Here is a 204,531-nt window from a genome sequence, read left to right on the forward strand (position 1 = left end):
TCATTGTCTCCTCTTTCTCAAGCCTACCTCTCTCATCGTCTTCCAAGAAATCAGTCGACCAGATGTGATTTGGTTCAGAGGCATTGACATCCTGTTACCACTCGTTTCTAGATCAGTTTTGGTCAGTTCCTTCTCTATCACCAAAGCCACTTTAGTCCCACCCAAACTGTCAATTTTTCTCTTGAATGCTTCAGGCAAGTCATGATGAGCTGATGAGGAAAGACTACTTGGTTCTTTTCTTTCCTCTTCGGAGTGATCTTGTTGACCAAGCCGTCCTTCATTGACATTTTTCTTCTTCAACCTCATCATCATCTTCTGCTTCTTGCATTCCGCAGGCGCCCAATCAGTACCACCATCATCATCTATGCTCTGAAATTTTATTTTCAAAGAAATAGTCTCTCTCACAGTACAGAAGCAATAGCAGAGTGACGACCCTTGTTTTTTGGCTCTGTTAGTGCAGGCTTCTTGCAAAGAATAAATCATTTGTATTAACTGGTCTGACATCCAGGCCCAGGCCCCGTTTCTGTACAAAACATTCTGGCAGTTGGGTTTGCTGAGTGTCCAAAGACACCTCATCTATGCAAGTTTCTTAATTAAATTGGGAATATAGGATTAAACCTTTTTTTTTTTTAAGTAAACAACGTTACCCCGTATATTAGATTGATTTTAAAAAAAAATCCACCTCATCCAATATTGAGTATTTCCAATGGTTTAGTCAATCGAATTAATCTTTATTTTCTTCTTTTAAGGGTAAATTTTTCTGTTTTCTCTAATTCCCCTTTGACAATCTGCATGTATAAAATAGAACAGAAGTGATTTAAGGTTAGGAAGCATTCATCATAGAGCGATCCTCAACCTGAAATAATCAATTTTTGCCTAGTCTTTCAACAATTTAGAAAAGAATTTAATTGAAAGAAAAATCTATCATCCATCCAAACGGACAGGGTAAATCTGTGCGAGAAACTATTTTAATGCTCTAAAAATAAAAAATAAATTTCTAACCCACAAAGCATTTGTGTATATATTTAATGAGATAAAAGAAGAATTAAATCATAGAAAATATGTGGATTGAGAAAAAGACTGGTTTTATCCTACTGTTAGAAACAGAGAGAAACTAGCAAATAAAACAAAACTCAAGACTTGCTCTCTATTTTTTTCTTTTTTTTGGGTACGTTGGGAATTAGTTACTGATCCCAGTCCCAGTTTCCTAACTGCATGCAGCAATCTCATAACTAAACACTTAAATAGCATATTGATGTGAATTAATTATTGCTAAGAAACACAAACTTGACAAAGTATGGTATGAGTATGGGTCGAAGAAGAGAGGATAAGCAAGTAGGGAAGCAGAGAAAAAGCACACCATGCCAGAATTTCAGGTAGCAAATTAGTGGTTTTGAAGAAAATGGTGATAACGCAGGACAATCAAAAACAAGAAACAACAAACAGTAAAGGAAGTTAACGCAACAAAGAAAGCCAAGGCAAGGCTGGAAGAAAAACAAACATTATGGACCAAGCTCGAGGGGCAGAAAAAACCATATTTTGATTTTATTTCCTTGCTGAAACGCGAAGCCACAGAAAATAGCATGAGCATGATGAACTTAAACGCAATAAAAGTAAGAAACAAAAAAGGAAACATGGATATAGATAGAAATTGTCTCAATGTGTACTTTCAGGAGAATGATGTATCCGACTTAAAATTACCGAATCAGACTCATTAGACCCAGACATCAAAGCCTCACAAGCCTTGGCCTTTGGGGATCCCTCTGGTATTACTAAAGGACCAGTTATTGCATCAGCCGCACCTTCCTTTGGGTAATGAATAGAGTTATCATCTTCAGTCTTGCTAATAACATTCAAGTCGTTACCAGCAGCAGGTAAAGTGGAGGTAGCAAGAGCCGAGTTATCAATTGATGAGAATCCATTTGCATCCCCAACCTCTAATTTCACCAGCACAGAGGAGTAATCCATTTCCACCCCATTTAAAAGTGTTTGGGGCTCTCCTGCATTGCTTCCACTGTAATCTTCAACTTGCATTTCCAACTTAGGAGAAACCAGGCAGATATCGTTCTGCACCTCAGGACTGGGTGTTGACACCGGCACCTCCGTTTTTCCTCAGCACTATCAGTTGAAGCAGTGACAACATTCTTCTCATCTAAACTTGACAGTGGAGCATCTGTCATTTCTGCATCGTAAGTAGGGACTAATTCCTCTACTTTCTCCACATCACAAGAAGGGACTTTTGCTTCCATATTCTCCTGATTAGATCCTAATATAATATCCAGTGTTCCACCAGCAATAAATGGCAAGCCTCTTATTTCCATCCTCTGCTTCTTGTAAAAATTCATAGCCTTCTGCGAGTCAGAAAACAATATGTCAACCAACTAGGATGCAGTACTACCAACTAGAATGAAGTTCAGGGTAGTATTTGATGGCCAATTCATATTGAAGCACTAAAAGAAGACAAAGTAAAGCGTCAAAGTAAAACCAAAAATTAGAAACAATAGTAAACATATGGTAATCCATAGAGTAATTTAAAAGAGAACTAAACAACCAACCAATAATCAAGATACATTAGAAAAACAGCTCTCAACTTGGTTTGAAAACATACCAGGAAATATAACAAGTGAACCAATACATACAAAACGTGGTATGATAATAATTCCAACCAAATAATAAAGCACAAGAATTACTGAAGTATTTTCTCTTGCCCATGCATAAATTCAATATCCTGATTTTCCAAGCAACAGAGAGAGGAGAGATTCCAGTTTGTTTTTTTCAAAGAAAAAAATCAAAATCAGTATTTTCATACCACTACTTGCAGCCTCAGGTAATTACAAACAATACAAATGAACGGATAATTTAACGGTATATGAACAAGATATCAATATAGAAAGAAGTGTTAAACATTATCATTCATCATAAAGTATACCTGAAAGACAGAATCCTTCAAAGGAGGAAAAAGTGAGGAAGTCGAAAAGGTTTTGGATGATCCCAATCCAGCCCTTGCACCCTGTACGACATTAGGAGAGAAGATGCAAAGATACAATAGCATTCAGTAAGACTAGATTCTATAAGGAAAAACAAATAGAACAAATTTTTGCAAAGAATCTGCACCTTCAAAATTGTAAGCGTTGTAGCTTCTTCATCAACAGTGGAACTCCCGTCAGTATCCAGTATGCTCATACACTGGCTATACAACTCAGGATGAGCAAGTTCTGGTGAAATGTCAAGCTTGGAGAGATAATAATGACTTAAACAAGGGACATGATCGCTTGGTGATTTAGAGCAAACAGGTGACTTCTCATGACCAAGTTTAGACATAGACTCCTTTGGAGGAGAAGTTACAATGGACCTTGTTTCAACAGTTTTAGCAAGAACTCCATGATCCAGGTTATCTTCGTGATGAGATATCTGACCCGCCTGCCCAGCCACAGCATCATCCACAAGGGCCTGCACGGGATAATCATCCTTCTGAGCTGGGGAGGGCAAGTCCCTTTTCACATCATTGTTATGTACTTTCCATGTATCAGCACTGGATTCCCATCCACGAGCATTCATCGGATGCCTGTTCTGATCCCATTCGGCACCCCCATACATGTGAGTCTCATCCCTAAAGGCACCATTACTTCCATCCCATAGATGCAAGTGAGAAGGACCTGAACCATCCATCATATTCTGCCACCCAAGTGGGCGCAAATGACTGGAAAATCTATCAGCATCAGAAATATGATAAGGAATCCCAGAGTGGTTAATTTCCATTGAAGGTCTAACACCAAAAATTGGTGGAGCTGGAAACTGAGGTAGCATCCCTTGAAAACCACCATGAGGTGCTCCATGTTGAAAATGCATGAAGCCATTTGGAAGTGGTGCGGTCCAGTTTGGGACACCCCTCCATGCATTACCATGCCCTCGAACCAAATTGGGATCGCTACTCCTTCTATAACGTGCATTGGAATTAACTCTACCATCTTCTTCCAATGAACCAACAAAAGAAGGGCTGTCAACTCCGGCCCTGAAATTGGGATGAGGAAACAAAGATAAATTACTCTGACTACTCCTATTGTGAGCTGATGAATCAGCTGGCGATGAGTCATCCACCAAAGGCTTCTCTGATGGCAAGTCCCGACTAAGTCTATCCTCGGTATTAGAGAAATCTCTATTATCAATGGAAGCACTGCTTCTCCGACCTGTTTCTTCAATGTCAAGACTCCGTCTGACACCAGTTCTGTTCGTATACCTACGGTCAATATTTGATGATGATGGAGATCTTTCCACCAAGGCCAGAGGTGAAGCCTTAGAACTTGCACACTTTTCATTTGACAGCTCCCCTAAATGGCCATCATCCATTTTAATGGGTTTTTCCATGGATCTGTACTTGGAACCTCTTTCTGAAACTCCAGAGAGACCAGATCCATCTCTAGGAGGAATTGCTTTGGTCCTCTGCTCTGCCACAGAATCCCTATACTTCAAATCATCTGGATTCAGATACCTTGTAACAGAAGAAAAATTATGGTCAATTACTATATAACACAAAAATGCCTCCAAAAATAAAATGGTTCAAACACAACCACAAATTCCCTTTACAACATTGAAAATATTTACACATGGATTCTTTCATATTTTATGAGGTATAATAGACAAAATTATTCGTCTTCACAACTGCTCTGCATTGATATCATAAATTCTAAATGTAAACCAAATTAAAGCTCACAATATTAAAACAAGTCACATCTTTTCACTGATAGAAACATGCCAAAAAAAAAAAAAAAAATTAACAGAAGATGAACAAATCTGCAAATGCACGATAACCATATGAATCCAAGATATGCCAACTCTAATCACATTTTACCAATTACGTAAGGAATATGTGTGTGTGTGTGTGTGTAGAGAGAGAGAGAGAGAGAGAGAGAGAGAGACATAACTACCTGTACTCATCCATGCCAACATGTGAATTAGAACTGGGGGAGGTCCTCCGCTTATTGCTGCTCAATATAGTGTCTGCATAAGCTTGCCTCGACTGAGATCTTCCCTTATTAACATCTGACTCAACTCTATCACCGCTTGATGACTTCTTTTCCAAGTCAGAGTACCGAGCTTTGATTCCTCTAGACTTAGTATCACTACAATCATCACGATCATCCGGGGATCTTTTCTTTCCCCTGCTACTATCTCTGTATCTCGTGCTGCGATCATCAAGATGTGACCCATCGTAGTCCCGGTCATAATCGCGGTCGCGATCTCGATCACCATCTCTGTCACGTTCACGGCCACGATCACGATCACGGTCATGATTTCGATCTCGCTCACGGTCCCCATCCCGCTCACGATCCCAATCCCAATCACGATCGTAATCACGTTCACGGTCACGACCATGATCCCACCCATGTTCACGTTCACGATCATGGTAGCGGTCACGATCGCGGACATGATATGAGTCACGGTCCCTATTGCGATCGCGATCGCGGTCATGCTCTCCTTTGCGCTCACCATCCTGAAGCTTGGATCTCTTTGGTTGCGTTTCTGTCATATCTTTTTCTTCCCTTAAATGCTTATCATCAGACTTGCTGCTAGGTTGATCTTTTGTAGGGCGTTCATCTCTTTGCTTGTCATCTCGGTGCTTATTGTCCCTATCCATATCTTCCCGATATTTTTCTCTGTATCTATCATCCTTCCGTTTCTCATCTTTCTGCCTGCCATCCCTGCCAAAATCATCCCTAGAAGATAATCGACCATCATTGATGTCTTCAACATCATCTAGATGCTTATCCCCATCACCAAATTCATCTCTCCTTTTCCTCATCCGTCTCTCCATCTGGTTCTCTGACTCAGGACTTTCCAACTCATTTCGTGCATTTAAATCTGCAACACCACAAAGATTAAGACATAAAATTGTGCTCCAAAATAAAGTTGAATTCACAAAATCTAATTCTAATAACAGATTCATGTACAGATTGTCAACACATAAATATTAAAATGTAGGATAATGTGGAAAAAGGTATAACATGGAACCCTCTCTTCCTAAACTATATGATCTGACCTCTTTACCTCTTCATTTAACAGCAGTAATTTTACCCAGAAATTAACACCACTAATTGGTGGCTTCATAAAAATAGTTCCATTTCCAAACAAATATTAAATGTTCAATAAAAATGAATCAGTTAAGGGCAAAAATTAATGTTAACATGACTGACTGGATAAACCCTTGCACACATATAACAGTCTCCCAACTTCATTAAGTTCCTAAACCCATTCAAGTCATCAAAATGAGGGTTTATCGCCCGAAATTTTGAAAGGAAAAAGGGATTATAAATCAATTAATAGACAGGCAATGCAGTGAAGAGTTGGAATCCACGTCTTCAAAGTAAAAGAGGAAAACCTAGTCACAACATCTCAAAACAAATAACACAAAGAGGAGGAAAGAGAAGTTAAGAAACTAAATCGATACACCTTGTTAAGGAAAGATATTGAAATTACAGATAAAGGAAATATGATACCTCAGATAGACAAGTAATACAATTATAACTCATAAACATCTGAATAAAAGAAACGGAAACCAGACTCAAATCAATTTTTTCCATCTTCATGAGAGCAGGGCAACCATTTAAATAATCAACAAGAAACCAATAGTATGTCTTCCTTAATTTTCACTCCAAAGTCATTGGAAATTAAGGAAAACAGCTAAACCTCCAAATCGCTCAAGAGTATGTTTCAATCCCACCTCAACTCAAAGAATGTTGAAAAGTAATAGCAGATAGGTTAGTTTTACAGACTCAATTCACACGCCCACTGAACTATCCCATGCAACCATCCATATCTTAGAAATAAGAGTTAACGAATCAAATACATCTATTTTCCGAATCTAGAGTTGAAACAGCCACGTCAAGTGAGTATTTGCCAAGTCATATGTTAGATAACCACACTCAACCTCAAGCAACATCGGTCAATCCAACATGGCACCTCATTGTTAGTTTCTGAAGAAATAAATATTAATTGAATTGTCTCCACTGTAAATTTGGCACGTACAAAAATAAATCTGAGCACAACTGTCAAGGACAAATTTCCATAGAAAGCCTATTGTATTTAAGTGACTAATAACTTAATAATGACCAGGAATGTGATTGTCAATATAAAAGACCAAACTGGGTCCCACAACAAAGCTGAATTGCAGCATCCACTAGATATGAAATATTACGAGCAGCCCTAGTAGCGAGCACTTTCAGATCATCCACTCAACTTAAATCAAAATATATCTAAATACAAATGACAAAAAACACCATTACACAGAAATTTTCACACATTAAGGATTGTGATAGGTTTTAAAGGTGCATGTGTGAATGTGTTTAAGGAGAACATATTCAGAGTTAAAACTTTCTGCTTCTAGTCACTCATATTTATGATCTACAATGTATCAAAAATCTAATCTTAACAGGATCTTCCCATTCAAAAATCTGACTTCAATAAAACTGATCTTTTTTTCGTTCAAATTGTGCTCGAAACTCTTTCTAATCCAATATGGCACACTCCAAATTTTTATTCCTCTCATCTAATCCTTAACCCTGTCGAAGAATTCAACATCCAATGAATTTTTTTTGCAATCTCCTAAATGATGTTCTTAATTTTCTTTGCTTTTTGAAAGGAATTCCTTATCTTATCTTATATCAAATTCAAGTTCCAAACAAATATGAACTATAGCCAAAACCCCCAAACCTAAGACACCTTATCACTTGAACGAACCTACCCCCAAGATATCACATTTCGCATTCTCATTCCACATTACACGAGTTTGATTTTTTTATTTATTTAAGTAGTATATCAAATGGTCCTTGATAGTGAATTCTGAAATCTGAATTGGATGATATGAAGGTTACTCAGATACATAGTATCCCATTACTGAGCTATACCATGGTTAGTATTTCAATGCAATTATAGTTCAAATAAAGCATTACAATCAAATAAAGACGGATTAAAACATAATGGTGTATTTATACTATCATCCATCGCAAAATTACAAAAAACTACAATGAACTAAACTGAATGCAAAGTCAGTATCTTAGAAACTAGCAACATTCTCTTATGCATAAACATGAGAGGGGAAAGGAACAAAACCGTAAGCATATATCCATATACAGTTAACTACTCATGATAAGTAACATATTGCCCGCAAAAATTCTATAACGTCGTACAAAATACACAATAACTAACAAACCCATTCAGTTACCTTACCAGTTTTTTCATTGACCTGCTTTGCGGGAACTCGTTGTTCATCGCCACTGATCAATCTCTCAGTTCTCCCATCTTTACCTTTCTTTTCCTTCTCCCTCTCCCTCTCCCTCTCCTTCTCTGCTCCACCACCTTCCTTACCCTCCTTTCGAATCGAGTCCTTATCCCTATCCCTATCTCTATCCCTATGCTTCCCTTCACCCTTTCCACTACTACTAGTACTCTTCTTCACCTCAGCGCCCTCTGCATACAATTCCACACTCTCATCTCTTTTCTTACTCTTGGACTCCCCCGATGTCTTCGATGATTTCTTCGACCCCTCACCACTTCCTCTGTGATCATCCTCGCCGCCATTCCATCTATCACTCCCTCCGTAATCAACCCTCTCCTTGCGCCGCTTAGACGATACTAAATCCTCAGAATAGTCCCCATTACCGGAGCCACCATACGAGTCTTTCCCATCCTTCAAATCAAGCTTCCGCTTCTCAGTGGAGCCTGAATCCTTTGAAACCCTAACAACACCACTCTCTTCCTTGCTCTTCCGATCCTTTAAGCTCGAATCTTTCTCCGAATCCGAGTACTCCCTGGCATCCCTCGAGCTATGCTTACTTGATTTGTGCCTTGAACTCCTCGGCATCACTGCGAAACACTCAAAACCCTAACCTTGAATCCTCGAAAGGTACCAAAATCTCAAAAATTCAAAATTTTAAAATAAAACCCTCTCCTAACAAAAAATTGAACTCTGAAACTGAATAAGGAAACCCAGATTCAAATTGCTGAGATAGACTCGGTGCTCAGATTGGAGACTGAAACCCTAATTGTAAGGAAACGGAATACTCCAATGACCAAAATTGAAAACCCTAATTGTAAATAAAGTATACAATTTTCGAGGGTTGAACCAGCCGCAGAAAAATCTAACTGAAAGGGTAGAGTAGCCGGCGGCCGAAACCGGAGATTACGGATCGCCGGGGAGTAGACGATGAATGGGTGTGAGATTGGGATCGAAGATGGTGAAGATTACGTCTTAGAGAAAGAGAGACTCTTGGCGTCGGTTGGGGATAAATGTGGAAAAACATGTGATGTTAGAGAGAGAGAGAGAGAGAGAGAGACTGAAAGCGAGCAAAGACGCGAAGGCTTTCTGTTTTTTTGTTTATCGGATTCGGAGAGTTAATGAGACTCGGAGACGACTTGGTGGACAGATTGTGTTTTATCTGCCACGATTGCCCTTAGGATTTCTAGTTTATTTCGATCCCCTTTAGGATTCGGCTGATTCTAATTTTTTCTAATCCAACTTAAAAATAATAAATAGATGAATAAGTACTTATCTTTTCCTTTCCAAGTAGAAAATGTATTGATAACAACTAAAATAATAATATAATAAAAAATTATTAGTTAAGTGCATATCTGGGCAGGGCTTAGCCAATTGGTTAGAAGGAATGTGCTTCCCACTCACCTGAGTTCGAAAAATAAATTATCACTTGTATAAAAAAGAAGATGATTAATTGAGTTTTTTATCTCCAAAGTAACTCCCCTTTAGGATCACAAGTAAAATGTGTCATTTTGCTTTTCTAATTTATTAAATTAAGATAAAACTATAATTCATAAATCGCATGAGTTTACAAAAAAAATTATTGATGCAAAGGTATGTACTAAAATGATAAAATTTATAAAATAAAAAAATTATGATTGAAAATAAGAATGGCAAGTACAAATATTAAATATGAGTGTGGGCAAAAGGAAAAATTAGGTAAAGAAAAAAAAAACCAATATGCCCAGAGGGAAGGAAAAAAATAAATATTAAGAAAAGGGGGGGGCGACTTAATAGGGAAAGAAAGAATGAAGGAAATATAAATGAAAATATATCTAACTTGGTCATGGAAATTTTGTGCTTGCAGGGAGAGTAGGGATTTGTTTGTGGATTTTCTGAAGCCATATGAAGACAAGATGTACGGTGGTGGAACAGAACAGTACTCGAAGAAGAAAAAACTGAAACATTACAGTCCGTCTTTGGTCATGGAATTGCAACTATTTTGACTGCTTTCTTAACTCAAACAATTATGAGTTTCAAGTTGTGTCAATATCTTGAAAAGTTGTCAACCCATGAAAACGAGTCCTTCTGAATGTAGCATTAAGCGAATTCACTTTAGTAGCCAGCAAGTGTGTCCTTTATTTCAGTGCAGCCAATTCATAATTGATATAGACAATAATGCTTATGGTTTTATGTAACAATTCACAGTATAATAAGTAAATGAGGTGTTCCGTATTAGGTTAAGCGGGAAGTTATTCGAATTAATGTAATCTTTTATGTTTCTTGAGCAACTCGAATATCTTCTCCAATTAAGTTAGTAGCTACTCGATTAATTCTAATTAAAGAACTATTAATGCATTTCCTTCGTGCTTCGACATGTAATCCTCCTTAAGATCCCCAACCTCATGGGGTATTCGCATTGGCATAAGGGCGATGGATCAATGTGTTGTAGTGCATGAGAATGAGATCACCTCCAATATTGTCCAATTAAAAAACACTCACACACGGAATGGAAGGAACCCTAATGTAAACGTTTATGTGAATTATGTTCCATCAAGAGTTGAAGACTTTGTTTGACCCAAAAGGCCACGGAATTGATCTGTCCATGGTAAGTGGGGTGCAATGTCCACTAGTGATTCGGAGACAAACCCATTTACTGTTGGGCCAATATCAGGAGCAAGTATGCTGTACCATATATATATTAATCATAATATATATATATATATATATATATAGAGCGGACCCATGAAAAGTGGACCCATTCTTTTGTTGTTGGGTCACATTGATTTGATCCCAACTTTAGAATTTAGGCAATTTCAAGGATTATATTACCGGTTGGTAATTTTAAAAAGATACTTTAAATCCTTTTCTTTTCTTTTTGTACCAACGGCACTATAAATTCATTATTTTTTTTGGATTCAAACGATATTGAGGGATGTGTTTTCACACACACATACTGTCAAGAAACTATGAGAATTCAAATCTACAAGTTAATATTATTTTCATTGGACGAGATCCTGTTTGATAAATTCATTAATTATTTATTCTTTTTCCTTGTGAACTTAAAGTATTGTGTTCTCTAACTCAACTTCATTTATGGCATGTTTTTTAGAAAAGATTGTATTTCATTAAACTAAAGGAACATTACATGATAAGAATTAGTATGTTAACAACAACTTCGTTAAAACCTTCCCAAATAAACAAAATACCACACATACTATTAACTAAATAGAAGAGTCAAACAACTTCTACGAAACAAACTAACTTAAAACCCAACCCCAAAACTCTTAAAACAACATCCAATCATTTTAACCCAAAGTAATCGCCTTTTAGCACAAATTAATGACTGGAATAATTATAAGCAAACGAATGTCCAGCTTCGTGTTCGTTCACAAAAGTAGAAAGGATCCAACACCGATTAAATTCAATCAAATCAGAACCGTCGCTTCATGATTGGAACACATTAACGGACGGCCGTGATCTAAGACAGAGGAGGAACTAATGATGACGGAGATATTTGGAGGGGGCGGACGTAGACGTGCGACAAACCCATGGCAAAACGCTTCCGCCAGTCTCTTACACACGCAACTCTCCTCTTCCACGCACGCCTGCGTTCCTCCTTAACCCTATATATATTCACGTCTATATACAAACTCTTACTCTCTTCTTCTCCTTCTCTCTGTAACCGTTAACGGCCAACCTCCTTTTCACTATTTGCCGGTAAGTTCTGCAAATTTTGTTCCTTTTTTCATTTATTCCCGAGTTTCTAGCCAGAATGTTCAGCTGTCGAGAATGGTGGCAAAATTTTGAATTTCGGTTTCCAATTCAATACTTTTACTTAATCTGGTCAAACCAACATTTTTTATCTTTGGTTTTCTCTGTTTTTGCCTTGGTTGCTTGAGAAATTGTGTTTGAACATTTAGAATTTGATTAATTTGGTCTTACATTCCTTTCCATGCTTAGCTAATAAAGTTTAAGTGAGAAATTTCGGAAATTTAATGCTATCTTCTATTGTCGGGTGGTGTTTTAAGCTCCCTCCGATCGATGGCACTCTGTGGGGTTGGTTTGAGCCCAAGTTTTGAAAGTTTTGAAGTAGCCTGTGTTGGTGGAAATTTGTCAACAAGACGCATCAGACCTAGCCTTATGCGTGCCATTGGGAAGTCATCTGATTGGAAGAGAAGACCATGTTTGGGAGTGCGTTGTTCATCACTGAAATTGGACGACAATGCTCAGACTGACATATCTGTCCCTGTGGAGGAAGAATCAGGTCATGTCATCAAGTTCAAGATGTCTGATTTCAAGGTTCTCGACCGTGTTAGTGTTGGCCTTGGCGGTCGGGTATGAAGAGATTAGATTATCTTTTGCATTTCCTAATGTTGTTGTTCTTGTGATGTCTTGAATTCGTGGCGGTCTAATTGATCTGAGCTTTTTTGTAGGCAGGCGAAGTAGTTTTTGAAGCTATAGTGAAGGACACTGATAGGTAAGTTTACTTGTGTTTTGAGATACTCACATGTTACTGCGAGGTCAAGCTTGATTATTGGTCTGGTGTGATGAAATTGCAGTCCTTTGTATAATACACAAGTTGTACTTCGACGTCTTACTAGTGTTCGAGCTCAGCGTAGGGGTAAACGAGCAATAGAGGTCTGTGGACTGTGTTAAAATTTGTCTACTTTGTTATGTACCGTTTCATCTCATTCTAATTCTTTACTGTTGATTTTTTCAGGTCTTAAAAAAGTTAGCTCGGCGTAGACTTATGTACCATTCGTATTCAATGCAAGTTCATGGTTACATCTCTTCAGCTATAAGTAGTGGTCGTTCCTCATTCACTTTGGTCCACGGGGTAGGTCCCTTTCTGTGTAACGTTAATTCCTTTATTGCCACTAATTTTAGTTTCTACTTGGCATACATGATACTCTCTGAAGAATTTGATCATCTGATCTACTTCTATAATGGATAGATAGTTTTTTCCTGCAAAATTACTTTCTTTGGTGGAGAGTCACATGTGGGGACTGATTATCTTCCCACTGTTCCTGCATTTATCATCTGATCTTCCCTAATGCCAGAGAACTGATAAAAAAATTTCTTTCTATTTGCAGTATCACGGTAGTTTTTCTTTAAGACATTGGCTACAACAATCGGATTGGCTTCCAACCTTGGAGGCTACTCTTGCATTGGACAAGGAATCTGTTAGAAGGGTGGGAGATGACACAGTTGGAGGATCTGCAGTTTCTCGGCAACTGCGAATGATTAGGATACTAATGAGAGATCTCTTAATTGGAGTACGTATGATTCTTTTAGTATTAAGTGCTTAGTATTTTCCATCGAGAAAATGATGGATTATGATATTTCTAATGCTTATTCTACTCAGGTGAATTACTTGCACAGCCATGGACTTGCCCACACAGAGTTGAGGCTGGAGAATGTGCACATAAGCCCAGTGGATAGACATATTAAAGTGAGTACCAGATATTCCTGTCCAGGGTCAGATTTCAGACATCAATTATTCCTTACTTTTAGAGCACCTGTCTGATACATACAGATTCCCTGGCACCATATAACTTTCAGGACTTGGATTTATGCCAACCGGGATATCCATGTTTTGCAGATACTGACATGAGTTATGTCCAATGATCTTTTTTACCTTATCAGGTAGGAATATTAGGAAATGCTGCTGACTTTTATGACGATAGTCCGAATTGTGGTACTGCAGACAATAACATGGATAGGCGACAAATGATGATTGCATTTGACATGAGGTATGGTTTGGAGATGAAAAATATTCTTTTTTAAAGTTTTATGTAGATAACTCTGCAAATTCTGAATGTTTATTTTGTTTCGTACATGTTTCCTAGATGTCTTGGATTCATGATGGCAAAAATGGTGCTGCGGGAACTCATGGATCCCTTAATATTCACAAAGTTCAAATCATTTCTCACAAAGGTAAAATGTGAAGTTCTGCAAAATAGTTTTCAGCCTTTTGATCATATAATACCAAAGCCCTATTATAAGTTTTCCTGAATGTAAAGTATTATGTAAATACATGTCTAATTGTTAGACTCTGTTTCCATGGTCAATAGGTGATTAAAAGGAGTTTTAGCTTCCACGAGTGTGGCTTGAACTTCAGAATTTGTTTATTCTAACAACAATATTGATAATGTGCAAGTTCAGGGAAATGATCCTTCATGCTTGCGTGAATTTTTGTTGCAAATACTCCACAGAAACTCCTCATCTGGAAACGCTGGACTCCAAGTAAGTAATGGGCCTTCAGTGCAACTTACTGTGATTTCATGACCCTTCCCATTTTAATGAAGCTTGTTTGGTTTACTATCTTTCTTGCAGATACTTGATAGGAATTGGGGTGCAGGGTGGAACCTTTTATCCTTATTGCTAGCAACAGAACCTTCTAAAAGAGTAAGGTATATTATTGTTCATGTGTGAGGCAGGGATCTACTCTTTAAGTGATGTTAGAATGTGGATTTTTATTTTTATGGTGAGAACTTATTCTGTATAAAACGATCCTTTTTAAATGCTTTGCAGTTGCTTAGATGCTCTTACTCATCCATTTCTATGTGGACCTCGATGGCGGGTAGTCCCATCCATTGATATCATCAGATGGGGTCTTGGCTCAACTGCATTGCGAATCTCAGAAGAATACATTTACGGCCAGCCTCAGGTATCCTCAAGGGTCCTGCATTTTGTATGTGGAAGTCTATGAATACACAAACTTGGTGATTGGGAGATGCACTGACTTCTTCTATAATTTTATGTTTTAGCGAAGTAGGCTATCCCACTTCATCGAGTTAATGGAGATGCTGAATCCGAATTCAAGGCCAAAGGTAATGAATTGTGTATCCTTCATGTTTCTCTTGCATTCATTTAAACTAATATATGATTCCATTTAAGATATTAGATACCCATTTATAAAATGACCAACTTCTAATATTGTTGTTTAAAAATATATCTTAGCATGTGCAATGCTTTTTTATTTGGTCTTTAATGTGGATTTAGCCAGTGCTCGACGACATTCTAAGTAATGTTTGTATGCTTGCAATGATTTGTAATGGCTTGTTGAAGCTCACTCTATTCTTCTCCTTGTATATTTTGAACATGCAGAATTGGCTGGAATTGCTGCCTGGAAAGTGGCGTCTGTTGTACTGTACTGGGAGGCACATTGGTTTAACCTTTCGGCAACCTCCTGAACAAGTCCTCATCGGTCACGTGCACCTAACTGTGTCAAGAGTTTCCAAGTTGAACACCAGCCTTTTGTTTGCCTCCGACATCGGCTTCACGGTCATGATTGGTCAGGACTGGCCCCATGACAAGGCTGGTGTAGATGGGAAACTCCAAGTAAACTCTTTATTTAGATTAATGGCTGGGAGACGGTTATATCTTAAGGAAGAAGAAAAGAATACAGAAAAGCTCTCCAATCCATCAAACACTCGTGATGCTTTTGCTCAAAAATTGTCAGGTAGAAAGTGGAGGAAAGCACTGCCATTTAAGGAGTCTCCGTCGAGCCTTCCGGTGGCAAAGCTTTTTCAAGTGGCATTGATGAAGTAACGATGAATCTGGGTGATCCATTGAGTAAAAGTATCAACAGTGCAACAAATGTAGTTCAAGAAGTCCGGACACAAGTCCCACCTGAAATGTTCGATTTGTCAAAGCTTGTGTGTGGAACATACGTGGACTCCAGGCTGCTGGTAATTCGAGGGGTAAATGGTTCAGCACTCTTATTCACAAGGTCTTGTTTTGATGAAAGCTGTAAATAACACATGTGCCAAAGTGTATTTATCAGGCACTCGTCTAATTGCTAGTGATTCTTTCTTTAAAATAAGATTTCATAATATCCTGTGAAAAATTAAGCAATTCCAACTCCTAAATAACGCAGTATAAGACTACTTTTTATAAATAATTTTAAAAAATAAAAATAAATTCCATAGGCCAAATTTTATAGCCTTTATATGCTCGGGGATGGTAGAATGAGTAATTTTAATGTGATTAAATTTGTCAGCTACACAACACCATGACCTTGTGCTTCTCATCACGCAGCTACAAAAACATAATACCATAAACCTACGATCTCTCTCATCCCACCTCAACTCTGTTGCGACCGGAGACAATTGCTTGGGTTGTCACAGCACCACTCAGCAGCATTGCGTTCTTAAATCAGCCCCTGTCGCTGCAGATCAGTATACGTCTTCTTATTGTAGATGTTACCCTCTCTGTCTTCATACTCTTCTTCAAGATCTGGGCGCCACTTATTCACACCTTGCCGTGCTTGTATCCTCTTCCACAGTTCTTTTGCTTCCTCAATTGATGTGATCTCATTGAAGTTCTTGGTGTTTGGTATGCCGAGGCAACGCATCCCGTGTTGGTGGCGCCATTCCTTGAAATGTCTCTCAAAAGCTCTACGCCCCCAGTAACTGTAATTCCCACATATCTCACACTTGTATTCCTGACCAAGACCATGAAGCTTATACAGCCAGTATGGAATGGGTTTCCCATCCCAACCCATCGGCAATTTGAGTGGATTGTAAATCTGCTGCTCATCATCATCACTTTCAGTATCGGCCTGTGTCTCTTCCTGCTTGGAGTCAAACCCAATCAAGCATTTGTTAAAAACCACTACAAACTTGAAGACTTGTCAGATATAAGTATATGATTTCAGCATGTTTATTGAGGGCTCAATTTATTACCTCTTCGCGTTCTGCTTCAATTTCTTCATATGTCAAAGCCTGTTTCTTCACAATGTTGTCTTTCGTTCGTTCAATAGCCTGCAAAATTCCGCAGATAATTTTTTTGTAAATGTTCACTGGTATTCAAACTTCAACAATTTCAATGAAAAGCGGTAATTAAATGCAGACGACAGACATAAACAACATAGGATACTAGAAAATTAGGTAGCATATGCCAACCTCATTCAGTAAATCGCATAGTTTTTTCACTTTGGCCTCCAATAAAGCAATTTCTTTTGAATTGTCAACTTCTTGTGAAGCTGCAGCAGCCCCATTCTGTACTGAACCTCGCGAACCCTTGGCAAAATGTTTCCTGTCCAACTTTTCCAGAGGTGTGTCCTGCGTAAATAAACAAAGAGATTAAGTAATATGTCGCATGAAAATTTTAATTTTTTAAAGTGAAAAGGATATCCCATTATCAGACAGATTTCAATAAGGATTCAAATTTGTTAATAATACACCATATGTATAGGCTGTGATGCAATGATTTGAAATGGAAATCTAACACTTAAATACTGTATAGTATCAAGAGTTTTCCAAGGCATCCTGATTTCTGGCCAATTTAGTAGTTTTATTTATGCCCATTAAAATAAAAATAAAAAGCAAGCAATTTTAGGACATTTCAAATAGTTCCAATTGCAAATACTGCCCAGAATACTGATTAAGAAACTAGAGCACAGAGAACATACATGTACATTTCAAATAGGCTACTTTTTAAAATAAATAAAAACAGAAGTTGCAGAACAATCACCTTTGTAAGGAAAAGCCTCTCTGCACGCTGCTGAACAGTGCCACCTGTCTTCAGTCCTAATGAAGCTAGTGCCTGGAAGTAAATTAAAGAAATGAGCTAACAAAAATTTCCTTTTCATTTTACATGAGAGAGGGAAAGAGAGAGGGTGTGAACTTAAGACTTGTATTGAACTTAAGATTGAACTCAGCTTATACTGCTATACAAAGCAAACTCTTTATTTTTTGGGTGGCATTAAACTCTCTCAAATTCTTCAATTCCATATGCATCTAACAACATTAATTGATGACACGGATTTTCAATTCATTTTAGAAATACAGACAAAAGACCGCACAATAACTATTCAATTTTGAGATTTCTAAAACGAAAAAACAAGGCAATCCCCATTCCCAAACAAGTTAACTTCCTCTCCACTTTTCACATTCCCTTCTATTTCTATCCCCCACTCTAATACTAAACCACTTCCTATTCAATAACAAGTTAATTTTGGGCTTTGAACAATTATACAATATTTTTGAAAATAACTTTTTACCTCAAGTTGTGTGAACTTAAGGTCTAATTTTTGGCCAATAACTTCTCTTTAAGTTGTAAATATCACCCTTACCTCCTTTAGCTTTTCAGGACCCACTTCCATCAGTTCTTCCACCGTGGTATAAAAATCAAGATCGATCAAAGTAAGCTGATCTTGAAGATGCCCATTTTCTTGCTTCTCATTTTCCCATTCTTTTACCTTGCCATCTGCCCATTGCTCTTCAAATTCAGTTTCAACCTGCCAAAAAATCACCAAACTTCAAAATTCCAAATCTAAGAATACTCAGGCTCATCCTGATAGAATCCAGAGAATGAATCATGCCTAGATGTATTTGCAATAGCCCTTTCAAGACAGAGAGCTTGAAGTTCACAAATACAAACGTAACCATGAGAAATTGGTTCTCAAATTATATATCTTCCTGAAATATATATGCATATACATTGTTAAAGGCCATACATAGCATGACTTACTACTATACCCAATTATGATTCAAGCCTTTCAATCATTAAAATGGTAGCAAAGAACATTCAATTGCACAACTTATAATTATCTCCTTCAAATTTAAGGTATAGCACTAGTGAATTATAGCATTCTAACCCCAGAAAAGTCATAACCGGAAACTATAAAAAATACTACAAATATATATTTCTGATTCACTTTGTATATGAAACAGGACTAAAAATAAAGTTCTTACATGAAAATAATCCAAGTAAAGAAGATAGGATTGAAATGAACCTTTGAAAATATTCTATCAAGATCTTGCAAGGGCTCTGTCCGCTGGAAAAAATACATCAGATAAGCAAGTAGATTTTCCATGTATTCGCTGTACTGCCTGAAGAAACTAAAACAAACTCATTCCCAAATTCATGTAATAAATTAAAGCAGCAGCAAAAGAAAATAACACAACACTTCACCTTGACAACTTCAGTTTGAGTTTGCGAGGAATCTTTTGTGGTTGTGAAAAAACATCAAGGTAAGCAGAATATTCAATAGGTTCCCCAAATTTAGAATTGATATACTGGTTGTACAATTCATGCAAGTCGAGGTACCGTCCAAAAGCTTCCTACAAACAAGACAAAACTTAAAAAATTTAATCATAGGACAGGAAGAATGTATGTGACAAACTAAGTAGTGTTTACAAAGTGACAAATGCAATAACCTCAAAACATCAAGATAATACCCAGATATAACTAGCTCTGAATTATTTGACTAACTATGCATGCAATTAGTGTTAGAAAACAAAATAACAATGAAGTAGCATTTTACTGGTAATCAATATTGCCAAATCTTGCGTGTAAGGGAAAATAATTGAAGCAATGTAAGTTTAGTTGTCTGTGTAACCTCAAGCATTCTTTACACAAGCATGCATACAAACAGAGAGAGAGAGAGAGAGAGAGAGAGAGACCTCTCCGCTGAACTCAATTTGAGGTTCCTCCTTAAGCAGTGCCTCTTCTTCCTCATTAGCATCAACAACACGTGCAGCTGGATGCTTTCGATGATACTCACGGATCTGCACATTGGGCAAACATTCTATCAAGAATCTTACAATACATGCAGTATCACCAACTAAATGATAAACTACATAATTTCTCAAACTTGTCGTTTTGGGTTTCTCAAACTATATTTTAGAATTTCAGAAGTCAGAGCGCACACTCAGACACAAAAATACAGATTTTGACAAAAGCCTCTACCATGACGGAGCAACCACGAGGCTTTGATGAATAAACTTTCAACATTTAAAAATCTCAAATTAGAAAACGACATACTATAACTTCTTTGAATTTCAACTCTAAAAACAAAAACAAAAAACAGAAAGAAAGAAAGAAATACCTCTTTCAATCTATCATAAAATGCACTGAAAACGTTGATGCCAGTGGCAGTCTGGCCTCCAAGAGCGGCAATCTCATCCTTCCTCGCATTATCTTTATCTTCATAGATCTCAATCTGAAATTAAACACACAATAACAAACAATTCATACTCGAAAGCATAAGCATAAACCCTAGGGTTTCCACAAATACAAACAGACCTAGAATTCACATTCCTTGCATTCAAAGATAGAAGATTGCAGTAGCGGGAGTAAGAGAACAATACGTACGAGTCTTTCGGTGGTGGAGGAGATGGTATCGATCATGTGGCGGACACGGTGGCCCTGATACAAGCGGTCCTTGCTGGAAGGCGGCTCGTTCTGGAAGTCCTTCACTATCAGCCGCTCGAGCCGCTCCACCTCCTCGTGACCGGCACGTGTCACCTCCAGTAGCGTCGACGACATCTCCGGCCAACTTCCACTTGGGAGGAGCTACGGCTTCTCTCTTTGCGCTCTTGCTCTGTCTTTGTATGGACGAAGCAAAAACCCCAAAATACCAATTTTTTTCCTTTCTGAAGTGAAAGACGCCGTCTAGAATAACGTGTTATGCTTTTTTATAGTGACGAAAAAAAAAAGCGGTGAAGTTAAAAATACTAAGGCGACGTGTTTCTTTACTATTGGTTAAGTTTTTCCTGCCACCTGGTCATTCAAAAAAGATTTTCTTTTTAATAAAAATGCGATTTTTTTCTCATTTTCTGCCGGAGCATGTAGGCCTGTACTGTAGGCTGTAAATTTCTCAAAGCCGTTGAAAATTGAAGAGAGCGAGAGTAAGAGCAAGAGACAGAGATCGGTTAATTTGTCAAAAATGTGGGCGAAGCTCAACCAATCTATGCTAGAGGGTAATGAGGAGGGAGGAGAGGGCTTCTTGGATGAAGAATCTGACGGCTTTTGTGCTCTCTCTGCTACTCAGGTTCTATAGCAAAGGAAGTTTCAATTTTTAGTTGTGAAATATGTGTTTTTGCTATGTTCTCTTTGTTTTTAGCTTCACATAGTTTTTGGGTGTGTGGGTTTTTAATTTACCAGAGAATGTACGGGTTTGCAGCTTGTTTGTTGGCTGGTCTGGTTTGTATGTTCCTGGTATGAGAATTCTTACCCCTCTAGATAACTTTTATTCGAATGCTTTTCTTATGGATTACTGAGTTATGATTTCAATTTGTATTATTCTGTTTGCAGCTATCTTTCTTTACATAAACGCATGATTTTCCGTGAAATTGATTCAGTTTGAGAGTGGTGGACGCAATGTGTAGTTGTATATGTCCATTCACCATATTGGCCTTTTGCTGATGGAAAGTATTTAGCTTCCTTTAACATGCAAACCAAGAAAAAAAGGAAAGATAAAAGGGATATTTGCACTGTTGCACATTCATGTATTGTATCTTCATCTTTTACATGAATGTTCCTGACAAGGAAAGAGGGGTGTGTTAATGGCGAAGGAATTATGTGATTTTAAACTTTGAGGTATTGGAGAGATTACCTTTTCAAACTCTTTTCTGCTTTCCCTTCATCAGCTAAGCTAATTTCAACTTTATGTATTATGCCTAAGGAAACTTTCTGTTTGCATTTCATAACTGGATAAATGAATTCAGTCAATAACAGAGAACTGCAACATAATTATGAGAAAAGTAAAGTTCTTTTGGTCAAGATAATTTGTACAGATAATTTTTTGATATTTCGTTGCAGCATTTTCTTATAACTTTTGCTTCTTGGCAGTCATTGATTGTCTTTGCTAAACCCATCAAATTTGCCGTTTTGTTCACCTTTGGCAATTTGTTGGCAGTTGGAAGGTAGGTCCAAAATGAGTTCTCAACATCAAATACTTGAGCCACATAAATTGGTGTGTGATGGCATTATATCTACTGAAATTCCTCAAACTTGTTGAATATACCTCTTTTTTTCTCATGCAAGTTTCTCTGATTGAGTTTAACCAAAATTCATCAAGGTCATTCAGATGCTAACCTGTATTCCTGTTTGGCAGCACAGCCTTCCTCTTTGGCCCTGGACAACAAATGAGAATGATGTTTGATTCTGTCCGAGTGTATGCAACAGCTATTTACCTTGGATGTGTTGTTATAGCACTCATCTGTGCTCTCTGGGTTAGTATGAAATCCTTATATATTATGAAGAAAGTTTGATCATATAGCTGCAACTTTGGAAAGTTCTTGGGGTCTGATTCTCAGTAATCTGTGAGCCCAAACGTGTCCTGATTAGACACTTTGTATGTATAAAATATCAGCATGTGTTTCTGTATGATCATAATGATACTGTCAAGGTTAAAAAGTTTAAATACCTGAGAATTGGAACATGGTGATCATGTCGATAACTTTTTCTGGTTTTCAACTTCTTGTCTTTACAGCCTCCACTTTCTGGCTCGTGTTCAGTTTACATGTCAATGTATCAGTGTACATGATTATTGATTCCTTCCAAATAAATGTTGATCTATTATATTGAATTGAAACCTTGACATTTCCTTTTTCATCGTGCAGATCCATAGCAAGATTTTAACAATAATTGCAATCATATGTGAGGTCTGCGCCCTTATTTGGTAAGTTTCCCTTTCATGTTCACCTATCTCACTAAATTTGCCACTTCAGAGAAAATGCAGAAGGGCATGCACCCTGTGCCCCATCCGAGTCAAGTGTCAAACTATTCTAAGAAAAAATATTATTTGTACTTCATGTTATGGAAGCTAAAAGTTCATCTGAGCTACATTCCTTTTTGCTCGAACTGTTTCATGGTATGGAAGCTAAACATTACTTGGGCAACTTATATGATCTGAACTGTTTCAGGTACAGTTTGAGCTACATTCCTTTTGCTCGAAGAATTGTTTCGAATTTGATGATTCGTTTATTCGACACTGAGCTTTAGATGATGCAATTATAAACAGTTCAGGGTTAAGAGTCTTGAAATTTTGTGATCCGGGTTTGATCTCTTTTCCATTATTTGTTCAGTTTTCTGTTGGCATAACAGTTACGGGAGTTGGGTTTATTGGGCTTGTGATTGTTTTAAACCTTATGAGAACAAGTAATTGTATATTCCTTGGTTTCATATTCCAATTTCAACTTCTTTTCTCGTTGATTTTGCATGCCTCTTTGTTGTGCAAATTTTTAAATTTATAGAACAAGGGCCTCATAGAGACCGACCCAAATATAAGTCCCATCGCAGACAACAGATATAAAATGGACAATCTAATGAAGCCCAATTAATTGTTAGATCGAACAAAAGAATATCTCACTTCACTTGCTTGCTTGCCAATGCCAAGCCATAGCATTCTGAAAAAATGTACAAAGTTGGTATGCGCCGTCACTCCTAGAACCAAAGAATTTAAGGCTTGAAATGTATAAATGGCAGATGTGAGCTGAACACCATGTGAAATACATACCCAACGACCTTAAGAACAGCTACCTACCACATAAAGAATGTGTTTTAACTACCAAACTGATATTTCCCCAGTCGATGGAGCCTTCTTGAATTGAATTACCATCATCTACCAAACTGTATTAATGTGATTTTCTTTTTCTCGGTGTCTTGGAATGTGCAACAAAAAGAGAAACAAAAAACAGCCCCATCTTGGCATCAGATGTGGACTAGGGGATGGCTAAGCTTTGCTTGCAACATGAGCTCAATGAACACTTTGAACTTTTACCCTCTTTCTGATGAGCAACAAATTCTTCATTATGTATGATTTTGGGGACTATCAGAAACTTTGAAGTGAGCCTAGAAGAAGCCTTGTGCAATAATGGATTTCTGTTGGTCCAAAGTTACCCTACTTTTAGCAGCCAGCCTCCTTTTAATTCCAGCCCCAGAAGAAAACAGGAGAATCTGAACTGCTCAGGATGGTTGGTACATGTTTAATGGTATATGAAAATGTGAAGAACAAGGATCTGATTTCAACATCACAATATTAATAACACATATCATCCCAAAACTCCAAATAACCTCCTTTTGCAGACTTCCTTCTTCTGCTCATTAAAGGGAGGATTAATTTCACTTATTTTAAAGAAAAAAGTTGCTTTTGACCCATCAAAAGCTAAAAGCAAGAGGGAAACATCAAGTTAAATAAGCTAAATGGGAATTTACTAAATTAATTATGGGTAATTGGGTTGGTGGGAATAGTTAGTCATCCTCCTCATGATTCATGGTGGTGACCTTATTATAATTTTATATATTAATTATGATTAGGAGGAAGGAACATTAATCCATCAGATCCTCCTAATTAAATAGTTTTCATCTACCTACCCACTCATAGTGCATGGTCCATCAACTAGCACAGTACCCAAACCTACCACCATCTAGTATCTACCCATTGGAGAGCCATGAGAAGAGCCGCCACCACCAAAACCACCGTAGCTAGCTCTAGCTGGATTCATTATTGCTGCTGTCGCAAATTATTTATGCATTACTTGGCTTAGTCTCAATCAAAGAATTCACAACTTTTTTCGGTGGACGAGTTGATCTTGACTGAAGCTTTTTTTTTTTTTCTTCTTTCTTAATAGACTCAAGCAAGTTTAAAGTACACAGATTAATTATATATCAAGCATGTTAATCATTAATTAAAGAAGCTTCTTTTGAAACTTGCTTGCACCCAAAGCTATTATAATCTGAGGTTACTAGTGTGCTTGTCTCGGATTCGGTATCACATATAGAAAGAGAGAGAGAGAGAGAGAGTGCATTTTCATTTCTTAATGGACAATCTTCACTTTGCAAATCTCGAAAAAGCATTTAATTAGAATGCAAATTACAATTATATATACAATACAACCAACTATTTGACCATGAGAAAAACGCAGGCCATGCCACTACAGAATTAATACCGGGCCCTGCAGGCAGCAAGTAAATGGTCCTTTTCCCTTTGAAGTTTCATTTCAGCTATTGGATGCTATCTGACCAACAACCAAAAAATAAAAATAAAAATAAAGCTATTGGATGTTCATGTACCAATAACAATGATTAGTGGCAGAGTCAGAATTTCACATTAGAATGGATCTTTATAAAACTTGTCTTCTTTTCATAATTATCATGAATTTCATATTTTAAATCGGTTAAATACTAATTTCATCATCTACACTATTGAAAACTTAAAAATTAATAATTTATATTCCAACATAGAAAAGAAATAGAAAAATAAAGAGTTCATAAAACGCAATATTAAAGTACCCAACTTATACATAAAAAAAATATGAGGCAAATAAAAAATTCACAAAGCTTAAACAAAAGAGGAAGAGAAAGAAAGGTTAAAACTTTAGGAATTTTTAGTGCAAATTTCATAAACTAACCTAGAAGATTTAAGGAAGATGAGTAGAAGAAATATCAAGAAAATTGATGGTTAATTTGTAGACCAAAATAATCTAATATATTATTTTATTTTAAGGGTAGAGAATGCGGGAACCTCCTTAATTGTCTCCACATTTTTTTCTTCTTTCAATTTTGGGTTTTTTTTTCCTTGTTTATGCCCAGTGTTTTCTTTTTGGTTAAATAATTCAAGCCACTAGGCAAAACACTTATTGGGGTAAGCATTATATTATGGCCAAAAATAATAAAACTAGTGTCAAAAACGTTACATACGGACTCTAATTTGAATTATGATATTAATAAATATAAAGCATGTTTTCCAAACCCTGAACAAAATTACGTGTTTAAGTTTTTCTTGTTTTTGTTGAAGTAGGTATTTAATATGAGAAGATTAAAACCTCACTCAACCACAAGCTCGACACCACAGCGACAGCTCTGTGAGCAAGAAGTTGCAATTTTTCTTTCGAATGTTGGATTCATCAAAGTTAGCATTGACTCTTGGAATCTATGAAGGAGTAGTGAGCATGAGGAAAAGACTCCTCAACTACTCAAACGGCCACTTACCCCCCCAAACAAAAACAAAAACAAAAAAACCACTCAAACGGCCAAATCTCATTACTTTTCTAAATTTTGACCAAATTAATGCTCGTTTTAAATACTTCCATAGGTATGATTTGCAACACGTCTCAAGACTTTCTTTTAAAAAAATAAAAATTATTAACACTCTAAAATAGTTGTCTAATACTTTTATTTAGTGCTAATAGTTTCATAGCTTACTGGTAAGAGTAGTCTCGTGTTCGAAACCCCAACCATACAACCATACAGACACAGACTCAGTCACACACTGCGTATGCAAACTAATTCTGATGTGTGCAACTGTGGATTTCATGTAAAATACAAAACCAACGCCAACTGCTACGAGAAGCCGCATCTCTAATATTCAATTGTGCATTATAACCAATTAAAAAGTCCCCAAATCAAACAAGCAACTCTCTAAAGTCTAAAGTCAGTGTCTGAATTCATGAACATGCCAAGTTGCCTACGGAACCCTGATTAGCTTCATATGAGCGTCATCGCCAAATGAACCTTTTTTTTAATGGAGTTGGCATCAACTTCTTCTTCTCTTTTTCAGAGAAATGCATGCCCATGTGTAAGTTGGTTCCCAAACGAATTCAGCTTTGTTCCCTATAGGCTACGACGGATGCACCCAAATATTTGCCTCAACAACACTTTCACCAAAAAAATTGTAAAATCCATGGGACCTCCAATAATGCAGGTTTCCTTATGGGACCCATTAAATTATTAGACACACACATACAGACTCTTCATTAATAACCACCTTCGTCTTCTTCTTCTTCTCCTTCTTAATCATCAATAAGTCAAAACAAAAGTTTACTTATCACTCTATTGCAAACAAAAAAAGGTTGTCTCAATCAGCAATGTTTTCTTCTTTCTCCCAATTGCCTCTCTTTTCCAATGTTAGGTGGTACATGAACAAGTAGCTTTCTATCTCCTTGAGGCCACATATAAAGATTGATATCCATTTTAAACAAGTCGAGTTTGTTTCGTTTCCGTTTGGTTTATGATTTATATAGAAATGCTTCATGCAACTTTTTAAACGACATGATATTTTTGATATCCTTGTCGAAAAAAGAAGAAGAAAATGTGTGATAGGAAACGCATATATATATAAGTAGACATTGAGGGAAACTGGAAAAGACATATCTTATGAGGGAACCACTTGCCCAGCTACTATTATATATATATTTCCATGCCATGCTTGTGAGGCTATATGACAATTACATTTGCTAATCAATGTGCCATGGATTTGTCTCGCATGCAAAGCCATGCCATTAGCGGACAAGCAACTACCCTCATCAATGAACAAGTCCAACAATCCTATTTAAACATTTTGAAATCACATAATCTTAGGCAAATATGCCATTATTAGGATAAAATATGCGGCATACCCTTTTTTTAATACTGTTCAGAAACCTTTTTTTAAGGTGCAGCCATGATTTATTGAGCCTAGCGATTTAAAATATTGGTGCTGAGCTCTGGTCAATTGCATTTGTTTAATGAGAGATCCAACTTTTTCTTGTTCTAATTGCTCCTTGAATATGATGACATGATTACTTTATAATGAGGCGGAGCTTACAAAATATGCTGAGAGAGAAACTTTGCCTTATTTTTTATGTTCCTCTTCCGTCTGTTTATTCGTCGATGAAAGACATGTAACGAATTTCCTTTGCTTGGTTGGCAACTTGGCACTGCCAGGTTTGGTTCCAACAAACTCCACTCCTCAGCTCTCTATCTTGCTTCGGATTTTCCGTAAAACTAATTTTACCATTGGCCAAACTTAGAGCGACTCGTTGGCCAGGGCCCCTTCCTTTCACTCACGTTGAATTGTGTTTTCAATCTACCCATGTTTTCGTTTAAATAAATTAGGTTTGTGTATTGAAATATTGCATTTTGGGGTTTACTGCATTTTCTTAATCAGAAAAGAAAAAATAACAAAACGAAAAAGGAACTAGAGACTGCTACTCTTAGAGCATTTCTAGTCCCAATGCAGCCCGGGCAAGACGTGGGCTCCACCAACCTGAATAAGGTCCAAGGCAAAATTAGTCCGGTCTCTTGCCTGAGGAATTTGACGTCAGCATTGATGCAAGGCTAATGTCATCGCACGAATTTGAATTCTTTTTACCATTAGCACGCTACGTAATGCATTTTCTTATATATATATTTTTTCAAAAGAGGAACTAGGGACTTGCTACTCTTATTGGTTGATAGGTAGTAGGTATCTTTCATATAAGACCAAAGCAAAAGGAAATTTTAAGTTCTTCCTTCGGGGTAGGTGGGACTTTTTCCTTGTTTTTTTTTTTTTTTCCTCCTAAAACCTGGGCACCTGGCTGAATTAGTTATAAACTACTTGTGTTTAAACGCATTTTTACAAGATAAACCTACTGCATTTTCTTTTGGGGGTTTCACTAAAACACCAAAAATGGGAGTTGAAATTATAAAAAAACCCAAGCACTATTTAAACATATAAACACACCCAAAACCCATCATTACACACACTCAAAACTCATTTATAAACACACCCAAAAAGTTGACTTTGGGGTTGATTTTGGGTGTGTTTCTATGTTTAAATAGTGCTTGGGTTTTTTTATAAATACATGTCTAGGATTGAGTTTATTTATAAATTTGTATTTTCTTTTTAGTGAACAGTTTTAGTTGAATATTAATGCCGAACTCTGAAATATACTAAGCCCTACTGAAAAGAATTAGGTGATGACTTAAAACCACGATTTGACTTGTGCGGGACTGGGATCTAATCTAATAAGTTGTTTATTTAAAATAATTGTGGTTGTTAATATTTTGTTTTATTTAGCTTCCTTCCATGAATTGCTAGTAGCCCTTTGTTTTAAAGCTATGCCAACCAACCAATACAAGGGTAAGGCATCATTGTCGTTCCCATTTTCCCAATCAAATTTATGTGTATACCATCAAAGATGACGACAGATGGACATAATACCTTATTTTTATTTATTTATTATTCGTTACAAATAAAAACATTAATATGAGACACTATTAGACTGATTTATTTTTAAATTTTCCAAATTAATTTAAATTTTATATCGATTTATATTTCACCGTTTCTGCAAGGGCATCACCACATCCCGACATTTGATAATATTCTAATTAAGTATGGCTTTAACCAAGGGAGGTTTTCATAGTGCATGGTACAAAATCTGGAGGCCATCAGAAGAAAGCAGCATAAATTATGGATTAAATAATAAAGAATAACAGAGATTAAATAATTGCAATGGAATAAATGTATGATGTATACGATCATGATGCTCCCTCTCTTTAAATTGACTTATTAAACTTTTGATGGTGGGTTCCTTCATTTATTTATTTCATTTTCTAAAAAAGAGATTCCTTCGATTTTTGAGATAATTTACTTACTAATCACGCAAATAAAAACCCCATTAGCATATACCTCGTTTATGAAAACTAAACTATCAATTACCCCAAACCCTAATGTACTTATCATGGACTAATCGTTTACCTCAAAAGGTTTTCTTCACGTGTTTTTCTTTCTTCCTTTTGGTATTCTTCTCCAGACAATGGAAAAGAATCTTATGCTATACAAACCCAAAATCTTAGGCTGATAATTATCTTAATATTTAAAGGAAGAATCTCCCACACATGTGGGTGGCTAATTTACTTGATCATGGAAGTAGATTCTCTCATTTGTTTAAGCCTAATTTGGTTACATCTCCAATATCATATGTGATAACAAAATTATAAGAAAAGTATCACCTTAATTAATTAGTCATAGTCATGTCTAATCAAGTATTAAAAAGACTAATTCAGGTGTTAATTTATTAAGTTCGATTCGGGGCATGGCATTCCGCTGGGTAGAGAAGAGAGCCTTCAAAAATGCCACGGCACTGTCATTGTGGATGTTGGCAAAATGGACCCATTCACAAAAACTATATTTAATGCTACAACAAAGAATCACCCAACCACGTGTTGCTGTGGACCTGCCATGCTCGATCTGTATCATTTTTTAGGAGTTGTGTACGGTGAAGGGTCCTAGACATTAAAAAGCTTTAGAGAATCTCCAAAAGAAATGTCAAATACCAAACATTAAATTTAAATTTGATGGTGATGTAATGATTTGACATCTTATCTGTTTATACTCCACCTGATATGTCAAATTAAATTATTATTTATTACATTTTAGTGTTGAATCATTTTTAATTAACAAGAAAATAAAAAAATATTAAAAAAATATTCATTTGACATCTTGCTTTTGGGATGTCAAAAATAACATCTCAACCTTCAGCCTTCATTCCATCAGCTTTGACATATCGGTTAGAGTGATGTGAGATGTTATTTCTAGTTGTTAAATATCAACGTGGCATGTTTGACACATCGATTGGAGATGCTATTAGATCCATCGATGTTCGATTGTAATAATTAAGCCAAAAATTTGGAAAATCCTTTCCAACTTAGATTTGATATTCATAGTTTAATAAGCAGTAGTAGTGCCTACAGCCATCAATCTGGCGTGAACTTGGCATTTTTGTGCGTATTTATATCTTTTATCACGTAATTTAGTATGAATATTCAAATACGAGTGGTGATGAGCGTGTAAAATAGAAGTTCTATGCATGTTCACTTTTAGTACTCTTTTTAAACCAGAAAAATGAAATGAAGCTTAAGACTAAGTTTGGCTGAAAATCGTTTAGGTTTGTGCTTAGCACACTCCTAATTAGGTAGAGTGGTTGCTTGGTTGGTTGTTTGGTTGAAGCAGTTTAATTGGGTTCCTGTTGCTGTTAAGAATAATAAACAAAAGTAAATAAAAAAGAAACGTGAACTGGAAAGACAAGATGTACGGTTGAATTTTCTGATGAAATTTTATTTTCTCCCGACTCTTTGACTGACAGAAATGACAAGTCACAAAACAAATATTGAACTGGATGGGGCAGTAGGCAGCAGCACTCATTATTATCGAATCCGTCAACGTTCAGCTAGCGTAGCTGTCACTAACACGTGTTCTCCTGCCCCTGTGCACTGTGTTCACTGGACCATCACTACCCAATCAATTTCCATCGCTCTTTTAAGAATAAAATAAAAGAAAAATATTTTTTGCTCCATTATTTTTTTCCCCCCTAAATATTAGGGTCCTAGTAAATTCCTAATTTGGTATTCCATTTCTAACCACAGAGTTTCAATTTTTATACACCATTTATTTTGAAGAAAATAAGGAAATTATCCAAATCTGAGTCACCATGTTTATCTCGACGTGCTATAAATTAATGTACTACCATAAAATGAGTAGATATACACATCATGTACATACAAAGCATATCTTTGTTTTACTCATTTTTCCCTTTCCTCGTTGATAACAACCCACAAAGCATACCATCGTCATTGCTTGAGTAAAGTTTTAGTAGGAATATGACTCATGAGCATAATAATAATATAACACAAACAAATTTGTAGATAAAAACAAAGATTATTATTTAATTAAATATTTATCACGTCAATATTAAACTATATTTTTTATTTTAATAATATTTTTATACTATATTAATTGACCACTTCTCTAATAGAGGTAGGTCTCACTAATGTATTTGAGACATACTTGTATTAAAGATGTGATCAGTCTATGTGATACAAATAATTTATGTTGAAATATTATTTTATGTCGTATTTTATATAATTTATACAACCAATCAAGTGCATTTGAAGTGTTTGTGTTAGATTAAATTTCACGTATATACTACATACGCAATTAAAATCAGAATTTCAGTAGGGTTCGTAAAATTAACAATTCTTCTTAAGAAGAAAAGTCCACATTCAGTGAATGGCCGTAGCATAACTATATCTAGGGGGACAGAAAAGTCCACGTTGCACCTTGACTTTTAACAGTTAATAATCTACCTAAAAACATTTTTTCTTGAAAACTACCAACACAACATAGGGGTTTGGTGACTACAGAATCCCACCTCGTGTTTTTGTTGTTTCCTTAAAAAAAATAAAATTTTACTTAAAGTACCGGAAAAAAAAACAAACAAACGACATACGGACCAAAGTGTCAATTAGGAAAAGCAACGAATCTTTCGAGTTACAGCCTTGGTTGGTTGACGGTAATTTTTTAAACATTTCGGAATTTGCGAGGGTTTTACGGGATTTCAGAATGCATGAAATGAAGACTGCGTTTCACTTAGGGAGGAACAGTTGGGCAACCGTACTTTTCGACATATTTGATACAAAGGAGTCCTTATAATTTAGTTTACGAAAAGTTTATTCAAAATTTCATCATTTACTCCCCTTCTTGGACAGTTGGCTTGACTCTCCTACAACAATCCTTCTTGGCTGATTAGGACATGGGATTAGGTAACGACACGTGAGATGCAAAGACTGCAATGCCACGACGGCTGAGTATGATGAAGAGTAGAGCAAATTTTATTATAATTTTATCTTAAGTGGTAAAAGGTAATTAACAACGAAGTAGCTAATTACGTTTTACCATTAAGAATGCAGGGCAAAGTAGTCAAGGTGAGGTGTAAAGTTTATTTATGCGATGGTGAGGATAAAGTGTTTGCTAAAATATCTCAAATGGACGGGAAAGCATGCAATTCATAGTTCGCGATGCATTTTTTTTTGTTTGCAAATGTATTTTGGAGATTCGAAATATGCCCCATAAGGAAAAATTCACCGATACCTTTGTCCTATAATGGTAGAGTAACTCTGCTGTGAAAAGGTTACCCCATTGTAATGCCTAGCTTTAAAATAAATAATAATAAAATTACTCGTTTAAGTGATATATAAGGTAATTTTTATTTTGATATTTGAGGTAACTTCCAATAATATTGTGAATACAAATCATTATTAATGGATTTCAATATATCATTAAATATATATTTTTTATTTGATTTAATATGAGTATAATTGAAAAATCATATAAACTTTGGTTTCATTTATACTCAAAACAAAAATGAGAAAAGAAATAAAATGATATATCTCTCAGTTATTTTCCCATAATTACAAAACATGAGAAATGAATATTCCATTCTCTATTTCTTCGGAAATAACATGGAAAGTGAATTCCACTAAAATCTGTTTCATAAATCAAACGGAATTCGAGTATCAACGTACATTATTTCATTTACTCAAGCAATTAATGAGGAAAAATAATTTTGCTGTGGATGGACAGTCCAGAAGACAGTTGAATATTTAATCCCATCAATCGTCATCAAGTCAGATAGACTAAAACCAGATTAATAGAATCTCAAAATTAAATTTCTAGATTTGCATTTGCATTGCACAGTGAAATAAAACCAACTGACTGTTACTGTTGGCCGCGTAAGAATCCGCTGGCAGTTATAATCGATCCATCACATACCATTGGCCGCGTATCGTCACTCATAGCATCACTACGAACTACGTTATTTTACTGAAATACCCTTAGTTTTAAAATTCATGTTCTATGTAATTACATAATTAATACACAATTAAAATTTAAAAACAGTGGCGATATAATAAGAACGACTTTGACCTCACTCATAAGACATTATTTTAGAGGAAATATTGATCTTTATTTATAATTTGCATTGACTTCTATATTAATTTTCAACAATAAATACATCACAATACATAGAAAAAATAGTTTTTATTGGTTTTCACATTTTTAAATTGCAATACGGACAACATATTCAAGATAAATGATGTTTGATTTCTTAAATTCATTGCAATCAAAATTATTTCACTGATTTATTTACAACATGACTCATGATAAAATAATGTTTTTCCAGTGTGCAATTTTAAATAATTTTAAATATGAATATAAACAATTAATTTATTTATTTTAATCACCTTCGTATTTTCCATAGAATTTTAGTAATCTAAAGCATACGTAAAGCTTTTTGAAACGATTAGTCCACCAAATAATATCATAATGCAATATAAAAGATGCCCAGAAGAGAAAAAACAGAAAAGAAAAACAAAATAAACAGCATCTTGATTTACAAGGGCAAACTGGTCATTCAAACGGAGAACACACCGAAAACATTTGTCGGTTAAAAGAAACATAGTTCCCTTAAGATTAATTAACTGTCTTGGCACAATAAAAAAGACACTCCAAATGTTATCCAAATTGACAAGAGTTCCAATCTAAAGTGAATTACCTTTTCTTATGGGAAAAAAAAGTCTAAAGTGAAAATGTTTTATTACCGCGGAGACTCGGAGCCGAACCTAGTGCATTGGGTAGGCTCGGAAAGAACAAGAGGCGGCCTAACAAAAACAGAAAAAAAACAAAACCCTTCGGATGTGTTTATCTAATTAAGTGATCTTTCTATCTGAGTGTATTTGCAGCGGGGGCCACCATGAGCGGCTGTCGCGTGCCGCATAGGGCATTGTACACGTGGCATAATTTCGAATTCTGAGCTGTCCTATCACTTAAAAACAGTGAGCATGAGGTCGGACTTGGTAAATTTAGCGTCCCTGTGGTCCCCACACACCCCTTTCTCTCTCTAGGACTAAAACACCCACCACCACCATACTCCTCTCTCTCTCTAAAAACCTGTCTCTGTTTTCCCTATAAAACACCGCTCTGCCTCTTCTTAGAGAACCCAAAAGCGAAGGGCCGACTCGCATATTTGCTGGTGCGCTGCAACTCTCCTCTGCCCCCCGCCTCCTACCCCCTCTGCCTACCTCCCTCCCTCAGTTTTCTCTCACTTTCTCGCTCATTTTCCGGGAAAATCGAGATCAAGAACTAGCGAGGCATAGGAAATACCGGCCAATCTGTTGACCTTTTCTCCTTCAACTTTCAAAATTTTCTTCCCCCAAAACTCAGTCTACAATATTTTACCACCAATCGTAAATCGTGTCCCCCCAAACGTCGTCGTCCATCCGCTGAAGATCTCACCTTTGCCTGAAAGCCTGAGGTTTCTTCTCTAATCTGGATCTAAATCCCGTATCAGTCTCCAAAACAAACTCTCAAGGACTCAGATTCCTCCTATAAGAAAAAGCACTACAGATTTAACAAAATCATTATTATTATTATTATTAAATATTATTTTATATACACGCACACATAATCGGAAGAATCAAATCCGATTTTCTGGTTTTCTGAATAATGTTGGCGAGCTCTGGTTCCGTTGTTCAACTCCGAACCAAACCTTCCCTCGCATCTCAGCTCAATGCCACGCCGATAGCGAGGCTCGGAAGCAGAGCCGCCGCATGCTCTGCTACCAGGAAATCCACCAAGGCTTTGGCCAACAAGTTCTTCGGGACCCGATTGCGGCCCGCCGGATCCGAGAAGCTCCACTTATGGCGATCCGACGGTCCCGGCCGCTCGCCCAAGCTACGGGTCGTCGTCCGCTCCTTACTCTCCGCCGTTCCCGAGAAACCCCTCGGCCTATACGACCCGTCGTTCGATAAGGACTCGTGTGGGGTTGGTTTCGTCGCTGAATTGTCCGGCGAAGGCAGCCGCAAAACGGTAGGCGTCGTATAAATTTTTAATATGCACGTGCATGTAATATGCGAGATTTTGGGGATTGATTTGATGTGTGTGGTTGTATGGTATTGCAGATTACGGATGCTTTGGAAATGTTGGTGCGTATGGCACACAGAGGAGCTTGCGGGTGTGAAACGAATACTGGTGATGGAGCTGGGATTCTCGTCGGTCTTCCTCACGACTTCTACAAGGAGGTATATTATCTTTAATTTTAAGATGAATAGATTTTTCTATTTCGAATTTGCTTTTCTTGATGAATTTTTTAGTTATTCGTATTTTATTTTGTTCTGACGGATTTTAATGATTTTTGTTGTTGTTCCCATATATAAAATGTGCTCGCTAGTTTTCGGTGAAATTTTTTTATTTTTTATTGGAAGCTAATAAGGAAAAAAAAAAACGTTTGTTAAATATGAAATCTGTTATTATTTCAGTGTTTTTAATTTTGTTTTTCCGGATGAAAATAGTTTGCTTATAGTTGGGAAAATATCTACTTGGATTTCTGACTGTTGCGTTTGCTGTTTCTCAGGTTGCCAAGGATGTTGGGTTTGAGCTTCCACCGGCAGGGGAATATGCTGTTGGAATGTTTTTCTTGCCCACATCTGACAGTCGAAGAGAAGAAAGCAAAAATGTATTTACAAAGGTAATTTCACGATTCCATTGTTTGCTATTACAACATTGTTGAACTCATATGTCCATATTCATTGCTTACCCAAAAGAAAGAAAAAGACAGGATCACATCAGAATTTGTTATTGAGCAGTAACACATCTGTCCAAAATGTTTTCTGGTGCACAACAGAAGACAATGATTGATCTTTTGAAATCAAATAGATTTTTGCAGCAACCTCTTAATCTTGCATGTCTATATGTTGTTTGGTGGACCTCTTTTCTTATCATTTGGTGTTAATTGCTATGTCTACTTGTGATGTTGATGTCTGGTAGTGGAATTCATGGGAATATTGCTCATATGTTTGCAGGTTGCAGAGTCTCTTGGACATACTGTTCTTGGATGGCGATCTGTTCCTACAGATAACTCAGACTTGGGGAAGTCTGCTTTGCAGACAGAACCTGTTATTGAGCAAGTGTTTCTTACCCCGACTCCAAGGTCAAAACTTGACCTCGAGCGACAGGTATATGTTCTAATCCAGATGTAAATACACAAATGTCATAAGATGCTTTTGCAGTAATGGAGTTGTTTCCTATTTCCCCACTTTTGTAATCTGGAGTTATTTTAGAGAAATAAATGGCTGGAGAAATGAGTAGCTTAATTCCCTATGTACCTAATACTATGGTTATGATACTTTTTTGCATTTCCTTCCTTCCAGATGTACATACTCAGAAGGGTTTCAATGGTTGCCATCCGAGCTGCATTAAGCCTTGAACATGGTGGTGCTAAAGACTTCTATATATGTTCCCTTTCCTCAAGGTTTGTTCTTCAGATATCTAGCATATTTTGTTTTTCTTTCCAACAAGTTTTATTATTTATGTGATCATATTTTGATTCTTTCTGTTACTTCGTTTTATGTAGGACTGTTGTTTACAAAGGTCAGCTGAAGCCCATTCAGCTGAAGGATTACTATTTTGCAGATCTTGGCAATGAAAGGTTTACGAGCTACATGGCCCTGGTAAATATATAATCCATTCACTTTTTTTTTTCCTCCACTAACTCAATACTCCACAAACAGCATGGGAACAACCAGTAACTGAAGAGATGCAAGGTTGAGGAATGACTTCTGAGGCATTGAGGTTTGAATGATCTCTTAAGTTCTTCCACTCCCTTGATTACTAATTGAAATTGGATGCTGGATTGGATGCATTGGGTGAGTTGGTAAGAAACCTCATTATCAAGTAAATCATGTTTGCAGAAACTTGGTGCGGTGCTCTCTATGATGAGTTGTTGAGGATGAAAATTCCACACGAGTGGTGAAAAGGAAATTGTGTTTGGTCGAAGTATAGATTAGGATTTCAATTTGTACTTGCACTGCAGTTTACTTCTGATTGGAGCTGCCTGAACACAATTTCTCGTGTGTGGTTTTAGGCTTTTAGCATCGGATTTCCATATTCTGAATAAAGAATATGGAGTTGTATATGACAATATCTGTTCTTTTGATTATTTGTGCAGGTACACTCACGGTTCTCAACAAATACTTTTCCCAGCTGGGATCGTGCTCAGCCTATGCGTGTCATTGGCCACAATGGAGAAATCAATACCCTTAAAGGAAATGTTAACTGGTATGTTTTTGAGTATATAGTTTTGACATCTGTAAGTGGTAGGAGTCGGTTTTGTAACATATGTACCTTTTTTGCTTGAATTTAATAGCCTGTTGACTTTACCATTTTAAGAGGACTTTATAGCATGCTGAACTTGTAAGTAAGCATGCGTGCTCATTCATTTGATGAGTTGAGTGCCTCATCAATGTTTGATGACTCGAGATATGTTTCTGGTTAAGTATCACTTGCTTCTCCCTCAGGTTTAAGAATGCTGAAATAAAGTTTCTGACATTCTTATAAAATACACTCAGGATGAAGGCACGCGAGGGACTGCTTAAGTGTAAGGAACTTGGTCTATCAAGAAATGAGTTAAAGAAGCTGTTACCAATTGTGGATGCCAGTTCTTCTGATTCGGGTAAATTTAGACCATTGCTACATTATTGTAAATACGTGGATAAATCAGTATATGGTTTCTTGCCGGATGTTGGTAGCATAATTTTTGTTATTATTTTTAGGGTTTGTCCAATATAGATCCCTACATTTTCTATTTCCTAGACATATACCCATCACTCTATAAATCTATGTGTAAAACCCAATTTCAAATTTAAATGACTAGTGGGATATAAGAGGTCATAGTATTTCTATGTTTTTACATCATTGCCACCAAACTTCATATTTTATTTATAATTTATTTCAAGCATTTCATTAACTGTCATAATTGTAATTAATATACTCCCTATTAATAGCATATCAATCACCCCATTTCTTTTAGCTGTCATTCCCTCTCACATCTCGGCCCTTAAAATTACAAAAAAAAAAAAAAAATCTGTAAATTACATATCCAATAATTTACCTATGAAAAATATAATATAAATATATACATATAAAATATAGGTATATTATTTACCAAAAAAAAAAAAACAAAGTCAGTTACTTTGTAATTGCGTATATTTTTCATAATTAAAAATAGGTACACAATAATTTATATAAAATATAGGTACATTATTTACCCACAGGTAAATTATTTTACAATATACCTGTAAATGTGTGTAGGTACATTATTTGGAATAGATAATTATGTACACTTTTCATACTAGGTAAATTATGTTTTTCATAAAACAAACAAGTAATAGGTACATTATTTTTTCAACATAATTAGTATGTACAGTTTTATTCATAAACAATTATAAAGTGGATTATTAGTCATGTATAATTCATAAAAAGAAAATAACATAAACATTTTATTAAACAAACTGATTACCTAAATTTGAATTTATTGTTAAATTTTTTAAAAAATGTTTCAAAATTAATTCCTACATCCATTACAACCATTTGGAGATCTTTCCAAATTCAACATCTGTCATTATATACAATCTAATTAAAAACTGTTTCCATATTGATTCCTACATTAATATACAAACTGCAATAATGGCTTAGTTGGGGGTATTTTTGGAATCTGAAAAGTACAATAAATCAGATTTTATGCTTAATTAGGTAACTTGCTGAGTTGGATCCTAGTCATGGGTTTTTACTTATACAAATTGGGTATTATTTATAGGAACAAAAAGCGAAGGGTTTTAGGTACAGCAAATTGAATTTGAAGGGTGTAAGCCAAATTTACTATTATTTTTATGTTATGTATCTAATTTGGGCAAATTTGACTTTTTCATTATGTAGGAGCTTTTGATGGTGTCCTTGAGTTTCTGGTTCAAGCTGGCAGAAGCCTTCCTGAAGCTATGATGATGATGATTCCTGAAGCATGGCAAAATGACAAGAACATGGATCCTCATAGGAAAGCGCTGTATGAATATTTCTCATCTCTCATGGAGCCATGGGATGGGCCAGCTCTTATATCATGTAATATATATTGGAATTTTTTTTTGGACTAGCTTGGAAATACATTTGCATTAGTTCTGCTGTGTACTTTCGTCTTAACAAATACTTGTTGCAGTTACTGATGGTCGCTATTTGGGAGCTACACTGGATCGTAATGGACTTCGGCCTGGTCGATTTTATGTCACCCACAGTGGACGAGTTATTATGGCCAGTGAAGTTGGTGTAGTAGACATTCCTCCAGAAGATGTCAGTAGGAAAGGAAGACTTAACCCTGGAATGATGCTTTTGGTGGATTTTGAGAATCATATTGTTGTAGATGATGAAGCTTTGAAGCAGCAATACTCGTTGGCAAGGCCATACGGGGAGTGGCTTGAAAGGCAAAAGATTGAGCTCAAGGACATAGTAGCTTCTGTTCAAGAATCTGACAGGGTCCCTCCATCCATAGCGGGAGTTATTCCTGTAATTTGACTTAACCATTTATGCCAAGTAGCCTTTTTCGTTTTTCTTTTGGTATTATTTTGTTTTCGATTCTTACTTTGATATATCATTTGCGGCTTCTAGGCATCTACTGATGATGAAAACATGGAAAACATGGGAATCCATGGTTTATTGGCACCATTGAAAGCTTTTGGGTATGTGATGTTTATCCTATGGTCCTACCTATGTTATAGCCTTCTTGACTGTCATATAATTGATATTTTTACCCTCTGTGCAGCTATACACTTGAATCCCTGGAAATGTTGTTGCTTCCCATGGCAAAAGATGGTGTAGAGGCTCTTGGGTCAATGGGAAACGATACCCCATTAGCTGTTATGTCTAACAGAGAAAAGCTTACATTTGAGTATTTCAAGCAAATGTTTGCTCAAGTAACAAACCCTCCAATTGATCCCATCCGAGAGAAGGTAGTCACTTCTATGGAATGCATGATTGGTCCGGAGGGTGATCTGACAGAAACCACTGAAGAACAATGTCATCGTCTCTCACTCAAAGGTTCTCTTTTAACCATAGAAGAAATGGAAGCAATCAAAAAAATGAACTATAGAGGTTGGCGTTGCAAAGTTCTTGATATAACTTATTCCAAGGAACGTGGTAGGGAAGGATTGGAGGAGACCTTGGATAGAATCTGTGCTGAAGCACATGAAGCGATTAAGAAGGGATATACCACACTTGTTCTTTCGGACAGAGGTATTGTCCTTGTCATTTATATTACCTTAAGTTGAAAATAATGAGTACTTAATTGAAAACTATGTCATATTTAATTGTCGCTCCTTCAATGTGCAGCCTTCTCCCCAAAGCGTGTTGCTGTAAGCTCCCTCTTAGCTGTTGGTGCTGTTCATCAACACCTAGTTAAAAATCTTGAACGCACAAGAGTAGGGTTGATAATTGAATCTGCTGAGCCACGTGAAGTACACCATTTCTGTACACTAGTTGGTTTTGGTGCAGATGCTATCTGCCCATACTTGGCTATAGAAGCCATTTGGAGACTGCAGGTTGACGGAAAGATCCCAGCAAAAGCTAATGGTGTAATATACTCAAAGGATGAACTGGTTAAAAAGTACTTCAAAGCAAGCAACTATGGAATGATGAAGGTTCTTGCCAAGATGGGGATATCCACTTTAGCCTCTTACAAGGGTGCACAGATTTTTGAAGCATTGGGTCTTTCATCAGAAGTAATTGAGAGGTGCTTTGCAGGAACCCCTAGTAGAGTTGAGGGTGCAACATTTGAGATGCTTGCTCGCGATGAACTTCATTTGCACGAGTTGGCATTTCCATCTCGAACTTTTCCTCCAGGAAGTGCAGAAGCAGTTGCACTGCCAAATCCTGGGGATTATCATTGGAGAAAAGGTGGTGAGGTTCACCTAAATGATCCCTTCGCTATTTCAAAACTTCAAGAGGCTGCTAGAACTAACAGTGTGGCTGCATATAAAGAATACTCAAAGTTCATTCATGAATTAAACAAAGCCTGCAATCTCCGAGGTCTTCTGAAATTTAAAAGCACAGAGCGGAAGATTCACTTGGATGAAGTGGAACCTGCCAGTGAGATTGTAAAACGGTTCTGTACTGGTGCTATGAGTTATGGATCAATATCATTGGAGGCACACACTACACTGGCCATGGCTATGAACAGAATTGGAGGAAAGTCAAATACAGGTTCGCTTCTTAAATCTTTGTTAGCGTTGTTTTTTTTCTATCATCTCACACTGTTGCAGTATTATATTAACTGCTACTGAATTATATTGCTTTTTCCTAAAGGTGAGGGAGGTGAGCAGCCGTCTCGTATGGAGCCACTTCCAGATGGTTCAAGAAACCCAAAGAGGAGTGCAATTAAGCAGGTTGCTAGTGGCAGATTTGGAGTTTCAAGTTACTATCTTACGAATGCTGATGAACTGCAGATAAAAATGGCTCAGGTATATATAGTTGTGATACAAATCTAAATGCTAATGTCTGGTGCACTATTCCTGTTAATTGATACCTAACTGAATTTTAACTGAATTTATTTGTTGCACAGGGGGCCAAGCCTGGTGAAGGAGGTGAGCTTCCTGGGCACAAGGTTATTGGAGACATTGCTGTTACAAGGAATTCTACTGCTGGTGTGGGTCTTATCAGTCCACCTCCCCATCATGATATCTACTCGATTGAAGACCTTGCTCAATTAATTCATGATCTTAAGGTATGTTCCCTTATTGTAATCGCTATTTCCGTGCTCCCACTTCCCTGTTTCACTACTACTACTAAATGCATGTTTTATTTGGATCATAATTCTATTTCATTGATCTGCAGAATGCTAACCCGACAGCTCGAATTAGCGTAAAGTTAGTATCTGAAGTAGGTGTGGGAGTAGTTGCTAGTGGAGTTGTGAAGGGGCATGCTGACCATGTGTTAATCTCTGGACATGATGGAGGCACAGGGGCCTCTAGATGGACGGGTATTAAGAATGCTGGGCTTCCGTGGGAACTTGGTTTGGCTGAGACGCATCAAACCTTGGTTGCTAATGATCTTCGCGGTCGCACAACTCTTCAGACAGATGGCCAACTAAAAACTGGAAGAGATGTTGCCATAGCCGCACTTCTGGGTGCAGAAGAGTTTGGTTTCAGCACAGCACCCCTCATAACTCTTGGCTGCATTATGATGCGGAAGTGCCATAAGAATACCTGTCCTGTTGGCATTGCAACCCAAGATCCAGTACTTCGTGAGAAGTTTGCAGGAGAACCAGAACATGTCATTAATTTTTTCTTTATGGTAGCAGAAGAATTGAGAGAAATAATGTCACAGCTTGGTTTCCGTACATTAAATGAGATGGTTGGTCGTTCAGATATGCTTGAAGTCGATAAAGAAGTGACTAGAAACAATGAAAAGCTTGATAACATTGATCTATCCTTATTACTTAGACCTGCAGCAGACCTTCGGCCTGATGCTGCACAATATTGTGTCCAGAAACAGGATCATGGTTTGGACATGGCTCTTGACCACAAACTAATTTCTCTGTCCAAGGCTGCTATTGAAAAGTCTCTTCCTGTATACTTTGAAACAACCATTTGCAATGTGAATCGTGCTGTTGGGACAATGCTTAGCCATGAGGTGACCAAACGTTACAACAGGGAAGGGCTTCCTGCTGACACTATCCATATCAAATTCAATGGAAGTGCAGGACAAAGTCTCGGAGCATTCCTGTGCCCGGGTATCATGCTTGAGCTTGAAGGTGACAGCAATGATTATGTTGGAAAAGGATTGTCGGTGGAAAGATTGTAGTTTATCCTCCCAAGAAAAGCAAGTTTGATCCAAAAGAAAATATTGTGATCGGTAATGTTGCTCTTTATGGTGCAACTAGTGGAGAGGCATACTTCAATGGAATGGCAGCAGAAAGATTCTGTGTTCGCAATTCTGGGGCTAGGGCAGTTGTCGAAGGAGTTGGGGATCATGGTTGTGAATACATGACGGGTGGCACTGTTGTGGTGCTTGGGAAAACTGGCAGGAACTTTGCTGCTGGTATGAGTGGTGGTATTGCCTACATTCTTGATGTGGATGGACAATTTCGGTCCCGATGCAATCTCGAGCTTGTAGATCTTGATAAACTTGAAGAAGAAGATGTGATGACCCTTAAAATGATGATACAACAGCATCAACGGCACACAAACAGCTTGCTGGCCAGTCAAGTCCTGGCTGATTTTGGCAATCTTTTGCCTAAGTTTATCAAGGTTATCCCAAGAGAGTACAAGCGTGTTCTTGCAAATATGAAAGACAAAGCCTCCAAACAGGATGCTGTTGATGAAGCTGAGCAAGACGAACCAGAGTTAATTGAAAAAGATGCTTTTGAAGAACTTAAGAAGTTGGCAGCTGCATCATCATTAAATGGGAAATCCAATCAGGTAATTGAACTTTTTACTCTTAAATTTGAGTTCAGCCTTCCCCCCCTTTCACTCACTATGCTACTACTGTCATTAATACGCAGAACCTCAATTCTCTGATCTTTGTATAGTATTGACACGGTTTCCTGTTGGCACAATTGAAGAAAGTCTTCATATCATTACAAGCCCACTTGGGTCACATTTGTACACAGAAATATTGATTTGATTATTTGGATTTTACTTTCTGGTAACCACTATGGATTGCATAATCTAAAAAGGTTCTAACATGAGAGTTATATTTGCAGACGGTAGAGGATTCTGAAATATTTAAGAGGCCTTCTCAGGTCAGCGATGCTGTCAAACATCGCGGTTTTATTTCTTATGAGCGTGAGGGCGTTCAATATAGGGATCCTAATGTTCGGATGAATGACTGGAAGGAAGTTATGGAGGAAACTAAACCTGGACCACTATTAAAGACTCAGTCAGCCCGTTGCATGGACTGTGGCACTCCTTTCTGCCATCAGGTAAGAACTTGTATCTTTTTTTGACCCATTTTGCCAGTTATCAAGCATTATCTAGTTACGGATACACTGCCTCTACTAATTCTGATATTTCAAATAAAATTGCAGGAGAACTCTGGATGTCCTCTGGGTAACAAAATACCCGAGTTCAATGAGTTGGTGTACCAGAATAGGTGGCATGAAGCATTAGAGAGACTTCTAGAGACAAATAACTTCCCTGAGTTTACTGGTCGAGTTTGCCCGGCACCTTGTGAAGGTTCCTGTGTTCTGGGTATTATTGAGAATCCTGTATCTATCAAAAGCATTGAATGTGCCATCATAGACAAGGCTTTTGAGGAAGGTTGGATGGTTCCACGACCTCCTCTCAAGAGAACTGGGTATACTTTTCTTCTCAGCCTAAGAGCGATGCTATCTAGGATTGTCTTGTCAGAATATGTTGAATTATTTTTCATTTTGTAGATTCTCTATGCATGAATCATCAGTTTGATATGTTTATAATTACAGGAAAAGGGTTGCCATTGTTGGAAGCGGACCAGCTGGTCTAGCTGCTGCTGATCAACTAAACAGATTAGGCCATACGGTGACTGTGTATGAGCGTGCTGATAGAGTTGGAGGGCTCATGATGTATGGAGTTCCTAATATGAAGGCTGACAAAGTGGATATAGTTCAACGGCGGGTTAACCTTATGGCTGAGGAAGGTGTCAACTTTGTGGTTAATGCTAGTGTTGGAAATGATCCTTTGTACTCGCTTGATCGCCTTCGAGAGGAGAATAATGCCATTATTTTAGCAGTAGGAGCAACAAAACCAAGGTAACTTATAATTGTGTAATGTTGTTGTCTCTAAGGTATTATTTGAATATGGTTAACAGCAGTGAAATTTTTAATTTTTAATTTTTTTTGGGTGCAGGGACCTTCCTGTACCAGGGCGAGAGTTGTCAGGTGTTCATTTTGCTATGGAGTTCCTTCACGCAAACACCAAAAGCTTACTAGATAGCAATCTTCAGGATGGTAACTATATTTCTGCTAAGGGCAAGAAAGTTGTGGTAATTGGTGGAGGTGACACTGGCACTGATTGCATAGGAACATCCGTTAGACATGGCTGTAGTAGCATCATAAATTTGGAGCTTCTCCCTCAGCCACCACAAACAAGGGCTCCAGGAAACCCTTGGCCGCAGGTTGGATTTTTGTGAATTTTTGTCTGGTTGTTCTTGGGATCCATTTGTGATTTCCTTGGCTTGTCAATTTCATTGTTTGTGGTTCTCTGCATGCACGTTAGGTTATGAAATGTCATGAAGTTGGATTGCTTGCTTTAAATAGAAGAAATGCCATTGAGTTTTGTCATGTGTTTCCTTAGATGTCTCGCCTATTTATTTTCTTTCTTTTGGGTTTGCAGTGGCCTCGTGTATTCCGGGTAGATTACGGGCACCAAGAAGTTGCAGCTAAGTTTGGCAAAGATCCAAGATCTTATGAGGTGCTTACTAAGAGATTTGTGGGAGATGAGAATGGGGCTGTGAAAGGACTTGAGCTGGTTCGTGTCAAATGGGAGAAGGATGCTACTGGGAAGTTCCAATTCAAGGAAATGGAGGGCTCTGAGGAGATCATCGAGGTTGACCTAGTCCTACTAGCAATGGGTTTCCTTGGACCTGAGGCGGTTAGTATCTTCAATTGCTATTCCACTGGTTCAAGTTGCTTAAAAGTTCAAATACATTTGTAAAATATTTATCATGTTTCTTCTTCTTCTTCTTACTGGTTACTTTGTGTTTGGTTTGGCAGACGGTAGCAGAGAAGTTGGGGTTGGAGCGTGACAATCGCTCAAACTACAAGGCGGAGTATGGTCGGTTCTCAACCAATGTGGATGGGGTATTTGCAGCTGGGGACTGCCGGCGCGGTCAATCCCTGGTGGTGTGGGCAATCTCAGAGGGTCGGCAAGCTGCGGCGCAAGTTGACAAATACCTCTCCATTGAGGAAGAAGAAGACCACACCATTAGCAATGGGAGCCATGAAAATATTTTGAAGAGGCATCAAGATCTTAGCAAGAGGAACACAGGTAGTAGCAAACACACAGTGATGACATAGATGACATGATCATCAAGATTTTTACTAAAGAACCAAGACAGCAGCAAGCAAATACAGTGACAGCGACACGGAAACATATGGCTTGCTTTGATTTTGGAAGGAAGTTTCAAGATTGATTAGCCTCATGGGTGAACCACTTCTTTCGTGATGCGATGGAGCTGAGGCCAGAAGGGACAGCAGAAGCAGGAGGGAGGTGGCTTCACTTTGGGGGCAACAAAGCCTTTCTATTCTCGCATAATGAAAGTAGTTTTTTCAGCGGAGCCTGGGTATAGGTTTTAGAATATTTCTTTGTTTATAGTTTTACCCGGGTCTTTTTTGCGTGGTTGTTTTAAAGGAATAATGTACAGTTTTGGTTCTTCACCAATTATTTAAGATTATATATATGATGGGGAATTATTATTATGTTTTAAGAGCAGAAAATCAACCAAACTGGGGCTCTCAGAACATCAATCGAATAAGTTTAGCATGTGGATTTATTTCCTTACGAATGAATACGAAATAGAGCATCAAGGCCAACAAGTTTTTTTGTGCGTATCTTAATGACAAGACAAGGAGAAGACATCATCTTTCTCTGCAACCCTACTCAACTCCCAAGTTGTCGTTTTGAAACACGGTGTTTCTCCACTTTCTCCTCCATCATCAAATTCAAATTCAAATTCAAATGCATCCACCCAACTGCAAAATAAACAAACAAAATCAACATAACCCAACTTTTCGATTTCTCAAATACTAACCTCTGTGTCTCTGGTCTATATATATGTATAAAATTTTGCTATCACTAGAATGGCTCCTATTTCCTTGGCCAAGCCCAGGTGTACGTTCTGCCTGAAGAGAAGCTTTCCCTCCCGCTGCAGCGTTTCTGGGTGGTGTTGGGACATCTGACTCTATACTTTCAGTTTCATGCTGTGCTTGTGAACACGTAGAACCTAAATACACACACACACACATTATCAACAATTTATCATAATGCCAATGAAAAGAAACACAACACAACCAAAAGTTAGCACAACAGATCCTTACTATTAATGCCATGCTAAGGTTCTATTTGAATGGACGGATCCCAAAATCCATGGATTCAGATGACATTATAAGGTAAAATTGTTTGTATATGTATGAACATGAAAAACATAGTGAGAAGACATGTCACACTGAAACAAGTATGCATAGAAAGTGATACATACCACATTGTTTGTGGTAATTTAATGCGTGCAATTCTCGTCAAAACACCACATGTTGGAATTTCTTGGTTGGTCTTCATTTATTATTGATAAATTTAATTATCTTCGGACGATCTTTTTGGGTTACTCGACCACCTGCCATTAGAAGAAGCCCATTTGGGTGGCCCAATCTAATTTAGACAACCACCACGTGGCTTCATAACTCCACGACACGACGCCGTTTGGTTGCCACAACAATAGCATTCCCTCCCTACCTTCTCTTCTCTCTCTCGTATTTTTCTTTTTTCTTGCAGAGAAGAAGGAAGAAGAAAAAACAAGAACGAACGAAAGAAAAAATGGCGATCAATCTAGGCCGTCTATTCTCATCAACGACCGTTCTCTCAACCCCTAGTAGAGCCGAGCCTCTAACTCGCGCCGCCATCAACTCAGTGAGTCGACTCTTGTGTTCATCGGCTACGGAGTCTCAATCCCAGCACCAAAACCCCAGCAAGGAACAAAGAGAGCCCACCGACGAAAAACTTGAAAGCACTCAAAATCAAGCTGATGATGATGAAGAAGAAGACGATGGGTATATGAATAAAGAGACGGGTGAGATCGGCGGGCCCAAAGGGCCGGAGCCCACCCGATTCGGCGATTGGGAGCGAAACGGTCGGTGCTCTGATTTTTGAGTTTCTTTTGGGGGTCCAGATTTGATGAAATAATAATTGCAATATGTTATGCAAATTTTGTTACTTTTATGGATGGATTAGTGAAATTGTGCGAAGTGAAGTGGTTGTTTTTAAGTTTGAAATAAAATTATTATTCGTATTCGTAATCGTAATCTTTGGTTATTCGCTTTGATTCGCTGGGTTTTGTTTTGCTACGGCACGAAACCACACCCAAAATGAAACCCAGAAGAAGAAACTTGTGAAGTGAAACGACGTTTCGACGTTCCCTGAGTTGGGCTATACACGGTTGGGGCTTTGGGCCATGTATCGTGAGCCTGAAACTGGACTGCCTCCTTTTAAGTTATGTTATTTTTTTAGAAGCAAAAGCAAATGAATTCATTTGGTCAGAAGCAAAGCAATTGGTTTGGAGACTGAGAATGAGAATCAATCAATATCAACCCCACACCACAGAAAGCAATGGGAAATGCGGACATTTTCCGTAAGAAAGGAAAAGTTCAATTGTAATGTTGACATGCAACCGTTTGATAATCATTTCAATTTTAGTTTTTAATTTTCATATTTTTCTTACGGAAAAAGTGTAATGTTGACATGCAACCGATAATCATTTCAATTTTAGTATTTTCAGCTCAACTAATTCATAATTCAGCAGGGCAGCAATCCCTCTTCCATCGGTTTATATTAAACAATCATTCATATTCATGATTAATCTATAATTAAATATCTTTTTTGGGTGTTTTCGTCATCATGAATTGAGTATTGATTATTGACCACCTGCAGCTACAACTGACTACTTTGAACAGGTCTTACCAACCTCGGATTGCTACAGAGAGACCGTTAGCCAATTGCCCAAATTTCACACAAGTGGGCCCCGTATTTTTGGACAAACAACAACCGTTGAATGATCAATCAATTTTGACATAAACCAAGCAAACGGATTGTGGGTTGCCGTATATGTTCATCAGTGCAATCTGGCCCCTGGCTATCTCCATTCTCTACTAATATAAAACTTTGAATTGAATAGCTGACCCTATCAATCTGTGCAAAATAGGTTGTAGATTGATAAGGTCAGCTATTCAATTCAAGGCTATGACAACATCTCTCTCAACTGTGCATAACAGCCTACTTTCTATTGTTATTTTTCTCGTCATATAAATAAAATAAATTTTAGCGTTACTCGTTGTATATAACTAAGGTGTTGGGAAAAATAAAAAATATCGATTTGCATCTGATGGGATGGCACAGTAAGTTGTGCTTGGGTGCTCCATGCAATAGCATTGAATCGTTATTCTCTCTCTGGTAGTAGTGGGAGCAAGTCAATTCCAAATGTCACATATCACAAATGGAAGCAGCCATTATCTACCAGAATATTAATATATGTTGTGAAAATCAATAATTCAAGGCTTAATTGGTTTTAAATTGAGTATAGTATTAGTATGCAAAGTTGAAATGTCAAATATCATAATCCGGGCAGCCATTATCGGCCTAACTCTCTCTCTCTCTCTCTTATCTTATCTTTAATATATGTGACAAAAAAACAACAATATAAGTTTTTGTTTTTTGGTTTGAAATTAGAAGCCATCTTGTAATTTCCACATGAATTGACCACCACATGCAAACATTTTGAACTGGTCTTGCTAGCAAGATTGCTGCAGTTACATAGATAATGCCCACAAATTCCACTCACAATCAAATACATCTCTGCCTTTCCCCTTGATGCACTGATTGGCCTTCCATATTTATATAGTTTAGTAAAAAAAAAGTGAATGAAGACTTGGCCTTTATTCTATAAAGTCAAATGCAAACTCATGCGAGATGAGATATATACATTGGAATTGGAAGTGTAGCAATTGTGCCTGCTATTCCAAGTAGCAAAAAAATGAATATTTTCATAGCCATCTTCTCCTCCTTTCTCTTCTTCTTGTCATTCTCATACCTTGCAACCAGCAGCAGCAGCTCCTCAGAAAATTGCTTGCAGGAGGATGTTTGCTTCAAAGGCGAGCCAAACATTAAATTCCCGTTCGGGATAACAAAAAGCCAGCCACAGTCATGTACTTATCCGGGGTTTGAACTATCCTGCGACATCACCAACCAAACAATCCTCAACTTCCCATATTCCGGAGATTTCACTATCCAAGGCATAGACTATGCGGAACAAGAAATATGGATCAACGATCCAAACAACTGCCTCCCGCAGCGAATTCTGACGCTCAACCTCTCGGGCTCTCCATTTCACGGCGTGACAAACGAAACCTTCACGTTCTTCAATTGCTCGCTGGATTATTTGAAGTACAAACTCAACCCAATTGCTTGCCTGAGCGGCTCTACGTACACAGTTTTTGCTACCACTTCTACCAAGGTGATCGATTATTTGTCGTCTTCGCCCACATGCAATCGAACTGGTACCTTTGTTGTTCCGGTTGACGTTCCGTTGTACGACGAGGTTATGTCGTCGGACCTGACTGACCATCTCCGGCTGACGTGGGACATGCCTGGGTGCGGCAGGTGCGCGGCGCGTGGTGGCCAGTGTGGGTTCAAGACCAATTCAAGTCACCAAGTTGTTTGCTCAAACCTTCCTCAACGAGGTAATATTAATATCATAACTTCAGTATTACACGCTCCTAATCTCCTAATCTCATGAATAAGTTGTCCAGTTCATGTTTGGTGTTTCGAGTTATAATTTTTGTGGTAAAAGATTTATTCCCAACATCTACAGTTAGAGTGGAGTCTTTGCTTTTGTGAATCTTATGAAATTTCATGTTGAGATTGATTCACATGTTGTTTGATGGAATCATGGAACAGTAGTAAAATGATAAAAGAGTTGAATGGAAAGAATATAATGTTTGTAAGTAAGCATACAAATTTCTCTGAACTGACATTTAGGTGATATTTATGTACTAATTTAATGGGACTAGTCAACAATATTAATCTGGTTTTAATTTACTAAGCAAACCAAATGCGCCCAAGGTTGATTTCTAGAGTAATTAGAGCATCTACAATCATGCTATCTATTTTTTAGTTAAAATTTAGCTAAAAATGTTTAAAAATTATTTTAGGAGCTCTCGATAAAATTTTAACTCCAATCGTACTCTCTAGTTTAAGGAGTCATAAATGCCATATATAACTCTTTTTTAAAAAGTCAATCTTTATTATATATATATATATATATATGTTAGCATTAATTAAAGGTTTTAATAGTCATAAAATAAAGCATCATTGAATTATAGGGAGCCACTATGAGTTCTTTAACTTCTTTCTCTCTCCTCATATGTAGGAGATCGTCCTTCTATTTTAAGAGATGGATAATGAGCATTGTTGGAGTTGTATTTTTTTAATTCCTCCCTAAAATTTGTCTAAATAAATGATTTAAGAAGCTCATTGTGAATGCTCTTAAAGCTTTCAGTTCTTCCTCTGTTGAAGTGTGCTCAACGCTTTCCACACTGCAATCATGTTCCATCATATGGCTTTCGTTGTGGTTGACTTTTTTTGGGTCAACACACTTTACCACAGATGTCAATCATGGTTTAATCTTTCCACCAAGTACTTAATTTGGGCTTAAATATCGGTTCAACTTGCATGCGCTAAACTCTGTTTTCACTTTCTAATCTAATGTAAATCCGAATTGCTAATTCAGGAATTCCAAGGAGCGCCCGGTATGCCATTACTGTGGGTGTTGGAGTGCCAGCAATCTTGTGCATTTTGGGGCTTTTATGTTGTGTATGTAGCAAGGTCAAGTCTTTCACAAGGGGACGCAGAACTCTGCCGGAATTTAATTCCACAGTGACTCCACAGCCCACTGTCGTTATGGGCCTCGATAGGCCCAGGCTCGAGGCTTACCCGAAAATCATCCTTGGCGAAAGCCGGCGACTACCAAAGCCCGACGATAACACGTGCCCGATATGCTTGTCGGAGTACCGGCCCAAGGAGACATTGAAACCATACCCAAATGCCAACATTGCTTCCATGCTGATTGCATTGATGAATGGCTTCAAATGAATGCCACCTGCCCTATTTGTAGGAATTCTCCACCATGACACCAACCTCACAATGGATGTTACATAGCATTTTTCTGCCAAATCTTGTGCCCTTTTCTTTTTCCCCAAAATTGTACATATTTTTTTTTTGTTTTTTTGTTTTGTGTGTGTGATTGCAAGATTAAAGTTTCTTCTTAAATTGATGAACAAAAACCACAGTTAAAAGATGAAATAAACAAAACCCCATAAATATATATATATATATAAAGAGATTATGAAAGTAATCAAATAAAAATAAAAGGAGCACCAACTCTTTTTTAAATTAATATTGACTGTAACTTCGTTTTTATTTATCTTTAATAATTTTCAAATATACAAAATAAAGAGACATCAAAAACAATTATCTTTGACCATAAGAAATTTTCAAGTCAACAATTATCTTTTTCCTTAACAGAGACATCAAAAACAAAGATTAGGATAAGATGAATACTTAATCATCAATAATTCACCAGACCTGCGTGGTCTATTGTTCGTCGTCTGTTCTGTTCCCCTTGTTTGTATCCTTTGTAGCCTCCCCTTTTTTATTTATTAATATATCCTTTCGTTTCGATTTCATCCATGCGCTGAGCTCAAGAAGGACTGAAGTTTATTTACAATCATCTTATTCCAAAACTGAACAAAAAAGTTAAAGAGTGTTCCAACAACATAACATATACAATAATTCTCATTTAATTCGAAGTAGAGGCAAAAGGATTGGGAGGCATGATTAACTTGTCATCTTGTCTTTCCAACATTTGAACAACAATTTTCATGGAAGGACGGTCTAGTGGGTGCCATTGGATGCACCAAAGACCCGCAATTGCAAGCTTCCTTGCAATTTTAACATCTCCTTCCTCCTCAATATGGATCCGTAGGTCCTCCTGATCTTGTTCTAAAAGGTTATAGATCCATTTTGGGAAGTAGACTTGACTCGTACTCGATTCGTCGTCCTCTGCAGCTTTAAAATTCTTTCTTCCCCTGACCATTTCAATCAACAACGTTCCAAAACTATAGACATCCGACTTATGTGACACATTTCCAAAGTTTCTAGAGAAGACTTCGGGCGCAATGTAGCCCATGGTCCCCCTTGCTGTGGTCATGGATATTGTACTTTGATCCTTAGAGCACAACTTGGCTAGACCGAAATCACAAACTTTTGGGGTAAAATTATGATCCAGCAAGACATTATGGGGCTTGATATCAAAATGGAGAATTTGCTGGTCACACCCTTGGTGAAGATATTCAATTCCTTTGGCTATACCTAAAGCAATATCTTGCAACTTATCCCAACCAAGGAAATTAGAGTTATCATTTCTGCTCCTATGATCTGCTGCTGCTGATGATGATGATATGAAATTTTGCAGTGAACCATTTGGTAAGAAATCATAGACAAGAGCTCGTATAAATCCGTCGGCGCAGAAGCCAACCAAGCGGACCACATTGACATGGTGGATTCGACCCATTGTTCTAACTTCATTGATGAAATCCTCCCCTGCTTTTTCATTTGAGTTGCTCAGGATTTTCACAGCAACAAGCAATTCAGAGGAAAGCTTTCCTTTGAACACTGTTCCATAGGACCCTTGGCCCAACTTGTCCTTAAATTTGTTTGTCATCCTCTTAATATCAGCATAAGAGTATCTGCTTGGCTTGAGAGCTCTGTAATCATCCAGAAATCTTTCGATTCTCAGCTTGCTTTCCTTCTCTTTTTTGGTAGAGCTATAGACATAAGAGATTACAATCCCTGTTACTATAGCAACCACTGAAAGTGCACAAATACCTGCAAAAAATTAAGAGAGAAAAAATAATTAATTAGTGTCTTAATTGTCTCCTTCAGAGCACACATCCCCCAGCAATCTCCAAAAAATTAAAAAATAAAAAAGAAGCAAGACAGAAAAAGCAAAAAGCTTACACATAACTCACCTAATATCCTTAACGTTGCCCTCAGACGTTTAGGACCCGTGAAAGTTGTTTACCATCGAAAGAATTAGTACTTATATATGTTGATTGATCAATCCTGAATTTTTTTTTTTCATGTTAGCTTAGCTAGATCATATGCATACCTTTGAGCACGTAACATTGAGTTTCAGTGTGATTTTTTTGTGTGAAATAAAATTCATCCTTGAATCTACATGCCTTGCCCAAATCTTCGCAACTTCGACAATCAGGTATGAACCAGAGCAGCTTCAGAATATTGGCATGTTTGATGGTAAACAGATCTGGAACTGATGTGTAGTCAAGCACCTTGGTACAAGACACCAGGGGCATTCTACTAATGGAACATCCACCAAGCATAGCATAATAATTAGTCTGGTTATTAATATTTCCAAGGCAAGGGCTCAGTTTCGTCAGACAATCATAAGAAGTTCCGGTCGATATATATGGTACAGATGATGGACAACTGAATAAGGTATACGTATAATTAAAGTCTTTGAATTCAAAGGGAGAAAAAGATAAATTGAGGTTAAAAATCTGCCCCGGCGGGCAACCAATTTGGTAATGTATTTCAATTTCCTGAGTTGTGTAGTTAATCTTTTTAACCAAGACATGCTTCTTATCATGATTAGCTGAGGACGATGACGGCATGATCATCATCGCAAGCACAGTTTGGTTGTCATTGGTGCATGATAGATCAAAGCCCTTGTAACCACAATGGATTGGCTGCCTACCTTTGAGTCGGAATGGGAATCGGATGTCTGGTCCGTCGTGTTTACATCTTGTTTCTGCGCAATCTCCAAGGCCTACTACTGCGCCGGCACCATGTACCAGAACATGATGATCTACTTCTGATACTATGAGTATGAGCAACCAGCATACGAAATATTTTATCAAAACCATTTCTTTCTAGTAATTATGAGAAGAAGAAAAAAAACTGATAATTGCATACGGGAGTTGTCTTGTCATCTGCCATGATCATTGGATTATAAATAAAGATGTAAATTGCTTTAATAAATTATAATACGTATATACCAGTAAGATCCATGGATCAGTACGTAATAGTACTGCTGCTTCCACGAACTTACCGATTGAAAATGGCTTCCCTGTGTTAATTAATTGTTAATCATGCATGATCACGATATGGCAGGACCTAGTTATTGTCTCATCTCATGCAGCTTTATTCCATAAATATATATATTTTTTCTTTGAAAGAGCTTATATTAAATTGGCCATGGCAGGCTCCCCACTACCATTCCCTCACCAATATGTCTAACCGAAGTCTCCGTCTCCTGCTCCTCCTCTTCGTCCTCCTTCTTCCTCCATTAATTCATTCACAAACGAATTCTGATTGCACCCTTTCTTGTGGTAATATCAACATAAGCTCTCCATTTCGAATAAAAGGAGATCCTCCACACTGTGGTAACCAAACGTATGAGCTATCTTGTGAGACAAATACTACTAGTACATGTATGACAATATTATACTTGTATTCAGGAAAGTATCACGTGCGGGCTATCCATTACAACAACTTCACCATCCGACTTGTGGATGCTGGTGTTGTTGATCAGAAGAAGAAAAAGAAAGACAACAAGTACTACTTCTCCAACCCAACTCACTCTTTAACCAGCTTCAACTTTAGTTATGGAGATCCTTATACCACTTTAGAAGGTAACTACTACAAGCGAGAAGATGAAGAATTCATAGTGCCTATAGTTTCTCTCAACTGTAGCAAAACCAATGGAAACAGCTCCAATGCTCCTCTTCTTCCAATATTTCCAATACTAGTAATTTAATAAGCATGTATTCTTATTTCATGGTTGGCTTGAATGGCTTCATAAGTTCATTGGCTCTTGGGGAGACCTGCAAAATAACACAAATGGTTATGGCCTCAACTTCAAGATCAGATTCAGACGACTATTTGAGCTCATGTGAAGCCATATATAATCTAATAGCGCAGGGCTTCCAACTCTCATGGGTTGAAGAACGATGGTGCTTACCAAATTGCACAATATGCGTGGGTGACATCAACGACTGCTTGGGGCGGCATGGGAGACACCAAAGTACACCTATATTCTATTTTCTTTCTGACAAACAAATAAATAGAAGGAGCCTGCAGTAAGATCAATCAACTTTTTTTTTTCTTCTATTCAATATGCTAATATTGTTGTTTGTACTCCTTTGCAATGATGTAGAAGTTTGGTACAAGAAGGTCATACTGTTCATACTCTTTCAATTAGGTAAGTGTCTCTCCTTCCTCCCAGATAAACCAGTTTCCGTTATCATAAAACCTGAATTAGATCGAATATTTCTACATGACTTGTGTTGCAGAAAGACTTATCGCCCCTCTATATTCTTTCTTCAACCTTAAGCCGCGTGACTTTACGAATTATTGGGAAATTTATCCATCTCGGTTTGTGCTCTGTTTAATCAGTTACCTCAGTAAGAGACTATTTATATATTTACATATATGTACATTGTTTGTCTTGTTGATCGTTGAAACACAAAGTCATCATATATAAGCCGATTTTGAAATATTCGATTTTACAAACATGACCATATGGCCAAACAGGACTTTACCAAGCAGCAAAGTTTTTATTTGGCTATCCCTGTCTGGCTGCGTTACTGATATACAAATGGCGAAGGAGACACTTGTCCATGTACGACAATATAGAAGAGTTTCTGCAGAGCAATTGTAATCTCATGCCAGTGAGGTATTCTTACTCGGACATCAAAAAAATGACCAGAGGTTTCAAGGAAAAATTGGGTGAAGAAGGCTATGGCACTGTATACAAGGCAAAACTCCGTAGCGGTCATTTTGTAGCCGTCAAGATGTTGGGTAAGTCCAAAGCTAATGGCCAAGAATTTATCAACGAAGTTGCTACAATCGGAAGAATTCACCATGTTAACGTGGTACAACTTATTGGCTTTTCTGTTGACGGTTCAAAACGTGCTCTTATATATGATTTCATGCCCAATGGATCACTTGAAAAATATATATTTTCTCAATCAAGATCAGGAGTACTTATCTCCTTAAGTTATGAGAAAATGTTTCAAATTGCGCTCGGAGTGGCTCGTGGTATTGAATATCTCCATCGAGGATGTGACATGCAAATTTTGCACTTTGACATCAAGCCTCATAACATTCTTCTGGATGAGAATTTTACTCCCAAAGTTTCTGATTTTGGGTTAGCAAGGCTATGCCCATTAGACAATAGCATTGTGTCTTTAACTGCAGCAAGAGGAACCATAGGATACATAGCTCCTGAGTTATTCTATAAAAACATTGGAGGTGTTTCATACAAGGCCGATGTATATAGTTTTGGAATGTTATTGATGGAAACGGCTGGAAGAAGGAAGAATTTAAATGCAAGCATAGAGCATTCGAGTCAAATCTACTTTCCGACGTGGGTTTATGACCAATTGAGTGAAGGAAATGACATAAACATGGGAGACGCCACTGAGGAGGAAAATAAAATCATAAGGAAGATGATCATAGTGGCATTGTGGTGCATACAAATGAAGCCTAGCGAACGTCCTTCAATGGATAAAGTGGTAGAGATGCTTGAAGGGGAAATTGAGAGCCTCCAAAACCCTTCTTATATCCACAAGAAACGCCATTAGAGAATGTTGGGGAGGGCACTTCAAGTAATGCACCTGCATCAGAATCTACGGCAATCAATTTGATTGCAGGTGCAAATTGACAATTGAGTGAGTGTATGTCAAGGCAAGGGCAACTAGTTTGTTTTCTTATTTTCTTTCATAAGATTGAGAATGAGGTTTCTCTTTCTAAAACATGGACTTGTTTTGATCCGAATTCCACAGCCCAAAAGCCCAAAATAGATGGGCCTAGGGTTACATTTGTTTTACACGCATCGACCTATAATTGTCAAGACAAAATCGAGAGGAAAGTCGATCGATTCGTCACTAGATTGAGATTCCTTGAACAGGACACAAGCACTCATTCAGCATGGCCAATTTTTGTCTTGAAAAGCTGACCTTCCGTACGTGACACGTGATTGATGAATGCATGATATTTTTTTTTTGCTAACAATTATTGATAGCGATCAACTACCACAAACCAAGATATAAGGAATCATTCTAACAATGACAATTTATATAAAAGTCTTTAAAGAACTTATTTGGAGAAAACAGTCGTCAACTAGCTACTTGTTATTTTCTCATTACTTTTTCGTATGTTATAATTCTCTTCACTTGAAAATACAGCATGAAGTTTTTGTAAAGTATCGAACTTCAATGACTTTTTTATAAAATATCATGTAAGAATGGGCCTATTTGTAAAAAGTTATTTAATTTATTAAATGTGAAAAAGATATTTGCTTACAGCTTCTAATCTTAAAAGATTGCCCTACTTTATTAAACAACACAACAATTATTTGGTGACCAATGACCATGTGTTGTGTCTCCCCCCCGGCAAAGCTAAGATATTTTTTTCTTCCAACCCCTCGCTACACGGGAATTAATAATAGTTTTTATACAAATTTATAAATAAACCCAATCCTAGACATGTATTTATAAAAAAACTCAAGCACTATTTAAACATAGAAACACACCCAAAATTAACCTCAAAGTCAACTTTTTTGGGTGTGTTTATAAATGGGTTTTGAGTGTGTGTAATGATGGATTTTGGATATGTTTATAAAATGTTTTGGGTGTTGGATTTTTTTATAATTTCAACCTCCATTTTGGGTGTTTTAGTGAAACTCCCTAGTTTTTATCCCTTACTAAATATTTAACTCTCCAAGCCCGACACGATAATCGGCAACAACACAAGGTACGAGGTCCAACTCCGACACGTGTCGCCACATTTTTCACAAGTCAACATTCTTGTCAGAGAACCGAAACATACTGTGGAAAAGTAAAACAGCAATTCACCACCGCATTGCCTGACGAACCGCCACGTACTCATATCTAGAGGAGACCACAACTGAGCCCCCACCTGCATAAAAATCTTCCACCAATCCGAATCAATACCCATATATACTTCGCTCCACGTGTCCGGGACCGCATCTTCACCGTCCACGTCCCTCTCTATCAAAATCCAAGTCAGTGGTCTGTGTAACCACGTCTGGCGCGCATCCAACGGCAAAAAACATTTCAACGGCTGAGATGCGAAGCTTGCTTACGTCTCCTTCATTACTAGAAAGTCGCTTGTCGCTCAGCTTTTCGGTGCATATCTGAGGCAGGGAGGCTGGAGGGAGATTGAAGAAGAAGAAGCCTTCACTTGATGTTAGAGTCGGGCGGCGAGATGAGACAACAGAGCTTCGTTATCGAAACCAAGAACGGCCGCAGAAAGCGACTCAAAGTACGGCGACTGAAGTACACGTGTCAAACGAAGGTCGAGGTGGAGATCACCGGCGGCCACAAGGAATATGGTTCTTCGGAGTTGAAGAGAAAAGAGAAAGATGTTGGTGTTCCGGTTAAGGTTTTGTCTGTGTCATTTTCGTCTACAGAAAACGACATCGTCTTGTCGAGTAGTTCCGGTTCCGGATCGGACGAGAGACGGAAAACGAGTGGTGGTGAGAGTTTGGAAACGTTGGGAAGGGGTACGTACGGCGTCGTTTCGGTGCAGGGGAGGAGGAAGGTGATGGAAGATGCAGTCAGAGCGGAGGTAGGGTTTCCGGTGAACGGATCACGTGGGAAGTTTGACTTCTTTGGGGTGTATGACGGGCACGGTGGGGCTGACGTGGCGAGGGCTTGCAGAGATAGGATGCATGAGGTGGTGGCGGAGGCAGTGGAACTGGAACGGATTAAAAATAATAAGAAAGATCAGGTGGATTGGGATTGGGAGAGGGTGATGGAGGTGTGTTTTGGTAAAATGGATGAGGAGGTGAGTGGGATCGCGGCGGCCAGGACGGTTGGGGCTACGGCGGTTGTGGCGGTGGTGACGGAGGATCAGGTGGTGGTGGGAAATTGCGGTGATTGTAGGGCTGTTTTGTCGAGAGGTGGTGTTGCCTTGGCCTTGTCTAGTGACCATAAGGTAACCGTTACTCCCTCCGTCATTTTGTAGTAGTTTAGTTTCTATCTTTGTAATTTGTTCTTTTTGACAAAAGTAATTTGTTCATATTAATATATTAGATTGAATCTTCATTAACGCACGAACGGAATTTATACCTGACGTAATCTCTCTTACCACGATATGATTCTCCAGCTCATCTCAATTGATTTGCAGTTTTTAATTACTAATTAAGCTAGCTGGTTGATGAAGGGAAATATTGTATATTGACACACACAGAAATTCACAAGGCGAATATAAAAGATATATGTTGAAGAATTTTTTTAATCTCCCTATGTGACAATGCAGCTAGCTAGCAAGAATATACTTGAGGAGTGTCATATATATATATATATATATATAGATGAGCGCGCAAGAGGATTAACTTTTTCCTCCGTATTATATATCAAGTAATTAGTAATTAATTACTGAAAATTTATATATAATATATGTGTAGCCTGACAGAGTGGATGAGTTGAAGAGAATTGAAGCTGCGGGTGGAAAAATCATCAATTGGAATGGAAACCGTGTTCTCGGGGTGCTTGCCACTTCCAGATCCATTGGTAAGTATGTATATATAATTGGGTACCTATTTGAAATTAATTTGTAACCTTTCACTGATTTGGTGATATATTGAAATGGTGCAGGTGACAAATACATGAGGCCATATGTGATATCAAAACCAGAGGTGACGGTGACGAAACGAACTGAGGAGGATGAATTCCTCATCCTCGCCAGTGATGGGCTGTGGGATGTTATATCGAACGAGGTGGCGTGTAAGGTTGTGAACAAGTGCCTTGATGGAAGAATAAGGAGAATTTCCATACATGGGGAGGATCATCATCATGATCATGTCCGAAGTCGCAGTACGTCTGAGGCAGCAGCTGTCTTGGCTGATCTGGCTATGGCTCGGGGAAGCAAAGATAACATCAGTGTGATTGTTGTCGCCCTATCAAAAACGAGCTAGCGCTACTTTTTTATTTTATAGCAAATAGAGGCTATATGTATATACTTCATAAGCTCATATTCTTTACCCCTTTATTATTCGTTTTAATTGGAAATGTGAGCACTTTTTCCTGTGTGGACTGTGTTGTTAGCTATATATATGCTTCATTATTTTCGATGGAATGTATAATATCTTCAAAATACTTACTCTCTTTTTTTTTAAAGTTATAATTATTTCTTGATTGCTGTGCTGTCTGCTATATGGATCTCCCTTATATAATATATATATATATAGAAAAAAAGAAATTAGAAAAAAAAAGAAAAGAAGAGAAGGCCTAACACTTGGTTTGCTATTCCCGATCAACAACACTATATCAAGTAAAAAAGTTATCACATGTGACATAGTGTAATTGATCGGGTATAGTAAAACAGTGTTATTCTCATTGCAAATAAGTGTTTTTGTTAGGACATTATTGAATTTGAGAAACCAAATGTGAATTTTCTATTCAGAAGATCAGTTCCCCTATAAGTGTAGAGATGAATTTTGCATTTTTCTTAAAAACAATGGGCCGGCCCGAAGGAAGCACAGATGCATTTTGAGATTAGGGAATAATATAATATTATGATTTCCTTCTTTTATGTTATGAACTTGAAAAGTTAGCTTTATAACATTAATACTGCTTCTTCTTCTTTTTTTATTTTTATTTTTTCCATGAGCAAAACTTTAGGAGGAGAATGGTTATTCTCATTACAAGCGTTAGGGCATACTCGAGCTGAAAAAATTTATACATGGCATCCAACTGCCTGCCACCAAGATAAATTTTTATGTAAGGGATTATAGATCGTACATCAATGATGACTGCTAACAACAAGACTCGAACATTTATATAAGACTGCACCTCATTGAATTGTAACATTAATACTTGAACATACTTATTATACTGATTGATTGAGAACAAGTGCCAAACAACCCTTTTATATTCTACATGCATGCATGATGCATCGCATCTCCATCACATTTCAGTACTCTGTTTAAATAAAAATAATATTCTTCACTCCTTGAAATATTGTGCCACGTGTTATTTGAATACTTTTTCCTTGTTCTCTGTTTCAACAAGTAGTTATATATGCGGATAATTTGGATTTCCCGGCATCATTATCTAATAAAATTCCCGATTCTATTAAGATTTGTCACATCACTAATTAAAATAAACAGAATTATACAAAAAGCATACAGGTTGGAATAACTTTCTAACTTTGTAATGGTTGAAGCAAACTAAAGTCTTTGAGTCTGCAATTGATACTAGGACACGCGTCGTGAAATTGTGAGTAGCCATTGTTATTATTTTCAACGTTTGGTTGGTGACGTAGTTTGCCAAATTGGCAAGACAGCTTTTATCATTCGGTGGTTTGCTAGGGCTTTTTCTTAGGACACGTGTTCATGTTTTGCTCGGTCAGGCAATGAAAAGCAATTAAGTTGGTAATTGGTTGCGTCTTATAATTGAAGCTATGGTCGAATACATTTGATGGATGGCATAACCTAACAAACCAAATTGTGCTTTCTGAATGGATACAATACAAATCCAAAAAGGCGAGGACAATTTTGAAAAAGAAAAACGTGTAACGAACTTGGAATTGATCCGTGAAAGAGACCACTGAACATTTGACATCCAAACGTTGGGTTATCAATTCAAGAGCTGTTAACAATCACAAAACACGTGGCAAAATACAATACTAGGATGAACAGCAAAATAACCATCCACCGCGCACCCGCTTCACAGGTCTTTAAATATGTATTCGAGGACTCAAGCACTGCTCCACAATTGCTAAATATGTATATGAAAGTGATGTTTTACTTGGCGAAAACTCAATTGATGGAAACTCAACAATGGCCAAAACAAATGATGAGTGGACATGCTGCTATAATGCAAAAGAGGGGGCCCCGAAATTGATGATCATCCAAGTCATGAAAATGAAAGCATTACATATATATATATATATACATAGAAGCAAACAGCCAAACAGTGAGACAAGCTTGCATGTGCATGAATAAAAGCTAGAATCCTGATTGCCGACACATAAATGTGATCACAGTTATAGATTGATGTAGACGAAACATATTTAGTTTGAAGTTTCTCTCCCTTGCAGAGATGCAAAAATATGCAAATTTACTTGACATGTAGCTTGTGAAAATACCTGCAGGATGACTCAAAATGCCGACTTCTTCGTAACTCAACTTCACACGGGATGATCTTCGACACTTTACGTTGAACGCAATACGCCACGATTGCTTTGCTCACCGAGGAAAACCGCCACCACGGTCTTGGTGCCTCAACCGTATGAGTCACCGACGTGCATATGAATGCAATATGAATGATGAAAGGATTTGATAAATCACAAAGTAGACAAGGAACACTTGATGATTTATCTAAGAAAAATAAGAACTACAGCTTTCACAAAAACAGATTCAATATATTCAAAAACTCATGCGTTGAAAAAAGCTCATGATGAAAAGGAACAACAATCCTTTTTATTCAAAGCCAGTTTCTCTACCTGGAGAGAAACCCCACGTCACTACACTTCCAATGCAACTATAAGACCCATTCAACTAAGACTTCTAACCTGATGCAATATGAACACCCAATTAAGCTATTCAACTATGACTATTTGTTGTGAATCAATATGGGCACAAAATGAATAACGTCAAAAACCATTGAGACCACTAATACTATATAATTCGTCAACTTATGCAAGGATTGTTATTCAAGATAACAATCTTTATCAAAGAGATCAAATAGGTATCAATGAAATGTCCTTTTCAAGTCAAGGATGAAAAATAGTATTTTAACTTAAATCAAAATAGAGTCCAACTAGGAAAGTAATCTCAAGAGATAAAATCTAATCCTATTAAAAATAAGATTAAGATAAAAATACTTTGAGTGAAAAAAACTCCAACTAGGAATCCTATAATGAATGCATGATTATGTCATGATTTACCCGTCAAGTTTCTCATATCGGTCAAGTCATGCCTCTGATGTATGGGGTTGAATGAGTTGTGCCAAAACATCCAAGAAACAAGTCTAGGAAATGACAATACAAATTTCAGTACTAACAATCTCCCCCTTTGGCATTTCCTAGACAAAACACCTATTACAACTCAAAAGAAATTACATGGGATTTAACAAATGAATTCTTATTCTAAGCTTGAAGCCTGAATCCTTGCACATGATGAAACAACAAAACCATGAAGCATGTGGAGAAGAAATGTAATTCAAAGCAGAATTACAACACAACTCCCCCTTAATTTCATAACACAATCTCTCCCCCTTTTTGTCAGGAAATCCAAAGGGCAAAGAATGAACATAACGGAGCAAATATAAGAGGGAAAGGAAAAAAAATCAGATTGCATTCCCAACATATAAAGACATAGAGAATAACCAATAAAGCATGTAAGAGGCTTTATCTTGAAAACAAACAGAAATTTTTTTTTTTTTTTTTTTTTTTTTTTTTTTTTTTTTTTGGGATAAGCGACAGGAAAATAGAGAACTAAAAAGAATAATGAGAAGTTGTTAAGAACCAAAACATACAAAAACAAAAGCAATACACTCAAGACAGAAAGCTCAAAACAATCAAGACATAAAACATACTGTAGATGCAGACCCAAAGTTCTCTTGAAAATATAATTATTTTCCATTCATAAACATGCCAAGTTTGTGAGTAAAGAATGAAAGAAGCAACAAACCCTTTGTTGTCTTGAACGCATGTGAAGCAAAGCATGTCAGGGACAAACACACGACAGACACGAGACTCACAAACTCACAGAGAACAGTAGAGGCATACCACAGTCATGGTGAAAGATAAAAAGGCATCAAATGAGTCTACCATCAAGGAGCAAATGTGTTAAATGAACTCTTTTTCAATTAAGCACAAAAAATATGTCCACACAAGACGAATCCCACCAAAGATTGCACAAACACTAAGTGCATAGTAAGTATAAGAAGATCAATTTATATATATATTTTTTAATACGAATTTAGTGGCTCACTTTATCTAGCTTTCGACATGATCCATGTAACGGATGGTCAATCAGTGTGCTTACGCCAGATGACTGGAGGCAACTGGGTGATGAAGCACCCCTGGGGAAATACTGATCCGAATCATGAAGGCTCCAAAGATAAGCAAGGATAGCAAACCATCACAACCTGTTGACTCGAACCTCGACGTTGGTTAGACAAGAGGCCCGGTTACATCGAGCAATGAGTGGTTGACACCTTTTTTTTTTTTTTTTTAAATTATTATTTTATTTTTATTTTTATAAACAGATCAAGAACTTACGCACAGTAGTGTTATGGCAATCCAAAGAGAGACAAGTGCATGATAAGAGATATTCAAAGGACTTCAAGGAAAAGAGTGTGGTGTGCAAAATAAAAATAAATAGATGGATAGATCATTTAATGCAGTTTATAATGCACCAAGACAATGGAAACCTTTGTGTGAAGCTGAGAGTGTAAGTTCTTAATATAGTGCAATGTCGAGCCCAATCTAAGATCAACAAATACGTTTCAGATAGCATGTGATTGATACACCTTAACAATCCTTGCACGAAATGGACAGATTTATAAACACAGAAATTAATTGAAATATCATAAAACATGAAAGAGGCTTTGGCATGCAATAGACTCCAAATTAATCTAGAGCACATATACCTAAAGACTTTCTAAGAGTGTCAAATCGAAGATTATCCAAGGGTTTTGCAGCAATACATTTAAGATCCAAACTTTCTAAAGCAACGGTTCATGCACAACATTAGTGGAGGAAGACATACAATTATGATTTTCCTTTTCCTCCAAACTAACTTTGTCTTAGTTGACAAAAACAATGAAAAGAAGATAGTTTGGATAAGCGGTTTACTCTTTCATAAGATTTGAAATCTTATGTTGGATACTTACTTTTCCACCCATGCCATGAGAATTTGAACGAACAAATTCGTTTCGAAGCTTATTGCATCTCGGTCTTATGTGCCCACGAGTTCCACAAAAGTGACAAATTGGAATAAATTTCTTGACTTCATGAGAGGCAGAAGGTTCAATAGGTGAAGTGGATTTGACAAACTTTGTTTTAGACACAGCGGAAGACTTATTACTTGGTTCAAATCCCAAGCCTCGTTTGTCACCATCTCTTCGTCCCATGCTAATCATCTTGTCAATTTTTTCTGCACCAATGGTTAAAGAAACAATCCTTTCTTTTGAATTTTTAAGTTCAAGTTCAAGGGCTTTGTTGTCAGAAGTTAGAGAAGCAATTAATTTATTATGATCAGTCAATTTTTTCTGCAAAAACATCAATTTTTCGTTCATACCTGCACTTACCTTTTCGAATCTGCATCAGGGATTGAAACTCGTTTGCAATCCCGCAATTTTCCAGCTTCAAAGACAAAGAACTTCTTTGACGAGCTCACTATTTTGTTTACTGAGCTTCTGAGATGCAGCCAACAAATCATCATATTTGTTCATGATAAACTCAATATTTATACCTTTACAATCATCATCCTCACGTGATTCATCCAAGCTAACTGTGGTTATAAGTGCAACCGCCTTTTCATCATTCTCGCATTCCGATTCACTATCACTCCAAGTAGTATGCATTGCCTTATTCTTGCCATCCTTTTGTTTCTTTAAGGTGTTGGCACATTCCGAAGATATGTGTCCATAGCCTTCACATTCGAAACATTTGACCTTTTCTCTTGGATTCTTTCGCTCATTTAACCTGCATAAATTTAGATCCACCATCAGATAGTTAACAAACCTATTTTTAGAATTTATACCTTTTGAATCTCGACTGTGGATCCTCGATTCTTGAGAAAGTTCATGAATCGTCTTGTGAGAATCGTTAATTCCTCATCACTGCAATCTTCATTTGAATGCTCATCATCTTCTTCATTCACAACCTTGAACGCAACATTTTTGCTCTTTTAAGAGGTAGATGTTTCATCTCATAGGTTTGTATGGACCCTATGAGTTCTTGAACTTTCAAGGTGTTCAAGTCACGGATCTCTTCAATAGCCGTGATCTTTGGTTGAAACCGTTGAGGCAAGGATCTCAAAATCTTTTCACAACTCTATCTTCTGGAATTTTTTCACCTAAACCTGAACAAGTATTCACAATTACACAAAGTTTAGCATAAAATTCAGAAAAAGTTTCATTCTCATCCATCATAAGTGTCTCAAATCAAAGTGTGCATTTGAAGCTTGGCTCCTTGATGATTCTGTTCCTTCATGAGTAACCCGCAAAATATCCCAAGCTTCCTTAGAAGTATCACAAGCACATATATATTCAAATTGATCGGAAGAGACAGCAGTAAATAAAGCATTTAACCCCTTTGATTATTAGTGCTGTGTGTGACTTCGCAGTGGTCCACTCTCTCTAGTTTTGAGGACTGTGGTTTCTTCATCTCCTTCCGATCGTCTTTGTGGGTTTAGGAAATCCATGAACCACTGTGCTCCATACACGCTTCATCTAAGGACCAAAGAAACGACTTCATTTTGGCCTTCCAAGCGCCATAGTTGTTGCCATCGAAATATGGTGGATGTGCAATTGAGCCCGAGGCACGATCCATCTTAAGGTATGTTAGATCTTGCTGAGTATGTCCAGCAACCTGCTCTGATGCCAATTGAAAATACCTGCAGGATGACTCAAAATGCCGACTTCTTCGTAACTCAACTTCGTCACGGGATGATCTTCGACACTCCTTATGTTGAACGCAATACGGCCACGATTGCTTCAAGCTCACCGGAGGAAAACCGCCACCACGGTCTTGGTGCCCTCAACCGTATGAGTCACCGACGTGCATATGAATGCAATATGAATGATGAAAGGATTTGATAAATCACAAAGTAGACAAGGAACACTTGATGATTTATCTAAGAAAAATAAGAACTACAACTTTCACAAAAACAGATTCAATATATTCAAAAACTCATGCGTTGAAAAAAGCTCATGATGAAAAGGAACAACAATCCTTTTTATTCAAAGCCGTTTCTCTACCTGGAGAGAAACCCCACGTCACTACACTTCCAATGCAACTATAAGACCCATTCAACTAAGACTTCTAACCTGATGCAATATGAACACCCAATTAAGCTATTCAACTATGACTATTTGTTGTGAATCAATATGGGCACAAAATGAATAACGTCAAAAACCATTGAGACCACTAATACTATATAATTCGTCAACTTATGCAAGGATTGTTATTCAAGATAACAATCTTTATCAAAGAGATCAAATAGGTATCAATGAAATGTCCTTTTCAAGTCAAGGATGAAAAATAGTATTTTAACTTAAATCAAAATAGAGTCCAACTAGGAAAGTAATCTCAAGAGATAAAATCTAATCCTATTAAAAATAAGATTAAGATAAAAATACTTTGAGTGAAAAAAACTCCAACTAGGAATCCTATAATGAATGCATGATTATGTCATGATTTACCTGAAGTCAAGTTTCTCATATCGGTCAAGTCATGCCTCGGATGTATGGGGTTGAATGAGTTGTGCCAAAACATCCAGTAAACAAGTCTAGGAAATGACAATACAAATTTCGTACTAACAGCTTGCATTGCAGGTAAATACATATACATATCGGGTTTGTACTTTTAGAAATCCTTTTACCTAAAGAAGAGTGGATCATCAAAGATTTTTCTTGTTACCCAAAATACACACACGATCGGTGAACTTGTGGCTCAGCTGAGCTCTCGTGGTCTCAATTGGAAAAAAACAAAACCAAACTGTACAACCAACTATAAAAGAGCAAAGGATTCATAGATGATATGATACCATGTCACCACCATCTTTTACCCTAAAAAGTATAGTTTCATGATTATCATAAAAACGTGTGTGGTGTGGGGAAGACAAACTTGACACATGATGATACCATTTTCCGGGGGTAAAAAAAAGGCATAAAGTTGGCTTAAACATGTAACACACCATATTAATGATTTAATGTAGAAAAACTCCAACCAGGAGGGATAATCCCAAAAAGTTCAAAAATTGCAATCATTATCTAATTTCAACCTATTTTGCCTCGTTTTCAATGACTAAGTTGAATGTACATAGAATGGAAATGATGTCGTGACTAAACTATAAAAATTTCTCACAGAAAATAAAATCAAGAAACATAAACAAAAGCACACAAGAAAATTTTATTCGAAAATGTTGTGTAAAGTGGCTTGGCAAGGAAGTTATTAAAAAATTATTTCACACAAGCATACGCCTGACATCACATGTTTTAGGCTAACCCAATTGAGCTGCCATTTTTTTATTTTTTAACATGAAGAATGATTTGAATTTGGGATCTATTCCTCCATTGAAAAAAGAGAAATATGTTTACTCTTTCAGCATTCGAAAGAGAAATATTTGCTTGATTTAATGTCAGCCATCCATTGGACACGTTAATGGGTTAAATGTTATTTTTCTAATATATCATATGCGATAATAGCTGAAATTAGAAGACCTAAATTTTCCTTTTAATTGCATCATGGTGACTTTTCTTCAGGATGTAAAAAGTAATTACATTTTCTTTTTCTTTTTTAAGGAAAAAATAGAAAAGTAGTATTTATATATATTTGGTCTGTACTGGCGTTCTCGTCCAAACCGAATAAGGCAGCGAAGGAAAAACCAGAGAGAGGCAGAGGAAAGATATATCGAGAGACTTCATAGACGGAGAGTGTGAGACTGTGCATCTATTTATACAGTTTATACTGTTTCTCGTTTCCCGCTCACTTGAGGCCTCACGAAAACCCAATTTGTCATCAACCTCAGGCAAGATCAATCCTTCTCTTTTTTCTCTCTCTGTGTTTCTGCTTCTCTCTGTACATGTATCTGCTGTACGTTTCCCTTCTTTATTTCTTTGTAATCTTTTCCCCTCTGCAAGTTCTTACGAAAATAATGTGGGTTTTATTCTCTCTTTTTAGATTTTTAATTTTAAAAATTAATTTTCCTAATTTGTCGAAACAGAGTCGCTCTCTTGGGACCCTCTTTTGTTAATGACTTAAAACCCTAGTCCTACCGTTTGTTTCCCGGGAAAATCGTGGCCAAGAAAATCGAGTATGTTCCATTCCTTTATCGCGAAGTGTTACGAAAACTTCACTATGTGTTAATTGTTGAAAAGTCGAAACGTATGCTTCTTTTTTCGAACGGTTGATCGGCAGCCAAACAAAATTTCAGATGGGATTCGTGCGATGAATAAGTGGACTTATATATCAATTTCCTTTTCTTTGAATGCCGTTTCTTGTTTTTGGTACTTGTCGGTACAGAGGATTTGAATGATAAGGTTTACTGTTTGTGGGGTTTTTCTCGGTGGTTAACTGTTTTTATTTGTCCTGACGGTGGTCAGTACTTTACTCTGCGGTGTTTGACTGGAAATTTTAAAAATAATATATTTTTCTTTGTTGCTGAGGTAATGCTGGAAATTGTATAAACCAGAAATTTAGTTCCGTTTATAAAAATGCTATTTGGGACCCATGCCCTTTAATGAATTAAATAGATATCAGATGATTCTTTCTTTCTTGTGATGGAGGTGCAATCTTTGTTTTCTTGTGTGATTGACGTGTTTTAACTCATGATCTTAGTGGCAGATAAAATGGCCTTTTTGGTTTGATATGATTTTGTTCAATTTAGATACTGAAATGGTAAAGATCTTGCATTGATTATGGTTTTAAGCCTAGCGTATTCTCAGTTAAGATTCATTTGCAAATCAAGCTTACTTTAGCAAAAAGATTTCAACTTTCCACTTTTAATTATGAATGTGGATTTAAATTAAACTCCTTTGCTTGGAATCGTTTCTGTGAATGTTCTTGTGGTATGTCGCTTTTCCCCCCCTTTGTTGTAGAACAAAACTATGGTCTCATTGTCTGGATTAATCTTATTGTATAACATAGATGCTTTAAGCTGGTGCAACATGAGTGCGTTTATGCTTGTGTGAACAGTCGTTTTTGATTCTCAAAGATGGTTTTTTTTGTGTGTGTGGATATTTTCTTTTCCCTTATGAATATCTATTGATTGTTAGAGACTGGAGACGGAGAAGAAAAAGATAATATATGGAGGGCGGCGCAGGAAGAGGTTTGGAATGCCAGAAGACTATGGATGGGAAGGCGAGTAACGGGAATGGTTCAGAGAAGGCCATCCCTTCTTGTTGCTTGAAGGCTAGGGCTTCTGCCCCCGAGGCCGATGCGAAATGTTATTCTACTGTTGTTTCTGGGTGGTTCTCAGAATCCCAGTCTCGCTCTGGTCATTATCTATAATTTTTTTCACCTTTTTAACTCTTCTGTTTCCTAAACAGCAAACTAGTACATAGTCGTGTTAGTTGGTCCAGGCAGGTTGAGATCATTGACCCCCTTTGTTTTGTTTTCTTTTTAATTGCAGAGAAGGATAGTAAGAAGGTTTATTTCAACAACCCAATGTGGCCTGGTAGGCAACTTGCATGCATCTACACTACATATTTCATGTTCTCATTTGTAGTCTTTATATACTTAGACACACACATGTTCCAGTTTTCCACTAGTGAATTGAGATTCAAGTTCCCTTTTGTGATGTGCTTTACTGAGGGTCACGACCTCTTGCTCATTTTGTGATTTTTTTCATTGTCGGTATAAATTTAGGAAAACTTGCACATTAGAGGCACCCATTGTGAAATTTACACTGTTTTCCTGTAATCAGGAAAGAAAATGGAACTGAGAAACCTTTTTTGCTTAAGTGATATCTTGTATTGACAACTCCATGCTCTGAAATTTTCCCTGGTAACTTGCTGAAGCTTTGGCAATAATTTTTTCTCGCCCTTTCCTCACTATTCATAGTATTTTGCTTCGTTTACAATGTTTCCTATTAATGGAACTTGTTTTTGAAAAAAAACTTCATCTCTAACTTGAAATAGTTTCTGTGCATCTATTTTGTGTTTGATGTTCATTTAATTTTTTTTTTTTTATAGGTGAAGCTCATTCACTGAAAGTAGAAAAGATTCTGTACAAGGGAAAATCAGAGTTCCAAGAGATTTTGGTTTTTGAGGTTTGGGATTCTTGTCTTGGATGGTTACATTTGGTTGTTTATATCACTTGCGTTCCCTCTTTTAATCTTAATTTTCTTATCAATGACGTGATTCCATTTTATGCAGTCCTCAACATATGGAAAAGTGCTTGTTCTTGATGGCATTATCCAGCTGAGTGAGAAAGATGAATGTGCATACCAGGAGATGATAGCTCATCTACCTCTTTGTTCAATTCCTTCCCCAAAGACAGTAATTTTACATTATCCGTCCATCATGTTTGTGATTTTTGTGTGTGTAGAGTCTTGAATCTCTTGATTAGAACCAGTGACCATGAAAACACATGGTTACTACACTTGGATCGAAATCCAATTGTTTGCATTAATGATACTATGAAATTCAAGGGGCACATAGTTATAATAATTTGACTTGGTTACAACCTGGTGATGGCTCTTTAGTATACTTTTTGTGGCTTAGGAATATATTGATAGAATTGGGCAGCTTTCATGCCATCAGTAATTTGTGTTGTTATTGATTTCTTATTGCAATTACAATGCTAAGTTTTATAACTTTGTTGATGCAGGTTCTGGTTGTTGGTGGTGGTGATGGTGGGGTTCTTAGGGAGGTTTCTCGCCATCCTTCTGTTGAGCATATTGACATATGCGAGATAGATAAGATGGTTGTAGATGTAAGTGGTGTAATGTATCCCTCTGGGTTTTTAGTTGTAAAGAAATCTGTGCTGACTGGCTGATTATGTTTGTTTGTTTGTTGTTTCTTTCTATTCTAGGTGTCTAAGAAGTTTTTCCCTCAGTTAGCTGTTGGATTTCAGGACCCTCGTGTCCACCTTCATATTGGTGATGGTAGGTTTAATACTTACTATTTGCTTCTCTATGTTTTATCAAAAGGTTAAGTCAAATTGACGTTGTATTTGGCTGCCTGGCTGTCTCAATCATATCTTGTTATTATTACATGACAGCTACTGAATTCCTGAGGCATGCACATAAAGGGAAGTATGATGCTGTAATTGTTGATTCGTCAGACCCTGTAGGTACGTTCTGGAAGGCATGTTTCTTTCTGCTTACTGTCCGCGTGTCCCCCTCTCTTCCTCGCTTAGTCTTGATCTCAATATGGATTATGAAACTTTTATGATCTTAAGGTTTTAGATACTATTCTTTAAATGTACGGTTTCCTTTTGATGCAGGTCCTGCTCAAGAGCTTGTAGAGAAACCATTTTTTGAGACAATAGCTAGAGCATTAAGGCCTGGTGGTGTTCTCTGTAACATGGCGGAGAGTATGTGGCTCCATACGCATCTTATTCAAGATATGATCTCTGTTTGTCGTGAAACATTCAAGGGATCTGTCAATTATGCATGGGCAAGTGTTCCTACGTATCCAAGGTAACACTGTTCTTTTTGTTTCTCGTGTTAATCTACTCTCTGCCTTTATATCTTGAAATCATTTTCTTACTCCTGAGATTGCTTGTCATGCAGTGGTGTGATAGGCTTTCTGTTGTGCTCAACGGAGGGGCCTCCTGTTGATTTCAAAAATCCAGTCAATTCCATTGAGAAGTTGGAAGGAGCTCTCAAACATAAGAGAGAGCTTAGGTTCTATAACTCCGAGGTAGGAGCCATCTTTTCTAATTTCATCTTAAACAGAATTCTGGTATATTGCTGCTATCTAATTTCATCTTTTGGTGTTGCTTAGATATGCAAGATTCTCAGCCATATTTTGCTAAATCTGAATGTTTCAAAATTATTGTAAAGCAAAATAACAGTGTTGTCCGTTTGGCAGATGCACTCAGCTGCCTTTGCCTTGCCCCCTTTCTTGAGGAGGGAGGTGAGCGCTCTATGCCATTCTTCAACCTCAACCCTGCCAAGATGAATCGGCTGAGGAGTAGTTATTAGTAGCAGCACCCGTTGCTTCATTTGCCTGATAGTCAAAGTGAGTAGTAGCACATGGAAGAAATAGAAGATAGGTTAATTATTACTTTTTTATTTTTAAGTGTAGATGAGATGGGGGTTCATGAACTCTCTGCTGTTAGAGGCGCATTTGGTCGGATTTCAACGTCCTCCAATAATTATTTGTGGATGACCTTATATGAATATCCCTTTGACATTATGTGTTATTGTTAATCTGCTCAGGTGGTGATGGAATAATTATGAATCAGTCGTTAAGTTATTGATCTATCATAGCTATTTTCTTTTTCCTTCTTTCCTTTCTCTTTCATTGTGTTCGTAATTTGTTTACAGGCCCAGTGGGCCAACAAATAAGCTAGGCCAGGCCCAGTAGGCCATCAAAGGGTGGTCTTCATTGTTCACAGGCCACAGAAAAACCTTTGGTTAATGTCGTACAGTACTGAACAAAAAGTGAAAGAGCACATTTTGGTTACAAGATGACTTGTCTACTATACCACAGCAAAAGTGAACTGTTGTTCGTAAGTAAAAAAAAAACTGTGTACCAAAGAGAAGCGGATGCCAAAATAAGATCGATCTCCAAGGGAACTAGTGAGGATGCATGATATACCTGATTCTCGGAGTGGAGTTCTCAGCACCACCCGCTGCTGTAGCGGGTTGTCCCTGTCCCTGTCCCTGATGAGAATCATTTGTATTCCACCAGAGATGGCATTTGGAGACGACACTAGTCAAGTCCTTAGACATGAGTACAAAGCCTTCCACCTTGGTATGGCATTGCACATTTTGGGTGGAGATGGGAAGTTTTGGTGATGAAGATGATGCCCACTTGAGAAGTTCTTCTCCATAAAACTCACCTTTTGTCTTAACCGAATTGGTCTGCATTCCACCCGGCATATACGTCCATATCGAACCTTCTGTAATGAAGAGCATCAGATTAAGTGGTTCTCCCATTCGAACAACTACGCTGTTCTCGGCGTACATAACTGGCTTCAGATAGTCGCAAATCATTTTCAACACCTTTTCATCCATGCCTTTAAGCATTGGTACCTATTGTGCATATTAGCTTTATTAGTTATACCTTAATTACATCACTTAGTTCATCCATATATAGGCGAGAGAGGGGTACTGAGTGAGGAACATACTTTCCTTAGCGTACTCATGCAGAGAAAACGCTTTAGAGATTTCCTGGTATTCCAAGGAAGAATAGAGAACAGGTTCTCCAGATCAGCAGCATCTATGTTTTCTTCCCATTGTTGTCTTATGTTATACTTGATTTCATTCTTCATATCTTCAGGGAGATCATTTTTGACCATCCACTCTTCTATCGCTTGCTCTTTCTTAATAATCTTCTGTCTTGTCTCCTCCGATTTTGTAGTGACCAACTGCATAAATGTCTACGTTTCACAACAAACAAACAAACAAACAAACAAACAAACAAACAATTAGGTTAGCTAGCTTCATCGACCAACTCCTCAAATCCTAGCGACAAGGCACATATATTTATGTATAATTGAGAGATTCATATATAATTATACCAACCTGCACATTTCCTATGAGATATAAAAATAGCAGCAAGCCAATGATTGAAATAAGAATTGCAAAAAAGTTTTCCCACACATACGTACTCGTTGTGAGATTTGTACCAAAGTTACTGCAAAAAATCAATTCAAGGATGATCAAGAACAAGAAGGTTATAAACAAAACAACGTTTTCAGCTTAATTATTGCTCGACAAAAACAAGATATATATAATTTCTACTGCTCATTGTGCACACCTTAAGTTTCGTAGTCCCCACCAAAACGAGTAAAAGAACTTCATTGGAAAATCCAATGTCGCCGTGTTTCCAGATTGAAGTGAATCAAGAAACATTCCAAAATCAAATGGCGGTGTAGCATTTGGTGGAAAATTTATAGGACAAAACTCTTTTCGAAACAAGGTATTTCTGGGGGTTGTGGTAGGGTCGTCGTCACAGTAAAAATTATCCATGCATGATTCTATTCTACGCTTGGGATCCTCACATGCCCGATGCCAGCATGATGTCTCCCGTTGAATAGAAAAAAAGTACCAATAAGCTCCGAGCACCTAATAGACAACATATTAATTAATTACTTACTTTAAAATTAAATCTTATGCAAATTGACTATGGAGAAGAAAAACTTACATGACTAGCGAGAATGTATAAAAAAAAGTTGAATGCACCTTTGGCCCATAGTCCGGTTTGTGTAAGTTTCTTAGAGGAGAGGTGAATACGATAAATTCTTGGAAGATATTGGGCAAGAAGAAGGAAACTTAGAATCTTTCTATTATCCAAATATCCAGAGCCTCTCATTTTGAAAAAAACATTCACTAAAAGAACCTGAATATACAAAACATATAAACCTAGTTAAACCTAGCTAACCAGATATAAATTTACACCAAAAAACTATAGTTAAAAGTTGACTTTTAATCGTCTTACTTGTGGGATGGGAAGAAGAGCAAGAACGTCAGTAACAACAGAGCGCCATGAAAGATTCCGAGCAACTGCCTTAGCTTTCGATTCCCAACCGGAGTTTCGGGTTGTTTGTAGCTTGGAGTTCACCGTTTTGAAGGCTTGTCGAATTTGACATATAATATGCACTATGAAAGTGATATCCGAGAGGGACCGCAAAACAAGTGCCACAACCCTCAATTTTTTGTCCTTTCCAAGGCACTTGTTATCTTCATCGATGAATGGAATGTAGAAGAACAAAGGGTCCAATGACACTGCAATCACACATGAAATTACAAATATTTGGTTCCATAATGGAATATTTGCAACAAGTTTATCAAATCTTGACCTTTCTGAAGCTCCTCCAAGTTGAATATTGCCCAAAGTGTAAGGTGTTAAGCTGAAACGAAAATGCAAATCAGAAAGGGGAACAAAAACATAACATAACAAATTTGTGTCATAAATGTATTGAGACCCGATCGGCGGAGAAACTAACCTTACTTGAATGGTGGGCTGAACATACAAGTTACTCATAATTTAAACCTCTTTATGTTTGAGAGGATATGTATCAAACTATTTAGCTTCTGAACAAGAAGTGAAAATATCGAATTGAAAGCAAGTGATTTGCAATATGGAAGAGAAGAGTGTTCAATTATAAAGACTTGCGATATTCGATATTAGAATAATTAATTTGGAATTTTAAAATAAAGGAGATGGGGTGGAATAAAAAAAAACCAGTGGAGTTTTGTTTGTAGTAGTCGTTGACGAAGAACTTGTCCAAGTCCTTCCTTCCTTCCTTCCTTCCTCAAGAAAGAGTTGTCCATCCATGCCATACAAATTGCAATTAACCTAGCTTTTAATTTGCCAGTTGCTAGGTATAGTGGACAAAGGTGACAAATGCAACAACCGATGGAGGAATTAATGCATAATTTAGGTTCAAATTGCTCTTCTTGATTAATAAGGAGGGAGTCAAACTTAATCTTGCAAGTTGCTACTTTACTAAAAGCGCTTACAATATATTCTCTTCTTCTTCTTCTTCTTCTTCTTCTTGACAATCATTGGTGCACTTATTTTTTGCTCGGTTGAATTCGCTGGTCCTCCAATATTATGATCAATTAGTATCTTTTTAAGCCAAGATCACTTCTTTTTCTAATTAAATGTAGTTCCTATAAAACAATGGGAGAGGGAAAAAGAGACATCGTTATGTTTATACAAGTCCGATTACCGAAACATATTCCAAATATTTGAAAACCAAATTAAACTGTGCTTTAAGCCAATATGGAACAGAACATTGTTAGATTCAGTTTTATAGACTTACCTGCACGCATCAGCTCAACTCAACATGAAATAATATAATTAGGAAATAAAATCACAGACTTGCCTTTATAATTAGGATAACTATGTACGTAGTCTTTTCTTAATATTTTCTTCCTTAGTTAATTCTTTGCCAACCACAGACTTGTCCGTTCTTAGTCTTTTCCCAATTGCCTCTGTAGTTTTTATTTTTTCTTTTTACACAAGCGATATTGGGAGAGACGTCATAGCTTTTGCTAGTTGCTAATTTTTTTCAAGGTGACAGCTGACAAATCAGCAACTGGAAAATAAAAACTGTATTCCAGTACTAGTATAGTGGGAATTGAATAATACTGTATTCCGCATCATCAAACTTGCAAGTTGCTGATTGGCTAAGATCTTAGTCAATTAACTTCGTCGCGTGCGTCAGTGTATAAAAACTTGTGGTAGTTGATCTTTTCCTTTTTCTCTTTGTTGGGGAGTTAAAGTCAATCACTCCCATAACCCCACCTGTCTTACAAATTTTTAACTCATTCATTATTAATATTATTCTGGAATGATATATATATGAAGCCCAAATTTAAGACCAGTTAATTTTTACTAATCAAGAAATAATTGATGAGAAAGAGGGAGATGGGCACGCAGGATCTTCGACTTCAGTTCTTCCCCAAGAGTATTCATTAATTAATTAGTATATAATATATTGGTTGCAATTGTTTAATCAAAGTTTCTACAGTAACAGTAGTATCAATCAACGTTAATCATCAGCTGATTGGTTTTGTCCCGTTAAGTGTTAGGACGCAATATCTCACATTTTCGTTAGTAAAATACGAAAAGGGAATATCTATAAATTTTTGTTTGAAATTGTTGTTACAAAAATAAAAAATAATCTTAGCCTCTCACATTCTTTCATTATGAATAAAATACGTACATCTTTTATTCGGCAATATTTTGGCAAATTACAACTGATAAGCTCGGTCACTATACAATATTTTAATATAATTTATTTAAATTTGTAATATATAATATTTTTATTTAATAACATGTGAAAATTATGTGTATAACAAGTGAATTTTGTGTGTATAATTGAAAATTTTGTAAAAACCAAGTGTATTAAACATGAAAAATAAATACGTATATATACAATACGAGTATAAAATGTGAAAATACTAAATTATTTATACAGGTAATAGCTTTGGAAAAGTAAAAACTCAAAGGGGACAATAGAAACTCATATAATGGCCTAAGTAAAGAATAATGCTCTAAACTACCCTTATTAATAAACAAAAAATTGGCAAAAAACAATTAACCAAAAAGGATCACAGTATCTGTAAGGAAACAAATATTTATAAACAAATGGCCCCAGTAAAGCCGCGCGGCTATACTATTTATCTTAGGCGCATTCTGTGTTTTTTAATATACTATTCATATATAAAAAACTCGGGTATAGCCGGGCAGCTATACTATTTATATAAAAACGAGGGACCCCCCCGGAGCCTAGAGCTGCTTGGCCACGTATTACAAAAAACCGCGAGAAAAAAGACTCGCCTGTAGCCTGCGGCTACACTATTTTTATAGTAAAAACCGTAGTATAGCCGACCGGCTATACCCGCCCCGCTAAGTATTTGTAGCCGCGCGCCTGCTATACTATTTAACCGCCTCGCCTGGAGCGCTTCGCCGTCTGTCAAAACAGTATAGCCGGACCTATTTTTAATTTAAAAAACCCCGAAATGACAGGTGATACTACCATTACTACCTTGACCAGCTAATTGGGGTGTATGCTGCTGCTTATCCATGTTCGCTTGATTAATGCGATGGACTTATCTTTCTATTGAAGAAATTGCGTGGTTCTTCAGCTGCTCCAACTCAGGCTCGCTAAATTGGTTGAGCTCCTTGTCTTTGGTGAAATGCCACCAGAATTTAGTGATTACCAACTCCAAGTCCCTGGGCATGGGTGTAAAGGCCTCAACTTTGCTTACAGACTTGAGATTTCTGGTCGAGATGGGTAAGACAGTATGAGACGTAATTAGATTTGATGCCCAATTTAGAAGCTCTCCTCCATACAAATCACCCTTTCCAGAAGCTGAGAAGTGCCAATCTTTCCATCTTTGCCATTTGTTCTGTACGTCCGTGCAATGCCTTGCCTGATGAAAAGCATCCTATCAAGTTGGTCCCCCTCTCCAATAATATCCTTGTTCTCATTGTAGTTGATTGGTATGAGATGTTCACAGATTGCTTTCAACAGTTTTTCATCCATAGCTTTAAGAATTCGAACCTATATAGATACATTTAATATATCAGAGTTATGACTAATTAAATCCAATGAATATGTATATAACATATATATATACAGAAAGGAATATTTACTTACATTCTTAAGTGTAGCCAAACGAAGATAACGCCTGATAAAGTTGCTATGTTCCAATGGAAGAACAGAGAGGATGTTCTCTACCTGAACATCTTTATTTTGTGCAAGTTTTTGTTGAACGACTTGCATGATCACTTCCTTCAAATTCTTAGGAAGGCCCTTTCTAGATAGCCACAAATCTATCTCTAGATCTTTCGTTTTCAGCTTCCGTCTAAGCTTTTCTGATCTTGTAGTTGCAAACTGCAAATCCGTCTGTATATATAGATATTCCAGAACAAGAGTTGCTATTGTTCAGTTCATGATTAAATCCTCGAATTTATAGTATACATGGGCAGATAATTAATGTTAGAAACAAAATTCATATGAAGATTTGAAGACCAACCTGCAAATTCCCAATGAGATACAAGAATAGCAGCAAGCCAATTATAGAAATCGCCACACACTCCTCCCCCAAATCACCCAAACCTCCTTCTTCCCACAATATTATATTATACAATTAGTATCTTTTTAAGCTCTAAGATCACATTCCTTTTCTAATTAAATGTATTTGGTTCCTACTAAAACAATGGGAGAGGGAAAGAAACAAATCGATGATTGTTTATACAAGTAACCAAAGCCAAATTCTGCGAAAGAAAATGGAAAAATTAAATCAAACCATGGTGACATAGATAACTGAGAAATATTCAGCAAAAGAAAACGAAAAAAGGTTATATCTGGGTCGTTTTGTAAGAGAGAATCGATGGGTGGCACTTATTACTAAAATCCCCATTGATTAATTACAGGCCTCATAAAATCAAAACAAAAGAACATTAATATTTAATCAAAAGGACGAATAGCCGAGGCCAAGTAATGAGCCAAATGAAGAGATTAAACAAAACAAAACCCGGATTAATCAGTAGATAAATTGGATTGAATTGGAGAAGGCACAAGGCCTTTATTTGAATTGGAAATTAATACAAACTACGCCTATCTGATCGAATCAGGGGGTGATCAGTTACAGTTACTAAAACAAAACACAACACATGATCAACCTATATACTACGTACATATATTACACAGGGTTCTGACCTAGCGGGCCATGATCAAGGCTTCTCTCCTCCACCGAATGAGAAGTTATTGTACTTCCACAAGTTTCTGCATTTGTGGACCACAGATTGAAGGTCCTTGGCCGAGAGCACAAACCCTTCTACGTTTGTATGGCATTTGACATTTTCAGTCCAGTATGGAAGGTTCTTAAAAAGGAGAAGTTTACCGGGTGCAGCCCAACTCAGAAGTTGTTCATGTCCATAAAAGTCATCATTCTCAAGGTCCTTTAGGATCATTACCGAAGGCAAAGCTTTTCCAGCCTGACTGTCATCGCCAGTCTTGAGAATCCACATAGTGCCTTCTGCAATGAAGATCATGCGATCAGCTGGATTACCCGCTTCAGCAAACATGTAGCTCTCGGTGTACGACACTGGCTTCAGATAGTCGCAAATCATTTTCAACACTTTTTCATCCATGCCTCTAAGCCCTGGTAACTGTACACACACTCACACACATATATATTTATATATACCTTACATTAATCATGGATATGTAAAGATGAATAAATGTTTATGTTGAGAGAGGGACAGAGAGGTTGAGCAATATACTTCTTTGAGCGCATCCAGACAGAGATGACGCTTTAGAGCTTTTTTAATATCCCGGGGAAGAACGGCGAACAGATTCTCCAGATTAGCATCTTTGTTATCTTCCAACAATTTTTGTTTTATGTATTTTATGATAACTTCCTGCAACTTCTGAGGGACACGTTTTCCGGTCATCCACGATTGAAAATATCTCTCTGTCGCGATCATCTTCTGCCTTTTTATCTCCTCCGCTTTTGCCGCTTTTGCAGTTTGCATCTGCATATACATCTGTTTCACCACCACAAAAAATAAGCTCCATCGATCAGTTCCGAAAATCTTATAGCTACAAGTGAAGCTCAGGGAAGATTATGCATGATTGAAAAAGAAAATAACAGAGAGATTCTTTAATTGCCAACCTGCACATTAATTCCGATCAAATAAAAAAATATTATCAAACCACAGACCAAAACAAGAATTGCAAAGCTGATTTCCCATGGATCGTTACTTGTTCCGTCTAGGTTCGTGCCAAAATTACTGCAAAATAAAAAAATCTGTGATGTGAAATGGTAAAAGATGGAACTTATTGCAAGGGAACATATATGCAATAATGCAAACCTTAAGTTTCGCAGGCCCCACCAGAAACAGAAAAATAGTTTCTCTGCCAGTTTTTTGGATTCGGTGTTACGAGACTCAAGGGCAGCTTGAAATATTCCAAAGCCAAAGTCTCCACCTGGAGCGCAACTTGTATTTAGACCATTTATAAATGACTGCATAGCTGTGGCTGTACCGTTATCCCTGTTGCAGTAAAATGTATAATCGCTTGGACAATCTGGACCACATTTCTGATGCCAGCACGACGTTTCTCGTTGAATAGCGAAGAAATACCAAAATGCTCCTAACACCTAATTAATAAAACACAGTTTATGTTAACAAAGAATAGTAGTATTAAGTCAATTGAAAAAGAAAACTACACGAAACTTACATGGCTTGCAAGAATGTAGATAAAAAAATTGAATAGACATTTAACCCATATTCCAGATCTTTTTGTAACCTTAGACGATAGGTATATTCGATAAATCCTTGCCACGTACTGAAGGAGAAGAAAGAAATTCAAAATCTTCCTATTTTCCAAATATCCAGGGCCTCCCATTTTGAAAAAGATGATTACAAGCAGTACCTAGACAAAATAAACAACAATTCAACTAAGTTAGTAGCTCACACACCAATGCAATGATTAATTATTATATATCACAAATTTAAAAAATATAAAATAAACACTTGAACTTTGTCTTACTTGTGGGACGGGAAGAACAGCAAGAATGTCAGTTATGAAAGAGCGCCATCTCAGCTTTTCCCATATTGCATCAACGTGTTCAAATGAATCGAAAAATCTCGAAACCCAATCGGTCGACTTTGCTGCTGCTTGTTCTTCTTCATTGGGATCTAACTCCTCGGCCACAGCTTTAATGGCTTCACGAATTTGATATACAATATGCACTATGAAGGCGACATCAAAGAGGGACCGCAGAACAAGTGCTACGTTCTTCAACTTGACGTCCATGTCAAGGCACTTGTTTTTCTCATCGATGATTGGTATGTAAAAGAACAAGGGATCTAATGAAACTGCAAGCACAAATGCAGTGACAAATATGGTATTCCACGATGGTTTCAAAAGAAGAAGAAGTTTTTGACGGGTCGTTTTCTTCTTGTTTCGTTGTGAAGTAGGATATTGTGGTGCACTTGCCCAGTTGGACTGGGGATGAACTGAGTTTGGCCTTCGTTGGAAACTCCCTGTGCTAGCGTTGGCTGAATAACCTCGCTGAACGCTGGAAGATATTAAAAAGAAAAAAAGAAGAAAACAAATTCAAATTACTAGATTAATTAACAAGAAATGAACACAAATAAAAGATATATACTATTTCAAAAACTGACATATGCAAAAATAGGAAAAGATAAATTTGATTCGACCTTAGTTGAATTCGCTGGTCCTCCAGAATCCAGATCCTCCACACTAGTAGTACTCATCGTTATGCCAAAATTGAAATTCAAGTAGTTCAACCCAGCTATTAATATGCAGTAGCTAGGTCTGCATTTCGTGTATACATAAGCTTTGACATTAATTAATGTTTCCATTATTGTCCAGACAGGGTTGCATGTCAAAATATTTTTATGATTTTCTTCTCCTCCCCAAGTATTTTTGTAATATATTTGGTGTTAACAAGCCCAAAGTATGCCAATAAAAAAGACTGAGAGTCGGATTGACAATAATAATAAGGGAACCTCATGTCAGACGTGCATTTTAAATTGGTATTTTGTTAACACTTTCGGCTGCATTAAAATTTGAGTTTTGACACCGTCACAGATTTCATATATGAATATGATGTCCGTGTGAGTGATCGTAAAAGAAGAGCAACAGTCTGCAACACTGTGTCCACTTGAAGGCACTTGTTTTGCTGATCGATGATTAGAATGCAAAAGAACAAAGGGTCCAGTGAGACAGCAAACACACATGATGTCACAAATGTATCTTATTCCATATATGACGGTATTGCCCCTCTGGATTACATATTTTCTTCGACATTATTTTTGTGGCATACGTCCGATTTAATTTTCATTTTAACTGGACTGGAAAAACAAATACCAAATTGAATTTCACCCATCGTCAGAATAGTCAGAAGAATGAAGAAAAGAAACATTAAAAAGACCCATTGCCCACTGAACCAAGAAGCTCTATTTATACTAATATTGTATTTAGACAAATTAATACAACTAGCTAGTTACCATGCAGCTAATTGGTTCTGTTCTGTCCTCTCCCTACGTAGTAATATAAACAGTAATTATTCCTTCCCCTCTTAGCTACGACAAATTCAAATAAGTTAACCATAAATAAATAAATCAAATTAGCACAAATCAAATTACATCATTAGAAAATTTTAGAATCCCATAGAGCCCCGATGTGGGAAAAGTAGCCTTAAAACTCATCGTTTGGATGGCATGATGATTGGTGTTGTAGTTGACAAGCTCTCACCGTTACAACCCACTTCTGTAGCCGGGGGTGGGGTAGACGACATCGACGTAAGCGTCGTGAGACGTTCGTTATTACTTGAATAAACGACAAACAATTATTCTATCTCACCACAAACAATTAATTAATAAGCTAAAGGAAAATGATTGAAAATCAATAGTAGTAGAGAGACTTCAATACAAACCTGCGCAGTTCCCATGACATATAAAATCAGTAGGAAGCTAGTGATAGAAATAAAGATTGCAAACAAGTTTTTCTACAAATAAGGGTCCGTTCGGTAACGTTTTAAGTGTTGAAGAATATAAGTCCCACATTGAAAACTTGACTAAATAAAATACAAAATATAACAAATGGTTCTACTACTAATAACACCAAGGCCTTTTGTGATAAAACCCCACACCTACTGGGTTTGTAGGTGGTTAAGTTGACAATATCGATGTTGTTAATAGTGGGCAATCTCTCTGAATTTAACATTAAGAGGTTGTTTTCATTTTCAAAGAACAAAAGTGAGGCAAAAACACGTTTGATGGCCCAAAACCAGAAGACAATGAGAATGTTTCATTTTCATTTATTGAAGATGTTTTCTTTTCCTGAAGATGTTTTCTAATTAATTTGCCAGATGCATTTTAATATGATTAATTGATGTATTAAGGAAAAGTCATGTAAGGGAGAGGTAAGGGGAAGGTGGTATTTGGGTGAGAATGGGAAATTTGAATTTGAGAAGGCTGGCTTGAAGGCACTTGTTTTGTTGATCGATGATTAGAATATAAAAGAACAAAGGGTCCAGTGAGACACCAAACACACATGACGTTACAAATATCTTATTCCATATATGACGGTATTGCCCCTGTGGATGACATATTTTCTTCATTATGGCATACATCCCCGTTTTAACTCGACTGGAAAAACAAATAACAAATTGCACCCATCAGACTCAGAATGAAGAAGCTCAAAATATAGGGCGGCTTTTCTTAAATCAATTGAATACTAGGGTTGAAATATTAAAAGCATAAACAATGAAAATGCATCAGATTCATATATATGATATGAGTTAAGGTTCGGCATGCATTATTCATAGTTACAAGTGACAGCCAAAGCCACTTGCAGATACAAGTCCTATAAGCTTGATAGTTAGTTGATACAGCAAACACTTTTCTATACGAAGAAGAAGAAGAAGAAGAAGAAGAAGTTTGAATTCTAATGTAAATTAAGAAGAACCCATCTGTTTTGTCTGTCAGGTCCGCCCGGAACTGCAGCTACTGTGATGCTACCCATAATAACTCAATTGACTGCTAGTTTAGAGGGTTTTGAGTTTACAGGGCGGAGCAGAGAGAGAGAAAGGAACAAGGAGCATTCGAGTGAGTGGCTGCCAAATTTAAGACACAACACAACTGAATCCAAATTGTACCCGCAGCGCATTTTATGCATACACAAGGTTCTGTTTAATCTCTTAATTATCGTGCAGGCCAAAAATTAAAAGAAAACTAATATATATATATTTTGGTCAATAAAAATGAAAAGAAAAGTAATACGAATATGGCGTTTTAGCATTGACGATCGAGACGATTCTTTTTGTCCGCAAGTCTTTTTGTAATATAAGTTAACAACTCGAGAGTTGAGAAACGATCATGAATCAATAAAAATCAGAGTGAGAGAGTCTGATTGACAATAATAATAGGAGAAAGGGAAGGGAACCAGTACATAGCTAAGCCAATAATTAAGAAGATCGGAGTCTTTGTATATGGATTTGGCTATTGTTTATCTACAAGCAAGCCAAGCCAAAACTTCTATCATTGGTTTGGGCTTCAATTTTGAGGGCAGATGGGCTTCTTTCAATCAAAATTGGGGCCAACCTCACCTCTGCTCTGCTGGGATTCACTTGGGGGGGTAGGGGTGTGTGCGTATTCCTAGACTCTGAAAAAGGTTCCTGCAATAAAAAAAACAAAAACAAAAAGGTAAATCATATTGTGTTGGTCTTCTTTTTACGAATCTACATGACAATTGCCACCAATCACGCCACTGATCACACTATAAATTATTGGGAACCAGTTACGCTAAAATCACGGAAACAACTCCAAACCCCAAAAACAGCTTTTGTTTTGAAAAAGAAAAAGGAAAAGAAAATCAGTGGGATCCATTACTCTCATCAGTGAGAAACAATTGCGTGAAATGAAAATAGTATTGTTATGCTATTTCCGATAAATCATGATATGTCATTTGTGATAATTTTTTTTCACGTAATAGTTTATAATTGAATTGAAGATAATAAAATAGTATTATGTCCATTTGTTTCACACAAGTTTTTCTGCTCATTAGCTAGCTGCACTAAATCAATCAACACCTTTCATTTCATGTTTTCCACGGTAGTGGTTCCCCACGGTGGACCCATATGATATGATTTTTGAAGTCTCATCATCAACCGTTGATCAATTGAGATTTGGTGCATTGGAAATTTGGAACCGGAGGAGACTCTCACAAGTCCGAAATGATGTTATGTGGCGGCGGGGTTCTTCTTCTTCCTCTCTGTTTCTATCTACATACATGTCGTTGTTGATGAGTTTGTTTAATGTTAGATTGCACGTTCAATCCAGGCAGCATGAGTGCCTCCAAGGTCACGCCTTTGATTTATATTATGTAATGCCCACTCCACCCATCTATCTATGGCGTGGTCTTTTGACATGTGCTTTTCAACCCACTAGATTGAAAAGCAATTGTGCAGCGAATTCAGCAGAGCAGCCATTGCCCACAAGCACAACACAACATCTTCTCTTATCCAATTCCACTCCAATGTTTTATCATGTATGTATTCTGTATAATGTATGTGGGGACTCAGAAAATATCCACTGTGTGACTCTATCTATCTACCAGCTGCTTTCCGTGCCTTACAAATTTAATTACAAAGGGCATGGGCCTCCTAGCAACCAACCATGACCCATCCATCCTCTCCCAACGAAGAAGTTCCTGATAATTCGGTCATTAAAATGGAAGGTTGAGATCAAACCTATCAGTCAGGTACAAGATGGAGAATCGGGATGGGAGCTACTACTACTAGAATCTTTTTCATTCTTCAGTTGGGATCTTAATTCACATGCTTCTTGCGTAAATTAATTAAATTACCAATAGTAACAATACAATAGGTACGTTTTGATGGAAGATTCTTCATTCTTTTTTATTGCCAGCCATATTTTTTTGGATGAAAATGGTGGCAAAGTGTGCAACCACTCCGAGCCGGGATTGTTTACAGTAAAGCTCTCCCCAAGGGGTGTTTTTCACCCGCTGAGTTTCGAATGCTGGACCTCAAAGGGTATCCAACTAACATTCACCCAACTTGCAGGAACTAGCCCCAGTGTTTCCGATAGACCAAACCCCTTGGGTATTGCCAGCCACATTTGAATTCAATTTAGATCCTTTTTTTTAAAGCAGAGCTTTAGACACATTTATTAATGGGATGAAGTTCTCTGTAGAGACACTCAGACCAGATTTTTACGAAAATGACAATTCAAGGAAGGTAGGGTAAAGCTTTTCATGGGTTGGCCAAGAAACAGAAAAAAGGCTAGAGCTTTTGATGGGAACTTCCACAAAGCCATAAGCTTTCAACGATTCAAACCATTTCTGATAAGAAAGTGGAACCCATGAACCCGCTCCTTCTCTACCACGGTACCAACACACCACCACAACAAAAACAAGCGGGAGGGAGGGAGACACACAAAGAGGCTCAACAACACGAACTGGAAAAAAACAACATTGCAATTTCCAATTTTTGGGTGTGGTCACTGTTTGTGTTTAGAGACAGTGGGACCCAATGATACCAAGAAATTTTAAAAAAACACCAAGGAAGTAGGACCCACTAAGTGGCTAATGATGAGGGAAAGGGAGGCCTAAATTAATCACCTGTTCTTCTTGCTACCAAAAGCAGAGACTTTTGCTCTCTTTAAAAATCTTCTGAAATCGAAGTGCCTCAGATTCCTTGTCTACACACAGACGTGCTCGCCTTGATGGATGTCCCTCCATGCCTCTCTCTCCCTCTCTCTCTCTCTTCGCAAGTCCTGTGCTTTTTTTCTAGTCCTCATGGTATTTGAATCTCCCAAACTAGAGTTGTCGTTTTCTGTGCTTTAGTCAAATCTTATACCAAACCATATTGGTCACTGTCAACAAGTGGCCTCTCTATTTATTTTCTACTTTGCCCTTCTTCTTCACCATTTAGGTTTCACATACTCCTGCTTCGAATTGGGAAGGCGGTTACTGGGTTTTGGACTTCTCGGTAGTTGCGCTTTCAGCTCCAGAAGAGCATTCACTAAGGTTAGTGGTTAGCTTGCTTTCAAATATACCCCTTTAGACTTTTGTTACGCTGTTTGAGAGAGAACAAAATGACCGGAGAAAAGAACAACTTTCAACTGAGCTAATGCAACTGCTCATGGTTGGTTGAGGTGAGCTTATCTTTGAAAAGGCATAATGCATTCAATTGCTTTTCATTTCCAGGATTTCCTCCTGTAAAAAGAAAAAGTTGTGAAATTTTGCAGATTTTGATGTTTGTTACCCTCTTTATGTAATTCACTATTCCTTTTCCTTTCCAGCATTACCTATTTGAACAAGAAAAGCATGAAAACCAACGATTATCTCAACAATAAAAGAGAGGATACTGAAATTTGACAGCTTTTATTGTTGGTGAAATGCAGATAAAATGAGTTTTAAGTGTTTTCAAGTGTTTAGTATATTGTTCTGTTGATTTTCCTGTCTGATATGGTTGCGGAAATGTGGCAAAGCACTATCTTTATACTGTTCATTTTCTTATTCCCGTATATTCTTTTTTCTCTGGCACGGCTGTTGTCTAATTAAAATAGTAGCTTCTGGTATTTTATTAATTAATTGTTAAATGAGACGCTCTCCTCTCTTTCTTGCGCAGACACACACACTTGGTGTTGCTTAATCAGTTTAAAAATAAAAAATTGAAATGGGATTTTTATTGGTGCATAACCTCACTCTTCCTCCGTTTCTCGCTTTCTCTCCTACACACGTTGTTTTCTTTTTTTCTTTTCGTGGGGAGGTGATTTCAGATTTTTCATGGGTTTTGGATGCTGAGTTGTGCATTACCTTACTATAACCTCATATGTTCTTGCTGTTGGGTTTTTTGACCCCCTACTTGGCCTAGTCTTTTAAGTTCTTATCTTGATTGTTTGCAGCATAAGGAAATCTTAGTTCACTTTCCACGTTTATGCTCATGGGAACAATGACTACAAGTATGCCCGTCCCTCGAGTAGCATCTAATTTTGATGAGGTTTCTATGCATCAGAGCCTGCTCTTCTCTGATAGTCTCAAGGTACTACTCTTCTGCTTAAAGATTATCGTTAGTTGGTTCTTAGTTTTGCGAGTTCAATGAAATGTACTGGGGTTTTAAATTAATCATCTGGAAAAATCAAATCTTTGGTTTTCTGTGTACCTCAATCAAAAATATCGGAATCCGAGGGCAGTTAGTTTGTGATGGTGGAAATATCTCTTTGTAGAGTTTTATAATTTTTTCAGTCAGAGACCCTTACAACTGAAGTTCTATGATTTGCTTGCGCATTGCATTACTTTTTCAGGATTTGAAGAATTTGAGAACACAATTATATTCAGCGGCAGAGTACTTTGAACTATCATACACAAATGATGACCAGAAACATATGTGAGTTATTTTGACTCGTGGAAGTTTGGGTTTTTCATAAATATTTCTTTTCTGTCATTATTTTAACAAGAAGAAAAAAAATTCCCTCCTGTTATGCAGAGTGGTAGAAACATTGAAAGATTATGCCATTAAAGCTCTCGTGAATACGGTGGACCATTTGGGTTCTGTGACATATAAGGTTAATGATTTCTTTGATGAAAAAGTGGATGAAGTTTCCGGCACAGAATTTCGGGTATCTTGCATTGAACAGGTAAGGTTAAACTGTTAAAGTAATGCCTTTGTCAGTCATCCGGTAGACACTTCTGATTCAGGGCTATCGATATAAAAGAAATCTTGAACAAGCTTGTCTGATGTCTGTTTCTATTTAAAAGATCAGTGGAAACTGGCTTTTTTGGGTTTGGTAGAAGATAATTAAGTTTCCATGTAGATTGGCTCACATGATATACCTGCTTCAATTGTTGGTCTGCTAAAAAGCCAACTTCTTCTACAGGTTCATAGTTTATTAGTCAAAAGTTTTGCATGACAAATATTTCCCAGATCACATTTTATTGTTTGGTGGGTATTTTAATTTCAATGAAACTCTTATGCTACACAGCAAGGAGTAGTAATTCCTTTTAGGAGAGCCTAAGTCGGTTCGACAACATTGTGTGAATTACTGCACCATAGACCATACTCAACTCCGTTAATTTCTAGTTATGTTTTTCAATCACAAGAAACCAATACTTAAGAGACGCTGACAATTTTCTTTTCTTTTTCGTGGTTCGTTAGAGGCTAAGGACATGCCAAGAATATATTGATCATGAAGGTCTTTCCCAACAGTCATCAGTGATAGATACTCCGAAATATCACAAGCGTTACATCTTGCCAGGCAAATACTCAGCTTCCTCTCTATATATTTTTTGTTACTTTAAGCACTCTCTCCATTTTGTAATTTTTGTCCGGCTTTAAGAGATAATTCTTTGAACTTAAATTCACGTTCAGTTGGTGAGACCATGCGCGGTGCCAACAAAACTAAATCCAAATACGAAGGTTGCAACCTGGATGATGAAGATGAATGGCATCAATTTCGGAATGGTACCATGCTTTATCTTCCATTTTGTTTCAATGCATATAAGTAAGCAATTGTTTAACATAACTTTGTTCTTGTTGTAATCTGATCGGATTCCTAAAAGCTGTTCGTGCTACCATTAGAGAAACCCCTCCACCTACAGTCAGGTAAATGTTGTTGCAGCACTTGTTTGAACCAAGCTTGTAACCCAGGTTAATCTTGGTCCTGTTTTGTGCAGCAAAGGGCGTTCTCCATCTCCTTCTCCACAACCATCCCAGCGGCCTGGAGTTTTTTCTTTTACATCTACCATGCCCAAAAAGGAATTAGGTGCGTATGCATGTTAGACATCGTGATATTGACACCTTTATAATGAATTGGCCATTTAGAATCTGACTATGAGGCTGTTTACTATTGAATCAGAGAAGCGAACAGTTTCACCTCATCGGTTTCCACTTTTACGGTCTGGATCTCTTGCAAGTAGGCCAACGACCCCGAACAAAAGTCAGTCAACTACCCCAAACTCAAGTAGGCCTACCACTCCGAATCCTTCTAATGCAAGACGACGGGTGAGTGTTGGAATTGGATTGACTTTACCTGCATTTTCACTAGTTCATATACTTGCCACCATTCCCTTCTATAGAGGTACTTAAAAAGTAAAATGTTTATGCATATGCCAGTACCCTTCGGAGCCTCGTAAATCAGCTTCAATGCGATTACATGCTGAAAGGGAAAATGGAAGAGAGGTTGAACAATACCCCAGCAAAAGTAAACGCCTCCTCAAAGCGTTGCTTAGCCGGCGCAAGTCAAAGAAAGACGACATGCTATACACTTACTTGGACGAATACTGAGAATGGACATTGGAAGCAGAAAATTACTGCATAGTTTTTCTTTCAGCTTTACCATGTTTGATTACCTTTTATTTTTATAAAGCTATGTACGTTTTGAAATCTTATAAACATTATATATCAAATGTTATATATCATTTCAGAAGTTTGCTGGGTAATGCATTTTAGCGTCAATCATTGACGACATTAGCTGCAACAAGTTTGAAGGAAAGAGAAAAGCTTCTCTGTACCACTATGTTATGTTGGGAGGAACTACGTTGTCGTTTAGTTGCCACCTTAAATGGCCTAATCTGTCGGCAGCATCACAAAAGTTCCTGTGCGGTTGATATTTTATCAATCATTAGACGACATTAAAAATGCTTCTCTGTACCACTATGCTTCGTTGTCGTTTAGACCTTAAATGGCCTGTCGGCAGCATCACAAAAGTTCAGTGCATAAGATTAGACGACATTAGCGTGCAACAAGTTTGAACACCACTATGTTATGTTGGGAGGAACTACGTTGTCGTTTAGTTGCCACTTCCTAATCTGTCGGCAGCATTGCTCAATGCTGCTGCAAACGTGAACAAATGAACTTCATTGCTCGCTGCAAACCCAGTTGAAGTCACCTCAGAAATCCCATTTAAACGCTCAGTTAGAGCATTTCCAGCGGGAGGGGCTACCCATGCAAGAGGCTCCCAGACCACAATCCCGTTTCTAGCAGGCCAAGGCTTGCCAGGTCAAGCGCTGGGCTCCACCAGCTTGGATAAGCCCAAAGACAAGACTTGCTTTGGCTATTATCTGGACAAGCTGACCTCACGCTAACATCGTTGTGACATTAGCAGTCAATTTAAATACCAAAAAAAAAAATTTGAAAAAAGAGGGGGGAAAAAAACCCAGAATTTTCAGAATTTTTTTTCTCTAAATATGTAACCATATTCTTCACTTCCCACACCAAGACTCCATACAAATTCTTCTCCTCATATTTCATGTGAATAGTGATTGCTCTTGAATTGTCATGGCAATGAGTGGGAATGTATAAAAAAAATTGCTGAGGTAGTCACCATTCATATGAACAGTAACTACCCTTGCCTCCCTTTGCCTTTTGCACTGGCAAATGAATAGAAGTGCTCTTAAAGGCGAACACTGAATCACTAGTATACTGTAGAACGACAGCCTTCTTTCCAGATATCTTATAGGTCCGACGCTAAAAATTCAAACTACAATTCATGCTTTGAAAAGTTCCACAAACACCGACTTTTGACTCATTGCGTTACATTACAGCTCATTTCATGAAAAAACTAGCTAAGCTAGTGGTCACAATTCCATTCCTTTTCCGAATTCTTCAATTGTTTTTGTGGCAAGTGTCAATACATCTACAAATGCACTATATGATGCTCGAAGAAATCTTGCCTCAACAGCCTCAAAGTGCCTGTACATAGGATAAAAACAACAACCGCAGATTCAGTAGAAAGTAAATAGGCAGAAAGAAAAATTTGTTTCTCCTCCTCCCCGATATAGCACTTTCTTGCATCAGAATCATTACTATCAAAATCATTCTTCGATAAAAGTTTGAACAATTAAGGTTCACGAAGAAAGAAATTTGCTTACACTGAAAGCTTTCCATTAGAAACTGACATCTGCCTCTTCACCTTATCTGGTTGCAACTGCAATTATAAATGGAATCAGATAAGATGCTAACTGAATCACTATTGAAGTAAGCAAGACATAGATTAAGCATATGAAAAATCACCTCCTTATCAACAGCTAATACAGAATAGACAATAGAAGCGCTTTCCTCAGACTCATAATCTACCTCCAAGTCACTGCAGACAAAATTTCAATCTAAGATAACAATGTTCCTCTGTGGGTTAAAGAATTCTCAAAGACAGATTGTAAATGATGGAAGTTGGATAAATGATCTCCACTTCCCATAGAAGCACAACCATTGGAAAACTTTACCAGGTCACTCAATTGTTCATACTCCTGTAGTCCTCGATGCAAATTTGGTACAAAAAGAGAGACTACTGGTTTGAAATTTTCAAATGACAGTTTTCTCATTTAAAGTTTATTCTTTTTTTGAAAAGAATTTAAAGTTTATTCTCAAAAATATCTAGAGCAATCTCAGAAACCTCACCCAATTTTCTTAAAGAGGGTAAACCTCAGCATATCTTGATCTACCTACCTAATTAGGAGCTCTAGAACTCCTCCCTAACAATGCTGAAGACCACATATTAGCACCTATGAATCCCCAAGTTAGCTCCAATCATAAATTAGAAAAATCTAAAACTGAAGCGAAATGTTGAAAATATAGGACCAATTCAACTTCTCCAAGAAATTTAGTATGTCTTTCAATGATGAATCTCATTATGACCGGTTACTGTGCATATTGTAAAACTGTAAGGAACAACATGAGTTCGGATATAACAAGGAAGAAAAAGCTACAGCCTACAAATATTATATTAAAATTACAAAAACGGGGAACACGTAACAGAGAAGCTCAGTGGGATGAGATGAAAAGACCATAAAACCAAGCATACAAGCCACACATACATAAAAGCAGAAGAAAAATTATGGAAAAACTTGGAAGTTAACTGAGAGACTACACAAATTCATCGAAACAGATACTCAAGAAGGCAACTTTATGAGAAAAAAACAAATTCAGCTTGAACTACATCACCATAACTAATGTTTTTAACAGATACGTGATAGGAACAAACTGACCCATAATGGAAAATCATTAAATCATTAAAAAAATATTTAATTTTTGGTCCCTATGGGATTGAAAGAGGAAGATAATCAAAACCCAGAAAAACCCAGTTGAACTGTTGACTTAAATTACAAAAAGCAAAGAGACGCCAAAAGACAGAACCAGAACAAAATTACATATTGAAATATAAGAGAGGAAAGTGAGAGAGTATAACCAGCTAAATTCCCACTGGGTTTGGCCATCTGCCTTGTCAGAAGCTACAGCAGCCATAGTCCTGTGGAGCTGAGAAGTTGGAAAAGATGAGCAAAATGTCGGGGGTTTATCGGGTTCAAGATGAACAGAACGCTGCGTTTGGAGGTTTGGAAGTAAAATGAAAACTGTGCTGGTAATTCTGTCACGTGCTTGATCCCTAATTTTAACGAATTGGGTTAGGTATTCGAATGACACAACTACCCTTAGTAGTGGGAGAAAACTACAGAAATTGGATTGTTGAGGTTTACTCGCAACTTCGCTGGGCATATTGGTATATTCGGGTGGTATATCTGCCATGTTATATAACTCTCAGTGCTGTTCAGAGTTGAGAAGATGGTATCTTTTCCAGCACAACAAAGCATCTCCCTCGCCATCCAAACCTTTCTTTCTTTCTTTTATTTTGGTTACCTTCTCAACAAAGCAAAGAGCACATACAACGCTCTGATATATCTCTCAGACACATGCAAGTGCCAGGCACGTATTCTCTCTCTATCTCTTATGTATAAACTTGGGTTTTGCTTCTTTTTTTCTTATAGTTTATATGTTTCTACCGTATAATAATTCCAGGTTTGAGAATTGGCCATGAAATTCTGTTGTGCGGTCTATACATAAAAATTTGCGCTCTGCTTTCCTTAAAATTTACTGTTTCTTTATGAACGTAAGTACATACGACATGTCTTAAAATGATATTCACTTTGATGCTCTGCTTTCTTTTGAACAAAGGCATGTATGATGAACATAAGAATTTACTAGGCATGCATGATATCTGTTCCTTGTCTCAATACATGTCTTTGTTTGAGGTAAACTAGTGATGCTGCTAATTGGCTGTATAAAGTTTGATACCTTAATCCATATCATATGCAAAGATCTTGAGTTTCGAGGTTCGAAACCCAAAATTTTGCTCAATTCAAAGTCTTTAGAGGTGGGATGAATGTAGTTGAAAATTAAAAAAATTGAAATTATAATATAGATGTAAAATAGGAACCTTTCTGCAGGGAAAGTTGATATATGATAGCAGAAAGATGGATACAAATAGAAAACCCCCTATTATTTTTCCCTCTCATTCTGGACGCTTAATCTGTAAAACGTGTCATTTGTAAGGACTCGTTGTGGTACAAATAATAAATGGATGAATTAGCATCGTATGTTGCAAGTGAACGAGGATTGGGATCCGCCTAAATATTGGCCCTTGTGATCTCTCTCCATTCCTGCCTCCATCTGCAACATGTCTGTATTGCCTATAAAGGGCCTCATTTTGTAAATAATTCTGGCTTACACTCGTGTTGGGAACTCTTCACAGCATTTACTTGAGAGCGCCAACTGCTTAAATACATTCGGCAGTGCCAAATTGCCAACAGAATGAAAATTTGATAAACCCCTGTTGAAAGAAACAACTATGTCAATTGTTGTGCTTCACTTGGTCTAATAAATGAGCTCTTGAAGGAAAAATACAGTATAATTTACCAGTAAAACATGTGGGTCTAGTGGCTATCTTGTCTCAGCCTATGTGATGGAATGTCCAATTCTAGCTGGTTTTATACTTCTGAAGGTTCTCCTTGCATTCTCAAATGCCAATGCAAAGAGGCCAAAGAGGTATAAGAGGTAAAGATGTAGCTTTTCGAACATATTGCACATGAAAGATACACAGTTGCCTTCATCAGTTCTTTTTCTGATTAGTGACATTCTTGTAGGCCATCCACCCTGTAAACGATAGCATATATTAGCATAAATTCACAAAATACAGCAGGCATGCTGTCCATTAATTCATGCTATCATACAGAATAGCGAGAGAACAGTTCCTTTTAAGTTAAATTGCTTACCCAAACTTTTTTCAGGCAAATTTGTCCAATCATGTGGCTCTGTCTTTGCTTCTGATGCCTTGATCAACTCAATAAGAGCTTTGTTGACCTGATATGTGAAATAAATTAAAGTTGCAAATCATTTCCACTGTCAAGCATAAATGAATCATATCACTGATTACAATATAATCTTGTAAATAATGACCTACTTTGTTATTCAAATCTACCAGAAGAAAAACACACCTCTTCCGTCCTCTCATGACTCACTAGATGCCCTCCAGGAAGATCTACCATTCTAGCAACAGGGTGCAGCTTCTCTGCCAGTCGCCTTGCATAATATATTTGAGCAATGACATCATGCCTGTAAATTCAATGAATGTCAAGTTGGTTTTTCGAAGAACTGCGATGCAATGAAATGGAAAATCAAAATTTACAAGTTCCATCTAAAAACTTCATTACAGAGATGATAGCTTTTATTGAGAGCCGGAAATGTACATATGAACCATTGCCTTTTTGTAGGCATACAAATTCCAGCCCAACTGATAGTCCTATCTTGAAGAAGAAAAAGAAATGACATCTGAAATGCACTGCATAGTATGTATGACTGCACCTTCCATGAATGACTGAAACACGAAATCCTGCAGAGCGGATCAATTCTATTTCCATTTGTTTCATCTTATGCGTCCAGCATGCATTGACTTGACCCTCGAAACCATGGTTAGACTGCATCCCAGTTGCTGATATGCCTTTTACATACTCCTGGAACCAGGTTCTAGATCAGGTCATGGATCTTATGCTACAATTATATTAAACCCTGAACCCATTGCCGGCAATAATTAAATATCAAAATAATTCAATAAGAAGTTAGTTCCTTTAAATCTGAAAACCCCAAACTACATATCCCAAATTAATCCCCTTATTTTACAAAAAAGTTCCCCATAATGATAGCAAACAGATTCCCTAGATGAGTTACTGGAATACTCCTTGTAACATATTTGTGATTCTCATTCACAGATATGATACCGCTGTTTTTTTCTTTGAATTTTATTGCAAATTTTAAGGGCTTACTTGATATAAAATTGCCCTTCTCGTGTTGGATCCAACATATTCCTCAAGATATCCCTGCACATTAATAGAGTAAATGTGTTAGAGAGCCGCTTTTTCTTTCACTGATTATTGATGCAGAGTTAACAGACAGCAAAATGATAGAATGCAAAGCAGTTTGGACCTTGGAGTAGTGGGTGTCCAAGTCAACAGCTGCCCTTTGCTCAGGAGTCTTTGCCTTTAAGAAACGGACAGCAATTGATAATGTGTGTCGGTCAAGCTGCAAAATATTGAACATATCAATGAGAAAAATGTCAACTGAAATGCTGTTTCAACTTCATGGGTAGTGAGCATAATTAACTCTCTTGTCAAGGAGAATGCTTGGTAAAAGAAAATTTTAATGCAGCAATGACAAGATATGTACAAACCCTTGGTAAACATTCAAAACCTCCTCCAGTCACATTAAGCAAAGCCAATGACAAAATTCTATCAGGCACCATTGCTGCTAATTTGCAGGCTATCATAGCTCCTGTTGTGGTAGTACAATTCAAGTCAGACTAAAGAACTTGAATTCAAATGAAATGCGGAAAACGAAAAAAAAAATTAATGCTACAAAGAAAATTCAGCTCACTGTTTGTCATCCAGTAAGTGACTCAGTGCCAAAAGCCAGGATTAACTTAATCATAGACTGTTCAAAAACCTTGCAAGGAACCTCAGAATCATAGACTCACCCATGGAATGCCCGAAAACATGGGCTTCTCTCCAGCCTAAATGATCCATCAACGCAATTGCATCCTTTGCCATTGTTTTTGTTCTGCAACAAAACAACCAGATACCATAATTCAACTAAACTCTCTTAAATAAGTAGGCTTGACAGACGTTTGATTAATGGGAAACTTCAAATACAAAACAAATGTAAATCAGTTTTTTGATCAAATTCCATAAAAAATAGAACTGAACTAGCCAATAGGTTTCATAAAGCGCATTGATGAGAAAACCAACCCAGTTCCATACTGAGAAAAAGCAATCTTTTTCTTTTTCAAAATTCAATATGGATTTTATAGAGCTAGAACAAAATTGACTTTTTCAAATTAATGAAGTAATGAAACTCACGTATATTCGGATTTTTTGGTGGGCACGGAGCTCCGACCCATACCACGGTTATCGAAGGCACAGACCTCGATGCCACCGCCACTAAAACCAGTCTCATTGTCAGAGTCATCGGCTGCCCTCCTTTCATCATCATCATTGGGCGTAACGGACCCTGTCAGCCCCTGGATTTGTGGGCCCCATGATTCGTGAGTCCCCGCCAAACCTGACAATCCATTGCAAATTTATCAACAACCCAGAAAACTCCGACCAAAACTCAGTTCGTAAAATATCAAAAGTAAATATTGTATAAGAAAATATTGAATCTTGATAGGCGACCTATGATGAGGAGGACCTTGGTCGGTCCCTGACCGTAGGTTCTATAGAAAATTTTGATTCCATTGTTGAGGTTGGCGTCGCCAGTGGCATTCTGCCGCGACCCGACCTCGCAATACGGCATCGTCTTGATGATGAACGAACGAGTGAAAGAGGTTTTAGAGAAAGGCAGGGAGGTCAGGCACTCTGCGTTTTGTTCAGATGCCGGAAACGAACATGAGAATTTGGCTATCCTTTGGGTCTGGGCGTATCCTCTAATATGGTCTAGAAGGTCGGCGGGAATACGTGGCAAAAAATGAGCGGTTGTTGCCATGTAGTGCAATAGTCCGCTAAGCCGGATGCGGTCAAAGTCAACAAACTCAGCCAATAAAAAGTGGGGGAAGACACTAGGAAGCATATGTATGCTTTTGTTTATTTATACTAATTTTTTTATTTGGGACAGTTTCACATCTACTTGTTAACTAATCTCATATTAAAATGTTACTTTAAGAACAATTCCTGGGTTCATTGTCACTTTCTTTAGACGAATTTCTTTTTGATGGGTCCTTTTTACCCGTATATCTTGCTAATCAATCATGTAATCAGACCCAACGCAAACAGTAATTGGGGGCATTATTAAATAAATGATGCGAGTCAAACTAGAGACGCCTTTGGTTTTCAAAGCACGTATTCCAGAAGTTTGAATTCCCTTTGTCAACTCAATGACCTTTACCAATTGGCAACACTGAAAACTAAACGGTGTTTAGATTAGATGCTAGTAATCTTAATTCTTGTGTATTTTCAATCTACACTTGCATTTTTCATAAAAGCGCCTTATCAAGTGTTGTTGACAGAAAAACAGAAGTCTGAAACTTCAATCCAATTTTGGAACAAAGCGAAGGAGGAGTGTTTGGTCGGTGGTTTTGTTTTCTCTTCGGATATTGAGTGGTTGGAAGGAAAATCGTGGCAGATATAAGGTGGCTGATGCTGCGTAGGATGGTCGGTTTAGGGTGATGGTGACAAGGTCGAGCTTCCTTCGTTGTTCCTATCCAACAATAATATCTCACATGGCAAATGTGGTTCTATGATTTTGTATTATGTATTATGTGCGCGTGTTTCAATCTTGGTTCTTGAACAGGATCCGGCCTTTAGAATCTGCACCAAGTAGCTTTCGTACAATTCTGAAAAACTAGTTTCAAACTGGAACATTCACAAGAGGCGACAATCTACAAGTAGAAGGGAACACATGAAATAAAGATTGGTTACATACGCATGATTACATGGTTACATACATGTCCATAATTAATTACATCTTTTGTACAAAAAACCAGTTCTGGTATTTACAGGATTAACAAATCTGAACAAGTTGATGCGTACTAATAGAGATAATGAAAAAAGTTACTAATCTCGTGTATCAATCCTATGTAACCCAGCCACATCACGAAGAGTAAATACCATTCAAGCAAGCTACCAACTGACAAGCATCAAGATTAAATAGTTGGAAACAACCACCCCATTGTCCACCCAAGGAGCAAACCGGCACCGGCAAGACCCAATCCCAGTGCAAAAGCAACAGCACCCTTGCTAATCTCATACCTTGGTCTGCCACTTCTCTTTCCAGCCCTGCGCTGGCCCTTCTTCATGTGCCTGCCTTTGTATGGGGACCATGGAAAGCAAGCTGGAAAGAGCCCGGAAATTGGTTCTTTTTTACTATTACGCTGGAGGCAGAAGTTTTCAAGTTGCAGCAATTGGAGCCACTGCTTGTAGGCAAAGAGTTGTGATGCCTGTTTCAAAAACAGAGTGATGATGTGCTCCTTCTCTGTATAGGCTTGCTGTGCTGCTTCCTCAGCTTTCTCGCTCGCGTTTGAGAATGACACAAAGCTTCCAACAGCTCAGCTTTACTTCGATCATCTTCTGCGTTATTTTGGGTTGCAACCTCATCCTTGCTGATTGTACCGTAGTCATTGTTTTGGCTGGAAATGAAACAAATTATATAGCTTGTCAGAATTAAACTAAGCATTTAAGAAGAACGATACAAAGAATAAATTGTTCCTTTCATATAAGAGGGAAAATAATATACAATTTAGATATTGATCCTCAATCCTCATGACACTTAGACCATAAAGTTCTTTAATTGGTTTGCAATTTATGTGATTCATATAATATGAATGCTCGATGAATACCAGATGATAGTGGGCAACTGAAAAAGCTGTTGTAAAGTAAATGATATAGAAATACCTTGATGGACTGTCAGACTCATGTGTTGAGTGACCTGAAGTAAAGCTTCCCCACGTATAAGTGTCCATATTGGAGAAACCCAATTCAGCCATCTGATCAATTGATAAATTAGGGTCGAAAGCAGAAGGGCCCTTCCTACTATGCTTAATCTGGGGCCGTGGAAGATCACAGTTCTCAATATGTTCAAGTGACTTCTGAGCAACCAAGGAAGCCAATTCATCTTTACCTGCAGAGCGCCACCATGGTTCAGTTTTCCCAGTTCCCAACCACTGGGATTCTAAACCAGAAGACAGTTTCTTGGGTTCTTCAGAGCTCAAGCAGTTGAAAGAATCCAAGTTCATGAGATGATCATCTGAGTACCAAAACTCCTCCGGGTCCCTTTTCTTAGGCAATTGAGGAATATTACCAGTTTCTGCCTTGAGTTCTTGCATTCCCTTACTCTGGTCATTTTTTGTACAAGTGACAGAAACCTTGCATGGCTGCTCCACAAATGAATCAACAGTATTTTTTATATCATTTTGATTTCTAATTACCCCGTTGCACTGATAATAGTCACTAATAATGGCAGGTTTATTAACAAATCCAGAGTTTAGATCTTCAAGTTCAGCCTCAATAAATTTTAGCTGTTCATACGTGAATTCCTTCTGAGGCCCAAAGTTGGGTTCCAGGTTCAACCACCACTTAGTGTTGGGTGCCAGTTCAGAACTTGGGTTATAAGACATGCAACCTGGTGTGAAGTGATCAATCCCTTCTGGAGCATTCTCAGGTGCAATATCAGATTCTGCTTTTGACGAAGATGATGACGGAAAGGAAGAAAATCTTGGAGCGATCCTCACATCTTCTTGCACAAAACGACAGTTTGCTCTACACTGCCATGCAGTTCGTGCTTCTGCTGCTGCCATGCCTTATCTATCTGCAGTAGATTTACAAATAACAAAATATTAATCAGTTATAGTTTACAGTTAGGCACAACCGGTAAGGCATAAACCTGAATGCATAATTAGGAATTTGAAAGCTTTTAACCAGAAAAAAGAAATTTGCCCGAAGCAGAGAGAGACTCAAGTACTAAAGCGCAATTCCATTATGTGGGCAAGAGTCCCAAATCTCAACAAAATTAACAGAACTCTGATCCGAGAAAGGCAGGAACATTTAAAAGAAGAATGAAGATACAAAATCAGAAGTAAAACAAAAGTAACAATATACAACCTCACAGAGACGATACAGGGAACAAAGAATTGATGTTATTGATGTAAATTTAAGACTCAACCCAGTAAAACTACAAGCTCAACCAGAAAAAAAAAAAAAAAAAAAAAACCTAAACTCACTTGTATTTAATATTTTAACTGGGTCTAAAATCAAATCCAGATTCTACAAAGTGAAAAACAGGGCTCTGTGCTTCTGCTTCAAGTAATTGATAGAAAATCTCTATAAACGTAAAATCTGCGATAGTATGATACAAACACAAAAGCGCTAATCAAAATCTATAAATACCAAGTCAGTTCATATTCTATCTATAATAGTTGAATATCTAAAATCAAGTTCCACGTTCTACAAACTGACAATTGTGCCCAGACAGCGCTTCAAATAACTGAAATACGTAAATTTTGAAAAAACCGAAATATTGAAACAATTAAAGCAATACCCAACTCAAATCATGCCATGAAATTGAGAAATCAAAGAGAAACAAGAAAAAATCTCAACCAGTGAGAACCCAATAGATGCCATAAAAATATTAAAAAAATATATAAAAAAAAAGCTTTTACGGTTGAAAGATTCAATAGCATATAAACAATCACCTCATAACATGCATCAAACACTGATTGACCAACAAACAAATATGAGCATATTCCATTTCAAATAAAAATCATGATTCAAGCATTAACACCCCAAAGTATTGAACAGAATCTGTAAAATCTGAAAAGAAAGAGAAAACTACCTTCAAAGGGAGGCGGGTACTCTGGATTTTGCATATGTTTTTGAGATCCAAAGACGCAGATACAGACACAGAGACCTCCTTCTTTATTGGCTCCTACATCACCGTTGATTGCTATAATAATGCAAGCGGTGATATCCCGTTTGATTTGAAGTGTAAAATATCCAAAAGACCAATTGGAAGTTAACATTTTTCTGTTTCTATCCGGCAAAGGTTGAAAATCCGAACTTTGGGTGACACTTTTTTATGTGCTGAATGAAGTAGTACGTTGGGCTAAAGAGGTTGTACCTCAATGTGGAGAGTCTACCGGGCCTTATTTTTGGTGCGAAAATACACCTTCGTTGCCATTATTGGATGTGCAATTGCAATATCGCATTCCATCCCATTCGTTTGATAGGGTGACAAGTGTCACTTTGAAATGTTTCTTAGCAAATTGGCAATTTATAAATATGGGGCCAACCAAAGCCCACCGAGTTTTTTTATTTCTCTGAAATAGACATAAACAAAAGATCTCACATCATTCTGCAACTGTAACTCGTACGTATTTTAGGACGCAAGTTGAAACTTGAACCCACCATATACGACATGTCATTTTAAAATAAGTAGTGTTGTTGTTTACTTTACGTCGTCTGGTCTGGTGCCTTGCGGTGCTGTCTTCCACTTATTGTCGTAACTCATAATGAACACCGTAATTATAGTCGTTGACTTTAATGAACGATGCACGCCATAATTGCCGCAAAACGACATCGTTTGAAATATAAAAATTTGTATTTAAAAAATAATCAAGCGCAGAACAAAACACAAGTATTGCTTTTAATGTTGAATCCGTTGCTTGAATTTCATTCCAAGTGCAGACAATCTTTTCTGCAAAGGGAAAATTTCGTTTTTCCTCCCTAGTTTGTCTAAGTAGAATACAACTTTTTTCAGGGTTATCATAACCTCCTCACCCTCGGGGCCAAACTCTTTCTCTTGGATGCTCAAAACCCTCTTTAGCTGCTCCAGCAACTCTTCATCATCCTTCTTCAATCTAGTTTGGATTGACACCAAACAGTCGAGAGCCTCCGCTGCGAAATACATCACCATAGCACATCAGATGAGGACCAAATGATCCTGTCATTTACTTGACCATAAAGAAAACAACAACATACCAACAGGAAGGGAATCTTTTTCAAATGCTTTTTCACGGATGTGCAAAGCCTCCAGGGCAAGCTGTTCAGCTTCTTCATCCCGCTTTAAATGGTAGAGAGTAACGGCAAGGTGCAGCATTGGGAATGTGATGGATTGATCATCAGGCCCCACTGTCTTTCCCATGATCTCCAAACTTGTCCTCAGCAAGCGCTCAGCCTCCACATAATTCTTCGACCTCGAATGGGACGTTGCAAGATTAATAAGATGTGTTGCTGAGCTTGGGTCCTCTTTACCTTTATATTTCTCAGTGATCATCAAACATTGCTCCAGTAGCTCTCGGCCTTCCTTCCCTCTGCAAGCATCCAAATTAATATGCTAAAAGAGAAAGGAGCAACTGTAGGCCGTAGGCTTTGTTTTTAATTTCACATCAGCAGAAACTTACAATGTAAGAAGTAGAAAGATAAGGATACTTCTGAGACGATAATTAAGAACATCTACCAAGTGTACAATCAGTGAAGAACATCACTAAACAACCACCACTATTATGAAATTTGGAAATATAGGAAATTACATCCAAACTTCCAATCATAATATTGAATTGAACTGTACCTTCCAACAGCATGAAGTAACTCTGCCAAATCTATCCTCATCTTCTCCATTCTGCTGTCATCTAAAGCCATATAGTTGGACGTTGTGATGACCTGTAGAGCTTTTCTATATAAAGAGATGGCTTCATTTGCATCTCCTGCAGCAAATTAGAGCATCTGAACCCATACGTGAAACAGAGAAGCTATTCACAGTGTGTGTGTGTGTGTGTGTGTGTGTGAGAGAGAGAGAGAGAGAGAGAGAGAGAGAGAGAGCGAGAGGGAGATATTGTATGATTACCCACTGCACACTTCACGTGTGCCAGAGAACACATGGCCAATCCAACTCTTCCATCATTCTCTCCATATAACTTCTTGTATATGTTAAAAATTCTACAAAAGGACAAGAAAGAATGAACTAAACCTTCTAAGATTCAGTCAGTGCACAAGGAAGCAAAGTAAGCTGTTCTACAAAAAGGGGGAAAGCAATTAAACCTTAGAAAAGGACTTTCTGCCTCAACAGGCTTTCCTTCTTTGAGTAAAAGACTGCCAACACCAAATAAAGGTATGACCAAATCCTCACTTTCAGCACCTCTACTTGATTCTAGAAGACTTATTGCGCGATGGTAGAATTCTACTGCTTTTGAAGTTCTTCCAATGGAGCTGAGAACTTTTGCCATGCCCAAAATTGGTGTGATAAGAAAGACACTATTTTTCCCTGAAGACAAGATGGCAATAACCATTTAATAAAGATGGAAAACCTCAAATCTCGCAGACAACAATAAGTGAAGCTACAATGGATTCATACTGTATTAAACTTGTAGTTCTATCGAATATTACTGTAAAAAAGAGATCCTTCAGTTCATCATGCAAAATCACATATATCATGACTTTATTATGATGTGTTAAGGAGATCGAGTCATTTAGCCATCTAGTATCATTCACCACAAAAGTCATAAAAACCATCTGGAAACAGCCAACTAGTTTATGAGTAGCGAAAAGGCTCCAACTTGAAAAGAGAGCTTACCATAAATGTTCTCCATGTTACCAATAGCCCTCCTATATGCAGACATTGATTTCTCAAACTTCCCCAAAGTTGAATACATACTTCCCATATGCACGAGAACGGAATCCAGAAGTGGTTCATCATCCTTTAGACTGTCAACAACTTCATTCAACTGGCCACCCATTAAAATGCACCAACAAAAAGGAGAGGAATAACAGCTTACAGAGGGAAATGGGGGAGAAAAACTATAGACGCCCTTCAAAAGAATATACGCCTTCCCTATAGAAGGAAAGAAGAAATTACCATATCCAGTAGGGAATTAACAAATTTTAAGTCACCAATAGCCATGTATCCTAGAGCTATGATGTCAACGGTAGCAGCTTCTTCAATGCCTCTAACACCGGCTTTCATCCTTTCCTTCACCGCCTCATAATTGGCTTGAAGTAGGTCTATGGCATCATTTTGGTTCCCCATCATAATCATCATTTTGACTTCATCAAATAACTCTTGCAGTTCCCTCTCAAAATCTTTCATCCCATCCAATTTGTCACTTGAATGCTGAAAAGAAGTAACAGACCTGCTAATCATAAAAATTGGGCAGTCAGTAACTTATTATTTTATGGTGAAACTTAGCAAAAAAACAATAGAAAGGAAAAGGAAATAGCTGCACCTCTGAAAGTTATTTGAATTTGAAACATGACTTTCTTGGCCTGCCACATCCGTATCTAATGAGCCAACAGAAGCAAAAGTTCTGGAGGCATAGCAGCAGAGGGCAAAGGCTCTAACAGGAACCATGAAAATGCTGGAATTCTTTTTTGGGAGACAGCCAGAGAAGCAAGTGAGGCCTTTGTGAAAATGGCCCGACTGGATGTGATGTAAGCACACTTTGCTCATCCTGAATGGTTCAAGCAAGATCATGAGAGCGCACTAACCCAACAAATTCAACTACATAAAAAATCCCTGTTCAAAATATTGGGCAATGATTTTCTTAAAATCCATCCTTGGTGAATCAAAACCAGCAGAATCATAATTCAATACAATTAAAACTGAAATTATATATGTGGTATGTGCAACAACAACATTGAGAATCTGAAGACAGAGGGATAGAGAGATTACCCGTAGTTGTTGAAAAAGGGAGAAGGGAGAAGAAGGGAAGCTGCCATTGGAGTAAGAGGAGGAGTTGCAGAAGAGTGAAAACCGAAAGATAGCCCAAGCTGCCAAAGCGGTAAAGATAATGAGAATGGCGGTCGGTTATGTGAGTGGGTTAACTCAACGATCCGGGTTTGGGTCGGGTGACTGGTCGGTTCAAGCTTTAGCCCTACAAATGTTATTTTATTTGTTATTTACAATTATACCCCGAAGTATTTGTTTATTTTATGTCCGTGTATTTGCCAAGAACAGAAATTAGACCTTTCAAATAAAATCTATTCGCGCTCTCCCTTTTTTCCCACTCTTCTCGCTAAAAATGAAAATCCCCAGATCCCTTCAGATCTCTATCCCTCGGTGAGATCGAGTAACGATGCTTCTTCGGTGTGTGAGATCATTGGATCAAAGATGATCTACTCTCACTTTACAACCCTAATTGCTAACAAGGGGGCTCAGTCCCGTCGCGAGATCGTGACCGGAACGGCAGCAAGTAAGCGGTGGTTCTGAATCCTGATGGCGGCAGCTGAAGGTAATTTAGGGTTTATTCTTCGATTTCATTTGACTTGAGGGTAATTATTTAGGGTGTTTCGATACTGACGTTTCTTCAACTCGATGAATTCCGATCCTTCCATCCTAGGGTTTGAATTCTTTGATTTCCTTTGACTCGAAGGTAATAATGTAGGGTGTATCTTAAATTTGTTTTGACGTCTCCACAAATCGAAGAATTCAGACTCTTCCAACCCTTGGGTTTGAATTCTTCGATTTTCATTGACGTGAGGGTAATTATTTTTGGTGTATCTTAGATTAATTTTGACATTTCCTCGTGTCCTCTTTACATGGCATTTAGGTATGGCTGCTTCATTTCCGCTTCTGAAGCTGCAAGAGATGGTGGCATTCTTATTGGAGCTATGCATAAATCAGGTCTTGCTTCTTAATTTTCTATTTACCATCACAACTATAGTGCAGTAAATTTGCTTTGTTGCAGAGACGTCATCTTTTTTATTATGCATTTGCTTATGTTCCCTCAAATTTACCTTTTGTTAGTTTACCTCTATGGCCCCATAGTACTTTTGCAAAATATGTTTGATTCTTAAAAACTTTTCATGCCACGCATGAACTTCCGATTAATGTTTGTTCCGATATTGAGGAGGAAGTTTATTTTTTGTTTGTGGTATAAGGAGTACCGTTATTTTGCTACCTTCTTTTTGTGTTGTACTCATGGCCACATTTTAAATCTCAGTGGTAGTATTTTACTGTCCTGTTCTAGTGTCAATCGTGTGATGGATTGCTGTGGTAGGTAGCATAGGTTTAACCCCACATCTTTTTCAAGCTCAGCTCCATAACCTGTTTGTTCCTTCATATTTGTTAATGAGTGCCAATGTCATGGGATTGCATCAGATATATTTTCAATAGCATGCACCCCTTAATCGTTCTTCTGACTGAACAGTTTGATAGCATGTTTTGCTCAGATTTCTATGCTTTTTTTTTTTTGGGCAGATGGTTAGTTTTCTTTCAGGTTCCTATGAACGCTATCTGGCTCCCCTCCCCTCCCCGCTGCTTTCAGGTAATCACTCCTTCACTATGTCAGGAGACCATGGTAACATCATGATCTGCAGCCAGTCTCTGTTAGATGGCTACTGCTGCTCCTGACATGGTGGAGAAGCGATTACCTGAAAGCAAAGAGGAGGGTATGCAGGTACTGGTCATTATCATAGGAATCCTAGAAAGTTGCATAACCGCCAACTTCAGTTGTGGAGTGGCCAATGGCTGACGCGGTCAAGTGCAGATATTAATAATGTTAGACATACAGAAATCTTAATATGTTATGATATCTCATCATAATTGCAATTACATATCATCATAACTGCAATTACATCTCATTGTTAAACACCAGTATATGTTTATATTGGCCTTTCAATGTGATTGTACTTTTACTAAATATAAAAATGTGATAATGAGATATCTTCCATTCTTAAACATTTAGGTTGGTCATTTTCTCACCAAATGCTCTTCCCTTGAGTTTTCCTCATGTTGTATTTTAAATTAAGAACTTGTTCCTATGAATTTTTTGTTATTTTATATCTCATTGTAAATGCTGTCATCAGCCACTCTGTGGAACCTATCATTCTAGTTGGATCTTTTGCGAGTAAATCTGTCACCGCACTAAATCATTTGCTAATGTTCTACTCTGATATATAAGTGCAATCCCAGATGTTCCATCATTTTTTCAACTGTTGTACATTCTCTTTTCTTCTATTTAGATTGTATTTGAATTGCTGATGTATTCTTTTAATTTCTCTAGGTGTTTTTTGATTTTTGATTTTTGTGTAATTTCCTTGGATATCCTGTAACTTGTTCTTCTGTTCCATTGGGATCTTTGTCCCCCAACAGAATGTAATTAAGGCTGCGATTCAGCCAGCACAAACTCTCTAGGTTAACAGTTTGGCATAAATAGGTTTTTGGACCCAAACAAACTCCTTGGGCAGCAGTCCTACACGTGAACATTATGGATGACATGTTACTCTCTTTGGTTATGAAGGCAGCTGGTTCTGCATTAACTGGTCTTGTTCATGATAGCCTTTCTGAATCAAAATGCAGATTGAATGTCCAAGGAGTTGGGATTCACAAATATGGTTGCACGTCGTAGCGGATAACAAGTAAGTTCACATAATTTTATTCTAAATTAATTGGAATCTGCTCATTTCTTTCCTGGTGGAGTGTCCTGTTTTTATTCTTAATTAACAGTGTGATTCCTGTTCTGCATCTGTTAAATACAGTTATTATCATCCTTGATGTTATAGGTTTGACAAAGATTTTAGTTGTCTGTCCAGTCCAGATTCTATGTTTTTGCTTTTTTCTTTTCTATTGGTAAATAGTTGCTGAGCGTTCATGTAATTGATAATCCCTCCTATAAAGTAAGAAAACAAGGGAAGTTTTCAGTGATAGGGGAATTTGTTTAAACTATTCCTTAATTAGGTGCTGATAAACAAGAACTGTTCGAAAAAAGTGTCCTCTCCAGTCTCTACTATCCGTTTTAAATGTTTTTTTTTCCTATTGGGTACTTATCTTTTATGTATTCTTAATATATATTAGCAACAGGTTATATATAATCGCAATTCCGCTTAATGTACTGTAATAAGAGAATAATTATCCTACAGGTATGCTTGGACTTTTGCCCTTCACACTATCGAATTACCTGCCTCCATCGAATGTCAGCTCTGAGCGTGTATGCCCAATGCATGATTATTCTTTGATTAATTGGTCCAAATGTGTGCTGAAATTTTGGTAAAAATAAATACAAATTTATAAATAAACCCAATCCTAGACATGTATTTATAAAAAAACCCAAACACTATTTAAATATATAAACACATCCAAAATTAACCCTAAAGTCAACTTTTTGGGTGTGAGTTTTAAGTGTGTGTAATGATGAGTTTTGGGTGTGTTTATAAAGTGTTTTGGGTGTTGGGTTTTTTTATAATTTCTACCTCTATTTTGAGTGTTTTAGTGAAACTCCCAAAAATAAATTCAGCACAAACCCAGTATAAGTAGTCAAAAGTCATCATCCCATACAATGGGTACAAAACTGCAATTGGACCTATAGTTGAAATTACCGTACAAACGACTACTAGCCCAAATTGGGAAAAACCCGGAAAGTCAGCCCAGTAATTTGTAAGCCGGCCCAAAAGTCAGCCCATAGCCTATAAGCCCATAAATCGGCATTATAACGTCAAACAGCCCCCATAACGTCTATGCATGCCCATAAGTCCGCATAGTAACGTCAAACAGGCCAATAACAGGCCTAATAATGTGTAAACCGGCCCATAAGGTGGCATCGTAAGGTGAAAGGGGCCCAATATTGTGTAGGCAGCCCTAAAACTTGGCCCAATGATGTGTAATCCGGCCCAAAAAAGAACCAATAGAGTGTAAGAAGGCCCATAAATCGGCCCAATAATGTGTATGCAAGCCCAAAAGGTTGGCCCAATAACGTGAAACAGGCCCAATCGGTCGGCCCAATAACGTATAGGCCCATTAATTTGCTCCAATAACATGGAAATGGCCCATATAACGGCCCAATAACGTGTATGTAGGCTCAATAGTTGACCCCAATAACGGCCCAATAGTTTGCACCTAGCCCAAAAAGTAGGCTCCATAATATGTATGCAGCCCAAAAAGTTGGCCCAATATGTGTATACAGGTCCAAAAGGTCGGCCCAATAAGGCCTATGCAGGCCCATAAGTTGGCCCAATAAAGTGAAAATGGGCCCAGTAAACGGCCCAATAAAAACGTATGCAGCCCAAAAAGTTGGCCCAATAATGTCCATGCTGTCCCATAAACCGGCCCAAAAAGTGAAATAGGCCCAAAAGGTCCCAATAACTTCTATGCAGGCCCATAAGTAGGCCCAATAACGTGTATAAAGGCCCATAAGTTGGCCCAAAAACATGTATACAGGGCCATAATTTGGCCCAAAAACGTGTATACAGCACCCATAAGTTGGCTCAATAACGTGTATGAAGGCCCATAAGTCGGCCCAAATGTCGGCCCAATAACGTGTGAGCAGGCCCATAATCCGGCCCAATAACTTGTATTAGGCCCATGCCCAGATAACGGCCCAAAACTGTTCCTCCGGGCCCAAAACGTCAGGCCAATAAAGTGTATACAGGCCCATAAGATGGCCCAAAAATATGCAAATGGGCCCAGATAACACCCCAATACGTTTAAGCAGGCCCATAAATCGGCCCAATAACGTCTAAAAGACCCAAAAAAGTCCGCCCAATAACGTTTAGCAGTCTGCCTAATAACGCGTATGCGGGCTCTATCAACTCAATAACTTGTCTACAGTCCCATAAGTTGGCCCAATAATATGCAAATGGTCCCAGACAACACCCCAATACGTCTAAGCAGGCCCATAAATCGGCCCAATAACGTCTAAAAGACCCGAAAAAGTATGCCCAATAACGTTTAGCAGGTCCATAAGTCTGCCTAATAATAACGCGTATGCAGGCTCTGTCCAGGCAGATTTAAAATCAATGTCTATCAAACCCAAAATAATTGCACCCCAAACCCGCAAAATCCAGGCTCTGTCATCAAAAACCAGAAACCAAGTACTTAAACCAGGGGTTACTATAGGAATGACTTCAATCCCAAAGTATATCAGGCAATACAACAATTATACCACGAAAACCGGAACAGTGAACCTCACGACATTATGAGAGAATCCATTTGAAATGACCAGCGTTTATGCAGTACGGATTTTAACATTAAGAGTCCATTGAATCTTCCCCGCCGGCAAAGGGATGGACTTCGGAAGACGCAAAGGCACCTCATACTCTCCCACAGTTAACAAAGGAGATGGGAGATGCACGTTTTCGGGTAGAATGTGCACACAAAGCTGCCTTGCTACCTAAACCAACATAGAGAATGTATCAGCTAAAAAGGAAAAACAAATCAATGGAAATATTTTGACTTGAAAAAGATTGGCCATTTTCTGATATTTACTAGGATAAAGCTAGAAACCATGAAGAACATAACCATACCTCAGCCACAAGATCTTCCGTTGTCACAGGGGATTTCAATTCTATAGCGTCTTCTTTCGTTGCACGTGTACGGAACTTTTCAAGATTGATAGACCTCCTCAGTACCTGTAAAAGTTTATGAAGTTCAGCTGCCCCATATATGTAAAGCAAAACATTTTAGTTCTTGTATGCATCAGAGATTCAATCAGCTTTCTGAAAGTTAGCATCACATTTCTCTCCAGGAAGAGAATGAGCTAGATTAAGAAATCAATCTGACCAACACTCAATTAGTCAACACCTTTCAAATCTGATGGAATTTCAGTTCGTACTTCTAACAACATCCATATATGACATTGCACTTTTAACCCAGCATTCTATTAGTACATCAAAAACTAACCAGGTTTATGAACATAAATGGGCTTATATCTGTCTTGTACAACAAATAATGCAAAAGACATACGCTTCAATCGGCAATTAAAATCTTAACAGATAGGCTACGAACCAGACGAGCATTGTCCAGAATTTTTGCTGCCTTCTGATATTCCCTCTGCTTAGCTTCCTCAGACACAGTAACTACTTTAACCTCCTCCTCTTCCTCTTCTTGAAGCAGGCAATTCTGAAATATATTTGTGACAAGCATAACAAAATTTAACAAAATAATAGGCAATGGACGAACATTGATAACGTAATCCATGGAGGACAAAGTAAAGAACCTTCCGCTGCTGTTTGATGAGATAAGCATACTTATCAATGTTTGGGACAGCAAGCAACTTGGGCATCAAATGGTTGCGAAAATGTCCGGGCGCAACCTTCACTGTCTGGCCAGCTTTGCCAAGCTTTTCTACGCTCTGAATGCGTCAAATATATCGTTAACCAATCAAAATCAATCAATCAATTCACTAACTAAACGCCAACCCTAATGATTGAGTTCGAGGAGAAATGCGCACCGTTGTTAGAATGACCTCCAACTTTCTGTACCTAACTCCTTGACAAGCATAGAGCAGAGGATTTATCATGCGATCCGAGTCGGAGCCATGGATGTTGGTGTCTTTAATGATTTGACGGATGACATTTCTGCCATTTCTTAAGTAAGCCATCCACAAAGCTTTTTCTAACCTACGCCAAAACATTTAAACAGAAAAGATATCGATGACAAAATCAAACTAGATGACGATATACGGAACGTGGTTTCGGTTTTCCATTCTGAAATTGTTTTCCTTTCCTCGGTTTCTCAGCAACCAAACACAGATGCGTAATTAATTTCATGGTGATGAAAAGGTACAAACCGATCAACTTTTTTGTACTGAAGAAGAAGAAGAAGACGTACCAGCTGTGACAGTCGATTAGCAAGCTATTGCGATAACGACTGTGGCGAGAAGAGAGAGAGAGAGAGAGGGGTTTAGGGTTTTCTGTGACGGGGCTGAAAGTCACAGTGGAAGAGTGAAAATTGAAAAGAAGGCCGAAAGGGGATTCAGAATCAGGGGTTTAAAGCAAAATATCTAAAACACCCCTGAAACTGAAACAAATTTGCACGCCCACAATGGGTTCAAAAATTCCTAAATAATATACCTTGCTATATTAAATGAAATTTGATCTATAGCATACTTTAATATAGAAATTCATTTGTTTGAATAAAATAAATAAAATTCCTAATTTCTAATGCTAGTACAAAAATGAAGAGTTAAAATGTCAAACCGTGCTTAGGGAAAAAATGTTTTGTTTACCATATTGTATGATATAGACTTGGGTTAGGAGTTGGTATGTGTATATTAAGAATTTTGGTCAAATAACAACAGTTCCGTTTTTTCTTTTTTATACAAGCGATATTGAATGCATTTGGTTAGTGGTCACAATCACATAATTATGTTCAGAATAGACTAATTCACAAGGCGTGCTTGGTGTTTCAAGTGCAATGAGAGTTCACCAGCAGTGGCAATGAGATAGATTTGTCCAAATAAATTGGGTCAAATAACTGCACAAGGAAACAAGTGGAGACATGATCATTGATCATCGACACAAAATACACAAAAAATAATTGTCACTGGATTGTGTTCGCACTTCCCAGATTCGCAGACAACTAAAGCTAAAACTCCTTCAGATATTACATTTACAAATTACAGCGGTAGTGGATGCATTCATATAAACCGATGTGCCTAAACTATGGAGCAAAAACTCCCTTGCCTTACAGGATAATACATCCAGAAATGATCTGAACAACAATATCACGGCAAGACCAGCTCAAAATTTTAGTACAGATGTTGCTCCTGCTCGTTTAAGGGCCATCTTCTTGTGCTGATTCAAAGTAAAGGAGGATTAAGAGTCAAATTATAGGGAGGGAGACCAGAAAATTATAAAGTCAGACATGGAAGGAAGCAAAAGAGAGACTTACTGCTTAAAATAAAGCCCTGGAGCAAGCTTTGAGCTCTCTCAGCCTGCTCTGGAGTACCTGAAATTTGAATGATCTTTTGTGTTTCCTCTGGTCTATCCTCTACCAGGGTCACATTGGCTCCTGATAACTGTTCCACTCAAAAAGACAATTAATGAAAGCTAAACTTGGAAAATAAAGAAAGGAAATTACTAAGAGCTCATCAGGCTGACCTCACTGATCTGAGCAAGCTTGTTTCTTGATTTCGTTATGAGCTTTGAAACTGCCTGCTCTGGTATTACAACTTCAAGTGTACTCCTAGTGACTAGTGTCACAGGTATTCTAACAGAATATATAGAGCAAACATCGAAACGATGGATATTAATTGGTAGGAAATATATATATATATATATAGAGAGAGAGAGAGAGAGAGAGAGAGAGAGTAAAATGAGACTGATTTATATGAGGCCATAATAGTAAAACAAAGAAGAAATTTGCTACCTATTCAATGCACTCAGAACATCTTCACGCCGTTCACTTTCGTTTGGCTTTACCAATTCACTGGAAATCCCTCCAGTATCCTACAATACGACAGTGAAAATCTTATAACACAAAAACAAGATGTATGTGAAACAATGCGTGTCCGGTTTAAAATCATATCAAGGTAGCCTGAACATAGTCAGCTAAACTCTCAAGAAAAAGCCACTTCTAAAATGCCTTTCTCCACCTTCTGGCACAACATTTCTTATTCGCTCAAATAACTCTCACAACTAGTCACCTGGATTAAGTTTAACTGGATGAACACTCCAGTTCCCCAAATTGCAGATAAATGAAATAACGATAAACACAAATACAACCATCTAATGGATATTGAAGAGAACAAAATATCTGAGGAGAAAGAAGAAACTGTAAAAATGACAGAAAATGAGCATTTCTTAATCCAGCCAAAGATAGAAAGGACAACCTTTGATGCCAGTGCGATTGCCCCAGTTTGCAAATTCTGATAGGTTGTCATAGGAGGATTATTTCCAGTATGAGCTTCACGAAGTGGAAATGTGTTATTGGGAGATATCTCCAAAGCTGGTGCAGAAACAGGTGGTGTCGTATCCTTTCGAAACAACTCCCTATATAAGTAACTCCGTATTCTTGATGTCAGCTCAACAAGAGCATCTCGAGCTACTTTTATTTCCCCTACGATCTGTAGATGACATGTAGGAGCCATTCAGAATTACCTCAAGTATAACTCATCCTGTCCACCAGGTGGTCCAGGGCTTTGTAACCTTGGTGACAAACGTTTTTGGTCCTTTCTTTTATCTTTTTGTTAAAAACAGTTCATCTGATAAATGACAGTGACAAACGGAGATGCATATTCAAATACACACAGACAAGGGAAAGAAGCATGCATTCACAAGATATTCTAGTCAAAATGCATAATTAGATGGGCAGACCTTTGATCTGTTCCAGTGGATTGTTCACGTAGAACGGTCCATGATCATCCTAAATCTAAGGATACAAGCTCCACTTAAAAAGGAGCCATAATGTGATGCTTCAAAATTTAAGAACTCATCTTCATTTTTTAAGTCCGCTAAGAAGGCATTCAACCAAAAATAAAACTACCAAGCGAGTCTCTCAGATAATGAGAAGAAAGGTGAGCAACAAACCTGTACAATCACATCGTCCCCTGATACGCACACAGGAAGTTCTTCTCTGGACAGAATTTGTATATTTGCACCAGTAAGTCGCCTCATATCTGATAACAACCCATCTCTTCCCTCTAAGCATCCAATATCACTAGTTGGGATAAGTAGCCTAGTAGTGATAATGTTGTCTTTGTCTGGAATAAGATCGACAATGCGAGTTTGAATATGCAACAAAGCTTCCTGAGCTGGAAACAGCTCGTCATCGGGACCCTACGTACACACATAACATGGTCAAAACTGTACAAGAAAAAGAGAGAAGGGGGAAGCATATCATTTTAAAAAGCCAATCATCACAACATTTACGATTCCCCAGATGCATACGTGCACATGCCTACATTATTTTAGCAGTGCCATCAGCAATTCGAGTGTATCATCACTTCAAATTTACACTTTATGAGTCAAATACTTATATTATTATATACCGAGATTAACTACAGAAAATTGTAAAATACCTCCTCTGAAGAGATGATGATTATCTGTTCATCTGCACCAGCCACAGGGTCAGTAGCTTTGACATCCACACCAATTTCATTTTGAAGCAATTCAATAATTCCATCAGAATCTCCAACAACAAGATCAACTTTGTCAATAGGACAAAGTATTCGAAACACAAGGTCTTCGCCATAAAAGGGCTGCACATTATCGGTCATGGGACCAGACCCAGGTTCAATGTTAAAACCAGATGAACGGGAGGCATAGTTGTTGTTTCTGATATTGGATGTAGGTAATCGTGCCCCAAAAGCAGCCCCATCCATGGGTGACTTACGTGATGTATTGTTCATATGAGGAATATAATCATCGTCAGGAGGAAAGAACCGTTCTGGTGAGTGTAATCGTCCCTGGAAATGACTGCGGTCCCGATGCTGACTCTCCCTCAAGCGTGATGAAATAGTTGCTACAGCATTCTTAACACAATTCGCTTCACCTACTACCTGCAGCAGAAATGCAAAATCATAAGCATGATAATTCCCTTATTTCAAATAATGTTGATGAGGGGGAAAAGGAAAAGGACAATTTCACATAAATCTTTAGATGGTGTATTGACACCATATTGTACTAGCTTAAAAGATCCGTGTGAAACATTTACTGCAAAATACTCCCACACATTAGTGCCCAACAAAGATGCAACTGAAAGCTGAAATTTTTTATAGAAAACACTATCACCAATATAGAACGAAAACCTAAACTAATTCGATAAACATCATAGTACTCCAGCATTCAGCCAAATCCACTCCAGCTGACAGTGATATAAGCTGCCAACAACTGTCCTTATTTTTGGTCCGGAGATAAATTTTAAAAATGAGGGTCCTCAGAGTATATATTATATACATTTTGCAGTTATTAGTTAACTTAACAGGAAACCAAAGTTTCTGGCATTCCAATCTAACCAATAATAGAATGGAACTGAAAAGCTCAGCAATTTGTGACATGCAACATAGGAATCAGATGCAGTTAAAGCTGTAAGTTCCAAAACCTGAACAATCTCCTCAGACATAGAAACACAGCGAGGCAGATTGTGATCTCTAGGCAAAACCCTAATCTGGGTCTTGGTCTCAACCCTCATTTGCTCAATTATCTTGCCTCCCTTGCCAAGCAAAGACCCCACATGCATTCTCGACACGACCAGCCGCGTAGCCACTCGGGTCCCACCACCACCCCCTCCTCCTCCTCCTCCTCCTCCCCCTCTAACACCACCGCCATACTCATCCTCCTCCTCTCCACCACCAAACCCAGCCACATCACTCTCCAGAATCCTCTCATGGATCAAAAACAGGGCTTCTTGTGCCGGAGAGAATGCCGGCATCCGGCCCTCCGGATCCCGCCGGCGCGTGTCGGAAATCTCAATAATCCGCTCCTCGTCGCCGGGGATCAGTTCATGCACGTTGATCCACGCACCGGTGTGTTGCCGAATCGACTTAATGATGCTACCGGACTTGCCGATCACGCCTCCGGCTTTCATGTCGTGGCAGAGAATACGGTATGTCGTTGTCACCGTAATTGATGGGTCCTGTTGAGGCTTAGAGGGTCGCCCACCACCACTACCGCCGCCACCGCCTCCGCCGCTTCCACGGTGGCGGTGGTTGTTGGTCGCGTAGTGGTGGTTGTACCGAGGCCTCGTCCTACCGACAGTCTCTGTATCGTAGTCTTGGTCATAGTAGTACCTCTTAGATCTAGACCTCTCCATCTCCAACAGTGTGTCAAAAGCTAGGGTTTTTAACTCTCCAGGTCAAGAAAGAAATAGATCCTTTCGTCAGTGTCCAATATCAAGCATTGTGCTGTTGGAATTTGAGGTCTAGGGCTTCAGATTGTCTTTGTTCCAGAGTAGAAGTAAAGGATTACACTTGGGGAGCTTGGTCATTTTTAGTCCTTGTTCCTCTGTTGTTGTTGGTTTTTGTTTTCCAATTCTTTCCTTCTTTTCTGTGTGTTTCGTGGGAAAGCGTGAGAGAGATGTTCAAATTTGAAAACCCTTGAGAAGATGTGGAGAATCTAGGGAGAGAGGGAGTCCAATTTGCAGAGTCTGAGCTGCCAGGTTTACCAGTTCAGTCTGGTTTACTTTACTTTCCCCAACATCCACCCAACTCTGAGGTAATAATAACAATAAATAATTTATTTATTTTATAGTCTCTTCCAGATGGATTTGACTAAACGACGACGATTAACGGACCCTTGATATTAGGATAACGTACTACAAAAGTTGTGAGGTAATGGAAAATATACGGTATACATACAGTACATGTTGTTTAAGAACTTTTAACATTTTTTGATAAGTGAGAGTCTAAAAATTCAAATTCAAACAAGTATGGATTAAATATACCCAAATTTTTATAGACTTTTTCAAAGTTCGTAAAAATTCAAATTAAATACATTTAGATTATTAAAGTCTTTTAAAATTTTATAGAATTCTAATTAAATACATCCTTTAAGAGAGAGAGTCGGGACTCATTACCCTAACCGATTGGCTTATCCAATTTTTAATATGTAAAATGTGTACTTGCTTTTGCTAAATATTCGAAAAACCTTGCTTGCAACTTTTGCATTTGATTTAAACTCTTCATTAAGTTGTCTAATGTCTCTTTAATGGAAAAGTGAGCTCGAGCCTCATCACATGATTCTATTATATCCATATTTTAAACTAATCAAATCATATTCCATGCAAAAAAGACTAGCGGATCATAAGTTAACTACAACTAAAGGCTTATGCTAAAACACTTTCTTATGCAATGGTGTTTTGGTTTATTGGGTGTTCTTATGATTTTTTAAAAAATTATTTTCATGTAACCAATGATTATCTTCAATGATAATATTTCAATTTTCACTTTAATTTCGCTTTGAATTCCATTTGATTTCATAAATGAGAATTGATTAGATTAGACGTGCATTAATCTCAACACATAAATGTTCGTTGAACATAGTTTATGACAACAAGATAGAACTTAATTATCTTTATTAAAACTATTAATCATTGTTTATATTTAGTACTAGCCTATTTGCAAGCGCTTTCGAGCCTGCGAGAGGATTCTTTTAAAAAAATTTAAATTTATTTTAAAATTAAAAAAGATAATGGGTAATTGTGTTCCATAAAAATAGGATTCATTATCTTATTTTTATTTTTATTTTTATTTAATATGAAAAAGTGTGAATTTACCCTATTATCTTCATTTAATTAATAATTTCAATTATTAATGTTTGCATTAACTAAGGGTTTTTTTTTACTTTATATATATAGAAGATAATCAACATTTTCTCATATTATTATGCCTACCCTAGCATGCCCTCGAGTTATACCGTTAAATTTTGAATATGACCATTTCTTTTATTTAATTATATTTTTACCAGTCATAGTTGGATTTTTTAATTTTGAAATAAAAAATTATAACGTTGGCAACAAAGTCCTTTATTCTAGCGAGCATTATGTTTCTAAATTATTATTTATTATTTCCAAAATGTTTCTACAATTTAAATGAATATATATATTTTTCCAGTCCCATGTGTATATTTTGTTATTAAAAAATGATATTGGAAATCCTATCTCCTACCAACTCACGCCAAGATATAAAAATATTTTTTCTTTTTTTGTGTGGATAATAAAAGAATAACTTGAACAAGTTGAATTCGGATTTTAAAGCCGAACTAGTAGATCTCGACCCCTCGTCGTGGAGGCCATCCAGAATTGATTTGGTTGGTTCTGAATTCTGATCCCTGCAAGGTCGCGTCAAAGGCGATGGCATACATGTAAATTCAGGTTAGTGTGAGGACATTTATACAAGAACTGCTAAAGCACTAAACCTAAGATCAAAGTGGAGGATAACAACACAGCGGCCAACGCACAGCGATGGCTTCTTCCACACTAGGCTTCACTTTCTCACCTGCTTCCCATGTAATATTTCTCTCTCTATCTCTCTGAAATAATTGGACAAAAATGAAACTAAATGTGTACGAAATTCCACATCTTATTTTGTACTCTGGTTGTTGTTATCTTTTTGGCTGCAGAGGGTGCAACTGAGAGTGGAAAGTTCAATGCTTTCCAATTGCTCCTTTAGGCCGCAGGTTACAAATTGCTGTTTTTTTCTAGCTTTCTTCTCAATTTGATTTTAATTAGTAATCTTTCTTAATTATGTTATATAAACATTTTGCAGGTAATTTCCCGAATGCAAAAAGATGGCAGCGGCCGGCGAGTGTGGCGGCGAAGGAAATTGGTACGAAAGAAAAAACTCCAGTTGACTGCCGCCTAGTCTTTCTTGTTAGTAACTTAGTAGTGTGAATTATATCTCATGGAGCACTAAAAGAAGCGATAAACAAAAAAAAAGAAATATATTTTGGGAACTCAATTTTAGAGTTTTCATGAGAAGGCTATGGTAATATAGTAACTGCAAAACATGATTTATGTTACTCATCTCAGATTGTAGAAACAACCCATTAAGAATTTGACTTCATGAGGAATTCTAGTGTAGGATTGTTTTGTAAGCAAAAGTGACATTTTCAGCTGAATCTCTATCTGGCAAGTGCTAAGATCGGTTGTAGCTACTAGGCATGAAGTCTTTTACTGTTTTCAATCTCTTGCTGTTACCCATCTGAAAAGGAAATGTGGGTTGAAAATCTGGAAATGAAAGTTTGCTTCTTGAATGACAAGAGAGTATATTAAGCTGTGATTCAGAACCTCCTCGTGTTGTACTATTGGGCATTGACTCAAATTGGGTGCAAATTTTTCATTTTTCAGACAAAGAAGGATGACATGTTGCGATACAAGATGGAGAGAGTACCTTTCCTTGAGGAGCAGGTTCGGAAGGTAAAGGACGGAGGACAGCTCTTGGGAATGGATATTGAGAGACTACTCCTATCAGAGGATAACCGGTTTGATTTTGTCAATGATATAGCGGCCGAGGCTAGCGAGTATGTCGAGAACAACCGAGATGAGTATGGGGGCAAGAAGAAAGCCATCCTTCAAGTGATAAGTAACCGGGTGAATGATGCTGGGTTTTTTAGACCAGAGGCATATGAAGAATCTGACCCCTTCAAGCCAGGCCCTTCTTATTTGAAGGAAGAATTTACTTGATTACATACACCACTTACTCATGTTGTAATGTTAATCTTAGACTAGAGGCTGCTATTATCTATGATAGTTTCCGTTTTCAATCTATCAGTGCACTAGTTTTGCTTCTCAGACCCTATCTTTTTAGTCTACTTCTGCACAGGTGCGCTTGCAAGTTGTTCAATCTGTACCTGTTTCTTTCGTTTCGGCTATTCGTTTAGTACAAAGGGCTTGTAGTTAGAATCGTGAAGAGGAGGGGAGTCTTGTGTTCGAATTCGAATCCCCCCTCCTCCCCTATTGCATATAACAAAAAAGAAAACAACAACAACAACAGTAACGTATTATAAATATGTTTTCTAAGATCGCCCCTTTTGGTTAATTTTTACTCACAATTCACATTCACAGTTGACAGTTAGTTGAACTACAGCCATGAATTTGGAAGTGGATCTCACAGTTGTTGTGGCTACAGACCATGTTGAATCTTTAACAGCATCGTCCGGACCCACCATAAAGTGGGTCACATCTGACGTGGCAAAACTGGGGTGGAAGGTCAAATGGAAAAGGGTCCCACGTTCCTACCCAATCTGTTAATGCAGTTAAAGGTGTAGCTTCACTCTCTCTTATCCTTCACATGATGACCAAATCACCTCCCACCACCACCACCACTCCTAATTCTGAACTCTGAACTCGTCCCACCTCCCTGGTTCAACTCAGTAGCAGTGGCGCTAGTGGTGGTGGTAAATGGCTTTGTTGAGCCCGCGGTTGCAGAAGTTCCTCTTAACCAAATACCATGGAGACTCATTGAAGACCACGGCCAACAAAAGCAGCCTTGTTAATATAAAAGCAAGAAGCCGAAGCTGCTCGGCCATTGCCATAGACGCGCCTGGTTCTTCGTTGACGGATGTGGCAGGAATTCGATGGGGTTCGACCAGTTTGCAGGGTGCCCGAGAAGAGATGGAAGACGGTGTCGTTGTGCGGTCCGATGGCCTTGATGGGTTTTCATTTGCCGCCGTTTTTGATGGCCATGCCGGGTTCAACTCGGTCAAGTTCCTCAGGTTTGACCACTACTAATTTTATTTATTTATTGTCAAAATTTGACCACAACTAATTGGAATTAACTTTTTAATTAATTCCAGTAAGCTAAATTAAAATTAAACTCTTTTGTATAACAGGGATGAGCTCTACAAAGAGTGTTGTGCGGCTTTGCAGGGTGGGCTGCTATTGCGTGGAAATGATTTCAAGACCATTAGAGAGGCATTACAGGAGACTTTCGAAAAGGTGGATGCAAAATTGTTAAATTGGTAAGCAAAAAAAGTAAAAAAGAACATGGTTTGATGAGAAGGAAGAAAAAAAAAATACAAATTTATAAATAAACCCAATCCTAGACATGTATTTATAAAAAAACTCAAGCACTATTTAAACATAGAAACACACCCAAAATCAACCCCAAAGTCAACTTTTTGGGTGTGTTTGTAAATGGGTTTTGAGTGTGTGTAATGATGGGTTTTGGGTGTGTTTATATGTTTAAATAGTGCTTGGGTTTTTTTATAATTTCAACCCCCATTTTGAGTGTTTTAGTGAAACTCCCAAAAAAAAATGGTTTTGGTGCTTGCATCAAATATGATTGTAGATTGTAGATTGTATATTATTGCGTTGAAGGTTTAGATGGTGTTTGATTTTGTAAAGGCTTGAAAGGAATGGAGAGGAAGATGAATCTGGCTCAACAGCTACCGTTATTTTCGTTGAAAATGATACGCTGGTCATTTCACATGTTGGTGATTCTTGCGTGGTATGTATTCAATCCCAGTGTCCTCTTGGTGTCTTCAGCATTTGTAGCTCATTTATCAAATGCCATTAAATGAAGAAGACAAAGGAAGATGATGAAACAATAAATTCAAGGGTTGCATGTAATTAGCTGTATTTATCAGCTGACTGGCTGATGCAGGTTCAATCTTGTTCTGGAAAAGCAGAGGTACTGACCCATCCTCATAGACCATATGGAAGCAACAAGGTCTCTCTTCAAGAAATCAAAAGAATCAGAGAAGCAGGTGGATGGGTGTGTTTTTCTTCTTTGTTTATTTATTCATGTTTACTTCTTTGAGCCATATCTTATAGTTCTCAGTTTCTTCTACAGAAAATGAGAGCTAGAACCTGCTTTGTTGAACTTGATATAATTTCTAACCTTGGAAATGTTCCAAGCTTTTGGACAACTTAACTCTAAACTAATCATCACATTTTTGTTTGGGATATTACTGTTAATTCCCCATACTTCTTATGTCAATAACAAACCTGATGACAACTTACATATGGTGCCTATAGATCGTCAATGGAAGAATCTGTGGAGACATTGCTGTATCTCGTGCTTTTGGTGACATGCGGTTCAAGACAAAGAAAAACGAGTTCAGTCTTTTAACATTCTGCTCATCCTTTTTAAAAATAGGGTTTTTTCCTGGAAGCTTTGGTATATAGACAACCAGAATATGCATATACTGATGGTCTTTTGCATTTTGTTATGGAAAGGATGCTGAAGAAAGGAGTTGAAGAAAGGAGATGGACAGAAAAATTTGCTTCTCGGTAGGTAATCTCTTATGTTTCTTGCTTGACTACTAGTTTCACCTATTTGTTTCTTTCCTTCTAATTAGGATGCTTTTGGATTAGTTCAATGCTAGCAAGTATGTAGTGGATGACTTTCATAAGGATACGAATTTTCCGGTAATATTTGATAAGGTTAAACACAAGGTTTAAACTCTAGTCTACTGGTATATTTACCAAATGCATGTAGTTGGACCAAATATCCTGGAATAATTAGATGATTGAATTCATATCAGAGGCTGGTATATAAGTGATCACCATTTTTATGTGAACAATTGATGAAGTATGTGTTCTCTGTGCCTGCTAGATTTCAATATCGCCCAATTCCTATGATAACCTCAAGTGTGCCCTGTCTAGGTTTTGAGAATGACAATAGAGGTGCAAATTCTTATACGATTCCAAAATTTTCAGTTATGCAGTACTGAAATATGCTTTCGCATTAGAAAAAGTGGCCTATAGTGTCTGAGATACATCTCATATGAATAAGCTTCTGGATTCTGCACAGCACTAAACATTCAATATAGTAGTGTAAATTAGATTGTTTCTTTCTCTGTATTTTAGTGTGTCGTTTTACTTATATAGACAACTAAGAATACATTAATTAGAATCCCTTTTATGTTATGCTAGTATACAATTCAGTGGAGACCTTGTTACTGCATCTCCAGACATTTTTCAAGTGACTTTTGGGAAAGATTCTGAATTTGTACTGTTAGCATCTGATGGCTTATGGGACTACATAAACAGGTTTGTTGGACTGGTCTTTGACACTCTTGGTAAAACTCCATGTAATTATCATATTCTCATCAATTTAATCGCTCACGTAAAACTTGATAACTTTTTCAGCTCAGATGCAGTGGCTTTTGTAAGGAATCAGCTTCGACAACATGGAGATGTTCAGGTATGGCTTGTGCATCAATTTGCTTAACTACTTCCTTTATTTTATTTGATATGCATCAACATCAATCTCCTTTAACGTTGTAACACAAATGGTGATCCAGTGATTAACTATACCGTCTTATTTATGTTTCAGCTAGCTTGTGATGCGCTTGCTCAAGCTGCTTTGGTAACAAATTACATTAGTATTTGTTTTACTCTGCACAGATTAGCTAGATTCTTTGCTCGGGTAGTTTTCTAATGACCTGAAATTTGCACGTATTGAATAGGATCAACGCTCGCAAGATAATATCAGCATTGTAATTGCCGATTTGGGGTAGGCTTCTGCATGCATTCTGGTTTTTATTCTTAATGATATACATTCCTTCACCTTCCTCTTTCTTTTTCTTTTTTTCTGTTTTGGGTGGTTGTGATATGTTTTATTTGATTCATCCACAGCCGGACAGACTGGCAAGGTTTGCCATTTCAACAACAAAATTTCGCATATGAATTGGGGCAAGCTTTTGCTACAATAGGGATTGTGTCGCTTGGAATTTGGATGTCGACTTCTTTGCTTTAGACATGAATCTGACTCTGAGGCATCCTCAGCTCGGCAATTCATTCAGCTGACTTCACGGTAGCCGAATGAATTGGGACCCTGCCGACTCCAGAGAATGTATATAAATGGAAGTATGGAAATCAACATAGATTTTCGCACATTTTATTTGTATAATCTTGAAGTGTACATGCCTCACTCCACACCTTGATACTTTTGGTTTAGGTGAATTAGAATAATCTTAGTAGTAAACAAAGAATTCACATGTTCAATGATTTAGCTAGATAGTTTGTTATTGAATTTGAAAAAAAAAATCTATAAAATACGTGTACAGCATGTGATCTAGCTATGAATTTCTGCAATGGTTAAACCAAAGAGGGAGGGTCGCTCTCAGACTCTCTCTCTCTCTCTCTCTCTGTCTCAACGGAGTGCCTTTTTCCCCACAACACAACTACGGGAGTGGCCTTTGAGGTTCTGAAATCACAGTTGATGAATTTCCAAACAGGAGATGGCAGAGACAAGGTGCATGAGATGAGAATACATACTATGACCTTTTGAGATTCCGAAATCCCAACTAAAGCAAATTGCAAATGATAATGGAGAAACCCCAATCACTGGAACCCAACACTAACAACTATACATCGTCTATGGGACATGGACATGCATGATTCATGAACGTTTGAGGCATTAAATTTATGTTTCTAATATTTTATGCTGTTAATTATGAGATAGAAGATAGTGCTTCATTCTTTTAAAAATTATTTATTCAGTAGCAAAGCAATGGCAAGTATTTATTTTACACTTCTTCACTTCATACATATATATAAGATGATCAGAAGCAATAGCCACAGGAGGAATATGATTTATATATATATATATATATAGGTGCTTGTATATATTCCTATGGCCACACACACACAACAAGAACTAGACAAATACAACAATACATACATATATATATATATATTAATTTGATGACGAAACTCATTCGATCGGATGGCTGGCCATATCTTATGTATGTCTCCTTACAGATGATATCAATCACAACCTCGGTAAGAGAGGGCGCGGCGGGCGGGAGAGAGAAAATAGTAGTGTTATTAATTAGTTAATTAAGAGTTTTAAGGCCACTTTATTAAGGCAGTCATGGGTTCCTTCCATTGCCAGGTTTCCTTCTAGGGTCGTGTTTTTGATTGGCTCCTGTATCATCATAATCCTGCATTGTTGCATCAAGCATCCAAAGCTTCCTTGAATTCATTACGATTCCATCCTTCAGAAACATAAAGAATTCGTCAGCAAGGAAGGCATATGATTTGCATCTCTTAATAAATTAATGTTAAATTGTATTTAATAATAATAATGCATGGTAGAATGTTGTCCCATAATTAATCTTATGATAGAAACTAGAGAACAAGGAGATTAATTAATTGTACCTTGTGAAGTAAGTGAATGGGGTCTATGCCATCCTCCTTGAACCCTTCATTAACAATGCCTACTTAAGTCAGCTTATTAAGATAATTGAAACATTTTATACACACACACACACACACACACAAAAAGAAAGATAATTGAAACATAAGGAAACTGAAATGGGATATAATTAACTTTAAGTAATCTGCTCACCTGAAGATAAGGGAATGAGGAGAAGTGAGAGGAAAAATAGTAGAAGAAGAAAGACATTGATTCTAAGAGCCATATGGCTTCTTCTTCTTCTTCTTCTTCTTCTTCTTGTATCAAATATCAATAGTTACAATGGGGGATGAATATGTTTGGCTCTATCGGGGGAGGTGGGGAATTCGCCTTTTATGCTTACTCTCAGAGTGAGTGGTAGCATATTATGCACTACGAGAGAGAGAGAGAGAGAGAGAGAGAGAGAGAGAGAGACTGTTGTCATTGTGTGCTGTGCACTCACTCCACCCAATAGCAACCCAACAGCATGATGATGAAATGCTTTTTACCCTCCAGCACAGCACACAAGTCAACTGCACTATTTCATTTCATGTTGAGTCCAAAATGGAACTTGATTTTCAGTAGCTAATCTGTTGCAATTTCACCTTGCTTAAAGTGTTCTCTTGGATCCAAGGTTTTGATACGAGACCTTTCTGATGAACCGGAGAAGGAAACTAGCATAGAAACAAAGGTTTTACTCGCAGTAAGAGTACAGCCTAACTAATAGTGGAATATATTTTAAGGAGTACGCCGCCCAACTATACTATTAAAATATTCGGATTTATTTAGAGAGTACAGCCGCGCGGCTATACTCTTATGTGTGTGCACAAACACCACAACAATCCCCTGCGTGGCTTAAAATCTAACCATTGTTTTTAAAAAAAAGAGAAGGGAGAGAGAGAGAGGATTATTTTCTGCCTACTTTTGTGTGGTTGTCATCTTTTTTTGTTATTAATTTAATTTGCTTTTTTTTTTCCTTGTCTTCACCACTAATTTGAGTTGCAAATGTTTCAATGGTGCAGTGCACATCTACTTTTTAAAGTGCCCATTGTTTCAGTAAAAACTAATAAACTAGTAGATATGTCTAGCTCATGGTGTGCAGAAATTGCGTGAATGATCATGACATGCGATGAATATTATAGACATTTTTTCCCCTTCTTCTTCTTCTTCTTCTTCTTCTTCTAAGATTATGGCTCTATGAGATACAGAAAGATAACTTATATATCCTTGATTTGATGAGGTTAATTACGCTTTCTCTTGTTTATATAGACCGATAAGTTTATTGCTCAATCTCAATGGAACTTTTAATTAAGCCCCATGAATCATGATGATAAAACATAAACAATAGGGGAGGTGTTTATGGATGGCATCATTTTCTCTACGACTTTCAACCTTTTTATGTTCTTCTGACCTCTCCCTCTCTCTCTTTTTCTCTCTGATAGATTTCATTTTCCGTGGTACCAAACCAAACAGCGCTTGACTTTAATTGTGCTTTAGGTCCTCATATTTTGGCTTTCATCACTTCGTGGTTTGTCAATGGATGAAGACAAACACAGAGAGAGAGAGAGAGAGAGAGAGAGAGAGAGAGAGAGTGGGCTACAATGAAAAATCAAATAGGAAGGATTAGAATTGAAAGATTGGTGACCCACTAGTGGGATGGAATGGAAGCAAGCACTATCATAAGGTAAGGGAGCGAGGGAGGGAACAAGTCAACAGTTTGAAGTACTCTCCCAACACGGACTGCAACTTTTTTTTAAAATAATCGTAGATTAACATTACGATAAAGAAAATGTTGCAGTAAATAATCATCTCCCAAGAGGAGTATATGTTGGTAATGATGGTGTTTAGAGGAACTCCGTTTTTGGCAATGTTTCTAGGTTGTCGGGGAACATTATTATGAAAACAAATAAAATGGTATTTTACTATTTTAACTAGGCAAGGCATCAATGAATCTACAACTAAGATGATTGATTTAGGGTTTTGTACATATAGATTAAGTCTATGTATGGTTGGATCATGGCAATGGCAGGGTTTTGTACATATAGATTAAGTCTATGTATGGTTGGATCATGGCAATGGCATGGATGAGAGAGAGAGTGTGTGCAAGTGCTTAATCAAAGTGGTACTCGCTATTCATTTTGGATGCTTACTGTGATGATGTCATCCCCATCTGCCCTTTGCCCTCTGTTTTGTCTTTCTCTGATTAAAAAAATCCAATTGTTTTGGGTTAAAAAGTAGTAGTACTACTGACACACCTCACATTATGTGGAGGGGGGCTACCAGAAAAAGATGTTGCGCTTGCTGCTGGGTATGGAATGGATGGTGGCAGTCATGTCACAAATTGTCAATAGCTACCTTCTTTGAACCTACCTGACCACATTTTTTTTCCTTTGAAAACTTTACATGACCATAATTGGTTGTTTTTCAATTCAGGGATGAATACGAATTGGTGCGCTGAATGCGTACTTGGTCAAAAAAGAGTTACAAACCACCTTTTATCCAACTCCTCCTACTTTTACCCTCCAATACAATCAATGCTCATCATGTTCATCCTAATTAGACCTGACAATAAATCTTGTCGTGTAGGATTACTAGTTACAAACTTCAGTCCCAAGTTTCGTCCAAAATATAAATACTTAAGTTTCAAGTTTCAACCAGGATCGATTTTGGGCCTGCTGTTTGGTCTAGTTAGGGCCTTCTCTCAATAAGAGAAAGTACCTGGTGGGCTTCGAAAAATGCCACATTTTTTCACCGAGAACCCAATTCTCAGGGTTTGCTTCCTCGAACCCAATCCAATGCAATCGAATATAAAATCTTAGTAAGGCATTAGCAAGATGCGCAAAACTAAACATAGCAATAAAATAATCCATCATTCTGATCAACAACAGGATGATCATTCAAGCAACGTATTTGGTATGCATTAACTGTGGAATTTCACTTTAAAGAAACAACACATGAGGCAGGCAGATAAACAAATACAAGGCCTCTTCCAACAAATAATATCATGCTCCATTCCTCGCTATGCCATCACAATTTGTGATGTATAATGATAAACAACTTCCCAAAAGAGAAAAAACAAAAACATATATGATTACATGTTCCCCAAGCAAAAAAGAAAAACCTGTCTTTCAAAAAGCGACATAACAAATGATTTCATGAATGCATGGTATTGGACAATATGAGCTAACACAACCTCCTAACAAAGATGAAAAATGAAAACTGGCTAATGCAAATGTAAGATCTGCGTTTCCAAAATAGCTCATGCTAATGCTCAACTCTTGAGAGAACTGAAAACAGTAGAGACTTGATACGGAGATGCTCAGGAATACGCACTGACTAGGACAAGTTAAAAAGATGGCGAATATGCAAACACGAAACAAAAGGAAGGAGCTGACTGAATTCAAGGAATGAAGACCTGCAACGGAGGATTTTTCAGGAATATGCTGCTGAGAGTAGTGACAAGACGTCAGTACCCCGACAACATTAGGCATTACTCATCCATTCTGACCCCAATCTCTTTGGGAGGAAATCACCATGGGGTGGTGGAAAAGGTTAACAAGATTTTGTTTAGCTTTCAAACAGCAATTAACCTTGGTGACTCAGAAAACTGACGCTCATGAATGTCACTGACCTTCCTCCGATGCCCCACATATTCTGTGACACACAGAATTTTGTTAATTTTTATTGCAGGCCTTGACCCGCTTCTGTGACATTCACTACCCCCCACTCTTCATCTCCTTGAAAAATCCAGGAACCAAAGCCTGAGGGGCTGATGCAATTGTTAGTCACAACTTTTGGAGATGATGCAAGTTAGTGACAACTTGAAGACTACTGACAGCTTCCGTTGTCTGAAAATGGCGATGACTTGACACATGCAATCCTATGACCCAACTCAACACACCCAAATGCATGCAGGGACTTCCAAACAAATGGAATATACCAAGTGGCAGTAGCCTCAAACAGAAATGGCACGACTGATGGCCGACTTGGCCCATTCTGCAGATTCTTTTATCAAATTGTCTTCTGAAGACAAACATTCATTTAAAAAGTCTCTGCATGACTGAGATTGCTGTATCAAAGAACCTGCATTGCTTCCCAGTGTATCTGCTAGATCTCCAAGGACACCAATGGCTGTTTTCATCACCACTTCATCCCTACATACCAGTGGATATCATTTTTATTATCAAAAATACAAATTTATAAATAAACCCAATCCTAGACATGTAAACAACACTATTTAAACATAAAACACACCCAAAATGTCAACTTTTGTAACAAGGGTGTTTTAGTGAAACTAGATAAACATGCAATTTTGTAACAAGAACTAGACATTAAAACAACTCACATGTCTTTCCCCATGTATATGCTATCCAAGAACTGCAGGATGTGAGGAGCATAAGATATCAGGAGCTGGGTTTTTGGGGAGTTCTTGAAACCTTGGAAAATCCCAGAGTATGCCTCCAATATTCCATTTCTCAGAGAATTGGTGTACTCTGTCATTTCATCGTCAGCACCTGCTGTGTGGACAGACATCTCTGCAGCACTCTGGATCATTGGCATGGCATACATCAAGTACTTCTCAAAGTTATCTCCTATTGCAAGAGCTATATCACCGAAGCAGGAGAATATAGGAGGCTTTACAGAGCGGTGCAACTGGTTGCTTGATAGATCCTTGAGAAGCTGGGTCATAATTCCATCACAATAAGGCAGAACCTTATCTTCAATTGCTCTACAAATATCCCCTACCACACCAACTGTGACAGCACAGATTTGGTACTCCTCAAAATTTTGAAGCCCCATTTCCAGATACTTGTAAAACTCTGGCATGTATTTTGCAAAGTCTGGGCCAGTTGTGTATGCAAGGGCCCCAATGGCAAGCATGGCCTCTTCATGGACAGTAGCACTTCTACAGGCAAATACCCTCAAGAAAAGTCCCATTATCTGATCCGCATACTGCATAAAAACATATTTAGTTGGCTCTGATGAGCCTAGTTTCTGAATAATGACCTGTAAGCACCCACAAAGAAGTCCTTGCAATTCACTCTGCCTCTCTATCTCATCAGAAGCAACCTTCTGGCCCTCAAGAGTCTTGTGCAGTTCAATCATGATAACAGGAACAAGTTGCAACACCATGGAGGCAGTCTCTTCAGACGAACACCTTACAACTTCATTCAACGCTTCATATGCAGCAGTCCTCAATCGTGATTCCCCAGCATCTGCTCTGTGAGTAACAGTGAGTAAAGCCTGTACAATTTCCTGGAAAAAAGGAGCTAAGGGAGATGATGGGCCAAAATCCTCATAACCCTGGGCCAGAAAATAGAGAGCACCACAGGCCTTCTCAGCAACATTTGGAACATCCTTCATGCTCTGAAGAAGAACTGTGATGATCTGTTGGCAGTTCGCTGGGGTAATTATGGGTGTATCCATAGTTGAACCATGAAGGAACTCGAAAATCCTTCCCAGTGTCCAGGCAGTAGTGTCCTTCACATGGTTGTTCGGGTCCTTTGTTAAAGCACTGAGCATGAACGTCAAAGCAACATTAACAATAGGTGTTAACTTGTTAGCCGAAGGACCCTCCAAGATGGAACCAAAGGCATACGTAGCTGCTTCCCTTTGCCTCCAATCTGGTTTTGTTATGTTCTCTTCAATGAATGGCATAACAAGAGGAACAATATCATCTCCCACTGTCCGAGCAACCAACCCAAGGCATGTGCCCCCAGCCATAGCAATATTCCAAGTGCCATCTTCCTGTTCCTGGTCCTCTTCCTGCTTAAGAAGAGTCTCCAAAAGCATCGGGACAAGGGCAGGGAGTGCCTGCTTGATAAAGTAAAAGCAAGGGATATCAGAGTCCCCACTAAAATCACCCACATAATCTTCCAAAATATCTATCTCCTCATCACATATCGAACTCCAGAACTCAATGGCTTGAAGGGCAACAGGTTCCTGGTCTTCCCTAACAGCTTTTGCTGTGATGGTAAAGATGTCTTGCATGTAAGGGGCTAATTTCTCATAGTAAGTTGAAGAAATGGAGACTAAACACTCAAAAGCTGCCTGTCGTATCTTCACTTCAGATGACAAAGTTGCCTCACACACAACTCTCATTATATAATCACGTTCCATATCATTGCTAAAATTGGCCTGAGCAAAACCCAAAGCATTGTACAGTGCTCGGGTGGCAGCAAGTCTAACATCATTGTTCCCTTCAGATGCGTTCATACCCTGAACTACAGCTGTCAGTATTTTATTTACTTGATCTTGATCCATGACATCAGGAGAGACTTCCTCACACAAATACCCAAGAGTCTCTAAAGTGGCTTGCTTTACATGAGCTGGTAACTGGTGAATATTTGACAACAATGATCCAATCAGTTCTTGCCATTGTTTCTGGGGGAGCTCAATTCCTGCAACCTTTGCAATAACTTGAGAGGTAGTTGAACGGGCATCTGATACAGGGGAAGAGAGGGTCTGTAACAAGCACATCTTAATCTGGGTTTTCACAGAAGTTTCCAGTGCCAGCCATCTTTGAACAAGATCCAACTTTCTATGTTGTTCTTTAGCATCCAGGGCATTCTTAAGTATAAGACCTGCTAATTTACGGCTCTCAACAGGTCTCTCTTCATTTGCTAGCTCTCTAGAAAGAGATAACAAGAACAATGGAAGATCTTGCTCCTGAAACTGTTTCAAACTTTCTTCAGCATGCTTCCGAATGGTTCCATCTATAGCTTGAGCATTCAGAAGCACCTGGGTAACTTCCATCGCTGTATTGTATCTGCGAGTGTAAAAATTCATTGCTTAGATACATTGGAGCAATACAAAAGCAAAAGGAGACAAATGAATCATAACATTTTAAAGAGAACACAAAACTGTCCAAAAGAAATTTTGATTGATCTAGATTATTAGAGCACAACTATGGGCAGTAAAGAAATTGAAATCAAACGAGCATAGAGAAATAGAAGGCTGGAAAAATCTTTTTCCTTTTGAGCTATTTGGTTTAGAGAAATATGTGATTCCAAACTGCAAACCCATGAATTTTTCTTGGCAAATCCAAAATAATCAATCTGACAACCATTCACAAAAGCACTGCAAAAAGGTCGCAAACAATTCAAATATTTAACAGATTCAAATTAGTTGGAAAATACACACACAAACTTGTCCCAAATCCACAAATAACGTACCAAAACGTAGAGTGGCTGTTTCTGTAGACTACGAGCGAATTATCAAGAAACCAAATTTGATCAAAGAAATATATATATATATATATATATGTATATGTATATGTGTGTGTGTGTGTGTATATATATATGTATATGTATAGCGCAAATTTCTTAAATTCAAAGAACCAAGATTCACGAACCAAAAACCCTACTCCACTGATATTAATCCAATAAAAACCCTACTTGCACCAAACAAATCCATAACGAACGCATCCCCCACTCAGCAAATCCAAACCACAATTGAATAATAAGAAAATCAGGGATCGAATGAGATTACATACAGTAAGGCATACACTTTCACCAAATCCTAACACACACCAAAAACAAAAATAACAAAAAGCAAACACAGACCATAAAATTATTTAAGAAAATAACGAACCGAATACTAATTAAGCGAATCGAACAGATACGATCAAGATCAAACATACAACAGGATTCAAAACCCAAGTTACCGCTAAAACAAATTAGGGTTTGAATAGGGAAGCGATAGAATTACCCGAAAAAAGTGACTTCGAGAGACCGTACGATTACGGATCGGGAGCGGAAAGTCTTCCTCAGAGACAGAGACAAAGACAGAGACAGAGACACAGACACAGAGAGCGAAGAGAGAGAAGCAAATTGCTAAGATGGATTGCAGAAAGCTATAAATTTATTTTTTTAAAAACAAATTGGTTACAATAATTTGTTCGTGGGGCCCTATTATGCAGTACGCTTTTCGCGGAAATAGGTTTTTCTTATGAATGAATCAGTATCGAAAGTTATGGGCCCATCTTAGGACCCAAGAGGCATTATTTTGTATCTTTCTTTTGGGGTAAGTAAGTAACTACGGGAATGCTATAATGATGACTTAAAGTGAGGAGCTTATTTGAGGAGGTCAAATCTCACCATCAACAAATATAAAGAAATCATGGGACTTAAATATTTTAAATGTTTTGACGGTCGGATCGGTCTCTTCAAATAATCTCCTCATCTTTAACTCTTCATTGTAGAAGCTCCCAAGTAACTAATAGGTTTCAGAAAATCCAAATTCGAAATACTTGTTTGTTCTTCTTCTTCTTTTTTTCCAAAATAAAAACTTGTTAGCTAGAAGCTCTTGCAAGTCAAAATCATTAATCTTATTTACATGTACACAGGAGATAATTAGTATTGTGCACAAGTAAACACGACAGTATAGATAAGCTTTGACCATTATGTAGTGTAGTCAAATTTGTAATGGTCTGTCAAGTGATCTGACGGCTATGATTATTTGAACAAATTTAATGTGATACAATGATGTGAGGATGGATTCAGATTGCAACTGCATACGACTTTTCTCAGTTTGCAGAGAGCAGAGCACATTACCTGCCCCTTCTGTCTCCAACATCTGGTCAAGGAAGAAGGAAGAAGCCCAATGATGGAAAAAGGCAAAGCCTAATTACTTTGGACACAATGATTATGTCAAATTATTATTATTATTATCATTATTTTTAATGTTACAATGCTATTGTCCGGATGTTTTTCTATTCCAAACACATCTCAAGGACTAAAAAAGTCTGTTACTTTTTCTTAATTTTGGTAAAAATGAACGTAATTGCCTTGTAGCAGAAGAAGAAGAAACTATGTCAAGTGGGTGAATATGCAGAAAACAATTGAGTTTTTAATGAAACTTTCTATTTTGCTTCTAACAAAACACGATCCTAACTAGCTTTCATCGCTCAATGTTTAACCTAAAGAAAGACATAATTATCTGTTGCTCTATTTTGTCTGGAGTATTTTTAGCAACTTCAAATGAAAAATAAATAAATATACAAAATTAAGATAAGCTTCCGCTGAAAAAAAGCATTTCCATGGGATCATATCACACTTTAGAATTCGTCATGATAATCTTCTTCATTATCGTCATTAACTCCGGTATCATAGACTGTGCTGTAGAAAATATAATCATGATCCAGCATCTCATCCAGCGTTAATTTGCCGTCTTTGTTATCATCGGCCTGTATTAAAAAAAGGTCACATATTTCATTTGAAATTCATCTCAGCATATGTCAAACAATAGGAACAGAAATAGGAACAGAAATAGGAATGAAACAGGAATTTCAGGCAATACATATAATTACTGACCTCAGACATAAGAAAACTTGCATAATAATTAGTATAGGACAGTTCTCCTGGGTGAAGGTAATGCAGCAGGGGTTTCAATTCTTCCACTTCCAAGAGACTGTCAAAAATTTGCCAGCTCAGTAATTAATCAAATTCCTCTAGCTATAATCTTGGCGGCAAAGCAAACAAAGAAGAAGAAGATTTAGAATAAAAAGTTGTTAGCTAGGGTCAAGCCAAGGCATGTGTTCATACTTGTCCTTGTTCAAATCAAGCTCTGCAAATTTCTCTTCTGCTGTGGGTGCTTTGGCCCCGCCTGTTTCGAATTCGACGTAACTCTTGAAACTATCATAAGCGTTGTGTGAAAATTCCATGAAATTTAGTTTTCCGTCGTTATCCTGGTCCATCCGTCTGCGCATTACAGGCAGACATTTTGTTAATCTATAGCCTTGCATTGCAACAAACTATTCAGGAAAAGAAAAAATGAAGCATGAATTATATGTGAAGTATGTAAAACAGAGAAGACATGTGAGCATGTACTTCATTTTTTCTGCCAACAGCCATTTATGAATTTCGCTGTTATTACTGTCTTCTGGGTGCAACAAACTGCAACAGGAATAGAGATTTACGTAAAAGGAATGGTAAATCAACCAAAATTTTCAAAAAAAAAGGTGTTGGCCTTGGTGATATGGAAAAATGAAGAGAAGTTACTCTTTAAATTCATTGAAGGTAAGAGTTCCATTCTTATCAGCATCTGCATTATCAAATTGCTGCTTCCACCATCCAGCTTCTCCATGCTCCATTCCATTTTTCTCTGTTTCACAGCCACATAACATCAACGTCCATCCAAGTAGTTAAATAAATAAAAGGGTTACGTACCGAGATCCTGACTGGAAAACTTGGGCTGATACTCGCTGAAAGAAATGGTTCCATCCCCATCTTTATCGTATGATTCCATTTCTTTTTGGGTTCTGTTATTCAACCTTACCACGGCCTGTTGTGTGAGCCAGTGCTTGAGCTCATTGGAGCTAATGTAGCTATCTTTTGGTGCCTGGTCTATCAAAGGGAACAAACTGAGCAGCCTCAACGTGAGGTTCAACTTTCCCTCGTCGCTCAAATATTCATGTACTTCTTCAACCTCACTGGTATCCATCATGGGACTGTGTTCCACCAAATCCAGGTTATGAGTTTGGCCTCCTAATCCATTTTCCTCCGCATATCGCTCCATATTGGCAACAAGAGGGTCGAAAACCGGGACATGATCTCCGAAGCCAAGACGCCGGTTTAGGCCAAGATGATCGTGGTGGCCATGTTGTTTGGAGGGACAGAAGACCATGACAAGGATAAAGGCGGTGGCAAGCAGCGCATAGACCACTGCCTTCGCCATTGTTTGGCATCAAAGAAGCCAGGGCATGGGACAAGGTGGTGATGATAAGCCAACGACCAACTGAATATTGGGTGGTGGCAGAAAGGGTTAGTGATCGTTAGAAGTGGGAGGCACATATAGGATATAGCCTTTGCTTTATTAGAGAAGATTTGGGGGACATCTTGGGGTGTACCAAATTAGCAATCTTAATAGGCAATAGCAGGCAGGCAGGTGTTTTCCGATATTTACAATTTTCATGTTGTAGTTAAAGGAAACTGATAAAATTGTTATGAATGGATGGATATTATTCACACCACTCATGGCCGCTGATCCAGAGAAAATAATTGTCTTTCTAATATTTATAAGTAAAAAAACTAATATGATTAGTTATATATTCGTTTCTGTGATTTTAATTAAAGAGAACAAGATTACCAAAGAAAAGTTAAAAGATAAATTATTATTAAAATAAAGAAATAAAAAGGTAAACAAATAAGGGATTGCAGCATTTAGGAACGGCAACTATCAAAATATTAAATTGCTAATACAATGGCAAAAAGTAGGCATCGATACGGTGACCCCAAAAAGGGTAAGGATTGATTTGATATGCAAATAGTGTAAAAGTTACACCCAGTGAATTCCACCTTTCTTTTCACTTCCACGATTGGGGAAATTGAATAATCCAAAAAAAGAAGGCTACACAAGGACAAGGTAGAAAACTACATACACATACTGCCCTACTTGAAAATCTTTCCAAAGACAAAAGATTCAAAAAGGTTTGGGGTTATACATCACCAATATACATCATCCACAAGGAATTTCTCAAAAATTACTACAGCTTGAACAAACCACAAAGTAAGTAAACCATCAGTCAGTGTGACTCTACTCCTTTGCACGCTGCAACCAAGGCCAGTTTGACTCGCAGAGATCACACGGAGAGCTGCCATCATTGTCTTTTGCACCTGTGTCTGCATTTTGCTTCACAAGATATTCAGCAACGCCTTCTCTATCACACATAACAGCATAATGCAGTGCGGTTTGGCCATCGTTGTCCTTCCAACACCAAAATAACAGAATTTTAAAATGGGCATCATCAGGGCATGGCCCTGGGAAAACATTTTTTCCTACCTAAAATAAATGTTTACATTTTAACCTTACCTTCGCATTAACATTGGCATTTTTGCTAACAAGTAGCTCTGCCATGTTCAGGTGCCCACGATCCACAGCCCAATGCAATGGGGTCCTTCCCTCACTATCTGCAATCATTGCACGTAAACTGTTTTAAGGCGATATCAACACCATACTACCAAGAAAATTTCCCTTCAACATCCTACTATAAAGGGGTGACCAATATAAATAAATGGAACACTTTTGTCAATTGTACATTAAAAGCTTCACAAATCAGGATAGACATAAGAAACTGAAGTCTCTGAACTTTTAGCTTTTGTAGCTATATTAACCAATTTCATTGAAAATTATGCAAGTTTTAGCAAAACCCTATATAGAAAATTAATAATGTCAGAATATCTCATTGGTTGAAAAGAAAATACATGACTGACAAAAAGGAAGAAACTACTAAGCCATGCACATGTATTGAGAGAGAGAGAGAGAGAGAGAGAGAGTTCTGCACCCAGCTCAGTATGAAGAAAGTTGAACTTGGTGTGCCATAGGTCAATCTAGCTTCCAGCCTAGTCTTTTTAAGTTTTGTTATGTAACATGTTTGAGTGAAATTGAGTCTATTCTCTAGCTGACTGAACTAGCCAGTCAGTTCAATCAAACATTACACTTTTGGCGTTGAAATGCATAATTCCAACCTTCATTCTACTCATGCCTTAGTGATTTTATTTTATCCTACATTTTCTCAAAGTTTATTACTGAAGCATGTTGACAATAGCATGAACCTACTGACCTACCTAACTTGCTCACAAACCTAAAGAGTACAATCCAGTGTTGATCAAGCTTTGTTCTAAGCAACCAAGCTTTGATATTAAGCTCAAATTGTAGCTCATTAATTTGACAAGGAAATGAGCATCCGAAGAGCTGAGATTTAAAAAGGAAACGAGCTTCTAATAAAGCGGAGCCTGAGCTTTTTATGAGCAGCCTTAGTCTGTAAACCACCCAAAAAGAAAGAAAATATCCATGTTTTTGTAGTTATAGAAATACTCATGGAATACAGAAATTCATAATCAGTTGGAAATTAAATGAAGCTAATTAAGATCTACTGAAGGAAACAAACCCTTCAGATCTACTGAAACACCGCTTTCAATGCATTTAAGCATATTATCCACTTCTCCTTCTCTGGCAAAGGCATGAATGGCATCCATCTTGCTGAAAAGTAAAACAAGTACTCCTTAGCAATGTTTTTGCAAGAATTAGTATCACCTGATGAGCGGTAATTGCAAACATGAAACTGGTCCTAAGAAACTTACGAATCATTTTCAGATTCCTCCTCATAAACAAAGGTGCTGAAAACTGGCCCCATTGGTCCGTTAGAATCTGTACCAGGTGCATTACCATCTCCGCCTCTGCTCTTCTAGTCATCATATGTCGAGAGATAGGAAAAAGGCCAGCAAAGAAAACGAAACAGAAAGTGAGTAGATGTACAGCAGTACTAAAATACAATGGAAAACAAAAGGATCAAGACTCACCACAGTCAAACCTGCTGCCCATGTAGGATATAGCTCCGTAACAATATCAATGTACTTCTCCATGGCATCTTCAGGAGGCATAGCACCCAATTTCTGCCATGCTTGCCTAGCAGAAATTACCCAGTGAAAAGAATTCAAACACTCAGCGAGTAAACCTGTGGACTAAACTACACAGTTCAACCAACCCTAAATTATCAATTACCCAGTGAAAAACATTAGAATGAGGGCTTAGTTCTTATAAAATCAAAAAATTTCATTAACGTAAACTTGACTTAAATAAAACCGATCCATGGAACACATCACCCTTCATTATCACGCAGACATTAACATCTAAACAAATAAAGCATAAAATTATGCAATTAAATTGCCAAAAGGAGCAATGGTGAAGCAAATACCACTTGGCCCGAGCTGTCATTTTCAGAGCCGATGGCTGCGGCACGCTACAGGGACCCTCAGTAGCAATCTTGTAAAGCCCATAGAGCTGCAACTGCGCATCGTTCGATACCTTCTGGCGATCCGTCGCGGCTGATGCAACAAACGCTGTCGCTGCGCTGAACAGTTCGTCCAATTCTGTACTCTCCACGCCTTCCCAGTCATCGTCACTTCCAGCTTCGCTGCTCTCGTTCCTGACACTGCCATGCTCTGCGACGACCGATTCGGCCTCGATTGCTGCGGAGGTCAAATCGGCTGAGCGAGGGGGATCGTCATGGGGTTGGGGTTTGGGTCGGGGTAGATTGATGTCGGTGGGAGTAGTGTGCGCGCGAGTGATGCTGAGATTGTCTTCTTTGAAGGAGATGACTATGGCGATGAGCTTGGCGAGAAGGTAAGAGAAAATGAGGCCTAGGAATATCGACTGGAGGAGCTGTTGCCACTCGCCCATTGTTTCTTCGGTACGGTGAGTTATAAACCCTAACCCTAGAAGTCTCTCAATGGATTGAACTAACGCCCAAAAACCCTAAAAATTGAGGAACCACAGAAAGAGAGAAATAAGAAGACTGATGAAGATTTTTCAGAGAGATGGCGTTTTGCGCTCCGGGAAACAGAGCGCACCGCATAAATGGTAATGAGGGAAAGGGGCTTGCTGTGTTGGTGGTCGTTACGAGGGGGAAACAATCGGGTGCTCCGCGGACAAGTGCAAGCTAGCTCCGTGATCAAATTCAATTTTAATTTTAGTTTTCAATTTACTCTTCTTCTTTTTTTCTGTCAACCGAAAATAATAAACATATTGCAATGGAAACCAAAAAAAGTATAAACATTATTTTCTACTATTATATAAAGTGAATTTGAAATAACATATTTTTCTTCATTCATCGCTTAAATTCAGACTACAAATAACAATTATAATTACTAATACTGTGATATTACATCGTAGTAAACATGAGCCACTAAACTAATCCCCTACGTTGATCTCTATGGCCAAAAAGAAAGCATTGGTAGGGAAGTGTTTATAATTCATGGGTCCCATCCATCCTCCATTGCATTTCTTTCCATCGTCATTCGTCAGTACTTGCACTTTCCATAGCCTGTCATTAAAAAAATAATTATTAATTATTACTATAATAAAACCAAACTAAAAGTTATTTGCATTAAACATTTTACTTGGATCGACGGCAGTGGTGGCTCCAGTTCCTTCAAACTCACAATCGTAACCGTTCCTTCCCATTGCTTGAAAGTAGCGGTTCATGGCATATGCTGCATGGGCTCGAACTGTGTTGGGCATAAAGCACGGCCCACCTTGTTTGATTGGCCCACAATTCAATCCCAGCCCACAAACATAATCAATATTCCTCTGCAAGGCCTCCGCGTCAGCTCCCCTCCTGGGGAGACACCATAGTTTCTCGCCATGTGGCGGTGATGGGCTCGCTGGTGCAAGAGCTGGAACTGGGGGCCTGATCCTGGGCTTGGGTTCAAAGGTGTAGACGAACTAGCCTGTCAAAGTGAAGCCCACAAACCAATCAAGCACATACATAAAGATGATATCAAGAAGGGGAATTTTTTAGGGTGGTTTTCAGCTGCAGCAGCTACCGTGTGCCGGAGGATCCCGACATTGTAAACCGGTGTCATGTCTGGCCGGAAAAGCCCAAAATTCTTCTCGCATGTTGGGCCGGGCTTGAGATTTTCATTGAAGAGGGCGAAGATGTACGTCTCAAAAGTCCGATTCGGCATCAACGGGGTGCCATTACCGGATGTCACATGACGTATGAGATTTCCATTGTAATCCGCTGCACTCTGTGGGTCAACACCAACTTGGGCCGGATCACACTCTGATGGCCAGCCCGTTTCGGCTATAGCAACCTCAAGGTCCACAAAGCCCAAAAGCTTCATGGCTGAAAAAACAGCATCTAATTGTGCATCCAACATGTTGGTGTAAAGGAGTTTAGTTTTGTCATCAAAGACGCCGGAATTTGGCCTGAAAAGTGCGTAATCAAGTGTGGCCGCAGAGAATCCGAAATAAGGATAGGGGTTCACCATGAAAGGAGAATTGGTGGCTTTCAAGAAACTAAGCAACGGCTTAAGCACATGGACGTCATAGCCTTGCCTAAATTTGCCAGAGGACGGTGGGCTTGAACTTGAAAGAATGCCTAGAGAGTGTGGGGTAGATACTTTAATCCTGCGGTCCAACGAAGCATCGACAAGGGCGGCGTGGAGGGTTTGCATGGCAGGAACAAGGCCTGCAATGAACAACTTGTTTGTGGTGGACAAAACTTCATTGCCTACTAAGATGCGGACTATGTTGGTGGCCTGGACGTAAGGTTGGACATTGGATTTGAGCCATTGTTGGGCAAAGCTAAGCTTGGTAAGGTGGGGGATTTGGTCATTTGGGACAGTGATTGTGACTGCAATGCCAGTGTGAGCAAAGGCTTGTAGTATATCAGGGTTTGCATCAAAAAGCCTAACACGGTTGATAATGGTGGATTCTAAAAGGAAATGGGCGACGTGGGTTGGTGGAGGGAGGTCATTTGCCACGGTGCCATAGTTCACCCCAATAGATCCTTGCACTCCTCCTAGCACAAATTTTAAAAGAAATTAAAGTAAATCCATTTTCCATTTTTGGTATATAACATATATATATATATATATATAGATAAATTGAATTTGCAATACTAATACCTTGAATGAAGATTGAGACAAGGAGGAGCAAAACACAGCATCCAGATGATGCAAAATTGGGAAGAGAATTTGCCATGAGTAAGAAGAGTGTGGGTGCTGTACGTTTGGGAGGTGAATGGTGATGCAAGGTTAGGGTACCATTCTTGAAGAAGTAACTTTTGGATTCTTTGCTTAGGGAGTATGATATCTTGCTGCCAAGGGTTAAGTGTCTGTGCATGTCTTGACAGACAGAGCTTTACCTTTTCCTGTGGATATCTTTGATTCTGTTCCATCATTATTTCTTTTCCTCGTTTTATCTTTACTCTTTTTGTTAGAACTTAGTATTAACAATAGAAGAAAGTGATAAAAGCTCTGAATATATGCTGTTATAAAAGTAATAAGCAAGGGATTTATATCAGTAATTGAAGATTATGCTAGTTGGTAAAGCTAAATAATCTGGCTTGCTTTTTATATGTATATGATGAGTCGATGCTAATTATATCTTTACTTGCCATGATGGATAAGGAATTGCAGGATGACATTTTAAAGGCCCGCTACTAACCTTTTCAACAAAGTTTTATTGTTATACATATAACAAACACCTCGGTAGAGTGAACTCCAAATTAAAAGAGAGAAGTTGGATTAATAGATTTGGCGAATCACTTGAACGAGTTCAACATACATATCGATCTTCATCCTTGAGCTACTCCAAATGAAATTGTAATTTGGGGGGATTACCAATAACTAATTAAAGTAGCACACAACTTTTTTCCTTTGCAATCACAATTAAGGGGAAAAATGAATTAAGCTAACTCGGCTGGCAATGGCATAGCATAGAAATCTTGTTTGTCTGTTACTGAGGTAGCTATTTAAGCATATATACTGTTAGACTATCCAACAATGTATTTTAATGATTAGAGCCGTTTATATTTTAGCTGACTTTTGCATGAATAATCCTTGAAAAATAACCTAAAAACTGAACGGTTCCGATTATTGAATTACAATCAAGAAATAGGATGTCTTTATTTTAAAGAAAATAAGTGCATCCTTACTATCAAAACCCTCCATGTAAATGCAGCTAGCATGTCCATGTATATATATAATAGAGAGATCACTTATATACGCAGAATCTGATAAATGAGCAGAGATAGGGCTTGCTTTGGTGAAACGAGATGGTCAAAAACTTGATCAGTACAATACATATGCATTCAATTCGATCATTAGCGAGTAGAGAGGTAGCTCCTGGCAGTGCGCACATCGATCATCAGTCCTTTTCTTTCTTAATTTCCCTCCAACTCCAGTGCTAGCTTTAGCCTGAACAATACAAAACTACGGCTAGTAATGAAACATAAAATGAATGGTAATTATTAGTTATGGCACTTCAAAATCCGGCACCAAAGCAATGATCTCTCTCTCTCTCTCTCTCTCTCCATCGTCATGATGCATATCATAGCTAGCACATGTATATATTTGTAATTTGGTATATGATTATGGCGGCCGGGCAAGATTATAATTGATATGATTTATATATATGGTTTATGATCCGATAATTAATTGACGCTTCATTAATTTCTTGTGTTAATTAACATGTATCCAATTTTGAAATGAAAAGACGGAAAAACTTTTAGCTAATTGATGTGATGTGAGCAAATTAATTGATGCTTCATTAATTTCTTGTGTTAATTAACTATGTATCCAAATTTGAAATGAAAAAAGGGGAAAACTATTAGCTAATTGATGTGATGTGAGCAAATGAATTGAAGTGATATATATTCGCTACATTTAAGCAGCAAGAAGATGATGGAGTGGAATAATTATAAGCAGTACTACTTATCTGTATAAGGGTGATGATATATATCAGGCAGCTAGCAGACGGCCTTTTTGGTGCAAAAATCTTCCTCTTGTAACGCTGCTTGCTGAAATGAGCATCTCAGAATTGCAGAAGCACCAGTGCTTGCAAACTGCATGCAACTGTGGCTTGGAATACTCATTTGAGCAAGAAACATTACAAAGAGGATTATTTAATAATCATCCCAAACTTCTCTCTCTCTCTCTCTCTCTCTCAGAGTGAGAAAGAGAGAACTGATGGCAAGCAAGCAGGCAAGCATATGGTTCTTTCTTGTAATAGCCCTGCAATGTAGGGCTGTGCTATATAGAGGGAGGGGTTATATATAACTCTCATACGCCAGTGATGTGATCTGGTGGGGGTGAAAGCACGGTAACTCTACTACTTGTGCGTGTGATTGAAATCTGTTGACTATGAATTATTCAGATCCCAGGGCTAGAGAGAGCTACCCCTATTGGTCATCTCTGTAGAGCCCTTGTTCACTTGTGGTTGGTTGTCGTCATATGAGACAAATGAATTTAACTTATAATTTGGTTCATGGAAGTTTGTTGGTTGGCAATGGCATATAATATGGAATATATGATCATCCAAAGGAAGGAGAAAAGGCGGTGGGAGCTTGTTTGGGGTATGTGGTTTGTCGGTTTGGTTTGATTTTGACAGTGCGTTCAGAAGCAGAAGAAAGGGTGCTGCTATTGCTATTGCATGATGCAGCATCATCAGCTAGGAATTGTAGGTGGCAGTTTTTGGAATGGTTGGTTACTTCACTTGTATATCTACATCTCCATGGTAGCTAATTCAAGTACTTCTCCCATCCAAACGCCAACCACCTTAACTTATTATTGCAACAATTTCATTTACCTAAATAAGTAAATAAATAATGACACACATGTATATTCGAATGTACATGTATAGGTAACTATTATTAATCATTATACATGTATAGGTAACTATTATTAATCATTTGAGTCCTTTATTACACGTATATTATAATTCAACACATCAATCTAATCTACCCGATGAATTGTTGAGCACCTACTATTTGAAGGGATGGTATCAATCGCCATCATTCATGCCATCATTCATTTATTCTTGTCATTATTTTCAAGTCAAAATTTTGAAAAACAAAAGGCACACATCAAAAACAATCATGGTGGTTTCCACGAAGAAGGTGAATAGAAAAAAGGGAAAACCCGAGACCTCTTCAGAGAAAACAAATCTGAAAACAGTATCACGATCGAGCTATATATGCCTTTCTTGTTCTACTTTCTAGTCAAAGTTTTAGGGGTTTTGTACTTTGCGAGTTTCCAGGAATGAAGTCAGCCCCCCATATGGCGTTTTCGTGACCGTCAAACTTGTTTTTCAATTGGAAATTGCAAGTGCTGTCTTCTGTGCCTCAGCTAACTTGACCTTTCTGGCAAATGCAGGGTCACGTCGTTCAATAGTTTCTCATCAAGTGCTAGAATTCTTTACTCTACTTTTAGAGTGGGTTGGTGAGTTTCAAGTGAGGCAGTAGCATCTGATATTATGGTATGTGGCTGCTGGCTGGCACATGTGAATTGTGTTCTAGCTAGCTACCCACCACGATCTCCCTTTATTTTTCTATCTGAGATTCATGCAACTTCATGAGAAAATTACTCTAACTAACAAGAGCTTTTTTTTCACTTTTTTCCTTTCGAAAGCTACCTACCTAGACCACTTGACAGAAGCAAAAACTTATATTTCAAACTCTGAGAGACATAACAAAGAAAGAAAAACACTATGCTCTGCAGAAGGAGACCAACAAAATTGTCTTCGGAAGGATGCACAGATGCAGGGTAGGCTATACATAAAAAATGCCTACAAATAAACTTGAAATACAGAATGAAAATGCATTAAGCACCGTGGTTGCTTCTTATACAACAGATGAACCTTGAATTAGCAAGTAAAACAGTAGGGAAAATGGTCATCGACACCCCAGAGTTGCTCTTCCTTCCTCATTGAGAGACGTATTTCTACAGAGTTTCTGAAGATCAATGTACCCGATAATGGTATCCTCAAACACTGCACCGTCAAGTTTTGCTTCATTAAAGGTGGAGCCTGATAACACAGTGTTCTTAAACAAAGCTCCTTGCAGATTAGCTTTCTCAAAGTTAACTCGGTCTAGAACTGCATTTGAGAAATCTGTACCTGCAAAAAGAAAACCATTGATTTCTTTCAGTCCATATCATCATCTTGTAATTTGATGTCAAGGATGATATGCAATCTTACCCTTGAAGCTAGCTCCTGCAGCATAAGCCTTTGACATCACAACTTCTGACATGTCTGCACCGTCAAATTTTGCTTCGGACATGAGTGCTGCTGCAAGACTCTTTCCCTTCAGGTTGGACTTCTCATTTGTGTAATCACAGAAGCGGAGATCAATTGCCTTGTCATAAACTCCATTTGCTTGACCTATTGTGTTGCCAACAAATGCACGCTCACACCGACTTGGATCAGTTGACAATGGAGGCAACCTCTATTGCAAAACAAAAACAAACAAAAAATCAATTTAGTACCCTTTCATAATCACAACTATAGTAGGTTTGAGTTTCATCATTTTCATCGTCATTTATTGTTTGGATGATGACATCTCCACCTATTTGAATAAACGTGTGACATTTCACAAGAGCTGAAAGGAAACAAACTAAAGGAAAAGTAGACTTCAGAAGAGATACAATAAAGTAGAATACTAAAAGTGGCAATGTAATGAAATTTCTTATGAAGCATCTTGACTTTCTACTCATACCATAAATGTTCCAGAAAAATAAGGATTTTGTAAAAGTTTCTGATACTTGGAATGCAATTGGAGGCAAGCTTCATAAAGTGAATTGAGATAGACTTGTCTGGTTCTCTACAGCTATTCCAAAACATGGTTTATTTCCTGTCTGCTTAACTTATTCATGACAGGCTTCCAACTAAGGCCAGACAAATTTCCTGGGGCTAGACAGCCAACACTCGGCACATTCGTTTTCAAGATGAGTTTAATTGGATAAAATGTCAGAGTAAAGGAAAGAACTTAAGGTTTCTAACTATCAAACTTGGTTGGGATGTCCACATATATTGCACCTGGTGTAAAGGAATCGGAGGGAACATGAAAACAGCTTTGCTTCATGGAGCTCTGTCGTGGTCCTCAAGGATTATTCATGACATTCAAGCTGAAGTTGCAGAAAAAGCGTATTTCCGATTCTCTTATTTAAAGAGAAATTTGTAACTTGTGGAATTTGTTTGTTACTGCTTAGCTGGTTGTATGTCCTAGTTTTGCTTGGTTTTTTACTAAACAAATACAAAGTACCATAAGACATTCAGAAGAAGTAAGAAAACTGTGACCATCGGATTAGATCTGTTCAACATGGGGCACTCAAATCTCCAATGCAGGCATTCCATTAGTCCACTAAGCATAGCATGTGAAAAATATACATAGATGGTGATAGGTAAACTAAGGCCCTAAAAAATAAAAGGGAGTAATGTAGGCTAAGAGTGTGTTTCAATTTTCAAACCTGACCAGCAGCAATTACAGGCGAGGCAGCAGTAACAGCCCAAACAGCAAGAATGCCACAAGCTACATTCTTAAGTTGCTTCAGTTGAGACAAGTTTTCCTTTAATTCATGACCATCCCTAGATGCTGCACGGTACAAAGTAATATCACGAATACGAGAAAAGAAATCCCTCCACTATTTGTTTGCAGAGGTTGGTAAGCAAAATCAAAAGCAACAGAAGTCGAAATCTATATATGACCATTTTGTTTTCTGATTCTGTAAATGCTTTTGGAAAATTGCTTTCTGGGAAGATAACAACAGAGAAAAGCAAGGCTTATAAATCGTTTAAGATAAAAGTTTCCAAATTTAATTAACTGGGCAACAAACAACAGAATCAAACCCAGAACTTGGAACTGCTTTATATAACACAAGAACCAATCAAACAAATTTCATTGCAATTCAACCAACTGAACCAAAATTGAACATGACAAGACAAGAATGAGTAATGTGAGAAGAATCAGTGCGGAAGGCTCACCAGAGCAACACACACGCATAGGTGAGTGGAATTCTGGAACTGTGAAACAATGGCGTTTCGTTGGGGAGAACTGGAGAGAGAGACCATTGCGCGACAATGGAATTGAAGCAAGTGAAGCAGCCATTTTCGAAACAATGGCAGTGTGAGACAGACGATGGCGTCTTCTTATCCGCTATAGTTTCCGTAGAAGATCAAGATGACGTGGCATGACACGTGGGATCGTGTCTGACGCCAATGTATATTTGCTCCCGCTTTGGCCTTATCCCGGGTCACCTCACCACGGAATTGTCAATCTACTACATACATACAGGATACATACAGGTACAGCACACAAGGCGATAGAAACGGCATGTCGTAGGAGTTCAAAGTCGAAGTCAATAAACAACATGCCGGGCCGGCAGATAATATTCTTTAAAATTTAAGTTAATTTATTTATTTGTATACGTAAATAGAAAAAAAGGAAAGAAAACACGGTAAGGTAAAATATGGTAAAAGGCTAGTTCCTAAGAACAAGGAAGGAAGGAGAAACGGTCGGCCTCCATTGTGTTGTGAATTGAATTGATCTTTTGTTGTTTGGTTGGTTGTATATTTGGGAATTGACTTTTGGTTGGGTCTCTTTCTCTTTCTCTGCCACTGCAAAAATTAAAGGCGATGGAGAGCCAGAGCCAGAGCTCGTGCTTATCGTACGAGAAGCTGAACGGGGTGGCCAGCTGGCTTGGGACCCACGTGGCATCGGCCTTCTTCGCATCGCTGGAGCGGTGCTCCTGCATTAACCTCTCCACCTCCGACGACCACGAAATGAACCCAGAAGAAGCTCACGACCGACCCCTCATGCTCTTCGCCTCTCGCTCCGTCAATCTCAGCGACCACCGTCCTCACTACCCTTCTTCCTCCTCCTCCTCCTCGGCCCCGAACGACGTCGTCAATCTCCCGGTGTGATGAGGGACAGACACGTCAGCATCCTCGATGGGATCGGAAAATTGGGTTCATTTTGTTCTCTCTAGGTTTTTTTTTATCTTTGAAATTTTGGGTTTTGGATTTATTTCCATTCAATTTGTGATGTTTTCAGGTCGTAAAAGTCGAAATTGAATCGGGAAAATTGGGGGTTGGATTTGTTATTTGTGTATGATTGATCATATGCTTTTCACCCTGGATGTGATGTGTTGCTGTTTGTGTTGTTGCCTGTGACAATATTTTTTTAAAGTGTATTATATATAGTTAAAGTTAATGGGAAAATGAAGGTCTCCTCTCTCCTCTGATTTCTGTGTAATGGGTGTTGTTTATGGAGGAGGAACGAACAAGTTAGATTTGAATGACATGAATGAATCAACGTTATCTTCTCTTAAAATGAAGCAGAATCTGACGTCAGAAGATTTGTTTTGTTTTGTTTTCTCAAGACTCTTACCTACTATGAACTGTTTTCCGATTGTTGTTGAGAATTTTAAGAATGCGAATGGGCCCTGAATGCCGAGGGATCCTGTTCTGGATTTTAAGAATGCGAATGGGCTTGGGTTTCATGGACTGGTTCGGAGGGATGGATTGGGTTTCGTGGACTGGTTCGGAGGGATGGATTGGGTTTCGTGGACTGGTTCGGAGGGATGGCTTGGGTTTCTTTACAAGCAATGAATTTTCTTACCTAAACTCAAAAACAAAATGACTTTTTTGGGATTACAATAATGGATTAGTTAAGGAACCCTAGTATATGGCTAAACCTAAACAGGATAGGAGGGAGGAGTGACAATGATCCTATGTCGCTTTGTCGGGGATTTGCATTTAGATCTGATAAACAAGTTTTGTCAAGCTAATCACAAGATCCAGAAACTTTTCAATGGCTAATTGAATGTTTTGTTTCTGAATGTCCTTTTAGTGTAAGCTTGGTTGGTAATTGGTTGGCCAAAAGCAGAAGATGAAAGTTCAATAATTGATCCATAAAATTAATTTGTTTGTGGCGCTTTCGCTTTTACACTTTCCAGTGCTTCCACTAACGAATGTCCCTCGATAATTAGAATTAGACATATGCTATGTTCTCCTTGTCTCCTAATTGACTAACCTCTCTACCTGTAAACATGCCCATTATTTTCATCTTTCTTTCGCTTCATGCGCTTTTATCCTCCCAACAGTTTATTCGTGCCTAAAAACAGGAATTGTATAAAGCATCACATCACAATGCCAACAATGCAAATATTTCGAGGTTTTTTTGTATCCACGTCCAACTTCTATTGTTTGTATTGCCATATTTTGTTTCAAGCACGAGCATGCAGAAAAAATTTCCTTTACAAATGAGAGGAAAATTGAAGTTACATTTTTATATGAATCTCAAAACCTATTCCTGTTAAGGTTAACAAAATCCTAACCACTCAGAGTCTAATCTAAGGTTATGTTAGACTAAACTGACAGTGTAAATATACAAAGTTGGGAGTGCCCATCCTCCATGGACACGAGCCGCAATCATTCCCGTTAAGAGATAAATGTCTTCTCCGGAAGAGTGGTGGCCTCAGTCTCCAGCCCCTGGCTCAGAGGAAATGGCTTCCTCCACATTCCCACTGCCAACCAAAGCACACTGACCCTACCATGAGACAGACCACAAATGGCAGACAAACAATTCAATCATTCTGACCGGCCACCATGGTGGAAGGGTGAAAGTTCCCCACCATTCTTTTCCCAAACAAATTCCAGCCACCAGCTCTGGATACCCTATCCCATCATAGAGAACAAAAGAAGTTGTACAAGGCCCACGGGCACCTGCATTATATAGATATAATATCTCAATTTGGCCTTCTCCTAACAAATGACTTATATCTAATTTTGTGGACCGGCAGACCAAAAACATCCCACATTGATTAGAAATTATAATATCTAGACAAGCTAACCTCGGCCACTGGCTGGCTGACTCCAAATTGGATTGCACACTACAACCATGGAATTGCAGCCACTTGTCATGACATAAAATGGTCAGTCACCTCTGAAATCTGAGAAGGGTCCCATTGGAGAACCAAATGCACAAGTTCATCTATCCTCCATATGCCTGCTAGAGTTGTCAACCTGAGCCTGCTGTGGCTGTTGATGCTGCCAAACTTAATGTCACTCATCAATCCATTAGATTTGCATCTTTTGAAAACAATGCCAAAGGCCAAAGAGCCAAAGAGGGCACTACACATAAAGTGTCCTGCAAGGGGGATAGCTAAAACTCTTTTGAAAACCATGCCGAAAGCCACTATAGTGTCAAACAGGCACCGGTAGACCATAATTGTGGAATGATCTGATCCGTCCATCCCAGCCTGCAGTCACAATAACCATGCCCCATGCATGAGAACTGGATGTGCTCTGACAAGAAGTTTTAAAAAACTTGTACTCAGATCTGTGCATAGTAGATGGCTTTGCCAGTGGGCTTGAAGTTGGAAGCTTCTCCTCTGGCCAAGTTGCAGATCCTTTGGGAATAGACTCAAGGAAAGAATCCTGGCTGAGAGAAAAACATGCAGGTGAAGAGAAAGGCAGAGTCCCTGGTAACTTCCCATCCATGGCCTGAAATTGGCTCTCATTTTCTAAGGAATCACATTTGAAACCACACCAAGGTATTGCTATAGATACATTGGTGGAAAAGCGCTCAAAAGATCTGATCTTTTTTGCTTGAGAGAGAACATGTTCTTCCTGATTACCGCAGTTCCATATATATACATTAGAATCCTCACTAACTGAAACTATATGTTTCCCATCTGAAGTGAAGGTAGCAGATGTCTGGTTTCCTGCATTACGTTGTCCTGAAAGTACAAGAGACAAGGCTTAGAAGATGAAAAAGAAAACTATAAATTTCAAATTCAAAATCGCACAAACATATATTTGACATAAGAGTATTAATACATACTAACAATTACGTTATATTTGCTTACAATATGCACAGTGAACTGCCTCTAGAAAATCAGACTGTTGGAAAAACAAGAAACTATTATAACGAAAAATAGTTATGTGCATACCTGCATACTTGCCAACCACATTAAGACCATGAAGAATTCTGACTTGTGAATCGGCACAAGTGACCATCACTTTGCTAGGACTGTGTGGGAAAAACTGTGTAACATAACATACAATTATTGAATTTCAGGTCCCAAATGAAAAGGTTAATTGATATAAAAAGGAAAACAAAACAGAAACAAGAAAACAAAGCATTGAGAGAAAGTCATAACTCATAACTACCTGGAAGCCTGTAATCTTTCTGCAGGGAGACTTCTTTTTACTATGCAAGCATATTTGAGCATCTAATTGCAAATGATTATCTGCCCCAGAAAAACATAACCACTTCATCAGTACAAACATCCCCAAAATCAATCGATTTGAAGGTCAAAATGTGACACAAGTATAACAATTCTCTCATGAAAAGAATTTGAGATATTGTATGCATTTTGTATTGAAAAATTTACACAAAAATGGGTTTGGAAATTTAAACATTGCAATTAAATATGATGAAATTACTCAACCAGCATAAAAAAATCTAAATTGAGCACAGACATCTAGTCAGTTCCTATGAACAGGAGGCGAACAGAAGGAGGGTGAGGAATGCTGGTCACCTGATATATTATAAAATTTGCAATTGCCAGTCATTGAGCCAACAATTCCTCCCTGCACAAGAAATCAATAGTGTTTAAATAAACATTAATCTATATGTGATCATACATCAACATTTCTACACAATGGAAGGGCAAGAAAATCACCAAACCTGCCCATCAGGGCGATAGCACACTGCAGTAACTATATCTCTTATATCACTCCAATCAACAACTTGGCAGCAAGGAATTCCCCAAATGCGTACTTTGCCATCTATTGAACCACTGATGAAGTAATTATCATCCACAGGATTAAATTGAACGCAGGTCACTGCACAGCACCATAACATAAAGAAAAATTATAAGAGGTAGATTCAATATAATACAACAGAAGATACTAGAACTTTGCTTTTTCATATAATCATACAAACTAGCCAGAAGCGCACCATAATTACTATGGGAAAAGACTTTGAGGCAATGGTCACATCCCACTTGCCAGAGACGAACAGTTTTGTCAACAGAAGACGACAGAAGATACTGCATCCAAAACAACATACCAAATTAAATTTCTGCCATATTTCACTAAAAACGATCAATATTTTCTTAGATTCCTAAAATTTAGCTGCAATTCAAATAATCACTTACATTATTCCTTGACCAAGAGAGATCCAATATATCACCATCATGCCCATGAAATTCATGCAATGGTTTCTCCAATATCCGAAAGACTTTAGGAGGGAAAATAACACAAGCTGAATCCGGTGTTTTCCTAAGGCTCCCTGATTTTTTATCCTTATCTGCAAATAGTGGATTTAGTTCAGAGAGATGATTCACTGTGAAGTAAATGCAGGATGGATCTATTTCTGGAATGTCATGTTCATTAGATCTCTCATCCTCCACCACGTTCCAGACTCGCACAATCCCATCTTCACCGGCACTTGCTAGGTATTGTCCATCAGGACTGAATTTCATTGCCAAAATCGCACCCTCATGAGCCTGGATATCTTGCCCCATGTAAAGAGCTGAAAGTTCCTTCAATCGCTTCCTGCAATGGCGAACTTTAACTCTCTGAGCCCTGTGCCCCACAATTGCATCATTTTCATTGTCTGTCAATTTATCAGCCTCCCCTTGCCTATCAACAAGGCATGACATGGACCGTAACCTACTCAACCACACCTTCTTAACTCTCTTCAGTATCCCAGCTCTATTGTGCACCTCCTCCACTTGATTTTCCATCAATTGTAGAGACAAGGAAGATGATGAACAAGAAGTGCGCTCAGACTCTTCAGCCACTTCTTGACCTTCACTTACTTTACCATCCTGCCCCAGTTCATCTGCATTACACTCCAATATCATACCTGGATTTCCACCTCTACATGCAGAATTATCCTTTGAACCCAACTCAATTGAGGAATTGGAGTAGCCATTACGCCAGCATGACATAGAAGACCGACTGAAACAAAACTCATCTTCAAAACGTGAGGTTCTCAACACAGCCCCACTAGTCTCTCGAATTCTTTCAACCTCCCCAGGAACATCACTAAATATGTCTAGTGAAGTCTCTCTCACAATCTGATCTGAACTCAGTCCCATCCACTCCAGAAACTTAACCCTACGCTCCTTAACACTTCCGGGGCTTTGAACCCAAACCTCATATGGTAAACTAGGTGGAACCCAATTGATGAAGGAAGAAGTTGAATCAAATACCTCAATGTTATCAGAACTTGCATCAGATGTTGATGCAATATCCTCTTGGGCATCAAAAAACCCATATTCTTCTTCACTAAAGCTACCCATTATTCTTTGAGTTCAACCCATGAGATTCCACATCAAGAAACCAACATTTTAAGCCCCAGGCAACGTACCAATATTCAATCCCCCTCCAGACAAGCAACCTTATTGAGTAAGAGTAACTACAAAATTAAAATAAAAAAACAAAAAACACAGAATCCAAGATCAGTTTAACAGAAATACTTGTTAAATTAAACAAGAATGGAAATAATATCAATAAAACAAAAACCAAGAGATCCAACATGGATCCCAATCCACACCCATTGAACCTGGTCTTCCACCACAATTAAAAAAATCACAATTTATTATGCAAACGGAGCCACAAATGAAAATTGCAATGAACCAAAATTTTCCAAAAACACTTCTCGGCACACAGAGAAAACCCCATTGGCAGAATTTGATGATCATATGATTACAATTGAATAAATGAACCATAAAAATATGAACGACAGAAATAATGGATGAAACAAACATACAATTTTGATTACATGAGTTTCGTGTCTATGAGATTCCTTTGCAACTGAAGAGGGCATAGATCGAAGCAGCCATACAAATTTGGAGCTTCCGGAACTCGCTCTCTCGAGGAAGCAAAGAAGCACTCTACAGAGAAATGCGAAAATAAAATAATAAGCAATTTAGTATTTATTTCAGCAACAACAACAAAAAGTAGCCAAATAGCCAGGGGTAAAACCGGAAAAGGCACGAGTTCCTTGATATTCGTGAACGATGGCCCGAGAAACGAGATTTCGAGAGTAGGATGTGCTTGTGTCGTGTTTGCTCTCTCTCTCTCTCTCCCTCTCACTCTCGCTGTATCTCTGTCTACAAAATAAAATGGTAATTTCCTCTCTTTTTTCTTTTTTTACTTTAATGAAATTAAATGTTTCGAGTACTTTAATGAGATTTTTCCGACCAAAAACAAATGAGCCGAGATTTTAGACTCCAATTTTCGTATAAGAAATAAAAGTAAATGACAATCGGAGACATGGGAGGTTAAGAAAATGAGTTAAATAAGCAATATTTCGCAATAAATGAAAATATAAGGTGTAAGATTTTCATAAGTTACTTCGGAATAAAAAATTATTGCTTTTGTTGTTCTTGTAATCACGTTAACACGCACTAATAGACTACTTATGTAAGACACCAATGCTGAAATTTTCAAATCATAAACCTTATTTAAGATCTTTTTATATTGCAATCACATATTTTTATGCATTATAAACATATATAACGTTGATTATCGCTTATATTTAAAAAATCATGCATAATCTCGACAGTTTTAAAGATTTACACTTATAAAAATGAAGTGAATATATACTTAATAAGAAGCCATTTCCTAAAGTTTAATCTTACAAATTTCCTTCTGAATTATTTATGTGATGACCGACCTTCGTCTTCATGTGCATTAACAAAAATGCGCCATTGATGTTGACATGATTTATATAGTTGTTTGATTATATTAGCAAAGGGAAGCGGTGGATGGATCTTAGTCTTACTTTTAATATTTCATTCTATATGAATATACTTATAGCACCAATTCACTTTCCACTTGAAGAGGCGGTCAATGCCAAATTGTTTGACTTGGAATTCTAATTGAAGAATGGATGACTTTGCTTTTAAAAGGGAAAATCTTATATATAAATGAGCATCAAATAGCGAAAATTATGACCGTCCAATGAAGGATTGCATGTTAATGGTCAAACATGACCCTCATGTTGTTGTTATTATTATTTCCCATGGTGACATCATATAAATGTGACAATAATAAATCAGAATTATTAAACAAAAAGTTTACTTAAGAAATTCCAAACTGAAATTACCATAGCAGGGCAATGGGAAATGGGCATGGGCATTCCAGCTATTGCCCATTTAGACTCAGCGACAGGTGAAAGCTGGATCCTGGATGTCACCTGTAGCTTAGGGCATGGGTTATGCATGGGTTCCAGGAAAATCCCTCCATCCACCATGAAAATGTTTTGTGTCCGGGTTTTCAAGTGTTTTAAGACAATTTGACGAGATTAATGTTGGAATTATTCATTCATTCCTGCATTCAAATGATAGCAATAGTAATTAGGGGAGATTTAAAAGTCAAAAAGTAAATTCATAACATAAAACAGCATCATGATTGTAAAATGACAAAGAAAGTGAATTAGTAGTAATTAGGTGGGTTCTGATTAGGTTAATGTCACCATTAGAGCCATACAAAGGCTTAAAAAGTCAAAAAAGTAAAAGTCGGCTTGTTTCCGTTGAACCGGGCAGTTTGCTTAAAAACTCTTTGATGTTGTGTCTCGTCTCTCATGCCATTGGCAGAGAGAGCTAGCTAGCTAGTAGTTGAGAGGTTGAGAGGTTGAGAGATTGAGAGAGAGCTAGGTAGCCGGCCACCCAGCCACCCAGCCACCCTTTGTTTTGTTTTGTTTTGTTTGCATTGATATCATCAATTTTCCGACTGACTGTCATTGCTGTCTTAATTAACGCGCAAGAAGGGAGCTTGTTTCAATTATAAATTTATAATTAAGCAAAGGCTGCCTGCAGCAAAAGTACGCAAGTAAAAGCCAAGAATAATAATAATTAAGGGTGATTAATGTCGTTATTATAGAAAACTTAAACAAATGGTAACTCTGTGTTTTTTCTTTTCTGTGATGGTGATCTGCAAAAGTCACACTTGACACCCAAGACAGAAACATGCAGACAGTCTTGCTTTTCTTTTTCTGCATAATAAAGTGAAGTGAAACACGTAAACTTAAACTAACCTTTCTTTTATATCTTTTCTTTTTGGGTTAAAAGTTAAAACGCTCTCGTTGATTGACAGCTTACTGCACACAATAATATTCTGTGGGTGGTTCCATTTCTGTTTGTTTGGTAATAATATATTAGGCAAATGGCGTTTGTTAATGCCCAATCTTTCTCGCTGCTCGAATCAAGAAAAGGGTACATTGATACCAAGTAACATGCATCATGCATGAGCAAATAGTTGCCTCTACATGACGACATATTCTCTATTATTGAGAATATAAGCACAAAGTGTTGAATTAGACGAAAACATTCCTTGCATATATGCACGGCAACGGCAATCGCATAAAGAAAATTTGGGAATTTGACAACCAAAAATGTCACGTGGCGCATAATGCACAACTCACAAATAATAAAGTTGGTGTACCAGCAACAACAATCAAAATCTGGGTTTTAATTATTGGGTAGCCAACCCAATAGTACAAAGTTTACAACTCAAATATAACAAATAAATATATTTATAAAATAAAAAACCTGCAATTTTAGGATATGAGTTGTAAATCCAAGAGCCAAATTGCCAATTAATTAATTAATGTATTGGTTAATCAACAAATTAAGCATTTGATCGAGAAAGATTTCCCATGATATCGCATGGTGGTTTGCCTTGTAATTTGTGATTCTCTTAACGGTTGACCCTCTCATTCCCATACCATCATTTTATCAAGAATTTGGTAAGTATGCATGCATGCATGGCAAATTATGGGCGCGTGGCAACGTGTGCGCACTTATAATTAAAAAAAGGCACATGCAGAGTGCCTTATATTACTCCATAAATTGGCATGCCGACATAGATTAAACAACAGATATATTATATATGTTGTTGATTTCTTTTTTTCTCGTCAAGCATTGAATCATTGATGTGTGTGTGTGTCCGCCCGACAATTGATGGACTGACCTTTAAGTAATGGCTTCATACTATGTACAACTTTGGCTCTTTCTTTCTTTCTTTCTTTTTATCTCCACTCAGAAAAAGAAAAAAAAAACAAACTCGATCATCATCATCTCTTGTTATAGATACATTGCAAGTACGTTTGAGCTAATTAATTAATGACAGAAATGCTTACTTGAGCCGGAAAAAAAGTTAAGTTTGTATTTGGTAATCAACTTAATTTGGTTCCATAATCATGATATTATCTTCATGAGTTTCTATTTGGTAATCAACTGGTTAATGCGGCTGCATCATGTGAGTATATATGATATGGACGAGTAGGGCAGATGCATGGAATACTTGTTTGTTGGGCTTCGTTCGATATGATGAATTAGTTGACTTTTGATATAAGAGCACAACATTCAAATTACAGATGCATGCAGGAGCCAAGAGCCCTTTCTTTCAGGCTTATCTTTCAAGAAATGAAAAGCACGAAAAACGTGTAGCGAAAACTACAATTCTACAAGTCACAAGTGCGATGTTGCAAGAGCTTGACCATTCATAGTAGCTACTTGTACCACGGCTTTTGGATTTTGAAAACTGAGTATTGTATGTACTATTATAATTTGTAGATAGAAATAGAATTAGATGAATGCATGGTTTTCCACCAAACAGGCTGCTGGTGGGGGTCTACGACTTCGAGTGGTTCCATTTCTATGCATAATTAATATTGTGTATTGTTAATTTCTAGGATGGGTACCCACTTTGTCTTTAGGGCATGCCTCCTTTACACTTTTCCCCTCCATTATTTTACCCACATTTTTGTTTGGGAACGAAAAGTAACAAATCTAAGGACAAGTCACAACTTGGATGGTCCAAAAACCATCAGACTATATATATTTGCCAAATGCAACGATGATGATTCTATATGTTTTTCATCATGCAGGCAAAGTTAATCAATTAAACTGTTAATCTACAGCACGTATAACTTTCTAGTAATTTGATTTTTTGTCTTGTTACACATATAAAATTATCTTGACGATGACGTGTGGGTGATTTATGACTATCGATAAGATGCTGATGAAGTTTACATAGATGAATGGTCAGAATTCCACTAACCCTAGCACAACTATAGTCCAATAACCATTATGATCAATTCTTCTGCTGAGCACATGAAAAAGCTTTAAATCCTTCATCTCGGGATTGAAGCTCTGGTGGAAAATCTCTGGTAGCAGATTCTACCTGTTGGCTGGACCTTGTAATTAACAGCAAATATATATAAGTACACAAAACTCAGTTCATATATATAGTTCTGATAGGACCACAGTTTTGAGGGTACTAGCTGTATCTGAAGCAAAATCTGATGGTAGCAGTCGCACTAATTTGTAGCAACAAAATTAGTGAATGTGTTGTGTACATAGGACCACAATTGTGGGGATGGCAGCAGCAGAAAGCCTTAGGCAACTACCTTCTCTCTGCCTCTTTTGCCAGCTGCTACTGCTGTACGTGCTGTGGGTTACGGTAGCTCCTGATTTTGGACCACCCTAGTCTAGCTACAAACAACTCTTCTTCTTCTTTTTCTGAAGCAGAGAAGAAGTGGTCCTCTTAAACTTGATTAACAAATGCGAGGCAAGTGTGTGCTGTTTGGGCTGGCAGTCCTGAAGCTGCCAAGCCTGCTGTGTTCATGTCATGGCTCTGCGGCCTCATGAATTTCTTCACACACTCTCTCTCTCTCTCAACCACCATAATCATTTACTTGCTTAATTGCCTTGGGTTGTGTTGAGGATGCCAATAGCCATTTTCAACTTTTCAGATCTCTGTCTTCTCTTCTCCAAATGGACTGCTTGATATTACGGGAAAGCATTTTGTCTCGGATTCTTTCAAAAATAAAAAATAAATAAAGGAAGAAAAAGAAAAAATTGAACCCGACGTGAATCGAACACGCAACCTTCTGATCTGGAGTCAGACGCGCTACCATTGCGCCACGGATCCGATGATATGTTGTAGCTGCGTAGTGCTATATAAACTGTACGGCATGGACTTTTTGGTATTTTAACCTACCAACTATGGGCTTACACCTTGCTGGAATTATTTATTAATGAGCAATGATGTAAAATGGGCTTTAGGCCATTAGGCCTACACTTCCTGAGCCCATGTGGCAATTTGGAGCAATTGCTTTTCCACAAAAGGTTCTAATTTCGATTCCTAACATCTGTGTTGTGCGCGTGAGTTTAATATGCTATCGCCCCTCTCAATAAAAAAAGTGTTCAATTAAAGAAGTATATATCAAAATAAACACATGATACTTACTTATTTCCAAGGCAACATGCATGATTTTTTTTTTCTCTGGGTAGTATGATTGTAGAGTAGTAGGTACGAGAAGTCAACCTTGTAAAAATCGATGCACAGTTTAGGCCATTTTCAAACCTTCAAGATTCAAGCCACCATATTATTATTATCCAAAAATTGACTGATATGTCTGCGTTGCCATTTTAAACGAAGGCACTCGCTCACATTTCCTTTTCAAGTTTCTCATTTCAGAACTTTGAATTTAAATAAACCCAAAATTGTGGTCCAAAAAAAACAGTCATGAGTATACAATTAGCCTGTTAGCGGCCCCGTAAGCTTAATTTAGCTTGTTGGCAAAAAAGAAAAAGCTTGATTTAGCTATGGTGAAGGTGAGTGGGTGTTGAATAACTTAAAATGGGCTAGACAAAATGCTCGGTTGGATATTCATTCTCATATCCATTGTAATCATAATACAATCGCTCCCCTTTTGGTATGTCTCTGTTTGCAATCAGTAAAACCCGACTCTCACCATTGACATCATATCTTACACATTTTAGGTTCTGCTTCTTTCTCCCATCCCTGCACCAAATTTCAGTAACTTAGATTATATTGGCAAAGTGGCCAGCGAGACAAGGTTGGAAGTAATATACATACAGAAGGCAGAATATAAAACTTCGGAATGGAGGTGAGCTTACGGTGTGTGATTGTTGATGCCATTGACGAAGCGGGCAATGTTACCATGCTTGTCAGGACAAATGAGAAGGCTTTTTGAAGGGTTAGCAGCTGAAAGCAATGTCATCATGCTATCCCCATCATCATTTTCACGGTTCTTCAAGTAATCTACATCTCCAGCATATTCTGTAATTATTGTCAAATCCCTGATAAATTTATCAGCCTCTACTGTGAACCTGTGAAAATCAAGTAACTATACTGAATCAGGGACTCAACTGTATCAACCACCAAGAGAAAATATTTGTTTTTTTCATAAACTCACCCCTCCTGGGGATCAAAAACAACCATGAGGGGTGGACATTCTCCTCTATCCATCATGCTTTTGCACAAATTCAAAGTTTCAATATCTTCTTTCGACAAAACCTGCAAAGACAGTATTGAGATAATCAGTTATGCCATTGTCAATGCAAGCCATAAGACAAATGTACTTTTTGGATCACCCCTCAAATTCAGAAAATCAAATATCATATAGTAGGACTTCTCTACCAGAATAATCAGGATATGTCTAAACATATAACATCAATCTCTAGATGTAACTTACGGATACATGAAAATAACAAAAGGCATGCTGTTTCCGGAGTCATGCTTGCAAGTGCTAATGTTCAGTCAATCCCAGTGGTTAAAATGCAATCTTCTATCATGATACTGAGCTTTTGTTGACACATACTCTGAAATTTTTATCATTCCCTGGTTAAGTAACATTGAGACCTCATGCAGAGCTCTGGACACTGTCCACATGTTTTTTTAACTTATAAGGAACTTCACAATAAAAGGGCAGTTGAGGCAGAATTTCAGCACAATTAAATCAGCAGAAGACCATATTTCAGAACATAAATATACGCTATTGAAACTAACATAGTCTCAATCCCAGCAATTCAGTTCAAATCCACCAACACAGTGAATTCTACACCTGTCCTAATTGGTTAGAGAGAGAATTCACTGTATTCTATTAGCCCAACCAACAAGAAGACATCCACACGTGAATTGAAACATTATTATTGGAGAGGTCACTGTTTACAACATACCTGCATTCCTCCTTGCTCAAGAACTGCACAATTGGCCGACCTGGGTGCCATTCTAGGCCTATAAGTAAGCTCATTACTGAACTTAGTCCCAGTGGCAGTCAATGCTGTTGCTAGTGACGCCATTTGTTGCATTCTCCTTGTATGATCCTCGGTGGGACTAAAGGGCAATAATCTCCTTTTCTTTTTGGACATCACCAGGCTGCTTGCCCGCCTTCGCCTCTTTCGGTTATCTATAAAAGTAACAAAATATACAGGACCAAGATGTACCCAGTTATAAACCAGCATAGACATATAAAGAAATAAACCCTTCGAGGATTCCATAAATAAAAAATGAATATGCATCCTAATAAACTGTTTTTCACTGGCGTTTACCTTGATTTATCTTCTGGAGTGAGTCCGCAGACCTCTTAATCCGAAAAAAATCACTAATTTTGGTCTGATGGAGAGGGAAAGCTGTAGCACACAACGAGAAAGGCAATTGAATCAATAGAAGAATCAATCAAATCTGAGCATTTCAGCCTCCAAACAAATCAAGCAGGTTAAATTGAAAACCCAAATAATAAAAAAGAAATACAATTGGAGTATAAGCCTACCCACAATCCCACATTCAAATCACCCATAAAATTTAGTTCAACAAAAACCCCAGTAGTTAGCTAATGAATCTGGACAGAATAAATACCGAAAATGGGAAAAAATATCAACCAGGAACGTACACTTGGGCTTTTTGTTCTTGGAGCAACAAGGGCCAAACCACTTTCCTTTAGGCACGTGAACAAGGATGGGTCTCAGGCAAAACAAATGGTACCCTCTGTTACAGTTACAGCCGTCGCACAGAAGCAGCTCGGCCGGAGATTCACCTGACCCACACTCCTCGCAGGAAACGTCGCCGTATTCAGAATCCGAAGCACTATCAGAGTCATCGTCGACTATTTGAGAACGAGAAAGAGGCTTGGGGGCTTGAGTTCTTCTCCCCAGCACCACCATATCTTAATTCTTGCTGTCTGACTTCTCTTTTTTTTTTTTCGGCCTTTACGGATTTGGTTCCTGCGATGTTGTTGTGCCTATTTAACCAATGGGGCGCATTTCGCGCGCTAATTTCGGTTCGCGGGAAATGATGTTGGCGCCACCTTGGGTCGTTTCGTTAATTATTTGGCGCCACTGTTTCCTGATGGGCCGGGTTGGGTCTAGTCCAATAAGCATGTGCGGGGTTGGGCTTGGGCTGAAAATATTTAAACCCATAACTAAGTGACCCAAATATTAAAGGAAAAAAAACTACGCCTTTACAGCAATTTCCCCTTTATTTTCTTTATTCCAATTAATTTTTTTTTTTTTTTTTTTTTTTTTTGCAAATACAATTATACAATTTTGTGCTTACCTTTAGCGAACCCCAATTAATATTTAAAAAACTCTTCATATTTTCACATAAATTAAAAATAAAAAACCAAGGCAATCTAAGCTGAGAGAGAGAGAGGGGAGAGATACCTCAAATCCTCAATGAGGGCTCATCGACATCGTCTTCGAATCCATTGCGGCAGCTCTTGGAAGATTTCTCCATTTCCGATCTATTCTATCTGCCTGCCGCCAAGATAATAAATTTCTCCGCCAAATAAATAAAATGCAGGAGCCGATATTGAGAGAGAGAGAGAGAGAGAGAGAGAGAGATAGGGTAGTTTAGAGATTGGATGAGAGCGAAGTGTGATGTGAGTGAGAGAGGTTGTGGTGGAAATGCGGCGGCCCAAGGCCGACGAGAGTACCCGAATTGGGTTCGAACCGAAGGGTCTGGAAAATGAAAATAGAAAAGGGAATTTACTCTTGTGAAGTTTGTGTTTGTAGCCTACAGTGACCAATGACCGTGGAAATGTAGCCTACGTGGCGACTCCCATCTCCTACTTCCTTCCTACCTCTATTCCGAGTACTAGTAGTAGTAACCCTTGAAATAATTGTACTTGGTCAATTTATTGAGCCTAATTTTAAGTAATAAAAATATTACATAACAAAAATATATAAATTCCTTACATAAAATATATATATATATTCTATATTTCATCTAAATAGTTATTATTTCTAAAATTATGTGAGAGTGAGAATTTTGAGGAAAAAAATTGCATACCATATCGTCATCATTACTGTTATCTCTATTATTACCATATTGTCACCGATATTTGATAATTAATCCACGTGCGATGTATAGCTATGTGTAGAGGCTTTTTTCTTCCGGCAGCTACTACAGGCATAGGCTACCGTAAAGAGCAAAATGTAAGAAATTGCCCCTTGAGTCTGAGTTCAAAGATCAAGCCCCAAGAATGCTTCGAAAGGACAGAGATGCATTAGGAAACACCTTGGTTACCTTCACCAACGAAAATAACACCAACTTACATATAAATTCTTGGTTTGGCATGAGAAGCTTGTGGCATGTGAGCAAAATTGTCATGAGTTTAGCACTGAAGAGAAAACTAAGTGTTCCTAGGGGAAAGATGGGGTATTAAGGTTGGAGAGAAAGGATTTTGTAGAGAGGTTTGGTTGAGCATGAGGAAAAAGAGAGAAAAATGTAGCTTGAGTGTTTTTCCGGCAGCTTGACAGAGACTCACAAGTATTAGAACAGACTTGCCAATAGGGAAAACTAAGGGAAAATGATGAGCTGAGTACAAAATTGCTGGGTTTTTGGAGTAAGAGATGAAGCTTGCTCTCTGATGTAGTTGATGCTTGTTGGGTAGAAGAGGCCCTATTTATAGTTACTGAAAGTCATCTTTTTCCAAGAAACCCTAATGGCTTCTATCCCATCTGGCCAAGTCTTTCCCTTTCTTTCTCCCCCCATCCTTTCAATCATCCTATTTTGGTGAAATTTCTTCTGCCCATTTGCACAAAATCAGGGATTTTGGGAGCTTTAGGCCTTTTCCTGCAGCTGCTTCAGTGGGAACTTCCATTTTCTGCCATCTGCCTTTCTTTTTTCCTTCCCTCTTTCAAGGCTAGGTCTGATGAGGGAAAGAAATGAGTATGCATGCTGGTTCAAAGGGTGATATGCGCTTCAATATCCCTTGGTCATTTGGAAGTTTTTGCTTGAAACTTGTTCCTCCCATGTGATGGAGCTTTCCAGCAGATATTTTGGCTTTCAACGTGGCTTTTATTTTCAACTGGGTGTTGATGGTTTTGCAGGTCTTTATTTTATTTATGTGGGCCTTCTAGAACAATAGATTGACTTATCAAATAAATGGGCCAACTTCACCAAAGTTTGGCTTGAGGTGTTGGGCTTTTTGGTTGAGTCAATAGGCTATTTTGGTTGTGATATTTTCTCTTTGTGCTCACCCACATGTTTGGGGTTAAGAAATATGCTTGGGTTCCGAGGCTCCCAAGCAACCGAGAACCTCTATTTCTCGGCTCATCAATGGGCATCATGACAACTTATTACCATTCATACCACAACCTACTCAAGCAAGCCCCAGGCATCTTGCGTGGCTTAGGCCCACTTAAGCTTGTGGCGTGATTATGTGCAGAATAATTCCTTACTTGGCATGGCGTGTTGCTTGGCATGACATGTGTGCAAGCGCATATGATAAACTTTCGTGTGCCCAAATCGGGTTTCTTCTCGATAAAGTATCGTATTGGGCCGAGAATTTATTTGGGCCGAAGCGTGGATTTTTTGGGCCTCAACACTATGATCACTTGTTGATTAGTAGTTAGCCGGTTATTATATTAGTAGTTAGACAACAGTTTATTTTGCGCGTCAATATTGGTTAGTTTGTTAATCAATTTATAAGTTGGTGATTATAATGTAATTAGGGATCGATTAATTTGTACAAATTGAATTGGCCCCAAATAAATAACTATTTATGCTATATGCGTGTACATGTTGAGGATAGTATGGGATTCTATCATTAGTATGCTTATTGTCCCTTACAGTGTATATGACTTGAGCTTCTATCAAAAAATCAATGGAGACTAAAGTGCATATAATTTTGCTTCCTATTTTCCTTATTCGAAAATTTCCCTTATACTTTGCGGGTTGTCATAATTTTGAATCAATCTTATTTTACTTTTTAATACACCGTCGAGATAAAAGAAAAATCCATGATTGGATGATCAACTAGTTCTTGATTGTTTTTCTTCTAAATATTGAAAAATTCGATCAGTGGGTGCATTTAGCAAGGGAAACAAAAAAACATAGAGCTTACTTAATAGTTCGCTTGATCCCCATGCCCATGCCCGGGACAAAAAGGGCCTGACCCAGGAAAAACCCAACCTCCGTCAAATTGCGAGGGAGGAAACTAGCTCAACTTTTTCCATGGATCCCCGATATCCAAGGCCCCTCAAAATCCACCTAGTTTCATCCACCGATTCTCCCGAGTTCACAGATTTAACTCAGTTTCTGACGCGTTCCAGAATCATTGCGCTCGATGCCGAGTGGAAGCCCATCCGCACCCCCCAGTCGTCTTTCCCAACAGTCTCTCTCCTCCAACTCGCCTGTCAACTCAGCAGTGACTCGGGCGAGTCAGATGACTCAGTCGTTTTCCTGCTCGACTTGTCCTCCATTCCTCTACCTTCAATCTGGGAATTACTTAGAGACGCATTTGTTTCCCCCGACATTCTGAAACTGGGTTTTAGATTTAAGCAGGATTTAATATACTTGTCTTCCACTTTCAGCTCACAAGGATGTGAACAAGGGTTTGACAAGGTAAGAGCTTTAAATTTATCAGTCATGGACTGCTAGCTTGCTGGAAAAATGCGGGAAATGAAGGGAAAGTTTAACATCAAGCAATTTTCTTTTTATATATGCCTCTGTTTTATTCATTTCACAACTTTTGCCCATGAATGAAAATAATCACAAGCTTTTGCTTGGGTGATAGAAATGATTAATATGGCAGTAAAGTAATTGAGAAATTTTAATCAAACATGACCTTAACTTCCCTTATTGCTCACAATCTAGTAACTTGAACTTATGCGGAATTGTAACCTGGGTTTGGATTGGTGAAGGCTAAGTTATAATTCTCAAACTGATTTATTTATGGCGTAGAGTACTCTGTTTCTGTGAGATGTTGAGGATATGGCCTCGTAGAGGGCTTGTTTCGTAGAGGCTCAGTTGATATTTTCATAAGAGGATTCTGTTTAAAGTTCACAAATTATGGTGAACAGGTGGAACCCTTTATGGATATTACGAGCATATACCATCATCTGCAGCACAGTCAACCTGGAAGGAAGACGTCAAAGAATATCAAGAGTTTAGCAACTATCTGCAAAGAAATCCTAGGCATTTCTCTTTCAAAGGTTTGGCTTCTCAAGACCTTTGCTATGTTCATTCGAGTACCAAGTGAAGTTCCTATTTTGCTATGCGATGTAAAATTTTAGACTTTTAACTGCATGAGGGAGTGATGGGATGGGTGTTCTTACTTCCTATCAAAATTTGTTAATGTAACATCTCTTCTTTAGGAACTTCAATGTAGTGATTGGTCATGTCGTCCTCTTACAGAAGAGCAGAAAACGTATGCAGCTATTGATGCACAGTGTTTACTTGAAATATTTAATGTCTTTCAAGCCAAGGCCATCAAGGAAGGTCTGTCATACTAGAGATTTAACACACTGCTTTTTTGAAATACAACCCTTGTATTTTGTTATATCCTGTTAGTTATGGAAAGTTATTGGAAATCTAAATTGCAGGGAGCTTGATTCACAGTCCCACTGAATCAACCGTGAATCTTGGGTTGAAAGAGGTTCTTGAGAAGCTTGATGTATGTAATAAAATTGTAAGGATGAAATTCCGTGAAGCTTTGGATATAGTCCGAGCTACCACTTCTTATATTTATCCTAATATAGCTACAGAAGAGGGAATGGCTTTGAGGACGCGACCTAGGAATACGTTGCCTATGGATGAGTTACTCGTGAGGGTTGTAAACAAATATGGGGAGGAAATTTTGTTGAAAGAATCTGATAAAAGGGCCAGAACTAGCAAAAGAAAATCAAAAAGGCGGTCATCAGTGGGTTTGATTTGCAAAGAAAAGCAAGGACAGAGTTTTGAAGATTGGCAAGGTCCACCTCCATGGGATTTGACCTTGGGCGGTGATGGACACCCAAAGTTTCTCTGTGACGTGATGGTAAGTTTTTTCCTATCTGTTTATGTTTTCTTTGCTCTTTCATTTAACTTTTTCTTTGTCTTACATGGTTGATGCCGATTGCACATGAAAAAGAGTGATCGGCAATTGAACTCCCCATCCCCATCCCCCTCTTTCTCTGTTGCCCTATAAGTTAAGAGTTATTCTAAGATCAAAGAGTTTCTGCTGCTGAATTGTGATACTTGCTTGCTCATGCTTATTCAGGTTGAAGGCTTAGCTAAACATTTAAGATGCGTTGGGATCAATGCTGCAATCCCATATTCAAAAAAGCCTGGACCCAGGTATTCTGATGATTGTGCTCTTATATGTTAAATATCTCGTAGAGTTTGAATATGTTTTAACATCTTTTGAATGATTGTATTGAGGTTTCATTTTATGCAGGGCGTTAATAGAACAAGCAAACAAAGAGAAGAGAGTGCTGTTGACACGGGATGCCAAGCTGCTGCGACATGATTATCTAATAAAAAATCAAATCTATAGGGTAAAGAATCTTCTCAAGAATGAACAGCTACTCGAGGTATGTCTGTGTTCATTTTGAAAATTCTGTACCTTATAAATCAAATTACATATACATACCATGTTTGGAAACTACTTCACTATTTCGCAATCATTAATTTAAAAAATTCATAAAACATTGCTAGTGATTCATGGTCCTTCAGGTTAACTTATATAAAGATCTCACTACCTAGAGTCTAGCATTAGATTTAATGAGGCTGTAATTGAATATTTTAATCTTGACAACTTATTATGATTAATATAAGCATGGTGGGTTTAGCTTAGAAAGTTTAAATTACAAAACTAAAGAAACTTAAGAATTTATGATGAGTTAGTATCTGATGAAGATGTGATAGATATGTTGAATGGGACATCCTAGACTCCTAGTTTGTGTTTAGTTTTGGAAGTGCATAGGTAATACTGATACATATTCCTAGATCATAACATTTGAAGAAGCGATTAGAACGTTGAATTTTTGTTAACAGGTTGAATCTGATTCTGAAGTGTATTCTTGCAGATCATTGAAACTTTCCAGCTTAAAATTTGTGAGGATCAGCTGATGTCAAGATGCACCAAATGTAATGGTAGATTTATTCAAAAGCCCTTGACGACTGAAGAGGCTGTTGAAGCTGCGAAAGGTTTTCAAAGAATTCCTAACTGCTTGTTTGATAAGAATCTAGAGTTTTGGCAATGTATGGACTGCAACCAACTTTACTGGGAGGTATGTTTATCAATCCTTTCCTTCCTCCCTCTCTCTGTCTCTGTCTCTGTCTCTGTGTCACTCTCCACTATATGGTGCTGCATGTGTGGTCAGTTTGCATTCTAATTAAAACCTGGAAAAGCAACATGCGCGTTTCCATTGTTTACAAAGGAAGGACCACATGGACACTAAACCAAATTATCTTGTTTAAAGGTAATAGATTTGATAATTGACAGGTGATAATGAGAGGCTGTGTGATGGCTTGCAGTCATCTGAGCAGAGCTAATTGCCCATCCTTGGGCCTACAATGAGAGAGATTTATGTTTCTCTCTCCCCCGTAAACTCTTTTGAGTTGTAGATTATATTCAATTCATGTGCTAAGCAAATTATAAATGATTTGATATGTTGTCCTTTATTTCTTCGGAAAACCGCTGTCAAGAGTTTTGATATAGTATGACAATTCATTGTTGAATAGTGTTCTTAAAAAATAATTTTTTGTTGTTACAGGGAACTCAATACCACAATGCAGTCCAGAAGTTCATTGATGTTTGCAAGTTGAATGAGTAAATTGAAGTTCATTGATGTTTGCAAGTTGAATGAGTGAATTGAAGTTGATAATCATTGTGCACTAGTCTGTCAGTGGCCCATATGTTGCCACTCACCCATACTTTTTCATATCTTCCCCTTGTACGTTTTTTATAATTTTTGGGGGTGATATATTCATGTTGAACTGTTTTGAAGTAATATATGTTGTCATCCATATAAATGCCTAACAAAACATGCCCCAACTCTGTTTTGGTGATTTGAATTTGATGATGATGCACATCCAATTGGTTGGACCTTTCATTTTGTTGCGGAAACGCTGTCGGCTAAAATTAGAAGAATAAGAATAGAAAAGATTAGGACAGATTCAAGTTGAGAGGGGGTAGAGCAACGCGCATGCCTTCCACTTGTGTATGTTCAAATATATTTTTATCAATTGTCTTCCTTTTCCCTCCCTGTAGTTTCAGCCTGTCACATGCCGCAAAATATTCACTCATGCCCCACAATAGATAGAAGTCAGCTTGATGAAGAAAAAGTATAGCTGCTGCTAAATTTGAGATTTTGTTGGATGCTTAAATGAAAGTAGGGGACAAATGCTCCTGAGTTAACGGCTTTTAACGTATAAATCGTTTTCATTGTCAAGCAGGGAATGTTCGGGGCGATGACTATCTTGATCATAGAGTATGTAATGCGAAGCATAGGCCAGACTTTTGAAATTTCTTGGTCTGCCTTGTAGAATAAGCATAGGCCATTTAACTTGCTGGGTTTGCTTTGCTATGTTAATTAATAATTAATCTTATTTAGGACCTCAAGTTATCTTTAAATGTGCATTATGTAACTTTTTGGTTGGGTAACCAAGTCACCATTAGTCACCATTAGTTTTTATAATTGGCTCAGTAATTTTTTAATAATTAATTGAAAAGCAGTCGGTGTTAGGCAAAGCATGATTCAGATCAGATGAAGATATGGTAATCTTACAAGAACAAACTACTTACTTTGGCGAGAGGTGGGGAGGAGGAGGAAACTTCATTGCGTCATATGGATAGGCTCTCATCTCACCTCACTCACATGGTTAATATTTGAATGTTCATTGGGCCCCACCCGTTTATTTTGCTTTTTTGGCGGTGGGTCCACCTAAGTTGGACCAGCCTAGAGGTTCTTTTTCTTATAGAGACGGTGAGGCCCAAAGATGGAATGCCTTCTTTTCTTCTTAATGAGGAATGCCTTCTCTCTCTATGCCTTCTTTCTTGGTCGGTTATGTATGGAAGTTGTAACCATTAACATAGCCAAAGCTTTTAGTCTTCTCAAAATTGGGCATTTCAGGACACTGGATTTGAGATTATGTCTGCAATACAAATTAATAAATAAAGTAAACACAAGTTATTGCAATGTATATAATTTAGGTGTCATAATATGCGTGAAATATATAATTAATATGTTATGGATCATGTGTAGGTGTGTCCCTCATATTATGGGTGCGTAAATGTGTAGACGCGACCCCACTGCTCCTTCCTATCAAAATTCAATTAAATCATGTTTCATGTCCGCTGCACATATGCAGTGACGCCACCCAGGGAAGCATTGCTCTTCTTCCCTAAGTTTACTTTACAGAGATGAAACAACGACAAGTCGTATGGCAGACAATGGAATGGGATTGTAAACGCGTGACGTATGGGAGTTCGACTAAAGTCTCATTGTGGTCAGATAATCGTACGGCAGTTAGGAGTGAGCGAGAGAGATGGACACCGCCACATGCGCACGTTCATTATTACAATTGCTTTTTTTCTTTATTATTATTGTCGATTATTTATTTATTTATTAAATTGATGGGATGGAATGGAAGTATGGATAAAATGGAAGCACCGGCGCGGTGCCCCAAATATTCTCTCTAATTCACCGACACGTTTCGCGACCACATGAGCTCTCATATGGTGGGCTCCCATCATTTTCTGCCACGTGTCCACTGCTTCCAGTCCTTCAGCAGTAGTCGCCCTGCCGCCGTCACCGTTTTCTGCAGAAATGGCTCAACCTCAGCGTCTGCTGCGACTGCTAGCCTACCTCATTTTCTTCAAGTTTTATTTAAGATTATACGTGTGATATGAGAGTCCATGATTTACTTTACTTATGAGTTTTATGACTAAGACCTTTTAACTTGTCGTTTTGCCACACTATCTCTTCTTGTTGTTTATGTTTTCTATAATTTTTTTCACCAATATTATTATACCATATTATGTACCACATTATTAAAAATAAGACGCATTCATATCAATTTTTTTTTACTTATATTATAAAGATAATACACAATGCGTCAATAATAAAATATGTAACATCAGTTCATTGGTATGGTTAGTTAGATGATCTAGATCCTGCTTTTGTAATAATTTATGATTTTCTATGCTTTATAATTTGCTAGGCCTAGGTATACCACACCTAATGGCTAAGCTATAGTAGTGCTAGCTTAATTTAGGTGCTACATATATATGGCTTTTGGATCGAGACATTCAAGATTTTTTTTGGGTCACAATTTGCATTGTTTTTATAGATATTTAGTTGTATATCCACTCTTAGCACTTATACTATAGATAAACCCTACACCATTTAATTTCTATAAATAAATCCAAAAAAGGACAGCTGAACCCTATTGAATTTAATTTTGATTATTAAATTACTTTGATACCCTATTGAGTGTTTTGGATTTTTTTTTCAAGGAGGTTTTGGGGTTGGGTTTGTTTTAAGAAATCAATGACAGTTTTGTAATTTAAAAGAAGTTAAAAGCCTTTTGTTTTGTTGTAATTGGGCTTTGTGTGTGTTTCTAAACTCCATTTCATATAAGGGTCTTTTAATAATTCGTACTCCTATATTGGGTATAATAGTGAATTTCCCTTGTTTTTATTCCGAAATAGGAGGATATAGGAATTAGACTAAAGATTTATCCAAAACATAATACATACGTGTTAGTATATGATATAATAGAACATAATTAAAGAATGAATGTATATATCGTCTCCATTTTCCCTTGCTTATTAGTCCTAGTTGTAAGAAGCTCCTTAATATTGGTATAACATGAAATGACCAATTTACTCCTTCCCCCTCAAGGAAGAAAAGTGAAAATCCTAATATTATACAGGGGAAACAGGGGTTAATTATGTAGTGCAGGAAAATTCATCCCATCTTCCTTATTCTATGGTCAGAAAGAACCGACCAAAAGAGTCTACAGTGCATACGCACACACGCATATATACACACAGAGACAGACGGCCACAAAGAATTAATAGCATTGACCAAGAGAAAATAAACTTTATATATATTCTACTAAAACTTAATTATGTGCATGTACATATTATTCCCAAATATATATATATATGCAGTACAGAGATACTAATATACATATCCTACGATAATGAGCAGTAAAAGACAAAACTACCCCACTCGCTCTCTCTCTCCTCTCTCTATCTCTCTCTCTCTCTCACTCATCATATAGTTGGCCAACACATGGAACCACACCACATATACCACCATCTCTCAAGTGCTTCATGTTTTGCCTTTAAGACCATCTGCGCTAAAAAAGTGGGTGATTTATCCTCTCTCAAGACTTGATATAGCTTTTTCTCTCTTCCCTTTTCTCCTTCTTAGTCCATGGACACAGCTCACTGGCCACAGGTAAAGCAAACCCTTTTTCTTTTTCTTCCATGAAATCATGAAATTATCTTCTTAGGGTTGGGTTTTTCAAAGCTAAGTTTAGCTTAGCTTTGGGTTTTCAAACTTATATCTCTTTCTTGATACTTTGTTTAAAGTAGTTTGTATACTTTTCTTCTCTCCACATATCCACACTGAGAAGAGAATCATGTTTAGCTCAGCTCCCCACTAATATCTGAAATTTATATTGTTGTCTTCCAAGGTCTTTCATTTTTGTCTCGGAAGTTGAAAGTATTGCACTTTTTTCTTTCTTTTTTTCTTCCTGTCATCTGATAAAGTAGGTTTGTTTTTATTGCTGCTGTTGTAATCCTGATCATCAAAGTGTAAAAAAGCAACTCCCTCTTGTTCACTTTGTCCTTGTTTTCTTCCTTTTATTTTCTTCCTCCATCTTTCTCTTAATTTTTCGAGTTACATACAGACGATACAAATACTTTTCTGGTTTTTCGATCATCACCAAAGTTATGGCCTTTTCCTGTCGCTTTTATTTTTTGGGTTTATTTTTATTTATTCTTTTCAGGGGGTTGGAGTGGTTAAATCCATGGAAGATTCTTCTCCCTCAAGGCCCATCTTAGAGAGAAGGGCAAGACCTCAAAAGGATCAAGCTTTGAATTGTCCAAGGTGCAATTCAACCACCACTAAATTCTGCTATTACAACAATTATAGTCTCTCTCAGCCAAGATATTTTTGCAAGACTTGTAGAAGGTATTGGACTGAAGGCGGCTCTCTAAGAAATGTTCCTGTGGGTGGAGGCTCAAGGAAGAATAATAAGAGATCGAATTCATCTTCACCGTCAACCTCTTCAGCAAAGAAGGTTGCTCATGATCATCATAATCATGTCACCACCAATACCCCACATGGCAATTTCCCTCAGCACCACGACTCTGCGTCTCAAAACCCTAAGATCCATTTCCAAGGCCAAGATCTCAACTTAGCATACCCACCAACTGATCAGGAATATGATCAGGTACTACCCTTTAGTATTGACAACAAAAGCCAGCACCAGCTGAACCCTAGCTCTTCTACCACGACTTCATCTCATCATCATCATCATCATTTGTCAGCTACGGAGCTGCTCAAGACTGGGATTGCATCAAGGGGGTTGGCCTCTTTCATGCCCATGGGTGTACCTGATCATTCGAATAATAATAATAATATTACAATGTTTTCTACTGGGTTTCCCATGGGTGTGCAAGAATTCAAGCCAAGTCATGGGCTGAGTTTTTCTCTAGCTGGGTTCGAGAGTAGCGGGTACGGGTGTCTTCAAGGGGTGCAAGAGGCAAACAATAGTCATGCAAGGCTTTTGTTTCCTACAGATGAGGATTTGAAGCAGCAGATTCCAAGCACCACTAATATCACCACTGAATTTAATCAGCACACCAGAGGGGAAGGGGATTCTGGTGGTTATTGGAACGGAATGTTAGGTGGAGGTTCATGGTAAAAAGAAAAAGAAAAAAGAGAGATATATAATGATGTAGAAGAAAAGAAGGTATTTTGGTTTGTTTTTCTGGATCACCTCACCTGGTGGGTGGCACGGTGGCATGTTTGGAGTTTGACGAAAAGAGCAAAGTAATAATAGGGTACACGAGCTTCTTCCTTTCCTTTGTCATGATCATCAGTGTGTGTGTGAATTAATTAATTTTGCTTCTTCTTTTTTCCTTTTTTCTTCTCTCTCACTCTCTTTGGTTTTTGTTTTTCTCTTTCTTTACTCTTTGATGGATCCATGTGGATGTTTTGAAGCTTAATTTTTGGTTGGCTTCAAAAGGGCCATGTCATGATGAATGCTGAATTCCTAAAATAGACATGAACAAGAGGCCAAGGAAGTCTCCCTGTTTCTTTTTAGGGTTCCTTAAAAGAAGATAAATTACAAGACGATCGATCTCCATCTCCATCTCCATCTCCATCTCCATCTCCTAGCTGCTTGTTGAGCTCAGCTTGCACTGTGGCCTTGGCTTGGGGTGATATATGTTTTTCAGTTAATTAGCTGATTAATTAGGTAGCAAAGCAAGAGTCATCGCGATGATTTGTTAAATTATGTATGCAGCAGTGCCAGCAGAGCAGAGCAGAATGACTTGTATGTTGTTTATTATTTACTAGTTAACATTTGGATTTGTGGGTTGATTAGCGCAGTTGATGATGGGGTTAATTATTGGTTTGAAGTAATTAAAGTGATTTGGAATGATGGGCGTCAATCCTTTATTAGGAAAAGTTTCTGCTTTTGTGTGTTGTTTTTGCTTGGCAACAGGTCACAAGTGTCAGGTCTTTTCAGCACCATCTGCGCCTTTGAGATTCTTTCTTCCGCCCATTAATGGCACGGCCATGGCCACCCCCAACCCAACCCTCCATCATCATCCATCATATACACACACACCCAATTAAGTTTAAAGATTAATTCAAAATTTCGTTAAAACCCTATTTAAAATAAAAATTATTCCTATCCGTTTGAATTGAAGGTCTAGTCCGGTGATAGCATCGTTGTCTATATTTTCTTGAAATTTGATAGACAAACTCTCCCTTATTTTGTCATATCATTATAATCATTATTGTTTAGCTATCCTAGTCTCTCTCCCCCTATCCTAGTCCCTACTCTTGACTTGGTTTGGCTTAAGGAGGTGGGATCCACAAACATTCCCCTCGGTAACCATGCTAGGGAATTATCTCCTCCACTCTACAAAATCTTCCAGATGTAGACCTTAATATATTGTATGTATTAGATTCATATAGGAATAGATAGAGCTTCTAAGATTATATCATTGTCTTTTCTTGCTCTATGCTTTGGTGTTGAGCACTAGGGCTAGATTAGCTTGTTACTGTAATATTGTAGGTGGAGGTGCACTACCCACCATGAACATCCCTTTCTTGCCAAACCCTTATTAGGGATTCATACAATCTACGCCACCAATCTTGCTTCCCTTGAATTTTCAATTTTTTTTTTCATTTTGCTTAGTGAAATTTGCCAACTTATACCAATAGGGTATTAGTTGGATTGGTTCAGACCTTCAATATGCTCTCAAAAGGTCCTAGATTCAAATTTCCATAGATCCATGACACATGTGTGTGAGTTTTTCCCTCCATTGACAACCGAAAAACAAATGCCAACCCATAGGCTGTTTCTTTTTCTTTTTGAACTATGTCAATTATTCGAGTTAAGAATTAGTCACAGGTTTCCAACAACACACTGTCGGTGATGAGGATTGATTAGGTTCAAGAGGATAACAGTACTAGCGTAGCAACAAATAGAAAACGCAGAGTAGCTAACTAACTAGTCAATGCATTATAATGTGTGTATATTATATACATATAATATTAGGGTAAAAACACAACTTTGGTCACTATGTTGTGACGCAAAATCATAGTTAATTGTTTTAATTTTTCGATTTTCGTCGTATTTGATTCCGTGAGAGAGAGAGAGAGAGTAGTGAAGTGCACTGTAGGACTAGGTCAAACTGTTCACCATCTTACAAGCCTGCTCAACCCAAATTGATATAGTTGTTTGGATTTTTAAGTTTAATGGTCCCTGAATTTTGATCCAATTCGCATTTTGATCTCTCAATTTCTAAAATCGTTTTCATGGTCCTTCAACTTCAGTTTCATTAGGACAAATGGTCATGCAGTTATTATTATTATTATTATTATTATTTTAATGTTAAATTTGAGCATGGCACATGGTGTACTCTTGAGAAACACGTTGGGCTTGACCATTATGGAATCGGTTCGGCTCAAGTTGGGCTTTCGTCAATGTATTATGGTGGAAAGTAATGGTGCCTCTGAGGGCCTTTGTGTGATGTGGACAGACGAGTTAGGAGTTTCTTTAAGGTCTGCCAGCAACAACCATATCGATACGGAGGTGGAAGTCTTAGGGGTTCAGGGGAGATGGCGCTTCACAGGTGTTTATGGTTATCCTGTTACAATGGAACGTCACCGCTCATGGGACCTATTGATCAGGCTAGGAGCAACCAATTCACTGCCCTAGTTATGTTGTGGAGATTTCAACGAAATCCTAACAGCGGATGAGAAGACAGGGGGGAGGACTAGAGGTGCACGACAGATGCAAGGCTTCCGACATGCTGTGGATGAGTGTGGCTTCAAGGACTTGGGTTTCTCTGGACCAAAGTATACTTCGTGGAGGAATAGTCCGGAGGAGATTCGAATCCGACTTGACCGAGGAATAGTCCGGATGAGATTCAAATCCGACTTGACCGTGCTCTAGCTACTACAGATTGGTCTACTCGTTTTCCTGGCACGAAAGTCTTGCACTTAAACCCCATGAAGTCTAATCACTTGCCTATTAGAATTACAATAAGCAAGAGGATGTTATCAAATACTAGGCATCAGAAACTATTTCGCTTTGAGGAGATGTGGGTACAACATGAGAATTGTATGGAGACAATAAGGGAGGAAAGGCTCCAGCCTAAAAGTGGCTCTGCGCCTAGGGCAGTTACTAAAAAATTAAAAAGAACCCGGCTCCGATTGTTAGGATGGAGTAGAAACAATTTTGGCTCCCTTCCACATCAAATTAAGTCTATCCAGACTAAACTAGGGGAGCTACTGGAAGCCCCTTTAACCCCTCAAACAGTTGAGACCAGGAAGGAACTTACTGCAAAACTAGACTCGCTTATGGCAAAAAATGAAATTTATTGGCGACAACGATCTCGTGCACTTTGGCTGAAAGCAGGCGACCGTAACACAAATTTTTTTTCACTATAAAGCTTCAATTCGTAAGAGAATGAATACTATTTCTGCCCTAGAAGATGAGAATGGTAGATGGAAAACGTCAGAACCCGAGCTGGAAAATACAGTGGTCCATTATATCCAACAACTTTTTTCTTCCAATGGGAATACAAATTATGAGGAGGTGGTTGATGTAATGAGGGGCGGTGTGTCAGAAGATATGAACAGGAAGCTTTTAGCTGATTTCACAGCTGAAGAAATTAAACATGCACTCTTCCAGATGCACCCTTCAAAAGCCCCAGGTCCAGATAGCTTTTCTCCTTTATTTTACCAACAATACTGGGATGTGGTTGGTGTCGGCGTGGTGTCTGCTGTTCTTCACTTCCTCTGTACAGGTCAGTTGCTGAAACAGATAAATTATACTTATGTGGCTCTCATCCCCAAGGTCCCTGACCCTAAAAATATAACACAATTGCGCCCAATCAGTTTGTGTAATGTTCTCTACAAAATTGTGGCTAAAGTCTTGGCTAATCGCTTAAAAGTCATCCTTCCTTCTTTAATCAGTGACTCGCAAAGTGCATTTGTCTCGGGGAGAATGATTTCAGACAACTCCATTGTGGCCTTTGAACTTCTCCATTTCATGAATAAAAAAACACACGGCAGACAGGGATACATGGCTCTTAAACTAGACATGAGTAAAGCTTACGATCGTGTGGAGTGGAATTTCCTAGAGTCCTTGTTGCTAGGGATTGGTTTTAATCGGCGGTGGGTCCAATTAATTATGGCCTGTCTGACGTCAGTTTCCTACTCTTTCTTGTTGAATGGAAACCCGGTTGGTTATGTCATCCCACAACGTGGCCTGAGACAAGGTGACCCTTTCTTGCCCTATTTATTTCTCTTATGTGCTGAGGCCTTATCGGGGCTAATTTTGCAGGCTGAACAAAACGGTACCCTCCATGGTGTCAGCGTATGTCGGGGAGCTCCCACTGTTAGCCATCTATTTTGTTGCTGATGATAGCTTCCTATTTTTAAAAGCAAGTCAAAGCGGTTGTACACAGTTGAAAAAAAATCCTCCAATGCTATGAGCAAGTGTCAGGTCAAAAAATAAACCTTGATAAAAGTTGTGTATCCTTTAGCCGAAATGTGGCGGGTGGAGACCAGGAGCTTTTTGCCACTATGTAGGGAGTTAGGCGAGTTGCCCAGCATGACAAATACTTGGGTCTGCCTACTCACATTGGCCGTTCTCGGGGACAATGTTTCAACTCTCTTAAAGATTGCATCTGGAAGAAAATACAGGGTTGGAAGGCAAAGTTATTAAGCTTTGCAGGTAAAGAAGTTCTTCTAAAAGTGGTTGCACAGGTAGTGCCCATATACATGATGAGTTGTTTTCTTATTCCTAAATTTTTGTGCGAGGAAATTCAGCAAGTGATGGCTTCCTACTGGTGGGGAGCGCAAGAAAGGAGGCGAAAAATCCCTTGGTTAAGTTGGAAAAACTTGTGTAGACCAAAACATAAGGGTGGTCTTGGCTTTCGGAATCTCTATGCTTTTAATATGGCTTTGGTAGCCAAGCAATTACGGCGTTTGTTTCATAACCCACACTTGTTGGTGGCTCGTCTCCTCAAAGCTCGTTACTATAGGGACTGCTCCATCTTGGAGGCCACTCTGGGTAACTCCCCCTCTTACGTTTGGAGAAGCCTGCGAGGCTAAAGTGGTCCTTGAGAGAGGATCATTGGCGAATGGGAAAGGCGATTTGTTCAGATTTGGGTGGTGGTTGCCAACTCCTGCTTTTTTCAAGGTCTTGTCTACTCCAGGTGGCGGAGCATGATAATACTCGTGTCAGTTTCCTTATTGATCCAGTTACTTTGCAATAGAAGACAACTATTCTACGAGCTTGGTTTTTTTGCGGAAGAAGCAGCAGTCATACATAAAATTCCCTTGAGTTTCCGCCAGCCACCGGATACGTTGATCTGGCACTTTGAGAGACATGGCTATTACTCAGTTAAGAGCGGATGTGAAGTAGCAAGGTAGTATCTCCTCTAACTATGGGGAAGTCGTTCAAACCAATGGTATGGCCAATGGGATTACTGTACCGGTTTGGAGGAAAATATGGGAGGGTCGTGTTCCGCCGAAGGTCCGCATCTTTATGTGGAGGGCCATGCTAAATATCCTGCCCACCAAAATCGACTTGAAGAGGCGGGGCATCGCTAAGCTGGGTGAGTGTGTGTTTTGTGGAGAGGAGGAAACCGGATTTCATGTATTTGTGCAATGCCCAATTGCTGAAGCAGTTTGGCATCACTGCTCATGTTGGGACTCTCTTCAGAGGGTTGTGGCTGTCGACCTCACAGCGTGGTTCCAAGGTGTTGCCCTCAACCTTTTAGTCCTTGAGTTAGAGCAAGTCATGATTTGTATGTGGGCTCTGTAGAATGAACGTAACCAAGTGGTTTGGAATGAGCGTCGGCGGAGTGTGTCAGAAATTGTTAGTGGAGCCATCCGGCTTCTGCATGATTCTTATGAGCTTCAACACCCTCCTTTGATTCCTTCATCTCGAGTCATGGCGAAGTGGCAGCGTCCGCCCTTGGGTTCTATTAAAATCAATCAGGCTAGTATAGCATTACACTCTCACAGAGCGGCTGAGTAGTTCTGGGACCCCCCAATAGTTTTGCATGTTGCTTTAGTGGCAGACTCTTTTTAATTCCCTTGTTCTACAAATTTTATATTGTACGTCTGGCATGGGTGGTACTCTTTCCTATCCCGGGGTTTTATCCCATGTGGTTTTCCTCGGAAAGGTTTTAACAAGGTCACGTTAACATGCCCTTTTGTACACACTTTCACAGTTTAATAGACTGCAACCTATCACTTTTCCCCTAAATAAAAAAATAAAAAAATTTGCTTCACTCATGGGTACATGGGTAAATTTCGATGGGGTTGGGTAGGCGAGGTCTTGTGGATACTATGGCAAGGATAGGAAGAAGGTTTTTTTTTTTTTTTTGTGAGAGAAATGAATATTCAGATGATGAAAATGTAAAATTCAAAAAAATCATTTTGCCCATGCATTTAACGGAAAAGATAACAAAATTAACGGTAGAATCATTTGTCCTAACGAAAATGAAGTTGAAGAACGACTTTGGAAATTGAGGGACCAATTGGGTCAAAATCCAGGTACCATTAGACCGAAAAATCATATTTGTTTTTAAATTTTTTTTTTTAACATGTGTCTTCATATGATTGGGTAAATCAACTACACCTCTAGCGTGGATTTAGCTCACCTGTCGGAATCTATTGTGGATCTACTTTCCCCCCGCTCTTCTCTTCATGACTCAGCAAAACCACAAGCCAAACCGTAGCTCATCAATGTGGTTTGGTTCGCATAGTACGGAGTATTTTCGTCACAACCAATCTAAATCGAACTGTGCTCACCCATAGTTTGTTGAATATAAAGCATTAGGCATAGCAGGCTTGAAAAGTTGGTCCGGAAGTGTTGTGGGGCAGCTCCTTTATCAAGTCCATACGGTATGGACTTAAAAAGGAAAATGCCCATACCGATACAATTGGGGGACTCATATTTGAAGCAATGGGCTGTCTGGTGCTCTGCGAATCGCGAAACTTGAGAAATCGGAAAACCTTAGCTAAGTAAGCTCTGGGTTTGTGAGGGGGGTTGTTGAGTATACGGGGAAAAAAGTCGTGGTGGAAGTTACTGATCCTTCAAACATCCTCACAAATTCCCCCATTCGAACCACAGTAGCAACAGAAACTTTCATCTAGCATAAATATTTCTTCACCTTCTCTGGAACTGATAAGGAAATCAGTCCCTTTTCCACCCAAACCAAAACTAAAAGGAGCTTAAGTTACGCATGTGACATCTTCAGACAACTGTATTTATTAACACATAAATTTGATGATGGTTTCCATCTACAATGGGTTCATTCAAAGCACATGGCAAGAGACAATTACAAACTTTCAAGGAAAATGTCAAGTTTCTGTACAAACAACAATGCCACATTCAATAGGAATGGATGATGCCTTCGGTACACTTAATTACATCAATAGGAATTAATGGCAGGACCCTTTGCTATTGCTTTGCTGCTACCAATCCTCCTTCACAATTTTTGACTTCTCAAATATGAACTTCCCTTCCTTGTACTTCTGTGATGCCTCATAAGCTCGTTCATATTTCCACCCCAACACCTCACGGCAATCACTGCAATGGATGTCAGCAACAGTATGCAGTCCAGTCAACAGATGTCTGTCTTCTTTTGCCCCGACAACAACATTCATCGCGTGGGAGAACAGAAAAGCTCGGCCATGTCTTCCCTATAACAAAATGTTGGAAAACAAATGTTTGACAAGAGAATATATGCCCAGATCCTATTATCACAGCCAAAATATGAGATGAAACCATACGGTCAGATGGGTTTCTTTGTTTGTTTTCTAACACAGACGCAAAACACTGGAGTTACAAGATCAAGCACAAAGAGCAAACTAGGTTTTTTATTCAATCTAATTCCGCCTTCATTTTCTCTTTGACCGATATGAATTCATGTAAGGCTAAAGGAAAGTTACCCTCTCATGTTGATTTAGTACATTCTCTGTTCTTATATTGATCACAGCAAAGAACCATAATGATTAGCCAAATAGAAAAACAAAGAACAAAAAGCAGAGAACCTACAAAGATGGAGTTGGCACCCCAATTGCAATTCTGCTATGGAACATAGATGATGATCTTTCTCTAACATAATTTACCCTCTTTCTGTAAACCACTTGATTCCTAACCCCCATCAGTTTAAAGCTCTACAACAGTCAATTATCACTTGGGAAGAAATAATAAAAACTCGAAAGAAATATAAACAAAATTCTTATTTCTCAAAAATAAAGATAAAGAAGCAGAAGTCGAACAATATTCTGGATGCCTCACCTGAAAAGCCTTAGAAATTATATCATCATGAAGTGAAACATGGTTTCGGCAATTACAACAGCTGTACAATCTAGGCCCTACCAAATCCGCCATTAATTAACAAATTCAGCTCTAAACACCTCACTGCTCGCCAACCAGGAAAAAAAAAAAAAAAAAAAAAAGAGAAAAGGAAGCAAAAGAAACAGAGACAATTACACACGGAGACAGAGAAGTCTAAGGGGTGGAAACCCAAGTAACAGCAAATTCTGTAAAATCAAAACAGGAACAAAAGATAAAGGGAAAGATCATAAATTTATTTACCTAGAACAAGATCAAAAGTCACCCAGAAGCCTGCAACAAAGGATAAGGGGCACCAACCGAGTTAGCGTGCACGATTAGACCCAGACAGATTACGAGTTCGAACAAAGATTCCAAAAGTAAAATATTAAAATGGGTGTCGAGTGAAAGAGACAGGATTGCAGTTAAGGGTAAGCAACAAGAACATTTACAAGATGAATATTAACAACCAAATGTTAAAAAAAATGATTAGGAAAGGAAAAGTTGGAGTCTTTGAAGTGAAATCCATGGGAGAGAATAGAACCCATTAATTAATTGCATATTATAATGGAAAGAGATGAGGGTCTGATAAAGAGTGGATAAATTATTTTAATTTATACTTGAAGAATTGAAGCAATAAATCTTGTTGATTACTAACAGTCAAGCACTGCAATCAAATTCATGAAATTGATAGAGAAATAACAAAAACAAAATGTAAATTTCGGAGGTTTTTTCTTTTCGGTCGCCAAAAACACTGACCTTTTTCTTCTGCAGTGTGACTTTACTTTGAGCCTTGAGAATTCATGGCGAATGGTTTGCGTGCAAACTCTAACAATTAATAGAGGGTGAGGGGAAGAATTTTGTGCAATATTTTTGAGTTTGATGACTTGTTGAGTCACCAAGAGGCAAAAGCCAACTCACGCGCGCCAAGATAAAGACTTCACACGCGCGAGCTTACCCGTGCACAGGAGGAGGGCGACAGGCTTTTGCCCAAAATAAGTTCTACCCAAAATCAATTGGTTACAGGGCCAACTCATTATAAACCTAGGCTAGATTCCTTCATTTTTCAATGCAAGACGAACACTCTTAATAATGGATGACCGCATCCAATTCACAATTTCCAGTAATTTAACCAATTTTGTTTTTTCACAATTTCTATTATAAACCACGGAGTTATGCAACCCTTCTTGCAATTGTAGCACAAAAAAGGAATGCCTCCCTCCTTGAAATGAAGAGCCAAACTAAGTGAAGTTGCCATTAAAATTTATAGTAAATTGAGTTTAGACCCATAAAATCCATTTTAAATCACCTACAACTCTTTTCTTTAGTTGTCTATGTAAAATACCCAATTTTTTCAAATAATACCCGATGACTAGGATTCAACTAAGTAAGTTACCTAATATAACTTAAAATCTGATTTATTATATTTTTCGGATTCCAAAACTATCCCTATTTATAAGTTAATGTGTTATAGGGGGGTGTAACTAATGACACCCGTTGAATTTGGAGATATCTCAAAATAGTTGTAATGGATGTAAGAACTAATTTAGAAACTTATTTGAAATTAAATATTAAATTCCATATTAAAGTATTAGTAATCTATTTTTGAATTAACGGTGTTTTCCTTCTATGAATTACGACTAGTAATCTATTTAAAGTATTAATAATTTAAATTCAATATTAAATTTAGGAATTAATGTTTTTTTTTTTGGAATTATATGACCAGTATTCTTTTTTATTATATTTTTATGAATAATAGTGTACATTGTTGAAAAATAATTTGATAATCTATTTATTGTTTTGTTTTTAAAACATCTTTTTTAATGAACCTATTTTTTCTCCAAATATTGTACCTTTTTTTTTTCTTTATTACTTGTTTTATAAAAAATAATTTGATAATTTTTTTATTGTTTGTTTTATGAAAACAGTTTTTTTTAAATGAGCCTATTTTTTATCTCAAAATAATGTACCTATTTTTTTTTCTCTAATGATGTACCTTTTTTTTCTTTCTAAATAATGTACCTATTTTTTCTCTCAAAATAATGTACCTATTTTTTCCCCTAAACAATTTACCTGTATAATGAACCTATTTTTTTTTTCTCTCTAAATAATGTACCTTTTTTTTCTCTCTAATAATGTATACTTAGTAAAACAATTTACCTAGTATAATGAACTTATTTTTTGTCTTCTAAGTAATGTACCTATTTTTAGTTTCTAAAAAAATGTGCATAAATTTCAATTATACAACATACCTATTTTCTATAAATTATTGTGTACCTATTTTTAATTTATAAAAAATGTATTGAAATTTCAATTACAAAGTAATTGACATATTTTTGTTCATTTTTTTTGGTAAATAATATACCTATATTTTTATATGTATATATTTATATTTATATTTTTCATATGTACATTATTGGATATGTAATTTACATATTTATTTTATTTGCAATTTTAAGGGGTCATATATTAGAGGGAATGACAACCAAAAGAAATGGGGTGATTGATATGTTATTAATAGGGAGTTTTAATTACAATTATGGCAATTAATGAAATGCTTGGAAATTATAAATAAAATATGAAGTATGATGGTAAGGATGTAAAAATATAGAAATACTACAACCTCTTATACCCTACTGGTCATTTTAGTTGGGTTTTACACATATATTTATAAAATGATGAGTATATGTATAGGAAATAGAATTTGTAGGGACCTATATTGGACACGATTTCAACATTACTCATTTTAACCCTCTCACTAGAGATGGGCATTTCATCCGAATTATCCACGTACCGACCGTACCGTACCAGCGATTTGGTTTGGTTTGGTTAAATAATTATTTTTAAATTTTAATTATTTCGATCTGATCTGTACCGAGATATTTTGTTTGATAACGGAAACAATATTCCTAACTTGACGGAAACCCGTACCGATCCGATATTTATACTTATTATATTATTTATATACAAAACAATAAACCAAAGATAAATACAATAAGCATTTTGTATCACTCCTTTATCACTGCTGTATCACTTCTTTATCAACATTCTATCACTGCTTTATCACCATTATATCACTTCTTTATCACCCAAGTACTGTAGCACTTTTTGGTTAGAGATGAATTTATGAATTTCCTATGTTTTACAGTTTCGACATTTGTTTTGTTTTTTACCTGTAACTTTCCAACCGTTGATTCAAATTTTATGTTCTTTATATGGCTGGATAGAGCATGAAAAACTAAAGAACCCAACACATAACAAATGTCACAATCATTTACATAAATATAGAGAATTCAGTAAAAATAACACTCAAATGTTCAAACAACAAACACAAGTGGCTCCCAATACATCTTGAGTATATATTGAATGATATAGTAACTAAGTTATTTGATTTCATACTTGGATGAATTAGACTATTGGATTTTTATATTTTACAATGATAATTTGGTGTATTTGTTCAAGAACTTATGTTATGTGAAAGTATTATAAATTGTATTTTTATTAGTATGTTTTTATTACGGTACTACTGGCATACCGAACCAATCCAAACCGAATATTATGTTAACCGATTTGAAGTTTACCGAAGTTTTTGGTTTGGTTAACAGAAGAGCCTTTTACCGTTCCCAACCGATTTGTGCCCAGGCCTACTTCTCACAAATCCATCAACATCATCAACAAAATCATACAAATCACAGAAAGGAAAGAAAAAAAAGGGTTTGTCACTCTATTTCTATCTCGTAATTATGGACTATATTCATCTTAAATTAACTAAGTAATCATTTCTTGCGTAATTAAACATCTCACAAAATCATCAAGAAAATACAAGTGAAACATTCAAAATACCAGAAAATACCCTTGGTTAATGCAAACATTAAGAATTGAAATTATTAATTAAATGAGGATAATATGGTAAATTCATATTTTAATATTAAAAATTTTAATATTAAAACAAAATCATATAATAGGTCATACTTGTATGGAATATAACCACTCATGTTCTCTTTTATTAATTATAAAAAAAAAAAAAAAAACCAATTGGCACATGTGTGAGCATGTGTCAAGGGATTAGTATATGTACTACAAAAGGAGAGAAACGAAAGGAGAGAGAAGAAAAAGGAAAGAAGGAAAAATTAGAAGTAACCGCGAAGGCATTAGGGATTTGGGGTATTTGCCCGCTCTTTGCAACTTTGCCACTTAACTTCAACATTCGACATCTCACGAACTCATCTCATCTCTTACTCTATTTCTCCTACTCTACTGAAAAAATTAAAAACCAGAATCTTTCCCCTTCCTCTTCATTTGTTATCTCAAAGAGATACAAGCCAAGCAGCAGATAATAACCACCGTTCACCCACACAGTCTCTCCCTCAACCCTAAACTATGGCGGATGCTTATTGGAGGTACAGCGACGCTCGGCAACCACCACCGTCGGCGATGAATTCAGTCGTCGGAAAGCGCCCTCGCTCCGATTACGGTATATCAAATTCCTCGAATTTCCATGATTTTGAGTTCTATCTCCTTTTTGTTTTTGTTTGGTGCTTGATTAAATTAGGGTTCTTGGGATTTTTTTGGTTGCTTTTAAAGGCAAAAACTGCACTAAGAATGTATGTATTTTTTTAACAATAAAGGGAGATTTCAGCAGACTTCCAAGTAGTGGAATTAGGTTTTCAGTGGGCTGAAGGATTGAAATTTGAGGTTCACTTGTTTCCTTAAATTTCCCATTCAGTGTCTAAGCAACCTAATGAAGTTCTGAAGTGGGGGTGAAATGTGTTTCTTTTGATGTATGCTGTATGTGGGTTAATCAGTGTTGATGTATATGTGAATCAGCTTATTAAGATATTATCTGTGCTTCATGATATGTATGATTGGTGCTTCCATGGTTATTTCTAAGATGCACTTAGATTATATGATAAATTTGCATTATTGGTAGCTGCTGTGCCTATATTGAAGTTCGGGTAATCATTAAGAAATACTTTGTTTCATTCAAGGATCGACCTTTTATGCCTTCCTGCAAGCATTGATCAGTGTACATATTATATTATTTATTTGAAGATATGCTATTAAGCTGGCTCGCTATAGTTACCATATAAACTACTCAGCTTCTATGAGATATTTGGCATATATTAGGCATATGCAGAAGGAAAATCCAAATGGTTGTGTTAGCATATGCAAATATTTGGGTATAAACCTAGGGATCTTAGCAACTTGATTACCTGCTTATGAGCAATTCAGTAGCTTCTAGTGATTATAGAAATTTGGTTTGATAGGCTGTCTGCAGTTTAACTTAATATTGTCTTGTTTGTAGCTTTATGCTGTAGCAATTTGATTTTCTTCACAATGGCACGGTCTGCCTTTAGAATCATATGCATTCAAATATTGTTTCTTTCTTTCTCTTTTGGTATCTACTGAAGTACATCCGTAATATTTTAGATGCCCATGGTGGCCACGACCTGCCGAGTTATTATTCCCATGAAGATGATAGAGGTTCTCTCCGCGGAATTAGAGATACTGACTCCATTAATGCCTCATATGATCGCTACCTGCGCAGTGCGGTACTTATTTTTCTTTTTTGTATTTGGAACTCTCACATTTTTCACCATACGTTTTATGTTTAGGGGGCTAATGTATCAAGTAATGTTTCAGCAAATGCCATCATATAGTGGGGGACAGTCTGCTAGAACCTTGAGTGGGGGACTACCTGGTCGTTCTGTTGATGATCCACGGATGATGGGAATGGGGGGTGTTGAACCAGGGGCACCTGTAAAAGACAGGGTTTTAGGAATGGGAAGTGGACGGCCTGAGGCTCCCCTACCTCCTGGTGCTACCAGTACGCTATTTGTGGAGGGATTGCCTCCCAACTGTACACGACGTGAAGTAGCTCGTATCCTTAATTTTTCTAGGGGGTTTGCAGTTTTCTTTCCTTAATTTTTATCATCACTTGCATTTTTAGCTTTTTAGATTTTCCCTTCACTTGAGTTTGAAGATATATTTCGCCCTTTCGTTGGCTACAAGGAAGTGAGACTCGTAAGCAAGGAATCGAGACATGTAAGTTCATCTTTCCCCAGGGTAGATTCAATATTTAGTGATTGATGCATTCACTAATAAGTAATCTCTGCAGCCTGGAGGGGATCCTCTGGTACTTTGTTTCGTTGATTTTGTGAGCCCAGCCCATGCTGCCACAGCTATGGATGCGTTGCAAGGTAAGCTACTTACAACTTCATTTAATTTGTTGCAATCCTAGCCCCATAGTTTCACTGGCCTATTCAATTAATTGCTTATTTTGTTGCCTTTTCTGATGCCATTGTTGGAGGAGTTGCATTTCCTAAAATTATTTCACTTTGCGAGAAGAGGGACTGCCAAATGATTCACAAACTGCTTTTTGGCTGTGTTATGAAATTAACCAAAATTAAAAAGGAAAGGCTATTAGGTTTTCCAAATTTAACAATGTATGGTATACTGCATGGAAAGGAAAGTTTACTTTGCTATCAATATTTAACACAGTTCACATAGAAAATCTGTACAAAGTGTTTCTGACTTTAAACCCTTTTCACTTCCAAAGATGCCTGAAAGTTTCAACAATTACAGAAAGGTTCCTAAATCCTTAGTTTTGTGGAATTTATTTCCCATTTAAAAGTGACATAACACACTATTCAAGGTGCGGGATTTCTTTTTTTGAAGAATGACAGGATCTTTTGAGCCATATTGGCTTTAAAGGAGGTGAACATAGATTGCCGATGACCATATGTATTATTCTGCAGTTTTATTCTGGGTGTTGTTTCATGGGCATCTGTCAGTTTGTTTAGTATTTATTACATCTTGGTTTCACACGACACGTTACTTTAGGCCAGAAGTTGCATGGTCTGCAAAGTCATCCAGTACCAGTGTACCACGAGCCAAACTTAGTAAATTTTTCCAAACAGTGGAAGGGGTTTCCTTCCTGGGTCATTTTAATCCTCCTAGATTGTGAATCTCTGATGAATGCCTTAAATCTGGTTGGTTTCATTGGGACCTGATGAGTTTAAGCTCATTTAGTGAATTAGGACACCGGGACTGGTCAGAGAATCCTTATAATCAATTGTTTGACCACACTTGTAATTCAGTCATAAGAATGGTGTTGTTAACAACGGTGCTCTCAATATAGTCATCTCATTCTGATGAGGTTTCTCTAATCGTACTGTATCTTTATGCTAAGAGAGGAATCGTGTGAGCTTTATTTTGGAATGAGAGATCCATTTTACGCATTCTGTCAATCTAGTGCATGTGAGGGGTGCCCACATTTGCTGCTAAGTGTGTTGCAAAGTGATAGGTATTATATGTCTAAGATAACGGTTTCACGTCTTATATCATCTATCTGCTGATGCCCTGATTCGCCGTTGAAAACGTTCCCAGTTGTTAGTGCGTAAATGGTCGAGCTCGATTTTGCAGGTTATAAATTCGATGAGCATGACCGTGACTCGGTCAATTTAAGGTTGCAATTTGCTCGGTATCCTGGTGCGAGGTCAGGTGGTGGGCACCGAGGGAAGCGTTGAATTATGCGGTTTTCAGGTGATTAACACAATTCTCGATCCGTACGACCCTTTATTATTCATCGCCGTTAGGTGCTGAGTAAAAATCTAAAAAATCACGCTAAATCGTGGAACGAATCTTCTCTGTAGGACTTGCTTGAATTGGGAGGTTGTGATAATGAGGGGCGATACAACAAACTTGCAGTCTCGAGAATTAAAGGCGCATAGTTAGGACCAACTCAATTGGGTGATTCCTGATAATTGGGGGCGATTACTAGAGTGCTTCTGTTTAGACAACTGCAGACTATATTTTCATTTGTTTACTTTGGGATATCAGTATGATTACTTAAAGACTATCTCACCATATGCGTTTTGTTAGAAAATGTAAAAACTTATTTAAAGTTGAGCAGTCTCTTTGCATTTGCATATGCATATGCTCTGGGATGAGGGTCTAGTATTTGACATTTATTTAGTGATGAAGTGTGGTAACTGCTGTAGGCGTCATATATATCGAAAATAACTGGCTTCTTCTGTGTCAGTTGCTCATTTTTCTCAGAGGTATTAAAATCCGAAATTGAATTTGTTGTAGCTTTTTTATCATATAGATGTTTCATTTCCTTTCTTCTTTTCTCCTTTTGGAAGTGATAAAGAACAGAGTTTTTATGATAGTAATGGGTAGAAACTAAAGCCTGTCAGCCATGACTATCTCTAAAACATCATTATTATAATGAAGGAATTCTTACCCTGTGAAAAATTCTGGCTTTCGAGTTTTGACTGGGTTTGGTTGGGTTGGGTTGGGTTGGTTTGTAGATGGATCTAATCTCTTATTTTCTCAAGTTAAGTGAGAGGTCATAAATATTGTCCTGCTTTTGGTGCTTCACGTGAATCATAAAGGTTGCCTTTTCCTGTTTGTCAGTAATATTTTACAACTTGTGGACGCCTCCTAAAAGCAAAAAACAGAATGAAAGTCGTGATCATTTTCCACGGTACGGGTTGGGTCGGTTGTTGTAACGGGTGTCTTCATTCATCTTTTCGCAAATTACTATTTCAGTCTAGTCTAAGACGATGAATTTTGCCCCAAAAGCTGTGTGTGTTCACACCCGCACATTACACATTACACATTACACATACACATTCATTAAGATGGTAGGCTTCGGCTTCGCAATTGAACAATTAATTAAGATGGCGATCTCCTCGAAATCAACAGGAGCCGTGAGGGGTTGGGGAGCAGAGGTTTATATTATTATGTAAAATCAAATTACGTTTCATGAGGATTATGTTTACATAGCAGCCGAGCCGATAAGAGTATAAACCTAAATTAACTAACAATAATAGGATTTGATCATAGACGCCCATCTGAGAATGTAATGTAATCCATTGGTTAACTTAACAACGGGGTGATTATGCTGGAATATTAATACTCAAGTTACATTTTCTTTCATTTGGCTGAAGGAAGAAGATGAAGTGCGTTGCAATGACTGAGAAATATGAAATCATTATGTTGATGTATAAGCGATATTGAGAGAAGAGGATTCTAACACAATCGCAGGACCAACACTAAAAAATATTATTTGAAACGGAAAATAAAAATAAAAATAAAAAAAGAGCGAGAATTTGGATACGAATCATTCAACTCAAATACCCAATGATAATGATTGAAGGGGACGGATGAGTGTCCAATTTCATCCGCACCAAGTGTAATTTTTTTCAGTTAGGAAAAAAATAAAGGAAAAAGGAAACGTGAAGCCAGTCAAAGTCAGCGAAGTGAGCATCAGTCTGGTTAAAAGAGATGGATATTTCTTTGTCATCTTCAACCCCGTAGCCACTAGAGGACCCGTAATTGAGATTATCGACAAAGTCGTTGTCTAATCCCTACCCATTCACTAAACTTTGAATCAATAATTTTAATTATTAAATACACAGTAATAACACGACAGGGATAGGGATAGGGATAACGATAGTGATAATGATAATGAGGACTTTCACGTTGTAAATAATACGTCGAATGGTTATCATGCACTCGTTTAAGATTTCAACTGCGTAGTTGGGTTGTGGGGTGCTAGTAACAGCTCCCATACTCCAAATGAAATTCAAAGATTTCAACTTCTTAGTTGGGTTGTGGCCCCTTGAGACACCTTCCCTTTAATCTCCCGATTCTCACATGCATTGGAATCTTTCTAGGTTTACTATTCCGACTCCTACAGCTACTCAACCTCTCCTTGACATTAAATAAATAAATGCTATGTATATCATATCTTCCTATCTAATCTATCCTACTATAATGCCATATCATATTAGGATTATAATTCTTCAAATTTCAAAGTTCCAAACAAACCCTCCCTCTTTCGTTTATTATATCATACAAATACAACGCCTTTTTCTTTACACACACACTAGTATTATTATTATACTCCAAATCCAACCCTAGTCTTGCCCCATTGCTTCTTTCTTTCTCTCTGCGTTGTGTGTTTTATTCACACAGCAGAGAGCTGAGGATACTGTATCGTATTGAATACGTATTTGATGATACATTGGTTGTTTTTATTTGGTTTTCTAGTCTACTTTCACTCAGGATCTTAAGGAAGGAAGGTGGTTGCTTTAATGGCTGAGATACACAGTGGAACGATGGGTGCCTCTGACGAGGAAAACGATGACTGCCCCATTAAACAAGTCGAGTTAACCGTGCCCAAGACCGATGACCCCAACATGCCAGTCCTCACATTCAGAATGTGGGTTCTGGGTTTGGCTTCATGCATCTTGCTTTCCTTTGTCAACCAGTTCTTTTGGTACAGGACGCAGCCATTGTCCATCACTTCAATTTCTGCCCAGATTGCTGTGTTGCCGATTGGGCATCTCATGGCAAGGACTCTGCCTACACGCCTTATTTTCAAGGGTACTCGGTTTGAGTTCACTATGAACCCAGGTCCTTTCAATATCAAAGAACATGTTTTGATCACCATATTTGCAAACTCTGGTGCTGGGAGTGTTTATGCCACCCATATCTTGTCTGCTGTTAAGCTCTTTTACAAGAGGAAGCTCACTTTTATTCCTGCCTTGCTCGTTTTGTTTACCACTCAGGTTTTCTTCTTCTCCTTCTTCTTTGGATTTCAAATGATTTCATCTTTCCTTGTGGAAAAATATAACCTTTCTGGTAATTTCGATTATAGATTTATCAGAACAAAGAAACAAAAAAACTGAAGGCATTGCTTTCTTGGAATACACTGTACTATCCAGAGTTTTTTTAACATTTGAAAGTTAAAAAAGGATCAATTTTTAAACTTACCAACTCCATATTGTGTCCATGACCTTTAATTTAAGTGTTAAATGGTTGATAAGTCCTTGAAATTAGAATCCTGTGTTGACAACTTCCTTCTTGCCATCGTTCTTTTTTAACAACTCTTTGTGAAAATTTGTTCCAGAAGCATTTAGGAAAGTACTGGATTCATGGATAAGTGGAATTTTTAAAACTGTACCTATGACTGCTATGATTTTTGTTACATGTTATTACTCTAAAGGGAGTTTGTATTTTACTTTTTATCTTTGGGGAAAATATGTTCATATTATAATCATCAATTATAAGACTATTAAAATGGCTCAAATTTGCTGAATTTTAGGACAATAACAGCACAATGAACTTTTTGTTTCATACTGAAATTATTTCATATATTCATTGTGCATCAGATTGTTATGAGTGACGTCTGATCTTGTAGTTTCTATTCATCTTGTTTGAATTATAGGTTTTAGGGTTTGGTTGGGCTGGAATTTTCCGGAGAATTTTGGTTGACCCAGTACAGATGTGGTGGCCCTCTAATCTGGTTCAGGTTTCATTGTTCAGGTAAACTTATCTTAGTTCAGTAATTAGCCAATAATTGGTTTCGTAGCTTATTTATTATTACTCACAGTAGTATGTCTTATGCTGCAGAGCTCTGCATGAGAATGAGAAAAGGCCTAAAGGTGGCATGTCCCGTACCCAATTCTTCCTCGTAGTCATGATCTGCAGTTTTGCTTACTATATCTTTCCTGGCTATCTTTTTGTTATGATAACATCCTTCTCTTGGGTCTGTTGGCTTGCTCCTAAGTCTGTTCTAGTCCAACAACTGGGTTCTGGCTTACGAGGCCTTGGTATTGGTTCCTTTGGGATTGACTGGTCAACAATTTCATCATATCTTGGTAGTCCACTAGCTAGCCCATGGTTTGCCACTGCCAATATTGCCTTTGGATTTGCTCTAGTCATGTATGTGATGACGCCCATCACTTACTGGCTTGATTTCTACAATGCCAAGAAGTTCCCAATATTTTCTAGTGACCTTTTCATGTCTAATGGTACAAAGTACGATGTTCTGAGCATCATTGATTCAAAGTTTCAACTTGACCATGGTATGTATACAAAGACTGGACCTGTAAACTTGAGCACCTTCTTCGCTATGACTTATGGTCTTGGATTCGCCACACTTCCTGCTACTCTTATGCATGTTCTACTTTTTAATATAAGGTAATTACACTTGAAGCATTTGATGTACTGTTCACTCTGCTTGTGAAGCAATTACAAAATATATATGTAATTTTAACTAAATTCACAAAAGTAAGTTGCATTTCTAGCAATAAAGTATACTTCTTGTCTCTTTACTAAAGGAAACCATTGCAAAGGTCTTTGTGAATTTAAGCTGAAGTTCATCATCTTACCTTCAATGCAGTGACCTTAGAAATGCATATCGACGACAAAAAAAATTGGATATCCATGCAAGGCTTATGAAGCATTACAAATCAGTGCCGACATGGTGGTTTCTTGCCATCCTTGTGGTAAACATTGCTCTTATCTTCTTTGCGTGTCAGTATTACAGCGAGTCACTTCAATTGCCTTGGTGGGGTGTATTGCTTGCTTGTGCCATTGCCATTGTGTACACAGTTCCAATTGGTATCATCACAGCCACAACAAACCAGGTAACAGAGTTATAAGTTTCATTTGTTTGCTAATGTTGCTAACTGTAAGTTTACAACGTTCAAATTCATGTGATGATGTTAGGTGTCTGAAACTTTGCCCTCTCATTTTTATGGTATCAGCAACCAGGTTTGAACATCATCACGGAATATGTGATTGGGTACTTATACCCTGAGCACCCTGTAGCTAACATGTGCTTCAAAGTGTATGGTTACATCAGTATGACTCAAGCTCTAACATTTCTAGCTGATTTTAAGCTTGGACACTACATGAAGATTCCGCCACGAGCAATGTTCACAGCTCAGGTCAGTTTGATTTTCTGAATTTATCAAATCTGCATTGCATGGTGTTGGATTGCAATCTTCAATAGCTAAACTGGTGGAATTACAGGTGGTAGGAACAATTGTAGCTGTGATTGTATACCTGGGAACGGCCTGGTGGCTGATGGGAGACATTCCCAACCTTTGTGATACATCCAAGCTGCCGCAGGACAGCCCATGGACTTGTCCAATGGACCGTGTGTTCTTCGATGCTTCTGTTATTTGGGGCCTAGTTGGCCCCCGCAGAATCTTTGGAAATCTTGGTGAATATATGAATGTCAATTGGTTCTTCCTTGGTGGAGCCATTGCCCCTGCGCTTGTTAAGCTTGCACATTGGGCTTTCCCAAAACACAACTGGATTCGTTTCATCAACATGCCTATCTTGTTGGGTGCCACATCCATGATGCCCCCAGCCAGTGCCGTAAACTTTACCAGTTGGATCCTTGTTGGGTTTCTTTTTGGTTTTGTTGTCTACAGGTACCGGCCAGATGTGTGGTCACGCTATAATTATGTCCTTTCTGGTGGTCTTGATGCTGGAACTGCTTTTGTTACAATATTGATGTTCCTTACCCTTCAGTCCCGTAACATTGGTCTTGACTGGTGGGGGAACAGGGGAGAGGGCTGCCCGTTGGCGGCTTGCCCTACTGCCAAGGGGGTTGTAGTTGATGGCTGCCCTGTTTTCTGACCCAAAAAAGAAACTTCATATTTTAGTTCTTTTAGAAGTAGCATTATTTTCTTTTCGGAAATCTGTAAATAGTTTATCAGGGATTCTTTTCTAATCACCGTTTATTAGAGATTTTTGGTTATTATATAACTTTGCCATTCTGATTTCAATAGTTTATTTATGTGTTTAGCGTTCGCAAAGGAATTCATCTCTTCTTCCCATAGTTGAGTGTTGAATCTTAGTTTAGTTGGAATATACGACATAATATTCAGAGTAACTAAATTACATTATGGGACCATGAATTTAATAACACACTTTAGGGATCAATCAAGAATGAGATTTACATTACAGCGAGTAACAAGTTTAACATGTTGTATAACATCATCAATCAAAAATAAGAAGACTGTGTACCAAGCACACCCAACTGAGCAAGTAGCTTGGCAGCCAGAGATTTCATGTCACTATTTTTCTTCTGAGTAATGTCCACCAATGCCATGTGGGCTGAAGCTCCATATTTAAGAAACAACTCATTTACTTGAAAAATCCTTTCTAAAGCCATGAGAGATTTTCCTTGCAACCTAGCAGATTGTGAACTAAGCAACTTTACAATCGGACCAACGGCCTTTGCTTCATCAAGCACCTTGCCTCCTTGCCCTTGTTCTTGGTCATCAATGAGTGTCAAAAGTGCATCAAGAGAAGCTTCGCAGGCTCCAACATCTGCCTCCCCAAGCAATCTCACAAGGGGCTCCAGAGCGTTGGCCTTTACCATGCAGAATGAAGATTCAACTGTGCAAATGCCTAGGTGTGCAGGGCAGCCAGATTCAGGTGCAGACAAGCAGCACAGGCAAAACCCAGGCTTCTTTATTGGCTTGCTCAAGCTTTTGGAACTTTGTGATAGCTGTTTAAGTGAAATAGCAGCATTTTGTTTTGTCAAAGCAGTTCCAGAAGCCAGTAGCTGTACCAGCACTGGGATAATACCAGCTTCAGCTACTTTTCTCTGCCATTCCTGATTTGTTGGAACCGTGAAACGGCATAGAGCTCCAACAGCATTCTCTATTACCTGCCTTCGATACGACGCATCTCTATTCCCATCACTTAGACAACTGCAGATGATTTGAAGTGCCTCAGCATCCAGAAGACACCCGGTCATATCTGGGTCCTTGGGAAGATTAGCAATAATACCCATTGCAGCAGCTATTTCCCCCACATCAGTGGAACTTGTTATAATCCTTAGCAGCGCCTCAATGCACCTTTGACTTACATGCTCCAAAAATGTGGTGTCATCACCGCCGTCTTCTGTCAAGCAAAAGAACAACTTCATGGCGTTTGCCCTAACAGCAGGGTTATCAGCCTCACATAACTGAACTAATACTTGGACAGCAGAGAGCTGTGAATCACATGAAACATCAAAGTGGCTGTTAGTATATACAGAACAGAATCACACGCCAAAAGAACATAAACTTTAAGACTAACAAAGACGTGAAACTACTTTAAACATCACAGTGGCAGTTATATATACAGAATCACATGAAACTACTGTCCAACAAAAACGTGCAATATCATGAACACTCTTGTACCACCAATATTGTTAGGATGGTTACCTGTCTCAACTTTCGTCTGATGTCTGAACCAGAAGAAGATTGGCACATTGCATGGAAGGTTTTGAGAATGCTTCTTTGTATGTCAGGTCCTGTTAAAGATATTAGGGAAAAGAGCTTAAAAATTTCTTCTTCGGAGTCTAACAAAGAGACCTGCTCCCGAGCTGCTTCTTCAGTGGTGGTCGATATGGCAAGGTGCATAATTGTCTCAGCTACCTGTTCACGCAAGGTTGGTGATAATAAACTATGACAATACAGAAGTTCAAATAGTGGTCCAACTGCGCCTTCTCTAATCATCTGCAGGCCATTTTGTGATAATTTGGAGAGGTGAAGAAGAGCTTTGACACCCACTTTCCTCTTTTCTAAATCACTATGTGAAAGCAGTTGAAGAAGCGGTCCTAGTGCCCCATCTTTAACTATGGACAGTTTGTTGTGATCAGTCAGTTCAATTTCCGACAAAGTTCCAGCCATAAGCACTTTAACATCTTGTGGTCCTGCATCAAGTTTAAGTTGTTACTGCACACAATCTACAAGAAGGTATTATGAGATAATAATGGCACAGGATTTGATGGTGACTAAATCTTGTGCATGCTCCAAAGTATCAAAGAACCCGACTTTCAAGCATACCTGAAGAAAGAAGTTTCAACAGAGGTTTAAAATAATTCGCTTTTGCCATATGTATAACATTCTGATCAACGAAAGACAGATTTTCTAGAAGCACGTTCGCATCTCTGATGACTTCATTATCTTCATTACTTAACATTGTTACTAGGAGAAGTATGCATCCCTGAACATTTCCCATTAAATCTCGTGCAGCCCTACTTTTAGATAGTTCCAGTAACAACTGTAATGCTAACTTTCTTTCCCCAATATGGCGTGCAAGTGAGTGGACAATGGATTCCAGTGCATTATCCACTTTTATGATTCTTCCCTGTTAAAAATAAAATGAACTGTATGAATATTCGGAATTCATAAATGCCAATTCTAGGCTCCACTAAGAAACTATTACCCGTGTCTTAAAATTGTATATAAGGAAGTCATGTTATCTCCATTGGTAGAAATACCATACACGATAAGCACTAGTATTAGCACTACAGTAAGAAGCTTTCCAGAGAATGCAGATTAATCTTTTTAGCTGCATCAATGATAACATAACATGACATTGGAAGGTACCTTAGTTTCTTCACCATCTTTTGCAAGGATTGAGAGGATGGCAAGAGCATGCTTTCTTATTTCTCGGTTTTTTGAAAGAAGAAGTCTAACAAGGACAGGAATGTAGTCCTCCAGTGTCACCCATTCTCGGTGCAACTCTCTTTCCGTGCACAGATTCTGTAGCTTGTCTAACGATTGAAGCACTTCTTGCTCTTCATTTGACTGAAGTTTGGGTTTAATAGAGGTAATCATAAAGATGGTCTTCCTATCTTTCCATTCTTCAATTGATCGCTTTAGTGCTTTGTTGGGAAGTAGAACTGAAGTGTCCAAGGGAATATCAGTCACAGGACAGTGATTCTTACCTTCTGCAAACCACTTCTCTATCACACTTCTCTCAAATGTGCAATGAGAGGAAATTTCCACAGGATCCACCATGATCTCACGAGTGACGGGACAAAAAAATCGGTCAAAAGGTTCTAATGGTAGCCTACCCACAGAATTTCTCTTTTCAAAATAATCATTCTCTTTGTCCTCAGCAGATGTAGTGGCATTAGCCTTCTGAAGCAATGCTATTATCTGTTCCATATGCAAATTTTCTTCCAGGTCTTTTCTGGTATTGGTATCGTCTAATTCGCGTTTGAACTCCTCAAACTCCTTTTCCCATGCAGACTGGTCATTAGAGATCCCAAGAGCCTCAGCAATATGAACAAGCAAATTGTTTGCATACGATCGATCAGCATTCTGCTCTTGTATTCCTAGCTCAAATTTTGCCAAAATCTCCTCCTCTTCCACAGTTGCTCGATATTCGCCATCCAACATATTCTTGAACAGCTTGCTAATCTGGCTATTTATACCAGATGAAACATCCAAAGATGCAAGTGGGATTAGACTAAGAGCTCTGCCAATCTCTTTTGTACATCTCTCTAGGGACTCAACAATCTTCCGGCAATTGATTAAGAGATAAACTTTATTTCTTTTGCCGCAATCTAGAGCTAGCTGCTTAGCAACATCAACCTCTCGGTTGAGAATCTTCAGAGCATTGGTTAAGCTTTCTGAACACTCAATGCTTTGCTTTGACAACTCTTTCAAAATAGAAGAGGTCTTCTCCAAGTACCTTGAGAATACTTTGAAATTTTCTTTCTGAATGAGAACTTCCTTGGCTGCATGTATAGTATCAGACATGGCAAGGAATGTCTCAGAGAGTAATTCAGACACTGGAACCAAGGACGCACTAACAACAATATCCTTCGCCATCTCTGTATGAGAGAAGATAGACCCTCAGCTCTGACTGGCCAAATTTCAATTTTCAACCACAAAGGGGAAGAACCCTCATCACTTTGCTGGCAACTGCAGTCTGCATCTGAAAACCAGCATTGAGATCATATTGGTTTTTAATACAACTACCATTTTTTGTTTGTTACAAAAGTAGATTTCTTTCTCTCTTTCTTTTTTTCTCCTTTGGAGAAAGGAACCAAAAATGTGTTCTTTTTAATATAGAAAAAAGTATACCAAGAACATAGCAGCAACAAGATAGTGATCCTCATATTCAACATTAATTTCTATTTATAAATTACATAATCCAACATAGTAAGCCAAAGAAACCCAGGAAGATATACTTCATTAGCTTCATATAAAAAAAATTGAGTTTCTTCTATCGTCCTTAGTTGTTTCATGGCAATCAACCCAAGTATACCATGCATCTTTTTTTACAGCTTATGAACTCAATCGTTCACATTGAGAGCAATGACAGCTTCAAAAACTGGTCAATCCCATTACAGACAAGATGATTGAGCTTGAAATACTTACTGAATTTTAACTAAACTGATGTGCTCATGAGTCATGTTATGCTCCAATTAGTAGTTGAGACAATACTGCCCTGTATGCAAAGTTCCATTTTCTTTTTCTGTTTCCCTCACTTTCTCAACAACCAAACAGAAATAACAATGGTTCTCAATCAAATGAAAAGAAAAATAAAAGATAGAGAGATGGAGAGATGACCTGAAATCATGAGTCAACAAATGTCTATATACCTTGGTTGGTTGATATTCCAGATAACAAGCAAAGCCAAACTAGAAAAACACAATGCTTTCAAGAGCTTTTGTTACGATGCAATTCTCTCTCACTTTCATGGAGTCTTTCTTTGAACCCAGAATACGAAAGAACGACTTCTATAATTAGTTAATTAATTTTTTAATATTTTTCCTTTTAGACTGCTTAATGTTTTCCAAGCAGCTTAACGTCGAGCTGGACATGATAGCTGACGACCAAGTCAACGCTGTTTACTCTTAAGTGCTCTGCCTCAACATGGTCAATCATATGTGCCTAGGAGGAGGAGGGCTATACAGATTTTGCCACGTCATCGTGATCGTAGTTTCCACTTCACCTTGGTGCCTACGTTGCGGATTTTGGGTCGCTAGTGTAAATAAATGCGGTAGACTTGTGGTCCATTGGATTGCGCGTCTTATGTTTTTGATAGTATCCTACATAATCTCTTTAATTTCTGATTTTTTGACCACAAAGAAAAGTAAGAAGAGAAAAAGAATACTCTTCCTGAAACTTCTTCGAACTTTAATGAGTGATTAAAATACAATTAGAAAAAAATCATAAGGTGTGGTGCGGTTGATAAACTGTCACTTTCAGTTGACGAGTTACTTGTTGT

The 204,531-nt window shown here is 37.8% G+C and overlaps 34 protein-coding genes, 1 long non-coding RNA gene, 1 other non-coding gene and 4 pseudogenes across 57 annotated transcripts; 18 read left to right on the plus strand and 22 right to left on the minus strand.

Moving 5' to 3' along the window:
• Nucleotides 1-1,614: 1,614 nt before the first annotated feature.
• LOC103333766 (LOW protein: zinc finger CCCH domain protein) lies at nt 1,615-9,373 on the minus strand. Its single transcript, XM_089052484.1, is given in 6 exon segments — nt 1,615-2,105; nt 2,108-2,351; nt 2,930-3,010; nt 3,115-4,489; nt 4,926-5,859; nt 8,224-9,373. Coding segments are annotated over 6 exon segments (3,717 nt in total). The 5' UTR covers nt 8,858-9,373; the 3' UTR covers nt 1,615-1,656.
• A 2,397-nt stretch (nt 9,374-11,770) lies between these two features.
• On the plus strand, nt 11,771-16,079 carry ORG1 (OBP3-responsive protein 1). The gene is given in 15 exon segments (XM_008236515.3): nt 11,771-11,968; nt 12,280-12,586; nt 12,685-12,728; nt 12,811-12,889; nt 12,972-13,088; nt 13,345-13,527; nt 13,617-13,703; nt 13,898-14,004; nt 14,101-14,188; nt 14,417-14,497; nt 14,588-14,664; nt 14,786-14,921; nt 15,022-15,084; nt 15,362-15,779; nt 15,782-16,079. Coding segments are annotated over 14 exon segments (2,007 nt in total). The 5' UTR covers nt 11,771-11,968; nt 12,280-12,292; the 3' UTR covers nt 16,015-16,079.
• Nucleotides 16,080-16,125: 46 nt separating this feature from the next.
• On the minus strand, nt 16,126-20,654 carry ATO (splicing factor-like protein). The gene is made up of 10 exons (XM_008236514.2): nt 20,357-20,654; nt 20,091-20,204; nt 19,666-19,770; nt 19,175-19,323; nt 18,996-19,092; nt 18,333-18,497; nt 17,732-17,803; nt 17,161-17,319; nt 16,942-17,019; nt 16,126-16,829 (listed from the first exon to the last, which is right to left on the minus strand). Exons 1-10 carry the CDS (start codon nt 20,528-20,530, stop codon nt 16,407-16,409), a joined length of 1,536 nt encoding a protein of 511 aa, XP_008234736.2. The 5' UTR covers nt 20,531-20,654; the 3' UTR covers nt 16,126-16,406.
• A 128-nt stretch (nt 20,655-20,782) lies between these two features.
• LOC103333634 (Got1/Sft2-like vescicle transport protein family) lies at nt 20,783-23,172 on the plus strand. Of its 2 annotated transcripts, XM_008236512.3 has the most exons (6): nt 20,784-21,035; nt 21,149-21,202; nt 21,836-21,909; nt 22,101-22,218; nt 22,609-22,667; nt 22,912-23,172. In XM_008236512.3, exons 1-6 carry the CDS (start codon nt 20,931-20,933, stop codon nt 22,988-22,990), a joined length of 489 nt encoding a protein of 162 aa, XP_008234734.1. In that variant the 5' UTR covers nt 20,784-20,930; the 3' UTR covers nt 22,991-23,172. The 2 variants fall into 2 exon arrangements, with proteins under 2 accessions (XP_088909829.1, XP_008234734.1); XM_089053703.1 differs by lacking the exon at nt 21,149-21,202 and having other exon boundaries at nt 20,783-21,035.
• Nucleotides 23,173-34,564: 11,392 nt separating this feature from the next.
• Nucleotides 34,565-46,839, plus strand: GLT1 (NADH-dependent glutamate synthase 1). The gene is given in 23 exon segments (XM_016794548.2): nt 34,565-35,432; nt 35,525-35,644; nt 35,977-36,090; nt 36,425-36,577; nt 36,773-36,873; nt 36,976-37,072; nt 37,570-37,679; nt 37,970-38,073; nt 39,336-39,515; nt 39,610-39,953; nt 40,056-40,126; nt 40,210-40,679; nt 40,776-41,645; nt 41,748-41,902; nt 42,004-42,165; nt 42,276-43,224; nt 43,227-43,861; nt 44,146-44,364; nt 44,470-44,738; nt 44,866-45,171; nt 45,269-45,536; nt 45,755-46,012; nt 46,135-46,839. Coding segments are annotated over 23 exon segments (6,621 nt in total). The 5' UTR covers nt 34,565-35,069; the 3' UTR covers nt 46,438-46,839.
• A 1,006-nt stretch (nt 46,840-47,845) lies between these two features.
• Nucleotides 47,846-48,435, plus strand: LOC148917534 (succinate dehydrogenase assembly factor). Its single transcript, XM_089051756.1, has one exon. It carries the CDS (start codon nt 47,951-47,953, stop codon nt 48,281-48,283), a length of 333 nt encoding a protein of 110 aa, XP_088907882.1. The 5' UTR covers nt 47,846-47,950; the 3' UTR covers nt 48,284-48,435.
• A 1,530-nt stretch (nt 48,436-49,965) lies between these two features.
• Nucleotides 49,966-52,404, plus strand: LOC103333629 (RING/U-box superfamily protein). The gene is given in 3 exon segments (XM_008236508.3): nt 49,966-50,865; nt 51,915-52,211; nt 52,214-52,404. Coding segments are annotated over 3 exon segments (1,104 nt in total). The 5' UTR covers nt 49,966-50,159; the 3' UTR covers nt 52,315-52,404.
• A 578-nt stretch (nt 52,405-52,982) lies between these two features.
• On the minus strand, nt 52,983-55,128 carry LOC103333765 (rust resistance kinase Lr10-like; annotated as a pseudogene).
• Nucleotides 55,129-55,493: 365 nt separating this feature from the next.
• LOC148917535 (uncharacterized) lies at nt 55,494-56,347 on the plus strand (annotated as a pseudogene).
• A 521-nt stretch (nt 56,348-56,868) lies between these two features.
• Nucleotides 56,869-57,929, plus strand: LOC103333761 (rust resistance kinase Lr10 pseudogene; annotated as a pseudogene).
• A 1,473-nt stretch (nt 57,930-59,402) lies between these two features.
• Nucleotides 59,403-61,389, plus strand: LOC103333627 (protein phosphatase 2C 51-like). The gene is made up of 3 exons (XM_008236506.3): nt 59,403-60,226; nt 60,699-60,804; nt 60,889-61,389. The coding sequence occupies exons 1-3, from the start codon at nt 59,474-59,476 to the stop codon at nt 61,206-61,208; spliced, it is 1,179 nt and encodes a 392-aa protein (XP_008234728.2). The 5' UTR covers nt 59,403-59,473; the 3' UTR covers nt 61,209-61,389.
• Nucleotides 61,390-69,819: 8,430 nt separating this feature from the next.
• On the plus strand, nt 69,820-74,426 carry SPDS3 (spermidine synthase 3). 5 transcript variants are annotated; one of them, XM_089051757.1, is made up of 12 exons: nt 69,820-69,998; nt 70,194-70,283; nt 71,245-71,465; nt 71,601-71,645; nt 72,163-72,239; nt 72,346-72,468; nt 72,800-72,904; nt 73,004-73,076; nt 73,193-73,264; nt 73,418-73,613; nt 73,707-73,836; nt 74,008-74,426. In XM_089051757.1, the coding sequence occupies exons 3-12, from the start codon at nt 71,276-71,278 to the stop codon at nt 74,095-74,097; spliced, it is 1,101 nt and encodes a 366-aa protein (XP_088907883.1). In that variant the 5' UTR covers nt 69,820-69,998; nt 70,194-70,283; nt 71,245-71,275; the 3' UTR covers nt 74,098-74,426. The 5 variants fall into 5 exon arrangements, with proteins under 5 accessions (XP_088907883.1, XP_088907884.1, XP_008234722.2 ...); XM_089051758.1 differs by lacking the exon at nt 70,194-70,283 and having other exon boundaries at nt 69,820-70,063; XM_008236500.2 differs by lacking the exon at nt 70,194-70,283.
• A 291-nt stretch (nt 74,427-74,717) lies between these two features.
• On the minus strand, nt 74,718-77,641 carry LOC103333626 (cyclic nucleotide-gated ion channel 1-like). The gene is made up of 7 exons (XM_008236504.2): nt 77,093-77,641; nt 76,585-76,996; nt 76,291-76,485; nt 75,904-76,211; nt 75,669-75,780; nt 75,272-75,523; nt 74,718-75,176 (listed from the first exon to the last, which is right to left on the minus strand). Exons 1-7 carry the CDS (start codon nt 77,128-77,130, stop codon nt 74,718-74,720), a joined length of 1,776 nt encoding a protein of 591 aa, XP_008234726.2. The 5' UTR covers nt 77,131-77,641.
• A 2,068-nt stretch (nt 77,642-79,709) lies between these two features.
• LOC107881179 (cyclic nucleotide-gated ion channel 1-like) lies at nt 79,710-83,892 on the minus strand. Its single transcript, XM_089052469.1, is given in 11 exon segments — nt 79,710-79,967; nt 79,970-80,164; nt 80,261-80,509; nt 80,640-80,728; nt 81,345-81,777; nt 81,892-82,155; nt 82,284-82,401; nt 82,483-82,769; nt 82,850-83,044; nt 83,162-83,686; nt 83,800-83,892. Coding segments are annotated over 11 exon segments (2,706 nt in total).
• Nucleotides 83,893-88,852: 4,960 nt separating this feature from the next.
• Nucleotides 88,853-92,592, plus strand: LOC103333624 (protein ABIL2). Of its 2 annotated transcripts, none has more exons than XM_008236498.2 (10): nt 88,853-89,191; nt 90,073-90,209; nt 90,472-90,554; nt 90,654-90,804; nt 91,323-91,422; nt 91,536-91,628; nt 91,727-91,769; nt 91,841-91,929; nt 92,023-92,168; nt 92,280-92,592. In XM_008236498.2, exons 2-10 carry the CDS (start codon nt 90,105-90,107, stop codon nt 92,448-92,450), a joined length of 981 nt encoding a protein of 326 aa, XP_008234720.2. In that variant the 5' UTR covers nt 88,853-89,191; nt 90,073-90,104; the 3' UTR covers nt 92,451-92,592. The 2 variants fall into 2 exon arrangements, with proteins under 2 accessions (XP_008234720.2, XP_008234721.2); XM_008236499.3 differs by having other exon boundaries at nt 88,864-89,319.
• A 993-nt stretch (nt 92,593-93,585) lies between these two features.
• LOC103333623 (transcription factor) lies at nt 93,586-95,519 on the minus strand. The gene is made up of 4 exons (XM_008236497.3): nt 95,350-95,519; nt 94,179-94,251; nt 94,037-94,092; nt 93,586-93,857 (listed from the first exon to the last, which is right to left on the minus strand). Exons 1-4 carry the CDS (start codon nt 95,403-95,405, stop codon nt 93,743-93,745), a joined length of 300 nt encoding a protein of 99 aa, XP_008234719.1. The 5' UTR covers nt 95,406-95,519; the 3' UTR covers nt 93,586-93,742.
• Nucleotides 95,520-96,324: 805 nt separating this feature from the next.
• LOC103333622 (alpha/beta-Hydrolases superfamily protein) lies at nt 96,325-99,896 on the minus strand. The gene is given in 12 exon segments (XM_008236495.3): nt 96,325-96,765; nt 96,852-97,076; nt 97,078-97,088; nt 97,208-97,295; nt 97,430-97,547; nt 97,797-97,945; nt 98,255-98,308; nt 98,415-98,510; nt 98,659-98,759; nt 98,962-99,044; nt 99,344-99,545; nt 99,659-99,896. Coding segments are annotated over 11 exon segments (1,209 nt in total). The 5' UTR covers nt 99,780-99,896; the 3' UTR covers nt 96,325-96,765; nt 96,852-96,890.
• Nucleotides 99,897-100,881: 985 nt separating this feature from the next.
• LOC103333621 (uncharacterized) lies at nt 100,882-103,693 on the minus strand (annotated as a pseudogene). The gene is made up of 3 exons (XR_016126737.1): nt 103,669-103,693; nt 101,873-102,785; nt 100,882-101,607 (listed from the first exon to the last, which is right to left on the minus strand). The product of XR_016126737.1 is annotated as an uncharacterized LOC103333621 (transcript).
• Nucleotides 103,694-104,551: 858 nt separating this feature from the next.
• On the minus strand, nt 104,552-107,792 carry LOC103333620 (Tetratricopeptide repeat (TPR)-like superfamily protein). 2 transcript variants are annotated; one of them, XM_008236492.3, is made up of 9 exons: nt 107,640-107,792; nt 107,194-107,418; nt 106,827-107,100; nt 106,545-106,695; nt 106,013-106,235; nt 105,819-105,910; nt 105,543-105,678; nt 104,954-105,285; nt 104,552-104,869 (listed from the first exon to the last, which is right to left on the minus strand). In XM_008236492.3, exons 1-9 carry the CDS (start codon nt 107,684-107,686, stop codon nt 104,619-104,621), a joined length of 1,731 nt encoding a protein of 576 aa, XP_008234714.2. In that variant the 5' UTR covers nt 107,687-107,792; the 3' UTR covers nt 104,552-104,618. The 2 variants fall into 2 exon arrangements, with proteins under 2 accessions (XP_008234714.2, XP_008234715.2); XM_008236493.2 differs by having other exon boundaries at nt 107,194-107,483; nt 107,640-107,785.
• A 116-nt stretch (nt 107,793-107,908) lies between these two features.
• LOC103333619 (uncharacterized) lies at nt 107,909-110,927 on the plus strand. 2 transcript variants are annotated; one of them, XR_016126739.1, is made up of 3 exons: nt 107,909-108,198; nt 108,517-108,590; nt 109,167-110,927. It is a non-coding gene; the product is annotated as an uncharacterized LOC103333619 (long non-coding RNA). The 2 variants fall into 2 exon arrangements; XR_016126738.1 differs by having other exon boundaries at nt 110,268-110,927.
• A 1,848-nt stretch (nt 110,928-112,775) lies between these two features.
• On the minus strand, nt 112,776-114,672 carry LOC103333618 (Ribosomal protein L9/RNase H1). 4 transcript variants are annotated; one of them, XM_089051761.1, is made up of 6 exons: nt 114,513-114,672; nt 114,133-114,301; nt 113,899-114,033; nt 113,688-113,801; nt 113,207-113,311; nt 112,776-113,069 (listed from the first exon to the last, which is right to left on the minus strand). In XM_089051761.1, the coding sequence occupies exons 2-6, from the start codon at nt 114,280-114,282 to the stop codon at nt 113,010-113,012; spliced, it is 564 nt and encodes a 187-aa protein (XP_088907887.1). In that variant the 5' UTR covers nt 114,283-114,301; nt 114,513-114,672; the 3' UTR covers nt 112,776-113,009. The 4 variants fall into 4 exon arrangements, with proteins under 4 accessions (XP_088907887.1, XP_008234712.1, XP_008234713.1 ...); XM_008236490.3 differs by having other exon boundaries at nt 112,776-113,073; XM_008236491.3 differs by having other exon boundaries at nt 112,776-113,073; nt 114,133-114,296; nt 114,513-114,657.
• A 486-nt stretch (nt 114,673-115,158) lies between these two features.
• On the minus strand, nt 115,159-119,837 carry RCF3 (RNA-binding KH domain-containing protein). Its single transcript, XM_089051759.1, has 8 exons — nt 118,725-119,837; nt 117,703-118,182; nt 117,212-117,460; nt 116,515-116,748; nt 116,052-116,131; nt 115,784-115,892; nt 115,575-115,701; nt 115,159-115,477 (listed from the first exon to the last, which is right to left on the minus strand). The coding sequence occupies exons 1-8, from the start codon at nt 119,433-119,435 to the stop codon at nt 115,458-115,460; spliced, it is 2,010 nt and encodes a 669-aa protein (XP_088907885.1). The 5' UTR covers nt 119,436-119,837; the 3' UTR covers nt 115,159-115,457.
• A 1,536-nt stretch (nt 119,838-121,373) lies between these two features.
• Nucleotides 121,374-122,912, plus strand: PTAC7 (plastid transcriptionally active7). Its single transcript, XM_008236488.3, has 4 exons — nt 121,374-121,628; nt 121,742-121,798; nt 121,888-121,947; nt 122,469-122,912. The coding sequence occupies exons 1-4, from the start codon at nt 121,584-121,586 to the stop codon at nt 122,802-122,804; spliced, it is 498 nt and encodes a 165-aa protein (XP_008234710.1). The 5' UTR covers nt 121,374-121,583; the 3' UTR covers nt 122,805-122,912.
• Nucleotides 122,913-123,064: 152 nt separating this feature from the next.
• TAP38 (thylakoid-associated phosphatase 38) lies at nt 123,065-127,148 on the plus strand. The gene is made up of 11 exons (XM_008236486.3): nt 123,065-123,835; nt 123,953-124,081; nt 124,467-124,569; nt 124,726-124,836; nt 125,100-125,179; nt 125,301-125,354; nt 126,000-126,116; nt 126,216-126,270; nt 126,403-126,435; nt 126,536-126,582; nt 126,705-127,148. The coding sequence occupies exons 1-11, from the start codon at nt 123,522-123,524 to the stop codon at nt 126,823-126,825; spliced, it is 1,164 nt and encodes a 387-aa protein (XP_008234708.2). The 5' UTR covers nt 123,065-123,521; the 3' UTR covers nt 126,826-127,148.
• Nucleotides 127,149-127,543: 395 nt separating this feature from the next.
• LOC103333614 (uncharacterized) lies at nt 127,544-128,761 on the minus strand. 2 transcript variants are annotated; one of them, XM_008236484.3, is made up of 3 exons: nt 128,422-128,761; nt 128,232-128,290; nt 127,544-128,068 (listed from the first exon to the last, which is right to left on the minus strand). In XM_008236484.3, exons 1-3 carry the CDS (start codon nt 128,492-128,494, stop codon nt 127,943-127,945), a joined length of 258 nt encoding a protein of 85 aa, XP_008234706.1. In that variant the 5' UTR covers nt 128,495-128,761; the 3' UTR covers nt 127,544-127,942. The 2 variants fall into 2 exon arrangements, with proteins under 2 accessions (XP_008234706.1, XP_008234707.1); XM_008236485.3 differs by having other exon boundaries at nt 128,232-128,275; nt 128,422-128,625.
• Nucleotides 128,762-131,143: 2,382 nt separating this feature from the next.
• On the minus strand, nt 131,144-136,135 carry LOC103333613 (ARM repeat superfamily protein). Its single transcript, XM_008236483.2, has 3 exons — nt 135,958-136,135; nt 132,593-135,016; nt 131,144-132,401 (listed from the first exon to the last, which is right to left on the minus strand). The coding sequence occupies exons 2-3, from the start codon at nt 135,001-135,003 to the stop codon at nt 132,203-132,205; spliced, it is 2,610 nt and encodes an 869-aa protein (XP_008234705.2). The 5' UTR covers nt 135,004-135,016; nt 135,958-136,135; the 3' UTR covers nt 131,144-132,202.
• An 877-nt stretch (nt 136,136-137,012) lies between these two features.
• Nucleotides 137,013-139,251, minus strand: LOC103333612 (Calcium-binding EF hand family protein). Its single transcript, XM_008236482.3, has 6 exons — nt 138,417-139,251; nt 138,249-138,351; nt 138,078-138,143; nt 137,793-137,948; nt 137,562-137,658; nt 137,013-137,434 (listed from the first exon to the last, which is right to left on the minus strand). The coding sequence occupies exons 1-6, from the start codon at nt 138,922-138,924 to the stop codon at nt 137,306-137,308; spliced, it is 1,059 nt and encodes a 352-aa protein (XP_008234704.2). The 5' UTR covers nt 138,925-139,251; the 3' UTR covers nt 137,013-137,305.
• Nucleotides 139,252-139,468: 217 nt separating this feature from the next.
• On the minus strand, nt 139,469-142,697 carry LOC103333611 (acyl-CoA-binding domain-containing protein 1-like). 2 transcript variants are annotated; one of them, XM_008236480.3, is made up of 6 exons: nt 141,944-142,697; nt 141,549-141,654; nt 141,330-141,433; nt 141,137-141,228; nt 140,059-140,156; nt 139,469-139,953 (listed from the first exon to the last, which is right to left on the minus strand). In XM_008236480.3, the coding sequence occupies exons 1-6, from the start codon at nt 142,426-142,428 to the stop codon at nt 139,783-139,785; spliced, it is 1,056 nt and encodes a 351-aa protein (XP_008234702.2). In that variant the 5' UTR covers nt 142,429-142,697; the 3' UTR covers nt 139,469-139,782. The 2 variants fall into 2 exon arrangements, with proteins under 2 accessions (XP_008234702.2, XP_008234703.2); XM_008236481.3 differs by having other exon boundaries at nt 141,330-141,430; nt 141,944-142,688.
• A 133-nt stretch (nt 142,698-142,830) lies between these two features.
• LOC103333610 (O-Glycosyl hydrolases family 17 protein) lies at nt 142,831-144,863 on the minus strand. The gene is given in 5 exon segments (XM_008236479.3): nt 142,831-143,071; nt 143,148-143,436; nt 143,439-143,477; nt 143,574-144,553; nt 144,660-144,863. Coding segments are annotated over 5 exon segments (1,407 nt in total). The 5' UTR covers nt 144,736-144,863; the 3' UTR covers nt 142,831-143,048.
• Nucleotides 144,864-148,221: 3,358 nt separating this feature from the next.
• LOC103333758 (Tetratricopeptide repeat (TPR)-like superfamily protein) lies at nt 148,222-150,722 on the minus strand. The gene is made up of 4 exons (XM_089051763.1): nt 150,514-150,722; nt 150,000-150,124; nt 148,732-148,978; nt 148,222-148,650 (listed from the first exon to the last, which is right to left on the minus strand). Exons 1-4 carry the CDS (start codon nt 150,635-150,637, stop codon nt 148,427-148,429), a joined length of 720 nt encoding a protein of 239 aa, XP_088907889.1. The 5' UTR covers nt 150,638-150,722; the 3' UTR covers nt 148,222-148,426.
• A 307-nt stretch (nt 150,723-151,029) lies between these two features.
• Nucleotides 151,030-151,667, plus strand: LOC148917536 (uncharacterized). Its single transcript, XM_089051764.1, has one exon. The coding sequence runs from the start codon at nt 151,165-151,167 to the stop codon at nt 151,450-151,452; it is 288 nt and encodes a 95-aa protein (XP_088907890.1). The 5' UTR covers nt 151,030-151,164; the 3' UTR covers nt 151,453-151,667.
• A 1,102-nt stretch (nt 151,668-152,769) lies between these two features.
• On the minus strand, nt 152,770-157,448 carry LOC103333609 (Transducin/WD40 repeat-like superfamily protein). 3 transcript variants are annotated; one of them, XR_514221.2, is made up of 9 exons: nt 157,319-157,448; nt 155,697-156,964; nt 155,498-155,588; nt 155,225-155,382; nt 155,076-155,127; nt 154,705-154,784; nt 154,485-154,578; nt 153,384-154,271; nt 152,770-153,255 (listed from the first exon to the last, which is right to left on the minus strand). XR_514221.2 is itself a non-coding variant. In XM_089052833.1 (8 exons), the coding sequence occupies exons 2-8, from the start codon at nt 156,846-156,848 to the stop codon at nt 153,736-153,738; spliced, it is 2,163 nt and encodes a 720-aa protein (XP_088908959.1). In that variant the 5' UTR covers nt 156,849-156,964; nt 157,331-157,448; the 3' UTR covers nt 152,770-153,735. The 3 variants fall into 3 exon arrangements, 2 of the variants coding, with proteins under 2 accessions (XP_088908959.1, XP_008234700.2); XM_089052833.1 differs by having other exon boundaries at nt 152,770-154,271; nt 157,331-157,448; XM_008236478.2 differs by having other exon boundaries at nt 152,770-154,271.
• A 4,969-nt stretch (nt 157,449-162,417) lies between these two features.
• TRNAW-CCA (transfer RNA tryptophan (anticodon CCA)) lies at nt 162,418-162,489 on the minus strand. The gene has a single exon. It is a non-coding gene; the product is annotated as a tRNA-Trp (tRNA).
• A 426-nt stretch (nt 162,490-162,915) lies between these two features.
• ATXR6 (TRITHORAX-RELATED PROTEIN 6) lies at nt 162,916-166,324 on the minus strand. The gene is made up of 7 exons (XM_008236476.3): nt 166,026-166,324; nt 165,257-165,762; nt 164,916-164,996; nt 164,544-164,773; nt 163,781-163,881; nt 163,482-163,694; nt 162,916-163,365 (listed from the first exon to the last, which is right to left on the minus strand). The coding sequence occupies exons 2-7, from the start codon at nt 165,525-165,527 to the stop codon at nt 163,206-163,208; spliced, it is 1,056 nt and encodes a 351-aa protein (XP_008234698.1). The 5' UTR covers nt 165,528-165,762; nt 166,026-166,324; the 3' UTR covers nt 162,916-163,205.
• Nucleotides 166,325-168,665: 2,341 nt separating this feature from the next.
• On the plus strand, nt 168,666-172,617 carry LOC103333607 (3'-5' exonuclease domain-containing protein). Its single transcript, XM_008236475.3, has 8 exons — nt 168,666-169,212; nt 169,671-169,802; nt 169,965-170,088; nt 170,193-170,626; nt 170,849-170,925; nt 171,026-171,161; nt 171,657-171,860; nt 172,347-172,617. The coding sequence occupies exons 1-8, from the start codon at nt 168,823-168,825 to the stop codon at nt 172,404-172,406; spliced, it is 1,557 nt and encodes a 518-aa protein (XP_008234697.2). The 5' UTR covers nt 168,666-168,822; the 3' UTR covers nt 172,407-172,617.
• Nucleotides 172,618-175,882: 3,265 nt separating this feature from the next.
• LOC103333605 (dof zinc finger protein DOF4.6-like) lies at nt 175,883-178,254 on the plus strand. Of its 2 annotated transcripts, XR_514220.3 has the most exons (3): nt 175,883-176,042; nt 176,596-177,655; nt 177,816-178,254. XR_514220.3 is itself a non-coding variant. In XM_008236474.3 (2 exons), exons 1-2 carry the CDS (start codon nt 176,019-176,021, stop codon nt 177,514-177,516), a joined length of 945 nt encoding a protein of 314 aa, XP_008234696.1. In that variant the 5' UTR covers nt 175,883-176,018; the 3' UTR covers nt 177,517-178,254. The 2 variants fall into 2 exon arrangements, 1 of the variants encoding a protein (XP_008234696.1); XM_008236474.3 differs by having other exon boundaries at nt 176,596-178,254.
• Nucleotides 178,255-184,607: 6,353 nt separating this feature from the next.
• LOC103333604 (Yippee family putative zinc-binding protein) lies at nt 184,608-186,578 on the minus strand. Its single transcript, XM_008236473.3, has 4 exons — nt 186,454-186,578; nt 185,959-185,988; nt 185,659-185,781; nt 184,608-185,057 (listed from the first exon to the last, which is right to left on the minus strand). The coding sequence occupies exons 3-4, from the start codon at nt 185,749-185,751 to the stop codon at nt 184,830-184,832; spliced, it is 321 nt and encodes a 106-aa protein (XP_008234695.1). The 5' UTR covers nt 185,752-185,781; nt 185,959-185,988; nt 186,454-186,578; the 3' UTR covers nt 184,608-184,829.
• A 3,230-nt stretch (nt 186,579-189,808) lies between these two features.
• LOC103333603 (RNA-binding protein 1-like) lies at nt 189,809-193,787 on the plus strand. Its single transcript, XM_008236472.2, has 7 exons — nt 189,809-190,168; nt 191,125-191,246; nt 191,338-191,575; nt 191,678-191,739; nt 191,813-191,894; nt 193,120-193,239; nt 193,350-193,787. The coding sequence occupies exons 1-6, from the start codon at nt 190,075-190,077 to the stop codon at nt 193,221-193,223; spliced, it is 702 nt and encodes a 233-aa protein (XP_008234694.2). The 5' UTR covers nt 189,809-190,074; the 3' UTR covers nt 193,224-193,239; nt 193,350-193,787.
• Nucleotides 191,813-199,272, plus strand: LOC103333602 (oligopeptide transporter 6-like). 2 transcript variants are annotated; one of them, XM_089052133.1, is made up of 7 exons: nt 191,813-191,894; nt 195,757-196,277; nt 196,937-197,034; nt 197,122-197,691; nt 197,894-198,140; nt 198,261-198,443; nt 198,529-199,272. In XM_089052133.1, the coding sequence occupies exons 2-7, from the start codon at nt 195,801-195,803 to the stop codon at nt 199,141-199,143; spliced, it is 2,190 nt and encodes a 729-aa protein (XP_088908259.1). In that variant the 5' UTR covers nt 191,813-191,894; nt 195,757-195,800; the 3' UTR covers nt 199,144-199,272. The 2 variants fall into 2 exon arrangements, with proteins under 2 accessions (XP_088908259.1, XP_008234693.2); XM_008236471.2 differs by lacking the exon at nt 191,813-191,894 and having other exon boundaries at nt 193,936-196,277.
• Nucleotides 199,273-199,424: 152 nt separating this feature from the next.
• Nucleotides 199,425-204,090, minus strand: LOC103333600 (U-box domain-containing protein 43-like). Of its 4 annotated transcripts, XM_016794771.2 has the most exons (6): nt 203,903-204,090; nt 203,679-203,787; nt 201,894-203,232; nt 201,348-201,651; nt 200,724-201,214; nt 199,425-200,509 (listed from the first exon to the last, which is right to left on the minus strand). In XM_016794771.2, exons 3-6 carry the CDS (start codon nt 203,124-203,126, stop codon nt 199,511-199,513), a joined length of 3,027 nt encoding a protein of 1,008 aa, XP_016650257.2. In that variant the 5' UTR covers nt 203,127-203,232; nt 203,679-203,787; nt 203,903-204,090; the 3' UTR covers nt 199,425-199,510. The 4 variants fall into 4 exon arrangements, with proteins under 4 accessions (XP_016650257.2, XP_088908258.1, XP_088908257.1 ...); XM_089052132.1 differs by lacking the exon at nt 203,679-203,787; XM_089052131.1 differs by lacking the exon at nt 203,679-203,787 and having other exon boundaries at nt 203,871-204,090.
• Between the last annotated feature and the right edge of the window lie 441 nt (nt 204,091-204,531).

This window comes from Prunus mume, linkage group LG5, assembly GCF_029339155.1.
Source record: "Prunus mume cultivar Tortuosa linkage group LG5, ASM2933915v1, whole genome shotgun sequence".
In the NCBI taxonomy this organism is placed as follows: Eukaryota; Viridiplantae; Streptophyta; class Magnoliopsida; order Rosales; family Rosaceae; genus Prunus; species Prunus mume.

What these genes read in the sequence shown, in the direction of transcription:
- ATO (XM_008236514.2), bottom strand. Translation starts at nt 20,530, where the DNA reads ATGTCGTCGACGCTACTGGAGGTGACACGTGCCGGTCACGAGGAGGTG. An exon ending in CCTCCACCACCGAAAGACTC is followed by an intron (nt 20,205 to 20,356) that starts GTACGTATTGTT and finishes GTTTAATTTCAG; the next exon opens with ATTGAGATCTATGAAGATAA. An exon ending in CTCAAACTGAAGTTGTCAAG is followed by an intron (nt 19,093 to 19,174) that starts GTGAAGTGTTGT and finishes TAGTTTCTTCAG; the next exon opens with GCAGTACAGCGAATACATGG.
- LOC103333634 (XM_008236512.3), top strand. Translation starts at nt 20,931, where the DNA reads ATGTGGGCGAAGCTCAACCAATCTATGCTAGAGGGTAATGAGGAGGGA. An exon ending in GTGCTCTCTCTGCTACTCAG is followed by an intron (nt 21,036 to 21,148) that starts GTTCTATAGCAA and finishes TTAATTTACCAG; the next exon opens with AGAATGTACGGGTTTGCAGC. An exon ending in GTCTGGTTTGTATGTTCCTG is followed by an intron (nt 21,203 to 21,835) that starts GTATGAGAATTC and finishes GCTTCTTGGCAG; the next exon opens with TCATTGATTGTCTTTGCTAA.
- LOC148917534 (XM_089051756.1), top strand. Translation starts at nt 47,951, where the DNA reads ATGGCGATCAATCTAGGCCGTCTATTCTCATCAACGACCGTTCTCTCA.
- LOC103333627 (XM_008236506.3), top strand. Translation starts at nt 59,474, where the DNA reads ATGTTAGAGTCGGGCGGCGAGATGAGACAACAGAGCTTCGTTATCGAA. An exon ending in CCTTGTCTAGTGACCATAAG is followed by an intron (nt 60,227 to 60,698) that starts GTAACCGTTACT and finishes ATATATGTGTAG; the next exon opens with CCTGACAGAGTGGATGAGTT. An exon ending in TGCCACTTCCAGATCCATTG is followed by an intron (nt 60,805 to 60,888) that starts GTAAGTATGTAT and finishes GAAATGGTGCAG; the next exon opens with GTGACAAATACATGAGGCCA.
- SPDS3 (XM_089051758.1), top strand. Translation starts at nt 71,276, where the DNA reads ATGGAGGGCGGCGCAGGAAGAGGTTTGGAATGCCAGAAGACTATGGAT. An exon ending in AGAATCCCAGTCTCGCTCTG is followed by an intron (nt 71,466 to 71,600) that starts GTCATTATCTAT and finishes TTTTAATTGCAG; the next exon opens with AGAAGGATAGTAAGAAGGTT. An exon ending in CCACCTTCATATTGGTGATG is followed by an intron (nt 73,077 to 73,192) that starts GTAGGTTTAATA and finishes ATTACATGACAG; the next exon opens with CTACTGAATTCCTGAGGCAT.
- LOC103333626 (XM_008236504.2), bottom strand. Translation starts at nt 77,130, where the DNA reads ATGAGTAACTTGTATGTTCAGCCCACCATTCAAGTAAG. An exon ending in CAGCCCACCATTCAAGTAAG is followed by an intron (nt 76,997 to 77,092) that starts GTTAGTTTCTCC and finishes TTTTCGTTTCAG; the next exon opens with CTTAACACCTTACACTTTGG. An exon ending in TATACATTCTCGCTAGTCAT is followed by an intron (nt 76,212 to 76,290) that starts GTAAGTTTTTCT and finishes GTTGTCTATTAG; the next exon opens with GTGCTCGGAGCTTATTGGTA.
- LOC103333624 (XM_008236498.2), top strand. Translation starts at nt 90,105, where the DNA reads ATGCTCATGGGAACAATGACTACAAGTATGCCCGTCCCTCGAGTAGCA. An exon ending in CAAGCGTTACATCTTGCCAG is followed by an intron (nt 91,423 to 91,535) that starts GCAAATACTCAG and finishes ATTCACGTTCAG; the next exon opens with TTGGTGAGACCATGCGCGGT. An exon ending in CATGCCCAAAAAGGAATTAG is followed by an intron (nt 91,930 to 92,022) that starts GTGCGTATGCAT and finishes CTATTGAATCAG; the next exon opens with AGAAGCGAACAGTTTCACCT.
- LOC103333623 (XM_008236497.3), bottom strand. Translation starts at nt 95,405, where the DNA reads ATGGCTGCTGTAGCTTCTGACAAGGCAGATGGCCAAACCCAGTGGGAA. An exon ending in ACCCAGTGGGAATTTAGCTG is followed by an intron (nt 94,252 to 95,349) that starts GTTATACTCTCT and finishes TTTTGTCTGCAG; the next exon opens with TGACTTGGAGGTAGATTATG. An exon ending in TATTAGCTGTTGATAAGGAG is followed by an intron (nt 94,093 to 94,178) that starts GTGATTTTTCAT and finishes TTATAATTGCAG; the next exon opens with TTGCAACCAGATAAGGTGAA.
- LOC103333620 (XM_008236492.3), bottom strand. Translation starts at nt 107,686, where the DNA reads ATGGCAGCTTCCCTTCTTCTCCCTTCTCCCTTTTTCAACAACTACGG. An exon ending in AATTCAAATAACTTTCAGAG is followed by an intron (nt 107,101 to 107,193) that starts GTGCAGCTATTT and finishes TATGATTAGCAG; the next exon opens with GTCTGTTACTTCTTTTCAGC. An exon ending in GCAGAAAGTCCTTTTCTAAG is followed by an intron (nt 105,911 to 106,012) that starts GTTTAATTGCTT and finishes GTCCTTTTGTAG; the next exon opens with AATTTTTAACATATACAAGA.
- LOC103333618 (XM_089051760.1), bottom strand. Translation starts at nt 114,315, where the DNA reads ATGTTTTGGCGTAGGTTAGAAAAAGCTTTGTGGATGGCTTACTTAAGA. An exon ending in TGGAGGTCATTCTAACAACG is followed by an intron (nt 114,034 to 114,132) that starts GTGCGCATTTCT and finishes TGACGCATTCAG; the next exon opens with AGCGTAGAAAAGCTTGGCAA. An exon ending in CGGAAGATCTTGTGGCTGAG is followed by an intron (nt 113,074 to 113,206) that starts GTATGGTTATGT and finishes ATGTTGGTTTAG; the next exon opens with GTAGCAAGGCAGCTTTGTGT.
- RCF3 (XM_089051759.1), bottom strand. Translation starts at nt 119,435, where the DNA reads ATGGAGAGGTCTAGATCTAAGAGGTACTACTATGACCAAGACTACGAT. An exon ending in TCATCATCTCTTCAGAGGAG is followed by an intron (nt 117,461 to 117,702) that starts GTATTTTACAAT and finishes GTGTGTACGTAG; the next exon opens with GGTCCCGATGACGAGCTGTT. An exon ending in GGGACGATGTGATTGTACAG is followed by an intron (nt 116,749 to 117,211) that starts GTTTGTTGCTCA and finishes TGTCATCTACAG; the next exon opens with ATCGTAGGGGAAATAAAAGT.
- PTAC7 (XM_008236488.3), top strand. Translation starts at nt 121,584, where the DNA reads ATGGCTTCTTCCACACTAGGCTTCACTTTCTCACCTGCTTCCCAT. An exon ending in ATTGCTCCTTTAGGCCGCAG is followed by an intron (nt 121,799 to 121,887) that starts GTTACAAATTGC and finishes AACATTTTGCAG; the next exon opens with GTAATTTCCCGAATGCAAAA. An exon ending in TGTGGCGGCGAAGGAAATTG is followed by an intron (nt 121,948 to 122,468) that starts GTACGAAAGAAA and finishes TTCATTTTTCAG; the next exon opens with ACAAAGAAGGATGACATGTT.
- TAP38 (XM_008236486.3), top strand. Translation starts at nt 123,522, where the DNA reads ATGGCTTTGTTGAGCCCGCGGTTGCAGAAGTTCCTCTTAACCAAATAC. An exon ending in GATGCAAAATTGTTAAATTG is followed by an intron (nt 124,082 to 124,466) that starts GTAAGCAAAAAA and finishes GATTTTGTAAAG; the next exon opens with GCTTGAAAGGAATGGAGAGG. An exon ending in TTCAAGACAAAGAAAAACGA is followed by an intron (nt 125,180 to 125,300) that starts GTTCAGTCTTTT and finishes TGTTATGGAAAG; the next exon opens with GATGCTGAAGAAAGGAGTTG.
- LOC103333614 (XM_008236484.3), bottom strand. Translation starts at nt 128,494, where the DNA reads ATGGCTCTTAGAATCAATGTCTTTCTTCTTCTACTATTTTTCCTCTCA. An exon ending in CCTCATTCCCTTATCTTCAG is followed by an intron (nt 128,291 to 128,421) that starts GTGAGCAGATTA and finishes TGACTTAAGTAG; the next exon opens with GCATTGTTAATGAAGGGTTC. An exon ending in CCATTCACTTACTTCACAAG is followed by an intron (nt 128,069 to 128,231) that starts GTACAATTAATT and finishes ATGTTTCTGAAG; the next exon opens with GATGGAATCGTAATGAATTC.
- LOC103333613 (XM_008236483.2), bottom strand. Translation starts at nt 135,003, where the DNA reads ATGGAAGTTACCCAGGTGCTTCTGAATGCTCAAGCTATAGATGGAACC. An exon ending in ATATACATGGGGAAAGACAT is followed by an intron (nt 132,402 to 132,592) that starts GTGAGTTGTTTT and finishes ACTGGTATGTAG; the next exon opens with GGATGAAGTGGTGATGAAAA.
- LOC103333612 (XM_008236482.3), bottom strand. Translation starts at nt 138,924, where the DNA reads ATGGCGAAGGCAGTGGTCTATGCGCTGCTTGCCACCGCCTTTATCCTT. An exon ending in CTTGATTTGAACAAGGACAA is followed by an intron (nt 137,659 to 137,792) that starts GTATGAACACAT and finishes AATTTTTGACAG; the next exon opens with TCTCTTGGAAGTGGAAGAAT. An exon ending in CAAGTTTTCTTATGTCTGAG is followed by an intron (nt 137,435 to 137,561) that starts GTCAGTAATTAT and finishes TTTTTAATACAG; the next exon opens with GCCGATGATAACAAAGACGG.
- LOC103333611 (XM_008236480.3), bottom strand. Translation starts at nt 142,428, where the DNA reads ATGGGCGAGTGGCAACAGCTCCTCCAGTCGATATTCCTAGGCCTCATT. An exon ending in GGGCAGCAGGTTTGACTGTG is followed by an intron (nt 141,434 to 141,548) that starts GTGAGTCTTGAT and finishes TATGATGACTAG; the next exon opens with AAGAGCAGAGGCGGAGATGG. An exon ending in TGTTTCAGTAGATCTGAAGG is followed by an intron (nt 140,157 to 141,136) that starts GTTTGTTTCCTT and finishes CAATGATTGCAG; the next exon opens with ATAGTGAGGGAAGGACCCCA.
- LOC103333758 (XM_089051763.1), bottom strand. Translation starts at nt 150,637, where the DNA reads ATGGCTGCTTCACTTGCTTCAATTCCATTGTCGCGCAATGGTCTCTCT. An exon ending in CTGTAATTGCTGCTGGTCAG is followed by an intron (nt 148,979 to 149,999) that starts GTTTGAAAATTG and finishes GTTTTGCAATAG; the next exon opens with AGGTTGCCTCCATTGTCAAC. An exon ending in TGCAGGAGCTAGCTTCAAGG is followed by an intron (nt 148,651 to 148,731) that starts GTAAGATTGCAT and finishes TTCTTTTTGCAG; the next exon opens with GTACAGATTTCTCAAATGCA.
- LOC148917536 (XM_089051764.1), top strand. Translation starts at nt 151,165, where the DNA reads ATGGAGAGCCAGAGCCAGAGCTCGTGCTTATCGTACGAGAAGCTGAAC.
- LOC103333609 (XM_089052833.1), bottom strand. Translation starts at nt 156,848, where the DNA reads ATGGGTAGCTTTAGTGAAGAAGAATATGGGTTTTTTGATGCCCAAGAG. An exon ending in CTTTTCCCATAGTAATTATG is followed by an intron (nt 155,383 to 155,497) that starts GTGCGCTTCTGG and finishes GGTGCTGTGCAG; the next exon opens with TGACCTGCGTTCAATTTAAT. An exon ending in GAAAGATTACAGGCTTCCAG is followed by an intron (nt 154,579 to 154,704) that starts GTAGTTATGAGT and finishes TATGTTACACAG; the next exon opens with TTTTTCCCACACAGTCCTAG.
- ATXR6 (XM_008236476.3), bottom strand. Translation starts at nt 165,527, where the DNA reads ATGGTGGTGCTGGGGAGAAGAACTCAAGCCCCCAAGCCTCTTTCTCGT. An exon ending in TTGAGCAAGGAGGAATGCAG is followed by an intron (nt 163,882 to 164,543) that starts GTATGTTGTAAA and finishes CTGTCTTTGCAG; the next exon opens with GTTTTGTCGAAAGAAGATAT. An exon ending in GGCATCAACAATCACACACC is followed by an intron (nt 163,366 to 163,481) that starts GTAAGCTCACCT and finishes AATTTGGTGCAG; the next exon opens with GGATGGGAGAAAGAAGCAGA.
- LOC103333607 (XM_008236475.3), top strand. Translation starts at nt 168,823, where the DNA reads ATGGATCCCCGATATCCAAGGCCCCTCAAAATCCACCTAGTTTCATCC. An exon ending in GTGAACAAGGGTTTGACAAG is followed by an intron (nt 169,213 to 169,670) that starts GTAAGAGCTTTA and finishes TATGGTGAACAG; the next exon opens with GTGGAACCCTTTATGGATAT. An exon ending in AGCCAAGGCCATCAAGGAAG is followed by an intron (nt 170,089 to 170,192) that starts GTCTGTCATACT and finishes TCTAAATTGCAG; the next exon opens with GGAGCTTGATTCACAGTCCC.
- LOC103333605 (XM_008236474.3), top strand. Translation starts at nt 176,019, where the DNA reads ATGGACACAGCTCACTGGCCACAG. An exon ending in ACACAGCTCACTGGCCACAG is followed by an intron (nt 176,043 to 176,595) that starts GTAAAGCAAACC and finishes TATTCTTTTCAG; the next exon opens with GGGGTTGGAGTGGTTAAATC.
- LOC103333604 (XM_008236473.3), bottom strand. Translation starts at nt 185,751, where the DNA reads ATGGCGGATTTGGTAGGGCCTAGATTGTACAGCTGTTGTAATTGCCGA. An exon ending in TAATTTCTAAGGCTTTTCAG is followed by an intron (nt 185,058 to 185,658) that starts GTGAGGCATCCA and finishes ATTTTGTTATAG; the next exon opens with GGAAGACATGGCCGAGCTTT.
- LOC103333603 (XM_008236472.2), top strand. Translation starts at nt 190,075, where the DNA reads ATGGCGGATGCTTATTGGAGGTACAGCGACGCTCGGCAACCACCACCG. An exon ending in ATCGCTACCTGCGCAGTGCG is followed by an intron (nt 191,247 to 191,337) that starts GTACTTATTTTT and finishes GTAATGTTTCAG; the next exon opens with CAAATGCCATCATATAGTGG. An exon ending in AGCTATGGATGCGTTGCAAG is followed by an intron (nt 191,895 to 193,119) that starts GTAAGCTACTTA and finishes TCGATTTTGCAG; the next exon opens with GTTATAAATTCGATGAGCAT.
- LOC103333602 (XM_089052133.1), top strand. Translation starts at nt 195,801, where the DNA reads ATGGCTGAGATACACAGTGGAACGATGGGTGCCTCTGACGAGGAAAAC. An exon ending in GTTCTACTTTTTAATATAAG is followed by an intron (nt 197,692 to 197,893) that starts GTAATTACACTT and finishes CCTTCAATGCAG; the next exon opens with TGACCTTAGAAATGCATATC. An exon ending in TCACAGCCACAACAAACCAG is followed by an intron (nt 198,141 to 198,260) that starts GTAACAGAGTTA and finishes TTATGGTATCAG; the next exon opens with CAACCAGGTTTGAACATCAT.
- LOC103333600 (XM_089052132.1), bottom strand. Translation starts at nt 203,126, where the DNA reads ATGGCGAAGGATATTGTTGTTAGTGCGTCCTTGGTTCCAGTGTCTGAA. An exon ending in GTTGAAACTTCTTTCTTCAG is followed by an intron (nt 201,215 to 201,347) that starts GTATGCTTGAAA and finishes AACTTGATGCAG; the next exon opens with GACCACAAGATGTTAAAGTG. An exon ending in TCAGACGAAAGTTGAGACAG is followed by an intron (nt 200,510 to 200,723) that starts GTAACCATCCTA and finishes TGTGATTCACAG; the next exon opens with CTCTCTGCTGTCCAAGTATT.